This window comes from Pleurodeles waltl, chromosome 7 (genome assembly GCF_031143425.1).
Source record: "Pleurodeles waltl isolate 20211129_DDA chromosome 7, aPleWal1.hap1.20221129, whole genome shotgun sequence".
Classification (NCBI taxonomy): Eukaryota; Metazoa; Chordata; class Amphibia; order Caudata; family Salamandridae; genus Pleurodeles; species Pleurodeles waltl.
In genome coordinates, this window is record NC_090446.1 from 301,618,865 (window position 1) to 301,907,222 (window position 288,358).

The 288,358-nt window shown below is 44.9% G+C and overlaps 1 protein-coding gene across 2 annotated transcripts; it reads left to right on the forward strand.

Annotated features, from left to right (window-relative positions):
• The first annotated feature begins 12,095 nt into the window (after positions 1-12,095).
• On the forward strand, positions 12,096-226,153 carry RPN2 (ribophorin II). Of its 2 annotated transcripts, XM_069243724.1 has the most exons (18): positions 12,096-12,200; positions 26,515-26,708; positions 48,954-49,049; positions 54,481-54,656; positions 105,360-105,435; positions 109,365-109,499; positions 122,683-122,859; positions 125,104-125,222; positions 133,154-133,259; positions 159,902-159,993; positions 162,223-162,337; positions 165,113-165,307; positions 168,751-168,837; positions 179,160-179,255; positions 180,239-180,314; positions 203,957-204,086; positions 211,036-211,124; positions 225,785-226,153. In XM_069243724.1, the coding sequence occupies exons 1-17, from the start codon at positions 12,110-12,112 to the stop codon at positions 211,085-211,087; spliced, it is 2,013 nt and encodes a 670-aa protein (XP_069099825.1). In that variant the 5' UTR covers positions 12,096-12,109; the 3' UTR covers positions 211,088-211,124; positions 225,785-226,153. The 2 variants fall into 2 exon arrangements, with proteins under 2 accessions (XP_069099825.1, XP_069099826.1); XM_069243725.1 differs by lacking the exon at positions 211,036-211,124.
• Positions 226,154-288,358: the final 62,205 nt, after the last annotated feature.

The following is a 288,358-nucleotide window of genomic DNA, read 5'->3' on the forward strand; positions in this document are numbered from 1 at the left end:
TTTTGTCATTTTATTCATGGAAGCTGATGGAGCTTGCTCCACTGATGACTGAATGTGGCAGCAATCCCCTCCAGTACCTGAAACTATTTTAAATAGCGCTGAAGCTACGCTGCGATGCACGCACAAATGAACAACTCAGGATAAACTGAAGGTGTGAGCCTATAACTGTCTATAAACTCAGTTACGGTTGCGCTGAGCACGCATGAGCTGCAAAACGCGGTAAGCATTTCAAAAGTTAATAAACAAAAATGTATACATGAATCACCATACAGTATGTACAATTTAGATATACACAATAAATGGACAGTTAATATTAAGACAGTTAATGATAAGAAGTAGTAAAAAGTCATTTAATGATAAGAAAAAGTACTTATCTTGACTGCGAGCAGCAAGAAAAGAGGAGCTGTTCACAGTCAAGGGACAATATATAATGGATATTGCTATGTCACAGGTTGTCATGATGTTCTGTTTACTCCCATTGGCTGTTCGGTTTTGGCCTTCTGGGAGATGTGGTGTTTTGTTTTCTTGAATGCTACTATATTAAAATCAGCAAGATTAAAGAAACATAATTTGAGCATTTGGTTTTGCAATAAAATTCAAAGAGACCTTCTACCTTGAAGGGTTATTCTAAACTTGTGGTGACTTTTGATACGTGGTGCTCTACTCCTGACCTTTCAGCTCCATCTTGCCCAAATGTGTTCTGTTTTATAGTTCTTACTGGGTATTTTTCATTTAACCCTTTTGTCTTCTACCTCAAAGTCACAATGGTTTAATATTAAAGGGTTCAGGGACTTTTTTGGAGCCCCAGTTCAAAATTGATTCTTTAGTCTCAAGAATCTTCACAAGTTTTCTTTAATTTCTAGATCTTTGTCTAAGTCTTTCTCTCCTTTATGAGATTTTCTTTCATTTTAAATATACTTACACGAACATCATTTTGAACATTGGAAGCAGTAGATTTAAACGTCCTTTCCTACAAAGGTTAATTTTTGGTTGCTATCTATAACACCTGGTTCTAGAATTGTGAGAATTTTGCTTAGATTTGTTGTTGTCTCTTTTTGTGATGTTTTTCAGGTTGGAGTGGTTTTAAGACCTGACTAATCTTTTATTCCTAAGGTAAACTCTTTTCGTTATTTGAAACAAGTGGTAGTGCTTCCTTCTTTACATTACTGTTGCATATGTTGAATGTTAAAAGAGCACTGTTGATTTATCATGGCAAATCAAGTGAGTACAGAAAATTGGTTTGTGACCTGTGAACATGTGGGGGGATGGAAGGGAGCAGCTAGGACAACACTGAGAAGAAGGGTCAGAATGTCTCTGTTCCAGGCTTGATTCATTGGAATATATACAAGAGGAATTCCACATCACGGGCTGAATTGCAAGTGGTCTTTATTCAGGAAATGTACATAGCAACAACTTGACCTTCAAACTATACTTTCATAAAATATCACAGTTTCAACAATGTCACTGACTCAGAAGCTAATTTTGGTGTCGGGGTTCTGAAATCAGCAGTTGCTTGAATTGTTAATTTTAGATTTTCACAAACTTTATTTGCGTAGATGTATGGTCATTACTGGCATGGATTCATGATTAAATGATCGTGGGTCTGCATACTCAAGAGTCTAAGGCCCTGATTTATACTTTTTGGTGCAAAACTGCACCAAAAATTTAGCACCGGCTTGCACCATTTCTGTGCACCAGCCGGGCACCATATTTATGGAATGGTGGAAGCCGGTGCAAAGGGTAGGCTAGCGTAAAAAAATGACGTTAGTCGGTGGGGCTGGCGGTATGGAAGAAAAGGGTTTTGCACCAAAAAATGACGTTAGGTAGGTTAGAGTAAAAATAAATGACTCTAACCTGCCTAGAGTCATTTTCTGATGCAAAACCATCCATAACACATGACTCCTGTATTAGAAAAGACAGGAGTGATGCCCACCATCGCAATGGCCAGCACAAGGGACCAGGGTCCCCTGGGCATGGCCATTGCACCCAGTGCCAATCAGGGGGGCCCATTTCAGGGCCCCTAAGGCACTTAAAAAAAAAAATACTTACCTGTACTTACCTATACTTACCTAGGATGGGGTCCCCCATCCGACGCTGTCCCTCTGGTGTGGTTGTGGAGAGCACCTGTGGGCTTATTCCATGCTGCTCAACCATGGAACCAGGCCCACAGGTCCCATAACGCCTGCCCTGACCCAGGAGTTAAAAAATGGTGCAAAGCAAGTGTTGCACCCTTTTTTCTTACCCCTCCTCCCCCCGTGCGTGATTTTTGCACGGAAGGATAAATATGGTGCTAGGTCCTTAGAGTCATTTTTTGCTTGGGAACTCCTACCTTGCATCTCATTGACGCAAGGTAGTTTTCCGCATGCAAAAAATTACTTTAACTTCAATATTGTGGCGCTAGACATGTCTAGCGCCAAAATATAAATATGGAGTTAAGTTTGCGCCGGATTTGCATTAAAAAACAAATGCCGCAAATCCACGCGCAAACAGAGTATAAATTTGCCCCTACGTTTTGATTAGTCAACAGCCTTGTGTATCTCAAAAGTAATGCCTGGTAGAAGAGTGAGGTAATGCCTGAATACTTACTGGTAATGTTCATTACTTTTAGTCATACTTGTCCTTGTCACAGTAATTGCAGCCCCCGAATCAGGATTTCGATGGAGCTTGTAAATTATTGGATTCTTAAGAGTGCCCACCCCTTTATAGAACCCAGTACTGAGAGTGGGGCTTCCATTTTCAGAATGTCCTGGGATGTTCTGGTCTCGGAGGATGCCAGCTACCTCAAAAGTAATGACGGAGATGAGGATGTGTAGGACAAAGAGTAATAAAAAATACTGGGTGTAGGAAGGTGGCCTCTTTCTAGCCTTGTTACCCCCACTTTTGAAAAGAAAATGGAGTGTGATAATAGGGGACTAATGGCGCTCAGGAGACTATTTGGCCAAATATAGCATTAGGGGTTGCCAACACAAGGGAAAACACCCATCCCTTTAAGGTTCAAAAGAACCCAATAATGATTAGCACAATGTGAGGCCCCCCCTTATAACTTTTTTACTTTTCAAAGTTTCCAAATCAAAATCAAGTGAGTCAAAACTCAAGTGAGTAAAATTCAAATTAACGCAATCTTAAATATCACACCAGTCTATTATAAAGTCCAATCATATCCAGGATTTATTTGATCACATCTTCAGATTAACAGCATCCTTCATGAACAAACACTTCGAGCCAACACGTGTTTCGTCACGGGAGAGTCCTTTAGTCCCCAACGACTTCTTCAGGGCTCTACATTGTAAATAAATTATTTATATTAGAAACCAAAATGCTCAAACTACATGATACTACATGATACTAAAATATGATGAATAAGGGTACCCTTTATGAAACCCAGAGAGAGCAAGCACCCAGTGGTGTGAGAGGAGAAGTGACTAACCGAATTAAAAGATAATTTTCCATTAAAGTAATTTCAAAAGAAAAATACAACTACACTAGTAATCCATCACGTTAGCATATAGAGATGGTCAATGTGCTACCAATCACCAAATCACCTACAAAAACACAAGCGGTTTGAAACTAAAATTGTCACCGCAAACCCCTTATTAATTCACCATAAGGAAAACTCTATGCTAGTGTCTAAATTTGAAAAATTGCCTAACAACAATAGTGGACAATAGCAAACAACTGTCGTTGTGTTATATAACTAATCCTACCTCATGTACTTACAGTTTCAAATGATTATAGGTTGCTTCAAGATATAAATAATGTCCTTATTTTTACACATGTGCAGCGCACCTAAACAGCATACCTATTTAAACAAAGAAGACAACCAGGTACAACTCTATATGTATCCAGACTCCCAATTCAAAAGCACAATAAGAAGTAAAGAGTGTCAACCTTACATTATGTTCCTTGGTTCTCAATGGCTCATTGATTGATGGCCGTACAATTCAAGGCTACAGCACAAATAAAGAAATCAAGTCAGTAGTCTCCGTTAATCAGTGCCCTGAATTATCAAAGCCCTGATAGTCCCAAACAATATCCTAAAGATCCTCACCTCCTGAAATTCCAAACGATCCATATACGGCGTTTCCTTGCTTCGGAAACGATACGTTGCGAGTGCGCACCAGCGCGTCCCGCATCAATGGTGGTTTAAATGTGTTTCCGGAGCACGAAAACAAGCGCTCCTGATACGGTGCTTCCCAAATCAGGAAACACTACGTTGCGAGTACGTCACAGCGCGTCTCGCATCAACAACGATTCAAAGTATTTCCGGAGCGCGAAAACACCGCGCGTAGCCCAAACCAACAACGGACTGCAATTTAGTGCTTTTAAGGACAGGAATATGGGAATAATTTCATGCGCAAAGGACTGTAGTGAATATACAGTTCATACTGAAACCCATAGCAAACCAGAAAAGGAAAAAACGCTTATATCTGCAAACAGATGTAGTACAATCAAATAAGACAAAATATTTGGCGCTTGCCATTACCAATGACATATGTTCCCCATCTAAAAAATGGAACAATTAGCAGACCGCCAATTCTTATTAGGCACATTGACTAATCCAGGTTAATCCATCTACTACTTATAAAACTGCAATAAATGTTGACATTGGTCGTTATCTTAAACATGATCACAACATCCATCTCGAAACTAAGAGATCAAGAAGACCAATCCATGAAAGTGAAAGAAAGAATAAAAGGAGATGAGATACTAATTATTCAAGGAAAATTATGTGCTTGGGTTTACCATAAATTATCAATTAATGCAATGATAGTGTGAGAATTTTGGTTAATAATGACACAATCCGTATATATGCATTACAACATGGAACAATCCAAACATTTTCAACATGACTGGTGATTAGTACAATTGTATTATTTTGATTAATAATGACAACATCTGTGTATAAAAATTAAAGCATGGAACAATCCAAACATCTTCAACATAACTGGTGATTAACATATTTATGTTTTCAGTGGTCACCCAAAAAGAACTCCAACTCTCTATCAGAAATGAGGCCGGATTCTACAGCCTTCAACCACTTTTGGCCTGTTGTGAGTATATGTCAGGGTGTTTTTACTGTCTCACTGGGATCCTGCTAGCTAGGGCCCAGTGCTCATAGTGAAAACCCTATGTTGTCAGTGTGTTTGATATGCGTCACTGGGATCCTGCTAGCCAGGACCCCAGTGCTCATAAGTCTGTGGCCTATATGTGTTCCCTGTGTGGTGCCTAACTGTATCACTGAGGCTCTGCTAACCAGAACCTCAGTGTTTATGCTCTCTCTGCTTTCTAAAATTGTCACTGCAAGATAGTGACTAATTTTACCAATTCTCATTGGCACACTGGTATACCCATATAATTCCCTTGTATATGGTACTAAGGTACCCAGGGTATTGCGGTTCCAGGAGATCCCTATGGGCTGCAGCATTTCTTTTGCCACCCATAGGGAGCTCAGACAATTCTTACACAGGACTGCCACTGCAGCCTGAGTGTAATAACATCCACGTTATTTCACAGCCATTTTTCACTGCACATAAGTAACTTATGAGTCACCTACATGTCTAACCGTCACTTGGTGAAGGTTAGGTGCCAAGTTACATAGTGTGTGGGCACCCTGGCACTAGCCAAGGTTCCCCCACATCGTTCAGGGCAAATTCCCCGAACTTTGTGAGTGCGGGGACCCCATTACACGCGTGCACTGCACATAGTCACTACCTATGCGTAGCGTCACCATAGTAACTCCGAACATGGCCATGTAACATGTCTAAGATCATGGAATTGTCATCCTAATACTATTCTGGTATTGGGGGAACAATTCCATGATCCCCTGGTCTCTAGCACAGAACCCAGGTACTGCCAAACTGAATTTCCGGGGTTTCCACTGCAGCTGCTGCTGCTGCCAATCCCTCAGACAGGATTCTGCCCTCCTAGGGTCTGGGCAGCCCCGGTCCAAGAAGGCAGAACAAAGGTTTTCCTCTGAGAGAGGGTGTTACACACACTCCCTTTGGAAATAGGTGTGAAGGGCTGGAGGGGAGTAACCTCCCCCAGCCCCTGGAAATGCTTTGATGGGCACAGATGGTGCCCATATCCACCAGCCCTGCTCTGGCGTGAAACTGGACAAAGGAAAGGGGAGTGACCACTATCCTGACCAGTACTTCCCACGGGAGGTGCCCAGAGCTCCTCCAGTGTGTCCCAGACCTCTGCCCTCTTGGATTCAGGGGTGTTGGGGGCACACTGTACTGCTCTGAGTGGCCACTGCCAGCAGGTGACGTCAGAGACCCCTTCTGATAGGTTTGTACCTCTCTTGGTAGCCAAACCTCCTTTCTTGGTAGCCAAACCTCCTTTTCTGGCTATTTAGGGTCTCTCTTCTGGGGTATTCTTCAGATAACGAATGCAAGAGTTCACCAGAGTTCCTCTGCACTTCCCTCTTCGACATCTGCCAAGGATCGACCGCTGACTGCTCCAGGACACCTGCAAAACCGCAACAAAGTAGCAAGACGACTACCAGCAACATTGTAGCGCCTCATCCTGCCGGCTTTCTTGACTGTTTCCTGGTGGTGCATGCTCTGAGGGCTGTCTGCCTTCACCCTGCACTGGAAGCCAAGAAGAAATCTCCCGTGGGTCGGCTGAATCTTGCCCCTGCTAACGCAGGCACCAAAAGTCTGCATCACCGGTCCTTTGAGTCCCCTCTCATCCTGACGAGCGTGGTCTCTGGAACACAGGAGCTGGATCCAAGTGACCCCCACAGTCCAGTGATCCTTCAGTCCAAGTTTGGTGGAAGTAAGTCCTTGCCTCCCCACGCCAGAGAGCAAACCTGTGTACTGCGTGATTTGCAGTTGCTCCGGCTTCTGTGCACTTCTCCAAGGATTCCTTTCTGCACAGCATATCCTGGGTCCCCAGCACTCCGTCCTGCAGTGCTCAACCCTCTGAGTTGGACTCCGACGTCGTGGGACCCTCCTTTTGTGACTCTGAGTTTACAGAACTTCCAAGTGCCTGCTCCGGTACTTCTGCGGGTGCTGCCTGCTTCTGCAGGGGGCTCTCTGAGTTGCAGAGCACCCCCTCTGTCTCCTCTTCCAAGGGGCGACATCCTGGTCCTTCCTGGTCCCCAGCAGCACCCAAAAACCTCTACCGCGACCCTTGCAGCTAGCAAGGCTTGTTTGCGGTATTTCTGCGTGGAAACACTTCTGCAACACCCAGCATGCCGTATGACATCTTCCATCCAAAGGAGAAGTTCCTAGCCCTTTTTGTTGTTGCAGAATCTTCAGCTTCTTCCACCCAGAGGCATCCCTTTTGCACATTCATCCGGGGTTTCCTGGGCTCCTGCCCCCCCGGACACTATCGCAACTCTTGGACTTGGTCCCCTTGCCTTGCAGGTCCTCACGTCCAGGAATCCGTCTTCAGTGTTTTGCTGGTGCTTGTGGTTCTTGCAGAATCCCACTATCACGACTATTGTGTCTTTCTGGGGTAGTAGGGTAATTTTACTCCTACTTTTCAGGGTCTTGGGGTGGGGTATTTTAGACACCCTTACTGTTTTCTTACAGTCCCAGCAACCCTCTACAGGCTCCCATAGGTCTGGGGTCCATTCGTGATTCGCTTTCCACTTTTGGAGTATATGGCTTGTGTTGCCCCTAGACCTATGTTCACCTATTGCATACTATTGTGATTCTACATTGTTTGCACTACTTTTCTTACTGTTACTTACCTGTTTTGGGTTTGTGTACATATATATTGTGTATATTACTTGCCTGCTAATTGACGGTATTCTCTGAGATCCTTTTGGCATATTGTCATAAAAATAAAGTACCTTTATTTTTAGTAACTCTGAGTATGGTGTTTTCTTGTGATATTGTGCTATATGATATAAGTGGTATAGTAGGAGCTTTGCATGTCTCCTAGTTCAGCCTAAGCTGCTTTGCCATAGCTACCTTCTATCAGCCTAAGCTGCTAGAAACATCTCTACTCTGCTAATAAGGGATAACTGGACCTGGCACAGGATGTAAGTACCACAAGGTACCCACTATAAGCCAGGCCAGCCTCCTACACTGGGGAAATGTAATTCCTTGACTTGTATTCCACTGAACTCCCTCTATGAGCCTCAAACTTTTGGTCCTCTTTTTACCAAAAACACACACACATCCTTACAATCCACTCCACCACACATATTAACTTTTCCTGCTACCACATCTAATACAAACACTTATAACCTATGTCCTTTTCCTTTCACACCACAAAGACACTCTCCTCTAACACACACCACCACACCCTTTACCATTCAACTGCCACACACCAACAGTACTTTACATCCAAATCCTTCACAGAAATTCACTACTTCCATTTCTCATCTCACTACTCCAAAAAATCCTAAAAAGAAAACATAACACACACACACCAGCACATCAAAATCTCACACACATACAATTTCATACTACATTCCATCACAAAATGAAAACAAACACCCACTACCACCCTCAAGACTACACAAATAATACAGATCGTAAACCAACTTAAATCCTAAATGTTCTATCTTCACCAGCACCTACCACAAACACCCCAACAAAACAACACTCATTCAACCGCCTCTCGACCATAGCACAATTTAAAGTCTTAAAACATGACCACCATGCTCCACCACCAACACCCCTAACTCACATAACTTCTACCCTAAACAGAGACAAATGAAATACACAGTATAACATTCCCAACTTCACATCTCCTTGTCTATTACACAATAGGACTACTCTATAAAAACAACACAGCCCACTAACTCATCTCAACTGCTGTCTCCACCACCTACACACAAAGACACAACAAAATGCCTTCTAAACCTGTGGACGAGGATTACGATATAGGCAAACAACACTATTGCTTTCAAGATACAGCTAATACCAGCACTAATAATACACCTGCTACCAGTTAAAAGACTACTACTCACTTTTCTAAAAAAAAAAAAGCCACACCACCTCAAACACACAATCTCTAGACTGCCTACTAAAAATACTTCATCACTCTCTAAACAACAAGCACCATAACTACAACCTACTCACTGACACACAACGTGACTGAATCATGGTTGGGACATGACATGGCTCCAGTATCACATTAGGCTTTTTCTCCAGACTATCAACTTATCACACAAAATTGCATACACATAAGCGGAAGCAGCCTAGGTGTTATATTCCAAGAAACAATAAATCTCACCAAAGCTGACAATGTTTCCTTATAAGGTTGTGAGGCCCCAATCTCCAGATGCAACCCTACACCAACTTCCTCCTGAAACTTCCTCCTTCTTTACAGATAACTGCTTAACAATGCACCATTTCCAGAAACATTTCTAGACAAAGTTTCTAACTTTATGAGTACACTCCAACCTATGCTTGGTGCCTAAACATATGGTTTGACAAACCCAATACGCCCCTTTCAAGAACCATCATTATTGGCCTAGACACACGAACCTACATCAGATCATCCCCAAACGCACACACATTGCTGGACACATGCTAGATGCAATTTTTGTAAACCCAGAAATGGTTACCTTTCAAAGGATTACTCCAGCTTCATTGTCGGACCATTACCTGTTAGCTTTCCAATACAAATGTCACAAATTACCACATCTAGGGCCACCTTAGATGCAACCACATATCGACCATGGAACAAACTCAGTTTTGAACACTTAAAAGCACAACTGACATTCAACACAGATCTAGACACAATAAATTAATTTCAAAAAATCTTTCAGTGTCTCTAGGAATCTTTTGGTATCCTAATACCACTAACAACAACCAAACAGAACAAAAGAAAGCAAACACCTTAGATGAATGCAGAACTAAAAAAGATAAACCAATTAATTGCAAAGATGCCAGAAGCTTGGCTCAAAACAAGTGACAATCAAGACAAACTTCACCTACACAAATTTAACAGACTATACAAGTCAACAATAAAAAGACATGTTGGACTCCTATCTAAAACAAAGGAAACCCAGCAGCACAAACCCGTTTCCAACAATCCCCTCCAAAGATAGTCTAACCCAGCCTCTAAATTCCTTCAAACCACTACCAGAAACTGAATTTATGGATCTTGTCAAAGCAAACAGGCACGCCTGCTGCCCTTCTGACCCTTGTACACCACAAATCTTCAAGAACATTAATTTAACAACCTCTGCTGCTGCACTAGTCAGTCAACGAATCTTCTTTGGTTACAAAACAAAATTTAAAAAAACATAAATAAATTAGCTTTGTGTACAGCAACACTTGAAAGTCAGTGTTTCTGGTAACCATACATGTATATATGTGACTTTATATAATACCACTTTATATATCTTTATTAATTTCAATTTACCTTTATACCTTTCTATGTAGTTATGTATCTATATATTTAATAATTTACTCCAACTGTAGAAAAAAAAAAATATATTAAAAAACATAAACAATAAAAAAGCTTCCTCTCTCCAATTCAGTACTCTATGTCTCATCAATATCTCTTTCAATATATCCTCCACCTCCACTCTCTGTCTTTTCTCATACCTTCTTTGACTCATCCGAAACCTAATTTAGATTTCCCTATATTAATCCACCGCTAATCCACTTTAGTATCGTGCACGGCAAAGGAATGTACTTCCACGCCTTGTCAGTGGTAGTAAGCGCTGTATAAATACAATGACAGTATATATGAAGCACAGACTACACTTAGAGAATTCACTGCTTTATATAAAAGCTGGGTCCTGGTGATATGGAGTCAACTGGTAATCCCAGCTGTTCCACAGCAATGTTTGAAATATGTTGATGGGTCTACCTTATTTAAAATTTATTAGAATAATTGTGTAACAAAATGTAACTGCTCGACTTTTTAATCTAAATGTACCTAATGTTCTGGCTTTGGTAAACGTAGTTTTACTTTTTCCTAAAAGTTCAAACATGTAATAAAAAAAGTTGCAAAAAGAAGGGGGTTGCCATAACGGTAGGTGTTTTTTCAAAGCTCTCGAGTTTCCCAGTTCCATGCGTGGGTAGCACATACAATCTGGATTTTTTTGGTTGCATGTTGGGACTTGTAGTCCTATTTAAACACATTTTCAAACCGGCACTACAAATCCCAGAATTCGAAACAGTTTCTAACTTGGACACGGTGGTCCCGCTCGGAACCCGCAACCTCTGTGTTTTCTGTTACCCAGCAGTGGCTTATTACTGGTTATTTATCTGTTTAACTTTAGCCAGTGCTACAGTTGAAGGCATAGTTTCCCAAGATAGCCGAAAGCCTGTGCAGTCCCCTTTCTACACCAATTTATTACGCGCCTCGTTGACAGCCGCAAGACCGGCCCATTCCACGAGACACATAATTGAGTGAGATGTAGACCAATCAGGGATGGCCACATCTTTTCGGTGGACCGCCTCTCTGAAAACGTAGTTTTGGTACAATCGGAAATAGTTGACAGTGGACGTACGTGTCGTTGCCTCCAAATATCCGGACAGCAGTATCTTTGCATCTTGTTGCGTTATAAGAAAGGTTGGCAAGACATGCAACCCTCTCGTTGAATACTAAAAGACCAGCCATTTTTACATGGTGGTTATTTGTATTTTTTCTGGTATGTTAGGCCGGAAAATAATATAAACGTCAAACTCCTATCTTTCCCTGAATGGAGTATGATGGAATGCTTTGGGGCACGAAAGAAAGAAAATGATTACGTCAGTGAAACATAGATGTGATGCGCTTAATTTAATTGTGTACAGGAGTAATACTTTCAATTACAAACTTTTAAACTGAAGTCTGTTCTTCACTTGTCATTAAATAAGTGTTGGGAAACGACTACCGTTGCTGTCATTTTGCCCCTATTTGTCGTTTCGTGTGGAATTTGCTTTTATTGTCCTTTATCTATGTTTGTAAAAACCTGGTTCCAATTTTTTTCAGAGGGCGATACCATGTTTAGAATATTGTCTGGGTTTGCAATTCCTGCAACTCGACTGCGCGCCTTTTAAGGCGTAAATAATAGATAGGGACCGTTTTTCTTGTCAGTATCCTGTAGTGCGACAAAAGTCGCTTAGCTCGAACGAAGGATTTTCATATCTCCCCGCCCCCCCTTCCGAGTCTAATGGTAGAGTCTCCTGAAACTCCCGCCCCTGTTATGCCCCGGAAGTGTTTGGTAGTCCCTTTGATGACGCTACCAGTGTGTGTGTGTGCAAGAGGGACTGCAGGGATCATGGGGGCCAGGAAAGGTAATGGTTTATTTTGTTTTTATTTCCTTAACGTTGAGCAATAGAACTGTGGTAACACGTTAATGCAAAATATCCATTATGTTTTAAAAGTCCTCGTGAGGAAACGCTAAGGTTTAAGCGAAGGGTTAATGGTGCAAGGTCTGTATTGAATGACAAACAGTGGTCTCGTTGGAGAGCCTTGATTAGGTGAACATGGTTAGACTGGGTTATGCGGTGATCTAAAGGTTTTATAGCAAAATATACAACTCGGTTTGCTGCTAGAATATAATTTACCTTATCGACAGGGCCGTTGCAGTTAGTGGACAGCAGTATGGTGCAGGTACAGGAGCGTGGTGCAAAGTGTAGGGAGCTGAGATGAGATGACGGTGACGACTGGACTGACAAAGTTATTCTAATGCGTTGAAATGAGGGTTGTAGACTGAGTGATCAAGAGTGGCTCACTCAGACAGGATGGGGGTGCTCTTAGTGGAAACCAGGGGGTAGTGATGGGCAAAAGGATGGCGGTAGATGCACAAGCACAAACCTCGAGCACCTCTTTATTGGCTTTGATGCAGTACAAATCAGTGGGATTAATTTTGAATGAATAGATCTTATGATTGCACTAATCATGCTTTAACACCTCGCCTGTGTTATAGAGTCACAAATGGGAGATAGACTGGGTGATTAACTTTTTATAGACTACATTATACAAATTGTAACTCTGTTAACACCTTAGCTGTCATTTTCCCTATTTTTTTGTGCTCATTACCTACTTCCAGTTTGTGATGGAAACCAGTGTGAACCCCATCCAGAAAATCTGTAAATTTCTGAAAGGTAGCTACAATCCCGAATTCAGATAGAGGCCTTATGTGTTGATTCCTTAGGGTTTTCTCCAAGGCAAATAACTGTTGAAATACTGAAAATTAGTATGAAAAAATGGGTATTTGTGACAACATTTTCGCTGGTAACTTTTTGTCACAATTGCCGATTTTGCAAAAGCAATATATCATTATGTCCGATCGACCCTTCGGGTTGGGGGGATATATAGGGTTTGTAGGCTGTTCAAGAACCCAAGGTTCCCAGAGCCAACAGCTGAGCTGTACAATACAGTGGTTTTCCTGAATTCGTTTTTTCACTGAATACTGAGTATAGACCAATTCATATAGTGAGACAGGTAGAGGGAAAATAGGTATAAAGGAAACCTATGTATTTCTGAAACAAGCACAAGATACAGAGTTTGGGAGCAGTGGTTATTTGTGCATCTCTAAATTTGTGGTTACCCGAATTAGTGTATGATTTAGAGGATATTTTTCAAAAATGCTACCCTTTTTAATACACTGACTTATATTTGAAAGACACAAATGGAGAAAAATCCAATTGGTAATAATGTTGTACTATTCTATGATCCCACAAGAATTCCGATAAAAATGGTGCGTTAAATATGTGGGTAGGCTGGGCGCCTGTGGCAGGAAACAGCCCAAAACGCAACATAGAGGCATCGCATTTTCCTACCGAAAACTGATCCTTTTTTTTTTTTTTTTTTTTCTTTTCTTCAATGTGGGTAGCTCAACATTTTGGACACTAGCTTAGCTTGCACCTATGGAAACCTAGCCAATCAGTTTATTTTTTTTAAAACTAGACACCTAGGGGTATCCAGGGTAGGCTGACTTGTGTGGATCTCACCTCAGTTCTTTTACACAAAATCCCTTTAAGCGTCAAAAATTGGCAACATTTCTGTAATGGAAAGTATCTGAAATCTGCAGGGAGCCACAAACTTCCTTCCACCCGGCATTTCCTCCCCCCCCCTCCCAAATACTGGCACCTCACTTGTGTGGCTATAACTAGTGCCCTCAACAGGTAAAGGCCCAAACCGCAACATGGACGCATCACATTTTTCCATCGAAAACTGACTTTTTTCCAGTGCGGGTAGCTCTAGGTTTTGGAACCTAGATCAGCCAGCCCCCTTGAAACCTAGCCAGCCTGTACGTTTTTGAAAACTAGACACCTAGGGGTATCTGGGGTTGTCTGACTTGCGTAGTTATCACCACGTTTTTTTTTTTTACCCGGAATCTCTTGCAAACTTTGAAAAAAACCATAGTGCCATCCACCGAGAAGTTGTCTCAGCTACCGGCTAAAACCGTCCTTCTAAAACACTACCCTATGTAGACAAGATTTGTTGTTCTAAAACATTCGGTGTGTGTGTGTGCATGAGAAATGTGTGCAGTGGTACATAAAGATGAAGCCACCTCACCTTATATTCTTTCCTAAATCTAAAGGTTGTCCAAAGACACTAAAAAAGACAAAAAATGGCACAGTATTACTTCACCTTGCCTTACATCCATCATTACATCCTTTAGCACTGGTGGGCCCAATGCAACAATAATTTTTGGCCTCCTCGGATTCCCTCTTGACCACCCAGGAAAAGTGCCCCTCATCTCTATAGCCTCTCTCTTATGCACTTCTCATTTGTTTTAAGAGCTGGTAAAGGCTGGCTTTACTAATCCACTCAGCTATTCACATAAATACAGATCTTTTCTTTGCAGCAGCCATATTAACCCTCTGTGCTACTTTATGGTAAGTCCAAAACAGCCGCTAGATAAAATTCCAACTCTCTTTCTAGCAGGGTCTTAACATTTTTATTTTTGTCTGAAAGCTGGACGTACAAGGACTCTACAGCAGTTCTTTTTATGTAAGTTATTGCATCATAAGCTATTGCACTAAACACCGCACACCCCACCCTGAAGTCAGCACCCTCTTGCTCACGTCAGCGCCCAGTGTGCCGTACAAGTTGAACTGCCCTAAAGGCAGCCCTGTATGTGTGTGCATATGTATGTGCATGTATGTAAATGTGTGTGTATATATAGGTAGATATCTATGTTTCTCTCCTAATCTCTCTCTCTATACACACATCTCACAGTTTTTTAAAATATATACATTGTTTCCCGGGGGGGGGGCGATCATGGCCCCCAGGTGAACCACACCTTTATAATAAAAAATAAAAATGAAAAAAAATGGTGTCCACATGCGGCCGCCTACAATATGCAGTGCTGACCCCTTGACAATTTATACTTTTTTTCAAATTTATTTTATTTTCTCATTCCCTGGTGGCAGGCGCCCGAGGGGAAAAACTCTTATTTTTAAAAATACAAAAAATAGCATATTGCCCCCAGGGGCACCACCTCAAGGGTGGACCCCCCCCCTATAATATGGGGAAACTGTCATCAGTGCACCAATGTCACCAAAGGGTGGGAGGAGACCCAGAAGTGTTCCACATCCCTCCCACGCCCCTATCCCCCCTCCCCAAGCCACCCATATGTTTTTTATTTTTTATTTTTAAAGCAATTTTCTGGTGCTCATGCTGGAGGATTCTTTTAATCCCTCCCCGATGTTGGCCGATGGATGACAGATGCACCAAAACTGTTACTGGTGAATTTTTGGCCCTTGTATACTTGGGTTGTTGACCTGGTTGTTAAGTACTCCTCAAAATCACTGAGTCAGAGCATTTTATCCAGGCTTCACTATAACACGCGCACATACTAACGGGCAAGGAGCAAACCCAGATGGAAGGTGAACCGAATAAAAGTAACTCATGAAATGGTCCAGGCCTCATTGCCTTTCACTGTGTTAGTTTGTAGATCTTGCATGTAGGCAGCGTGCATGCGCTGTCGCTTGGTGACAATCTGTTGTATCTTTAAATAAAACTGTATTAAAAAGTGTTTTTAATCCATCCTTACTTACCGTTCTTTGGCAGCATTATCAATCCTATTTGCTGCCTTCTAATTCGGCAACGTGTGCAAGGTGTAACATTTGTGTTTGTGTGGAGTGTGAACAGGGAACAGATTGATTTTACTTTATTGTCCGTCTGCTGCTCTTGCTGTGATTGAGTTCCTTTTTAGGGTCGAGCCTGCATTGCATGCGCTCGCAGCGAGGCGCTTTAGTGTTTAGAAAAGGGCTCGGAGCCCTGTGGACGTCACGCCCATGTTTTTCATTGGTTCGTGTGCTTGCCTATTAAAATCTGCTTGCTTTCATTAGTCTAAGGCATGCATACGTCATGCCTTTTCCGGTGGCTAGCCCTCCTCAAGCACATCGACCAAGTACAGAAAACATGCAAGGCTCGCTGTTTTCTGTCCGGCTCGTGGACTACTTTTTCTCTAATTTACTAGCGCGATTTCTCTTGGCAGAAGTCGAGTGCTTTACATAGTTAATTGCACTTTTTCGGGTTACGTGCATAAATGCGCTTTTGCCGATAGGTGAAAAGTCTGGTTATGAGTTTACAACGCTATCAGCTCTAACATGAGCAAACGCGAGACCCGTTGCATTGCAAATGCTTGTTTTTGTTTGCTTTTTACTTTTTACATTTTTAAAGCTCAAACTCTACCCGACCAAAAGGTGTTGGGTGGTTTTCATGAGCACCAGTTGCTTTAAACAAGTTCATATTAATTTTTTTGGGGAAGTGGAGTTTGTGATTTGGCTTCTCCATTCCGAAGTCAGCGTCTCTGGCCATAGTGTCGGATCCATCTGTCTTTCCCCCCCACAACCTCATTCCTCCATTCAGATTGGGCATAATGTTTTACAGAGTTAATGCACATCAGTAGAGCTGCTGTACAACATGCCTGAAAGTTGATTAAAAAAAACGCTATGAAGCAGCCAACGTTGTACTCGTCATAGTCCTTTTATTATGTTTACTTTCAGCCATGTTGCACAGCAGATGCGCAACATGGGTAAAGCAGCATTGACAAAACCAGTGCTTGTTATGTTGGGGTGCTGCTGCTTGAAGTTTCAGGATCATAATTTGAAAATTAATGTAAAGCTGCTGACCTTTCACAAACATATAACTTGTCTTTGGGGGAACTCTTATCATGAATTCTGATTGTGTACTTTTCATGTCAGAGTGGTGTTAAGGCTTAGTAGTATGTCTCTGTCTCCTTTTCTTTGTCCTAGGCCTCAAGTTCAAGAAGTGGCCCTACTTCTCCGAATAGTGCATTTACTGCAACTGTAAAGTCCCTGGGTGGAAAAACATGATCTCTGTGTAGCTTTGCCCACAGGGCTGAAATAAAAAGGCCCTCACCCAGCACCCTTCAGCTTTTCCAGTCTCTCTAGAAAAGCAGACCTGCATCTAGGACACTTGCTTGGTTTGCATTTAGATCATCATAGACCTCATTCTCTTTTCCCCCAGGAGGGGGGGAGGAAGCTGAACGGCTCAGTAGACGATAGCTGTGGAACCAAACAAGCTCAATGGCTTGGAAACCTACCAAACTGTAGAAGGAGCGCAAAATGGTGCCAGGTAGGGCAATGCTTCAGGAATGAGGGTCTGAATTTCATGGGGAGGATCCTGTAGGACTGAATGGCATTGTTGGTAAATAATTTGTTAAGTTGGTATGCTGTATTATTAGGTCTGATGGCACAGCGGCTCACTGGTGTATCCTCTATGGGGATGTCACTTTGCAGAGGGCCCAGGTCAAGTTGCATGGCTTTAGAATTAGGCCCCTCCTAGCTTACGGGATCGCTGGCACAGCACAGCTTCACTCGTCTTGCATAGCACTCTGCTCACAGATGTTTTCACGTCAGCCCTTTTCCTGGCTTGCAGGGGTTGTTGACAGGAATCTTTAAACAGGCAAAAACCTGCTGTGTAGCTACAGCCCTCTTGCAGCAGGAGTCCACTCGACTGGGCTTCCAACTAGACCTTGCTCCCTCCAGCGCTCTCATCTTCCTCACAAGGCACACTGGTTTTGGCAAGCAGGTACGTGCTGGTGTTTCAGGCTCCAGAGCAGGGGGTCTTGGTTTCCTGGGTGATGAAACCCAGAAGAAAGACTAATAGGACTTGGACCCCAGTCTTGTTCAAAGGCATACGTCTTTTTCTTTTTTTTTGTCCTCGTATACGACAAGACTGCAGAAGCTACATTTGGTTAGGACCGTGCCCTCCCTGTACAGTGTCCCAGCTCTGTTACCAAGCCTCTTTCAACAGAGAGAGAGTTTTCCTAAGCTGTGCACCGTACTCCTCTCAATGTTGACTTTGCCTTTAATCCTTGGACTCCTACTGCGAAAGGTGTGCCACAAATGGTTCCCACCTCTTAATTCGTTTCTGCAACCCATTTGCACAATCCAGCCTACAAAGACACGTTGTGCTGATCTAACCCAATCTGCGCAGTTTGGTGCCTCTGAGGATAGTCATTTCATGCAGTTTCCCTTCGTGCAATTAACACAAGTATAGTTTCCCTAATAGACTACCAGGCCCTTCACCAGTTAAGGTACAGCAAAAAACCAAATATACGCTTACCTTAATCTGTCTTTTTAATGCATGTGTTAAGATCTTACATACTTCTTGCCAGAAGAGTTGGATGTTGTACAGAATAAGTGTACTTCATCGATCTCTTCAGAGACCAGTATGCTCTGTGAACTGTAATTAAGTGATTTCTCCTTAAGGGTGTGGACTTGGCCAAGATCTAAAGTGTAGTCATTGATACTTGCCACAAGCTTGTTAACTCCAGCCTCAGTCCAATCTCCACTTTTCCTCTGGCACTGTTAATGGCCCGTCCTTCCACTGCACCAACATCCAGCGCCATTTGGACACTTCTTTTTCGTGTAGAGAAGTGCTCAGCAATTTTCATTCCCATTCAGCATTTCTAACCCAAGGGTCTCTTTGCACTCCTGCTCTACTAACTAACTGATAACAATTGAACCCAGAAATCTTCATTCCCATGAGCCAGAATACTGTGTCCCAAGTTATCCCTTCTCTCAGTTGTCCCCACATTGTAATTCCAGAGTTCCCTAAAGGCCTAGCTAATACATCCTGTAACTTTCTGACGTACCTGGGAAATTCCATATCTAGGCAAAATCAATGTAGTGTGGAATTTTCAGCACTCTCCTAGCCTACATTCATGCTTTGCATGCCACCTGTGAAGTCTTTAGCCTAATCTTATTAAACAAAATGTGGATGGTCAAATTTAAACAGAAAACGTGCCCCTTCTTCCTCCAGATTTATTGTTAGTGCCCGATAGAGGGGGAGAAATCTGTGGAAAGTCACCTCCTTAATAGTAGCCTTACATTTTTCAGTTGGAAGGCCCAATGATACAGTTGGAAATCTGACAAAGCAATCCCTCCATCTTTTTTCAGGCAATCCACGTCCCCTTATAAGCCCAGATAAAGCTACTCACTTCTCCTTGGAGCTTGTTGAACCACTGTGGCTTATATTCCAATGGGATTGTGTTAAAAATGAATGTAAACTTCGATAGTATCATAATTTTAACTGTTACTACTGCCAATCAGTGAAAAGGTGGGAGAGGTCCAAGAATTTAAGTCTCCTAGTTTCTGACAAAAGCCTATTAAAGTTTACTTCAGCCATCCAACTCAAGTCATTTACCACCTGAACCCCTAAATATGTAATGTCATTTTTCTCCAGGGGCTAATTGATGTTCCAAGTCATTAGTTCTGTTTTCTTTTGGTTCAATAAATACCTCGGTACTCTCCCAAAATCTGTTAATATGTTCATTATGGAGGGAACAGAACCTATACAGGTTTGTGTTTCAATCATTAGGTCGTCCGCATATATTGCCACTGTTTTTTTTACCCACTCAATATATCTAAAACGAATAATCTTCTAGTCACCCCTCAACCTTATAGCTGGTTGAAAAGTAGTAGCGATAAGGGGAACCTCTGCTGTGTTCCTCTCTGTATTTGAATTTGATTAGTTAGGTTCCTATTAATTGATATCCTTTCTGATTGTTTCCTATAGTTAGCCTTAACTGCCTCTAGGAACCTGTCTCCCAATGCTTATTTCTTAATTACTGCATGCAGCAAAGGCCAGATTACTCTGTCAAAGGCCTTTGCAGCATTGAATGTCTTCTGAAAGAGGTATGTTTTCTTCTGTTGCTACATCCATAGCAGATACTCAGTCATGGGTTAGCTCGTGTAATTGTCTGCCTCTCTTAAAGCCCTTCTGACCTTCATGCACAAACCCTCTCATCACCTTCTCCAATCTTCTAGCTAATACTTGTGGGTAAATGTTAGTCATTATTTAGAAAAGATATAGGTCTATACGACTCACAAGCTTTGGGGTCTTTGTTTGGTTTTAGAAGTCTATTGATTACCGCTTGGCTCCATTAACCTTATTGTGCACAACTGTCTATGTATATAGCATTGAGCAGCTTAGTCAGGACTGGCGTCAGCTCATCCTTTATATCCTAAATAACTTGTTAGGTAAACAATCGTCCCCCTTTCAGCCCTATGATGACTCTACTCACTACCTCAGAGCTTATCTTTTGGTTTAAGGCCTGCTGCAAGTCTGACTGTAAGACGAGAAGTTCAGCTTCCTTAAGCCAACTGATTATTTGCTCTTCTGTGGCTGTTACATCATCTGTGTACAGAGTTTGAAAGAAACTAGCAAATGCATGTTCTATAATTCGCCCCACTGTACACCGTTTCCCGGTATACTTTATTATTTTTTCAGCAGTCAGGTTCTTCGATCTTTCTAACCTTGTCTTGTATGCCAGGAGTTTCCCACAGCTCCCCCCCCCTCCCCCCCCAAAATTCTTAGTGGGCAAGCTTGTTAACCTCCCATTGTTTCTCACGAGATCATCAAGCTATTCTGCCAGTTCCGCTCTTGCCTCTCTAAGTTTATTATTGCAGTTAGTATTCTCCCCATTGTTTTTGCCAGATTCTAGATCCCTTTGTCGGCCCTCTCTCCATTTCAAGCTCCCTCTTCCTACACTTGTAAGCCTTCCTTTTAAAGAATGCACAGATGATAATCTTCCTGAATAACATCCTTGAATACTTCCCATATTAAAATCAAGGAAGCAGAGCCTTCATTCACCTGTAAAAATCCTATTGTGTCTTTCTTAAGTTGTTTGACAACTGCATGTTTATTTAATATTGTTCTATTCACGGTCCATTCGTATTGAGATAGTCCTTCTGCCAGGAGGATCTCAAGTTTCACCAGAGTGATCGGAAATGTGTTTCAGTTATTGCGTTTTATTTTTCAGAGTCAGCCTCCCGGTTATCAGAAAAAAATAAATTGTCGAGAAGTGCAGATATTTTTTGTTGTGATACGTAAAACCCTTCTATTGGCCAGCTTTCTGCCCCCAAATTTCTCATCAAAGAGTGAACACCCTCCCTCATCTTAGGGAAGTTAATCACCAGTCTCCCTGTAGATTTATCTGGAGTGGAGTCTATTAGTACATTAAAATGCTCTCCTACCACTGAATATTGTCCCACCTCCACTAGTTGTCCATAGAGCTCCTGGAGGGGAGTTGGAACGTTGGTATTAGGACCGTAGCACCCTACAAATGTATAAAATGTGTACCCTACCCATTTAACTTGTTGTTTGCTATTAGTCATCTCCGTCCCATATCCTCAGCATAATTTTCTACCTTGGCCTGCACTGAGGTCTTCAGCAGGAAAGCTACCTCCTTTACCGTACTCCTCTGATTTGTACATGCAAATTGATTGATCCGTTTCTGCTCTTTTAGAACTTTATACCATTGTCCCTTGAGTAAATGGGTTTCCTGCAGTACTATGACTTCATAGTTTGAATGTTTTATATATTCTACGATTGTTCTCTTTTTACCATGAACTCTCAGCCTGTGTACGTTCCAGGGCAGGACCCTTAATCTTGTTGAGTTTGTCATGTGAGCTTTAGGGCCCTAGTTTTTTATATCCTTTGTCTCATATGAGGAAATCCTTTTTCTTTTTTTTTTTACCACATGCCCCTCACCTCGTAAAACACCTCTTACCCTAAACCTGCTTGCTTGTGTCCCTCCCACCGTTCCCCACCGTCCCTGGGGAACCCTCAAAACCTCCTTTTTGGGTATCTTGGGTACCCTTAGGCTCTGTTTCCCTGGAAGCTACTCAAGATTTCTGTTGATTTGAACTCTGAACCTCCATGGACTCTCTTATATTGTACATTTTGTTATTCCACAGAATCCTAAGAGTTGCAGGGAATTTCAATTGGACAGTGACACCAAGTGATCTAAGTTTATGCATATATTTCTTCAGCCCCCACTGTCTGTTTTGTGTCACCCTGGAGTTATTTGATCTAATATGTAAGGAGAACTAGACCTTCTTCAAGCTATTAGTCCTTCAGGCTTCAGAAAGGATCTGTTCCTTTATGGAATATGTCTTAATGTTGACCAATGTTTTCTTGTCTCCTTATCTGGAATTTTTAAGAAAGCATCTCAGTGAACCCTCTGTGTGTCAGCCTCCAAATCCTCCGAGACTACTGAGGGAACATACTCCATTATCAAATTTATCACAAAACCTTATAGATGTCCTCCTTCCATACCTTCTGGAATGTTTAACAGTCTAATATTATTTCTTCTGGCATTATTATCTAGGAACTCTGGCTTGTCATGTAACTCCTTCCCCAGATTTTAGCATTTGAATCTCTGGTTAGTGTCAGTCTCCTTATTCAAGGCCTCAAAAGAAGCTTCCATGTTGCACATCCTCTCCAAGAGGTCACTCATTTTAACCTCCAGACTCTCACAGACTCCCTGTTTTTTTTTTTTGCCTGGTTCTTCTCCGAAACTGCAAATTTCAGTTTTATCTTCTCTGTGCGTACTGCAACTAATGATTCTATACCAGGTGGATCTTTTGTGCCCTGCATGTAATTGCCCATAAGAGAGGGCTGCCTTTGTAGTGCCCCCTCCCCCCTCTCTGTCCTATCCTAAAGTCCTTGAGAGAAGGCTTGACACGTATTTGTGAGCACTACCCTTCCTACCCCCTAGTAAACAGTTATGCTTTGTGAATCTCCCTGAATTGAGTTATTTTGCTTCCCTTTCCCGCGTCCGGCTTGCACTTTAAAAATGGAGCACAGAGAGGGAGTAATTTTTGGTGTACCCACTGGATTTACTGGGTACCTCAGGTTTCATTACTGTTTACGCTTTTACTAGGTTGGACGAAAATCACAGAAGGATCAGCCCCACCTTATGAAACGTGAGGTAACACGGAGGGCCAAAGGTGAAACTATTGTTCTACCCAACTGTCTTAATCGCTTTTTTCCCTCCCATTTAGCAGTGAGGCAGCCCTTTCGCTCTTATTTCTTAGCGCATACCTGTTTCCCTTCTCTACACTGACTCCAGTCTTCACCCAGTCTGTATTCTCTTTCATTTCTGTGGCTAAGCATGTTGTCGTCTTTCTTTGAAATAATATTTGGTGGTTGGGAGTCTGGTAATGCAGCTGTCTCTCAGAGCCTCCTTTCACTGCCAACAACTACCCCCTTCTTTGGAGACATGGATTGCTGCTTAGAGCATTCTTGAGTGTCTGCAAAGCTTCGTTATTCTTTGTGTCGTGTGTGCAACCACCAACCTGTCCTGCCAGTGAGCCCCAAGAAGCACACTCAAGCAGCCCCACGCTGGTCTCTGCTGACTCCCTGGGCCGCACGCCTCCAGAGTTCCACTCCGCCCTGAGCTTTTCTTACATCCGCTGTCACTGCCTCCACAATTCGTGCTCAGCAGACAGAACATCCAACTCCCAATCTGTATGATTCCACAGAACAAGAGAAGATTTCTAAACACACAAGTCCGCCCAGGTATGTATCAGCATTCCATCCACTAATAAGCTGCTTTGCCCATGGCTACTGGAGGAACACAAGTCCTTGGCCAGCTCCTCAGATAGCCGCCATGTCCCCCCTCCCCCACTCTCAGGGCCATGGTACCCTCAAAGGCAGAAGTCTTGTAGAGTTTGCCCTCCTCCCAAGCCACACTGCCTGCACGGCAGATGACAAATTTTAGAGACTCGGCGTCCCCTTCTTATAGTCCATTTTCAGACCCCAAATCTGATTTAGGGTCTGGGTCTTAGATGTTTTATGTTGAGGTTCAGATTCTTTTGATGTGTACACTTTTCTCTCTTCTTCCTCTTGAAAGGCTATCTGTCCCAGCAAAAGAAACCCCAAAGCTGATAGTCCCACAGAAGAGGCCCTGAGAGTGACTTTAATTCACACCTAGATGTCCGCCGCAGTGCTATGTGCATCAAAAGGTTAATCCCAGACTCCCAGTCCTATGTTTTACTTTTTCCCTTATCAGTCACATCTCCTTCCTGAGATATGTTTAGGCTCTTTCCTTGTGATCTATCAAAGATCACACTTTGAAGTGTACAGAGGTAAGACTCTCTCCCTTCTCCAGTGTGTTTCACTCAGCATAGAGGAATGCAGCAATGCACAAATCTCTTTGGGGAATTCCTCTCCTCCTCATGTCTTCAGGCATGCCTGGGCTTTCTGAAATGGAACCCAAGCCCCTCCATGTAATGTACCATTACAGGCAAACTTGCACAATGTACACATACACTATTCAGAACTGTTACCTCAATGTATTTTCCCCACACACATATTTAGCCCGCGCATTCATCCTGTGCACACTTAGTACTGTAGCCTGTCTGTATAATGCCATGGTGTGCTACTTGCAAAGACACAGAATACACATTCCACATGCACACACTGTAAAACACTTCACCCTTCATATATTATACTTTTCACAAGCACACATACACCCAGCACATGCTTTTACTGCGCATTTACCTCACAGCACTACATCCCTTGTGCAATATATTATTTTCTGGTATACATCCACCCAGTACACACACTCACCATACATGCACAGCACAACACTGCTCTATCCCTGTGCTGTACCCTTCCCAGGTACATATACATCCTGTGCAGAGTCACCGCTCCTGCGCTGCGTAGCACTCTACATCTAACTGATAGTGGACAAAAGATGAGTTAAGCAGACAACAGCGGAACTTTACAAAGGTGAGTAAACCTGAAGGCCTCACTCCGGTGACAAAGGTTAAAAAGAACCTGGTCACTCCTAGTAATCACTAAACAGTAAGCTGCCACGACGGTGGTCTTGCTGCCTAACTTCTGGTGAAGCCAATGGCCTTCCACCACTATGAGGGTAGCATTTGTGCATCTCTCCCGGTCCAAGAAGACCATGGTCAGTGAGACCGGTCTATGACATGGCGCAGACACATGATCCGTGTTTGCCTGTGACAACAAAAATTAGCAATAGGGATCCAGACAACAGTACAGATGGGCACTCAGGGAAGGGTACACACCCATAACCATGGAGATTACTTTTCTGTCATAACAAATTGAATTAGCAAACACTTGATTGTAAAGTGCTAAACGGCTTCTAGGTAATAAGAGTGTGATGCATAAATGAAAACAAAACCAGAACGGTACAGCAAGTAAGGGAGTTATATTACGAATGGTAGGTTTGTGTGGAAGGATTGGATGTAATTTTATTTGGGATCAGGTTGACTGCTTATTTGAAGTTGTCTTGTGAATTTTGATCAGTGAGTCATTTGAGAGAGACAGGTAGGAACTCTGAAAGAGTTTGTCTTTTTGATGATTGGGGGCAGAATGAGAAATACATGGTACAGCCAGGATTGGCTGATGGAAGTATATTTATAAGACCTGTAGGATAGGCAGATGGTTTGAGTTTTAGCAGGGGTGATTTGAGGGCTAGAGTGAAAAGCTTTTAAAGAAAAGTTGTAGTAAAGTCACTGGCTGTGATGTTTGTGATGGGAAAGGGGTTTTATGGAGTAATAACCTATAAAAAGGTTTAAAAGAAGAAGAAAACAGAATAAAATATCACCAGTGACTGAGCACCACAGCGATGTACAAGATATCTAATTGAACTTTCTAAAATGTTTATTATCATAGCATATAGGTTTTTTTCTTAAATAATAATTCCATGACGGCAATGCACATTGGAACTCTCTCTGCCCTTTTATCAGTTCTTCACCTCCTTTTCGAATCTTACTGCGAACACTTTCTCTTGAGCCATTTTTAGAACCCCTTTACATTCTTTCTACTGCCTCCATATCCTTTTGATTGACTTTGGTCTTAGATCAGTTTTGCAGCTCCCTGACAGATGTGTATTATGAATACATGAATATGACTTGATTCCTGCTACAAGCATAAGTGTTTTACCCAGCATCCTAATATTAGGAGAGTGTTTTCTGTTTCACACAAATGCCTGTTGGTCTTACCAAGTTCAGATATAAAACTGTAGTGTAATGTTCTTATCTGAACTTACATCGAGTCCCCTGGTTGAAATGAAAAAAAGATGTGGTGGTTGTCATTGAGATGGAAAATAGCTTAAAACATGTTAAGCAGTAAAATATAAAAGTAGTTTTCTGTTGAACACTTTATTTGTTTGCAGTGTGTTGGCCTAGTACATTCCCTTCAAAGAAGGACACATTTGCAGCAGGCACCTTTCTCTGTTCATTTCATTTGATTACTGGGTAGTCATTATATTTGTCCAGTTGCATATGCTTTTTGATTACTATGTTTACACATTGGCTAGAGAATATATTTGCCTAATTGTATAAACTTTTATCATAGGATTACACACCACTTTCATCTTGGCAATACTGTTGGTTGCAAACATCAGAGCTCTGACCCCCAGCCACTATCTTACCAGGCCTGATGTGGACCGTTTAAAAGCAGCACTTGAACAGCCAGTCTCAGATTTGGAAACTGCTTACTACCACATTGTTGGATTCAGCCATTTAGGAGCCTCACCGTTGGATGAAAAGGTAAGAGAGCACACATTACAAGTGTTCTTTTTTTATTTTTTTGTACACTTGTTTTTTGTGTTAACAAATTCCCTGCCTTTCTGTCTCTCCTGCATGATTTGTGTCTTTATTGCTTTATGATGTTTTATTGTGCTATTCAGTGTAGCACCATCCTTGCTCTGCATTTACCAAAGCCCTTTGTTTTCATCTAGTTACGTTCCTCACTTGTTGTGATTTTGAAGACTGTTTAACCTCTTAGCTGCTGGGCCTTCAAACCACCCCCCACCCCCAGTGCTGAGCCCTTTTTTGGCTATTTGGGGTAGTTCGCGCTTAGGCCTTCATAACTTTTTGTCCACATAAGCTATCCACGCCAAATTTCCTTTTTTGCGTCCTTTTTTTCCAACATCCTAGGGATTTTAATGGTACTCAGAGTTTGTGGTTTCCCCTGGAGGAGACCAAGAAATTTGCCAAAATACAGTGAAAATTTTGTTTAAAAAAAAAAAAAAAAAAAATGGGAAAAGAGGCTGCCGAAGAAGGCTTGTGGTTTTTTTCCCTGAAAATGGCATCAACAAAGGGTTTCTGGTGCTAAAATCACCATCTTCCCACCTTTCAGGAACGGGCAGACTTGAATCAGAAAACCACATTTTTCAACACAATTTTGGCATTTTTCTGGGACATACCCCATTTTTACTATTTTTGGTGCTTTCAGCCTCCTTCCAGTTAGTGACCGGAATGGGTGTGAAACCAATGCTGGATCCCGGAAAGCTAAACATTTCTGAAAAGAAGACAAAATTCTGAATTCAGCAAGTGGTCATTTGTGTAAATCCTACAAGGTTTTCCTACAGAAAATAACAGCTGAAGTAAAAAAAATATTGAAAGTGAGCTGAAAAAAACAGCCATTTTTCTCCATGTTTTACTATGTAACTTTTTCCTGCGATGTCAGATTTTTTAAAGCAATATACCGTTACGTGTTTTGGACTCTTCCGGTGGCGAGGATATATAGGGCTTGTAGGTTCATCAAGAGCCCTAGGTACCCTACTGTTGTATGTGCAGAATGATTAATAAACAGATAAAAAAAAAAACCAAAGACCCTTAGGTACCCAGGGCCAATAAATGAGGTGCATCTTGCAATGCGTTTTCATTCTATACCGGGTATACAGCAATTCATTTGCTGAAATATAGAGAGTGAAAAATAGGTATCAAGCAAACTTTTGCATTTCCAAAATGGGCATAAGATAAGGTGTTGAGAAGCAGTGGTTATTTGCACATCTCTGAATTCCGGGGTGCCCATACTAGCATGTGAATTACAGGCCATTTCTCAAATAGACGTCTTTTTTACACACTGTCTTAAATTTGGAAGGAAAAAATGTTTTGCTATTCTGTGTTCCCCCAAGTCTCCCGATAAAAATGGTACCTCACTTGCGTGGGTAGGCCTAATGCTTGCGACAGGAAACGCAACATGGACACATCACATTTTTACATTGAAATCTGATGTGTTTTTTGCAAAGTGCCTAGCTGTAGATTTTGGCCTCTAGCTCAGCCGGCACCTAGGGAACCCTAACAAACCTTGGCATTTTTTAAAACTAGACACCTAGGGGAATCCAAGATGAGGTGACTTGTGGTGCTCTAACCAGGTTCTGTTACCCAGAATCACTTGCAAACCTCAATATTTGGCTAAAAAACACATTTTCCTCACATTTCGGTGACAGAAAGTTCTGGAATCTGAGAGGAGCCACAAATTTCCTTCCACCCAGCGTTCCCCCAAGTCTCACAATAAAAATGGTACCTCACTTGTGTGGGTAGGCCTGGTGCTCGCGACAGGAATAGATCACACAACGGTCAATGTTGGTCCTTACATGAGGCAGCTGTTGACCGTGGGGTGAGCCATTCGTGACGCAGGCACTAGGTGTAGGCACTCAAGTGGGGTAGTGTTTTTATCAGGACAGGTGAGGAATCACTGGGTGGTAGGAATTTTGTGGATCCCAGCATATTCCTGTAGTTTGTGTGACAGAAATGCAAGAAAAATAGAGTTTTTATTCAACATTTCAGCTTTGCAGGGTATTCTGGGTAAGAAAACTTTGGGGAATCCACACAAGTCACACCTCTGTGGACTCCCCCGAATGTCTAGTTTCCAGAAATGTTTGGGTTTAGTGTGTTTCACTATATGGCCGCCGAACCCAGGCCCAAAAAAACACAGGTGCCTGCCTTACAAAACCAGTTTGTTTTGCGATAGATAATTTTGATGTCTCCACAATACGATTTGGGCGGTGGAATTTGGGGCTGAACTATATTGGGGAGCAGGTGAGGAATCACTGGGTGGTAGGAATTTTGTGGATCCCAGCATCAAGATGCCATCTCTGCTATTGGCTAAACTGTTGCTCTAAAACAATAACCTACGTAGACAGTCACAAAATCGAGGGTGTGTGTGAGATACGTGCAACAGTAGAGGCCACCTTACCTGTGCTTCTTCCCTCAATCAGCACATTCTTTCAAGACACTCAAAAAAACACCTTGTCACATACCATTCGTCACAGTCTTTAGCACCTCCTACGCCCAGTCCAACAATCATTATTGGTGCTCCCACTCCCTCCTCCTCGGATTCCCTCATTACCACCCAGCAAAAGTGCCCTTCATCTCTCCATAGCCGCCCTCCACCCCGCACATACATTTCATTTGTATTATAGCGCGGGTAATGGCTAACTTTACTAATGTACTCCGCTATTTACATAAAATACAGATTTGCTCTTTGCAGTAGGCATATAAACCTTCTGCGCTTCTTTATGGCACTAAAACTGCCACTAGACAAGTCTGACCCTTTTGTAGCAGAAACATAATCACAATACTTACTTGACTTTTTTTATTGCTGCCTAAAAGCTACAGTTGAAAAGCGTCAGTTGAAGTATGTGCATTACTTTGAAGACGCAAACTTCAACTGCAAGACAACTGGTGGCAAATATATATATATATATGGGTCTGGTTTTCCTGGGGGCCGATCGCAGCCCCTCGGGAAACAACACACGTATTGACAAAAGTGATTTTTATATCTATATCTTTCCATATATGTATCTACATAGATATATATATATATATATATATATATATATATATATATATAGATCTCTCTCTCTCTCTCTCTCTATATATATATATATATATATCTCTCTCTCTCTCTCTCTATATATATATATATATATTTTTTTTGTTGTAGGGTTTCCTTGGGGGCCAAAATGGCCCCCAGGGAAACCCTACAACAACTAAAAATATTGCCCCCACAGCTTGTCGCCCTGCCCACGGGCAACCCCCTGTCCATTTTTTTTAAATTAAATTTAGCCCCTGGGGGCACCTACCTTTTTAAAAAAAAAATATGCCCGGGGGGTGGGGGGATCGACTCTTCCCCCCCCCCTCCCCCCCCCCCCCCCCCCCCCTTTCAAGTGAAATACCTGGTGTCTGGTGGTGTTTCCTGGCCCCCCATCGCAGCTGTGAGTCTCCCCTTTCTTACTAGGCCTTCCCGAACAGGGGGGGAGGCCGTTTGTGGCCGTTTTCCTCCTGCTCCGATGGGGAAATCCACAAAGTGACATCCGCGCTGACGTCACAAAGGGGTGGGTGGGGGTCGGTGGGGAGACACTGAAACGCTTCTGTGTCTCCCGGGGAATAAAAAAAAAATCCTCGGGTGCGTTTATTAACCCCCTCCCTGGTGTCGGCCACTGGTCGTGACCCGCACCAGGGAGGTAGTGCGGGCATCGGCCACTGGCCGACGCCCGCATCCAAGGGGTTAAAAAGTGTGTCTTCATGCAGTCAGTCATACACTGCAGTTAAGAAATAATTGATACTTTTTTTAAACCGATTGCTTTTGTCAGAAAAATTGTGTAATCATGACTTGAGGTACCTTGCAGGTCATGGCAACTTGCCTACATTTTATTGGTGGCTTTAAGCACAACTAGCCCCTACTTTTTAATATCTCATTGCTACCAGACAATTTGTAGATGGTTTATGTGCTTCTGGCATGTATAGAACGTTTTTTTCCCATCACAAGTACCCAAATATCTATTTTCATAAATTGTCAAAATTATTTTACATCAGTTTGACAGAAAAGTGAAGGTTTCATAATTCACAAATTTGATCTCAAAGAAACTATTTATTCACACCTGTTACACTGTGCAAAATAGTCTAAATGAATTACTGATACAATGAAGTGTTGCAATGAAACCTTAATAGGGTAGACACATAATCTTCCTATCAGCTCTAGTTAGTATGTTTCCATTTATTTTCACACAATTGCTCGGTCAAGTTAACAAGCATGTCTACACAGTATGTTTTTAAGTGACCAGTATTGCTAGTTGAGCTTGTTACTGACTAACAAAGGCAATACAGAGGGAAGACATATATGCTTTCTGTTACATATTTTGTCCAGACTGCTGTAAATTAAGCTATATCACATACAACGTAATAAAAGACCTGTATGCAGTGTAGTTGTTTGACATCATAAATAATCCCATTCCAGAGGAAGGCTTTAGATAATTTCTACTAAAGCCAAAACTTTTACTTTAAAGTCTGGATATGTTATCGTAATAATGAAGGTTAACTAATAAATAGATTTTTTTTAAATGTAAAGCAGGTTGAAATCTCTGAAAACAGGACAGTTTGCATTATATTTAGTTTGCTCCATTCAGTTTGGATTGCGACTTGACACAGTTTTGAACTGAAGCCTTCAGGCGTGGTTTTAGGGTGCATTTGTAATCTTTCTTAATTTATGAGTTTGTGTTGTTTTTAAGAACAAAAACGACTTAAATATGGATTTATATCAATGGTAGTTAAACACTATGTCTATGCACTCATTGTATTGTCCAGCAAAAAGAAAGCACTACTTAAAAAAAATAGATCATACGTCGACTGGTAGTGGGACAAACTAATCCTGTAACATTCAGTAAGTGGGCAAAATCTAGACACCAAAGTAGGAAGAATGCTTCAGACCTGTGAAGAACCGTTTTTGGACTCTTTCACATAGTCCTGTTTTGATAGCATTACTCTAATTCTTTATGTATCCCCAACAATGTGCACTTAAAGTATCTAATACTAACCAAAATAATCTGATACACCACATTCCTTAAGAAAAGACACAGGACGATGGTATTTCGTTTTACATTTCCCTGCACACCATCCAAGCCTACAGCAGTTAATTGACTTGTCACCATAACCATCTTGGGCCTACTGTACTGAGTATAAGCATTCCCACAATGCACTCATTAATCAAGCAGTAATAAAATTGCATGTGATACAATATTTCAACATTCTCTACTAACAGGGACATTCTCTACTTACAGGGTTTAACAAAGATTCTCAAGGGCAAATTCTCTATACCTATGTTTTTTAACAGCACATAACCTAACACCAAAACTCTTGTGTACTACATCAGTGGGCTTTAATTCAGAATACAAACCACCCCCTCTAAATACCTCTTGACGTTAACATATTTCCCGATCAATATTCCAGATCTACTGCATTTATCTTAATGTTTCATAACAAATCAGGCCTTTAGCCTTTATTATTGGATTGTCACCATGGTCAACTCAAGACTGCTATACTTAGCATAAGCCACAATGCAACCATCGGGCATACAAGCACGAAAGTACACATGTATGCAAAATTAAAGTTGACAAAGTGAAATACTAACAAGGACAATTGTGGTGCAGCTCTGATGCATCTCTTCTATTCCTTGGTTTGTTCCAGTGGATCACCAACTCCAAAACCCTTACCCTTATGCTTGGCCACAGTTGACCAGGACTAAAAATGTTTTACTTGATTTGAAAAGAAAACTGGTTTGAAATTGTAATACATCTTAATTCAGTCTTGACACACCAGTACCTTCAGGTGTACACAGGAAGGCTTGACTGACGAGCCTGGCCTGTAGGCAAATTCTGTGGCCAACCTTCTGCTGAAAGCTGTTGCACACAGCCTTCCACCTTTTGACGGTGGGGCTGCAAAATTCATAGCTGGGTGCCCAGAACACTGGTACATGCAAAAACCACTGCACAGTAGGTGTGTTCTTGGCCTATGCATACTCTACACCCAAACTGCTGCACGTGGGCAATTGTTTTATTTTATTTTTTGTTGTTTTTTTTTCTGTCTAAAACTTAGGGTTAATTTAACTTCCTACTCTGAACCATTTTTTGTATTTTGTTGTGAGTCTTTTCATAAAGCAAATACTTAAAAAAAATATTTTTAAACCCGAAAAGATTTTACATTACATAAATCTCTTGTGTTCTTTCCATGGGAAGGTGCCTATTTATCGAAATTGATCACTTTCATTTTATTTGCCTGAATAGAAGATTATTTTGCCTGATGTGCAGCATATTCTAAACATTTTTATGAAATGGGTCTGATTCTTCTGCATTTTGTGAAACAGTCACTGCGGCTGGTTGCAAAATGTGCAAGTTATGTTACAGGCACTTCATGTTGTAGCTCGTTAAGGATGTATTTTACAAAATTGCCATGTCAGTCACTCCCTGGTGGCTGCTCAGTTGATGTAGAAATTATAGGAACTTTCATAACAGTGGCGTCTTCCTCCTCGTGGCTCTAAGTTGTCTGGAGATTCTGTCTCTTGAGTCTGCTGCTCAGGTCCTGGGCCATTTTTGTTTGGGCTTCTTAAAAATCTGTCATCTTTTATGTCTTCTCTCTCTTCAGTGCTAGTGTTAAAATGGTGTATGCGCAAGGGTAGGGTCCTTATTTCTAAAAGATTGGAACTTGTTTTTTTTCTAAAGTCATTTCAGTGTTTAACCCTGCAGATGTCTCCTTTCATTTTGGTAGTCATGATTTTATAGAGGATTTACAGCTCGATATGAAAAGGCAGGATTTTAGCGTATCGCACTACCGGAAGTTAGAACTTCGAAACTCGTAGCTTCATTACAACTTTGTTTCATTTTTAAAAAGTCACTTCTGATGTAAGTGTGCTTATTGTATGAAGAGCAAAGAGACCTACATATGTAACTAGTTTGACGTGATGGGAATATAAAAAAAATGTGTCTCAATCCTATAATTTCATTTTAGTGGTAGTACTTTCTAAGCCCTTGAGGTTGGACCGGGTACTGATATTCCAAAGATTATACTTCTTTTTTTATTCAGTTATGTTAGATCTTGACTCCCCTTTAGTCATTTTTAATCTACTGGTGTTGTTAAATTAGCACTTTTTTACCTTATAAAGAAAGAATGAAAAAAAACTATGAAAACAAAAAAATGTTTTTTTTCAGAACTAACATTAAGAGCATAAAAAAGATAAACATATCATGTTTCTTTTGTTGGTGAGTTGAAGTGTAGATGATGTGGAGAGTGAATAAATGAAAGTGAGTTGAGACTGTGTATGTAGAAACAGTAAGTGAAGAGGGACGGATTGGGGTAATATGAAAGTAAGCCTCAGTGAGACTGACTGAAATAGTGTGAGGAGGGGTGTGGCGGGGAGAGCTTGCATGAGAGAGAGAGAGCAACTTGGAAAGTGAATTGGACTAAATGATAAATTGTGAGTTAGAAACTGTTAAAGTTGCCAGTAACTGAAAAATTGAGTGGATGTCAATAACGCAGTGAGTGAAGGAGTAAGATGAGTGTAAAAGTGAGTGACTGAAAGTGAAAGAGGATGTGAGGGGGAGAGCATGAGAGAGAGAATGCATAAGACTAGGCAAATGAGAAAATAAGTGAGAGACTGAAAACATGAGTGAGTGGGAGGCAGTGACTTTGTGGATGTGATAGAGACAGAGAACTGAGACTGTGGGAAAGAGTCTGTGATGGAGGATGTGAGGTACACAAAGTGCATGAGATAATAAGCGAATGAAAAATGAGTGAGAGTCTGAATTAGTGGGATTAACCTCCCATGCTCAACAGTGCACTTCTATAATGTTAGTCTGAAATGAAGGGCTGCTTATATAATGTTAATGAGTGTGCTGTAAAAGTTGTGCTGTTTGCATCTTTGGAAACCAGCTGCCAATATCTGTACCATGACTTACTTAAAAAAGATCTCTCTCTTGGATGTGTTAAATCTCTGGAAACGTTTCTGTACATTTTCCGTGCACTTATGGTCTCTTTCTCTCTGGGTGTTGAATTGACGCTTGTTATGGAATGTAACTGTCAAATGATTCTTCTGGGTGTCAGCGAATTGTGGCTCCTGTCAATTTTAAATTGAATATTTTGAGAAATGCGATTGGTAGGAGAAGACCCCTGATTTCTTTTTTTGGCATCTTGAAACTCATAAATAGACTCCCACAGAGGGCCTCAGGGTGCAGTAGGGAGTGAAGGGGCTCCGCAGGTGTGAAAACAGCATTTTAAAAGAAAAGATCACAGAAATATGTTTCAGACTTATGAGCTAAAAACGATATATAGATTTTGTAAGCAGCTATTTTAGGTATTAGATTCAACTGCCATTTCGTTAGAAATCTTGAGTCGTATCTGACATGGGAATTTTATAAAGTGTGGGGAGCATGTAAGGCAGAGAGATAGGGAAGTCTTCAGCAGGAAATAGCTGACCAGGCCTTGCACCCAACCCACCCTGCGTAAGGAAATTTAATTGTATCATACAAAATGAAATTCACTAGGTAAAAATGTGGTTTTAAAAAACGGTATTATAGTTCTGTCTCTTACACCTAAAACCACTTAACTTTCTTCACTTGTGGTTGGTTACCAGCGCACACAACGCATGTCAAAACTTTCCACATCCACCATGCTTAAAACACCATTTTACCAGTGACGCAGACACCAAAGAAGATCTATGGGGAAAAGGGAAAAAGTAGGTGGTGAAAAGGGGTGTAATTTCCCATTTTTACTTACTATAGGATAATTTGTTGAGAGACTGTTGAATGTATTTACACTGTACTTGGCATGAAAGTTTAACTTTTTACTCAGTATGTGTGTATATGTATATATATATATATATGTAGTTTGATGTAAAACCGCTTAGTAGTTTTGAGATAGAAGAATTTGATACATATGCCATGTGGACTCGAAGGGGTAACACTTGTACATTTTCAGTTTGAAAAGCCATTGGTTAAATTGCTTACAACGTTGGCTCCATGGGATGAATATGCCTAAAATTTTGTAGATGCTTAGTACATTCATATTTCTTTCAGTAGTTGCAAATTTGTTTGTATTTATAACTGAGAGGGGAGGGGAAGGTGTGTTAATTTGATAATAGGTTTGGAGCTGTGTGATTAAGCTGCACAAAATTTGGCAGAAGGCAGGAAGGATTTTGTTTTTTTTCATTGGTATGTAAAGTTTTTCTGAAATCATTAAATCGGGCCTACTTAATTTGTAGGTGGGGCAATAAAATTTGCTTATAACTTTTACACTATTTGAATCTTTCTTAAATCTGGCAGTTAGTTGGCAAGTAAAACCATGTGTAGGAAGTTGGCTCTGTATGTGCTATTTCAAAGTAAGGAATAGCATGCACAGAGTCCAAGGGTTCCCCTTAGAGGTAAAATAGTGGTAAAAATAGATAATACTAATGCTCTATTTTGTGGTAGTGTGGTCGAGCAGTAGGCTTATCCAAGGAGTAGTGTTAAGCATTTGTTGTACATACACATAGACAATAAATGAGGTACACACACTCAGAGACAAATCCAGCCAATAGGTTTTTATATAGAAAAATATCTTTTCTTAGTTTATTTTAAGAACCACAGGTTCAAATTCTACATGTAATAGCTCATTCGAAAGGTATTGCAGGTAAGTACTTTAGGAACTTCAAATCATCAAAATTGCATGTATACTTTTCAAGTTATTCACAAATAGCTGTTTTAAAAGTGGACACTTAGTGCAATTTTCACAGTTCCTAGGGGAGGTAAGTATTTGTTAGTTTTACCAGGTAAGTAAGACACTTACAGGGTTCAGTTCTTGGTCCAAGGTAGCCCACCGTTGGGGGTTCAGAGCAACCCCAAAGTCACCACACCAGCAGCTCAGGGCCGGTCAGGTGCAGAGTTCAAAGTGGTGCCCAAAACACATAGGCTAGAATGGAGAGAAGGGGGTGCCCCGGTTCCGGTCTGCGTGCAGGTAAGTACCCGCGTCTTCGGAGGGCAGACCAGGGGGGGTTTTGTAGGGCACCGGGGGGGACACAAGTCCACACAGAAATTTCACCCTCAGCAGCGCGGGGGCGGCCGGGTGCAGTGTAGAAACAAGCGTTGGGTTTGTAATGGAAGTCAATGGGAGATCTAGGGATCTCTTCAGCGCTGCAGGCAGGCAAGGGGGGGGTTCCTCGGGGAAACCTCCACTTGGGCAAGGGAGAGGGACTCCTGGGGGTCACTCCTCCAGTGAAAGTCCGGTCCTTCAGGTCCTGGGGGCTGCGGGTGCAGGGTCTCTCCCAGGTGTCGGGACTTTGGATTCAAAAGAGTCGCGGTCAGGGGAAGCCTCGGGATTCCCTCTGCAGGCGGCGCTGTGGGGGCTCAGGGGGGACAGGTTTTTGTACTCACAGTCTTAGAGTAGTCCTGGGGTCCCTCCTGAGGTGTTGGATCGCCACCAACCGAGTCGGGGTCGCCGGGTGCAGTGTTGCAAGTCTCACGCCTTTTGCGGGGAGCTTGCAGGGTTCTTTAAAGCTGCTGGAAACAAAGTTGCAGCTTTTCTTTGGAGCAGGTCCGCTGTCCTCGGGAGTTTCTTGTCTTTTCGAAGCAGGGGCAGTCCTCAGAGGATGTCGAGGTCGCTGGTCCCTTTGGAAGGCGTCGCTGGAGCAGGATCTTTGGAAGGCAGGAGACAGGCCGGTGAGTTTCTGGAGCCAAGGCAGTTGTCGTCTTCTGGTCTTCCTCTGCAGGGGTTTTTCAGCTAGGCAGTCCTTCTTCTTGTAGTTGCAGGAATCTAATTTTCTAGGGTTCAGGGTAGCCCTTAAATACTAAATTTAAGGGCGTGTTTAGGTCTGGGGGGTTAGTAGCCAATGGCTACTAGCCCTGAGGGTGGGTACACCCTCTTTGTGCCTCCTCCCAAGGGGAGGGGGTCACAATCCTAACCCTATTGGGGGAATCCTCCATCTGCAAGATGGAGGATTTCTAAAAGTTAGAGTCACCTCAGCTCAGGACACCTTAGGGGCTGTCCTGACTGGCCAGTGACTCCTCCTTGTTGCTTTCTTTGTTCCCTCCAGCCTTGCCGCCAAAAGTGGGGGCCGTGGCCGGAGGGGGCGGGCAACTCCACTAAGCTGGAGTGCCCTGCTGGGCTGTGACAAAGGGGTGAGCCTTTGAGGCTCACCGCCAGGTGTTACAGCTCCTGCCTGGGGGAGGTGTTAGCATCTCCACCCAGTGCAGGCTTTGTTACTGGCCTCAGAGTGACAAAGGCACTCTCCCCATGGGGCCAGCAACATGTCTCTAGTGTGGCAGGCTGCTGGAACCAGTCAGCCTACACAGATAGTCGGATAGGTTGCAGGGGGCACCTCTAAGGTGCCCTCTGGGGTGTATTTTACAATAAAATGTACACTGGCATCAGTGTGCATTTATTGTGCTGAGAAGTTTGATACCAAACTTCCCAGTTTTCAGTGTAGCCATTATGGTGCTGTGGAGTTCGTGTTTGACAGACTCCCAGACCATATACTCTTATGGCTACCCTGCACTTACAATGTCTAAGGTTTTGTTTAGACACTGTAGGGGTACCATGCTCATGCACTGGTACCCTCACCTATGGTATAGTGCACCCTGCCTTAGGGCTGTAAGGCCTGCTAGAGGGGTGTCTTACCTATACTGCATAGGCAGTGAGAGGCTGGCATGGCACCCTGAGGGGAGTGCCATGTCGACTTACTCGTTTTGTCCTCACTAGCACACACAAGCTGGCAAGCAGTGTGTCTGTGCTGAGTGAGAGGTCTCCAGGGTGGCATAAGACATGCTGCAGCCCTTAGAGACCTTCCTTGGTATCAGGGCCCTTGGTACTAGAAGTACCAGTTACAAGGGACTTATCTGGATGCCAGGGTCTGCCAATTGTGGATACAAAAGTACAGGTTAGGGAAAGAACACTGGTGCTGGGGCCTGGTTAGCAGGCCTCAGCACACTTTCAATTGTAAACATAGCATCAGCAAAGGCAAAAAGTCAGGGGGCAACCATGCCAAGGAGGCATTTCCTTACACAACCCCCCCCCAAACGAAAGAGGATGAGACTAACCTTTCCCAAGAGAGTCTTCATTTTCTAAGTGGAAGAACCTGGAAAGGCCATCTGCATTGGCATGGGCAGTCCCAGGTCTGTGTTCCACTATAAAGTCCATTCCCTGTAGGGAGATGGACCACCTCAACAGTTTAGGATTTTCACCTTTCATTTGCATCAGCCATTTGAGAGGTCTGTGGTCAGTTTGAACTAGGAAGGGAGTCCCAAAGAGGTATGGTCTCAGCTTCTTCAGGGACCAAACCACAGCAAAGGCCTCCCTCTCAATGGCACTCCAACGCTGCTCCCTGGGGAGTAACCTCCTGCTAATGAAAGCAACAGGCTGGTCAAGGCCATCATCATTTGTTTGGGACAAAACTGCCCCTATCCCATGTTCAGAGGCATCAGTCTGCACAATGAATTGCTTAGAATAATCTGGAGCTTTGAGAACTGGTGCTGAGCACATTGCTTGTTTCAGGGTGTCAAAGGCCTGTTGGCAGTCCACAGTCCAGTTCACTTTCTTGGGCATTTTCTTGGAGGTGAGCTCAGTGAGGGCTGTCACAATGGATCCATATCCCTTCACAAACCTCCTGTAGTACCCAGTCAAGCCAAGGAATGCCCTGACTTGAGTCTGGGTTTTTGGAGCTACCCAGTCCAGAATGGTCTGGATCTTGGGTTGGAGTGGCTGAACTTGGCCTCCACCTACAAGGTGGCCCAAGTAAACCACAGTTCCCTGCCCTATCTGGCATTTGGATGCCTTGATAGAGAGGCCTGCAGATTGCAGAGCCTTCAAAACCTTCTTCAGGTGGACCAGGTGATCCTGCCAGGTGGAGCTAAAGACAGCAATATCATCCAGATAAGCTGTGCTAAAGGACTCCAAGCCAGCAAGGACTTGATTCACCAACCTTTGGAAGGTAGCAGGGGCATTCTTTAAACCAAAGGGCATAACAGTAAACTGATAATGCCCATCAGGTGTGGAGAATGCTGTCTTTTCTTTTGCTCCAGGTGCCATTTTTATTTGCCAGTACCCTGCTGTCAAGTCAAAGGTACTTAGAAATTTGGCAGCACCTAACTTATCAATGAGCTCATCAGCTCTTGGAATTGGATGGGCATCTGTCTTGGTGACAGAATTGAGCCCTCTGTAGTCCACACAAAACCTCATCTCTTTCTTTCCATCTGTGGTGTGAGGTTTGGGGACTAAGACCACTGGGCTAGCCCAGGGGCTGTCAGAGCGCTCAATGACTCCCAATTCCAGCATCTTGTGGACTTCCACCTTGATGCTTGCCTTAACATGGTCAGACTGTCTAAAGATTTTGTTCTTGACAGGCATGCTGTCTCCTGTGTCCACATCATGGGTACACAGGTGTGTCTGACCAGGGGTTAAGGAGAAGAGTTCAGGAAACTGTTGTAGGACTCTCCTACAATCAGCTTGCTGTTGGCCAGAGAGGGTGTCTGAGTAGATCACTCCATCTACTGTGCCATCTCTTGGGTCTGATGACAGAAGATCAGGGAGAGGTTCACTCTCTGCCTCCTGATCCTCATCTGTTACCATCAACAGATTCACATCAGCCCTGTCATGGAAGAGCTTAAGGCGGTTCACATGGATCACCCTCTTGGGGCTCCTGCTTGTGCCCAGGTCCACCAGGTAGGTGACCTGACTCTTCCTCTCTAGTACTGGGTAAGGGCCACTCCATTTGTCCTGGAGTGCCCTGGGAGCCACAGGCTCCAGAACCCAGACTTTCTGCCCTGGTTGGAACTCAACCAGTGCAGCCTTTTGGTCATACCAAAACTTCTGGAGCTGTTGGCTGGCCTCAAGGTTTTTGGTTGCCTTTTCCATGTACTCTGCCATTCTAGAGCGAAGGCCAAGTACATAGTCCACTATGTCCTGTTTAGGCTCATGGAGAGGTCTCTCCCAGCCTTCTTTAACAAGGGCAAGTGGTCCCCTTACAGGATGACCAAACAGAAGTTCAAAGGGTGAGAACCCTACTCCCTTCTGTGGTACCTCCCTGTAAGCGAAAAGCAGACATGGCAAGAGGACATCCCATCTCCTTTTGAGTTTTTCTGGGAGCCCCATGATCATGCCCTTTAATGTCTTGTTGAATCTCTCAACTAAGCCATTAGTTTGTGGATGGTAGGGTGTAGTGAACTTATAAGTCACTCCACACTCATTCCACATGTGCTTTAGGTATGCTGACATGAAGTTGGTACCTCTGTCGGACACCACCTCCTTAGGGAAACCCACTCTGGTAAAGATACCAATGAGGGCCTTGGCTACTGCAGGGGCAGTAGTCGACCTAAGGGGAATAGCTTCAGGATACCTGGTAGCATGATCCACTACTACCAGGATATACATATTTCCTGAGGCTGTGGGAGGTTCCAGTGGACCAACTATGTCCACACCCACTCTTTCAAAGGGCACCCCCACCACTGGAAGTGGAATGAGGGGGGCCTTTGGATGCCCACCTGTCTTACCACTGGCTTGACAGGTGGGGCAGGAGAGGCAAAACTCCTTAACCATGTTGGACATATTGGGCCAGTAGAAGTGGTTGACTAACCTCTCCCACGTCTTGGTTTGTCCCAAATGTCCAGCAAGGGGAATGTCATGGGCCAATGTTAGGATGAACTCTCTGAACAGCTGAGGCACTACCACTCTCCTAGTGGCACCAGGTTTGGGGTCTCTGGCCTCAGTGTACAGGAGCCCATCTTCCCAATAGACCCTATGTGTTCCATTTTTCTTGCCTTTGGACTCTTCAGCAGCTTGCTGCCTAAGGCCTTCAAGAGAGGGACAGGTTTCTTGTCCCTTACACAGCTCTTCCCTTGAGGGTCCCCCTGGGCCCAAGAGCTCAACCTGATAAGGTTCAAGCTCCAAAGGCTCAGTTCCCTCAGAGGGCAGAACTTCTTCCTGAGAAGAGAGGTTCCCTTTCTTTTGCTGTGTTGCAGTTGGTTTCCCAACTGACTTTCCTTTTCTCTTGGTAGGCTGGGCCATTCTTCCAGACTCCAGCTCTACTTGTTCACCCTGTGCCTTGCACTGTGCTCTTGTTTTCACACACACCAGTTCAGGGATACCCAGCATTGCTGCATGGGTTTTTAGTTCTACCTCAGCCCATGCTGAGGACTCCAGGTCATTTCCAAGCAGACAGTCCACTGGGATATTTGAGGAGACCACCACCTGCTTCAGGCCATTGACCCCTCCCCATTCTAAAGTAACCATTGCCATGGGATGTACTTTTCTCTGATTGTCAGCGTTGGTGACTGTGTAAGTTTTTCCAGTCAGGTATTGGCCAGGGGAAACCAGTTTCTCTGTCACCATGGTGACACTGGCACCTGTATCCCTCAGGCCCTCTACACTTGTCCCATTAATAAAGAGCTGCTGCCTGTATTTTTGCATGTTAGGCGGCCAGGCAGCTAGTGTGGCTAAATCCACCCCACCCTCAGAGACTAGAGTAGCTTCAGTGTGGACCCTGATTTGCTCTGGGCACACTGTTGATCCCACTTGGAGACTAGCCATTCCAGTGTTACCTGGATGGGAGTTTGGAGTGGAACCTTTCTTGGGACAGGCCTTGTCTCCAGTTTGGTGTCCATGCTGTTTACAGCTATGACACCAGGCCTTTTTGGGATCAAAGTTTTTACCCTTGTACCCATTGTTTTGTGAAGAGGCTCTGGGCCCACCCTCCTGTGCAGGTTTTTGGGGGCCTGTAGAAGACTCTTTACTATTTTTAGTTTTGGTTGTCTCATCACCCTTCTGTTGGGGAGTCTTTGTGACCCCTTTCTTTTGGTCACCCCCTGTTGAAGTCTTGGACACCCTTGTCTTGACCCAATGGTCCGCCTTCTTTCCCAATTCTTGGGGAGAAATTGGTCCTAGGTCTACCAGATGCTGATGCAGTTTATCATTGAAACAATTACTTAACAGGTGTTCTTTCACAAATAAATTGTACAGCCCATCATAATTACTTACACCACTGCCTTGAATCCAACCATCTAGTGTTTTCACTGAGTAGTCAACAAAGTCAACCCAGGTCTGGCTCGAGGATTTTTGAGCCCCCCTGAACCTAATCCTGTACTCCTCAGTGGAGAATCCAAAGCCCTCAATCAGGGTACCCTTCATGAGGTCATAAGATTCTGCATCTTGTCCAGAGAGTGTGAGGAGTCTATCCCTACACTTTCCTGTGAACATTTCCCAAAGGAGAGCACCCCAGTGAGATCTGTTCACTTTTCTGGTTACACAAGCCCTCTCAAAAGCTGTGAACCATTTGGTGATGTCATCACCATCTTCATATTTAGTTACAATCCCTTTGGGGATTTTCAACATGTCAGGAGAATCTCTGACCCTATTTATGTTACTGCCACCATTGATGGGTCCTAGGCCCATCTCTTGTCTTTCCCTCTCTATGGCTAGGATCTGTCTTTCCAAAGCCAATCTTTTGGCCATCCTGGCTAACTGGATGTCCTCTTCACTGGGGTTATCCTCAGTGATTTCAGAGTTGTTGGTCCCTCCTGTGAGGGAACCAGCATCTCTGACTATTATTTGTGGAGTCAGGGCTTGAGAAGCCCTGCTCTCCCTAAGTAGGACTGGAGGGGGGGAATTTCCCTCCAAGTCACTATCTTCATCCTCTGAGTTGCCATCCTCAGAGGGGTTGGCCTTTTCAAACTCTGCCAAAAGCTCCTGGAGCTGTACTTTGGTAGGTTTGGGGCCCATTGCTATTTTCTTTAGTTTACAGAGTGACCTTAGCTCTCTCATCTGTAGATGGAGGTAAGGTGTGGTGTCGAGTTCCACCACATTCACATCTGTGCTAGACATTATGCTTCTAAAAGTTGGAATACTTTTTAAGAAACTAAAACTGGTTCTAGAATCTAATTCAAACTTTTACCAAACTTTTAAACTCTAAAAGAAATGCTAAACAGGATCTAACACAAGGCCCTAGCAGGTCTTTTAAGAATTTAGAAAACTTTTCAAATTGCAAAAATCAATTTCTAATGACAATTTTGGAATTTGTCGTGTGATCAGGTATTGGCTGAGTAGTCCAGCAAATGCAAAGTCTTGTACCCCACCGCTGATCCACCAATGTAGGAAGTTGGCTCTGTATGTGCTATTTCAAAGTAAGGAATAGCATGCACAGAGTCCAAGGGTTCCCCTTAGAGGTAAAATAGTGGTAAAAATAGATAATACTAATGCTCTATTTTGTGGTAGTGTGGTCGAGCAGTAGGCTTATCCAAGGAGTAGTGTTAAGCATTTGTTGTACATACACATAGACAATAAATGAGGTACACACACTCAGAGACAAATCCAGCCAATAGGTTTTTATATAGAAAAATATCTTTTCTTAGTTTATTTTAAGAACCACAGGTTCAAATTCTACATGTAATAGCTCATTCGAAAGGTATTGCAGGTAAGTACTTTAGGAACTTCAAATCATCAAAATTGCATGTATACTTTTCAAGTTATTCACAAATAGCTGTTTTAAAAGTGGACACTTAGTGCAATTTTCACAGTTCCTAGGGGAGGTAAGTATTTGTTAGTTTTACCAGGTAAGTAAGACACTTACAGGGTTCAGTTCTTGGTCCAAGGTAGCCCACCGTTGGGGGTTCAGAGCAACCCCAAAGTCACCACACCAGCAGCTCAGGGCCGGTCAGGTGCAGAGTTCAAAGTGGTGCCCAAAACACATAGGCTAGAATGGAGAGAAGGGGGTGCCCCGGTTCCGGTCTGCGTGCAGGTAAGTACCCGCGTCTTCGGAGGGCAGACCAGGGGGGGTTTTGTAGGGCACCGGGGGGGACACAAGTCCACACAGAAATTTCACCCTCAGCAGCGCGGGGGCGGCCGGGTGCAGTGTAGAAACAAGCGTCGGGTTTGTAATGGAAGTCAATGGGAGATCTAGGGATCTCTTCAGCGCTGCAGGCAGGCAAGGGGGGGGTTCCTCGGGGAAACCTCCACTTGGGCAAGGGAGAGGGACTCCTGGGGGTCACTCCTCCAGTGAAAGTCCGGTCCTTCAGGTCCTGGGGGCTGCGGGTGCAGGGTCTCTCCCAGGTGTCGGGACTTTGGATTCAAAAGAGTCGCGGTCAGGGGAAGCCTCGGGATTCCCTCTGCAGGCGGCGCTGTGGGGGCTCAGGGGGGACAGGTTTTTGTACTCACAGTCTTAGAGTAGTCCTGGGGTCCCTCCTGAGGTGTTGGATCGCCACCAACCGAGTCGGGGTCGCCGGGTGCAGTGTTGCAAGTCTCACGCCTTTTGCGGGGAGCTTGCAGGGTTCTTTAAAGCTGCTGGAAACAAAGTTGCAGCTTTTCTTTGGAGCAGGTCCGCTGTCCTCGGGAGTTTCTTGTCTTTTCGAAGCAGGGGCAGTCCTCAGAGGATGTCGAGGTCGCTGGTCCCTTTGGAAGGCGTCGCTGGAGCAGGATCTTTGGAAGGCAGGAGACAGGCCGGTGAGTTTCTGGAGCCAAGGCAGTTGTCGTCTTCTGGTCTTCCTCTGCAGGGGTTTTTCAGCTAGGCAGTCCTTCTTCTTGTAGTTGCAGGAATCTAATTTTCTAGGGTTCAGGGTAGCCCTTAAATACTAAATTTAAGGGCGTGTTTAGGTCTGGGGGGTTAGTAGCCAATGGCTACTAGCCCTGAGGGTGGGTACACCCTCTTTGTGCCTCCTCCCAAGGGGAGGGGGTCACAATCCTAACCCTATTGGGGGAATCCTCCATCTGCAAGATGGAGGATTTCTAAAAGTTAGAGTCACCTCAGCTCAGGACACCTTAGGGGCTGTCCTGACTGGCCAGTGACTCCTCCTTGTTGCTTTCTTTGTTCCCTCCAGCCTTGCCGCCAAAAGTGGGGGCCGTGGCCGGAGGGGGCGGGCAACTCCACTAAGCTGGAGTGCCCTGCTGGGCTGTGACAAAGGGGTGAGCCTTTGAGGCTCACCGCCAGGTGTTACAGCTCCTGCCTGGGGGAGGTGTTAGCATCTCCACCCAGTGCAGGCTTTGTTACTGGCCTCAGAGTGACAAAGGCACTCTCCCCATGGGGCCAGCAACATGTCTCTAGTGTGGCAGGCTGCTGGAACCAGTCAGCCTACACAGATAGTCGGATAGGTTGCAGGGGGCACCTCTAAGGTGCCCTCTGGGGTGTATTTTACAATAAAATGTACACTGGCATCAGTGTGCATTTATTGTGCTGAGAAGTTTGATACCAAACTTCCCAGTTTTCAGTGTAGCCATTATGGTGCTGTGGAGTTCGTGTTTGACAGACTCCCAGACCATATACTCTTATGGCTACCCTGCACTTACAATGTCTAAGGTTTTGTTTAGACACTGTAGGGGTACCATGCTCATGCACTGGTACCCTCACCTATGGTATAGTGCACCCTGCCTTAGGGCTGTAAGGCCTGCTAGAGGGGTGTCTTACCTATACTGCATAGGCAGTGAGAGGCTGGCATGGCACCCTGAGGGGAGTGCCATGTCGACTTACTCGTTTTGTCCTCACTAGCACACACAAGCTGGCAAGCAGTGTGTCTGTGCTGAGTGAGAGGTCTCCAGGGTGGCATAAGACATGCTGCAGCCCTTAGAGACCTTCCTTGGTATCAGGGCCCTTGGTACTAGAAGTACCAGTTACAAGGGACTTATCTGGATGCCAGGGTCTGCCAATTGTGGATACAAAAGTACAGGTTAGGGAAAGAACACTGGTGCTGGGGCCTGGTTAGCAGGCCTCAGCACACTTTCAATTGTAAACATAGCATCAGCAAAGGCAAAAAGTCAGGGGGCAACCATGCCAAGGAGGCATTTCCTTACACCATGTGTGAGTATATTAGTTTTGTGAAGATCTAATGAGGTGGCGAAATTAAGGGTAGTGTTCATAATATTTTTGATTTACTAATATATTTGGCATCCCGAACAAAATTTGGAAGGGATTCAACATGTTAAATTTTCTTTTAATATTGTTAAGATTGTGAAGATCCACCAAATGGGGCCGAGTGAAAAAGGGGCAAAAGTGTTCATTTGGTAATAACTTTGGAACTGTGTGTGGAATCTGCAAAAAAAACATTTGCAAAAGATTGGAAGGTTTATTTTTTAATTAATTGATATGTCAAGTATTTTGCCTTTCCATCAAATGTGAGCAAAGGCAAAGGGGAATAACACTTTCAATTGCTTGTAATTTAAGCACTGGTTGAGGAATCTGAATCACTTGCGGGAAGTGGTTAGCAAGTTACACAGAGTGTGGTTATTTTAAGGTTCATGGACCTGCAGTGGGGGAGACAAATTAGACAAGGGTCCAAAACACTTTTATTTACTAATGACTTGGGCACTGTTAGATGGCTCTGCATTAAATTTTGGCAGAGACTTAGCAGGTTTAGCATGCTCTTAGTGGTATCTGTTTCATGCAGGCCCATTACTGGGTTGTGGAATGGAAAGATTTCAAAGTTAGAGTGAATAAGGCGTTAATCTTCTAATAAATTAGCACTGTTTGACGAATCCACAAAAAACACATCGGTATTTATTGGGTTAAGTTTATCTTGGTTATATCAAGTTTTGACCAGATCCATTGAGGGAGGAAATATATAATTGGCAGGGCAATTCTAGTTTAATTCACAAATAACGTTGGCGCTGCAGTTGGCAAATTTTAGCCTGGTGCAACGTCATGCTAGCCCTACAAACCAACCCCCACTGCACACAGCCAAAAGTGGTTGGGCGCAGAGCCTGGATCAAGGTGCAGAATGGATGCATAACAAACATGTAGTGGAGATTGGGTAGCTATGGCAGGTGCCTGGCCCTGAATGCAGCTCTTGCACTGGATAGACAAAGGCCATATGCCTCGAGCGTTGGGTGCAGGGCTTGGTGCACAGCGAAGGGTAGAAAATTGGGTAAATCATTTTAAAAAAAGTGAAATTCAGAAAAAAACAGTTAATTCGGAGTTATGTTTGAGGCTCCAACTCGTAACCCAATGAAATTCACCAGTTACATTTAATAACGCACAGAAGACATAACTCTATCGGCCTATTCTCCAGTTATCTCTTTTTTCATGGCAGCTAATTGTGAGTTAGCTGTGTGTGCTCTTAAATGTAACTGACGACTTTCAGTGATTTTATGCTTTTGAGCTTTAAACAAAACTTGTTTTTTTTTTTTACTATTTCTTCAGTAAATTGCTTATTACCAAAGGTTTCAAAATACACACTTTTTCCTGTGATTTGAAGGAGGATGAACTGAATGTATGGAGACTTGCTTGAAATCCATCTTAAAATAAATGTTTAACTGATCTTATCATCAAATGCTGCCTTTAAAACATCTTTAATTCAGACACATGGAAGAGCTAGTGTGCATCTTATAGTTGTCTATCACGGGTTAACGCAGTACTCGCGCCCAATTTTGTCGATTTTGTCTACTTATATACATATTTCATTACTTCAGAGAGACCGATTCAGAATAAATTTCCGGACTGTCTTTTAAGCAAAACTAAACTAATGTCACTCATCCTCTAGAGCACGGCATGGTTATCAAATGTTTTGGTTTTAGAAATGACCTCACTTGCTTAATAGTGCGCAGAAGTTTTCCATAGTTTGTGGTACCATTAGCGATCCTCCTTCCTTGACGTATATTTGAATCACTTGACATAGTATCCAAAACCTGTATTCAGGAAAATAAGCTGGTGCTCTTCCTCAGACACCATTGATCATAGACTTTTTATTTTTTTATTTATGCCCCTTGAGTATTGGAGATCTTGTGAGTTTTAGGTCTTCAATTTAGAATGTAATAAATGCAGTACAACCAACAACTCCCTTTGCATGGCCATCTGCTCGAGTAGTGGGTTCAATCCCTTAAAGTTGTCACCACACTCTTCTGTTTCACAAATTGTAGTCACTTACAAGTTGTTTCATCCCAGAAAGCAGTGCTGCCGTTTTTTTGTGCAATAAACGTGTGTGAAGAAACGATTGTTGACCGTTTTAAAAGGGATTGCGTTATAAACGATTTGTTACAGCACTGTTCCTTATCACATCTTTGCTTTCTTTATGCATGGAAATGCTGTATTTTCAAACTGCGCTACAGTATATAATGTCCCCTTTGCTGAGCACCTATGAAATGTCTTCTGTTACCACTGGAGCGCTCCAGGGAAATCATACTTTTAACACTTTTATTGCTCTCCACCCACCTCCTTGGAAGCCCCACTTCATCGTGGTAGAAGTAGATTTTCTCACATTGTTTTGAGACTTTTTGTGTTCTCTTTCTACGCAGGCTGCCTGTGAATTTATTAAAGCAAATGTCAACCCAAACAGCGTGGACTCCCTTTTCTATGCCGCACAGTCCAGCCAGGCCCTTTCTGCATGTGAGGTGAGAATAAAGTTTGGAATTTAAATCTGTATGTATGTTACATGACCCGCCACCCGGAAGGAAGAAAGAGAGACTATTAGGAGAAATAAACATGGCTCCCTGCAGAATGTTTGATATGAACTTGTAAAATTTCAGTGAGCATTCAGTATAAATGTTTTGATTTAGCAATTACTGGGGTCTTTTGTAGGCTATCTACTATTGAATGGGGGTTGATATGGTGGCGTAGCCGGCGAGGGGGTAGGGAGTTCATGGGTCGTAGGGCAAGTAATAAAACTAGCCCCTGCTCCCCTGCCCCTCCGGCCACCGAAAATTGCCAAGACAATATCTTCGGCATAGACCTCAACAGCTTCGGTCTTACATGTTGTCCCTAATTCCATCCGACCTTTGGCACTGACCACTTTGGCACAGAACCAAACAAGATTCATCTTAGCTTCGGCTCTGACCAAAGGACACTGGCCGACATCCCGGTGTGAAAAACCATGGATTCAACGTCTTGGGACCTTCAGCCACACCACCTCCTTTCGAACCCATTTTGGAGACCATGAGCACTCGTCAGCGCCGCTTCCACATCCTGGAGGGTACAGGGCCCATTATTTCTTCCTCCTCTGTCACTTTCAAAAGGAAGCTATCCTTTTAGGATGCTCTGGATACTTCACCACTTCCAGAGAAGACCAAGGCAAGGCTACCACCACTATTCACAAGTCTTTTTTTCTTCTCCTCCTCCTCTAACATCTTCACCACCACCTCACCCCTGCTTCTCTTCCACCCTCCCCATTCACCTGCTTCTCCTGTTGCAGGAGAGCTAATATCCCAGGGTTACCCTTTATTCACAGGGGTGATTTGGTGAGACACCTGCAGGACCCAGATCCATGGGACATGTATGACACTGATCCCTTGATTTCCACGGATCCGGGTTCATACCCCGCACAGCCCTCACCACCAGAGGATGCCACATCTTACCAGCTGGTAATAGCTCAACCAGTGGCTTTCCAGAATGTTGAGCTGCACAGGGACCCCACTGAGCAAGACATTCTTTTTGATACCCTAACGTCCACACATGGGATTTCCACTTCCTCCCCATGCTTCCTGGCATGCTTTGTCATGCAGACAAAACTTTTAAGGACCCAGTCCGCTCTAGGGTTATCACCCCAAGAGTAGACAAAAAATACAAAGATGCTCCCTCTAATCCACCTTACATAAAATCACAGGTCCCGCCAGATTTAATTGTAGCCACCACTACATGAAAACGGGCCAAAGGACTCTCCTCCCCAGACAAGGAGAGCAAAAAGATTTATGTTGCAGGTAAGAGTGACTGTGCAAGCAGCCAATCATTGACGTATCACCAACTCACAGGCTTTACTAGCGAGATATGATCGGGCTCACTAGGATGAGCGGGAGGAGTTCCTCCAGCATCTCCCAGATGTACACCATGAAAGGGGACAACAGATTGTCATAGAGAGGCAGACAATCAGTAGTAATTACATCAGCTGCGTGCGGTATCAACACCACCAACCTAGTAAGAACACATGCCTGGTTTCGATGCTCAGGTTTTAAACCAGAGGTACAACAAGCGGTCCTCAATATGCCCTTCGACAAGGAGCATCTTTTTGGCCCTCTAGTGGACTCCACCCTTGCAAAGCTGAAAAAATATAGACTCCGCAAAAGCCATTTGTGCTTTGCTGTCCCCCTTCCAAAGATCTACCTTGGTTAAAAACCAGCAAGCACAGAGGCCTCCACCTCTCAGCCAGCTTTCCAGTTCATACTCACAATATTTCTACAGAGGATCCTATAGAGGTAATAACACCTGAGGTAGAGGCAAGAGCGCCACCACCCGCACCTCTACATCATCATCGTCTAAACAGTGAGTACCTACGTCTTCTCACTCCCAACTCCATACCTGTTGAGGGACAACTTCAGTCTTTCTATTCTCAATGAGTCAACATCACTTCGAACCAGTGGGTACTTTCCGTTATCCAACATGGTTACTGTCAAGAAATCATTACCAATCCTCTAAACATTCCCCTCGCTGACAAGATCGCTCAAGAACACTATTTCTTCTCAAACAAGAGGTACAATCCCTTCTTCTCAAAGGGGCACTCAAACCAGTTTCAGCTACTAGAACAAGGAACAGGAGTATACTTCATATACTTCCTCATTCCCCCCCCAAAAAAGGCTCTCTAAGGCCTATTCAGGATCTAAGACCCTTAAACCACTACATTGTATCAAAACATATTCACATGTTACTCTTCAAGACCTTATCCCCTCTTACAACAGGGCGACTTTATGATGGCCCTAGAACTAAAGTACATCTACCTTAAAATCCCTGTCCACCGTGCACACCGCAAATATCTCAGATTTGTAATTGCAGGAAAGCACTACCAATTCAAGGTTTTCCCTTTCAGAGTCACCACAGCTCCCCGGGTCTTCACAAAGTGCTTAGCAGTAGTAGCAGCACGTCTCAGAAGACAAAAGGTACACTTATTGCCCTACCTAGACAACTAGCTCATCAGAGCCAGCACGCTACCACAATGACAAGGTCACACTATGATGACCTGGACCTTCTGCACACGTTCGGTTTCACACTCTGCTTTCTCAAATCCCACCTTCAATCTCTTCTGATACAGCCTTATCTAGGAGCTATTCTCAATGCAGAATTGGGGATAGCATACCCTAATCTGGCCCGTGTGCACAACTTTTCGTCTCTCCTCCCTCAGTTTCGAGAGAAGTCGTCATACTCGGTCACGACTGTGATACACCTGTTGGGGATGATGGCCTAATGCATTGCCATCGTTCCTCTTGCCAGAGCCCACATGTATCTTCTACAGCAGTGTCTATCTCGTCAGTGAGTGGAACACCACCAAACTGTTGAAAGCCTGTGCTTCAGATTATTCTGGCAACAGATGTGTCACACATAGTCTAAAGCGCTTATCTTCTCGAGACCTGTCGGTGCAGGGCTATTGGGATCCCCATCATCAATCCCTGCATATCAACTTCTTCAAGCTTTAGGCAATATTTCTTTATCACCTCTCTTGCCTTAGTCCTCGCAGACATTACAGCAATGTAATACCTTGAGGAACCAGGGGTCACTCCAATTGTCATAACTCTCAGACAGTATGGAAATGGGTTCTCCACTATCACTTTCACCCGGTGGCAATGTATCTCCCACTGACGGACAATGACTTTGTGAACCTCCTCAGCAGGATGCAGCAGCAAGTCCAAGAATGGGAACGCCACCCTTTAGTCCTTCAAAAATACTTCCAGAAGTAGGGAACACATCAAATAGATCTTTTTGCACAGCAGAACACAGAAAATGCCAAGACGTCCCCTCCAGGTACCCACACCCTCTATCAAAGGGCAATGCTCTGGATGAACTTGTCAGGGATATTTTCCACACATTTCTGCCTCTCCTTCTCATTTCATTTCTAGTTCGACGGATCAGGCAGACGTCTCTTGATCCTTATTGCTCCCACATGGGTGTGGCAGCCCTGGTTCACCACACTACTGGACCTCTCAGTAGTCCCCCACAAGAAGCTTCCCAACCGATCGACCTTCTCACTTAAAACCAAGGTCGGGTCAGACACCCAGACCCCAACTCTCTCTTTCTTGCCATATGACTCCTGAGGTCATAGTTTTTGGTTACTTAGGGCCATATGTACGAACACATTTTCCCATTGAGACAGAATGGGAAAAACCCTGTGCTTCATCTGGCCCTTAGATTTGCTTGCAGAATGTATAGACATTCTCAGAGAAGCTCGTATAACCACTACCAGACTATGTTATGCTGCAAATTGGAAACACTTTGTTTGCTACTGTCACCCCAAACACATTAATTCCATGAAAGCATGCCTATGTTTGCTACTTGCTCCAGCTACAAAAAGCAAAATTTAGCTTACACCTCAATTCGCTTACATCTCGCAGCTATAGCTGTATATCTACAAAACAGGCAAAATACATCCTTGTCTAGAGTCCCAGTGATTAAAGTATTCATTGAAGGCCTTAAACAGGTTATTCCACCAAGAAAGCCTCCTGCACCATCATGGAACCTCAATATTATCCTTACCATGCTCATTGGACCGCCTTCTGGGCCTCTTCATTCATATCCTCTTCAGTACCTCTCATGGAAATTGGCTTTTTTAGTTGCTATCACATTGGAAGAACTATTCTTCCAAATTCATAGGGACAAAGTGGTTCTTCGTACTAATCCAAAGTTCCTCCCTAAAGTGGTCTCTCAACTCCATATTAATCAATCCATTGCTTTACCAGTGTTCTTTCCGCAGCCTGACTCACTTGCCTGAAAAGCCCTTCACACTTTAGATGTTTAACATGCATTCATGTTCTACATTTATAGAACTAAATAATTTAGAAAGACGAAACAGCTCTTTGCAGCTTTCTCGCTACCTCATAAAGGCAATTCAGAAGCAGTAATGCTAGGTGGATATTAAAATGTGGTCAGACACTCTGGCACGAATAAAATAGACTCTATGGCTTTCCTTGGGAATATACCCATAATTTACATTTGTACGGCAGCTACATGGTCTACACCACATAAATTAACAAAACACTATTGTGTAGATGTACTAGCATGCCATCGAGCCAATGTTGGCCTAGAAGTATTAAGAACCTTTTACCAGTCAACTGCAACTCTCACAGGCTGTCCACTGCATTCATGAAGGGACTGCTTTACAGTCTGTCTGCACAGAGCATGAGTATCTGCTCTCACATGCCTTTGAACTGAAAATGTTACTTACCAAGTAAGCATCTGTTCATGACATGTAGTGATGTAGATTCACATGCGTTCTTCCTCCTCCACGGGCGCCTATGGCCATCTCAGTTACTTTTTACTTGCATATAGTTCTGCGTAGATATTTACATTTGCATGGCCATCTGCTTTTCTATACCTCCTCTACGTTCCTTTTCTCACCTGCCTGCGAGAAAACAATCTAACAAAAGAGTCAATTCCCATGTGCAGTATCACCGAGAAGGAGTCCCCACTTGATCCTGTGACTCAAAAGTACTTCTTCAAACACTAACTTTCTTGAGATATTATTGTGTAATCTGACTGTAGCACACCTTTGCCAATGAGGCAGTCCTAGGCAATGGCGGTACATAAATTATATGATTGTTGCAAAATAGAAGATGCTTATGCAAAGGAATATCAAGTGCTAAGTTTATGTATTATTTCCTGGGTGTCCTTTTTGTCTAACATTGCTGTTACCATGCACTGTATATCTCTTGTAATGTTTGCTTTTAAGCTAAACATGCTGATTTTGGGTATATGTTAAATTGAAATGAGTGGCTAACTTGATGTTCTTCATAAGAAGGTACTAACTGAAGGCCCGCAAACTTTACCAAAAGATGTCATAATCTTTAGGAGCCATGTCTAGGTGATTCCATCTTTCAGGCTCTCCTCTTGTTTGTTCTTTTGCCCTAGATTGACATTTCCAATGAAACGAGGGACCTCCTGCTTGCGGCTGTTAGTGAGGACTCTTCAGTAACACAGATCTACCATGCTGTTGCAGCTCTGAGTGGCTTCAAGCTTCCACTGGCTTCTCAGGAAGTAGTCAGTGCACTTACAACTCGTCTTAGCAAAGAAGAGAATGTCTTGGCGTAAGTTTACTTAAAAAAATAATATTCATGTAGCTGCTATACTCTGTTCCCGAGTCATTTGTTTTGCTCTTTTACACTTGAACTAATAATAATTGTAAATGTGTTAAGCATACTCCAGCCCTCCAGTTTTTTTTAAGCAACTCCCATAATAATGTCTGGAATCCTGTCCTATTTATGAAAATCAGTTACACCTCTTTGTATGTCTTGAACCTGCCTTTCCGTACACCAAGTGGTACAGACCATTTCAGACTGACACCATGTATAACCACCCTAATAAACTGTAGTGCGTGATGTCCTTAGAACATACCCCTACAGGGGGACTTTCAGATTACAATACGGTAAAGTATTGAGGTGTCTTTTCAATCATGTTAATTATGATGCCAGTATATATTGAGAAATGACTGTTCTCAAGGCGTACACGAATGTCCCAACAAATCCATAATGGACAATGGAAAAAATGCTTACCTGCAAAACCGGAGCTTCACCATGGATAGGATATCTTTGTTTAATTTGCAAACAACAGTCACTCCTCCCTGATAGAACTAATGGAACGAAAGCAGAATTGTTAACTATAAGTCATACACTCTTTATGAGATTCTCAAAATAAACTGATTGACCAACTGCCATCACAGTACTGTTGGGCTTTAGAGCTCCTTGACTTCCTAAAAGCTGCAGTTAAAGCGTTGTTTCCTTCTATAGAGGCTGTGTGCTTAGGGGTATGTCATAAGAAATGTGCTTACAAACTGTGAGCTTCATTGGTGTGTCAGCTAGAGGGCATTTTAAAATAAGATGCCTGCCTCATTAGGCTTAGACGCAGATGTCCCCTGCCTACTTAATGATGAAATAAAAAAATATTGTACAAAAAGGGAAGTTGAGATCAGCTGACATCGGTTCCCTGTACTCTCCACTTTTCAACAGACTAAAAATCAGTAAATGAAAGCTTTGGAATGTAGGGGTTATCCTTCTATAATCGACTCACACTACTTTTTGGGTAGGTCCCCACAACTGTAGAGCAGGTAAGTTTAAGGAAATTAATCATTACTTAATCCTCTGTTTTGCTGTTGGATCAGGTGACATTTTTCTGTACCAATAACAGCCCTAGAGGTAGTACTTTCGTTTTGAGCACATAGAGCTAAATTCCCTGGCTATCATTACTGACTTATTAAAAAAAAAAACAATGCGTTATCAGTATTGTCCATTTTTAGGGTCGAGCCTGCGTTGCATGCGCTCGCGCATGCGTTTAGCAGGGAGACTCTTTTGTATTTAGAAAAGGGCTCGGTGCCCTGTCAACTTCACCTCAGTGTTTTTTATTGGTTCGTGGGCTTCCCTAATAAAATCTGCTTGCTTTCATTAGTCGAAGGCACGCATACGTCATGCCTTTTCCGGTGGCTAGCCCTCCTCGAGCGAAGCGACCAAGTACAGAAAACATGCGAGGCTCGCAGTTTTCCATCGGGCTCGTGGACTTTTTTTTCTCTAATTTACGAGCCCGATCTCACTTGGCAGAAGTCGAGCGCTTTTCATACTTGATTTCACTTTTTCGGGTTATGTACATAAATGCACTTTTGCCCGATAGGTGAAAAGTCAGGTTAAGAGTTTACAACGCGATCAGCTCTAACATGAGCAAACGCGAGACCCGATGCATTGTAAATGCTTGTTATTATTGTTACGATAGGTCTCCTTTTTTGAATTGCCTATCCTAACCCTCTTTTCATAGTGTATAGGTTTACTATTGACACAGGCAAATTAATTTTCCTTAGTCACTACCGCTACCTACCGGGTGTTTTGTGTGGCGTCTAACAATTATTCTATGCATAATGTGATTGTGAGACCAAATGAATTTTTTTTTGTTCCAAGGACCGGGTGCAAGTACTCGTGTGGACCTGACTTTTCCTTCAATTCCTTATTGCTGTCACATGGATCATATTTCAGTGCGAATCTTATTAAGGACCTCGGCTATCTCAGAATGTATCTTTTTATGTGTCAAATGCTTTTAGTTTCTTTTTTCCTGGTGGGGCTGTCACATTTTACCGGTTGATAAGAAATTATTTTGACATCTCTTGACCTTGTTCCAAAAATGAAACACTTTTGTTCACTCCAAAGTATTTTGTGTCAGATGTCAACCACTTCAGAATGCAACCTGCCAGTCATTAAACTTAACTTCACGCATTTCACCAGTTACTTGTTTAATCTTGGAGCAAGTTTTTGTGTACTGTATTTTATTTTAAAGCTTATGAATGTGTCTCTGTTATCTCGCTTCATGACTATCTTTATCTATATACATATATATAATAATTACCCAATGGCGGTGGCCGTTAAGATGCCCATAGTTAGGACCACTTTTCTATAGGAATTTTTTTGTTTTGTTTTCCTAATGACTTTGGCGGCGTTTGATGAATCTTCACGAAGCTTTAAAAATAAACGTTCTTACATCTCCGCACCTAAATGGAAATGTTAAGCAGGATTCGTCATGCAGGGGCCGAGAAAAAAGGGTGGGACCCAAAATGTGATTTTCCTATTAATTTTCCATAGGAACATTTGGCAGAAAGTTAGACTCGGTCCAAAAAGAGTTTTTTTGTGATTTGGCGTAATTCCTTACAGTAGTTTTTGAGCAAATAATGTTCAAAAGCTGTGTATATATCATGTCAGGGAGGATGCCTGGACGAGCCAAATCTCAAGCTAAGTTGTGGTTGTCTGCTATCACATCAACCAGGATGTGGCAGCAGCCATCGTAAGACTCCGGGACTCTGTTCAGAGTCATAACATTGAACTAAAAATATATTTTTTTTTAAAAAAGGGGGGAGGGCATGTGGGGCCGGTATTTAATTTTTGTTTTAAAGAAACCAAAACTTTAAAATTTTCTGCAAGCTCACACTACGTTAAAAAAACTTGGGTGGTCCCCAGGGCTGTGGGTTGGGGGAGGTTGGTTCAAAATCATTGTTTGGTGGAGGGGGCACGTGACTCCCATCCCTCAACCTCTGAGAGGCCCCAGGGATTCCATCTGCAGGGGCCGATGTGAAAATAAGGGTAGCACAGCTACCCTCCCCAAACCTTATTCACCCCTGGGAACCCCGTCCCCCAGGGCTAAATTGTATATTAAAAGAGGAGGGGGACCACCATCTCCTGATCCAAACTGTACTTCAAAGGGAGTGGAACCCACACGGTCACCCTCCCTGATCCTCTTATGACGACAGGGACCAAATCCTCTGGGGCTGACTTCTCAGACTGTGTCCCGGGAAGCCCACCTTGGGCTGCAGTAGTTAACCTACCTGCCTCAGTGCAGGCAGGGAAACATATATTTGCTCCCACCCAGCTGCAGCAATTTTTAATCTCCCGCCGGGCAGGAGCACATATGCCTTCCCTTCTGGCAGGGGCGCGGGCAGAAGAAACATGTCTCTTTACACTCGGCGAGAGCTTCTAAAAATGCTCCCACTAGGTGGGAGCAGAATCCTCTTTCGCTTCCCATGCTCTTCCGGACAGGGAAACACATATTGCTCCTGCCTGGTGGGAGCAAACAAAATGCCGGCTCCCTCAGCATGTCGGGAGCCAGATGGGGCAGCGGGGACCCTGGGGCTCCCCCCACAGCCTCCGTCTTGCTGTTTTGTGTGGGCACCCACTTAAAAGAAATTTCCCTCGGGGATGAGATACCCAGGACCTACTAAGGCATGGGTATCTGCCTTAGGCAGATACCATGTGGTCCCCCCCACCCTTTTTTATGGCATTTGGTCTTCCGAGATTGGGTCCCTGTGGCCAATTAAGGCTCGGTGGGGGGCGACTTTCCACCTCCTTTTATTTGCTTATTTTAATGAAATAAAAAGGCCTAGAGCCATGGGTCCCTGGGGCCCAAAGCACAACCAAACTGGGTTGGCTTTTTATGTGTAGTAACAATAGATCACTAAAATTAAAAAATAAATAAATACAACTTCACTGAAAAAGCAAAGGTTAGAGTAACGTTATAGTTAGTTCAGTAACTATATCTCTTGCCCTCGCCATGCACTGCTAATTACCCCACATATTACGTCACTCATAACATATGTTATGCCATCATTGATAATGTCACTGCAGTATTTGTAATGACATTGATGCAAAAACGTTTTATGGCACACAGTGGTCTTTGTCACTGTGTTGTTATAGTTCAGGTGCAGGATCCACTAAAAAGGCATCGTTTGATTTGTCTATAACTTTTGACGCCGAGAATAGATTTTCACAAAATTTGGCAGCTTACTCGCTTAGTCAGCAAAAGGTGAGGTGTGCCAATGTGCTTTTATTTTTTGTATCAATTTATCCAGAAGTCTTTGAGATATTAGTCTTTAATAAAGTTAGGATGCGGGCTATAAAGAATTATGTTTTGTGTATCTCTGCCATCATGACTCTTAATTCCTCTCGGCCACATTTAAAAAAATTTTTTTAGCCATGTGATTAGCTGTGTAAGAGCTCTAATATTGTTTTAGTCTGCCATGACTCGCGGATTTTCCAACAGTGGAAACACTTTTTTTTTTTTTTTTTTAAATCATGGGGTGGAGTTGACTGAGGAGCTCATTCCAGGGCAGTGCTGATGGCTAACCAGAGTCCTGGAAAACTCAAATTCCATACCAGAAGAAAATGTCAAAATCGGTGCATGATTATTGATTAACAAAAGAATTGAGTCACACGCGCAACCATTTTAGTTGCTGGAATACACAGACATTTGTTGGTTGTCTCTCAAATCATTTCAGACTCAGGAGTTCTGATTTAAAAAATAAAACAAGTGCAAAGGACAACAGTTTGACAAGTGTCTGACTGCCAGCAAAGACCAGGCTCTAAACCCCCATCCCCTCCTGTGCATCCTTAACGGTTGTGCACTGTGGGGGTAGGCTATAGGTAGGAGGGAGGGCTCTGGGACTAGCTGCAGGCCTGGTCCTACACCCAACACCTGTACTGCATGGGTAACAACTGTGTGCACCTTGTTTTAGCTGACCTCAGAGGGCTCTGTGTAGAGCCTGGCTGCGTGTCAGATCCTCACCCCAACCGCTCCTGCACTTGGCAAAAGGCCATACACTGCGGGGTGAGCTGATGGCACTGGTTAAGGTACAGGGAGTGGCTATAGTGCTGGTCTTGCACCTAAAATTTGCTCAGCACGGCCAAAGTAGTGCACTGTGACTGTTACTGATAGGCCATGTGTAGGAAGTTGGCTCTGTATGTGCTATTTCAAAGTAAGGAATAGCATGCACAGAGTCCAAGGGTTCCCCTTAGAGGTAAAATAGTGGTAAAAAGAGATAATACTAATGCTCTATTTTGTGGTAGTGTGGTCGAGCAGTAGGCTTATCCAAGGAGTAGTGTTAAGCATTTGTTGTACATACACATAGACAATAAATGAGGTACACACACTCAGAGACAAATCCAGCCAATGGGTTTTGTTATAGAAAAATATATTTTCTTAGTTTATTTTAAGAACCACAGGTTCAAATTTAACATGTAATATCTTGTTTGAAAGGTATTGCAGGTAAGTACATTAGGAACTTTGAATCATTTCAATTGCATGTATACTTTTCAAGTTATTCACAAATAGCTATTTAAAAAGTGGACACAGTGCAATTTTCACAGTTCCTGGGGGAGGTAAGTTTTTGTTAGTTTTACCAGGTAAGTAAGACACTTACAGGGTTCAGTTCTTGGTCCAAGGTAGCCCACCGTTGGGGGTTCAGAGCAACCCCAAAGTTACCACACCAGCAGCTCAGGGCCGGTCAGGTGCAGAGTTCAAAGTGGTGCCCAAAACGCATAGGCTTCAATGGAGAGAAGGGGGTGCCCCGGTTCCAGTCTGCCAGCAGGTAAGTACCCGCGTCTTCGGAGGGCAGACCAGGGGGGTTTTGTAGGGCACCGGGGGGGACACAAGCCCACACAGAAATTTCACCCTCAGCGGCGCGGGGGTGGCCGGGTGCAGTGTTAGAACAAGCGTCGGGTTCGCAATGGAAGTCAATGAGAGATCAAGGGATCTCTTCAGCGCTGCAGGCAGGCAAGGGGGGGCTTCCTCGGGGAAACCTCCACTTGGGCAAGGGAGAGGGACTCCTGGGGGTCACTTCTCCAGTGAAAGTCCGGTCCTTCAGGTCCTGGGGGCTGCGGGTGCAGGGTCTTTTCCAGGCGTCGGGACTTAGGTTTCAGAGAGTCGCGGTCAGGGGAAGCCTCGGGATTCCCTCTGCAGGCGGCGCTGTGGGGGCTCAGGGGGGACAGGTTTTGGTACTCACAGTCGTAGAGTAGTCCGGGGGTCCTCCCTGAGGTGTTGGTTCTCCACCAGCCGAGTCGGGGTCGCCGGGTGCAGTGTTGCAAGTCTCACGCTTCTTGCGGGGAGATTGCAGGGTTCTTTAAAGCTGCTCCTTTGGATAAAGTTGCAGTCTTTTTGGAGCAGGTCCGCTGTCCTCGGGAGTTTCTTGTCTTCGTCGAAGCATGGCAGTCCTCAGAGGATGCAGAGGTCGCTGGTCCCTTTTGGAAGGCGTCGCTGGAGCAGAGTTCTTTGGAAGGCAGGAGACAGGCCGGTGAGTTTCTGGAGCCAAGGCAGTTGTTGTCTTCTGGTCTTCCTCTGCAGGGGTTTTTCAGCTAGGCAGTCCTTCTTCTTGTAGTTGCAGGAATCTAATTTTCTAGGGTTCAGGGTAGCCCTTAAATACTAAATTTAAGGGCGTGTTTAGGTCTGGGGGGTTAGTAGCCAATGGCTACTAGCCCTGAGGGTGGGTACACCCTCTTTGTGCCTCCTCCCAAGGGGAGGGGGTCACAATCCTAACCCTATTGGGGGAATCCTCCATCTGCAAGATGGAGGATTTCTAAAAGTTAGTCACCTCAGCTCAGGACACCTTAGGGGCTGTCCTGACTGGCCAGTGACTCCTCCTTGTTATTCTCATTATTTTCTCCGGCCTTGCCGCCAAAAGTGGGGGCCGGAGGGGGCGGGCAACTCCACTAGCTGGAGTGTCCTGCGGTGCTGTGACAAAGGGGTGAGCCTTTGAGGCTCACCGCCAGGTGTTACAGCTCCTGCCTGGGGGAGGTGTTAGCATCTCCACCCAGTGCAGGCTTTGTTACTGGCCTCAGAGTGACAAAGGCACTCTCCCCATGGGGCCAGCAACATGTCTCTAGTGTGGCAGGCTGCTGGAACTAGTCAGCCTACACAGACAGTCGGTTAAGTTTCAGGGGGCACCTCTAAGGTGCCCTCTGGGGTGTATTTTGCAATAAAATGTACACTGGCATCAGTGTGCATTTATTGTGCTGAGAAGTTTGACACCAAATGTAGGAAGTTGGCTCTGTATGTGCTATTTCAAAGTAAGGAATAGCATGCACAGAGTCCAAGGGTTCCCCTTAGAGGTAAAATAGTGGTAAAAATAGATAATACTAATGCTCTATTTTGTGGTAGTGTGGTCGAGCAGTAGGCTTATCCAAGGAGTAGTGTTAAGCACTTGTTGTACATACACGTAGACAATAAATGAGGTACACACACTCAGAGACAAATCCAGCCAATAGGTTTTGTATAGAAAAATATCTTTTCTTAGTTTATTTTAAGAACCACAGGTTCAAACTCTACATGTAATATCTCATTTGAAAGGTATTGCAGGTAAGTACTTTAGGAACTTTAAATCATAAAAATTGCATGTATACTTTTCAAGTTATTGACAAATAGCTGTTTTAAAAGTGGACACTTAGTGCAATTTTCACAGTTCCTGGGGGAGGTAAGTTTTTGTTAGTTTTACCAGGTAAGTAAGACACTTACAGGGTTCAGTTCTTGGTCCAAGGTAGCCCACCGTTGGGGGTTCAGAGCAACCCCAAAGTCACCACACCAGCAGCTCAGGGCCGGTCAGGTGCAGAGTTCAAAGTGGTGCCCAAAACACATAGGCTAGAATGGAGAGAAGGGGGTGCCCCGGTTCCGGTCTGCTTGCAGGTAAGTACCCGCGTCTTCGGAGGGCAGACCAGGGGGGTTTTGTAGGGCACCGGGGGGGGACACAAGTCCACACAGAAATTTCACCCTCAGCAGCGCGGGGGCGGCCGGGTGCAGTGTAGAAACAGGCGTCGGGTTCGCAATGTTAGTCTATGAGAGATCTCGGGATCTCTTCAGCGCTGCAGGCAGGCAAGGGGGGGATTCCTCGGGGAAACCTCCACTTGGGCAAGGGAGAGGGACTCCTGGGGGTCACTTCTCCAGTGAAAGTCCGGTCCTTCAGGTCCTGGGGGCTGCGGGTGCAGGGTCTCTCCCAGGCGTCGGGACTTTAGGTTCAAAGAGTCGCGGTCAGGGGAAGCCTCGGGATTCCCTCTGCAGGCGGCGCTGTGGGGGCTCAGGGGGGACAGGTTTTGGTACTCACAGTCTTAGAGTAGTCCTGGGGTCCCTCCTGAGGTGTTGGATCGCCACCAGCCGAGTCGGGGTCGCCGGGTGCAGTGTTGCAAGTCTCACGCTTCTTGCGGGGAGCTTGCAGGGTTCTTTAAAGCTGCTGGAAACAAAGTTGCAGCTTTTCTTGGAGCAGGTCCGCTGTCCTCGGGAGTTTCTTGTCTTTTCGAAGCAGGGGCAGTCCTCAGAGGATGTCGAGGTCGCTGGTCCCTTTGGAAGGCGTCGCTGGAGCAGGATCTTTGGAAGGCAGGAGACAGGCCGGTGAGTTTCTGGAGCCAAGGCAGTTGTCGTCTTCTGGTCTTCCTCTGCAGGGGTTTTCAGCTAGGCAGTCCTTCTTCTTGTAGTTGCAGGAATCTAATTTTCTAGGGTTCAGGGTAGCCCTTAAATACTAAATTTAAGGGCGTGTTTAGGTCTGGGGGGTTAGTAGCCAATGGCTACTAGCCCTGAGGGTGGGTACACCCTCTTTGTGCCTCCTCCCAAGGGGAGGGGGTCACAATCCTAACCCTATTGGGGGAATCCTCCATCTGCAAGATGGAGGATTTCTAAAAGTTAGAGTCACCTCAGCTCAGGACACCTTAGGGGCTGTCCTGACTGGCCAGTGACTCCTCCTTGTTTTTCTCATTATTTTCTCCGGCCTTGCCGCCAAAAGTGGGGCCTGGCCGGAGGGGGCGGGCAACTCCACTAGCTGGAGTGTCCTGCTGGGTTGGCACAAAGGAGGTGAGCCTTTGAGGCTCACCGCCAGGTGTGACAATTCCTGCCTGGGGGAGGTGTTAGCATCTCCACCCAGTGCAGGCTTTGTTACTGGCCGCAGAGTGACAAAGGCACTCTCCCCATGGGGCCAGCAACATGTCTCGGTTTGTGGCAGGCTGCTAAAACTAGTCAGCCTACACAGATAGTCGGTTAAGTTTCAGGGGGCACCTCTAAGGTGCCCTCTGTGGTGTATTTTACAATAAAATGTACACTGGCATCAGTGTGCATTTATTGTGCTGAGAAGTTTGATACCAAACTTCCCAGTTTTCAGTGTAGCCATTATGGTGCTGTGGAGTTCGTGTTTGACAGACTCCCAGACCATATACTCTTATGGCTACCCTGCACTTACAATGTCTAAGGTTTTGTTTAGACACTGTAGGGGTACCATGCTCATGCACTGGTACCCTCACCTATGGTATAGTGCACCCTGCCTTAGGGCTGTAAGGCCTGCTAGAGGGGTGGCTTACCTATACTGCATAGGCAGTGAAAGGCTGGCATGGCACCCTGAGGGGAGTGCCATGTCGACTTACTCGTTTTGTCCTCACTAGCACACACAAGCTGGCAAGCAGTGTGTCTGTGCTGAGTGAGAGGTCTCCAGGGTGGCATAAGACATGCTGCAGCCCTTAGAGACCTTCCTTGGCATCAGGGCCCTTGGTACTAGAAGTACCAGTTACAAGGGACTTATCTGGATGCCAGGGTCTGCCAATTGTGGATACAAAAGTACAGGTTAGGGAAAGAACACTGGTGCTGGGGCCTGGTTAGCAGGCCTCAGCACACTTTCAATTGTAAACATAGCATCAGCAAAGGCAAAAAGTCAGGGGGCAACCATGCCAAGGAGGCATTTCCTTACACAACCCCCCCCCAAACGAAAGAGAATGAGACTAACCTTTCCCAAGAGAGTCTTAATTTTCTAAGTGGAAGAACCTGGAAAGGCCATCTGCATTGGCATGGGCAGTCCCAGGTCTGTGTTCCACTATAAAGTCCATTCCCTGTAGGGAGATGGACCACCTCAACAGTTTAGGATTTTCACCTTTCATTTGCATCAGCCATTTGAGAGGTCTGTGGTCAGTTTGAACTAGGAAGTGAGTCCCAAAGAGGTATGGTCTCAGCTTCTTCAGGGACCAAACCACAGCAAAGGCCTCCCTCTCAATGGCACTCCAACGCTGCTCCCTGGGGAGTAACCTCCTGCTAATGAAAGCAACAGGCTGGTCAAGGCCATCATCATTTGTTTGGGACAAAACTGCCCCTATCCCATGTTCAGAGGCATCAGTCTGCACAATGAACTGCTTAGAATAATCTGGAGCTTTTAGAACTGGTGCTGAGCACATTGCCTGTTTCAGGGTGTCAAAGGCCTGTTGGCATTCCACAGTCCAGTTCACTTTCTTGGGCATTTTCTTGGAGGTGAGTTCAGTGAGGGCTGTCACAATGGATCCATATCCCTTCACAAACCTCCTGTAATACCCAGTCAAGCCAAGGAATGCCCTGACTTGAGTCTGGGTTTTTGGAGCTACCCAGTCCAGAATAGTCTGGATCTTGGGTTGGAGTGGCTGAACTTGGCCTCCACCTACAAGGTGTCCCAAGTAAACCACAGTTCCCTGCCCTATCTGGCATTTGGATGCCTTGATAGAGAGGCCTGCAGATTGCAGAGCCTTCAAAACCTTCCTCAGGTGGACCAGGTGATCCTGCCAGGTGGAGCTAAAGACAGCAATATCATCCAGATAAGCTGTGCTAAAGGACTCCAAGCCAGCAAGGACTTGATTCACCAACCTTTGGAAGGTGGCAGGGGCATTCTTTAAACCAAAGGGCATAACAGTAAACTGATAATGCCCATCAGGTGTGGAGAATGCTGTCTTTTCTTTTGCTCCAGGTGCCATTTTTATTTGCCAGTACCCTGCTGTCAAGTCAAAGGTACTTAGAAATTTGGCAGCCCCTAATTTATCAATGAGCTCATCAGCTCTTGGAATTGGATGGGCATCTGTCTTGGTGACAGAATTGAGCCCTCTGTAGTCCACACAAAACCTCATCTCTTTCTTTCCATCTTTGGTGTGAGGTTTGGGGACTAAGACCACTGGGCTAGCCCAGGGGCTGTCAGAGCGCTCAATTACTCCCAATTCCAGCATCTTGTGGACTTCCACCTTGATGCTTTCTTTAACATGGTCAGATTGTCTAAAGATTTTGTTCTTGACAGGCATGCTGTCTCCTGTGTCCACATCATGGGTACACAGGTGTGTCTGACCAGGGGTTAAGGAGAAGAGTTCAGGAAACTGTTGTAGGACTCTCCTACAATCAGCTTGCTGTTGGCCAGAGAGGGTGTCTGAGTAGATCACTCCATCTACTGTGCCATCTTTTGGGTCTGATGACAGAAGATCAGGGAGAGGTTCACTCTCTGCCTCCTGATCCTCATCTGTTACCATCAACAGATTGACATCAGCCCTGTCGTGGAAGAGCTTAAGGCGGTTTACATGGATCACCCTCTTGGGGCTCCTGCTTGTGCCCAGGTCCACCAGGTAGGTGACGTGACTCTTCCTTTCTAGTACTGGGTAAGGGCCACTCCATTTGTCCTGGAGTGCCCTGGGAGCCACAGGCTCCAGAACCCAGACTTTCTGCCCTGGTTGGAACTCAACCAGTGCAGCCTTTTGGTCATACCAAAACTTCTGGAGCTGTTGGCTGGCCTCAAGGTTTTTGGTTGCCTTTTCCATGTACTCTGCCTTTCTAGAGCGAAGGCCAAGTACATAGTCCACTATGTCCTGTTTAGGCTCATGGAGAGGTCTCTCCCAGCCTTCTTTAACAAGGGCAAGTGGTCCCCTTACAGGATGACCAAACAGAAGTTCAAAGGGTGAGAATCCTACTCCCTTCTGTGGCACCTCTCTGTAAGCGAAAAGCAGACATGGCAAGAGGACATCCCATCTCCTTTTGAGCTTTTCTGGGAGCCCCATGATCATGCCTTTTAATGTCTTGTTGAATCTCTCAACCAAGCCATTAGTTTGTGGATGGTATGGTGTAGTGAATTTATAAGTCACTCCACACTCATTCCACATGTGCTTTAGGTATGCTGACATGAAGTTGGTACCTCTGTCAGACACCACCTCCTTAGGGAAACCCACTCTGGTAAAGATACCAATGAGGGCCTTGGCTACTGCAGGGGCAGTAGTCGACCTAAGGGGAATAGCTTCAGGATACCTGGTAGCATGATCCACTACTACCAGGATATACATATTTCCTGAGGCTGTGGGAGGTTCTAGTGGACCAACTATGTCCACACCCACTCTTTCAAAGGGAACCCCCACCACTGGAAGTGGAATGAGGGGGGCCTTTGGGTGCCCACCTGTCTTACCACTGGCTTGACAGGTGGGGCAGGAGAGGCAAAACTCCTTAACCATGTTGGACATATTGGGCCAGTAGAAGTGGTTGACTAACCTCTCCCACGTCTTGGTTTGTCCCAAATGTCCAGCAAGGGGAATGTCATGGGCCAATGTTAGGATGAACTCTCTGAACAGCTGAGGCACTACCACTCTCCTAGTGGCACCAGGTTTGGGGTCTCTGGCCTCAGTGTACAGGAGTCCATCTTCCCAATAGACCCTATGCGTTCTATTTTTCTTGCCTTTGGAGTCTTCAGCAGCTTGCTGCCTAAGGCCTTCAAGAGAGGGACAGGTTTCTTGTCCCTTACACAGCTCCTCCCTTGAGGGTCCCCCTGGGCCTAAGAGCTCAACCTGGTAAGGTTCAAGCTCCAAAGGCTCAGTCCCCTCAGAGGGCAGAACTTCTTCCTGAGAAGAGAGGTTCCCTTTCTTTTGCTGTGTTGCAGTTGGTTTCCCAACTGACTTTCCTTTCCTCTTGGTAGGCTGGGCCATTCTTCCAGACTCCAGCTCTACTTGTTCACCCTGTGCCTTGCACTGTGCTCTTGTTTTCACACACACCAGTTCAGGGATACCCAGCATTGCTGCATGGGTTTTTAGTTCTACCTCAGCCCATGCTGAGGACTCCAGGTCATTTCCAAGCAGACAGTCCACTGGGATATTTGAGGAGACCACCACCTGTTTCAGGCCATTGACCCCTCCCCATTCTAAAGTAACCATTGCCATGGGATGTACTTTTTTCTGATTGTCAGCGTTGGTGACTGTGTAAGTTTTTCCAGTCAGGTATTGGCCAGGGGAAACCAGTTTCTCTGTCACCATGGTGACACTGGCACCTGTATCCCTCAGGCCCTCTATTCTAGTCCCATTGATTAAGAGTTGCTGTCTGTATTTTTGCATGTTAGGCGGCCAGACAGCTAGTGTGGCTAAATCCACCCCACCCTCAGAAACTAGAGTAGCTTCAGTGTGGACCCTGATTTGCTCTGGGCACACTGTTGATCCCACTTGGAGACTAGCCATACCAGTGTTACCTGGATGGGAGTTTGGAGTGGAACCTTTCTTGGGACAGGCCTTGTCTCCAGTTTGGTGTCCATGCTGTTTACAGCTATGACACCAGGCCTTTTTGGGATCAAAGTTTTTACCCTTGTACCCATTGTTTTGTGAAGAGGCTCTGGGCCCACCCTCCTGTGCAGGTTTTTGGGGGCCTGTAGGAGACTCTTTACTATTTTTAGTTTTGGTTGTCTCATCACCCTTCCCCTGGGGAGTCTTTGTGACCCCTTTCTTTTGGTCACCCCCTGTTGAAGTCTTGGACACCCTTGTCTTGACCCAATGGTCCGCCTTCTTTCCCAATTCTTGGGGAGAAATTGGTCCTAGGTCTACCAGATGCTGATGCAGTTTATCATTGAAACAATTACTCAATAGGTGTTCTTTCACAAATAAATTGTACAGCCCATCATAATTACTTACACCACTGCCTTGAATCCAACCATCTAGTGTTTTCACTGAGTAGTCTACAAAGTCAACCCAGGTCTGGCTCGAGGATTTTTGAGCCCCCCTGAATCTAATCCTATACTCCTCAGTGGAGAATCCAAAGCCCTCAATCAGGGTACCCTTCATGAGGTCATAAGATTCTGCATCTTGTCCAGAGAGTGTGAGGAGTCTATCCCTACACTTTCCTGTGAACATTTCCCAAAGGAGAGCACCCCAGTGAGATCTGTTCACTTTTCTGGTTACACAAGCCCTCTCAAAAGCTGTGAACCATTTGGTGATGTCATCACCATCTTCATATTTAGTTACAATCCCTTTAGGGATTTTCAACATGTCAGGAGAATCTCTGACCCTATTTATGTTGCTGCCACCATTGATGGGTCCTAGGCCCATCTCTTGTCTTTCCCTCTCTATGGCTAGGATCTGTCTTTCCAAAGCCAATCTTTTGGCCATCCTGGCTAACTGGATGTCCTCTTCACTGGGGCTATCCTCAGTGATTTCAGAGGTGTTGGTCTCTCCTGTGAGGGAACCAGCATCTCTGACTATTATTTTAGGAGTCAGGGTTTGAGGGACCCTGTTCTCCCTAGATAGGACTGGTAGGGGGGAATTTTCCTCCAAGTCACTATCCTCTTCCTCTGAGTTGCCACCCTCAGAGGGGTTGGCCTTTTCAAACTCTGCCAAAAGCTCCTGGAGCTGTATTTTGGTAGGTTTGGGGCCCATTGTTATTTTCTTTATTTTACAGAGTGACCTTAGCTCCCTCATCTTAAGATGGAGGTAAGGTGTGGTGTCGAGTTCCACCACAGTCACATCTGTGCTAGACATTTTGCTTCTAAAAGTTGGAATACTTTTTAAGAATCTACAACTGGTTCTAGAATCTAATTCAAACTTTTACAAACTTTTAAACTCTAAAAGAAATGCTAAACAGGATCTAACACAAGGCCCTAGCAGGTCTTTTAAGAATTTAGAAAACTTTTCAAATTGCAAAAATCAATTTCTAATGACAATTTTGGAATTTGTCGTGTGATCAGGTATTGGCTGAGTAGTCCAGCAAATGCAAAGTCTTGTACCCCACCGCTGATCCACCAATGTAGGAAGTTGGCTCTGTATGTGCTATTTCAAAGTAAGGAATAGCATGCACAGAGTCCAAGGGTTTCCCTTAGAGGTAAAATAGTGGTAAAAATAGATAATACTAATGCTCTATTTTGTGGTAGTGTGGTCGAGCAGTAGGCTTATCCAAGGAGTAGTGTTAAGCACTTGTTGTACATACACATAGACAATAAATGAGGTACACACACTCAGAGACAAATCCAGCCAATAGGTTTTGTATAGAAAAATATCTTTTCTTAGTTTATTTTAAGAACCACAGGTTCAAACTCTACATGTAATATCTCATTTGAAAGGTATTGCAGGTAAGTACTTTAGGAACTTTAAATCATAAAAATTGCATGTATACTTTTCAAGTTATTGACAAATAGCTGTTTTAAAAGTGGACACAGTGCAATTTTCACAGTTCCTGGGGGAGGTAAGTTTTTGTTAGTTTTACCAGGTAAGTAAGACACTTACAGGGTTCAGTTCTTGGTCCAAGGTAGCCCACCGTTGGGGGTTCAGAGCAACCCCAAAGTCACCACACCAGCAGCTCAGGGCCGGTCAGGTGCAGAGTTCAAAGTGGTGCCCAAAACACATAGGCTAGAATGGAGAGAAGGGGGTGCCCCGGTTCCGGTCTGCTTGCAGGTAAGTACCCGCGTCTTCGGAGGGCAGACCAGGGGGGTTTTGTAGGGCACCGGGGGGGGACACAAGTCCACACAGAAATTTCACCCTCAGCAGCGCGGGGGCGGCCGGGTGCAGTGTAGAAACAGGCGTCGGGTTCGCAATGTTAGTCTATGAGAGATCTCGGGATCTCTTCAGCGCTGCAGGCAGGCAAGGGGGGGATTCCTCGGGGAAACCTCCACTTGGGCAAGGGAGAGGGACTCCTGGGGGTCACTTCTCCAGTGAAAGTCCGGTCCTTCAGGTCCTGGGGGCTGCGGGTGCAGGGTCTCTCCCAGGCGTCGGGACTTTAGGTTCAAAGAGTCGCGGTCAGGGGAAGCCTCGGGATTCCCTCTGCAGGCGGCGCTGTGGGGGCTCAGGGGGGACAGGTTTTGGTACTCACAGTCTTAGAGTAGTCCTGGGGTCCCTCCTGAGGTGTTGGATCGCCACCAGCCGAGTCGGGGTCGCCGGGTGCAGTGTTGCAAGTCTCACGCTTCTTGCGGGGAGCTTGCAGGGTTCTTTAAAGCTGCTGGAAACAAAGTTGCAGCTTTTCTTGGAGCAGGTCCGCTGTCCTCGGGAGTTTCTTGTCTTTTCGAAGCAGGGGCAGTCCTCAGAGGATGTCGAGGTCGCTGGTCCCTTTGGAAGGCGTCGCTGGAGCAGGATCTTTGGAAGGCAGGAGACAGGCCGGTGAGTTTCTGGAGCCAAGGCAGTTGTCGTCTTCTGGTCTTCCTCTGCAGGGGTTTTCAGCTAGGCAGTCCTTCTTCTTGTAGTTGCAGGAATCTAATTTTCTAGGGTTCAGGGTAGCCCTTAAATACTAAATTTAAGGGTGTGTTTAGGTCTGGGGGGTTAGTAGCCAATGGCTACTAGCCCTGAGGGTGGGTACACCCTCTTTGTGCCTCCTCCCAAGGGGAGGGGGTCACAATCCTAACCCTATTGGGGGAATCCTCCGTCTGCAAGATGGAGGATTTCTAAAAGTTAGTCACCTCAGCTCAGGACACCTTAGGGGCTGTCCTGACTGGCCAGTGACTCCTCCTTGTTTTTCTCATTATTTTCTCCGGCCTTGCCGCCAAAAGTGGGGCCTGGCCGGAGGGGGCGGGCAACTCCACTAGCTGGAGTGTCCTGCTGGGTTGGCACAAAGGAGGTGAGCCTTTGAGGCTCACCGCCAGGTGTGACAATTCCTGCCTGGGGGAGGTGTTAGCATCTCCACCCAGTGCAGGCTTTGTTACTGGCCGCAGAGTGACAAAGGCACTCTCCCCATGGGGCCAGCAACATGTCTCGGTTTGTGGCAGGCTGCTAAAACTAGTCAGCCTACACAGATAGTCGGTTAAGTTTCAGGGGGCACCTCTAAGGTGCCCTCTGTGGTGTATTTTACAATAAAATGTACACTGGCATCAGTGTGCATTTATTGTGCTGAGAAGTTTGATCCCAAACTTCCCAGTTTTCAGTGTAGCCATTATGGTGCTGTGGAGTTCGTGTTTGACAGACTCCCAGACCATATACTCTTATGGCTACCCTGCACTTACAATGTCTAAGGTTTTGTTTAGACACTGTAGGGGTACCATGCTCATGCACTGGTACCCTCACCTATGGTATAGTGCACCCTGCCTTAGGGCTGTAAGGCCTGCTAGAGGGGTGGCTTACCTATACTGCATAGGCAGTGAAAGGCTGGCATGGCACCCTGAGGGGAGTGCCATGTCGACTTACTCGTTTTGTCCTCACTAGCACACACAAGCTGGCAAGCAGTGTGTCTGTGCTGAGTGAGAGGTCTCCAGGGTGGCATAAGACATGCTGCAGCCCTTAGAGACCTTCCTTGGCATCAGGGCCCTTGGTACTAGAAGTACCAGTTACAAGGGACTTATCTGGATGCCAGGGTCTGCCAATTGTGGATACAAAAGTACAGGTTAGGGAAAGAACACTGGTGCTGGGGCCTGGTTAGCAGGCCTCAGCACACTTTCAATTGTAAACATAGCATCAGCAAAGGCAAAAAGTCAGGGGGCAACCATGCCAAGGAGGCATTTCCTTACACCAAACTTCCCAGTTTTCAGTGTAGCCATTATGGTGCTGTGCAGTTCGTGCAAAACAGACTCCCAGACCATATACTCTTATGGCTACCCTGCACTTACAATGTCTAAGGTTTTGTTTAGACACTGTATGGGTACCATGCTCATGCACTGGTACCCTCACCTATGGTATAGTGCACCCTGCCTTAGGGCTGTAAGGCCTGCTAGAGGGGTGGCTGACCTATACTTGCATAGGCAGTGAGAGGCTGGCATGGCACCCTGAGGGGAGTGCCATGTCGACTTACTCGTTTTGTTCTCACTAGCACACACAAGCTGGCAAGCAGTGTCTCTGTGCTGAGTGAGAGGTCTCCAGGGTGGCATAAGACATGCTGCAGCCCTTAGAGACCTTCCTTGGCATCAGGGCCCTTGGTACTAGAAGTACCAGTTACAAGGGACTTATCTGGATGCCAGGGTCTGCCAATTGTGGATACAAAAGTACAGGTTAGGGAAAGAACACTGGTGCTGGGGCCTGGTTAGCAGGCCTCAGCACACTTTCAATTGTAAACATAGCATCAGCAAAGGCAAAAAGTCAGGGGGCAACCATGCCAAGGAGGCATTTCCTTACACAACCCCCCCCCCCCCCCCCCAAACGAAAGAGGATGAGACTAACCTTTCCCAAGAGAGTCTTCATTTTCTAAGTGGAAGAACCTGGAAAGGCCATCTGCATTGGCATGGGCAGTCCCAGGTCTGTGTTCCACTATAAAGTCCATTCCCTGTAGGGAGATGGACCACCTCAACAGTTTTGGATTTTCACCTTTCATTTGCATCAGCCATTTGAGAGGTCTGTGGTCAGTTTGAACTAGGAAGTGAGTCCCAAAGAGGTATGGTCTCAGCTTCTTCAGGGACCAAACCACAGCAAAGGCCTCCCTCTCAATGGCACTCCAACGCTGCTCCCTGGGGAGTAACCTCCTGCTAATGAAAGCAACAGGCTGGTCAAGGCCATCATCATTTGTTTGGGACAAAACTGCCCCTATCCCATGTTCAGAGGCATCTGTCTGCACAATGAACTGCTTAGAATAATCTGGAGCTTTTAGAACTGGTGCTGAGCACATTGCTTGTTTCAGGGTTTCAAAGGCCTGTTGGCATTCTACAGTCCAGTTCACTTTCTTGGGCATTTTCTTGGAGGTGAGTTCAGGGAGGGCTGTCACAATGGATCCATATCCCTTCACAAACCTCCTGTAGTACCCAGTCAAGCCAAGGAATGCCCTGACTTGAGTCTGGGTTTTTGGAGCTACCCAGTCCAGAATAGTCTGGATCTTGGGTTGGAGTGGCTGAACTTGGCCTCCACCTACAAGGTGGCCCAAGTAAACCACAGTTCCCTGCCCTATCTGGCATTTGGATGCCTTGATAGAGAGGCCTGCAGATTGCAGAGCCTTCAAAACCTTCTTCAGGTGGACCAGGTGATCCTGCCAGGTGGAGCTAAAGACAGCAATATCATCAAGATAAGCTGTGCTAAAGGACTCCAAACCAGCAAGGACTTGATTCACCAACCTTTGGAAGGTGGCAGGGGCATTCTTTAAACCAAAGGGCATAACAGTAAACTGATAATGCCCATCAGGTGTGGAGAATGCTGTTTTCTCTTTTGCTCCAGGTGCCATTTTTATTTGCCAGTACCCTGCTGTCAAGTCAAAGGTACTTAAGAATTTGGCAGCACCTAATTTGTCTATGAGCTCATCAGCTCTGGGAATTGGATGGGCGTCTGTCTTGGTGACAGAGTTGAGCCCTCTGTAGTCCACACAAAACCTCATCTCTTTCTTTCCATCTTTGGTGTGAGGTTTGGGGACTAAGACCACTGGGCTAGCCCAGGGGCTGTCAAAGCGCTCAATCACTCCCAATTCCAGCATCTTGTGGACTTCCACCTTGATGCTTTCCTTAACATGGTCAGACTGTCTAAAAATTTTGTTTTTGACAGGCATGCTGTCTCCTGTGTCCACATCATGGGTACACAGGTGTGTCTGACCAGGGGTTAGGGAGAAGAATTCAGGAAACTGTTGTAGGACTCTCCTACAATCAGCTTGCTGTTGGCCAGAGAGGGTGTCTGAGTAGATCACTCCATCTACTGAGCCATCTTTTGGGTCTGATGACAGAAGATCAGGGAGAGGTTCACTCTCTGCCTCCTGATCCTCATCTGTTACCATCAACAGATTCACATCAGCCCTGTCATGGAAGAGCTTAAGGCGGTTCACATGGATCACCCTCTTGGGGCTCCTGCTTGTGCCCAGGTCCACCAGGTAGGTGACCTGACTCTTCCTTTCTAGCACTGGGTAAGGGCCACTCCATTTGTCCTGAAGTGCCCTGGGAGCCACAGGCTCCAGAACCCAGACTTTCTGCCCTGGTTGGAACTCAACCATTGCAGTCTTTTGGTCATACCAAAACTTCTGGAGCTGTTGGCTGGCCTCAAGGTTTTTGCTTGCCTTTTCCATGTACTCTGCCATTCTAGAGCGAAGGCCAAGTACATAGTCCACTATGTCTTGTTTAGGCTCATGAAGAGGTCTCTCCCAGCCTTCTTTAACAAGAGCAAGTGGTCCCCTTACAGGGTGACCAAACAGAAGTTCAAAGGGTGAGAATCCTACTCCCTTCTGTGGCACCTCTCTGTAAGCGAAAAGCAGACATGGCAAGAGGACATCCCATCTCCTTTTGAGCTTTTCTGGGAGCCCCATGATCATGCCTCTTAATGTCTTGTTGAATCTCTCAACTAAGCCATTAGTTTGTGGATGGTATGGTGTAGTGAATTTGTAAGTCACCCCACACTCATTCCACATGTGTTTTAGGTATGCTGACATGAAGTTGGTACCTCTGTCAGACACCACCTCCTTAGGGAAACCCACTCTGGTAAAGATACCAATGAGGGCCTTGGCTACTGCAGGGGCAGTAGTTGACCTAAGGGGAATAGCTTCAGGATACCTAGTAGCATGATCCACTACTACTAGGATATACATATTTCCTGAGGCTGTGGCAGGTTCTAGTGGACCAACTATGTCCACACCCACTCTTTCAAAGGGGACCCCCACCACTGGAAGTGGAATGAGGGGGGCCTTTGGATGCCCACCTGTCTTACCACTGGCTTGACAGGTGGGGCAGGAGAGGCAAAACTCCTTAACCTTGTGGGACATATTGGGCCAGTAGAAGTGGTTGACTAACCTCTCCCACGTCTTGGTTTGTCCCAAATGCCCAGCAAGGGGAATATCATGGGCTAAGGTCAGAATAAACTCTCTGAACGACTGAGGCACTACCACTCTCCTAGTGGCACCAGGTTTGGGGTCTCTGGCCTCAGTGTACAGGAGTCCATCTTCCCAATAGACCCTATGTGTTCCATTTTTCTTGCCCTTGGACTCTTCAGCAGCTTGCTGCCTAAGGCCTTCAAGAGAGGGACAGGTTTCATGTCCCTTACACAGCTCCTCCCTTGAGGGTCCCCCTGGGCCTAAGAGCTCAACCTGATAAGGTTCAAGCTCCAAAGGCTCAGTTCCCTCAGAGGGCAGAACTTCTTCCTGAGAAGAGAGGTTCTCTTTTTCTGACTGTGTTGCAGTTGGTTTCCCAACTGACTTTCCTTTTCTCTTGGTAGGCTGGGCCATTTTTCCAGACTCCAGCTCTACTTTTTCACCCTGTGCCTTGCATTGTGCTCTTGTTTTTACACACACCAGTTCAGGGATACCCAGCATGGCTGCATGGGTTTTTAGTTCTACCTCAGCCCATGCTGAGGACTCCAGGTCATTTCCAAGCAGACAGTCTACTGGGATGTTTGAGGAGACCACCACCTGTTTCAGGCCATTGACCCCTCCCCATTCTAAAGTTACCATTGCCATGGGATGTGCTTTAGTCTGATTGTCAGCGTTGGTGACTGTATAGGTTTTTCCAGTCAGGTATTGGCCAGGGGAAACCAGTTTCTCTGTCACCATGGTGACACTGGCACCTGTATCCCTCAGGCCCTCTACACTTGTCCCATTAATAAAGAGCTGCTGCCTGTATTTTTGCATGTTAGGCGGCCAGGCAGCTAGTGTGGCTAAATCCACCCCACCCTCAGAGACTAGAGTAGCTTCAGTGTGGACCCTGATTTGCTCTGGGCACACTGTTGATCCCACTTGGAGACTAGCCATTCCAGTGTTACCTGGATTGGAGTTTGGAGTGGAACCTTTCTTGGGACAGGCCTTGTCTCCAGTTTGGTGTCCAGACTGACTACAGTTTCGACACCAGGCCTTTTTGGGATCAAAGTTGTAGGAAGTTGGCTCTGTATGTGCTATTTCAAAGTAAGGAATAGCATGCACAGAGTCCAAGGGTTCCCCTTAGAGGTAAAATAGTGGTAAAAATAGATAATACTAATGCTCTATTTTGTGGTAGTGTGGTCGAGCAGTAGGCTTATCCAAGGAGTAGTGTTAAGCATTTGTTGTACATACACATAGACAATAAATGAGGTACACACACTCAGAGACAAATCCAGCCAATGGGTTTTGTTATAGAAAAATATATTTTCTTAGTTTATTTTAAGAACCACAGGTTCAAATTTAACATGTAATATCTTGTTTGAAAGGTATTGCAGGTAAGTACATTAGGAACTTTGAATCATTTCAATTGCATGTATACTTTTCAAGTTATTCACAAATAGCTATTTAAAAAGTGGACACAGTGCAATTTTCACAGTTCCTGGGGGAGGTAAGTTTTTGTTAGTTTTACCAGGTAAGTAAGACACTTACAGGGTTCAGTTCTTGGTCCAAGGTAGCCCACCGTTGGGGGTTCAGAGCAACCCCAAAGTTACCACACCAGCAGCTCAGGGCCGGTCAGGTGCAGAGTTCAAAGTGGTGCCCAAAACGCATAGGCTTCAATGGAGAGAAGGGGGTGCCCCGGTTCCAGTCTGCCAGCAGGTAAGTACCCGCGTCTTCGGAGGGCAGACCAGGGGGGTTTTGTAGGGCACCGGGGGGGACACAAGCCCACACAGAAATTTCACCCTCAGCGGCGCGGGGGCGGCCGGGTGCAGTGTTAGAACAAGCGTCGGGTTCGCAATGGAAGTCAATGAGAGATCAAGGGATCTCTTCAGCGCTGCAGGCAGGCAAGGGGGGGCTTCCTCGGGGAAACCTCCACTTGGGCAAGGGAGAGGGACTCCTGGGGGTCACTTCTGCAGTGAAAGTCCGGTCCTTCAGGTCCTGGGGGCTGCGGGTGCAGGGTCTTTTCCAGGCGTCGGTGTAAAGAAATGGCTCCCTGTTGCAGTTACCCCCCACTTTTTGCCTGATACTGATGCTGACTTGACTGAGAAGTGTGCTGGGACCCTGCTAACCAGGCCCCAGCACCAGTGTTCCTTCACCTAAAATGTACCATTGTATCCACAATTGGCAGACCCTGGCATCCAGATAAGTCCCTTGTAACTGGTACTTCTAGTACCAAGGGCCCTGATGCCAAGGAAGGTCTCTAAGGGCTGCAGCATGTCTTATGCCACCCTGGAGACCTCTCACTCAGCACAGACACACTGCTTGCCAGCTTGTGTGTGCTAGTGAGGACAAAACGAGTAAGTCGACATGGCACTCCCCTCAGGGTGCCATGCCAGCCTCTCACTGCCTATGCAGTATAGGTAAGCCACCCCTCTAGCAGGCCTTACAGCCCTAAGGCAGGGTGCACTATACCATAGGTGAGGGTACCAGTGCATGAGCATGGTACCCCTACAGTGTCTAAACAAAACCTTAGACATTGTAAGTGCAGGGTAGCCATAAGAGTATATGGTCTGGGAGTCTGTCAAACACGAACTCCACAGCACCATAATGGCTACACTGAAAACTGGGAAGTTTGGTATCAAACTTCTCAGCACAATAAATGCACACTGATGCCAGTGTACATTTTATTGTAAAATACACCACAGAGGGCACCTTAGAGGTGCCCCCTGAAACTTAACCGACTATCTGTGTAGGCTGACTAGTTTTAGCAGCCTGCCACAAACCGAGACATGTTGCTGGCCCCATGGGGAGAGTGCCTTTGTCACTCTGAGGCCAGTAACAAAGCCTGCACTGGGTGGAGATGCTAACACCTCCCCCAGGCAGGAATTGTCACACCTGGCGGTGAGCCTCAAAGGCTCACCTCCTTTGTGCCAACCCAGCAGGACACTCCAGCTAGTGGAGTTGCCCGCCCCCTCCGGCCAGGCCCCACTTTTGGCGGCAAGGCCGGAGAAAATAATGAGAAAAACAAGGAGGAGTCACTGGCCAGTCAGGACAGCCCCTAAGGTGTCCTGAGCTGAGGTGACTCTAACTTTTAGAAATCCTCCATCTTGCAGATGGAGGATTCCCCCAATAGGGTTAGGATTGTGTCCCCCTCCCCTTGGGAGGAGGCACAAAGAGGGTGTACCCACCCTCAGGGCTAGTAGCCATTGGCTACTAACCCCCCAGACCTAAACACGCCCTTAAATTTAGTATTTAAGAGCTACCCTGAACCCTAGAAAATTAGATTCCTGCAACTACAAGAAGAAGGACTGCCCAGCTGAAAACCCCTGCAGCGGAAGACCAGAAGACGACAACTGCCTTGGCTCCAGAAACTCACCGGCCTGTCTCCTGCCTTCCAAAGATCCTGCTCCAGCGACGCCTTCCAAAGGGACCAGCGACCTCGACATCCTCTGAGGACTGCCCCTGCTTCGAAAAGACAAGAAACTCCCGAGGACAGCGGACCTGCTCCAAGAAAAGCTGCAACTTTGTTTCCAGCAGCGTTAAAGAACCCTGCAAGTTCCCCGCAAGAAGCGTGAGACTTGCAACACTGCACCCGGCGACCCCGACTCGGCTGGTGGCGATCCAACACCTCAGGAGGGACCCCAGGACTACTCTGATACTGTGAGTACCAAAACCTGTCCCCCCTGAGCCCCCACAGCGCCGCCTGCAGAGGGAATCCCGAGGCTTCCCCTGACCGCGACTCTTTGAACCTAAAGTCCCGACGCCTGGGAGAGACCCTGCACCCGCAGCCCCCAGGACCTGAAGGACCGGACTTTCACTGGAGGAGTGACCCCCAGGAGTCCCTCTCCCTCGCCCAAGTGGAGGTTTCCCCGAGGAATCCCCCCCTTGCCTGCCTGCAGCGCTGAAGAGATCCCGAGATCTCTCATAGACTAACATTGCAAACCCGACGCCTGTTTCTACACTGCACCCGGCCGCCCCCGCGCTGCTGAGGGTGAAATTTCTGTGTGGACTTGTGTCCCCCCCGGTGCCCTACAAAACCCCCCTGGTCTGCCCTCCGAAGACGCGGGTACTTACCTGCAAGCAGACCGGAACCGGGGCACCCCCTTCTCTCCATTCTAGCCTATGTGTTCTGGGCACCACTTTGAACTCTGCACCTGACCGGCCCTGAGCTGCTGGTGTGGTGACTTTGGGGTTGCTCTGAACCCCCAACGGTGGGCTACCTTGGACCAAGAACTAAGCCCTGTAAGTGTCTTACTTACCTGGTTAACCTAACAAAAACTTACCTCCCCTAGGAACTGTGAAAATTGCACTAAGTGTCCACTTTTAAAACAGCTATTTGTGAATAACTTGAAAAGTATACATGCAATTTTGATGATTTGAAGTTCCTAAAGTACTTACCTGCAATACCTTTCGAATGAGATATTACATGTAGAATTTGAACCTGTGGTTCTTAAAATAAACTAAGAAAATATATTTTTCTATATAAAAACCTATTGGCTGGATTTGTCTCTGAGTGTGTGTACCTCATTTATTGTCTATGTGTATGTACAACAAATGCTTAACACTACTCCTTGGATAAGCCTACTGCTCGACCACACTACCACAAAATAGAGCATTAGTATTATCTCTTTTTGCCACTATCTTACCTCTAAGGGGAACCCTTGGACTCTGTGCATGCTATTCCTTACTTTGAAATAGCACATACAGAGCCAACTTCCTACAGTCGGGACTTAGGTTTCAGAGAGTCGCGGTCAGGGGAAGCCTCGGGATTCCCTCTGCAGGCGGCGCTGTGGTGGCTCAGGGGGGACAGGTTTTGGTACTCACAGTCGTAGAGTAGTCCGGGGGTCCTCCCTGAGGTGTTGGTTCTCCACCAGCCGAGTCGGGGTCGCCGGGTGCAGTGTTGCAAGTCTCACGCTTCTTGCGGGGAGATTGCAGGGTTCTTTAAAGCTGCTCCTTTGGATAAAGTTGCAGTCTTTTTGGAGCAGGTCCGCTGTCCTCTGGAGTTTCTTGTCTTCGTCGAAGCAGGGCAGTCCTCAGAGGATGCAGAGGTCGCTGGTCCCTTTTGGAAGGCGTCGCTGGAGCAGAGTTCTTTGGAAGGCAGGAGACAGGCCGGTGAGTTTCTGGAGCCAAGGCAGTTGTTGTCTTCTGGTCTTCCTCTGCAGGGGTTTTTCAGCTAGGCAGTCCTTCTTCTTGTAGTTGCAGGAATCTAATTTTCTAGGGTTCAGGGTAGCCCTTAAATACTAAATTTAAGGGCGTGTTTAGGTCTGGGGGGTTAGTAGCCAATGGCTACTAGCCCCGAGGGTGGGTACACCCTCTTTGTGCCTCCTCCCAAGGGGAGGGGGTCACAATCCTAACCCTATTGGGGAATCCTCCATCTGCAAGATGGAGGATTTCTAAAAGTTAGTCACCTCAGCTCAGGACACCTTAGGGGCTGTCCTGACTGGCCAGTGACTCCTCCTTGTTATTCTCATTATTTTCTCCGGCCTTGCCGCCAAAAGTGGGGGCCGGAGGGCAACTCCACTAGCTGGAGTGTCCTGCGGTGCTGTGACAAAGGGGTGAGCCTTTGAGGCTCACCGCCAGGTGTTACAGCTCCTGCCTGGGGGAGGTGTTAGCATCTCCACCCAGTGCAGGCTTTGTTACTGGCCTCAGAGTGACAAAGGCACTCTCCCCATGGGGCCAGCAACATGTCTCTAGTGTGGCAGGCTGCTGGAACTAGTCAGCCTACACAGACAGTCGGTTAAGTTTCAGGGGGCACCTCTAAGGTGCCCTCTGGGGTGTATTTTGCAATAAAATGTACACTGGCATCAGTGTGCATTTATTGTGCTGAGAAGTTTGATACCAAACTTCCCAGTTTTCAGTGTAGCCATTATGGTGCTGTGGAGTTCGTGCAAAACAGACTCCCAGACCATATACTCTTATGGCTACCCTGCACTTACAATGTCTAAGGTTTTGTTTAGACACTGTAGGGGTACCATGCTCATGCACTGGTACCCTCACCTATGGTATAGTGCACCCTGCCTTAGGGCTGTAAGGCCTGCTAGAGGGGTGGCTGACCTATACTTGCATAGGCAGTGAGAGGCTGGCATGGCACCCTGAGGGGAGTGCCATGTCGACTTACTCGTTTTGTTCTCACTAGCACACACAAGCTGGCAAGCAGTGTCTCTGTGCTGAGTGAGAGGTCTCCAGGGTGGCATAAGACATGCTGCAGCCCTTAGAGACCTTCCTTGGCATCAGGGCCCTTGGTACTAGAAGTACCAGTTACAAGGGACTTATCTGGATGCCAGGGTCTGCCAATTGTGGATACAAAAGTACAGGTTAGGGAAAGAACACTGGTGCTGGGGCCTGGTTAGCAGGCCTCAGCACACTTTCAATTGTAAACATAGCATCAGCAAAGGCAAAAAGTCAGGGGGCAACCATGCCAAGGAGGCATTTCCTTACACAACCCCCCCCCCCCCCCCAAACGAAAGAGGATGAGACTAACCTTTCCCAAGAGAGTCTTCATTTTCTAAGTGGAAGAACCTGGAAAGGCCATCTGCATTGGCATGGGCAGTCCCAGGTCTGTGTTCCACTATAAAGTCCATTCCCTGTAGGGAGATGGACCACCTCAACAGTTTTGGATTTTCACCTTTCATTTGCATCAGCCATTTGAGAGGTCTGTGGTCAGTTTGAACTAGGAAGTGAGTCCCAAAGAGGTATGGTCTCAGCTTCTTCAGGGACCAAACCACAGCAAAGGCCTCCCTCTCAATGGCACTCCAACGCTGCTCCCTGGGGAGTAACCTCCTGCTAATGAAAGCAACAGGCTGGTCAAGGCCATCATCATTTGTTTGGGACAAAACTGCCCCTATCCCATGTTCAGAGGCATCTGTCTGCACAATGAACTGCTTAGAATAATCTGGAGCTTTTAGAACTGGTGCTGAGCACATTGCTTGTTTCAGGGTTTCAAAGGCCTGTTGGCATTCTACAGTCCAGTTCACTTTCTTGGGCATTTTCTTGGAGGTGAGTTCAGGGAGGGCTGTCACAATGGATCCATATCCCTTCACAAACCTCCTGTAGTACCCAGTCAAGCCAAGGAATGCCCTGACTTGAGTCTGGGTTTTTGGAGCTACCCAGTCCAGAATAGTCTGGATCTTGGGTTGGAGTGGCTGAACTTGGCCTCCACCTACAAGGTGGCCCAAGTAAACCACAGTTCCCTGCCCTATCTGGCATTTGGATGCCTTGATAGAGAGGCCTGCAGATTGCAGAGCCTTCAAAACCTTCTTCAGGTGGACCAGGTGATCCTGCCAGGTGGAGCTAAAGACAGCAATATCATCAAGATAAGCTGTGCTAAAGGACTCCAAACCAGCAAGGACTTGATTCACCAACCTTTGGAAGGTGGCAGGGGCATTCTTTAAACCAAAGGGCATAACAGTAAACTGATAATGCCCATCAGGTGTGGAGAATGCTGTTTTCTCTTTTGCTCCAGGTGCCATTTTTATTTGCCAGTACCCTGCTGTCAAGTCAAAGGTACTTAAGAATTTGGCAGCACCTAATTTGTCTATGAGCTCATCAGCTCTGGGAATTGGATGGGCGTCTGTCTTGGTGACAGAGTTGAGCCCTCTGTAGTCCACACAAAACCTCATCTCTTTCTTTCCATCTTTGGTGTGAGGTTTGGGGACTAAGACCACTGGGCTAGCCCAGGGGCTGTCAAAGCGCTCAATCACTCCCAATTCCAGCATCTTGTGGACTTCCACCTTGATGCTTTCCTTAACATGGTCAGACTGTCTAAAAATTTTGTTTTTGACAGGCATGCTGTCTCCTGTGTCCACATCATGGGTACACAGGTGTGTCTGACCAGGGGTTAGGGAGAAGAATTCAGGAAACTGTTGTAGGACTCTCCTACAATCAGCTTGCTGTTGGCCAGAGAGGGTGTCTGAGTAGATCACTCCATCTACTGAGCCATCTTTTGGGTCTGATGACAGAAGATCAGGGAGAGGTTCACTCTCTGCCTCCTGATCCTCATCTGTTACCATCAACAGATTCACATCAGCCCTGTCATGGAAGAGCTTAAGGCGGTTCACATGGATCACCCTCTTGGGGCTCCTGCTTGTGCCCAGGTCCACCAGGTAGGTGACCTGACTCTTCCTTTCTAGCACTGGGTAAGGGCCACTCCATTTGTCCTGAAGTGCCCTGGGAGCCACAGGCTCCAGAACCCAGACTTTCTGCCCTGGTTGGAACTCAACCATTGCAGTCTTTTGGTCATACCAAAACTTCTGGAGCTGTTGGCTGGCCTCAAGGTTTTTGCTTGCCTTTTCCATGTACTCTGCCATTCTAGAGCGAAGGCCAAGTACATAGTCCACTATGTCTTGTTTAGGCTCATGAAGAGGTCTCTCCCAGCCTTCTTTAACAAGAGCAAGTGGTCCCCTTACAGGGTGACCAAACAGAAGTTCAAAGGGTGAGAATCCTACTCCCTTCTGTGGCACCTCTCTGTAAGCGAAAAGCAGACATGGCAAGAGGACATCCCATCTCCTTTTGAGCTTTTCTGGGAGCCCCATGATCATGCCTCTTAATGTCTTGTTGAATCTCTCAACTAAGCCATTAGTTTGTGGATGGTATGGTGTAGTGAATTTGTAAGTCACCCCACACTCATTCCACATGTGTTTTAGGTATGCTGACATGAAGTTGGTACCTCTGTCAGACACCACCTCCTTAGGGAAACCCACTCTGGTAAAGATACCAATGAGGGCCTTGGCTACTGCAGGGGCAGTAGTTGACCTAAGGGGAATAGCTTCAGGATACCTAGTAGCATGATCCACTACTACTAGGATATACATATTTCCTGAGGCTGTGGCAGGTTCTAGTGGACCAACTATGTCCACACCCACTCTTTCAAAGGGGACCCCCACCACTGGAAGTGGAATGAGGGGGGCCTTTGGATGCCCACCTGTCTTACCACTGGCTTGACAGGTGGGGCAGGAGAGGCAAAACTCCTTAACCTTGTGGGACATATTGGGCCAGTAGAAGTGGTTGACTAACCTCTCCCACGTCTTGGTTTGTCCCAAATGCCCAGCAAGGGGAATATCATGGGCTAAGGTCAGAATAAACTCTCTGAACGACTGAGGCACTACCACTCTCCTAGTGGCACCAGGTTTGGGGTCTCTGGCCTCAGTGTACAGGAGTCCATCTTCCCAATAGACCCTATGTGTTCCATTTTTCTTGCCCTTGGACTCTTCAGCAGCTTGCTGCCTAAGGCCTTCAAGAGAGGGACAGGTTTCATGTCCCTTACACAGCTCCTCCCTTGAGGGTCCCCCTGGGCCTAAGAGCTCAACCTGATAAGGTTCAAGCTCCAAAGGCTCAGTTCCCTCAGAGGGCAGAACTTCTTCCTGAGAAGAGAGGTTCTCTTTTTCTGACTGTGTTGCAGTTGGTTTCCCAACTGACTTTCCTTTTCTCTTGGTAGGCTGGGCCATTTTTCCAGACTCCAGCTCTACTTTTTCACCCTGTGCCTTGCATTGTGCTCTTGTTTTTACACACACCAGTTCAGGGATACCCAGCATGGCTGCATGGGTTTTTAGTTCTACCTCAGCCCATGCTGAGGACTCCAGGTCATTTCCAAGCAGACAGTCTACTGGGATGTTTGAGGAGACCACCACCTGTTTCAGGCCATTGACCCCTCCCCATTCTAAAGTTACCATTGCCATGGGATGTGCTTTAGTCTGATTGTCAGCGTTGGTGACTGTATAGGTTTTTCCAGTCAGGTATTGGCCAGGGGAAACCAGTTTCTCTGTCACCATGGTGACACTGGCACCTGTATCCCTCAGGCCCTCTACACTTGTCCCATTAATAAAGAGCTGCTGCCTGTATTTTTGCATGTTAGGCGGCCAGGCAGCTAGTGTGGCTAAATCCACCCCACCCTCAGAGACTAGAGTAGCTTCAGTGTGGACCCTGATTTGCTCTGGGCACACTGTTGATCCCACTTGGAGACTAGCCATTCCAGTGTTACCTGGATTGGAGTTTGGAGTGGAACCTTTCTTGGGACAGGCCTTGTCTCCAGGTTGGTGTCCAGGCTGATTACAGCTACGACACCAGGCCTTTTTGGGATCAAAGTTTTTACCCTTGTACCCAGGATTGTTTTGTGAAGAGGATCTGGGCCCACCCTCCTGTGCAGGTTTTTGGGGGCCTGTAGAAGACTCTTTACTATTTTTATTTTTGGCTGTCTCACCACCTTTCCCCGGGGGAGGTTTTGTGACCCCTTTCTTTTGGTCACCCCCTGTGGAAGTTTTGGACACCCTTGTCTTGACCCAATGGTCCGCCTTCTTTCCCAATTCTTGGGGAGAAATTGGTCCTAGGTCTACCAGATGCTGATGCAGTTTATCATTGAAACAATTACTTAACAGGTGTTCTTTCACAAATAAATTGTACAGCCCATCATAATTACTTACACCACTGCCTTGAATCCAACCATCTAGTGTTTTTACTGAGTAGTCTACAAAGTCAACCCAGGTCTGGCTCGAGGATTTTTGAGCCCCCCTGAATCTAATCCTATACTCCTCAGTGGAGAATCCAAAGCCCTCAATCAGGGTACCCTTCATGAGGTCATAAGATTCTGCATCTTTTCCAGAGAGTGTGAGGAGTCTATCCCTACACTTTCCTGTGAACATTTCCCAAAGGAGAGCACCCCAGTGAGATCTGTTCACTTTTCTGGTTACACAAGCCCTCTCAAAAGCTGTGAACCATTTGGTTATGTCATCACCCTCTTCATATTTAGTTACAATCCCTTTAGGGATTTTCAACATGTCAGGAGAATCTCTGACCCTATTTATGTTGCTGCCACCATTGATGGGTCCTAGGCCCATCTCTTGTCTTTCCCTTTCTATGGCTAGGATCTGTCTTTCCAAAGCCAATCTTTTGGCCATCCTGGCTAACTGGATGTCCTCTTCACTGGAGTTATCCTCAGTGATTTCAGAGTTGTTGGTCCCTCCTGTGAGGGAACCTGCATCTCTGACTATTATTTGTGGAGTCAGGGCTTGAGAAGCCCTGTTCTCCCTAAGTAGGACTGGAGGGGGGGGAATTTCCCTCCAAGTCACTATCTTCATCCTCTGTGTTGCCATCCTCAGAGGGGTTGGCTTTTTCAAACTCTGCCAAAAGCTCCTGGAGCTGTACTTTGGTAGGTTTGGAGCCCATTGTTATTTTCTTTAGTTTACAGAGTGACCTTAGCTCTCTCATCTGTAGATGGAGGTAAGGTGTGGTGTTGAGTTCCACCACATTCACATCTGTGCTAGACATTATGCTTCTAAAAGTTGGAATACTTTTTAAGAAACTAAACTGGTTCTAGAATCTAATTCAAACTTTTAACACATTTTTAAACTCTAAAAGAAATGCTAACAGGGACTAACACAAGGCCCTAGCAGGACTTTTAAGAATTTAGAAAACTTTTCAAATTGCAAAAATCAATTTCTAATGACAATTTTGGAATTTGTCGTGTGATCAGGTATTGGCTGAGTAGTCCAGCAAATGCAAAGTCTTGTACCCCACCGCTGATCCACCAATGTAGGAAGTTGGCTCTGTATGTGCTATTTCAAAGTAAGGAATAGCATGCACAGAGTCCAAGGGTTCCCCTTAGAGGTAAAATAGTGGTAAAAAGAGATAATACTAATGCTCTATTTTGTGGTAGTGTGGTCGAGCAGTAGGCTTATCCAAGGAGTAGTGTTAAGCATTTGTTGTACATACACATAGACAATAAATGAGGTACACACACTCAGAGACAAATCCAGCCAATAGGTTTTGTTATAGAAAAATATCTTTTCTTAGTTTATTTTAAGAACCACAGGTTCAAATTTAACATGTAATATCTTGTTTGAAAGGTATTGCAGGTAAGTACATTAGGAACTTTGAATCATTTCAATTGTATGTATACTTTTCAAGTTATTCACAAATAGCTATTTCAAAAGTGGACACTTAGTGCAATTTTCACAGTTCCTGGGGGAGGTAAGTTTTTGTTAGTTTTACCAGGTAAGTAAGACACTTACAGGGTTCAGTTCTTGGTCCAAGGTAGCCCACCGTTGGGGGTTCAGAGCAACCCCAAAGTCACCACACCAGCAGCTCAGGGCCGGTCAGGTGCAGAGTTCAAAGTGGTGCCCAAAACGCATAGGCTTCAATGGAGAGAAGGGGGTGCCCCGGTTCCGGTCTGCTTGCAGGTAAGTACCCGCGTCTTCGGAGGGCAGACCAGGGGGGTTTAGTAGGGCACCGGGGGGGACACGAGTCCACACAGAAATTTCACCCTCAGCGGCGCGGGGGCGGCCGGGTGCAGTGTTAGAACAAGCGTCGGGTTCGCAATGTAAGTCAATGAGAGATCAAGGGATCTCTTCAGCGCTGCAGGCAGGCAAGGGGGGGCTTCCTCTGGGAAACCTCCACTTGGGCAAGGGAGAGGGACTCCTGGGGGTCACTTCTGCAGTGAAAGTCCGGTCCTTCAGGTCCTGGGGGCTGCGGGTGCAGGGTCTCTTCCAGGCGTCGGGACTTAGGTTTCAGAGAGTCGCGGTCAGGGGAAGCCTCGGGATTCCCTCTGCAGGCGGCGCTGTAGGGGCTCAGGGGGGACAGGTTTTGGTACTCAGTCGTAGAGTAGTCCGGGGGTCCTCCCTGAGGTGTTGGTTCTCCACCAGCCGAGTCGGGGTCGCCGGGTGCAGTGTTGCAAGTCTCACGCTTCTTGCGGGGAGTTGCAGGGTTCTTTAAAGCTGCTTCTTGAAACAAAGTTGCAGTCTTTTTGGAGCAGGTCCGCTGTCCTCGGGAGTTTCTTGTCGTCGTCGAAGCAGGGCAGTCCTCAGAGGATTCAGAGGTCGCTGGTCCCTTTGGAAGGCGTCGCTGGAGCAGAGTTCTTTGGAAGGCAGGAGACAGGCCGGTGAGTTTCTGGAGCCAAGGCAGTTGTTGTCTTCTGGTCTTCCTCTGCAGGGGTTTTCAGCTAGGCAGTCCTTCTTCTTGTTGTTGCAGGAATCTAATTTTCTAGGGTTCAGGGTAGCCCTTAAATACTAAATTTAAGGGCGTGTTTAGGTCTGGGGGGTTAGTAGCCAATGGCTACTAGCCCTGAGGGTGGGTACACCCTCTTTGTGCCTCCTCCCAAGGGGAGGGGATCACAATCTTAACCCTATTGGGGGAATCCTCCATCTGCAAGATGGAGGATTTCTAAAAGTTAGAGTCACCTCAGCTCAGGACACCTTAGGGGCTGTCCTGACTGGTCAGTGACTCCTCCTTGTTATTCTCATTATTTTCTCCGGCCTTGCCGCCAAAAGTGGGGGCCGGAGGGGGCGGGCAACTCCACTAGCTGGAGTGTCCTGCGGTGCTGTGACAAAGGGGTGAGCCTTTGAGGCTCACCGCCAGGTGTTACAGCTCCTGCCTGGGGGAGGTGTTAGCATCTCCACCCAGTGCAGGCTTTGTTACTGGCCTCAGAGTGACAAAGGCACTCTCCCCATGGGGCCAGCAACATGTCTCTAGTGTGGCAGGCTGCTGGAACTAGTCAGCCTACACAGATAGTCGGTTAAGTTTCAGGGGGCACCTCTAAGGTGCCCTCTGGGGTGTATTTTGCAATAAAATGTACACTGGCATCAGTGTGCATTTATTGTGCTGAGAAGTTTGATACCAAACTTCCCAGTTTTCAGTGTAGCCATTATGGTGCTGTGGAGTTCGTGTTTGACAGACTCCCAGACCATATACTCTTATGGCTACCCTGCACTTACAATGTCTAAGGTTTTGTTTAGACACTGTAGGGGTACCATGCTCATGCACTGGTACCCTCACCTATGTTATAGTGCACCCTGCCTTAGGGCTGTAAGGCCTGCTAGAGGGGTGTCTTACCTATACTGCATAGGCAGTGAGAGGCTGGCATGGCACCCTGAGGGGAGTGCCATGTCGACTTACTCGTTTTGTCCTCACTAGCACACACAAGCTGGCAAGCAGTGTGTCTGTGCTGAGTGAGTGGTCTCCAGGGTGGCATAAGACATGCTGCAGCCCTTAGAGACCTTCCTTGGCATCAGGGCCCTTGGTACTAGAAGTACCAGTTACAAGGGACTTATCTGGATGCCAGGGTCTGTCAATTGTGGATACAAAAGTACAGGTTAGGGAAAGAACACTGGTGCTGGGGCCTGGTTAGCAGGTCTCAGCACACTTTCAATTGTAAACATAGCATCAGCAAAGGCAAAAAGTCAGGGGGCAACCATGCCAAGGAGGCATTTCCTTACACAACCCCCCCCCCCAAACGAAAGAGGATGAGACTAACCTTTCCCAAGAGAGTCTTCATTTTCTAAGTGGAAGAACCTGGAAAGGCCATCTGCATTGGCATGGGCAGTCCCAGGTCTGTGTTCCACTATAAAGTCCATTCCCTGTAGGGAGATGGACCACCTCAACAGTTTAGGATTTTCACCTTTCATTAGCATTAGCCATTTGAGAGGTCTGTGGTCAGTTTGAACTAGGAAGTGAGTCCCAAAGAGGTATGGTCTCAGCTTCTTCAGGGACCAAACCACAGCAAAGGCCTCCCTCTCAATGGCACTCCAACGCTGCTCCCTGGGGAGTAACCTCCTGCTAATGAAAGCAACAGGCTGGTCAAGGCCATCATCATTTGTTTGGGACAAAACTGCCCCTATCCCATGTTCAGAGGCATCTGTCTGCACAATGAACTGCTTAGAATAATCTGGAGCTTTTAGAACTGGTGCTGAGCACATTGCCTGTTTCAGGGTGTCAAAGGCCTGTTGGCATTCCACAGTCCAGTTCACTTTCTTGGGCATTTTCTTGGAGGTGAGTTCAGTGAGGGCTGTCACAATGGATCCATATCCCTTCACAAACCTCCTGTAATACCCAGTCAAGCCAAGGAATGCCCTGACTTGAGTCTGGGTTTTTGGAGCTACCCAGTCCAGAATAGTCTGGATCTTGGGTTGGAGTGGCTGAACTTGGCCTCCACCTACAAGGTGGCCCAAGTAAACCACAGTTCCCTGCCCTATCTGGCATTTGGATGCCTTGATAGAGAGGCCTGCAGACTGCAGAGCCTTCAAAACCTTCTTCAGGTGGACCAGGTGATCCTGCCAGGTGGAGCTAAAGACAGCAATATCATCAAGATAAGCTGTGCTAAAGGACTCCAAGCCAGCAAGGACTTGATTCACCAACCTTTGGAAGGTGGCAGGGGCATTCTTTAAACCAAAGGGCATAACAGTAAACTGATAATGCCCATCAGGTGTGGAGAATGCCGTTTTCTCTTTTGCTCCAGGTGCCATTTTTATTTGCCAGTACCCTGCTGTCAAGTCAAAGGTACTTAAGAATTTGGCAGCACCTAATTTATCTATGAGCTCATCAGCTCTGGGAATTGGATGAGCATCTGTCTTGGTGACAGAATTGAGCCCTCTGTAGTCCACACAAAACCTCATCTCTTTCTTTCCATCTTTGGTGTGAGGTTTGGGGACTAAGACCACTGGGCTAGCCCAGGGGCTGTCAGAGCGCTCAATTACTCCCAATTCTAGCATCTTGTGGACTTCCACCTTAATGCTTTCCTTAACATGGTCAGATTGTCTGAAGATTTTGTTCTTGACAGGCATGCTGTCTCCTGTGTCCACATCACGGGTACACAGGTGTGTCTGACCAGGGGTTAAGGAGAAGAGTTCAGTAAACTGTTGTAGGACTCTCCTACAATCAGCTTGCTGTTGGCTAGAGAGGGTGTCTGAGTAGATCACTCCATCTACTGAGCCATCTTTTGGGTCTGATGACAGAAGATCAGGGAGAGGTTCACTCTCTGCCTCCTGATCCTCATCTGTTACCATCAACAGATTCACATCAGCCCTGTCATGGAAGAGCTTAAGGCGGTTCACATGGATCACCCTCTTGGGGCTCCTGCTTGTGCCCAGGTCCACCAGGTAGGTGACCGGACTCTTCCTTTCTAGTACTGGGTAAGGGCCACTCCATTTGTCCTGGAGTGCCCTGGGAGCCACAGGCTCCAGAACCCAGACTTTCTGCCCTGGTTGGAACTCAACCAGTGCAGCCTTTTGGTCATACCAAAACTTCTGGAGCTGTTGGCTGGCCTCAAGGTTTTTGGTTGCCTTTTCCATGTACTCTGCCATTCTAGAGCGAAGGCCAAGTACATAGTCCACTATGTCTTGTTTAGGCTCATGAAGAGGTCTCTCCCAGCCTTCTTTAACAAGAGCAAGTGGTCCCCTTACAGGGTGGCCAAACAGAAGTTCAAAGGGTGAGAATCCTACTCCCTTCTGTGGCACCTCTCTGTAAGCAAAAAGCAGACATGGCAAGAGGACATCCCATCTCCTTTTGAGTTTTTCTGGGAGCCCCATGATCATGCCTTTTAATGTCTTGTTGAATCTCTCAACTAAGCCATTAGTTTGTGGATGGTATGGTGTAGTGAATTTGTAAGTCACTCCACACTCATTCCACATGTGTTTTAGGTATGCTGACATGAAGTTGGTACCTCTGTCAGACACCACCTCCTTAGGGAAACCCACTCTGGTAAAGATACCAATGAGGGCCTTGGCTACTGCAGGGGCAGTAGTCGACCTAAGGGGAATAGCTTCAGGATACCTTGTAGCATGATCCACTACTACTAGGATGTACATATTTCCTGAGGCTGTGGGAGGTTCCAGTGGACCAACTATGTCCACACCCACTCTTTCAAAGGGGACCCCCACCACTGGAAGTGGAATGAGGGGGGCCTTTGGGTGCCCACCTGTCTTACCACTGGATTGACAGGTGGGGCAGGAGAGGCAAAACTCCTTAACCTTCTGGGACATATTGGGCCAGTAGAAGTGGTTGACTAACCTCTCCCACGTCTTGGTTTGTCCCAAATGCCCAGCAAGGGGAATATCATGGGCTAAGGTCAGAATAAACTCTCTGAACGACTGAGGCACTACCACTCTCCTAGTGGCACCAGGTTTGGGGTCTCTGGCCTCAGTGTACAGGAGTCCATCTTCCCAATAGACCCTATGTGTTCCATTTTTCTTGCCCTTGGACTCTTCAGCAGCTTGCTGCCTAAGGCCTTCAAGAGAGGGACAGGTTTCTTGTCCCTTACACAGCTCCTCCCTTGAGGGTCCCCCTGGGCCTAAGAGCTCAACCTGATAAGGTTCAAGCTCCAAAGGCTCAGTTCCCTCAGAGGGCAGAACTTCTTCCTGAGAAGAGAGGTTCTCTTTTTCTGACTGTGTTGCAGTTGGTTTCCCAACTGACTTTCCTTTTCTCTTGGTAGGCTGGGCCATTTTTCCAGACTCCAGCTCTACTTTTTCACCCTGTGCCTTGCATTGTGCTCTCGTTTTTACACACACCAGTTCAGGGATACCCAGCATGGCTGCATGGGTTTTTAGTTCTACCTCAGCCCATGCTGAGGACTCCAGGTCATTTCCAAGCAGACAGTCTACTGGGATGTTTGAGGAGACCACCACCTGTTTCAGGCCATTGACCCCTCCCCATTCTAAAGTTACCATTGCCATGGGATGTGCTTTAGTTTGATTGTCAGCATTGGTGACTGTATAAGTTTTTCCAGTCAGGTATTGGCCAGGGGAAACCAGTTTCTCTGTCACCATGGTGACACTGGCACCTGTATCCCTCAGGCCCTCTACACTTGTCCCATTAATAAAGAGCTGCTGCCTGTATTTTTGCATGTTAGGAGGCCAGGCAGCTAGTGTGGCTAAATCCACCCCACCCTCAGAGACTAGAGTAGCTTCAGTGTGGACCCTGATTTGCTCTGGGCACACTGTTGATCCCACTTGGAGACTAGCCATTCCAGTGTTACCTGGATTGGAGTTGGAAGTGGAACTTTTCTTGGGACAGGCCTTGTCTCCAGTTTGGTGTCCAGACTGACTACAGTTTCGACACCAGGCCTTTTTGGGATCAAAGTTGTAGGAAGTTGGCTCTGTATGTGCTATTTCAAAGTAAGGAATAGCATGCACAGAGTCCAAGGGTTCCCCTTAGAGGTAAAATAGTGGTAAAAATAGATAATACTAATGCTCTATTTTGTGGTAGTGTGGTCGAGCAGTAGGCTTATCCAAGGAGTAGTGTTAAGCATTTGTTGTACATACACATAGACAATAAATGAGGTACACACACTCAGAGACAAATCCAGCCAATAGGTTTTGTTATAGAAAAATATCTTTTCTTAGTTTATTTTAAGAACCACAGGTTCAAATTTAACATGTAATATCTTGTTTGAAAGGTATTGCAGGTAAGTACATTAGGAACTTTGAATCATTTCAATTGCATGTATACTTTTCAAGTTATTGACAAATAGCTACTTTAAAAGTGGACACTTAGTGCAATTTTCACAGTTCCTGGGGGAGGTAAGTTTTTGTTAGTTTTGCCAGGTAAATAAGACACTTACAGGGTTCAGTTCTTGGTCCAAGGTAGCCCACCGTTGGGGGTTCAGAGCAACCCCAAAGTCACCACACCAGCAGCTCAGGGCCGGTCAGGTGCAGAGTTCAAAGTGGTGCCCAAAACGCATAGGCTAGAATGGAGAGAAGGGGGTGCCCCGGTTCCGGTCTGCTTGCAGGTAAGTACCCGCGTCTTCGGAGGGCAGACCAGGGGGGTTTTGTAGGGCACCGGGGGGGACACAAGCCCACACAGAAATTTCACCCTCAGCAGCGCGGGGGCGGCCGGGTGCAGTGTAGAAACAAGCGTCGGGTTCGCAATGTTAGTCTATGAGAGATCTCGGGATCTCTTCAGCGCTGCAGACAGGCAAGGGGGGGGTTCCTCGGGGAAACCTCCACTTGGGCAAGGGAGAGGGACTCCTGGGGGTCACTTCTCCAGTGAAAGTTCGGTCCTTCAGGTCCTGGGGGCTGCGGGTGCAGGGTCTCTCCCAGGCGTCGGGACTTAGGATTCAAAGAGTCGCGGTCAGGGGAAGCCTCGGGATTCCCTCTGCAGGCGGCGCTGTGGGGGCTCAGGGGGGACAGGTTTTGGTACTCACAGTATCAGAATAGTCCTGGGGTCCCTCCTGAGGTGTTGGATCTCCACCAGCCGAGTCGGGGTCGCCGGGTGCAGTGTTGCAAGTCTCACGCTTCTTGCGGGGAGCTTGCAGGGTTCTTTCAAAGCTGCTGGAAACAAAGTTGCAGCCTTTCTTGGAGCAGGTCCGCTGTCCTCTGGAGTTTCTTGTCTTTTCGAAGCAGGGGCAGTCCTCAGAGGATGTCGAGGTCGCTGGTCCCTTTGGAAGGCGTCGCTGGAGCAGGATCTTTGGAAGGCAGGAGACAGGCCGGTGAGTTTCTGGAGCCAAGGCAGTTGTCGTCTTCTGGTCTTCCTCTGCAGGGGTTTTCAGCTAGGCAGTCCTTCTTCTTGTAGTTGCAGGAATCTAATTTTCTAGGGTTCATGGTAGCCCTTAAATACTAAATTTAAGGGCGTGTTTAGGTCTGGGGGGTTAGTAGCCAATGGCTACTAGCCCTGAGGGTGGGTACACCCTCTTTGTGCCTCCTCCCAAGGGGAGGGGGTCACAAGCCTAACCCTATTGGGGGAATCCTCCATCTGCAAGATGGAGGATTTCTAAAAGTTAGAGTCACTTCAGCTCAGGACACCTTAGGGGCTGTCCTGACTGGCCAGTGACTCCTCCTTGTTGCTTTCTTTGTTCCCTCCAGCCTTGCCGCCAAAAGTGGGGGCCGTGGCCGGAGGGGGCGGGCAACTCCACTAAGCTGGAGTGCCCTGCTGGGCTGTGACAAAGGGGTGAGCCTTTGAGGCTCACCACCAGGTGTCACAGCTCCTGCCTGGGGGAGGTGTTAGCATCTCCACCCAGTGCAGGCTTTGTTACTGGCCTCAGAGTGACAAAGGCACTCTCCCCATGGGGCCAGCAACATGTCTCTAGTGTGGCAGGCTGCTGGAACTAGTCAGCCTACACAGACAGTCGGTTAAGTTTCAGGGGGCACCTCTAAGGTGCCCTCTGGGGTGTATTTTGTAATAAAATGTACACTGGCATCAGTGTGCATTTATTGTGCTGAGAAGTTTGATACCAAACTTCCCAGTTTTCAGTGTAGCCATTATGGTGCTGTGGAGTTCGTGTTTGACAAACTCCCAGACCATATACTCTTATGGCTACCCTGCACTTACAATGTCTAAGGTTTTGTTTAGACACTGTAGGGGTACCATGCTCATGCACTGGTACCCTCACCTATGGTATAGTGCACCCTGCCTTAGGGCTGTAAGGCCTGCTAGAGGGGTGTCTTACCCATACTGCATAGGCAGTGAGAGGCTGGCATGGCACCCTGAGGGGAGTGCCATGTCTACTTACTCGTTTTGTCCTCACTAGCACACACAAGCTGGCAAGCAGTGTGTCTGTGCTGAGTGAGAGGTCTCCAGGGTGGCATAAGACATGCTGCAGCCCTTAGAGACCTTCCTTGGCATCAGGGCCCTTGGTACTAGAAGTACCAGTTACAAGGGACTTATCTGGATGCCAGGGTCTGCCAATTGTGGATACAAAAGTACAGGTTAGGGAAAGAACACTGGTGCTGGGGCCTGGTTAGCAGGCCTCAGCACACTTTCAATTGTAAACATAGCATCAGCAAAGGCAAAAAGTCAGGGGGCAACCATGCCAAGGAGGCATTTCCTTACAAAAGTTTTTACCCTTGTACCCAGGATTGTTTTGTGAAGAGGCTCTGGGCCCACCCTCCTGTGCAGGTTTTTGGGGGCCTGTAGAAGACTCTTGACTATTTTTATTTTTGGCTGTCTCACCACCTTTCCCCTGGTGAGGTTTTGTGACCCCTTCTTTTGGTCACCCCCTGTGGAAGTTTTGGACACCCTAGTCTTGACCCAATGGTCCGCCTTCTTTCCCAATTCTTGGGGAGAAATTGGTCCTAGGTCTACCAGATGCTGATGCAGTTTATCATTGAAACAATTACTTAACAGGTGTTCCTTCACAAATAAATTGTACAGCCCATCATAATTACCTACACCACTGCCTTGAATCCAACCATCTAGTGTTTTCACTGAGTAGTCTACAAAGTCAACCCAGGTCTGGCTCGAGGATTTTTGAGCCCCCCTGAATCTAATCCTATACTCCTCAGTGGAGAATCCAAAGCCCTCAATCAGGGTACCCTTCATGAGGTCATAAGATTCTGCATCTTTTCCAGAGAGTGTGAGGAGTCTATCCCTACACTTTCCTGTGAACATTTCCCAAAGGAGAGCACCCCAGTGAGATTTGTTCACTTTTCTGGTTACACAAGCCCTCTCAAAAGCTGTGAACCATTTGGTGATGTCATCACCATCTTCATATTTAGTTACAATCCCTTTGGGGATTTTTAGGATGTCAGGAGAATCTCTGACCCTATTTAAGTTGCTGCCACCATCGATGGGACCTAGGCCCATCTCTTTTCTTTCCCTCTCTATGGCTAGGAACTGTCTTTCCAAAGCCAATCTTTTGGCCATCCTGGCTAACTGGATGTCCTCTTCACTGGAGTTATCCTCAGTGATTTCAGAGGTGCTGGTCCCTCCTGTGAGGGAGCCAGCATCTCTGACTAGTATTTTTGGAGTCAGGGCTTGAGAGGCCCTGTCCTCCCTAGATAGGACTGGTAGGGGGGAATCTTCCTCCAATTCACTATGCTCTTCCTCAGAGTTGCCACCCTCAGAGGGGTTGGCCTTTTCAAACTCTGCCAAAAGCTCCTGGAGCTGTATTTTGGTAGGTTTGGGGCCTATGGTTATTTTCTTTAGTTTACAGAGTGACCTTAGCTCTCTCATCTGTAGATGGAGGTAAGGTGTGGTGTCGAGTTCCACCACAGTCACATCTGTGCTAGACATTTTGCTTCTAAAAGTTGGAATACTTTTTAAGAATCTACAACTAGTTCTAGGTTCTAATTCAAACTTTTACAAACTTTTAAACTCTAAAAGAAATGCTAAACAGGATCTAACACAAGGCCCTAGCAGGTCTTTTAAGAATTTAGAAAACTTTTCAAATTGCAAAAATCAATTTCTAATGACAATTTTGGAATTTGTCGTGTGATCAGGTATTGGCTGAGTAGTCCAGCAAATGCAAAGTCTTGTACCCCACCGCTGATCCACCAATGTAGGAAGTTGGCTCTGTATGTGCTATTTCAAAGTAAGGAATAGCATGCACAGAGTCCAAGGGTTCCCCTTAGAGGTAAAATGAGATAATACTAATGCTCTATTTTGTGGTAGTGTGGTCGAGCAGTAGGCTTATCCAAGGAGTAGTGTTAAGCATTTGTTGTACATACACATAGACAATAAATGAGGTACACACACTCAGAGACAAATCCAGCCAATAGGTTTTGTTATAGAAAAATATCTTTTCTTAGTTTATTTTAAGAACCACAGGTTCAAATTTAACATGTAATATCTTGTTTGAAAGTTATTGCAGGTAAGTACATTAGGAACTTTGAATCATTTCAATTGCATGTATACTTTTCAAGTTATTGACAAATAGCTACTTTAAAAGTGGACACAGTGCAATTTTCACAGTTCCTGGGGGAGGTAAGTTTTTGTTAGTTTTACCAGGTAAGTAAGACACTTACAGGGTTCAGTTCTTGGTCCAAGGTAGCCCACCGTTGGGGGTTCAGAGCAACCCCAAAGTCACCACACCAGCAGCTCAGGGCCGGTCAGGTGCAGAGTTCAAAGTGGTGCCCAAAACGCATAGGCTAGAATGGAGAGAAGGGGGTGCCCCGGTTCCGGTCTGCTTGCAGGTAAGTACCCGCGTCTTCGGAGGACAGACCAGGGGGGTTTTGTAGGGCACCGGGGGGGACACAAGCCCACACAGAAATTTCACCCTCAGCGGCGCGGGGGCGGCCGGGTGCAGTGTTAGAACAAGCGTCGGGTTCGCAATGTTAGTCTATGAGAGATCAACGGATCTCTTCAGCGCTGCAGGCAGGCAAGGGGGGGCTTCCTCGGGGAAACCTCCACTTGGGCAAGGGAGAGGGACCCCTGGGGGTCACTTCTCCAGTGAAAGTCCGGTCCTTCAGGTCCTGGGGGCTGCGGGTGCAGGGTCTTTTCCAGGCGTCGGGACTTAGGTTTCAGAGAGTCGCGGTCAGGGGAAGCCTCGGGATTCCCTCTGCAGGCGGCGCTGTGGGGGCTCAGGGGGGACAGGTTTTGGTACTCAGTCGGAGAGTAGTCCGGGGGTCCTCCCTGAGGTGTTGGTTCTCCACCAGCCGAGTCGGGGTCGCCGGGTGCAGTGTTGCAAGTCTCACGCTTCTTGCGGGGAGTTGCAGGGGTCTTTAAAGCTGCTCCTTGAAACAAAGTTGCAGTCTTTTTGGAGCAGGTCCGCTGTCCTCTGGAGTTTCTGGTCGTCGTCGAAGCAGGGCAGTCCTCAGAGGATTCAGAGGTCGCTGGTCCCTTTGGAAGGCGTCGCTGGAGCAGAGTTCTTTGGAAGGCAGGAGACAGGCCGGTGAGTTTCTGGAGCCAAGGCAGTTGTTGTCTTCTGGTCTTCCTCTGCAGGGGTTTTCAGCTGGGCAGTCCTTCTTGTTGTCGCAGGAATCTAATTTTCTAGGGTTCAGGGTAGCCCTTAAATACTAAATTTAAGGGCGTGTTTAGGTCTGGGGGGTTAGTAGCCAATGGCTACTAGCCCTGAGGGTGGGTACACCCTCTTTGTGCCTCCTCCCAAGGGGAGGGGGTCACAATCCTAACCCTATTGGGGGAATCCTCCATCTGCAAGATGGAGGATTTCTAAAAGTTAGAGTCACCTCAGCTCAGGACACCTTAGGGGCTGTCCTGACTGGTCAGTGACTCCTCCTTGTTATTCTCATTATTTTCTCCGGCCTTGCCGCCAAAAGTGGGGGCCGGGGCCAGAGGGGGCGGGCAACTCCACTAGCTGGAGTGTCCTGCGGTGCTGTGACAAAGGGGTGAGCCTTTGAGGCTCACCGCCAGGTGTTACAGCTCCTGCCTGGGGGAGGTGTTAGCATCTCCACCCAGTGCAGGCTTTGTTACTGGCCTCAGAGTGACAAAGGCACTCTCCCCATGGGGCCAGCAACATGTCTCTAGTGTGGCAGGCTGCTGGAACTAGTCAGCCTACACAGATAGTCGGTTAAGTTTCAGGGGGCACCTCTAAGGTGCCCTCTGGGGTGTATTTTGCAATAAAATGTACACTGGCATCAGTGTGCATTTATTGTGCTGAGAAGTTTGATACCAAACTTCCCAGTTTTCAGTGTAGCCATTATGGTGCTGTGGAGTTCGTGTTTGACAGACTCCCAGACCATATACTCTTATGGCTACCCTGTACTTACAATGTCTAAGGTTTTGTTTAGACACTGTAGGGGTACCATGCTCATGCACTGGTACCCTCACCTATGTTATAGTGCACCCTGCCTTAGGGCTGTAAGGCCTGCTAGAGGGGTGTCTTACCTATACTGCATAGGCAGTGAGAGGCTGGCATGGCACCCTGAGGGGAGTGCCATGTCGACTTACTCGTTTTGTCCTCACTAGCACACACAAGCTGGCAAGCAGTGTGTCTGTGCTGAGTGAGAGGTCTCCAGGGTGGCATAAGACATGCTGCAGCCCTTAGAGACCTTCCTTGGCATCAGGGCCCTTGGTACTAGAAGTACCAGTTACAAGGGACTTATCTGGATGCCAGGGTCTGCCAATTGTGGATACAAAAGTACAGGTTAGGGAAAGAACACTGGTGCTGGGGCCTGGTTAGCAGGTCTCAGCACACTTTCAATTGTAAACATAGCATCAGCAAAGGCAAAAAGTCAGGGGGCAACCATGCCAAGGAGGCATTTCCTTACAGTGGCAGGCTGCTGGAACTAGTCAGCCTACACAGACAGTCGGTTAAGTTTCAGGGGGCACCTCTAAGGTGCCCTCTGGGGTGTATTTTGCAATAAAATGTACACTGGCATCAGTGTGCATTTATTGTGCTGAGAAGTTTGATACCAAACTTCCCAGTTTTCAGTGTAGCCATTATGGTGCTGTGGAGTTCGTGCAAAACAGACTCCCAGACCATATACTCTTATGGCTACCCTGCACTTACAATGTCTAAGGTTTTGTTTAGACACTGTAGGGGTACCATGCTCATGCACTGGTACCCTCACCTATGGTATAGTGCACCCTGCCTTAGGGCTGTAAGGCCTGCTAGAGGGGTGTCTTACCTATACTGCATAGGCAGTGAGAGGCTGGCATGGCACCCTGAGGGGAGTGCCATGTCGACTTACTCGTTTTGTCCTCACTAGCACACACAAGCTGGCAAGCAGTGTGTCTGTGCTGAGTGAGAGGTCTCCAGGGTGGCATAAGACATGCTGCAGCCCTTAGAGACCTTCCTTGGCATCAGGGCCCTTGGTACTAGAAGTACCAGTTACAAGGGACTTATCTGGATGCCAGGGTCTGCCAATTGTGGATACAAAAGTACAGGTTTAGGGAAAGAACACTGGTGCTGGGGCCTGGTTAGCAGGCCTCAGCACACTTTCAATTGTAAACATAGCATCAGCAAAGGCAAAAAGTCAGGGGGCAACCATGCCAAGGAGGCATTTCCTTACACCATGTGTCCAGGCTGTGCGCAGAAGGGGTTAGCTGAGGGCAGAGGAATGGGAAGACTGGCTGCCTGAGGCCCTATGCCCAACCCTCAGTGCACAAGGCTGAAGCCCAGTGGTGGTTAGATGATGTCAGAGGGCATGGAAAAGGCCCTGGCTGCAAGACAGGCCTTGTAACAAGCCCCTATTGGGCATACCCAAAGGCTGTGCTCAGCACGTGTGTGTTGATGGCAGAGAGTTGGGTGATGCGCCTATCTAGAGTCCAAGCACTCCCCAATGCACGCGGCCAAAGGCAATGCTCCATGAAGATTCAATTACAAAAGTGGTTTGCGAGGAAGTCCTGCACACAGCCGAATGCAGTGAGCTGTGTGGATTGGTTGTTAACAGCAAGTTGGATGCAGAGCATAGTGACAGGCCAAGACTTTACAGCAAACCCCTCTGGACATTAATTAGAATTTACCAATTCATAAATGAAAACAGTGAAATTCACTGGGAAAAAAGTTCAAATCAGAGTTGTACTTCTGTCTCAGACACTGCAATTTATTGCAATTCTCCAGTTGTAGATGCCACTGCTCCCAACACACACTGTAACTTATGCTGACTTCAGTGCTCAACACAAATTTGCAAACAGTCCTGAAACAAATGGAGTAGAAAAAAAAGCATACAACACGGTGGGTTGCACAAGTTATGGCATGTATTGTGTGGTTAGGTAGCCATAACTTATGAATTTCAGTAGTTTTGTTGTGTATTTATGTATGTATAGATATTAGAGTGGCAGTAGCCACTCTAGTTATAGTTAGGTTTCCAAGAGATAGGAATTCCTAAAAAATTTGTGTGATAATAACGTTATCACCATTTGAATCTCAACAGAACTTTGCAGGCCTGTTCTGTTTTTTAGGGGCCTGCCTGTAAGAGTATCTCTAGTGCATCGGTCTCTCTTGCGAGACTCTGTGGTTAACTAAAAAGGGCTTGGAGTCTGCTCGCTGTTTACTACTTGTTGGCTTGCCTGGCACTCTTCTCTAAAACATGGCAGTTTGTCACTGCAGGCTAAATGTCATTTCCATTCCTCTAAATGGAGCAAGAGCCAAGCACTGATTCATTCAACTTAATCAGTGCCCCTCCGCTGCTCCCGATGTGATTGAGGTACTTCTTTTTAACTTTGAGGTCCCTGCAAGTAGAAGGCGTGTGACTGGCAAAAATGTGCCCAGCAGGACAAACAAATTTGCAAAGTTATATTTTCTATAGTTAACTCTTCTTTTTATTTAGCCAAAGCTTGTTTTCTCACTTTGCACTCATGTTTTATTATGTTTTTGCTTGTGGGTGCTGTTCTCAAAAGATGACGATTATCTTGTTCTAAATATTGCAAAGCAACTTTCTTTCTTATGATAATTTTCAAAATTCTGCTTTAAGACATAATCGTGCATTACACCCCAATCAATCCTAACTGCCCCACGCCAATCATCCCCACTCAATCCAGTCCACATCACTCAATCCAATCCACCCCTCTCCAAACCAAACCACTCATTCCAAACCACCCCACTCCAATTCTCCCAACTCACCCCAGTCCAATCCAGAACAAACTTCCCCGCTACAATCCAAAACATCCTGCCCCACACTAATCCAAAATATCTTCCCCATACTCCGCTGTGCACCACGTTACGCCACTGCACTCTGTGCCACTGTACTCTACTCTGGCCCACTCTACTCCACTGCATTCCACAGCAGTCTACGGTACTGCACTATATGGCACAGCGCTCTAGGCCACTGCACTATGCACCACTGTGTGCCATTGCACATTGTCACTCTGCTGTATCACTGTTCTCTGCGCCACAGTACTCTACGTCACTCTAATCTACTCTGCCCCACTCTACACCGTGCCACAACACTGTGCCACTACACTCTACTCCATGACACTCCATGCCACTGTACTATATGCCATGCTTCTCCACTCCACAATGTCACTCTATGCCAATCTTCCCACCTCTTCACAGTGCCACAGTACTCCACGTCACTCTACCCCATGTCACTGTACCCTACTCTACACCTCTGCAGTCCACAGCACTCTGCTCCCCTCTGTGCCACTGCACTCTATCCCACTGCACTCTATCCCACTGCACTCTATCCCACTGCACTCTATCCCACTGCACTCAACGCCAGTCCAATCTAATCTATGCCACTCCAGTCTAACACCCCACCACAACACTCTATGCACTCTATTCTATGCCACATCACTCAGTGCCACTCTACGCCACATTGTCCCACTCCACACATTGCCACTGTACTCCTCCCCACTCTACTCTGCTCTATTCAGCACCACTGCACTCTACACCACTCTACTTTGCACTACTGCACTCTGCACCACTCTTCACCACTGCACTCAACTATTTGCCACTTTCTCTATGCTACTGCACCACTTTATGCCACTGTACTCTGTCAACGAACTCAGCTGTGCACCACTGTTCTCTATGCCACTCATCTGTTCTGCACCATTCTACTCTTCACCACTGCACTTTATGCCATGCTGCTTCATGCCAGTCCACTCTATTCTACACCGCTCTGCTGTAGACCACTCCACACTATGCCACTCTATTCTTTGCCATGCCACACTCTGCCTGTTTCACTCCACACAGTGTCACTCTGCTCTGCACCACTGCACTCTATGCTACTCCAATCTACTCTACACCAAATAATTATACGCCAATGAACTCTACTCTGCACCACTCTACGCCACTATACTCACCTGTGCACCACTCTTCTTTGCGCCACTGGACTTCACATCAGCACTCCATACCACTGCACTGTACACCACTCTACTCACTGCACACTATGCCATTCTACTGTGTACCACTCTTCTCTATGCCACTGCACTCTGTTACTCTAATCTACTCTGCCCCCACTCTATTCTGCCCCACTGCACTCTATGCCACTGAACTCTGCTCTGTACCACTCTGGTCTACTAGGCACCACTCTACGCCACTGCATTCCTCTTTGCACTTTACACCACTGTACTCTACTGCACTCTGCGCCACTGCACGCTACACCACTGCCCTATAGACCACTCTATTCTATGCCACTGTACTCTACACCACTCAGCTGCCCACTCTACTACACTCTGTTCCAGTGCACTGTATTCCACTCTACTCTGCACCACTCTATGCCACTGTCCGTATGCCAGTGCACTCTACTGTGCCACTGCACTTTATGCCACTGCACTCTGCCAGTCCACTCTACTCTGACACACTATGCTACTACACTGTATGCTACGCCTTTTCATACAGTGCCACTCTATCCCAATCCTCACGATGCCACCATACTGTATGCCACTCTACTCCACGCCACTGTACACCACCCTACTCTCCACCATATCAATCTATGCCACTCTACACTGCACTCTTAAGATCTTAAGTGTTTATAGCATTGCAAGAATCCTGCATATACATCCACCTTCATTTGTTAGGTGGCTAATGATCTTCAGAGCCACGTGGGAGTTCTTCTTATTAACTGCATAGTATAATTGTGACAGCTTTATTTTTCTACTCTTGTTGCATTATATTCAAGTAGTGAATTTGCCCCCTCGGTCACTCCAGATGAGTGAGCCTTTCATTGCTTCCTATCATACACTTTGTGATGGTTGCCTGCTGTTATTTGCACTGCTTCCTTATATCTAAATGTGAAATATTTTTCTGTATAGCTGGTGTCTTGGTCCCCATAACGTAACAGATAATGGTGGAGTTGTTTGCCTGGTATTGGCAGATAGAACATGAAGCTTATGAGCATAATGGCTCAAGAGTGCATCTGTGTCTGTAGGCGGGTTTATTTCTCTAAAGAGGGGGTTTCTTTATTATTGAAGGGAGGTAGAGAACATCATTGATGTTGCTGACAATAGACCAGTAACACTATTTAATATCTTCCTTCCACAACTGAGTGCTCCCTGACACTGTTGGGCTCTTAACTTTTGTTCCACAATAGCAGTTTAATCCCAGGTCTTCCCGTCTCCTTGTCCGCCCTTTTTCCTCCCATCCCTGGTGGACAGGAGCCACCACAACCTTAGAACAGTAGCAGCCCTCATTACTCACTGGTCTTTTTCTGTGCCCTTCATATTGTATTTTCCTTCTGCCTGTTGCATCAGACAGCATGGTGCAGTGGATCAGCCTACTTCAGTCATTGGCTGACTTTACTGTAATTGACAGCTTTCTGTCCTCTCATATCCACACAAAAAGTAGGTACATTAAGTTCCAGGGACTGCTATGGCAAAGTTTGGTTTTCAAGTCCAAAAATATGTTTACTGTTAACCAATGCATTTTTTTGTTTAGATTGATTGAGGGCTTGGAAGCTTCCTCAACTGTTGACTAAGTATTGCCCAAGACTGGTGGCTAACGCAGGACCTATTGGCTTTGCCACTGCTTATGTTTTTTTCTGCGTCCCAAATAGCTCTGTACATTTATTTTAAAAAGTGTCCTTCTCATTTAGAACCATCCAGGCTTTGATGACGGCATCGTTCTTATCTCAGCAGGCAGACCTGAGCGGCATTGTGGAAGAGATTGAGGTAGGAAGGTTTTCTTAAGTCAATTTGTCTTCCTAGCTGTAGAAAACATTGCAGAGCAAGAGACTGTTTAAGAACGAACTAAGACTACTTCAGTTGAGGGGTGATGTGGAAAGGATTTTACCAGCTACGCATTGTATCTGATGACTAGATGATCAGTGCTGCCACAAGTATACTGATTTTTCTTCTCAGAATGAGACTCCATTTTATACTTTGTTTATGATGTGGGAAGGTTGATAGATTTTTTTAATGGTTTTATTCAGACCTGCCCTTTGCGGGTATCAATTACAAAATTGATGTATTTAAATGTAAACTGACATGAATGTTTTTTTTAAATAAATAGAAAGGTAACAACTATGTTCGAGTAGAACACATTTCCGCTCTTGATCTCATCTGTGAGGATTTAAATTTCCCGGTCCATACATCGAACTACATTTTTATAAATGAGAATTTTGCCAAGGATAGCACTTTTCTAGAGCAGTGGATGTCCATTAAATAATAAGGAGAAGAAAGGTGCAAAGTTTCAACTCGTAGAGATTAACATGGGTCAGATTTGATGAGCCTTTTCTTGTAATGTAGTTCTCCTGAAGGGTAACGTTAGTATTCTCCCTTCAAAGTTGAACATTGTTTGCTTGTCTTCTGTATTAGATATGAAGCAATGATTTTTGAAAATGCCCGTTTTAGTTTTGTGCAAAATTATTTGTAGGAAGTTGGCTCTGTATGCACTACTTCAAAGTAAGGTTCCCCTTAGAGGTAAGATAGTGGCAAAAAGAGATAATTCTAATGCTCTATTTTGTGGTAGTGTGGTCGAGCAGTAGGCTTATCATAGGAGTAGTGTTAAGCATTTGTTGTACATACACAAGCAATAAATGAGGAACACACACTCAAAGACAATTCCAGGCCAATAGGTTTTTGTATAGAAAAATATATTTTCTTAGTTTATTTTAAGAACCACGGGTTCAAGATTTACATGTAATACTTCAAATGAAAGGTATTGCAGGTAGGTACTTTAGGAACTTTGAATTAGCAAAATAGCATATACAGTTTTCACATAAATCACATATAGCTATTTTATAACTAGACATAGTGCAATTTTCAACAGTTCCTAGGGGAGTAAGAGTTTGTTAGTTTTTGCAGGTAAGTAAACCACCTACGGGGTTCAAGTTTGGGTCCAGGGTAGCCCACCGTTGGGGGTTCAGAGCAACCCCAAAGTTACCACACCAGCAGCTCAGGGCCGGTCAGGTGCAGAGGTCAAAGTGGTGCCCAAAACGCATAGGCTTCAGTGGAGAAGGGGGTGCCCCGGTTCCAGTCTGCCAGCAGGTAAGTACCCGCGTCTTTGGAGGGCAGACCAGGGCGGTTTTGTAGGGCACCGGGGGTGACACAAGTCAGCACAGAAAGTACACCCTCCGCAGCACGGGGGCAGCCGGGTGCAGTGTGCAAACACGCATCGGGTTTTCAATAGGTTTCAATGGGAGACCAAGGGGTCTCTTCAGCGATGCAGGCAAGTGGGGGGCTCCTCGGGGTAGCCACTACCTGGGCAAGGGAGAGGGCCTCCTGGGGGTCACTCCTGCACTGGAGTTCGGATCCTTCAGGTCCTGGGGGCTGCAGGTGCAGAGTCTTTACCAGGCGTCGGGATCTGAGGAACAGGCAGTCGCGGTCAGGGGGAGCCTCGGGATTCCCTCTGCAGGCGTCGCTGTGGGGGCTCAGGGGGGCAACTCTGGCTACTCACGGTCTCGCAGTCGCCGGGGAGTCCTCCCTGAAGTGTTGTTTCTCCACAAGTTGAGCCGGGGGCGTCGGATGCAGAGTAGCAAGTCTTGCGCTTCCGGCGGGAAACGCAAGTTGTTTTAAAGTTGCTCCTTTGAAACAAAGGTGCAGTCTTGGGTGAACAGAGCCGCTGTCCTCGGGAGTTCTTGGTCCTTCTAGAGCAGGGCAGTCCTCTGAGGATTCAGAGGTCTCTGGTCCCTGGGGGAAGCGTCGCTGGAGCAGTGTCTTTAGAAGTGGGGAGACAGGCCGGAAGGGCTGGGGCCAAAGCTGTTGGTGTCTCCGTCTTCTCTGCAGGGTTTTTCAGCTTAGCAGTCCTCTTCTTCTTAGGTTGCTTGAATCTAGTTTCCTAGGTTCTGGGGAGCCCCTAAATACTGAATTTAGGGGTGTGTTTAGGTCTGGGAGGGCAGTAGCCAATGGCTACAAGCCCTGAGGGTGGCTACACCCTCTTTGTGCCTCCTCCCAAGGGGAGGGGGGCACATCCCTATTCCTATTGGGGGAATCCTCCAAAATCAAGATGGAGGATTTCTAAAGGCAGGGGTCACCCCCGCTCAGGACACCTTAGGGGCTGTCCTGACTGGCCAGTGACTTCTCCTTGTTTTTCTCATTATCTCTCCTGGACTTGCCACCAAAAGTGGGGGCTGTGTCCAGGGGGCGGGCATCTCCACTAGCTGGAGTGCCCTGGGGCATTGTAACACGGAGCCTGAGCCTTTGAGGCTCACTGCTAGGTGTTACAGTTCATGCAGGGGGAAGTGTGAAGCACCTCCACCCAGAGCAGGCTTTGTTTCTGTCCTCCGAGAGCACAAAGGCTCTCACCACATGGGGTCAGAAACTCGTCTCTCAGCAGCAGGCTGGCACAGACCAGTCAGTCCTGCACTGAACAATTGGGTGAAATACAGGGGGTATCTCTAAGATGCCCTCTGTGTGCATTTTTTTAATAAATCCAACACTGTCATCAGTGTGGGTTTATTATTCTGAGAAGTTTGATACCAAACTTCCCAGTATTCAGTGTAGCCATTATGGAGCTGTGGAGTTCGTTTTTGACAGACCCCCAGACCATATACTCTTATGGCTACCCTGCACTTACAATGTCTAAGGTTTTGCTTAGACACTGTAGGGGCATAGTCCTCCTGCCTTAGGGCTGTAAGGCCTGCTAGAGGGGTGACTTACCTATGCCATAGGCAGTGTGAGGTTGGCATGGCACCCTGAGGGGAGTGCCATGTCGACTTAGTCATTTTCTTCCCACCAGCACACACAAGCTGGCAAGAAGTGTCTGTGCTGAGTGAGGGGTCCCTAGGGTGGCATAAGACATGCTGCAGCCCTTCGAGACCTTCCCTGGCATCAGGGCCCTTGGTACTAGGGGTACCAGTTACAAGGGACTTACCTGGGTGCCAGGGTTGTGCCAATTGTGGAGACAATGGTACATTTTAGGTGAAAGAACACTGGTGCTGGGGCCTGGTTAGCAGGGTCCCAGCACACTTCTCAGTCGAGTCAGCATCAGTATCAGGCAAAAAGTCGGGGGGAACTGCAACCGGGAGCCATTTCTTTACATTATTGCATTTGTTTTACATTCTTGATAGTGTGCTTTGATATTTCTGTTGAACTGAGTGGCAGGACTTCGAACAACCCAAGCAGCAAAGGATCACTTTGCAGAAAGGTTTTCTTAGTTGCAGCCACTATCCAATAAAAGCACAAATTATTGCTCTGTAATGTGCAAAGTGGTCCAATGATGACTCAATTACACGTCCTTTCTGTTATGTTTTGACTAGAGAGATCAAATTATAAGGAAATATTTTAATACCTTCTTTTCACGTAATTTTGCAGGTAGAGCTACAGTTTTGTCTTGTGATTTACAGCAAGACTATACTAACCGTTACCGTTTTGTTGAAAAAAATCTTCTAGAACTCACACAAAATTAACACCCTACAGATAGTGATTCAGAAAGAATGTATGGGTGGCAGCGGTTTTTCTGTGCCTAGATATATCTGAGGACTTTCAGCACTGTAGTCCAGAGTCTTCCTTGCACATGCGTGCACTACTCTTCTGTGTTCGTAAGATAGGCTTTTAAGTCTGTTGTGATCGCTGATATTCGTTCTGCTGCCAAACATGTTAAATGCATGTTCCTCTTTGGATATATTCCTGAAGTATTATTTTCTTTCTGTTCTATTTAGGACCTGGTGGCACGCCTGGATGACCTCGGGGGAGTTTATCTACAGTTTGAAGAAGGACTGGAAGCCACGGCACTGTTTGTGGCTGCAACCTACACACTATCTGACCATGTGGGAATGGAACCACCATTAAAGGAGGTAAGAGTTTAATTAACTTGTGAGGTTGTCTTTTATATACATTCAAAACTGTCATCCTGTGCACCCTTATAGTAGGTGTTACTGTTGCATGGTTTGATAGTGATATGTTTCTGCAGGTTCCCAAGCAAATATGGCTGCTTCCATTAAGATACCCAGAACCCTCTGGCAAGCACAGACTCAGTCTGATTAAGTCAGACAGACTGAAACCTACGTACCCTCTTGACCTACTTAGTAATGGTGCATCTAGGCATCCGATCAGCCCTGCTAGGCTGTAGGAGTATTTATTAGTTATCTGGGTGTTCCAGAGCTACTTTTCCTCATCGGTGAAAAAACAGCAGAAATTCATGACAAATACATTTAGAAGGCTTTAATAACGATTAATACCCTCATCTCGTGCAAAATGATATGACTATATGTTAAATAGAAAATTAAAACTATAGATTAAAAAGAATGACAACGTATCAGATGGTGTTTAGATAGTGTTAGTTAATCAAAGCAATGAGTGAATAAGCCAGCCTATTGTAAAAAAAAAAAAAAAAAAAAAAAAAAAACTCCTCTTCTATCATGTAGCTAAATCTTTCTAAGCACCAAAGTGACCTTATGGGATTCTCAGTCAGCCTCCGACACGCTCACCATTGGTGCATATTAAATTTGTTTTTGATATGCTACATGGGTTTGAGAAAGTAATCGCCTGGCTCTGTTTAAAGTGCTCTGAGCTGTGAAGAGCACACTTAGAAAAGGCTTCGACAGACTGTACCAAGCATCTTGCTTAAGGCTCCCAAGAAAATATGGAGATTTCTCTCCATTGAGATGCCTTTGCATCCGATTTAACTACTCTGCTCTAATCGTTATGAGAAGCTTGTGACTAGTAATGTAAAACGCAAGAATTTGCACACAAATTCAGTTGCACGTTTATTCACACCTCCTTAAATAACATATAGACAATTAGTGCACTATCAAACAATATTCAAGAAAAATAGTATGTAATTAACATATGAAAGTAACATTGAATAAAACACATTAATGAATCAAAAGTGTACATACAAATGCACAAGTACATGAAATGCAACAAGGGGCACATAACCAGGCTGCAACAGCACTCTTGTTTCATTGGCAGATTATTGGTAAATTTAATTTGTAAAAGTATGGTAAATTGAAGACTGGTCCCCCATCACGGAAAACTCACTGATATTCTGAAACTCTAATTTATATGAATATTAAATATCTACCCTTGTGCTTAGTATCTTGGTCCACCCTCTTCATTAGAAATAACTTTTTTTTGTTAACATGTCCAGTTGAAGGTGGTTTTTTTTTTTTTTTTAAGATGGACAATTAAGAGTATTTGAGTTAATTCTTTTAACCATTTTTTACAACATGGCAGAAGTTAGAATCTGTGGAGATTTTCTATCAAAACTGAACATAGTGATCCATATACCGCACATTTTGACCTAGTTACGTTTTTTGTAAGTAGACTTTGTGTTTCCAGCAATTTCTTGTCACATAATCATCATGTCTTCACTGTTAATAAAGTGTCCTTTGTGTAGAAGCAATATATTAAACAGTGCTTCCATTGCCTTCTACATTCTCTTTTCCTGGCTATCGCACTTTTAGGAAATGATAGGGAATAACAGTTTTTTTTTTTTTTTTTTTAAAGAATATGGCATGGTGAGATTTTCTACACCGTTTTAATAGAGTGTGTTCAGAGTTAAATTAAAATGCTTTTTTTTTTTTTTTTTTTTTTATTTCTGAAAACATAAAACAAGTTATTTCTGCCATAACATAGCCAGTCTGCATTGGTTTCAGTCAACATCAATAGGTGCATACTCCCGCCCAAAAGTAGCCCAACCGGTCCCATCACGTTGCTCTGCCGCCCCTTGTTAATCTGTGGGAAGGTTCCGACCTCACAGTTGCATCCTTTCACAGATTCTGTGATACCCCTGAGTTGGGATCTCCTGTCCCCTGACGTTCGAAGCTCAATCCTTAGTGCTTCCTCCACCTCCCCCAAATTCTCTCAAACAACCTCAGACATGGCCAGTTGGTGCTCACCACTCTTTCTGCATCCATGCTCGAGGTACACTGCTTTTTAGTTCGATTCTATGGCGATACCCACATCTTGGCTATGTCCCGTTTTGCAGAAATTAAGCTGAGACTGCAGAACAGGTGGCTCTAAATAAGTCCACTTCACAGGTGATTCCCACTAGGATGTACTGTGGTGTTATTTGGGATAGTAGTTCTTACAACTGTTTCTAGCTCTTTCACATTTATGGTCCAGTACTTAGCAAAGAGGGGAGCCTCCCAGCGAGTGAGTGCAGAAAAGTGCCTTCAGATACCTTGCTTTTAAGACGTATGAGGCTTTGGGCCTGACCCATTTGAAATAGCAGACTTTTATTGTAGTGTATTCTGTGGAGGATCTTAAGTTGTACTAGCCTCAGCCTGGGTTTAATGGCCACTTCTATAGGCTTCGTTAATGTGACCTCACAATCACTATCTTCCATTGAGCCTACATCCTTTTCCCATGTTGCCCAGAGTTTCTGGTGTCTGTCTAGCTTATTGTTAAGTGTGCGTTATATTGGTGAGACTACCTTGGTTTGAAGCTCAGTTTAGATGGAAAGCTTTCTCGGTAATGGTATTCCATGAAATACATTTTTTATGAAATCACATACAACCATCCCAAATATTGTTCAAAGGCCCAGATAATGGACATGGCTGAAGTAATGAACATCTCCAGATTCATGAGGTATAGCAAAATATTGTCTGCATACAGTAAGATTTTATCTGTTGCCCCTAACCTCGTGGAAGCCTGTCACGTTGGTCTCATTGGACATAATGCGTAAAGCAGATTATTAGTTTTGTCTCCTCATACTAAATGGTCTACTGAGGAAAGATCGGGAGCCTTGAAAGAACTAAATGTAATTTAAAACTTGAAATTAAGCCTGCCCTAAAGATGTTCAGAATGAAGGTTTATATTTTTTTCTTTAGGATTTACATTGTGGAGCACGCTGCCACATTATCTCATGATAAAATACTTGACCTAAAAGAAATATGTTGCTAAATCAGATGACAAATAATTAAAGATGCTGATAAATACAGTAATAAAGTTCACAGAGCAGCTGAGGTTTTGGAGTGATGATAGCTGTATCGTCGAAAATCCCCCAAAGTGTATGGACTTAAAGTTCCATGTGTGGTTTAGTGTATGTAAGCATCGATTACATTGGTGAATTTCTGTGTGGACCTTTCATATACTGTACCCTGTATTGCACAACAAATAAAGGACCGAACATCTGTGCAAGCAGCAAAGAAGCATTTGTATGTTGTGCAATTGAGGTAATAGGCAGATAAATTACCTTTTTGTTGGTTCAGGGACTGCATTGAATGTGTATCTTGTCTTCCCTTAGCTGAAAAACAAAAGGAAGACTTAGATGTGTTATGGGTGTGTGTAGGGACCTTTATTTATAGCTGATATTGTTGTTAGCACAGAGACGGAGTAGGAGGCCCTGTGGATGAGAGACGCCATGGTGGAGGGAGAGCCATAAGGAAAGCAAAGCCCTGAGCTGTTACTAAGAGAAAGTGAAAGGAAAAAAGGACTTCTTTTCCATTAGGCCAATACTGAGGGTCAAGATCGTAGTGGACCGCAATCGAAAGATGCCGCGGTTAACTAGTTTACACCTTCTCCAAGCCTCAATTGAATTTTAGAAAACAATCTTTCAATCTTTGCCATTGACCGTTTTCCCTGACTGAATACCTAATCAATCTCATTAAATCAGCTTTCAAGATTAAAAAAAATTACACTGCAATAGTACACTAATTTGGGAACTGACTTATTCTTTGCAGAACCCAGAACACAATATGTACTGGATTGTGACCTTGCAGAATCTATAAGCCTTAAAAAAAAAAGGCCTATGCCCCGATAGGGAACGCTTCTATTCAGATGACTTGAAGCATTACAAAGATTATGCAAATGTTTGATGTGTGAGCAAAAAGAAGACTGAATGAGTGTTAGGACTGTAAAACTAGAAGAGCGTGGCACAGGCGGATAGCAAAGAAATATGAACAAACCTGAAGCACAGCGGGCAAAACAAGGAGTGAAGAAATGGCCAGAGCAGCCTGAGACAGTAAATGACCGGTTCAACATGCTCTGTAGAGAAGGAAATTGAGCTGATAAGGGCAGTATATGTCCGTATACTGGTGCACTCTGAAGCAGATGAAAGGTAACCCCTGCCTGACTACATTAGAGCCATGGTCACTGAAGAGCTGATACTTGCTCACAGAGGTCAACAAAAAAGAGGGTTGTCAGGCATCGCGGGTTAAAGGTCCATATATTCTAGCCAGACTAAACTGCTCCTCAGACTGCTGTTTAAATAGAGAGGAAGTGTTGTGACTAGATTGGAACAAATGTTTATTGGAGAATCACTAAGTAATTCATAAGGAAGGTGTTTGCTGAAGTTGAGAAACAATGTCTGATTAAGTTACAGACACTTGAAATTTAATACGAAAATAAGTATATTTGTGGAACTTTCCATGCTGTAATTTTTACCGAGTTTTAAAATACACAGACAAGCCTGTAAACTGGCGTATATGTTAAGTGTGGTGTGAGTTGGTCGTCAAATTAGGGTTCTGACTACAATTGTGATGTTTGATTTTAAAGTGTGTAATGTACATATTCCAACAATAAATTACATAGAAGAAAGCTATGTAATAAGTAAATCAAAAGGAACATCATATTTAGTGGTGTCTTTTGATTTGGTATTGTGATAGAGAGAAAATATTAGAACTGTTAGACATCACTAAAGTGAAAGAGCAAATGTGATATCAAATGACTCATTAAAGCTAATGCATTCTAAACTGGAACTTTTGTAATTTGAATACATACATGTATGTTGAGTTAAATGTAAGATCATGATTTATGTTTGATAATGTTTGAAGGCTTGCTGAAGCAGGATAAATCTGAATCACTTGTTGGTTGTATAATGGAAAAGAAACGATGATGATACCTTGCACGTGATATTATGAATTTGGGTCCCATTTAAAAAGTATTTTGTGATATTAAGATAATAGAGAAATGATAGAGAAGAGACTGGAATTGCTCGATTTGTTCCATAATTGAAATATTTCCCACTGAATATGTATATATGAATGTACTATTAGACTTATTGGGTTACTCCAGTAGTTGACTAATAAAACAGCAAAGTAGATCGGATTCTTAGCTTCATGTTAATGCTGCCTGGGGCTGTGACTGATCCGTCCTCATTTGCAAGATTAGACAAAATGAAAACATAGACTGTTCAAAACACTTCATATCCCCCTGTACTTTAATTCCACAATTTCCTAACCTCTAAGCATTGTTGAACATAGGTCAACAGTAACGTTACCCCTTCCCCGTACTCACCCATTCTGGAAATACACATGAAACAAAAAAGGAAACCTTGTAAAGAAGAAAGATGATCAAGTCACCACACCTACTCGGGTCGTCACGTTTGGATGATAAAAATGAATGCTGATGTTTATTACTGTTCCTTAAATGTCTGTGTTGCAGCATTCTCTCCAGGCGTTTAACTTACTTGTTCTTGCCCTGGATAAAGTAATCTGAATTGTGAATTTGTGGATTTGAAGTGAGATGGGTGGAATCGAGGGGCAGCTCCCACATTATGCATTACAAGCCGACAAGGCGTATTTGCAGTGTCTCTTTTGTTGCTGAAAATTGAGTCACCTGGAGAGCAATTTTAATGAGGCAGTTGTGTTTTTTTTTCAGCGCAGCGCGGGCTAACGTAATTCTGCGCATGTTTAACATGTCAAAAATCAAGTGGCATTAGTCTAAATTGGTATAATTAGAGAAGATTGCCTTGCATTTACAGAATCGTGGTGTCAAGAATAATGAAGTGCCTATTGTCAGGTTTTGATGTTTTTGTTGTGCAGAACGGAATGCATTGCTTTTAGTTAAGCTCTGAATTAGAATGGAGTTTTAAGTATGTGTTTCGTTTATTTCTCTGGGGATTTTCTATGCCTGATACTTTCAGGAAGTAAAACAAAAGAGAAGCTTCTACATTCTAGACGATACCTGCATTGCATAGTGCAATACTGTACCCCCAGTTTGGCTCCAAGAGAAGCATGTGTTTGTTTTATTGCCTATTGATTATAGAGATATTGACGAGCATTTTGAACAGTTTTGTGTGAATTCAGAAGTTTTTATTAAATGTCTGCTTCCTCTTCTCCAGTACTTCCTATTAGCTATTCTCAGTTCTTGTCTCGGGTAAAAACCGCATGATTGCACTTCCTCCATTCTTCCCCAAGTTTTGTGGGCATTTTTACCTTTACTAAATGATTCCACTTCTGACATTAGAATAGCAAATACCTTTCCTGTATTGTTTTAGAAAAAAGTGCTCTTCCCTCGATGTTGTTTGATTTTTTTTAAAGTGTAGTTCGAATAGTGCCTTAAGGACGGGATTCGGAGGCAGCTTGCTGCGTGTAAGTGGTAAAATGAAATGCAGATTCTTTTGGTCCTGTTTTCCCGACGCAGGCACAAGAAAGTTTTTCTTTTTCTTTTAATGGGCTTGCTGCACCCCTTCCACTCGGGGTGATGTGCAACTCAAATGTTGCCTACCCAGTCGCAATTTGCTTACCTTTTTAGTCAGCCACCAGAGTTATAATAATTGCTTGCAAGGAATAATGATGACCTTTAAAGGTCCCACCCAGAAAGACCATTTCTATATGATGGAACTGTCCAAGTCAGGCAATGACAAACTCGAGGAGTGAAGTACTCTGAAATCAGTTGAAAAATATACAAACCGGCGCCTTTTAAATAGAAAAAACACACAAGGGAAACCCTCAACTGGTCTCTCCCCTGCACAGTGGGAAATCCGATGCTAGAATATTCACTGCACTCGGGGGAACTCGCCCAAAATGTGTTTCCGGGCATTCCTTTCACAACACATTTTTGCCCATAACTCAGCCTGTGGTGGTCCGAGGAAAACGGGTCCATCAAAATGTTCAGCACGACGTGCTCTTTCTGTTCAGCTTCTCTTCTGGGTCCCCACGCTAGTTTGGTGGGAGAACCCCAAAATCATAACCTCTCCCACCATTCAATGTATTTTGAAGTTCTCTCATGGCTGGAGCTTCTGCTTTACAGCTGGGAGTAGTTTGTATTCTAAGGGCCTTGTTTTTAATATTCTAGCAGGCTTGCTAGTCCTGAAAATGTGTAATGCACTCAGCCCTCTAGGGGCTGAATGTATGGTTACACTGCAATGCTCTCTGCCCTTCTCTTTTCGTGTGGTTATGCCTCAAGGGTCTAACTTTTTGGTTACATGACCAAGTTTCTTCCAAATGCTATTTTTATTGTGGTGCCCCCAGGGGAGGTCCTGACCATTACAGTCTAATGTCAGGTGCATAAAGGAATGCACAAACACAGTTTATTTCTGATAAAGGTTTAATATGCTGCATGGCTAAATACTACTAAGATCCCAAAGGCGAGACCTATTGGCTATGCCTATGTTTGTTGAGCCTTGTACATGAGATGGAATAAACTCTAAGGGTTCAGTTGATGCCAGATTGAGCACGCACTGACTTTAATCCAAAGATGTTCAGAGCAAAGCACAAGCAGTCTCTGGCATCTCTAAACCTGACTCCTGCCTAAGAATTTTGGATTTTTTTTTTATCACCAGCATTCTCTCAACCATTTATTTGTTTTGATTTTCAGATATTCGGTGAGCCTTCTAAGACAGCGGTTCTTAACTTTTAGACTTATGTGGACCCCCCAGCGAATCACTATTTGAAGCAGTTTCTATGATTTGAACTACAAAAACGAGTATAGATAGAGCAAATACACATATTATTAAATATTATATTTAATTTAATAACAGCAATATATAACATTTTAATAGAAAGGTTGGAGTTTTTCAGAATGAGACAATAAGTTATTGAATCCCTTTTATGCTATGAGGCATATAGTGTGGCAGAATGTGCATCATATAAATAGAACATGGCATGGTGCCTTCTCGGCCCTTAAATCCATGTTCACAAACTGGAAAACCCACTTTTAAGCTGTGCCTTTCACCATTTGAGCCGATTTATCCTACTTACAGAGGTTAATGCTCCTTTGTTTAGACTAGAGTACTAAAGTTATAGACGCATACATGCGCGCGCACACACACACATTCATATTTATACATATAGAAATTCACTGAAAAAAAACAAAGGTTACAGGGACATTATAGTTATGTTCATGTCTTAACCACACAAAACCATGGACATTGAGCAGTTATAGTTATACTTATACATTTGTTAAGAAACAAGAACTTGTGGCCTAAAGTTACTTAACAGCACAAGTTATCGTTTCTTCAGATAAGTATAACATGAACCTAACTAACATTCTTGTAACCTTTGTTTTTTTCACTTGAATTTCGATTTTTTTTTAATGTAAAGTAATATATGAATATTGTATGTCCATACAACCACTGCCTTGTATGGTCTTAGGCCGTGCGCAGCAGTGGTTGGCTGCAGGGCCTGACCTGCGGCCAATATTCTCCTACTCTTTGGCCGTGCGCAGTGGATTATGGTGTGTGAGTGGGCGAGGTTTTTTTCCCATAGGGCTTTGGATTCACTGGTTCCTGCAGATCCCCCACAAGTACCCGCGTCCCTAGATATCTATATTTTTCTCTTTAATAACTTCAAAACTACTGAATGGATTTTTACCAAATCACAAAAAGCAGGCTTTCAGGACCAAGATCTAGCTTTTTGCCAAATTTGGTAGTCATGTGTAATCTCATTATGTAAGACCTCTGAAAATAGTCTCTCTTAGTATGGCAGTGCTACTACTATAGTAGGGCTTGAATACTTGCCATTTCAATCCTTACCATAGCGATTTCCTTATTTTGCCACCTTTCCGAAGATCTACATAGTGGGGCTGTAGGAAGAAGTAAGCAATAGTTTCAGGGCTGGAACGCCTTTGAGTCTGCAAACCTACTAACTTTCATTTTTTTATGGTTTTCACCAGCTTTTCTCTAATATTTTTCCATAATTAGAAAGGTTGGAAGTTTTCTCCTGACAATGGCAGAAGTAGAAGTTCTTCCACGTTTGGGGAAAAAATGGTTTGCTGTAAGTTCTTTTGAATTCATGAAAGCCACTAATTCAAAGACATATACCAGAGGTGCACTTTTGTGACTTTCTTTAAGAATTGGGTTCCTAATTAGGCCTGGCGTTAACAAAGACTTCTTGCTTTTATTAAACTGATATTTCTCTCTCCATCGGCTGGCTTTATTTTGAGTGATCGCATTCTGCTCTTTCACAAGTAGCATATTGGCACACAAAGTAGTTTTGTTCAGTACCAGGAACTACTGGGCAATCAGCGGCATAACAAAACTACCCCCCCCCTGCAAAGAACATGGAGGGCCTCCCCCCACCAACACTCCAGACTCCCTCAGGGCAGGTGCTGTGCTATGGGGTCCCCCTGGAGGGGGGCTGCTGGGCCTTTATTTTGTCACTGGTGGCAACGTGTGCTTTTTGAGACAAAAAAGTATTATTTTCTTCTTGCCAGTATTTGTTACAATGGTGAGGGCCTGATAGCTCCCACAACTATAAAGTTTTACAAAAAGCCATGTCAAAACAAGACATGCATTGACAAACCAAAAGATTTGCAACAAATGTCGGATCGGTTGGCTTTGCTAGTGCTTGTTTATTTTCATGCTTCCCATAATCCTGTTGAAAATGGTTACACTGATTTTCCATTAGGAATATTGTTTTGGAAAAACTAGCATGCATCAACACATTTTACAATATGACGCTTCAAAGAAATAGCACCTGAAAGTTCATAATAGCAAAACTTTTTTTCCTACTTGCATTTTTTTCAGAACATTTTCTTTTGAAAGCAAAAAATCGTCACTGTTGCTTAGAAGCCTCTGCAAACATTTGCATCTAATCAGAGAGCATTCTGGGAGCATTATATTTAGCCTCATATTGTTAAACTTTTCAAGGTTCATAAAGGAAGTAATCATCCAGATGTGTGGCTCCAATGGGATCCTTTATTCTCTTCAATATAACAGACAACCGCCAACATGTTTCGTTCACCACCTGTGAACTTCCTCAGGGCATCACTATTTTTGTTTGTGCAGAAGGTTGGAGTTTCGCATTACACTGCCTGCAAGTTCTTAACTGCATATATTCCCTCAGTCAAAGTATATTAATTCCAGTTCAAATCAGATAACAGCCATAAGCCACTCTGCAGCACTGCTTCCTTTCCAAACTTTTAGACAAATGCCATGATGAGTAAATAATTCACTGGAAAAAAAAACCAAAGGTTAGAATAACGCTATAATTAAGTGAATATGTCATTGACAACATCAAAGTTTTGAGGTTAAAAAAAAAAAACACAGAAATTCACCAGTTCTAATTAGCAGAGGTAACTATATCTTGTGCTCCCGCCATGTACTGCTTATGACCTCACATATTACATCACTCATGACATGTTCAATTACATAATTTATTACATCCCTAATGACATCATCCAAGCTTATGTCGTACACATTGCTCCATAACTGGGTATAGTATTAAAGCTAAGAAAGTAAATGCAAAATAGCTCAGAATAGTATATGACATCATTGCTGCAATCATAACTACAACCCTCATAGATGAAGCAAGCTTATGTTAGGTGCAACATTGACCCTATACTAAGTACATGTTGACTGTGAACTAGAGATAAAAGGGTAACCTATCCTGAACACAGTGTTCACCCTGTATACAACTGTTCAGTGAAAACTAAGTTCTACCAGAGACTCAAGCCCTGTTAAATAACTAATGACCTACTAGGAACAGGCTTTACCTTTATCAAACCCCTGACAGTCACTGAACCTACATTGATAAGTGGATATGAGTAGAAAAGTGGGTACCGTTAACAGTGTTTATTCTATGGAGGGATTCCACTGTATACCACACTGTTTGCAGACAGTGAAACTTTTATGAGAAATACACCAAAAAGTATTTAAAAAGTATCTTTTAAGAACAGTTTACACTCAATGCAAATCTTGTCCAAAGAGCGACTATTTACTTAAAATAACCAAGGTGCTAAGATCATACTACCTGCAGCCTTCATACTATGTTAAAAACTTTAGATAACCCATCTTCTGAAGCAAAACAAGCACATGTACATTGGTTAGTACCAGGTGCACACAGGCTTGTAGAAATTGTCATGCCGACATGATTCTGTCCAATAACTGAAAGCTGCTTGCAATACTTAATGTTTTACGCCCAATCTTTCCCATGTTGGATACTTTCTCTGCAGAGCCAAATAACTTGGGTGGAACATGTGAATTAGTCATCAACTGTCACCTACAGACAGTCTTCAGTACAAAGATTTAGAACATGTTCAGTACCTCTACACGCTGAAGATGCATTAGTGGCACATGCTTTTTCTTAAGGGGTACACAGATTAGCTGGACACAGGCTGTACAAAATTAGGTAGAAAAGTAGTATGGAAGTTATCAGTCATTATGTAAACTATTTAAAAAAAAAAAAAAAAAAAAAAAAAAAGCCAGCATACTTGTTGGGTGATGTCATCAGTGGTGTCATAAATGATGTCATAGAGCATGTCATGAGTGACTTAATATGTGTAGTCATAAGCACTGCGTGGCAGAGGCATACATTATAGAGGCAGAGCTAACTATAACTGGTGAATGTATTTTTTATTTTTTATTTTTTTTTGTTCAAAACGTTAATGTTGCCACTGACGTATTCACCTACATATGACATTTCTTTAACCTTTTTTTTTTTTTGTTTAAATATATATATTTATATTTTACCTTGTGGCGGTTGGAACTAAGTAGTTCTAATTAGGATCTAATTTCTGTATAAAAAGGTTTTTTTCACTTGCCTATATCTTTGGCTCCTCTTGACGAATCTTCACAAAACATTCCAAAAACAATTGCCAGTCCCATCAGCTGCTGCCTGGAAAGTTTCAGGGTGATTTGTCCGGTGGGAGCTGAGAAAAAAGGAGGGCCCCAAAACACATTTTTCCCATTCATTTTCATATTGGGGATTTTGAACAGAGAAAACACAAAAACTACTGGACAGAATTACACCAATTTTGGCAGTAAGGTAGGTCCTTGTTCAGAAAGAGTGCTTTTTTGTTTTGGCGTAATTCAGTTCAGTTGTTTTTGAGAAATTAAGGGGAAAACAAAAAATTATATCTAGGGACGCAAAGGATTTGCAACCCTTCCCGATCTTGTGCAGAGATCTGATTGGCTGGTAGCACTTCAATAGCAGAAGTCGTTAAAGTGTTGTCAAGCTGAGTTCCCCCAAAGAAAAGTTACAAACAAAAGGGGCCAGGGTACGAACACCTTGACCCCTTAGCTCTGGTGGTGGCGTCCCAAACAGAACTCCCAGGGCTAAAAAAACATTTTTTATTTTACGAGTAAAAATGCGGTGGATCCGTGACTCCGCTAGTCAAATAAATTGAAAAACGAAGCACGGTCTCCCGCGCTTAGTCTAATGCCCCAAAGTGGGCCAAGTCACAGGGCTTTTTACAGGAAAAAAAAAACGGGAGGGGTCTTCTGGCCCCCTCTGGATGCTCCGGGGACTGCCACCTCCCCTTGGCTTATGTTTTTTGTATGCAGGGACCTGTGGCCCCTTGCTGCCCTGGGGGATCGCCACCTCCCTAACGTTTTCATGTAATATGAGGGGGGCTGCCTGGCCACTGTCCCACTGCCAATTACCCCACAGATTACGGCAATCATGCTATCTTTCATAACATCATTGATAATAATATCCATGTGATATTTGCAGTAACAATTTCTGTTGAAAAAACTGTGCATGGCGAGGACGCGAGTTATAGTAACTTTAGGCCACAAGTTATAGTTACTTGAGGTAACTTTAACTGGTAGATTTCTATTGTTTTATACGTTTAAAATCGGAGCCTGACCATAATGTCCCTGTAACCTTTGATTTTTATATATATATATATATATATATATATATATATATATATATATATATATATATATTTATTATGCAAGTTTAGAACAAGAAAAGCAGGTTAGTTATCTTAATAAGCTTTGTTTTCATTTAAATGCTTCAGACATCCTTTGTAGGTTGCTGCTGAGAATCCTATAGAAGGCCTTCATTAAATCAATGTACCTATTATTTTGTCTATTCACTTCTAGCCTTCCTTTTAATTGTTTATCACACTTATGACTCCTTTTAGGATCAGATTGTCCAGCTTGTGAACGCAGTTTTCAGCAAGAAGAACTTTGAGAGTCTGTCTGAGGCATTTGGTGTTGCATGTGCTGCAGCGGCTCTCTCTCAAAACAACTATCACCTTCCTCTCATCGTGGTCTCTGATGGGCCTGCAGCAGTATCTCATAAGCATCCCATCCTCCGGGTAAGTTTTGGACTCTATTGATGTTGCCTAATTAATGTTACATTCACTAGAAGTGATAAAAACAGGCACAGAGTGACTGCTCATCATAGTTCTATTTATCAGTGTTGCTTTAAACCATTTAAATTCGATTAGGTTTTTTTCATCTGCATTTGGTATTACAATGCATTTGAAGTCGATCATAATTTTTAAGAAAGATTTGTTTGTGCTAAAATAAAGCACACAAATATTTTCTAGGACTACGGTTTTCTGGTCTACTTCTGTAAATTCTTGTGAATTCATGAAATACTAAAATCTGCTCTAATGGAAAAACATATACCAAGTTTGCACTTTTGTGATATTCTTTAGGAATTGGAGCCATAATTAGGTCTCGTGTTAACCAAGACCTTTTTGTTTTATTAAAACTATATGTCCATCTATCAGCTGGCTTAATTGTGACTCCTGCTTGCAGAACTCTCTCTTACCCAGCGCCTTGATACACTCACACTTGACAAGTTTCATGGTCTCAAAGTTAATTTTACATTACATTGCATTTATCGAAATCTGCTCTTTAACACGGAGCATACTGGCAAGCAAAGTAGTTTTGTTCAATGCCAGTAACTACTGTGGCAATGTTCGCTTATTGGGACCCAAAAATATTTTTGCGTTTTGCTAATGTTTGGCACAGTTGTGAGGGCCCAGCAGCTTCTGCAGCAATAAAGTTTTAGAAAAGCCATTTCAAAACAGACATGCATTGACATCACCAAAAGACTGACCACAAATGTTGGACCTAGTGGCTTTGCTAGTGCTTGTTTATATTCATGCTTCCCATAATCCTGCCAGAAATAGTTACACTGAATTGCCATTATAAATATTTTTTGCATGCATAAACACATTTTACTAAATGATGCTTCAATGAAATGGTACCTAAGTTTCACAGTAGTTTAACAAAACGTTTTTTACCTAGTTGCATTTTTGTGTACGTTATATTTTGAATGCAAGAAATCATCAACCTTGCATTCAAGCTTCTGCAAAAATTTCCATTTTAATCGGAGAGCTTTCTGAGAGCATTATGCGTAGCCTCATATTTCAAACTTTGCAAACTTGTTCACATGCTGTTTTACATGAATTACTGTCCGTAGTGCAGTCTGAGCTTGCAACATTTATTTAGAACTCTCTCCCTAATAATAAAGGCTTTGCATTAAGCAACCCTAAATGCTATTTTGAACACCATTTACATATGGACACGTTATCTCAACCTCAGACAATTCCTTTCCCTACTCTTTAATGTGGTATGGTAAATTGGCAGCCAAAGGGTTTGTGCTGCAGGGAGTTGGGCCTTCTTGTCCCAAGGACGAAGTAAACTTGAAAACTTGTTGTCCTTGATCGCAAACAATATGTCCTGGGCATCTGGCTATAGGAATTCCACACCACTGATTTAATTTACCTGTGTAAGTGGACTTCCGATGTGATTTTCTTTGTAGGATCCTTTCACCTTTCCCCTCTGATTAGGGAAGAAATGTTTTCCTCATCTAATTTCCAAAAGCAAGGGAGTATGTTTTCTCTTGGCTGAACTTTTATTGACTTGGTGGAGCTTGATATCTGCTGACAGCATTCAATAATTAGATTACAGAATCATTCATAGTGATCTTTTCACACATTTCATATTACACTGTTGAAGAACTATTCTTATTACTAAGTTGTCCTTTGGCGTCATCGCCAGTGAACATAGAATCCTAATCTGCTGAAAACTTAAATTGAATGAAAATGTAATTGCAACTTGGGGGTCTAGAGCATCCACAACAAAAGTGGGATTATTATTGTAAACCAAATATATTTGAACTAATATTAAAGAACAAATATTAGAAAATACAGCACAGGTCTCATGGTTTTGTTAGTGTTATGCAGTGGTTCCCACCTTTTGGCTTTTGTGGACTCCCACTCTATCAGTGCTGGAACCCAGGGACCCCCACTCAATCATTACTAGAATCCGGGGACCTTCCACTGAGTCATTACTGAAAGCTGGGGACCTAATCTGATAATATCATATTTTCTAAGCAGTCACGGGCCCCCTAAAGTGGTTTCGTGGACCTCCAGGCGTCCCCGTATCAAAGGTTGGGAACCACTGTTCTAATGCATCACTTTTTTCCCTTCATCATAGTAGAAAGAAGCAGTAGGTAGCTATGTTTTTGCTTAAAATTTGTAACATATGTTTTACATTGCTTCTGTGTTATTTAGTAACTGTTTGTGGCACCTACCTTTTTCCAGCTGCGGGTTACCGATGTTCTGTCCCAGCCGCTGACCCAAGCACAAGTTAAATTGCAGCATGCAAAGTCTGCAGCCACCAAAGCCACAATCCTTCAACAGACCACATTCTCCCCATCAGGGTACGGTAACTTTTTTGCCTGAGTTAAGAGTATTTATTATATGCCATACCAAGCAGTGATACTTTATTTTGATAAGATTTAGCATTACTTCTTTGACACAAATATTTACAGTTGAGCCGCTGCCTCAGTTTGTGCTGTGTTCCAATTGGGATGTAGGTGAGCAATCAGATAAGCATAGTATGTGGTAGCTTATTGCTCTAGCGAAGATACTTGTTTATTGGGCATTTTAGTGTGTGTTTTTTATTATTTTATTTTTGCAATAAAGATCGCTCCAGAGCTCTTGGGTAAATGTATTAATTGCTCCAGGGCTCAAACTAGAGGTGTTATTCGAGGCACGTGAAGTCAGGAAAAGCTCTCAACTTATCCACAGCTATTTTCCTTTGTGAACAATCTGAGACTCCGAAAGAGCACTGCTTCTTTTGCATGGCAGTACTAATCCTGGCAGGATTTCTCAAAGACCACTGTGGGCATGCTGATCTTATCTGTGCAGAGTTGTGCTTAGTAAACAGCTTGTGCAATAGTGAGGCTCAAAAGGCTATTATACTTAAGAAATAGTGGTAATGGTGGTTGCTGTTTGGAAATTGGACTGGAGTACCTCTCCTTTAATTGAGCAGTAGAGGTTAATAGTGAGCCTATGGTGTATAAGGGAGAACATCACTCTACAGTTGATCTATATTAAGGCATCTGTGGAATGCTTATTCTGCTTATCAGCAGATTTGCTGGTGCTGTCTTTTATGCTTTGGTAAATGATTTCTGTGCATCTCTTAACTCCCAATATTATGGCATTAGAATGCGTTGGGCTAGTTTGACGGACTATTACCATTTTACTCTGGGTTTTGAATAGTCCAGGAGCGTGATACGGTTTTCTCTACTATTCCTGAGTTTTGCTGTTGTATTTCAGAGTAGCGATGCTCATTGCCATCCCCTTGCGTATGACTTTACTGTTATTTTGACAATGTGCAATTTCTACATTATGAAATGACACACTTCATCTGTGTGGGCTTCAGAACTGAGGTGCTTGCCTGGATATATGCTGTAGATGGGGAAAGTGCAAAATTAGCAGACGGTTTGTATTGTGTAGATTGTAAAAGCAGTTTCCATTGTTGGGTCTCATTTGGAAGTTGAGAAAATTGTTGTAAGGTTGCTATTGGTGTAGGGAATATTCTGTGCTTACATATCTTCTAGCTGAATGGCTTATTTCAGGGACAGAAGGCTCAGAAGAGGTAGGCTGCAACCTCACTGAATGTCAGTGTGACTCCAGAGTAAATCATAATATGTAAATATGTAAAGTAAAATGTCAGTTTCCAGTGATAATCATTTGTCACTGTTAACATCTTACCTCATTGAAAGTGAATACTGAGCATCACATTCTGTCCATTAATGTCCTGCGCTTGCCACCTTTACCCCGTGATGGCAGGAGTGGCAAATGACGTTACTACTTTCAATGAGGTATTACATAACTTTTGAGGTTTTGCGTTAAAGGTATTATTCACCTTCCATCAGTGTTCGTGGTGGTTCTTAAATCATTCTTATTGCATCAGTAGAGTTCAATGTGCCCACTAGCAAAGACCTTTTATAGCCCCAGGCAGGAATGTCAGCTAACATTGAGTATCTGTGACATCTAGTGAGCCTTGATGCCCTAAAACTGTAATGAGCAACCACTCCCTCATACAGTAACAAGACTCACTGGCAGCATCACAAAGCACTTTCTGCTCACAATCTCACAACGAGGCTGATTTTGTCTCTTGTGATCTCAATAGCATAATTCATCCTCCTACTCCTGAATGCTAGGTTGCACATTAGCCTCACCAACAGTGTTTATAGGATCTATTGCCATGGCAGAAAACACAAAGTGGCAAGACTACACCTATAGATACCCAGGGCTGCGCACTGTAGGCAATGTTTTTTTACTATGAAAAGCTTTCTGTTATGGTTTCCCCAGATTCCACTAAAGACCTCAGTAATTCTCACACTCGGGCAATCACACACCAGGAAGCCCCCTTTTGCCCTGGTTTCCAAAAGTTGATGATGGAAAAGTTACATGAGGCTCCTTGAAATCTGGATCTCCTGACCAAATTCCAGGGACACATGTTCTGTCTTAGTCTAATATCCTTTAATTTGGCTGCATGGCTTGTTAATTGATCCAATCAAAGCATTTTAAATCTTCAGAAGAACTCCATCGACATTCTAAAAGTATCTAAAAGGACTAATAATAAGACATTCTATGCCTTTTGGTAGAAAATATTATTTTATGATGTAATCAGAAAAAAAGACCCTGCATGCTGACAAGAAGCGATGATTCTGCCATGCTTTGAGTATCTAGCTAATTAAGTCCTGCAACGTTCATCAGTTACAGCAGTGGTTCTTAATATGTGGTCAAGGGACCCTTGGGGTCCCAAAGACGACTCAAGGGTGTCCTCAACTGATTAGAAAATTGTGTTTTTTTTTTTTTTTTTTGTTCCCGTAATCCCTTTTCACTGTTTCCGTAGACAGTTGTTTTTTCTTCCTATCGGAAACCCGTCTTCCAGGCTCCCCCATTTGAGCCCATTCGCAAAGTCTTTTTGCAGCATCTTTAATGGAAACCTGCTTTTCTAATTAATGTCAGCTCTGTATTGTTCGCAAAATCCAAGTGCTATCAATTCAACTGTACAGTTCTCTGCTCTTCTAGACTGGTTTTAAAGTCTAATACATCTTTTCTTCCGAAAGTGGTTTTGGATGTTCACTTAAATCAATCTGACACATTACCAGTTTTTCAAAATTCTTGGTACTCGACTGAGGAGCTCTTAATGTTATTTGATATCTGTGGAGAAAACAAAAATGTTATAAATATTTTCTCAACTCTTTTCCTATTTAGGTCCATTATGTACTGAGTATCCCACCTCTGAACAATCTGTATCGAGGTTGATGATTTATTGCCTCTGTCATATTAGCAGCAGCTCAACTGACCCTAGCTTTATAAAACTAAAGCCATTCAGTGAGAGGAAAAGCAGCAACTCCATGTTTTTTTTTCATAGATTTGTAAAACTGCTACTTGGAAGTCTGTTCCAAAGTTTAAGAAGCTAGCTTTGATATAGGTGCTACAGCAGATGCATGGAGGCAGGATGCGGGTCAGGCTATCATTTAAAAAAAGAAAAAGGAAAAAAAAAAAAACAATTGCTTAACTTTTGTTTAGCAATTGGTTTAGATTTATTTCTATCTGACACATTTAATCAAAACCCTTGGATGAGGGGTAAGCTTGTAGCTCTGTTCAATGAAGATCCTTCAATACAGAATGCCATGCTTCTTTCTTGCAATCATAGTTCTTCATTGTAGGCGCCTTTGTGGAAGTTGTAAACAACTCTCCCTCATCCCCGTTTTGAATACTTGGGACTGTCAACCTTTTTTTGTTGTTGGAGGTCCGAATTGCCGTAAAACAAAATATTGGTCTACAGCAACTGCCAGTGCAAGGCGTGATAAGAGAGAGAAGATTGCTAGATTTATAATGGAAATGTTTCCTCATCTCTTACATATACAGATCTAGTGCCTATGTGATTAGAGTCTGGGTTACTCATCAAAATTGACAAATATTCAGCTGCCAGTGTTTTCAACTTCTGTTTTATCGTTTTATGCATGCAACCAAATTCCTAGTGTTTATCATGGCCACTGCCGAAGACGTTACACTGTAAGAACAGCATAAACAAATTCTTGCCCTGAAGTTAACGTTTAAAAAAAATGCAATCCTCCTCCACCCCCTGCTAACTTCAGACTGCCTGTACAGTGTCTCTTATATACTGCCTTCGCTAAAGTAAGCTGTTATTTCATTTGTTCAATTTTAATTGGGTGCTTTGGATGGTGCTCAGGTCTCCTTTCGTGAAGTAAGCCTATTTGATCACACAGTACCTCAGTACATCCTCTTTTGGATACCAGTGTCAGTCAAAACCTGTTCAAATTGGATTAAATCTCCCACAGATTCCTCTGCTACCAGAAAAACCCTCGCCTTTTGGAATCAATCACTTAGATTCCTTAAGGACCTGAAAACTTTTTGATAAAAAGAAAATCTTAATTCTGCTGAAATCCACCACAGACTAGCTGACAGAAGACTTCTTCAGAACAGCACTTAGAGATGATGCTTCCACAAATAGCAGACTTGCTTTGTTTTTGGAATCTTGTCTAAGCTGTATTCTTTGAAGTGTTTGTTTTCTTTGATCTCCACCCACCAAAAGTCACTTGCAACAGTGGAACTCAGGCTGATTTTGACCTTAAACCTGCTGTAAGAGTGATCATAGATATTGTGGCTGATTTCCGTTGTAGCAGAAAATTCATATAGACAATTGCATGTTGAATAGATTTGAAGAAAATACTTATTACTTTTTAAAAAAGTGGCTTTAAACCTTTCTTAAGCTTTTATTTAATATTCTCATGTGCTTGAAGGCACAAGGCCAATTGTTTGCCTTTCAAACAAGATACTTCTGTCTATCCTTTCTCTACAGCATGTTTAGAGTCCGGCAATACCGTTGTGACTTGATAACCTGAGTTTTTGGGTTGAGTTTAAGCGTTCGACCTCTTGTGTACTTATACAGTGGGTTCAGAGCAATTTCATTTGTTCGATAGATTGACTTTTAAAAATCCTTGCTTGCTAGTGGTCAGTTCTTTCCTCTTTGTCCTTCTTTTTTCGCTTTGGGAGCAGGGACCCATTACTGTATAAGTATGCTCTGTCCTGTTTGTCTTCTGGGACTTTTTTTTTTTTTTTTTTTTTTTTTAGTTTTTACCTGTCCATCTTACACTATGGGCGTGTGTTCCAGAGCAGCCACGCTACCTCGGACAAGTCCCTCCCCACCAGCTCCCTCTCAAACATAAAACCAACAGCAGAGGAGGGCTTATCCAGGGCCATCTCAACCTCCTTTGTCTTAGCTCTCAAGCTTGGCGTGGAATGAGAGCTTTAATTTCCTTGTTGTCTCTGCCATAGCCAGAAGAGACCAGTGCTGTGCTCTAGAGATGCTTCAAAGAGAGTGCTCTGCTGATTAGTGACTGCAGGCGTGATGTTTTTTAATTACAGCGACAATGCATCGTACAGTTTATTTAGATAAACTAAATGCCCTGCAAAACGAGAAGCAGGCACAAAAAGTACACAAATCATTGCGAGGGCAGCTCTGGGCCCCACAAGGCTATAAGTGGCATTGCCTCTTTAAGGGGTCCCTTGAAACCACCCTCGCTCTCTTCGTGTTGCCACTCGCTCTACTGAACAGTCTTCAGTCCAATTTGGTTTCAGGTATGTGGGCTCTAGTTAGATGGCTAACTTACCCCACACTCTCAACCAAGATGACATTGCTAAGTGGACATAAAATCTAATAGTTTGTAATAGTAGATGTGCATCATTGTTCATTTGTGACATTGACACCTGAATTGCGTGGAAGAATAATGTATATAAAATATTTAAATGTCCTGTTTATTTTTACAAGTTGGAATGCTGCCGGAGTTCTTTCTGCACGCAGCCTATTCGTAGTCTGACAAAAACATTTCCAGTGGCTCTGCCACCAGTGATAATAAGAGCACTCATGTTGCGATGAACACACTTCCAGAAAAGGAAAAAGGTCAGCTTTACACAAAATCATGCGTTCACTCATTCTATCTATTACACAGCGCATCATCCGGTACCACAACGGAGAGAGGCTGGTGTATTGGGATGTCTGCACAGTTAATACTGTCGATCTTTTTTGGCAACTCTTAAATTCTACCTTATGTGTGTCTCCTTTTCTTAGATCTAGCAAACCTATATGTCCTACGTTTATGCTACACCGGTATGGCTTGCTTGACGTTCATCCCATGGGAGTCTTTTAGTTTTAATGCATTTTATTTTGAAACTATACTTTTATTCTTTCCTTGCTTATTTGGTATGAATATTGGTGTTTCTACCATAATTTTTGGATGGAAGTACTTGGGCACCCTCGGGGCAGGTTTCAGACATTTCTTTTAAATAAATATATACAGACATAATTGATTTTCTACCGTTGTCTCTCAAATATGGAATTAATGACAAGAACCGAGGTCTCCTGTGTACTTTAATTTTCCTCTTCAGCCATAGTGTCACTTCAATTTAACAACAACGTTAACATAATACAATACATAAACTATTACCTAATTATTTATCTTTGAGTACAGAGTGCATAAGCCCAGCCTCCAGACTAATTAATACGTACTGAACCTTTAAAAATACGCAAACGTGCTTTCATCATAAACACACAATCTATACACAGAAATCACACTTTTTTGCACAAATAAGTAATTAAGTTTTCATTTAAACATTTCCTTAATAGCTAGAAGACATTTAGGCGAAAGCAAAATTATGCAACACATATACTTGCACTGATACATTCTTGTTCAGATGTAAATACATAGTGATTGTTATTTTTTTTTTTTTAAAGTTAGATCACATTAAAAATTGATTTATTTTTAATAGTTAAGAGCTGCTCCCGTTGCCCACCTCGCTTAACTGTAAAACAAACTACCACTTTATGCAGATACATTTACAATGACTATCTTAAAAATACATTTGTACTTTTTCATACCTGAAGCATCACTGTCTTTAATATGGTTACTACGAGGCTCTAGGATCCTACATTATGCGCCATCTTTCTAAAACTATTAAACACTTTTATATCATATGAAAGGTCTAGACACAGAAAATTGCTGTTGGTGCTACATCTAAACGTAATTAATCAAATATTTGTGAATTCATTTTGGTGATTGGAAATGAACGTGCTGCTGTAAGTAAAATTCTGTAGCGACTCTCTTCTTTATAATTCACCTTTATTTGTTCTTCCTTCTCTGAATTAAAATACTCTGCTATCCTGCTGCATACAATTTGGGACATCCGGTTGAACACATGATGTGCACAGGGTCTCAGAGGGAAGAGTCAGTCCTATATGGGGGTGCACAGCTCTGCTTTTGTCCCTGCCCTACTGGCCTGTCTACATACTTGGCTAGAGGGAATACTCCCGAATGATGCAGAGGCTCCTCCTCCTTAATTAATATGAGATACTTTACCAGCACTTTTATTCTCTTGCAATGTGTGTCAAATTAATATGAGATACTTTACCAGCACTTTTATTCTCTTGCAATGTGTGTCACTCAAAGTAAAAGAACAACAGATAAGTGTGTAAAGAATAGTCTTTATATTAAAAGTAAGACTACATTTGGCTCAAACGCTTATTTAAAAGAGCAGTAGAACTGAAGTCTTAGAAGAACAGCCCACATATGTGCACTGTGTTATTCCACTGTCTAAAATAAGGGCACATTTTCCCCAGTTACATCCAAAACTTGGAGAAGCCAACTGTGAACGGGCCCAGTACATGAGGGGACGTGATTGATTTCAGGCAGCTACAGAGGCCAGCTCGTGATTTCACACGCCCATCACTTTCACTTGTTAGTGGGCTTGCCTTTAAAAAATCCTTTATCATTGGTAAATGCTTTACATTTGTCCCTCCTTGGGGCGGTTTTGTTCCCACCTTGCAGACTGCCCCTGTTACATGGATAATTGCATGATTGCCGATACATTCGACTGCAAGCAAACTTCTTTTTCCTTTTGTGTCTGCTTCGCGCTCATGTTTATGGCAGCCGGGGCATTTTGAACCTGCTCCCTTGTGTCATCTGTTTTACTTTTTTCATTTTCAGTTTATGTGGCAAGAAAAGTCCAGTTAGGAATTTAAAATGCTAATAGCTCTAACTCAAGCAAATGCAAGACCCATTGTATTGCAAATGCTTGTTATTTTTTCCTTCTACGTGTGTCTGTTATTATAGTGCGCATCATATGCTGTTTGATGCTCTTTAATTTCTTTACAAATGCAAAATATTGAGCACTTTGAAGAATTTGTGTGATAAATATAATCATTTACACGTCTTGTGTCTGTACACCGTTCTCATTCTCAGTCTTACATAACTTTTCATTCTCCAAGGGATGTCTTTGAACTCAACTTCATGGATGCCAAGCCAACCAGTGGATATTATGACTTTTCACTGAGCATAGAGGGTGACAACAGATACATTGCCAGCCAAGTGGAGGTACGTCAGATTGTCGGAGTATTTCTAATTGAGAAAGTGTTTCCAGGTATAAAATTTAACTGCTCATACAGATCTAGACGTTTGATGTCATTCTAGGAGACACTCTTATCTAGTGGGGACAGTTTCTATTTGCTACTAACAACCCTTTAACTCCGGCACATACATATTTTGTTCTATTGTGCAGTGCTCCATGCTATTGCCTAGTAAATATATCAAGATTATGTGCTCTGTCAATTGTCAAATAGCATGCCTCCTGGCTGAAGGATTCCTATCAGTAAGAGATACATGTCAGCGCCTTTAAAGCATGTTATAATCCTTAAAATCGTAAATGTGTACATTAAAGAGCAATTGGAAATAACATTTGTGGGGGTCTGTAACCTGCTTACACTGCTATCCAGACGGGTTCCGGTCCTAATACTACAGTCTGCTAACAGTGTCATCTTCTGTATGTGCCTGCCTTTCAGAGAGAAATGTATCTTTTCAATTAGATAACGTACATGTTAGGGTTTTTTATGGGCTATTCGTTTTATAAGCATTGAATATTTCAACCTAAGCACACAACATGAACAAATCTTGAAAAAGGGCTAAATGTGCCATTGTCTTTTTTATTATATTTGAATAATAAACAGGCATAAATACTTGCCAAGTAGTGCATCATAAAATTCAAAATAGTTTTAAGGCACACATAGCAGAAATGTCGACATTTTCATTTTCCCCATTGGAAAAAGGAATACACAAAAGAGATCTGTTTCCCTGGGCACACAGCAACACATTTTGGGAAAATCTCTGCTGCCCTATTTAGGCACCAAACTAGCTCCACAGCACGAGCATGAAACTCTGGAAGTTTTTCTCACAGTGGTAGTTTTATCGCAAATTACAGAGAGAAGAGGGAAGTTTGTTAATTAATTTAGTGAAAATACCAGTCTTGCAAGAACAAGTAAATAATTGTGTAACTTCCTAGATACAAATGATCAATCACAATTCTATCTGATCTCTTTCGGCTTAATTCACAGCACTAGTAACATCAGCCCTTCTCCTTCAAAAGGGCTACGAGACTGGTTCATGTTAGTTATCTGCGAGAGTTTGAATCAATTAGAAAGAAAACTTCCTTAATTTTGTAATATTCTTTCTGCTCCTGCAGATTCCTTACTGTCAAAAATAAATTGGACGTCATCAACAATGGGAGCAATCTCCCATTGTTGATGACGTCCAATTTATTTTTCTTTATTATTTGACTATGGCCTTTGAATCTTTAGCCTCTGTGTTGCAGAAAACCGATTAAACAGACACTAAGCCCTCTGCTGTAAGCTTTCCTTGCCTAGTCTCATAATGTCTAAGATCGTTGACTGTCCCGGATTCCTGACACGGCTCCGTGTTACAGCCCTTTTTAGAAAAAGGCTTTACCTTGAATGCAAGCAGCTTTAGGTTGGCAGCGTGGCTGGATATGATTTCACTAACTTGTTAATGAATGATTTTGATGCTTGTGCCCGGAAGTTTAATTATATACCAAACAGGCCTTCAAGCCACGGCAAGTACCACTGATAACTTGGTGTCTCTTTCCATGCTGATTGAGAAGTCTATAAACAAGAAAGCTGTATTGCATTCTTGCTTTGTCGATTTTAGCATGGCTTTAGAGCATTCCAACAAAAAACATCATTGGGAAAAAAACTGACCAGCTGGCATATTGACTCCATACAGCTTCTTAACTCCGGTATCAGAGTTAAGGTTAAGCTGGGCACAAATCAGTCTAATTTCCCTAAGATCTGCAGACATAGATGACTGAAACAAGGATGCGTACTTCCACAGCTTTTAATCTATATATCGCAGACCTGAGTTCACAACTTGATGCCGCAGAATTTCATCCACACATAGATGGCTCAGGGCACATCGCTTCACTCCAGTATGCCAGTGATGTAGTGCTACAAAGCTATACTGGTGTGGGTCTTCCCTTTAACTGGTCTCATATCTTGACTCATTGCTTTTCCGTTACTTCCTGTTTGGAAGGTGGATATCGATACATGGTGACTAGATTTATAAAATTAATGAACCATGCTAAATCACTCTTAGTAAGGTTAAGTGAGCAGTAGATTCGTTCTTGTTAGAAGTATTGACCTCAAAATGCAGCACTAGTGTGTTTTTATCAATATTTTTTTTGTTTTTGCACAAAGCAACCATTGACTTTATTGATTCAAAATTGATATCAGTTATATTTTAAGACTTTGAGACCTCTCTACAACTCCTGGAACTGTGGCTCTTGCCATTCAAATGCCTAACCCTCTTAGAAAGTTAACACATTATGAGCTTTAAAATTGACCTGAACAATTGCTTGCAAGTGCCAACATGGCCTCAGTTGGCTTAAAGCACTTTCTAAACTTTCTCTTGCTCTATAGGACTTTGTCCCTATATATGCCCAATCCGTCTGAAATGCCTTCTGGCCATGACATCCGAGTGCTCAAACACTAGCAGCACTATAACGTTTGACTAATGATTTATTCCCTGCCTATCAAGTATAAATTATGCAGTGTTTTAAATTTGGCTTGTTTTAAAATTATTTTATAATGTTTTGTTATTTTAATGTTGTGCATGGGTCCAGCCTTATATTTCTTTTGATATTTTATTTTTAAGGTGACATGTATAGGGTAACCATCTATTATACTGCGAGGTAAATCTGAACCTTTTGACTCAGATAGGAGTGCGATAACATCCTCTCAATCAACATTTACAATATCAAATCAATAGAGATCAATTTCAATTTTCAAGGCAGTAATTTATACGCACCATGACCTATGTGGTAATGAATCACCACACCAGGTTAATAAAGTTCACACATTTGTTGCCCTTTATATTAACAATGCTACGATCACATAAATCAAACGCAAAACCAAATGTTAGAAGTACAAGAACAATACAGGCTGACCAAATTTTTGGAAAAATTTCAGTCTGGACAAAATATTTATCATTAATCATTCAAGAACCACCATGCAGAATAACAACAATAACCGATGAATGATGGAAACAGAATACATTTAGTTATTGCAGATGAATTGTTCACAGTCAAATTACATAAACAGTTGAATTTAAATGTTGGCATCCCTGACTATTATTTTGATAGCATGTTTGGGCTTCATGCAAAAAGGAAAAAAGACAACAATTAATTTGAAAAGCATCTGACTGTGGTGCTAAGCAAAAATAGCAGCTGAATTTTCTAAAGAGAGAAAACATAAAAATCTGCAAGAAGAACAAATGTGCATTTAGTTATATCTCTCTTAAATGGATCAGCAAGCAGCAATGTCTTCATCAGTTGAGCATCTGGTCTTCATTGTACAACATCAGTGTTATTTATGAATGGGTTAACAGTTCAGTAAAGTTTGGGCTTAATGTATCTGAACTGACAGAATCATAGACAAAGAGCTAAGATGACCGAAACACATCTGTCTAGCATAGAAAAAAAAAGAATCTGAGCTTACCTCATCTAATCTTTGCTATATTAAAATCCTAGAAAGCAACAAGCTACGTTTCTATTGGTCAGACTGTGGGGTGCTTTAGTGTTCGACCACTAACCTCTGATCCATGTTTCAGAAGTATCTCTTCACTTTCTGCACCCATGGTTGACTCTTTCTCTTGTTCCTGGTCACCAGTTTCCTCTCACAAATTACATTTAAGCACTGTAGAAAAACATTGCATGAGCTTCCTGCCAAGAAACACAAACTCGAACAAGTACAAATATTGTAACATGAAACACAACAGTGAGCACTTAAGTCTTTTGTTTAGTGTATACGTTATTATCTCATCTCAGGAAACAAATGCTAAAAGCACGGAACATAACTTATCCACAGTGTGCAAGTCACACAAGATGCTTAAAGAAACATCATTTTGCAGAGTTAACACCCATTAGTATCATGTCTTTGGAAACTTGCTAAGACATGAGGCCTTTTAAAACCAATGCTAAGCATGAAGAATAAAACATTCCATAATATGTAAACTATTAATCCTTTTAGTACCTATTAATATTCAATTTTCAGTACATTTAATTATTAAGCCAACTACATTTTCATTGTTATTTCATATTAATATACGTTTTTTATGGTGTCCACCATATCAGCTACACTTTTTTATTTATATATACACCGTTTCAGTTAAGCCTTTTAATACATGTTATTTCACATTATATTTTAATGACATTGTTTATTAACAATGTTTGCATTCTAACAGCGTCTAGAGGCTGTTCATACCTTCATAACTTCAAGTATAGGTTATATTTGTCCTATTGCGCTTTACATAATGGTTTTAATTAACTGTAAATAAATTTGACGTGAGGTGGAAGTGATGTGCAACTGAGCACTTTTGTTTAAAAACCTACTCCAGCACCTCCATTTAATTCAGACGTTTAACTCTTTCTTAGCTCTTTCTGTTGGTACAAAACCCCCATACACAATTCTGCTGAATATATCTTACTGTTGACTGACTGACAACATTTATAAAGTAAACCCAACCTCATGGGGGTCACGTGGTGCTGCTGATGTTAACCTCTTGCTAGTACTGGTCTGTAAGGAAATGCCTCCTTGGCATGGTTGCCCCCTGACTTTTTGCCTTTGCTGATGCTATGTTTACAATTGAAAGTGTGCTGAGGCCTGCTAACCAGGCCCCAGCACCAGTGTTCTTTCCCTAACCTGTACTTTTGTATCCACAATTGGCAGACCCTGGCATCCAGATAAGTCCCTTGTAACTGGTACTTTTAGTACCAAGGGCCCTGATGCCAAGGAAGGTCTCTAAGGGCTGCAGCATGTCTTATGCCACCCTGGAGACCTCTCACTCAGCACAGACACACTGCTTGCCAGCTTGTGTGTGCTAGTGAGGACAAAACGAGTAAGTCGACATGGCACTCCCCTCAGGGTGCCATGCCAGCCTCTCACTGCCTATGCAGTATAGGTAAGACACCCCTCTAGCAGGCCTTACAGCCCTAAGGCAGGGTGCACTATACCATAGGTGAGGGTACCAGTGCATGAGCATGGTACCCCTACAGTGTCTAAACAAAACCTTAGACATTGTAAGTGCAGGGTAGCCATAAGAGTATATGGTCTGGGAGTCTGTCAAACACGAACTCCACAGCACCATAATGGCTACACTGAAAACTGGGAAGTTTGGTATCAAACTTCTCAGCACAATAAATGCACACTGATGCCAGTGTACCTTTTATTGCAAAATACACCCCAGAGGGCACCTTAGAGGTGCCCCCTGAAACTTAACCGACTGTCTGTGTAGGCTGACTAGTTCCAGCAGCCTGCCACACCAGAGACATGTTGCTGGCCCCATGGGGAGAGTGCCTTTGTCACTCTGAGGCCAGTAACAAAGCCTGCACTGGGTGGAGATGCTAACACCTCCCCCAGGCAGGAGCTGTGACACCTGGCGGTGAGCCTCAAAGGCTCACCCCTTTGTCACAGCCCAGCAGGGCACTCCAGCTTAGTGGAGTTGCCCGCCCCCTCCGGCCACGGCCCCCACTTTTGGCGGCAAGGCTGGAGGGAACAAAGAAAGCAACAAGGAGGAGTCACTGGCCAGTCAGGACAGCCCCTAAGGTGTCCTGAGCTGAGGTGACTCTGACTTTTAGAAATCCTCCATCTTGCAGATGGAGGATTCCCCCAATAGGGTTAGGATTGTGACCCCCTCCCCTTGGGAGGAGGCACAAAGAGGGTGTACCCACCCTCAGGGCTAGTAGCCATTGGCTACTAACCCCCCAGACCTAAACACGCCCTTAAATTTAGTATTTAAGGGCTACCCTGAACCCTAGAAAATTAGATTCCTGCAACTACAAGAAGAAGGACTGCCTAGCTGAAAACCCCTGCAGAGGAAGACCAGAAGACGACAACTGCCTTGGCTCCAGAAACTCACCGGCCTGTCTCCTGCCTTCCAAAGGTCCTGCTCCAGCGACGCCTTCCAAAGGGACCAGCGACCTCGACATCCTCTGAGGACTGCCCCTGCTTCGAAAAGACAAGAAACTCCCGAGGACAGCGGACCTGCTCCAAGAAAGGCTGCAACTTTGTTTCCAGCAGCTTTGAAAGAACCCTGCAAGCTCCCCGCAAGAAGCCTGAGACTTGCAACACTGCACCCGGCGACCCCGACTCGGCTGGTGGAGATCCAACACCTCAGGAGGGACCCCAGGACTACTCTGATACTGTGAGTACCAAAACCTGTCCCCCCTGAGCCCCCACAGCGCCGCCTGCAGAGGGAATCCCGAGGCTTCCCCTGACCGCGACTCTTTGAATCCAAAGTCCCGACGCCTGGGAGAGACCCTGCACCCGCAGCCCCCAGGACCTGAAGGACCGGACTTTCACTGGAGAAGTGACCCCCAGGAGTCCCTCTCCCTTACCCAAGTGGAGGTTTCCCCGAGGAATCCCCCCCCTTGCCTGCCTGCAGCGCTGAAGAGATCCCGAGATCTCTCATAGACTAACATTGCGAACCCGACGCCTGTTCCTACACTGCACCCGGCCGCCCCCGCGCTGCTGAGGGTGAAATTTCTGTGTGGGCTTGTGTCCCCCCCGGTGCCCTACAAAACCCCCCTGGTCTGCCCTCCGAAGACGCGGGTACTTACCTGCAAGCAGACCGGAACCGGGGCACCCCCTTCTCTCCATTCTAGCCTATGTGTTTTTGGGCACCACTTTGAACTCTGCACCTGACCGGCCCTGAGCTGCTGGTGTGGTGACTTTGGGGTTGCTCTGAACCCCCAACGGTGGGCTACCTTGGACCAAGTGTCTTACTTACCTGGTAAAACTAACAAAAACTTACCTCCCCCAGGAACTGTGAAAATTGCACTAAGTGTCCACTTTTAAAGTAGCTATTTGTCAATAACTTGAAAAGTATACATGCAATTGAAATGATTCAAAGTTCCTAATGTACTTACCTGCAATACCTTTCAAACAAGATATTACATGTTAAATTTGAACCTGTGGTTCTTAAAATAAACTAAGAAAAGATATTTTTCTATAACAAAACCTATTGGCTGGATTTGTCTCTGAGTGTGTGTACCTCATTTATTGTCTATGTGTATGTACAACAAATGCTTAACACTACTCCTTGGATAAGCCTACTGCTCGACCACACTACCACAAAATAGAGCATTAGTATTATCTATTTTTACCACTATTTTACCTCTAAGGGGAACCCTTGGATTCTGTGCATGCTATTCCTTACTTTGAAATAGCACATACAGAGCCAACTTCCTACATTGGTGGATCAGCGGTGGGGTACAAGACTTTGCATTTGCTGGACTACTCAGCCAATACCTGATCACACGACAAATTCCAAAATTGTCATTAGAAATTGATTTTTGCAATTTGAAAAGTTTTCTAAATTCTTAAAAGACCTGCTAGGGCCTTGTGTTAGATCCTGTTTAGCATTTCTTTTAGAGTTTAAAAGTTTGTAAAAGTTTGAATTAGATTCTAGAACCAGTTGTAGATTCTTAAAAAGTATTCCAACTTTTAGAAGCAAAATGTCTAGCACAGATGTGACTGTGGTGGAACTCGACACCACACCTTACCTCCATCTTAAGATGAGGGAGCTAAGGTCACTCTGTAAAATAAAGAAAATAACAATGGGCCCCAAACCTACCAAAATACAGCTCCAGGAGCTTTTGGCAGAGTTTGAAAAGGCCAACCCTTCTGAGGGTGGCAACTCAGAGGAAGAGGATAGTGACCAGGAGGAAAATTCCCCCCTACCAGTCCTATCTAGGGAGAACAGGGTCCCTCAAACCCTGACTCCAAAAATAATAGTCAGAGATGCTGGTTCCCTCACAGGAGAGACCAACACCTCTGAAATCACTGAGGATAACCCCAGTGAAGAGGACATCCAGTTAGCCAGGATGGCCAAAAGATTGGCTTTGGAAAGACAGATCCTAGCCATAGAGAGGGAAAGACAAGAGATGGGCCTAGGACCCATCAATGGTGGCAGCAACATAAATAGGGTCAGAGATTCTCCTGACATGTTGAAAATCCCTAAAGGGATTGTAACTAAATATGAAGATGGTGATGACATCACCAAATGGTTCACAGCTTTTGAGAGGGCTTGTGTAACCAGAAAAGTGAACAGATCTCACTGGGGTGCTCTCCTTTGGGAAATGTTCACAGGAAAGTGTAGGGATAGACTCCTCACACTCTCTGGACAAGATGCAGAATCTTATGACCTCATGAAGGGTACCCTGATTGAGGGCTTTGGATTCTCCACTGAGGAGTATAGGATTAGATTCAGGGGGGCTCAAAAATCCTCGAGCCAGACCTGGGTTGACTTTGTAGACTACTCAGTGAAAACACTAGATGGTTGGATTCAAGGCAGTGGTGTAAGTAATTATGATGGGCTGTACAATTTATTTGTGAAAGAACACCTATTGAGTAATTGTTTCAATGATAAACTGCATCAGCATCTGGTAGACCTAGGACCAATTTCTCCCCAAGAATTGGGAAAGAAGGCGGACCATTGGGTCAAGACAAGGGTGTCCAAGACTTCAACAGGGGGTGACCAAAAGAAAGGGGTCACAAAGACTCCCCAGGGGAAGAGTGATGAGACAACCAAAACTAAAAATAGTAAAGAGTCTTCTACAGGCCCCCAAAAACCTGCACAGGAGGGTGGGCCCAGAGCCTCTTCACAAAACAATGGGTACAAGGGTAAAAACTTTGATCCCAAAAAGGCCTGGTGTCATAGCTGTAAACAGCATGGACACCAAACTGGAGACAAGGCCTGTCCCAAGAAAGGTTCCACTCCAAACTCCCATCCAGGTAACACTGGTATGGCTAGTCTCCAAGTGGGATCAACAGTGTGCCCAGAGCAAATCAGGGTCCACACTGAAGCTACTCTAGTTTCTGAGGGTGGGGTGGATTTAGCCACACTAGCTGTCTGGCCGCCTAACATGCAAAAATACAGACAGCAACTCTTAATTAATGGGACTAGAATAGAGGGCCTGAGGGATACAGGTGCCAGTGTCACCATGGTGACAGAGAAACTGGTTTCCCCTGGCCAATACCTGACTGGAAAAACTTACACAGTCACCAACGCTGACAATCAGAGAAAAGTACATCCCATGGCAATGGTTACTTTAGAATGGGGAGGGGTCAATGGCCTGAAACAGGTGGTGGTCTCCTCAAATATCCCAGTGGACTGTCTGCTTGGAAATGACCTGGAGTCCTCAGCATGGGCTGAGGTAGAACTAAAAACCCATGCAGCAATGCTGGGTATCCCTGAACTGGTGTGTGTGAAAACAAGAGCACAATGCAAGGCACAGGGTGAACAAGTAGAGCTGGAGTCTGGAAGAATGGCCCAGCCTACCAAGAGGAAAGGAAAGTCAGTTGGGAAACCAACTGCAACACAGCCAAAGAAAGGGAACCTCTCTTCTCAGGAAGAAGTTCTGCCCTCTGAGGGAACTGAGCCTTTGGAGCTTGAACCTTATCAGGTTGAGCTCTTAGGCCCAGGGGGACCCTCAAGGGAGGAGCTGTGTAAGGGACAAGAAACCTGTCCCTCTCTTGAAGGCCTTAGGCAGCAAGCTGCTGAAGAGTCCAAGGGCAAGAAAAATGGAACACATAGGGTCTATTGGGAAGATGGACTCCTGTACACTGAGGCCAGAGACCCCAAACCTGGTGCCACTAGGAGAGTGGTAGTGCCTCAGCTGTTCAGAGAGTTCATCCTAACATTGGCCCATGACATTCCCCTTGCTGGACACTTGGGACAAACCAAGACGTGGGAGAGGCTAGTCAACCACTTCTACTGGCCCAATATGTCCAACATGGTTAAGGAGTTTTGCCTCTCCTGCCCCACCATGTCCAACATGGTTAAGGAGTTTTGCCTCTCCTGCCCCACCTGTCAAGCCAGTGGTAAGACAGGTGGGCATCCAAAGGCCCCCCTCATTCCACTTCCAGTGGTGGGGGTTCCCTTTGAAAGAGTGGGTGTGGACATAGTTGGTCCACTAGAACCTCCCACAGCCTCAGGAAATATGTATATCCTGGTAGTAGTGGATCATGCTACCAGGTATCCTGAAGCTATTCCCCTTAGGTCGACTACTGCCCCTGCAGTAGCCAAGGCCCTCATTGGTATCTTTACCAGAGTGGGTTTTCCTAAGGAGGTGGTGTCTGACAGAGGTACCAACTTCATGTCAGCATACCTGAAACATATGTGGAATGAGTGTGGAGTGACTTATAAATTCACTACACCTTACCATCCACAAACCAATGGCTTAGTTGAGAGATTCAACAAGACATTAAAGGGCATGATCATGGGGCTCCCAGAAAAACTCAAAAGGAGATGGGATGTCCTCCTGCCATGTCTGCTTTTCGCTTACAGGGAGGTACCACAGAAGGGAGTAGGGTTCTCACCCTTTGAACTTCTGTTTGGTCATCCTGTAAGGGGACCACTTGCCCTTGTTAAAGAAGGCTGGGAGACACCTCTCCATGAGCCTAAACAGGACATAGTGGACTATGTACTTGGCCTTCGCTCTAGAATGGCAGAGTACATGGAAAAGGCAACCAAAAACCTTGAGGCCAGCCAACAGCTCCAGAAGTTTTGGTATGACCAAAAGGCTGCACTGGTTGAGTTCCAACCAGGGCAGAAAGTCTGGGTTCTGGAGCCTGTGGCTCCCAGGGCACTCCAGGACAAATGGAGTGGCCCTTACCCAGTGCTAGAAAGGAAGAGTCAGGTCACCTACCTGGTGGACCTGGGCACAAGCAGGAGCCCCAAGAGGGTGATCCATGTGAACCGCCTTAAGCTCTTCCATGACAGGGCTGATGTGAATCTGTTGATGGTAACAGATGAGGATCAGGAGGCAGAGAGTGAACCTCTCCCTGATCTTCTGTCATCAGACCCAAAAGATGGCACAGTAGATGGAGTGATCTACCCAGACACCCTCTCTGGCCAACAGCAAGCTGATTGTAGGAGAGTCCTACAACAGTTTCCTGAACTCTTCTCCTTAACCCCTGGTCAGACACACCTGTGTACCCATGATGTGGACACAGGAGACAGCATGCCTGTCAAAAACAAAATCTTTAGACAGTCTGACCATGTTAAGGAAAGCATCAAGGTGGAAGTCCACAAGATGCTGGAATTGGGAGTAATTGAGCGCTCTGACAGCCCCTGGGCTAGCCCAGTGGTCTTAGTCCCCAAACCTCACACAAAAGATGGAAAGAAAGAGATGAGGTTTTGTGTGGACTACAGAGGGCTCAATTCTGTCACCAAGACAGATGCTCATCCAATTCCTAGAGCTGATGAGCTCATAGATAAATTAGGTGCTGCCCAATTCTTAAGTACCTTTGACTTGACAGCAGGGTACTGGCAAATAAAAATGGCACCTGGAGCAAAAGAGAAAACAGCATTCTCCACACCTGATGGGCATTATCAGTTTACTGTTATGCCCTTTGGTTTAAAGAATGCCCCTGCCACCTTCCAAAGGTTGGTGAATCAAGTCCTTGCTGGCTTGGAGTCCTTTAGCACAGCTTATCTTGATGATATTGCTGTCTTTAGCTCCACCTGGCAGGATCACCTGGTCCACCTGAAGAAGGTTTTGAAGGCTCTGCAATCTGCAGGCCTCTCTATCAAGGCATCCAAATGCCAGATAGGGCAGGGAACTGTGGTTTACTTGGGACACCTTGTAGGTGGAGGCCAAGTTCAGCCACTCCAACCCAAGATCCAGACTATTCTGGACTGGGTAGCTCCAAAAACCCAGACTCAAGTCAGGGCATTCCTTGGCTTGACTGGGTATTACAGGAGGTTTGTGAAGGGATATGGATCCATTGTGACAGCCCTCACTGAACTCACCTCCAAGAAAATGCCCAAGAAAGTGAACTGGACTGTGGAATGCCAACAGGCCTTTGACACCCTGAAACAAGCAATGTGCTCAGCACCAGTTCTAAAAGCTCCAGATTATTCTAAGCAGTTCATTGTGCAGACTGATGCCTCTGAACATGGGATAGGGGCAGTTTTGTCCCAAACAAATGATGATGGCCTTGACCAGCCTGTTGCTTTCATTAGCAGGAGGTTACTCCCCAGGGAGCAGCGTTGGAGTGCCATTGAGAGGGAGGCCTTTGCTGTGGTTTGGTCCCTGAAGAAGCTGAGACCATACCTCTTTGGGACTCACTTCCCAGTCAAACTGACCACAGACCTCTCAAATGGCTGATGCAAATGAAAGGTGAAAATCCTAAACTGTTGAGGTGGTCCTTCTCCCTACAGGGAATGGACTTTATAGTGGAACACAGACCTGGGACTGCCCATGCCAATGCAGATGGCCTTTCCAGGTTCTTCCACTTAGAAAATGAAGACTCTCTTGGGAAAGGTTAGTCTCATCCTCTTTCGTTTGGGGGGGGGGGGGTTGTGTAAGGAAATGCCTCCTTGGCATGGTTGCCCCCTGACTTTTTGCCTTTGCTGATGCTATGTTTACAATTGAAAGTGTGCTGAGGCCTGCTAACCAGGCCCCAGCACCAGTGTTCTTTCCCTAACCTGTACTTTTGTATCCACAATTGGCAGACCCTGGCATCCAGATAAGTCCCTTGTAACTGGTACTTCTAGTACCAAGGGCCCTGATGCCAAGGAAGGTCTCTAAGGGCTGCAGCATGTCTTATGCCACCCTGGAGACCTCTCACTCAGCACAGACACACTGCTTGCCAGCTTGTGTGTGCTAGTGAGGACAAAACGAGTAAGTCGACATGGCACTCCCCTCAGGGTGCCATGCCAGCCTCTCACTGCCTATGCAGTATAGGTAAGACACCCCTCTAGCAGGCCTTACAGCCCTAAGGCAGGGTGCACTATACCATAGTTGAGGGTACCAGTGCATGAGCATGGTACCCCTACAGTGTCTAAACAAAACCTTAGACATTGTAAGTGCAGGGTAGCCATAAGAGTATATGGTCTGGGAGTCTGTCAAACACGAACTCCACAGCACCATAATGGCTACACTGAAAACTGGGAAGTTTGGTATCAAACTTCTCAGCACAATAAATGCACACTGATGCCAGTGTACATTTTATTGTAAACTACACCCCAGAGGGCACCTTAGAGGTGCCCCCTGAAACCTTAACCGACTATCTGTGTAGGCTGACTGGTTCCAGCAGCCTGCCACAACCGAGACATGTTGCTGGCCCCATGGGGAGAGTGCCTTTGTCACTCTGAGGCCAGTAACAAAGCCTGCACTGGGTGGAGATGCTAACACCTCCCCCAGGCAGGAGCTGTCACACCTGGCGGTGAGCCTCAAAGGCTCACCCCTTTGTGCCAGCACAGCAGGACACTCCAGCTAGTGGAGTTGCCCGCCCCCTCCGGCCACGGCCCCCACTTTTGGCGGCAAGGCCGGAGAAAATAATGAGAATAACAAGGAGGAGTCACTGACCAGTCAGGACAGCCCCTAAGGTGTCCTGAGCTGAAGTGACTCTAACTTTTAGAAATCCTCCATCTTGCAGATGGAGGATTTCCCAATAGGATTAGGGATGTGAACCCCTCCCCTTGGGAGGAGGCACAAAGAGGGTGTACCCACCCTCCGGGCTAGTAGCCATTGGCTACTAACCCCCCAGACCTAAACACGCCCTTAAAGTTAGTATTTAAGGGCTTCCCTGAACCTAAGAATTTAGATTCCTGCAACTAACAAGAAGAGGACTGCTGAGCTGAAAAACCCCTGCAGAGGAAGAACAGAAGACACCAACTGCTTTGGCCCCAGACTTACCGGCAGGAGCTGTGACACCTGGCGGTGAGCCTCAAAGGTTCACCCCTTTGTCACAGCCCAGCAGGGCACTCCAGCTTAGTGGAGTTGCCCGCCCCCTCCGGCCACGGCCCCCACTTTTGGCGGCAAGGCTGGAGGGAACAAAGAAAGCAACAAGGAGGAGTCACTGGCCAGTCAGGACAGCCCCTAAGGTGTCCTGAGCTGAGGTGAGACTGACTTTTAGAAATCCTCCATCTTGCAGATGGAGGATTCCCCCAATAGGGTTAGGATTGTGACCCCCTCCCCTTGGGAGGAGGCACAAAGAGGGTGTACCCACCCTCAGGGCTAGTAGCCATTGGCTACTAACCCCCCAGACCTAAACACGCCCTTAAATTTAGTATTTAAGGGCTACCCTGAACCCTAGAAAATTAGATTCCTGCAACTACAAGAAGGACTGCCTAGCTGAAAACCCCTGCAGAGGAAGACCAGAAGACGACAACTGCCTTGGCTCCAGAAACTCACCGGCCTGTCTCCTGCCTTCCAAAGGTCCTGCTCCAGCGACGCCTTCCAAAGGGACCAGCGACCTCGACATCCTCTGAGGACTGCCCCTGCTTCGAAAAGACAAGAAACTCCCGAGGACAGCGGACCTGCTCCAAGAAAGGCTGCAACTTTGTTTCCAGCAGCTTTGAAAGAACCCTGCAAGCTCCCCGCAAGAAGCCTGAGACTTGCAACACTGCACCCGGCGACCCCGACTCGGCTGGTGGAGATCCAACACCTCAGGAGGGACCCCAGGACTACTCTGATACTGTGAGTACCAAAACCTGTCCCCCCTGAGCCCCCACAGCGCCGCCTGCAGAGGGAATCCCGAGGCTTCCCCTAACCGCGACTCTTTGAATCCAAAGTCCCGACGCCTGGGAGAGACCCTGCACCCGCAGCCCCCAGGAGTCCCTCTCCCTTACCCAAGTGGAGGTTTCCCCGAGGAATCCCCCCCTTGCCTGCCTGCAGCGCTGAAGAGATCCCGAGATCTCTCATAGACTAACATTGCGAACCCGACGCCTGTTCCTACACTGCACCCGGCCGCCCCCGCGCTGCTGAGGGTGAAATTTCTGTGTGGGCTTGTGTCCCCCCCGGTGCCCTACAAAAACCCCCTGGTCTGCCCTCCGAAGGCGCGGGTACTTACCTGCAAGCAGACCGGAACCGGGGCACCCCCTTCTCTCCATTCTAGCCTATGCGTTTTGGGCACCACTTTGAACTCTGCACCTGACCGGCCCTGAGCTGCTGGTGTGGTGACTTTGGGGTTGCTCTGAACCCCCAACGGTGGGCTACCTTGGACCAAGAACTGAACCCTGTAAGTGTCTTACTTACCTGGTAAAACTAACAAAAACTTACCTCCCCCAGGAACTGTGAAAATTGCACTAAGTGTCCACTTTTAAAGTAGCTGTTTGTCAATAACTTGAAAAGTATACATGCAATTGAAATGATTCAAGGTTCCTAATGTACTTACCTGCAATACCTTTCAAACAAGATATTACATGTTAAATTTGAACCTGTGGTTCTTAAAATAAACTAAGAAAAGATATTTTTCTATAACAAAACCTATTGGCTGGATTTGTCTCTGAGTGTGTGTACCTCATTTATTGTCTATGTGTATGTACAACAAATGCTTAACACTACTCCTTGGATAAGCCTACTGCTCGACCACACTACCACAAAATAGAGCATTAGTATTATCTATTTTTACCACTATTTTACCTCTAAGGGGAACCCTTGGATTCTGTGCATGCTATTCCTTACTTTGAAATAGCACATACAGAGCCAACTTCCTACATGGTCCATATGCCACAAATATATGCTGTTCCTGTGCTCGCTGCAATAAGTGACAATACAAACTTCTCATCTGACAAGGTGGTAGCACACAACTTTTCCATGGTGTCTTTAACCAGCAGTACCTCATCGTACCAGATTCGAGTTAGTTCTGTTCACCAGCTTTACCCTGGTAGGCCTTCAATTTCTGGCAATTTTACTCCTACATCAGGACACATTTTATATCAAAGCATACAAGTCTTCACCTGTTAAGTAATTCAGTACAATGCCTGTGAAGATAGTTGAGACTAATCTCTTCTGCAGGGCCTTTTAAACTCCAGTACTAGATTTCCATGAATCTCTCTCATAGTGCAAGCTTGTTCTGACATTGTTACAGACCAAACCAGCATTTCAGTTCTTCATTAGCATAAGTTTCCCAGTGATCTTGACTACTGTCCTGCAAGAGCCTATAGGACTACCAGAAATGGTGGTGCCACCCAGTGGTGGCACCCGCAAATCTCAAGGGAAGAGGGGCGGGCGGAGGAAGGGATGGGGGTAACAAAATAATTAAAAAAAAATAAAACTACCTCTTCCTGTCACCGTCTCCTGCCGCCTCGCTCGTCGCTCCTCTTCTTCTGGTGTCGCAGCATTCACTGGGACACCAGCACAGGATCCCTAGCAATCCTGATGCTGCTTTCAGGCTAAACCTAGCATGAAAGCACCGTCTGGATTGGTCTGAGCGGCTTGAACTGCTGCTCAGACACTGCTCTGGGGTCTGCACAGTTTTTCTAGCCTGGCTGTTCAACACAGCTTGGCTGGAGAATTCTAAGTGCGCTTGTGTGTTTGGCTGGCCTGAGACGGCCAGCCAAATACACATGCGCACTCATGTGCAAACTCTCCTCCTCCTACCCCTCCACTTTTCCCTCCCCCCGTGGCACAGCGCACCCCCTGTGAACATGCTGAAAGATAAAATGATAATTAAATATTGTTTCATTTTATCTTTCAACCCCAGGCTTGGCTAATGAGCCACCCCCTTAAGCCAACACCATCAAGTCTGCACTGTCTTTAATGCCCACAAAAAAGGATTGTGAACAATAGGCTTTGATGGCAGGTGTGGCTGTTGATGCACATGCTCTGCATACTTCCGCCATCTAGTGTTGGGTCCTGAGGGTTGCACTTTTTTTTTTTTTATAAAGTCTTTCGAGACATGAGGTATTATGACTCCTCCTCCTCTTGTAGGTAATGAGCATGGGCATCAACTCCATCTTCAGATTGTGTTCTTCTGCCGTCGGTTCAGATTGTGTCTTCAGTATACTCCAGTTTGGCGCTGAATGAGGCCTTTTTTCTGTTTGGGGAAACCTCCAATCTGTTGGTATTGTTATCGAACGCTGTACTTCTTTTCCCTCGTGTTTCAGGACCGAAGAAAATTCTATCCCTATTGTCGCGTCTCAACCATGGCCCTCAGGGCTGTTCTCTTTGGGCCACAATTTTCTCCTTTTCATATTTCAGAGAATGAAATCCTGGTGGAATGGACGCCCTTCTGTTTCTGTCTGAAGTGTCACTCACAAATTTCTGAGAACCGATCTCCATGAGTTTTTCAACTTTTGTCTATCACATGAGCATTGAGAAGAGGACTGTGACACTTGCGGGTCTTTCCAGTCAAAAAAGAATCTCTGCAATCGGACAGCTCGTCGTTGAGAGATGCAGGGGGAAAGTTTAGAAGAGACCTGACATCTTTTGTATTCAGGCACCATGTCAGACACAGAGTAGCAGCAAGAACGACAGGAGGCTTCAGCTGCAAAGGAGGAAGCTTTCTCCTTTTAAGACTGAGTCACATGCCAACATCACACTTGAGATGCAGGAAATTCTTGCGAGTGAACCAACAGTGAGTAAGCCTCCCACTGCTCCCACCAGAAAACACAAAAATATAGAAGTCAAGGCTATCGAGCTGCCACTGCTGTCGGGCCATGGTAGGCATTGAAAAACTCCATTGGATGCCCCGCTTTCAGGCTCGGCACTGAAGCCAAGACATAAGTCTCCCACCTCTTTACCGAACTCATCACCACCAGCCTCGACACCAAAACCTTCCACGTCACACTCCGCACCAACTGTTTCAGCACCGAAAAGACTTTATGCCGAGGCACCAACCACTTTGGCACCGAAAGTAAACTATGCTTTCTAGCCGAAGAAACTCTTCATGCAGCCCTCGGAGCCGATAATCTCCCCTGTGTCCATTCTTCACAAAATAAAGCAACAGCGTCATGCCAAGCACTCACAGCTGCATATACAACCTCACATAGGGAGAGTGATGGTTAAAGTGGTGGTTACTACTCCATCTAAGAGGCAGCTTTCCTTCGAAGAGGCTATTAATCCACCGACTTCGCCAGTCAAACAAAACAGAATGGAAAAGGACTTGGAAGACATCCACCCACTTTTAACTACACCTCCACCACCAATTACTTCACCACTACAAACAACTCCCTCTTCTTTACGGCCTCAGGGTGACTCTCTTGACATCTCTTCACAGGGCTCACCACAATCTTTTCAGTGCACACAATACACAGGCAACAACAGTCTCCCCTTATAGCCAAACACAGACCCATGGTCTCAATATGATGTGGACACTTAAATATATACTGACAGACGTATACCAGTTAGACCTTCGCCACCGAATGATACCACTTTGTTTCAAGAACTCATTGGGAGGGCAGCTACGTACTATCAGGTGTTCCTTCATAAAGAACCCATTGAGGATGATTTCCTTTTTGAGACACACGCCATCTCACATAAATCCACACCATACCTACCCTTGTTAAAAGGTATGTTGAGGCATGTGGATGATATTTTCCAAGACCCCACTAGAGCATGCATTAGGGGTCAAATTCCTGCTGACTCCATGATCGTATCCATTGACGGTAAAAGAGTGAACTCACAAGCAGCTCAGAATTCTTTACCTCCTGATAAGGAAAATAAGCTTATAGATGTTTCTGTGTCATAACCCCCGCCCCACCCCTACCATTGAGATTCGCAGCAGCTGCAGCCACTGTTCAGCTGACAGGTTGATCAGGCACTAGAGAAATTGAAGGACAATGAGGTGGCGAAGTCCATGGCGGCGCTACTATCCCCTGTCTCTTGTGGTACGTTTCGTAGGACTCAGTTCAAACCAGCCTCTAAGCATTCTACATCTGAAGCCTTGCACTCATATTCCAAGTGTAAGGAAATGCCTCCTTGGCATGGTTACCCCCTGACTTTTTGCCTTTGCTGATGCTATGTTTTGAATTGAAAGTCTGCTGAGGCCTGCTAACCAGGCCCCAGCACCAGTGTTCTTTCCCTAACCGGTACTTTTGTATCCACAATTGGCACACCCTGGCATCCAGGTAAGTCCCTTGTAACTGGTACCCCTGGTACCAAGGGCCCTGATGCCAAGGAAGGTCTCTAAGGGCTGCAGCATGTCTTATGCCACCCTGGAGACCCCTCACTCAGCACAGACACACTGCTTGCCAGCTTGTGTGTGCTGGTGAGAACAAAAACGAGTAAGTCGACATGGCACTCCCCTCAGGGTGCCATGCCAGCCTCTCACTGCCTATGCAGGTATAGATAAGTCACCCCTCTAGTAGGCCTTACAGCCCTAAGGCAGGGTGCACTATACCATAGGTGAGGGCACCAGTGCATGAGCACTGTGCCCCTACAGTGTCTAAGAAATACCTTAGACATTGTAAGTGCAGGGTAGCCATAAGAGTATATGGTCTGGGAGTCTGTTTTACACGAACTCCACAGCACCATAATGGCTACACTTAAAACTGGGAAGTTTGGTATCAAACTTCTCAGCACAATAAATGCACACTGATGCCAGTGTACATTTTATTGTAAACTACACCCCAGAGGGCACCTTAGAGGTGCCCCCTGAAACCTTAACCGACTATCTGTGTAGGCTGACTGGTTCCAGCAGCCTGCCACAACCGAGACATGTTGCTGGCCCCATGGGGAGAGTGCCTTTGTCACTCTGAGGCCAGTAACAAAGCCTGCACTGGGTGGAGATGCTAACACCTCCCCCAGGCAGGAGCTGTCACACCTGGCGGTGAGCCTCAAAGGCTCACCCCTTTGTGCCAGCACAGCAGGACACTCCAGCTAGTGGAGTTGCCCGCCCCCTCCGGCCACGGCCCCCACTTTTGGCGGCAAGGCCGGAGAAAATAATGAGAATAACAAGGAGGAGTCACTGACCAGTCAGGACAGCCCCTAAGGTGTCCTGAGCTGAAGTGACTCTAACTTTTAGAAATCCTCCATCTTGCAGATGGAGGATTTCCCAATAGGATTAGGGATGTGAACCCCTCCCCTTGGGAGGAGGCACAAAGAGGGTGTACCCACCCTCCGGGCTAGTAGCCATTGGCTACTAACCCCCCAGACCTAAACACGCCCTTAAAGTTAGTATTTAAGGGCTTCCCTGAACCTAAGAATTTAGATTCCTGCAACTAACAAGAAGAGGACTGCTGAGCTGAAAAACCCCTGCAGAGGAAGAACAGAAGACACCAACTGCTTTGGCCCCAGACTTACCGGCCTGTCTCCTGCCTTCCAAAGAAACCTGCTCCAGCGACGCTTTCCAAGGGACCCGCGACCTCTGAATCCTCTGAGGACTGCCCTGCTTCAAGAAAGACAAAAAACTCCCGAGGACAGCGGCACTGCTCCACAAGAACTGCAACTTTGTTTCAAGGAGCAGATTTAAAGACCCCTGCAACTCCCCGCAAGAAGCATGAGACTTGCAACACTGCACCCGGCGACCCCGACTCGACTGGTGGAGAACCAACACCTCAGGGAGGACCCTCCGGCTACTCCAAGACTGTGAGTAACCAAAGTTGTCCCCCCTGAACCCCCACAGCGACGCCTGCAGAGGGAATCCCGAGGCTCCCCCTGACCGCGACTGCCTGAACTCCATTTCCAGACGGCTGGAAAAGACCCTGCAACCGCAGCCCCCAGCACCTAAAGGAACGGAACTCCTGTGCAGGAGTGACCCCCAGGAGGCCCTCTCCCTTGCCCAGGTGGTGGCTACCCCGAGGAGCCCCCCCTTGCCTGCCTGCAACGCTGAAGAGATCCCTTGATCTCTCATAAGAAACCATTGAAAACCTGCCGCTTGTTTGCACACTGCACCCGGCCGCCCCCGCACTGCTGAGGGTGTACTTTTTGTGCTGACCTGTGTCCCCCCCGGTGCCCTACAAAACCCCCCTGGTCTGCCCTCCGAAGACACGGGTACTTACCTGCTGGCAGACTGGAACCCGGGCACCCCCTTCTCTCCATTGAAGCCTATGTGTTTTGGGCACCTCTTTGACCTCTGCACCTGCCCGGCCCTGAGCTGCTGGTGTGGTGATTTTGGGGTTGCTCTGAACCCCCAACGGTGGGCTACCTTGGACCAAGAACTGAAACCTGTAAGTGACTTACTTACCTGTGAAACCTAACAATACTTTACCTCCCCCAGGAACTGTGAAAATTGCAGTGTCCACTTTTAAAACAGCTTATTGTGTTTTATGTAAAAAGTATACATGCTAATGTAATGATTCAAAGTTCCTAAAGTACTTACCTGCAATACCTTTCAAATGAGATATTACATGTAGAATTTGAACCTTTGGTTCTTAAAATAAACTAAGAAAATATATTTTTCTATAACAACACCTATTGGCTGGATTTGTCTCTGAGTGTGTGTTCCTCATTTATTGCCTGTGTGTATGTACAACAAATGCTTAACACTACTCCTTGGATAAGCCTACTGCTCGACCACACTACCACAAAATAGAGCATTAGTATTATCTCTTTTTGCCACTATCTTACCTCAAAGGGGAACCCTTGGACTCTGTGCATGCTATTCCTTACTTTGAAATAGCACATACAGAGCCAACTTCCTACAATAAGGATATGGTGGTTCTACGTACTAACCCAAAATTTCTACCAAAAGTAGTATCTCATTTTCATATTAATCAAACAATTGAATTGCCAGTCTTCTTTTCCCACCCAGACTTGGTTGCTGAAAGAGCTCTACACACATTATATGTTAAAAGAGCACTAATGTTCTATATTGATAGGACCAAAACCTTTAGCAAGTTAAATAACTTTTTGTTGCTTTTTTCCCACCACATAAAGTCAACCCTGTTACTAAATCTACTAGAGCAACATGGATCATCAAATGCTATGCAAAAGCTAAAAGACCATTACCTATTACACCCAGAGCACACTCAACTCGTAAAAAAGGTGCATCTATGTCTTTTTTAGGTAACATTCCCATAGTTAATTTATGCAAAGCAGCAACATGGGCTCCACCACACACTATCGCTAAACAATACTGTGGAGATGTATTTTCACGACAACAATCTAATGTAGGCCAGGCAGTGATATATACTGTCCTTCAAAATACTACAAGACCCACAGGTAAGCCGCCACTTTTAGAGAGGTACTGCTTTACAATCTATGCTGACCATGTGTATCTACAGCCACACGTCATCAAATGGAAAGTGTTATCCAGTGAGCGTCTGTTTATGGCATGTACTGCTGTAGATGCACATGTGGAAGTATGCAGAGCATGTCATTCTACAGCACTACATGCCACAAACAGATGCTCACTGGGTAAGTAACATTTTCCTTTATGGTTATCCTGAACATTTGTCGTATTTTGGTCTCTCTTAGGGATAGATTGGACAACCCTGATTTAGCATTAGCATATATTAGGTCAAGCTTTCTGCCACATTGGGGTGAAGTAATCCTGTGCAGGGAGTTTAATCATTGGTTCCAGAAGTAGTAGGAGTGCAGTGTTGAGGCTTCTCTATATGAAACAAATAAGCAAAAGCCAGACAAATTTAAAAATAATTTTATTACAATGAAACCTTAATAACCATTTAAACCATATGGGATACTTGACAGATTGCATAGTGCAAGCTGATTCTTTAATTACTGGAACAATCAGTTTTAAGAATGCTAAAAAATGCTTAGGATTTCTCTTCAAAACCAGAAGTTATTGTAGTAGTTGGTGATGAAGAACTGGAAGTTTCTTGAGTCAGCTCTTCAGATGAACCAAACTATTCAAAAGTAACGGCATAGCTAAGTGGTCCCTTTCCACAATGATCTGAACAAAATTGCTTTGAATATGGCTAGGTAAGTTACACTTAAATATTGCTGAATTAACAGCCTGTATGCCGTCAGGGGATGTTTACTCCAGTGACCCCTTAACCGAGGTCTACTCAGAGGACCTGTTTCAGGTCTGCTTTCCTTCCCTCCAAGTCGATGTATGTCGAAGTGATAGTCGTGGACCAAATCCTTTTTTTTTTTTTTTTTTTTTTTTTGAGTAGAGGGCTTTTAAATCTGTGTTAATATTGGGATAGGTTTATTGGTGTACACCATTTCCCCCCTAAAACTCTTTTAATCTAGGTTTATTTTCCCTCAGACTGCGCCCCTCAACTGGGCGAAGATCTTCAAGTTTGCATTGCAGTATAAATTGATGCATGATTTGCATGCTTTTCCAGTGCACTGACCTAAACACTGACATTGAGGACCACAATACAACCATGAAAATTTTGAGACCTATTCTACATCTACCAGAATCGAACCACAATGTCACATTTCTTGATATTCTTCGATAGTAGAGTAGTGATTATCTGTGTTTTAAATGAAGTTTTAAAAAAACAAACTTCTATTTAATTCTACACTCCATTGCAGTGTGGTTTATTTCATGCTTGTACGGCATTGAACGTGTTTGTTTTTATTTAATGGAGATCAGAAATATGAATTTTGTTTTTGATTACCAAAACTACTTAGAAGAGTCTGTATGTGGTTCATAAATATTGAAATCTCAGTATGGACAAGGCACTATCTCACCTGTGTGCGACAGTGGCTTGGTTCGTAGGGGTTAACTATATTTTAGTTGATGCAGACTTTCTGGCTGACCCCACCAGTGATGCCGATTGTGAAATTTGTGAGTGAATTGTGGTAATTAGTTGGTCAGTTGACCTTTTGCCTAGTGCTTCAAATTCAGCAGTGTAATTGCTACAGTATTCTCACTTATCACATCACACACAGCGTGAAGGGACAGTGGTCGTCTTCAAAAACGTCAGCTGCTGTCGGGAACCCGTTAGCACTAGTGGGGCTGCAATACTGGTTCTTCTGGGGTGTGAGGAAGGGGAATACTGTCAAGGGAGCTGTGATTTTGAAACAGTCATTTGCATTAATTTGCCTTAATGCACTAAAGTACTTGACAGTAATGAGTCTTACTTGAGCTGGATTGCTCATAGCTGCTAAAGGCTTTATTCAACGGCAGTCAGATCCTTGTGGCGCTGTGCTAAAAAGTCTCCTATATTTAGCATGTGCTTGCTTAGGTATTATTTTTCTCAGGCAGTGCATGTTATGTTCAGTAATAAGGTTGTAATCCACCTTTAAAGAATTTGGAGCAGAACTGATTGGGGTTTTGGATATTCCGGTGGAGTATTCTTGTAGATCTCAAAGTGTGACCTGAATGAGAAATGCTTCTGAGAACGTATGTTGTTGGTTTGGTTATCTATTCATGTTAAGCTGCTCAAGCACGTGATAAGACATTTCAGACACCGTGCTCATTAATTAAAAATAAGGCATGAAATGTTGATAGAAATTTTGAATGGAAGCACACACAATTCAAGAAGCACCTTGCCTCCTTCTAGGAGGGAGCCCTTAGAGGCAGTTGTGAATGGATGATGTGCTAATTTATAATTTTTTGTTCTTGTGCATCTACTCATTTATAAAACTACCCAGTCCTTCAAAACCACATTTTAGGAGATTAGCAAAAAATATTGGTATGGAACCTTTCTATGGAGATGGTCATCAATTAACATCCAATTCTGGGCAAAAAGTGTCTTTGACAACCACCAGTGTTCTAGGCTTGCACAGCTGTGTTGCAGACATTTTCCTGCTTTGTGGGCATGTATAAAAGACCGTTTAGGGTTTAAAAAAACGAAAGATGTTCTTGAGTTTCTTTGTCCGATAAGCAGGCTAAAATTTGGTAGATCTGGTGAAGTTGATGTAAACACTTACTGATCCCGCACTTTTTGTGGTAGGGGTGTGGCTGTTAGAGTGTGACCAAAAATGAGACTGCTCTAGGATAGTCTTTAAGCTTGTTTTTGAAAGAGTGAGTAAACGGTTTGATTTTGTCATTTGTGGAAAATAGTCATTTTAGAGGGCTTCCAAAATCTGTAGTTTCCTTTATCATAATTACGCAAAATGCATCTCCGTGTAAGTTTTGGACATGAGAAAGTGTTTCATGCAAAAAAAAAAAAAGAGGGAGGGAAAACCACAAGTGATGCACATGTTCTATTTGTTCACAATGTTCCCGTGTTCCTAGTGCTAGCAGTTTTGTTTGAACTGACTTGAAATTGGACAACATGGTATAATGGTGTAATTTTTGGGACTTTTGTGTAATGCGAAATGTCAGGGATTATTCCAGGGTAACCCAAATGTTGTATTGCCCACCTCCCATGACCTAACCTCTTTTCAGGTCTCTTCATGCTTCAGGTGTCTAAGTCATTATCCTTATTGCCATCCACTCCTTTGAAACCGATTTTTGCAGGTTGGCCTCCAAGTACATTCCAGCCGTGGGCATTCAAAACACTCAAACTCTCTGACCGAAGCCAGTTTACTAACACGAGCCAGGAAGGGCAGACAATTGGTAGCCCACATATATTCCACAATTTACTGGGGGGGGCGGGGGGGGGTGGAGTGCCACTCGGATTACTCTGTGAAGGTACAGGATTATTTTATTAGTGAGCTCCAGAGACCTTTTCTTCCTGGTTGAACAAACTAAAGATACTCTCACTTTATTAATAATTAATCGAGAACAGATTACATGAATCAATATAACTGTAATTTAGCAAGCGATTAAACAGTATTTTAAAAGGTATTGCAAGATATTAAATGGAGTTCATTTAGTATTTATTACTTTAAAAAATTGAATGACGAAAACAGCCGTGGCTTTAAAAAAAACCTTTCTAACCTCTAGCTAAACATGTCTTAGCACCAAAGCACCCATATGGGTTTCACAGATGCCTCCAATATACATACCTTTCCTGGATACTAAAGTTGTTTTCCATGATCCTACTGTGCTTTGAGAAGGTAGTAGTCTGTCTCTGTCATGACGATGGGATCTGCAAAAATCACTGATAAGGCCGTCTGCTCTTCTAAGGTATCTGTAGAACACAGCCTTACTTGACACACCCAAAGAAAGATGAAAATACCTTTCCCAAGAGATGCATTTGCATCAGACGCAGATAATCTTTTCTGATTATGAAAAGTCCAGACCTTGTGATCCATGGTGTAAAATGTGAGAAAAAGCATACGAATTCCTTTGCAAATGTACTAAAATCTAATAAATATAATTCAAATAAATGTAACTCACACTGATAGATAATTTCCGCGTTATCAACCTGTAAAAAAAGGACAGATAAACATATGTAAATTTATATTAAATGAAACTCTTTATAATTGAGAGCTGTGCTTACATGAATAAATGAAATGTAGTGGGAGCAGAAAAGCTGAAAACATAAAGCATGAATCACTTTCGCCTTTAGCAGCCCTAACATAGACTTTGCAGAAAAAAAGACTCTGCAGTATCCCGAGTATATTTGTTCTGGTGGAGCAAGAAAATGCTAGGTGGGAAGAATACTTTTGCAGACATCAGATCAAACTACCCATAGGCATACAATTTTTTTTTAGCAACATTTTATCATGTTTATGTTTGACTTGCCATTAAAGAAACACGATTTGTGATTTTTCCTATGCTGTAATTTTCCATTGAACATTAGTATTTGTTTCTTTCACACTATATAGTGTTAGCTTTTATTTTTTTCGATTTGAAATGGCATTGGAATTAAAAGGTTTGCCTTTATTCTGCTACATTCCCCTTATACTTGAATGGAAAATACTTCATCTTGGGTGGCGTATCAGTGTCAAGAGCTGAAGTTTTAGTCTGTTCCTCTCCAGACAAATTAAATTATTATTATTTCCCAGTAAACACCCACACCTCCCCATTTAGGTGTATGGAATTTGCATTGGTAAGAACAGTGCTCTTGTATCAAACTGCCTTCAAAGGGTGATTTATAATGAGTTTGGATGGGTCTCTCAAATGCTTCTCACTGAGAGAACCATGAATGTTCTTCTTCATTAAACTTCTCTCTTCTTTTTCGACCTGCAGATGAAAGTTAAGGTCTCAACTGAAGTTGCCATCAGTAATGTGGAGCTCTCTATTGTGGACAAGGATCAGAGCATTGCACCAAAGATGGCCAAGTACATTACTTTTCTTTCTTACTCTTATTGCCAGTCTGTCTCTTGCTTGTTTTTCTAGAGAGAGTTGTTTATTACAAGAAAATTCGTCACTCGGTCGGTAATGAACTATTGAATATGCATGATGCAATAGTCTCTGAAAGGTGGTGGTTGGAATCCAGAGAAAAATGTAAAAAAAAAAAATTAAAAAAAAGAGGGGACAAATCAAATGTTTTCACTTTGAATGCTTAGCATGTTAACAGATAAAAGAATACGAGAGAGAGAGAGAGACACTCTCACCCAATATTAAAGTGCAGGTACATTTGGCATGGTTATAACATCTCAACATACTTTTAAAAACTTTAGAAATTCTTAAAAAAATAAAAAATAATAATAATAAGTAAAGTGCAGTTTTGTTTTGAATTAAGACCGAAAACAACATAGAAATCCATACATTATGGTTGGAACTTGCATCCATTTCTTGTACAACAGTCACAAAACCCTATTTTCACGCCATATCCAATGTTAATGTTGCCCCCCTTAATTAAACAGATAACAGTGACACATATTTAATTGATTTTATTGAGGAGAATACCTAAACAGCAGACTATATGGATCGTTGTTGGGGTCCACTTTCATTGTCAGCAGACTCAGTACAAGGGTGACAAACTATAGGCTGCAGTTATAGGCCGTCTATGGTGGGAGGGGCGAAGGGGAGGTATGTGGTCTGGTGTACAATGGCCTATATACATTTGCCTGGCACCACATGCAACTTCACGAGGTGTCACTCTTACAGAAGTCCGTGTTTGGGGCGTCTGATCCTCGCCCTCTAACACAATACTGTGTACCCAGTGCATACACCTAGCAACAAAGATTGGACTTCATACATAGTCAGCTAACTAGATTATAATTAATGGGCCTTAACTATCAGCTTAGGTATCCTTGCAACACATGAAAAACATGCCTTCTCCATGGAACAGGAGGCACATGTCCCATTATGTGAGGAGCAGGAGTCAGTTCAGGTGCTGCTGCAACTCATATCTTAATTTGATTTCACTCTGGCACAGTATGGTGAGGGAGAACTTCCAGGACCATCACCTGCTTCTGCACAGGAGGAAAAGCAGAATGTGTGCTGTCTTGGAGAGAGTGGGGGCACATGAAAAGCAAATTGACATGAGGGAGGTTTGCACTCAACTGGCCAAGGAAAATAAAATAAATGCACACCCAGCCTACGTTCCTGCTCCAGCGTCAGAGTTCCCTCACGGCTAATTAGCTGCACCATGCTAACTGACATGACAAGATCAGCTAAAGGACAAGGGACCTCTATGCCTTCAGGACTTCAAGCTTGCAGCAGCGTTCAAGTCAAAGTATTCAAGGTGCCAGAAGCAGGGAGCGTGTGTTGAGACACAGGAGGACAGAACATTAACAAGTGTTTCTGTTGAGGTGCTGGAGAAGGAGAACAAGGAGGCACGTTTATACTTGAATGTCTTTATGCTCTAATATATGGATTGTAAGGTGTTCGTATAAAGTAAATAGAAGAAAAGTCCAAGTTCCACCAGTAAAGCAAAAAAAAAGTTTAAACAGTGGCTGTTTGCCACAGCAGTTGTTGAAGTAATGTTAGAACAAAAAGCCATAAAAATGAGAGCTACTAAAAAAAAAAAAGTCAAACCAAGAGCTTGTCTCTGTTAACCGTAAAGTATTTCATGGCTACCCGTGCCACGTTGGCTGTAGGGTCTGCCTGAAGTCAGGTCATCGGATAAACTCCTTTGCAGTGTAGGTGCAGTGGCAGGCCAAAGGCCCTGCACCCAGCTCTCAGCATTTAGCTATCCACCACTGCGCACGACTTACGGTGGTGCACAACGTAAGTTGGATGCGGGCCCTGTGTCCGACTCCCACAACAAATGCCAAATTCAGGGAGGGGGAGTGGTGGGGGGTAGAGTATTGGAGAGGTGGCCTCCCCATTCACGTTGGGCCAGGACGTGGTTATGACTTTAATTTTTTTAGATTATAAAATAAAAAATAAAAATCACTGGGAAACATAAAGGTTGAAGTGAAAGTATGTCCAGAACCCAGAAATGGCTGTAAGTTTGTGGAATGTGTGGTTGCATATACACACACACTGCATACTCCTGTCGTTGAGTGATTGGGCCTGGATGGTTGAAATGTGATTTTGTGAAGACTGTCAAAACTTGCTAATCAGTATGTGCGTGGATATGGTATTAGATTTGAATCTTGTAACTTCTTGCTTTTTAGGGTAACTTATCCCTCCAAAGCCAAAGGAGCACTCACGACTGACAGTCACCAGAACCTTGCCTTGTCTTTCCAGTTGACAGATGTGAACACTGGAGCTGATGTCTCTCCACATCAGGTAAGGCACAGGCACTGCTCATTTTTCTTGAGAAGCAGGTAATTAGAGAGAAAAACACCTTCGGTGTTTTCTCATTGTTAAATACAATTATATTTTATTTATCATGCTGTCACTCAGTAGAATACATCAATCCTTATTATGTACTGAAGAACTTTGCCTCATTGGTTTCCAGAGTAGAATTTTCTAATGCAGCATCGTCTCTAAAAGTGCAATAAGCAAAGAGCTGTCACTAAAGAGTTCTGCTCGTTTTTTGTTTTTTTTTATACCTGCTCCATGCCCAAACCATAAGGAAATCTGCATTTCTTCAACTGTGCCAGAAACTATTGCAGTACATTATACCTTTTAGGTGGTGTTCAGTTGACTTCAGATACTACCCTGTTACTCTGATTAAAGTAGTCTTCCAAGGTTTAGGATTTAAACTTAAAAAGTTAGGCCTTCTGAAATGAATCTGCTTAAGGGACACTTCTGGACCTGCACGTACTACTTTTAGTTTGAATTTGTCTAAAAAAATGTTTTTTTTATTGGTTTCGTTAAACCATGCATTAGAAAGGCTATCCTAGCACAGTTGGTAGTAGTTACAATATTGTGCCATCCAATATGTCGCATTAACCTTTTCGCTGCTGGAATGTTTGGAGGATATCAGTGGCAGGAGCTCTTTCTCAAAACTTCAGCATAACGTTATTCAAGCTCATGTACCTCTTTGGTCGTTCTGTGCTCCCATAGAAACTGTTTTATTTGCACATTCAGGGCTTTTTATTGTTGTAAACCCTGCATCAGTATCTCATTTCAGCCTGAAGGTACAATGAGAAAAATGCAGATTTTGAATTTTTGAACAGATTTTAATAAAGGAAATTTTGTCCTGAATGTCTGTAGTCCAGCAGTACCAAGTTTTTATTAGTTTTCCTAGGGGATATAATCTACATAACAATTGTGAAATATGAGGCACAAACTTAAATTATGGCAGAGACAGTGTTTATGGTGCGCTGTTTATTTGATGACATACTGAAGACTAAAAGGAAAGTATCAAATCATTAGATTTACAAATTTTGTATTATCTAAGGAATCTGTGCAAGCCAGACGTCCCTTGACCTGACTGGAAGGCCATTAGAACACTCTGAACATGTTTGTCAGATTTCTAGAACATGTTTTTCAAAACATGGTAATTCCCTCCAGCCTCCTTCCTGAAGGACAGTATTTCAGATATTTCATTGGAGACTTAAACCCTACCTCTGTTACTCTGGGTCTCTTCGCTATGGAGATACCAGATATAAATAGGCTTTCTGTATGGTTCGGTTGCCCAAGGGCAACAAACTGGGTGCAGAGTATTTGGAAAATTTTGAAAGCAAAATTAATGTCTTTTCAGCATAGGTATCACTACTGGACTTAACAGAACATACCACAAACATATATTTTCAACATCTGCACTTCATAAGCTTTCTATCATCTGCCGTCAAACAACCTCACCTTGATTGGCTGGCCAGGCCAGTGCTCTGAACAAGACATTTATCAGATTTTCAACTTTCCCCCCCAAAAACATGGATGTTGCCTTTAGGCTGCTTCATTCATACCCCCCTCCACCCCCCCCCAAGGCTTGTCCCTAATCTGCATTTTAGGAGGTCTGGTAGTCTTCGTGGAGATGTCTGCAGTATTTAGGCCCATGCCAGCTGGCTCCCAGGGAAATATACCAACTTTAGACAGGTCTGAAAGCAACTGAGACAGGAAAATCCAGCCAGATGTGGCTTGTATGGATCCCAACTTGTTTTATTACTGAGAATCTCCTGCAGATGTCACAATATGGGTAAAAGAAAATCCATTGCTCTGACTGCAAACTCCGGGCAAATGGCAAAAGTCCTACCATCCTTTGTTCCATCTCCCCCCACCCCCCCCCCCCCCCCCCTCACACACACAAAAATGGAACCCTACGTGTGTGGGAACCTGTTAAACAGGACACAATTTGACCAAATTTGTGACTATGAAAAGGCCACATTTACAGTATACTGACTTCACACAGCCATTTATTTGGCCAATCCCTATTAGTTACCATCGGCCTACGTGCACATGGGATGTGCTGCTTTTATTTGTAGAAGTGTGGAAACCCTGGATGTGATAGTCTTTCTGTTTTATTGCCAATACATTTTGGAACTTTCTGTTGCCGAAATTTGTGGAAATAATTCTTTAACCAATATTAGACTTCTACAATGATTTCTGAAGTAAGAAAAAGTTGTGGTCTTGCCACCCTGCCCAGGACTCCTCCAGATGTCTATAGTTTGTAATTGTTGGTAGGTTTCCCTAGATGCCAGATTACCCTCAGGTCCCCAAGTATATTAGTACACCTTAACAGGGAGCTGAACGCTATTTCAATTTTTTTCTTGGGATAAGAAAAAAATCCAAATAGCAGCTGCCCTTACTACACCTGTAGTCACGCCCACCAGTTTGATCTTGGGCTCCATATGAGATGAATTAGGGCATCCCTCTGCAACCTGTCGGAGGGGATGGGGATTTGGGGCGGGGGGACGTGTGTGTGTGTCATCACTAATGACCCCACATGCTTGTTAAATCTGTGCTTCATTCAGGTTAGGTATCTTAAGGGTTGAGCTGTGGAGTGATCCGTTTGACTGAGTCTACATGTGTAACCTCACTACCCTTAGCAAGTAAATTTGGTGTTAATCATCTTTCACAAAAATAATCTGATATCTTATGTAATTGACACTCTTAAAGTCTTGTGTATGGTTCTTTTTTCCTACCCTGTGTTTTTTCATCACATTATCGCCTCAGACTTTTGTCCGCCTACACAACCACAAGACTGGACAAGAGGTTGTATTTGTCGCTGAGCCAGACAACAAGAACGTGTATAAGTTTGAGTTGGATCCCACGGAAAGGAAGACCGAGTTTGATTCGGCCTCTGGCACATACACACTTTATTTGATTATTGGAGACCCTACTTTAGAAAATCCCATCCTTTGGAACATGGTAAGTCACTCAGACACCATTTGTGTGCCTTCTGTTAAAGAAATCTGCATTGCCATTTGTCAAGCATTAGCTTTTTTCAACAGCAGCAAACTTTAACCTAAACATCCACAAAATGCATGATAATGCCAGTAAAGGGAATCCTTGAGTTAAACTAATATTTTGCAAATAAAGGAATCACTTGGACAGCTGGTGTTTGCCTTTCCGGTTTAATGTGTCTCTTAATAGTTGATTTATGCCCAGTTTGTCTGGACTTTAAGAGATGTTTCCAAATTAGAGAACTGTTCTATATATCTGGAATAGCCTTCGTGATTAAATTGCACACATTCAACAGTTAACAATTTTTACTTCCTAATCTCTGTGGTTTTTGACCTGCTAGAAAACCGCAAAGTGGTTAGACTTTGAGCTCTGTTTTCCATAGAGTTCACAATAGCATAAGCCAGAAGAAAACCAGCACTAGGTCTATGTGACGGGATGAGAACATCTCATTGAATGGAGGTAACTGATGAGCTAACTGGATGCCACAATGTAGCTTTAAAATAAAAAAATAAAAATGGAAATGCTCAATCACCTACTGACGTTCAATGGGGTCAGCCTTCCCTGTCCCATCTCCTTACAGATCTTACCGTAGTGCCAGTGTCCACCGCCTTCTACCATAGAAGGCCCAGCCATCCTTGGAATTATATTTCTAGCCTTCATAGTTCCCCCAAAAGAACAGGAACCTGTTGTTCCCTACGACAGAAATTAATGCCCTAGACATATTGATTCCAAGATATAGGGCTCTAAAGAAAAGGCACCCTGGGTCCATCCTGATGAGTAAATGGTTGCCTCAGTTTTTAAAACCATTGACTTTGCTGGGTGGATAAATAGTTGTTGATATGGATGATTTCTGGATCACTGATTTAACAGAGATCCCTTTTATTTTGTCCTTTTTGCTTGTGTAGTTTCTAAAGCTGAGCCAGGCACACCCAAACTAAGCCGCTTAGGAATAATTTCCTGTGTATCCACTAGTTTTTTGCCATTTTTTTCAGCCTCAGGATGTGCTAGCACATATTGGTTTGATTTTTCTTTTCCAAAGGTGAACCACTGAATTGACATTATGTTGTACTGTATTTGAGTTTCTGAATCCGTGTACGTTCAGAAGAAAGCTTTGATACTCAAGCATCCAAAAACAGCAACATTGTTATCCAGACTGGCTCAGTAGCCTAACTCTGGGGCACTAGTGGTAACCAAACGGAATACTGACCAGTAGCCAGTGTTTGCTCGAAGACCCTAAGAAAATGCCAATGAGTGATGCTCCTAAAATGTGCTCAGTTCCAATCACAGTGAACCCAAGTCTTTCAGGAGAGTGGCATTACTCACTCTGCCCACCAGTCTTCATCATCAAATGTTTTTAGGAAAATCATAGTTTAAACTCTGCACCATTTTTTGCACTTCTTTTAAAAGAACCAACTAGTGTGTCATATGTTTAGGGGCTGTTGTGAAGCAGACAGATCCAATGGGAACTGGACTGCGATACCAAAACCAAGCACCCCAGGTGCTAACAGGCTTTGATAACTACCCTTTGGGTAGTGTCGGGTACACGTGATGAGTAAGAGCCAGACAAAGTAAATTGCCATAGCTGTAGTTAATGGGTCGATATTTCACACAAATTCCCTTTCGATACCTATTGATTGTAGACTGTGAAGGACTTTGCATACCTAGTGACCATGGCCTGTTTGCTTATTCCAATTGAATACGGTGCCCACATATATTGGGTCTAGTCAAGTGAGTAGCTTCAGGCAGATGCTCTACTTTACATGTATTGATTTCAGACTGTAAGTTGTCACCTCGCGGGAGCACCCTATAGTGCCCTGAGGCACAATGTTTTGGCCCCAAAAAGTGCTAGAAAGATGGGGCCACCACCACCAGAAAGCAAATGAAAAGGGGGAGCTTCAGGGGCAGAGCAGCCTCCCACCAACAGAAAGTTTTCTGTCCCCAACCTAGGTTGGGTGGGGCATGACAGTGATGACTCCCACCCCGCACCCAAGGGTTCCAGCATGTTTTTAATCATGTCCCACCTGGAACTTTTGTTTCAGACTGGTGGGGCTGCCCCCTCAAGGGGCGAAGATCATGGCTTCAGTCCCTGTGGCCTGAACTGTGATAACAGGATTGTTATAATAGTGAAAACCCCCTAGGGACATAGCTAAAATGGTAGCATGTTATGCTAAATGTGTTTTAAAATGTAAAGACACCCTATAGGGGTGAAAGATCTGTTTTACATCAGGATTAACAGCCAAGTGATGTCCTTTAGGGAGTGTGTCAACTGTGCATCATTTTTATGTTGACTAATTCAATATGGATTATGATGATTCTTTGACCACACCCTTTAGGGGGTGGGTAGACTGTGTGGATCATTCTGAGAGTAATTCTATAAACACCAACCACTCCAGCCTGCTTAGACATGTTCCTTGTTGATGCTTATTTGTGTAATGAGTCTGACAGCCACCATTGATCAAAGTAGATGTACTTTATTGCCAGTATCAGGTGCTCTCACACCCAAGTTACAGTCAGATATTGTATTAGGCTACAAGTGAATACTCTGCCATGTAGGTTGTTTGTTGATATCTGCCCTTGGGAGAAACAAGAATGACTACGCAATGTTATCCAAAAGTAATTCCATCAACATGTATACATTTATAAATTGTTGCATAGTATTCAGTAGTGTGTGTGTGTGTATGTTTGTGGGTGTGTAATAAATGTACTTTTACTTTATCAAAAGAAAAAGCACAGACTGGACAATCATTGATTGAGTGTTATTCATGTGTGCTCGTAAATGGTGTTTACTAGGCCACACCACCTCCTTTTAGTAAGCTTTGTACTGCTCTGCAACGCTACCCTATGAGAGTCATGCGCTGTAATGCGGTGTTTGATTCTCAGTAGTGGTTGAGTGTGGATCCATTACTTGTGCAGGGCACACAACTAAGGACCCACTCTCCAACATGTGCCCACACCTGTGAACTGTGGTAGTAACTGAAATCATTTTCCGGACCTAATGTCTACACCTAGTCAACTCAAACAGGTGAACACACTGCCCACAACCTGGCCTTTTAGACAGAATTTAATCCTAGGTGGTCCTGAAGCTTGCATCTTGTCATTTAGTAAATGGTGCACAACAATTGAGTCTAGGGCAAGTTGCTGGCACATGTTTTACAGATGCAAGTTACATTGCCCACATTGGTACACATACACATGTTCAAACAAAACCAGAGCAACTTAGTGTTTTTTAGACACATAACCATTGTAATTCAAACATATGTAGGCGAACTTGGACAGATATATATTTCTGCTTTTTAGTACTAGAGCCATCGTTTTTGGTGCTGGCTTAGTTGTTTTTCCTTGAGCGGTCACCTTCTGGTCACTATTTTTGTAACTTCTAAAACCATATTTCTAAATTTTTTTTACAGGCTGATGTTGTAATCAAATTCCCAGAGGAAGATGCGCCAGCAACTGTGCAATCTAAAACCCTTTTTGCTCCCAAACCGGACATCCAGGTAATTCTAATTAGTGTCTCAGCCCCCATTTTCCAAGCTTGTATCGCACTAATTGGTAGTAATGGTACGAAGGAATGTTATTTGTTTAAGCTGCATGTGTGGGGGGCAAGAAACATTCTATTTTGATTATAAGCCTTTCTCATTTCAGAGCTGAAACATCCATAATTTTCTAGCAGCCCTAAATCTCTTGTCAAACAGTCGACACACTACTCCTACTTGCTGGAGAAGGACTGCTTGATTGTGAGATAGTGTTACTGCCTATCCTTTTCTGTTGTGCTAATTGGGTCATTGTCTAAGTAAATTACACCTTTTATATGCTTATGAATGCCACAGTTGGCACGCAATAAAAAAAAAAAGTAAGGTAAACATTTCTGCCTTTGTGACCTGCAGGAAAGTGGCTAATTCTGGCCCTTGTTTGAGCATTTGAGGTTCTTGAAATTTACTCAGTGTGAGCTGACATATATATTTTTTTTTTTCAAGAGGAATGCATCTGTGGTTCTTAGCTCAGCATTTCCATATTGAAGCATGTTTCTTGGAGTAGGAGTTAAAGACCTACCTTGCTTAGAACGAGTCTGAGTGCTCCTGGTTGGCATGCCGTTCATTAGGAAGGCAATTACTCTCAGCCATGTTTTGTTTCTGGCTTCATTCTGAATGTTTACAAACTCAAATCTGACTTCTTCCAGGGCGTCCTGTCATTTTCCTTCCAATGACCTCTTGCTCAGAATTTAAGTTAATTCTTGTTGACTCATTTATTCTCCATCATCTACTCTTCCATGAGCAGGAAGGCTTTGTGATATATTACAATAATTATTTAAACCAACTGTTTTGCATTCTGGATCTGTTTATTTACAAATTGTATTTTAAATTGTATCCATAAGATTGGATTTGAATTGTGATGCAATTTATAACTTTGTATAGAGTTTGAGAAACATCTCCTGAGACCCTCCGGTGACATCTACTAGAAATACTCAGTGCCACACGCCTTCTTCTGATTACTTTGGTTCTCTCTAGTTTAGGCCTTCACTCACCTTATTTCAAGGATTTTGGAATCTTTTGGTAAAAAACAACAGACAGCAGGAGTGAAATGATTGTTGAAAAACTAGCTTTTAGGAGGAAATAATAAAACCTATTGAGTGAGAAATTATAACACTTTTGTAAATGTTAGGGTTTTTAGCATATGCAAAAGATGTAAGGAGCACATAAAGTACTCCTTTCGTTTCTGATTGTTGTGTTAAAAATAATTTCACATGATTTGAAACTTTTCTGATGGGCTACATGGTGACTCGTGTGGAATGTGCAGGAGAGTATTGAGAAGGAAGGCTTCTTCAGAGTTGTATCTTCTGTAGATTCACAGGCTTCAGTTCTCCTTTGTCAGGCTAAGATCCTTTAGTAGGATTATTAAAACAATGATGAACTCAACACATTTAACATTCTAGTGCTGATTAATAGTTCTCAGTGTTCCACACTACTATTGGTCAATGCAAATTCAGGATCTTTTGTGGGTCCATGAGGAAAGGTATTTTTTGTGGTAGGTTGATAGTTAGACAGGACTATTGGGGTCATAATATGGTTTTTGTGGGAAAGCCAGAAACTCGCATGTTTAATGTGTTGTGGGTTTCGAAGATTTTGGAGTAGATCTGTCCCCAGAGGTGGAGAGATTGGGGTTTGACAGAATATCCAGTGCTGCCATTTTTTAATTGAAGAAACGCATGTCATTGCAGTGCTACTGGTTATATGAGTCAACAGTATTGTTAAGTCAGTCATGCTTGCTTATTTCGGTTTTGGAGATCTCCATTGATTGTTGGGTGCCTTGTTGATGCTTTTTGTGAAATAGTACCCTTTTGGCTGTCATGACAGCTGTGTGATAGTTTTCTCATGTAATCCCTATATTGTTACCTGTTAAGTATTGATTTAAGCAGTTTGCTATAAAGGGATATGTGGGGATTATATCAGATGCACTTATTGATTCACTTGCTTGAGGTTCTGATGAGTTTTGGAACTTCTGAAAGCCATTCTATCTACTTTGGTGTAGTAACAGTGCTACTGTATTGCACTGACAGTCACAATTTTATAGCTATGAGTCAGGAAAGATTTTCATTGGACAGGCATTTTTTTTACTTGTGTAAACCTTTTGACCGAATGGACAGATCTGCTCCATATTTGGTTGTTGCTTGGCATAGACATTTAAGCTCTGGTGTGCCAGTTTTTATGGAGATTCATGCAGATAAAAGTAGGAGACAGGGGATTAAAAACAAAGTGTTTCCCATTTTAGCTGCATAAGAGACTTTGCTTGTGCTTACAGTCAAACAGCTGAACTTGTTTTGCACAGGGTGAGCCTGAAAGTGTTAACAATTTTATATGTCACTGCTTTTTAAAATCACAAGTCCTATCATTCATGTTTGAAATTGTTCTATGTGATTGCCTGATTAAGTGCATTTATATTTTCCTGCTATCTTGAAAACAATTTTTGCAAAAATCAAGTATTGGATCTTTCATAAATTCACATGCTTAAATCATTCCCTGTCTTGAGATAGAAGACCCATGGTACTTTTTAAAGCCGTAGAAACAGTACACACAGCTTATAATGGTTACAAGACATAACTATGTTTAGCTTATCCGCATTATTTCGAAAGAAACAAAGTCCAGTCAGTCAGGCGACACTTCCCTCTAGAACACTCCCTACAGAGACAGCAACCCTCAGATTTTCTACCACAGGCTGTGTGAAGGGAGTCTCCAATAGCTCTGCTTAGTTCTTTAGCATTTAACCAAGTTTTGGTAATCCAAAAACAACTTTAATTGTCCACTTACCTGAGACTGACAGTAAAATGTAAGAACCATCTAGGAAAAAAAAAATCAGACCCTGTGGAAAGAGGCTACACTCTAAGGAATCCTCACAATGTGTGTATCTTCTGCCTTCGTTCTGCCTACAAGGTAAGAGACTGTAAGATCTGTTGCACCTTTTTTTCCAAAACTCTTATATAGAGTGAAGGCTTTTACGAAGGCTGCAGCCTGTTTTTCTGAGTAGGACGATAAAGAGGATTCCACTTTCTCAAAAGAAAGGTCAAGGAAAAGGGAGTTGTCACGCCAGGGGTTACCAGAGGCACCTATAAAAGCCTTAAGGACTCTCCTGGAGTCTTCAGAGGTGCGTCCCACAGCAAGAGGAGGGGAAAAAAAAAATCTCAGAAACAACAAGGTGTCGGACCGTACCACTCTTTTGAACCTGGCTTTCCGTGCTGAAAAATCCACCTCAGAGCCATTAACAGTAAATTCCTGGCTGGCTGCAAAGATATTGTCGACGTTAACATTTCTGTAAAAAAATGCCAGCGACCACGACTGTGTGACGTCCATGTTGCGGCAAGCCCAACAACGCCATCAGCGGTTATCGTGGCAACAAAGACTTGGTCAACAACACAAACTTTGGCAAAGACACCCCTCGCCGACGGTAAGACCACAGACCAGGAACCTGATAGAATTGCAGTTAACTCAACTGGCGCAGACATCGACAACAGATAAACCAAATTGAAAAAAATTAGGCCCAGAGCACACTTCCCCTAGCAAGGAATCTCAATTAGGCCCAGAGCACACTTCCCCTAGCAAGGAATCTCATATGCAGCCAAACCATGTACTGGATGCAGAGGATACAGATGATGATAGTCCAACTGGAGTGGCCCACAGTCCCTCTGAACTAAATGTTAAATACCATAAGGAGGATGAGGTGAACTACTATGAACATTTGTATGAACCCAGTCAACAGTACATAGAAAAACCTAAGCAGTATGTGGAGCACTTTCAGCATTTCACTCAACCTCCACCTCAAGAGGGTATGGTTCAGGCCAATAGCCCTAGTTTAACACCTTCAGGGCACGTTACAGGAATATTATAAACTATTCCCAGAACCCGCAAACTCAACAACTCTGATACATCCACTTGAACCTCCAACCCTGAGAACTCCTTGCCTTATGCCATCACCTGCAGCTCTTAGAATTAATTTGGTGTCTGACATTGCCTCTTGTGGTTGATCCATCTTGCTCAAATGAGGACAGAAAGGAAGGGAAAAATCCCTGATAATCAGTCTATTCCCAACAAGTAAGATGATTATCTCATTCCAACACTTCACCTGCTCTGCAACCGGTGAACTCTCCACCATATGATATCAGAGGTTTCCATAGTCTCAAGGAGAGATACGAGAAACAATTTCAGTTGCCTCTAACAATTAAGCAATCAGATTGCTTCTTGTATGATTTCAAGGAACTCACAAAAAATCTGTTAGAGCAATCCCAGTAGTGATTTACGTTTGGGAGGAAGGCATAAATATTGAGAAATCTTACCACCATATCAGCCGTCCTGCCAATGATTGATAAACAGTGCAAGGAACCTGAGGATTTGCCTCTATGTTTGGTTGGACATTCAAAGTCTGATGCTGTGGTAACACAGGGGGGGGCCAGTGCCGGTCCTAAAATCCTTCAACACCAATATTAACCCCGCCTGCCAGAGAAGGCAGATGCTTTGATAATAAGACAAAAGGTTCTTGACAGTCTTAGCGACGTCGGTTCGCGCAGCAATTCGCTAGCAATATTAGACTGATACGACAGACAAATGTGGTCAGACATCGCCATAAATATAGATCTTCTTTCTGGAGATGAAAAAGGGGAGGCAAAGAAAATCTTGCAGGAAGGAGAGAGAACCTCATTAGAGATTAGAGATGTACGATGGATATAGCCTCAACTGGATCCAGGGTCTGTAGTTCTTAGGCGTCAAGGATGTTTGAAGGCCTCATCATTCAGGCCTGAAGGCCAGAGCAAAAATTTGAAATATGCAATCCAGTGAAGAGGCTCTGTTTACAAGCACGTTGACCAAGCCATGCAAGCAAGAAAGACGGACAAAGACGCTGCAAGATCCTTAATCAGCTTACAAATTAGAAAGGTGCCTTTTCGAGGGGCACGTGGAAGAGGCTTGTTTTCATACACACAAGTATCAGCATTGTCATCCCTTTCAGCAGCAATATAGACCTCCCTTCCAACAGCAGACTTCTAGATTGCTGCCAGCAGCAGCTTACACCATACAACCACCAAGGAGAAAGCAAGCATCTCAAAAAAAGAGACATTGCCAGAGAACAGTGTCATCTCGAAAGTCCTGAACAAACTCTCTGCAGATCACCAGCCTGTGGCAGCTAAAATTTCCAACATTTCCCATCAATGGCAGAAAATAACTTCAGACAGATGGGGTAATTGGATCTCTTCACATACAGACATACTTAAGAATTCATACAGATGCCTCTGAACACTCCACCAAAAGAATCGCTCTCACCTCATCTACTTCAGAAAGAGATGTTAACCATGCTACACAAGGGAGCAATTGAGAAAGTCACACACTTTCAGAAAGGAATGGGTTTCTACTCCCATTTTTCCTGAAAAATGAAATAATCAGGGGAATGGTGATGCATTTTAGATCTCCAAAGGTTGAACAAATACCTTAAAACAGTCCTTTCGTATGATAACCCTTCAAGACATCCTGCATCTCCTCAATCACTGAGATTACATGGCAACCTTAGATCTATAGGATACTTATTTTCATATCCCTATTCCTCAGGCAACAGTGGCCTGTCTGCAGATGTTCCAAAGCTTGGGTTCAACTGTCAACTATGAGATATCACTCCTCCATATATCAAAAAGGATATTGTTCCTGGGGTTAGTTTTGGATACATTCCAAAACAAGGCATTCTTATCAAACGAAAGAGAGAAGATTCACAATATTAGCACACCGACTATTGAAAAGAAAGTCTGTTTCAGTTTGCCTTTAAAAATCGCTTCTAGGGATGATGTCCTCCACCATGCACTGGTGCCCTTTATCCAACTGAGAATGAGGCCTCTACAGAAAGAATTGGAGAAACAATGGTTTTAAATAGAAGACTCTTCCGACAATCTCTTAAAATCCCACCATCCATAACGAAGGCTGTACCGTAGTGGACAGAGGTCAACAATCTGTCATTGGGGCTAACATATTTATACCAAATACTCGCCAGTCTGCACAGAAGCAACATGGGCATCACCTCACACATTCACAAAACATTATTGTGTAGATATCTAGATGAACAAAGAGGCACAGGTGGGACAAAGAGTACTACAACCTGTTTGTTGACACCTTCTTCTAGGAAAGTACCCTCTTTTTTGGCATGTTACCCCCAATTTCTGACTGATCTCAGTGTGGTTTTGACTGTGTCACTTGGATACTGCTAGTCAGGACCACAATGCTTATGGTTTATGGCCTGCTTGTCAGTGTGTTTCACGGTTTTCCAAATTGTCACTGGAGTCCTGCTATCCAGTGATCCAGAACTCCAGTGCTCAGGCTCTCCCTGTTTTTAAATTTGTCACTACAGTTTGGTGACTCCATATTTCACTCCAAATTGGCACACTGGTCCCCACTTATAAGTCCCTAGTATATTGTACATGGGTACCCAGGGCTTTGGGGTTTCAGGGGAGCCTTATGGGCTGCAGCATTCCTTTTGCAACCCATAAGGAGTCCATACAAAGGCTTCCTCAGGACTGCCATTGCAGCCTGTGTGAAACTGCACATGCACTATTTCACAGCCATAGACACCGCCCCAGTTCACTTATAAGTCACCTATACATCAGGTCTTCCAACCCTGAAGGCTGGGTGCTAAGTACCTGTGTGTGAGGGCACCCCTACACTAGCAGAGGTGTCCCCACATTGTCCAGGCCTATTATCCCCGACTTTGTGAGTGACGGGACACCATTAAACACATGCGCTACATATAGATCAATACCTACATGTAGCTTCACAATGGTAACTCTGAATATGGCCTTGTAAGGTGTCTAACAACTGGGAATTGTACCCCAGTGCTGATTCCAGTATTGGTTTTACAATCCCATGCACTCTGGGGGCTCCACCATGGACCTCCAGTACTTCCAAACCACCTGTCTGAGTTTCTCACTGCAGCCCCATTTGCTGCCACCTCACAGACAGGCTTCTGCCCGCCTAGGGCTTGATCAGCTCAATTCCAGGAGGGCAGCACAATGCATTTCCTTTAGGAGAGGGGTGTTACACCCTCTCCCTTTGGAGATAAGTGTTACAGGCATGGGGGAGGGGTACCCTCCCAGAGACCCTGGAAATGCTCTGAAGGGGACAGATGGTGCACTCCTTGGATAATCCAGTCGACACCGGTTCCGAGACCCCCAGTCCCTGCTCTGGTGCGAAACTGGACAAAGGAATGGGGAGTGACCACTCCCCTGTCTATCACCACCCCAGGGGTGGTGCCCAGAGCTCATCCAGAGTGTCCCTGGGTTTTGCCATCTTGGATTCCAAGGTGGTGGGGCACTCTGGGAGCATCTTAATGGCAAGTGCCAGAAGGTGACGTCCGAGACCCCTCCTGATCGGCGCCTACCTGGTAAGGTGGCCTATCCCCTCCAAAGGCTATTTAGGGTCTCTCCCCTGGGTGTTTCTTCAGATTTGGATAGCAAGACGCCATCAGGTCTCCTCTGCATCCTTTGCTTCACCTTCTACAGTCAGATCAACCGCAGAACTGCTACAGGAACTCTACGACTTGCAACAAAGTAGCCATGGCGACTACTGCAACTCTGTAACTCCAGCTCCTGCCAGCAACTGCAACCGTTTCCAGGTCGTGCATCCTCAAACGACTGCCTGTCTTCAGCCTGCACCAGAAGAATTGAAGGAATCTCCCGAGTGACTGAGTCATTTCCCTGCCTCAGCAGGCACCTCCCTGCAGCGACGAGCGTTTTTCTGGCTCCCCTCTCCTGACGAGCGTGGATCCTGGAACACAGGTGGTGACTAAAGTGACCCTGACTGTCCAAATGTCCAGCTGTCCAAATTTGGTGCCAGACAGTACCCCTGTGCACCGCGTGTTTTGCAGCTTCTAGGACTTCTGTGTGCTTTTCCATGAATTCCTTTGTGCACAGTCTAGCCAAGGTCCCCAACACCCTATCCTGCCACGATCAGCTCCCTGAGTTATTCTCCGGCGGCGTGGGATCCCTTTGTGTAGTGCTACAATGTACGCCTTTTGGAACTCCTTCATCCCTGTGTTTTGGGACTCCTGTGGGTGCTGCCTGGTCTTCCGAGGGCTCTCTGAAGTGCTGAGAGCCCCCTCTGTCTCCTCATACTGAGTTGAGACCTCCCGGTCCCTCCCGTGCCCTGGCAGCGCCTTTTCCCTCCAAACCCATTTTTTGTGTGAGCCAAGGCTTGGTGGCAGAATTCAGCGACAAATACCGGCCTGCATTCATCTAGTCAACGTCGGACATCTCCTGCATCAAGCAGGACCACGCAGCTGTTTTTTTTTGGTGCATTCTGACTTTTTCTTCCAAACCGAGGTTTCCCTTTTGCACCTTCATCCGGTTTAGCAGGGGCTCCTGTTCTCCCTGGACTCTTTATCGGTTCTTGGACTTGGTCTCCTGTCTACACGGGTACACGTCTTCAGGTCCAGGAATCCATTGTTGGTGTCTTGCAGTCTTGCTTGGTTTTTGCATTATTCTTTATCCCGAATTCTAGTGTGTTTTTAGGAAACTTGCTGTACTTTACTCATACTTTCCTGGGCTCTGGGATGGGGTATTTTACTTACCTTTGGTGTTTTATTGCACTCCCAGTGCCCCTCTACACACTACACTTGCCTAGGTGGGAAACTGACATTCGCCTTCCACTATTTTAGTATATGGTTTGTGTTCCCCCTAGGCCCATTGCAACCTATTGTAATTTTCACGGTTTGCACCATTTTATGACTTTACTTACCTGATTTTGGTTACTGGTGTATATTTTGTGTATAATACTTACCTCCTAAGGAAGTCTAGCCTCTAGATATATTTAGCATGGTCTCTAAAATAAAGTACCTTTATGTTTTGTAACACTGAGTATTGTCTTTCATGTGTGTGAGTACGGTGTGACTACAGTGGTATTGCAAAAGCTTTGCATGCCTCCTATTTTAACCTTGGCTGCTCTGACTACAGCTACCTCTAGACAGCTTGGCTTCTAGACACTGACTACATGTCACTAATAAGGGATAACTGGACCTGGTATAAGGTGCAAGTACCTTTGGTACCCACTACAAACCCTGCCAGCCTCCTAAACTTCTCATTTCATTCCAACCAACCCCTGGGAGGGGATACAGCTATATATCTAATGCATACATACATGTGAATCCAGAAAAGGATTAATGCTGCAAAATGAAAAGGTTACTAACCAGCAGGAGTAGTTTCGCAGTTTGAAATTTTCTAGATTCACATGCAACCTCTCCACCTCACTGGAAATGGGAGAGGACGCAACCAGGTGGGAAAGAAAAGAACAAGAGGGAAGTGAACCAGGAAAGTAAGAAAAAAACAAATCTGAAGATAGCAGCTACACACAGGAACATCCAGAGCACCGCCTGACTTCATACAAGGGCATGGACATACCACCAAATGGTGGTCGATGACGCCCATACGAAAAAAAGAAAAGATAATTCTGGACCCAACCAGTAGATGGCGGAATAATGCACAGCATGTGAATCTAGAAAACTCCTAAAGCTGCAAAACTACTCGGACTGGTAAGTAACCCTTTCGTTTTGTGCCAGTGTCATTATCTCGGGTTTGTAACTGTTTCTTTTAAGTGAATGTTAACTATGCTTGTCTAGTCCGTAGTCAAATAATGTTGTATCTTTAGTGTTGACTAGCCCAGTCCCTCACAAGTACGGCAGCTATTGCTACTTTCACATAAAATATTTTGGTCAATTGTATTTGCAAGATCTCATACCAAGGAACGTTTCACTCCTATACCAGGCACTAATCTTGGTTTCTGGCCCCAGAACAGAGATTGATGTCTTAGTTCACTGAAAAATCAATTTAATTAAAGATTTGCATCTCCTCCTCAGTTTCTGGTTTGTCTTTTTTGTCATGTTTCTTCCTTCTTCTTTATCACAATGGTTTGCACCACAATCTGAGAATTCATGACAGATTGATTGATAGACATATTTAAAGTTCTGCCACAAAAACTGTCAATGTGTTTTTTACCTATGACTTGTGAGAGTGTTCACGGTAAAAGAATAAACTAAACATAGATTTGCTTTTTAACTTGATTATTGATATTTTTGTAAGTTGTAGGATCAAAAGGTTACTGGTGTAGATCTGCTAAAAATCTCCATTGGCACAGAACTAACAGTTACCTGAGAATTACAGATAGTTTGCAACGTTTTTTTTTTAAGAGAATGTAAAGATATCAACTTATTCGATTGGCCCCTCAGTAACTCATCTTTATTCGACTTGAATCATTTAACATAGGGGTTGTGGACCAGAATAACTTCTGTATGTTTTGTCAATCTTCAGCACCTGTTCCGAGAGCCCGAGAAGAGACCTCCTACTGTGGTGTCCAACACTTTCACTGCCCTAGTGCTGTCGCCTTTGCTGCTGCTCTTCATCCTGGTGAGTACTTATTCAGAAATGTTTATTTCAAGTGGTCCCTGGTCTTATGCTGTTTCACACCAGTAGTGTAGCCCTTGCTGCCCCTGCCACCCCCACATGGACTGGTAGTGGGTTATTAAAGGTACTTGTCCTATTTAATGTGATGCTTCACTAACTGCCAGTGACATTTTGGATGTCTCTAATGCACACTGATTCTGTATTTCATTGGTACAGTGTGACAGTCAATGTAATTTTGTCTATTACTGCTTTGTGAGAGAACATTTAATGCTTTGGCTCACACAGTATATGAATATGCTTGCTGGCAAACAATAAAACTGAACAATGGCACTGTATTATGGCCATCACATAGTATTTATATAATAAAGAAAAGTTTGTCACTGGACCACTGATATATTTTTTTTAAATGTGTAGTCAGTGACTGCAAGGAGATCCCCCTTTTTAAATTTTTGTTTGCGGTCAGTTTGATCCTGTGCACTGGTCTCCTGCAACTTTCTCTCCTTCCAATCAAAATAAGATGACTGCTTAGAAATACATTTTGTTTATTCTAAGGTTGTTAGTCTCTTAGAAGATCTCCCTCTCATAAAGAATATAGTACAGTGAGAAATGTGTGTTATTTGTATTTGTTGTAAATTATATTAAATCCTACGCTTAATATTGTTTAATGTATATTTAAATAAATTAATTCACTGCTCCCAAAATAATCCAGGAATTAATGTGGCAGGGAAACTCTCCCACGCACCTTTGAGTCATACTAGAATCTTTAGTTATTGGTGTATCTCTGTATCCTCCACTTGTCTTGTTAAGATTTTTACATTGTCATGGAAGGACTGTATGATTAAGTCATTTGTTATTTAGACCAGAGGCAAGCAGTGGTTTAAAGTTATTACAGAGTGGAAATGTTCAAAGCACTATTCACTAATGTCAGTAACAGAATGGTCTGTGAGCCTTTTGTTTTATCTTATTTTTTTCTTCTTTTTCCCCAGTGGATCAAGATCGGTGCCAACATTTCAAATTTCAGCTTTGCTCCGAGCACCATACTTTTTCATCTAGGTCATGCTGGTAGGTGATATGAGATGCTGCTTCACCCCTCTTTTCAGGGCAGATGCCATTTTGGGCTTCTTGAGGTAAATAATGGTTTCCCCCATCGAGACCGCAAACCCTGACACTGAGCAATACAAGTGTCATCTCATCTCAGGATCTTGTGGCACCATGTAATAAGGAGCTCCTTTCATGTCCTGAGTTAGAGGAAGACACTGACCCAAACCCACCACCAGTGATGAAACCATCTCAGTCTGGTCCTGAGCTTCCATTCACTGTTTCAAGATCACCAGTACGGATACCAGTTCAAAAGGATAACAACTCACGTCACAGGCAAGAGAGGTCAAGAGGTAGACTTTCCAAATAGCTGCAAGGGAAAAAGGCTAGAGAAGGAGCACCATTGAGAAAGACAGGCTTGGAATTCTGCTTTCCAAAGATACTACAGTAGAATATCTGCCAGATTTGATCTTTCTAGGAATCAAGAGGAATTTCCTTGATGTGATATTACATTCATGATATAACACCCCTACGAACAGAGGCCAAAGCTGAGCCTTTTGGCTAGCCCCTACTTGGGAAACTTCTTTGAATTTCAAGATTATCAGACTTCTTATTAGTTCCCTTTTCATTAAAACCGATGGAAGGAAAATGGAGAAGTATTAAGCTCTGCATTCACCATCTTTGTTAGTTTACATTCCACTACTAGATTCTTGGGTGGAGTGTCTCAGCCGCTAAGAGGGAATAAAATGTGTTAGTCTCAACTTCTACTGCCAATTTAAAAGGACAGCAGGCAGATAGTCTGTTTGAACCGGAAAATATGCCATATGTTGGTGACTGCTATGACAACAGCTAGATATTCATATTTTTAGATGGTCAGAATAGCAGCTTCTGGTAGTCAGTGTAACAATTTGTGAACCTGCTCACAGAGGAAGTAATTCTTAACAATGGTATGATCACTTAATATAGAATCATTAGTTCAGTATTATGTTTCATGCATTTTTCTATTTCATTTAAAGCCTTCTCCCCCTAGTACTAATGAGATCTAAAGAACAAAGATGGTCATTAAGACTTATTTATACGGGTGTATGTGAAACAAAGTAGTTCCAGAAAAATCTATAACACTAGTTACAGACTTTGCCAACAATGTATTCATACCTAGCATAGGTAAAGCCAAATATCTGTTGCAGGTTTCTGATACAGTTGCAAGTGTTTTGTTTTCAGTGCCAGTGATGCCCCAGAGGACCAAGAACTTTCTGTAGGCAGAGGAAAGATGCCGTCCCCAAAACAAGAGCCTTCTTGTTGCATCCGTTCCCAAAACCACAATGGCAGGAAGTATTTTCAGTCTTACCTCAGCATAGCAAAGGATACCAAGACAGAAGAGCGCACTCTGTTGTGCAAAATAGATACAAAATGAAATGCCTCCACCCTGCACCCTACATAAATAGCAGTAGGCCATCAGGCCATTTTTCTGCTGCCCCTGGAGTAGAATGTACAGTCACTCCTAACAGACAAAACAATGCGGTTGAAAAATTTCCAGTACATCAAAAGCATTTAATGCTGCTCCTTCTTAGCCCAAAACAAATTCCACAAGTTGGAGATTCCAATCAATCATTGATCATAGAAAGCTAACAAATGACTCGAGGAGAAATTCAGGATGTTTAGCGGGCTTAGACAGAATTATAAATTCTGCTGGCGGAATCAGAGGAATTTTATAATTTTGCATTTCTCTTGTATCACATAATTACTTATAAATTCCCCCACTCCTCCTGCGGAATTAATCTGCAATAAATTCATGTTTCTAAAGAGGGCTGGAAGAAGGAGCTGCCTCTCTGTTGAGAAACCACAGCAGATAACACTTTAATCTACAGTGATATTTAACCCTAGAGGGGACTGTACCCTCTTCTGATCCTGTTTAAAAAATCACTGCACAGCAGTGCATACCCCTTGGTGCCTTTACAAACTCTGCAGTAAATACTGCAGAGTATGTAAGGGCATCAAGGGGTATTCACTGCAGAGTGATATGCAGTGGTTTCTAATGTTTAGGAACCACTGCATACGACTCAGCAGTGGCTCCCTTACATACTGTGCAGTAATCACTTCAGAGTATGTAAGGGCGTCGCGTGGTGTTTGGCATTGCTGTCTTCTTACCGCAAAATGCATTCTTGCATTCATTGTTGGACGTGAGGGTGCATTTTGTGCTAAGTAAATAGTGCCAAATGCACACTTTGTTGCAGAATCTCATGGAATCTTGTGGAATTGTACTGGAATTCCGCAGAATCAAAATCTGCCAATTCCACCCACCCCTACTCCACTGTATATCAGATCTGCCATCAATGCAAAGGCAGCACATGTGCCATTAACATGCCTCATTTTCACATGTAATGAGAGCTTCTAAGATTACTGATCCAAAACATTGAATAATAAAGAGCTCTCTTTTGGCGTGAATCTGCTTCTGACCCTCCTCTAATGGCTTAGCAATGTGAACAGTCTTTCTCCACCGCTGTGGCATATTCATCCACCTCTACCCTGTCGATTGATTTCTCTAGGTGATTTATAAACTGAAATTACTGACCTTACCATAAAATGACTTGCACAGCTTCAAGGTCTGGGTCTACAAATCAAGGGTGAATAGTGAACTCTGATAACAAATCCAAGTAATCCAATATTTACTAGCAGTCCTAAGACACATAGGTTGCCTAGTGTGAAGGATTGTCTTACTTGTATCAATTTCAGCATGTAAACTGAAATCTTTATCCGGTGGTCATCTGGTATCCATGGCCACTTAGATATTCATAGTCCTTAATGCCAGACTACACATGCAACCATTACAAGAATTCCTGGAGGGCAAATCATTTAAAGCATGCAGACTTCAGAGTAAGCATTTGAGTCCCAGAGTCATCTCTGTCTCTACAGTAAAAACGTAGATCCAAAATGGGGGCAACTAGGATGTTGCAGTTACACATTTATAATGTCCAATCCCAGAATTTTTCTTACACATAAAAGTTGTCAGTGCTTCAAAGGGTAGGAGTGGCAACCAGACACCCCTCAGATACAGGAATCCTCCTGAATAATGAATCCAGAGTCCTCAAGCACTCCCTGTTACAGTAGTTACTAATCACAAACCAGTGGTTATAGGTGTCCCAGTTTTTCTTAGTCGACTAGCATAGGATCTTCTTTAGTCAACATAGGTTCCGTCAATTATGACTTCATCACGGCTAGAAACCATACAAAGAAACATGCTTTGGGACATCTTATTCCAAAAATCTCTCTAGAGAAGACAGATATGATGCAGTCTGGACGTCGGAGTGTTACAAGTTGTTTTTCTTCGAAAAAAATCCCCCCGCCCCCTGAGTCATGGGATTGAGTGGCTCCTCCTCTTGGTGATACTGCGCCTGCGCATCGAGTCCTTTGTTAGATTGTTTTCTTTCCTCTGTCGGGTTTGGATGTGTTACCTCTTGCTCTGGGATATCTGTTCGGTATTTTCTGAACGTTTTTCTTACTTTCTATAAATGTCGGTATAGATTTGATCACGTTTTCCACTCTTATAGTTGATCCGATTGTAGTCGTCTGGGTTGATTACATACCCTTATGGGCAACCTCGCCCTTTTGGGCCTACTTCGACATGCAGTAGTTGAACATTGTTAGGCTGATGGAACAGACTCTGTTTCGGTTTTGCCCTCTGTGTCACCCCAAATTCCATACACCAATCGACATTTGGTGTGCAATCTCTGCCTGTCTCCGGATCACAGAGGAGAAAACTGTGATGCTTGCTGATCGTTTTGATCCAAAAAGACTCTTAGGGATCAAAGAGCACGTCAAATGGATATGGTGTCCAAGTCCTCATAGCACAAACCCGACATTTTCGGGGACGAACACGTGCACGTGCAAGAAGTAGTAGCACAGAGTGCAACTGTTTCCATTGCAGACTCCGATTCAGATCAAGAGTCCGATGTCGACATTCGATCCACACACCGGCACAGTACATGAGTACACCAGCCCAGTCACACCACCCAAAGACAATTAAAAAGGCTTCTGCATGGGTCTTCGGTCCTCCTGCCTTCGAGCCGTGGTCAGACCCGAAAAATACATTCGGAAGACGAATCCTTGGGTTCTGCACCGGAAAAAAAAGTGCATTCGGCATCCAGCAAAACAGTATGCCGCATCTGTTTTGGTACCGAGCCGAAAATCTGACTCTTCCACCTCCGAGCCGAAAAAAGTGATAGCTCTTTCGGAGCAGACATTTTCGGCTCGCCTCAAGCATTCGGTATCCAAGCTTTCGGAGCTGAAACCTGTCGCTGGTAGATATGCTCCAGCTACTGAGGAGTCATCAGAGATACAGCCCATATTGGAGGTTATGGACGCTAAGCAGTGAAAGATCCATATACAAAAGGTCACAGGAAGGATCGTAGCCTCTCCTCCAACAATCAAAAGAAAATTATCTTTGCAAGAAACTTTAGACGCTGGGTCTCCACCTACTAAAATCTTTAAACAAAAGTGTTGGGCTCGGAGTGTTACAAGTTGTTTTTCTTCAAAGAAGTCTTTTCGAGTCACAAGACCGAGGGACTCCTCCCTTTCGGCTCCATTGCGCATGGGTGTCGACCCCATCTTAGATTGATTTCTTTCCGCCATCGGGTTCGGACGTGTTCCTCTTCGCTCCGTATTTCGGTTCGGAAAAGATAGTTATCCATCGGAAAGTTTGACGGTATTGTTTGCGCTCAGTACCGGGTTAGTGCTAGCACATCGACACCGAAGAAAGAAGAGCTCTGGTGGCCCTTTGGGGCTTCCACTCCTCGGCGGGGCCTGGTCGGCCCGACCGTGTCCATCTTCAAACCTCATGGACCGGACCCCCTTCCGCTTCTGCCTCAACTGGCACGCAAAGTATCCTTATACAGACCAACATTTGGTCTGTAATCTGTTTTTGTCCCCCGAACATAAAGAGGATACTTGCGAGGCCTGTCGGGCATTTCGATCCAAAGAAAACACTGCGAGATCGAAGAGCTCAAACTCCAGATGACGTCAACACCGGCCGGGCACATCGACGTCGCAGAAGAGGAGATATTCTCCATTTGGACTCGGACGAGTCCGAGAGTGAGCAGCGGAAAACGCAGCAAACTGTGAGTAAACCTGCCCTGGCCAAAACTCACTCCAAAATAATGAAGGCCAAGGGGACGCCACTGCTAACAGGCCATGGCTTAACCCGGAAACACAGTGACCAAACATCGGCACCAAAAAAGGCCTCCCAGCAGCCGAGAGCCGAAACCAGGCTACTATACAGAAGAACAAGGCCTTTCAACTCAATTACAAGGTCACAGATTCGAACAAGAACTGGGCATGGGAGAGCCAGACCATACCCAAAGGAGGTTGCATATACAAAAGGGCACGGGGAAAATAAGAACTCTTCCTCTAATAAAGATGAAACGCAAGCTCTCATTCCAAAAAACGGAAATGCAGCCAAAAGCTTAAGTGGCTAAAGAAAAGACACCACCACAGTTCTCGCCACAGCAATCGCCAGCACACTTGCCACATCTGTCCCCGGTAGCAACATCCCCAAAGAGGCAGTCACCGACACACACGGGGATGTCCCAAGATAACCTGGATGCATAGGATTTGTATAATGCACCGGTCTCAGACAATAGTCCTGATTGCTTCCCGGCAAGGCCGTCACCACCTGAGGACAGCACTGCATACATGCAGGTGGTTGCAAGGGCAGCTACATTCCATAATGTAGCATTGCATGCAGAGCCCAGAGAGGACGACTTTTTGTTCAACACCCTGTCATCTACACACAGCCAATACCAAAGCTTTCCAATGCTGCCAGGCATGTTAAAACACGCCAAACAAGTGTTTCAGGACCCAGTAAAAGGCAGAGCCATCACGCCTAGGGTGGAGAAGAAATATAAACCTCCCCCTACTGACCCTGTTTATATCACACAACAATTAACTCCTGATTCGGTGGTAGTAGGAGCAGCACGGAAAAGGGCAAATTCGCAAACCTCAGGTGACGCACCACTGCCCGAGAAGGAAAGTCAGAAATTCGATGCAGCAGGCAAGAGGGTGGCAGCACAGGCAGCCAATCAATGGCGGATTGCCAATTCCCAAGCTCCACTGGCTCGATACGACAGGGCACATTGGGATGAAATGCAACATCTCATTCAACACCTTCCCAAAGAATTCCCCAAACGTGCCCAATAGGTTGTTGAGGAGGGCCAAGCTATCTCGAACAACCAAATAAGGTCGGCTATGGACTCAGCAGACACGGCGGCAAGGACAGTGAACACGGCAGTAACCATTCATAGACACGCGTGGTTACGAATCTCCGGATTTAAACCAGAAATCCAACAGGCTGTGCTGAATATGCCTTTCAACGAACAACAATTGTTTGGGCCGGAGGTGGATACGGTGATAGAAAAACTGAAAAAAGACACGGACACGGCCAAAGCCATGGGCGCACTTTACTCCCCACAGAGCAGAGGCACTTTTAGGAAGCCGCACTTTAGAGGGGGGGTTTCGGGCCCAAACCACAGAGCCTTCCACCTCACAAGTCAGACCTGCATATCAGGGCCAGTATCAGAGAGGAGGTTTTCGAGGACAATATAGGGGTGGACAGTTCCCTAAAACAAGAGGGAAATTCCAGAGCCCAAAAACCCCACAAACCAAACAGTGACTTCAATGTCACAAACCCCCACCACACAACACCATTGGGGGGGAGACTTACAGATTATTACCACAATTGGGAACACATAACTACGGACGCGTGGGTCCTAGCCATTATCCAACATGGTTAATGCATAGAATTCCTACATTTGCCACCAGATGTGCCTCCAAGAACACACAATATGTCCAAACAACACTTAGACCTGTTACAACTAGAAGTCCAAGCATTGTTACAAAAAGAAGCAATAGAACTAGTACCCAACCATCAAAAAGGAACAGGTGTTTACTCCCTGTATTTCCTAATTCTAAAAAAGGACAAAACACTGAGACCCATATTAGACCTCCGAACACTGAATCTTTACATCAAATCAGATCACTTTCACATGGTGACACTTCAAGACGTGATTCCCTTGCTCAAACAACAGGACTACATGTCAACATTAGATCTCAAGGATGCTTATTTCCACACACCCATACATCCTTCCCACAAGAAATACTTGAGGTTTGTAATCCAAGGCGTGCATTACCAATTCAAAGTGTTACCATTCGGCATACCCACAGCCCCAAGGGTATTCACAAAATGCCTTGCAGTAGTAGCTGCTCACATCAGGAGACAGCACATGCACGTATTCCCTTACTTAGACGATTGGTTAATAAAGACCAGCACTCAGCAATAGTGTCTTCTACACACAAAATACGTCATAGAAACCCTTCACAAACTAGGGTTCTCTATAAACTACCAAAAATCACATCTACAACCGTGTCAAATACAACAATACTTAGGAGCAACAATCAACACACAAAAGGGGATTGCCACTCCAAGTCCACAAAAAGTACATGCCTTCCAAAAATTTAATACTTAACATGTACCCAAACCAACACTATCAAGTGAGGTTTGTAATGAAACTCCTAGGCATGATGTCTTCATGCATAGCCATTATCCCAAACGCAAGACTACACATGCGGCCCTTACAACAGTGCCTAGCAACACAATGGACACAAGCACAGGGTCAACTTCAAGATCTAGTGTTGATAGACCGCCAAACACACTTCTCGCTTCAATGTTGGAATCCTATAAATTTAAACCAAGGGCGGCCATTCCAAGACCCAGTGCCTCAATACGTGATCACAACAGATGCTTCCATGATGGGGTGGGGAGCACACCTCAACCAGCACAGTATACAGGGACAATGGGACGTTCAACAAAGGCAACTGCATATAAATCATTTAGAGCTGTTAGCAGTGTTTCTAGCATTGTAAGCATTTCAACCGCTAATAGTCCACAAACACATTCTTGTCAAAACAGTCAACATGACAACAATGTATTACTTAAACAAGGAGGGACACACTCATCACAACTGTGTCTCTTAGCACAAAAGATTTGGCATTGGGCGATTCACAATCACATTCGCCTAATAGCACAGTACATCCCACGGATTCAAAACCAGTTGGCCGACAATCTGTCGAGATCACCAACAGAGACACGAATGGGAAATTCATCCCCAGATACTACAAACTTACTTTCTACGCTGGGGAACACCAGAAATAGACCTATTCGCAACAAAAGAAAACGCAAAATGCCAAAACTTCGCGTCCAGGTATCCACACCCTCAGTCCAAAGGCAATGCGTTATGGATGAGTTGGTCAGGGATATTTGCCTACGCTTTTCCCCTCTCCCACTCCTTTCTTATCTGGTAAACAAATTGAGTCAAAACAATCTAAAAATAATACTAATAGCACCAACCTGGGTTTGCCAACCATGGTATACAACACTACTGGACCTGTCGGTAGTACCTCATATCAAACTACCAAACACACCAGATCTGTTAACTCAACACACAGCGCATCAGACACCCGAATCCAGCATCGCTCAATCTAGCAATCTGGCTCCTGAAGTCTTAGAATTTGGACATTTAGACCTTACACAAGAATGTATAGAGGTCATTAAGCAAGCTAGGAAACCTACTACAAGACATTGTTACGCAAACAAATGGAAAAGATTTGTTTATTACTGCCATAATAATCAAATTCAACCACTACATGCTTCTGCAAAAAACATTGTAAGCTATTTATTACACTTAGAAAAATCAAAACTAGCATTTTCTTCTATCAGAATACATCTCACAGCAATATCTGCCTATCTGCAGATTACACATTCAACATCACTCTTTAGAATCCCAGTCATCAAAGCATTTATGGAGGGTTTAAAAAGAATCATACCCCCGAGAACACCACCAGTTCCCTTGTGGAACCTCAATATTGTATTAACACGACTCATGGGTCCACCATTTGAACCCATGCACTCTTGTGAAATGCAATACTCAACCTGGAAAGTAGCCTTCCTAATAGCTATCACATCTCTTAGAAGAGTAAGTGAAATACAAGCATTTTCTATACAAGAACCCTTTATACAAATACATAAACGTAAAGTGGTTCTCCGTACAAATCCAAAATTCTTACCAAAAGTTATATCACCGTTCCACCTAAACCAAACAGTGGAACTCCCAGTCTTTTTTCCACAACCAGACTCAGTAGCTGAAAGAGCCTTACATACGTTAGACATTAAAAGAGCACTAATGTATTATATTGATAGAACAAAACAGTTTCTCAAAACAATTGTTTGTAGCCTTCCAAAAACCTCATGCAGGAAATCCAATATCCAAACAAGGCACTGCCAGATGGATAGTGAAATGTATTCAGACCTGCTATATTAAAGCAAAAAGAGATCTACCTGTTCCACTAGGAAGAAAGGCGCCACAATGGCTTTTCTAGGAAATATACCTATGACAGAAATCTGTAAGGCAGCCACATGGTCTACGCCTCATACATTCACAAAACATTACTGTGTAGATGTGTTAACAACACAACAAGCCACAGTAGGACAGGCTGTATTACGACCATTATTTCAGACCACTTCAACTCCTACAGGCTAAGCCACCGCTTTTGGGGAGATAACTGCTTACTAGTTTATGCACAGCATGTGTATCTGCAGCTACACATGCCATTGAACAGAAAATGTCACTTACCCAGTGTACATCTGTTCGTGGCATGAGATGCTGCAGATTCACATGCGGCCTCCCAGGGAGCCTGTAGCCGTTATAAGTTGATGAAACTTGCAAATTTGTAAATATATACTATTTTTATACACATTATGTGCATACATACTCACTCCATTGCATGGGCACTTTTACTATATACACAACTCCTACCTCACCCTCTGCGGGGAAAACAATCTAAGATGGAGTCGACGCCCATGCGCAATGAAGCCGAAAGGGAGGAGTCCCTCGGTCTCGTGACTCGAAAAGACTTCTCCGAAGAAAAACAACTTGTAACACTCCGAGCCCAACACTAGATGGCAGGATAATGCACAGCATTAGATTGTTTTCTTTCCGCCATCGGGTTCGGCCGTGTTCCTCTTTGCTCCGTGTTTCGGTTTGGAGAGTTAGTTAAATCTCGGAAAATTCGACGGTATTGTTGACGTTCGGTATCGGGTTAGTTAACGCAGATCGACACCGAATCAAGAAGAGCTCCGGTAGCCCTTCGGGGCTTCGATTCCCCGGCGGGGCCTGGTCGGCCCGACCGCGTGCGTCTTCAAGGCTAATGGAACGGACCCCATTCTGCTTCTGCCCCGAATGCCACAACAAGTATCCTTACACAGATCAACATCTGGTCTGTAATTTGTGTTTGTCCCCCGAACACAAAGAGGATACGGCGAGGCCTGTCGGGCGTTTCGGTCGAAGAAAACGCTACGGGACCGGAGAGCACGAAGGCTTCAAATGGCATTGGCGCCGTCAGGACACTGCGACGTCGAGGAAGAGGAGACTTTCTCCATCGCTGACTCTGACTCAGACGAGCCCGAAACAGAGCAGGCGCCGAAAACTGTGAGTAAACCAGCCCCGACCAAAACTCACGCAAAAAATCATGAAGGCCCAGGGGACGCCACCGCCGGCAGGCTATGGCTTAACCCGTACAATTGGTGACCAACCATCGGCACCGAAAAAGGGCACGCACGTGTCGAAGTCTTCCGACTCCAGTCGAGATCGCTACACGCAGCATACTAGACACCGAGAACCTGGCTCAGACCAGACTCGACATTGGGAGACCGGCTCCGAGATAAGTCGGCACCGAGATATCGGCACACCGAAACCTAAAAAAAGTGGCTTCGGAGCCGAAAAAAGACTGTAGAAAAAGTTTCGGTACCGAAACACCCAGTTTCGGAGCCGGAAACAAGCTCCTACTCCGAAGAACATACTCCGAAGAACATGGCCTTTCAGAACAACTACAAGGCCATAGATTTGGACAAGAGCTAGAAGCAGGGGAGCCAGATTATACGCAAAGAAAACTCCATATTCAAAAGGAAACAGGGAAAATAAGAACTCTCCCTCCTATAAGGATGAAAAGAAAACTTGCTTTCAAAGACACAGAGAAACAACCGAAAGCAAAGGTGGCAAAAGAAGTAACTCCACCACGGTTTTCGCCACAACCATCACCACACCACTCACCGCAACCATCACCAATTGCGACCCCACCTATGATTCAATCGCCAACGCACACAGGGATGAGCTAGGATGACCCAGATGCATGGGATCTATATGATGCACCAGTATCTGACAATAGTCCAGACTGCTACCCAGCGAGGCCATCACCACCTGAGGACAGTACTGCCTACACGCAAGTTGTGTCCAGAGCAGCGGCTTTTCACAATGTGGCACTTCACACTGAACCCATTGAGGATGACTTTTTATTTAATACTTTGTCGTCGACACACAGTCAGTACCAAAGTCTCCCTATGTTACCCGGGATGTTGAAACACGCGAAACAAGTATTTCAAGAACCCGTCAAAGGCAGAGCCATCACACCTAGAGTGGAGAAAAAGTACAAGCCTCCCCCTACAGACCCTGTATACATCACACAACAACTGACACCTGACTCAGTAGTAGTAGGCGCAGCACGTAAAAGGGCTAATTCACACACCTCTGGAGATGCACCACCACCCGACAAAGAGTCGAAAGTTTGATGCAGCGGGGAAAAGAGTTGCAGCACAAGCGGCCAATCAATGGCGCATTGCCAAATCCCAGGCTTTATTGTCAAGATAAGACAGGGCTCATTGGGATGAAATGCAGCACTTTATAGAACATCTGCCCAAAGAGTTCCAAAAGCGTGCACAACAAGTGGTGGAAGAGGGCCAAAGTATCTCGAACAACCAGATACGATCGTCAATGGATGCAGCGGACACAGCCGCAAGTACTGTGAATACAGCGGTCACTATTAGGAGACACGCATGGCTACGCACCTCCAGATTTAAGCCCGAAATCCAACAGGCTGTGCCTAATATGCCTTTTAATGGACAGCAGTTGTTTGGGCTGGAGGTGGACACAGCTATAGAGAAGCTAAAGAAGGACACGGATACGGCCAAGGCCATGGGCGTGCTCTACTCCCCACAGAGCAGAGGCACATTTAGGAAGACACAATTTAGAGGGGGGTTTCGGGCCCAAAGCACAGAACCCTCAACCTCACAAACCAGACCCACATACCAGGGCCAGTATCAAAGAGGAGGCTTTCGGGGACAATACAGAGATGGACAGTTCCCTAAAACTAGAGGAAAGTTCCAAAGACCCCTCAAAATAAACAGTGACTTCAGTGTCACAAATCCCCAACACAACACCAGTGGGGGGGAGACTCGCAGATTTTTACCAAAACTGGGAAGAAATAACAGACTCGTGGGTCCTAGCCATTATCCAACATGGTTATTGCATAGAATTCCTACAATTACCACCAAATGTGCCTCCAAGAACACACAACATGTCCAAACAACACTTGGATCTATTACACCTAGAAGTCCAAGCGTTGTTGCAAAAGGATGCAATAGAACTGGTACCCAACCATCAGAAAGGAACAGGTGTTTATTCCCTGTATTTTCTTATACCCCAAAAGGACAAGACTCTGAGACCCATCTTAGATCTCAGAACACTAAATCTTTACATCAAATCAGATCACTTTCACATGGTGACACTTCAAGACGTAATCCCATTGCTCAAACAACAAGACTACATGACGACATTAGATCTCAAGGATGCGTACTTCCATATACCCATACATTCTTCACACAGGAAATACTTACGGTTTGTAATCCAAGGAGTACATTACCAATTCAAAGTGTTACCATTCGGGATAACAACAGCACCAAGGGTATTTACAAAATGCCTTGCAGTATTAGCAGCCCATATCGGAAGACAGCACATACACTGTAAGGAAATGCCTCCTTGGCATGGTTACCCCCTAACGTTTTGCCTTTGCTGAAGCTATGTTTTGATTTGAAAGTGTGCTGAGGCCTGCTAACCAGGCCCCAGCACCAGTGTTCTTTCCCTAACCTGTACTTTTGTTTCCACAATTGGCACACCCTGGCATCCAGGTAAGTCCCTTGTAACTGGTACCCCTGGTACCAAGGGCCCTGATGCCAGGGAAGGTCTCTAAGGGCTGCAGCATGTCTTATGCCACCCTGGGGACCCCTCACTCAGCACAGACACACTGCTTGCCAGCTTGTGTGTGCTAGTGAGGACAAAACGAGTAAGTCGACATTGCACTCCCTTCAGGGTGCCATGCCAACCTCACAGAAAATTGCACTGTGTCCACTTTTAAAACAGCTTATTGTGTTTTATGTAAAAAGTATATATGCTACTGTGATTATTCAAAGTTCCTAAAGTACTTACCTGCAATACCTTTCAAATGAGATATTACATGTAGAATTTGAACCTGTGGTTCTTAAAATAAACTAAGAAAAGATATTTTTCGAGTGTGTGTTCCTCATTTATTGCCTGTGTGTATGTACAACAAATGCTTAACACTACTCCTTTGATAAGCCTACTGCTCGACCACACTACCACAAAATAGAGCATTAGTATTATCTCTTTTTGCCACTATCTTACCTCTAAGGGGAACCCTTGGACTCTGTGCATGCTATTCCTTACTTTGAAATAGCACATACAGAGCCAACTTCCTACACCTGTCGAGCGTTTCGGTCGAGGAAGACGCTGAGAGACCGAAGAGCCAGGAGATTACAAATGGCATCCAAGCCGACGGGTCAACAACGGTTCGAGGAGGAAGAAAAAACTTTCTCCATCCACGAGTCAGATTCGGAAGAACTCGACGCCGAAGAAACAACAACCGTGAGTAAGACGTCGAAAATAAGGACTCACTAAAAGTCCACAAAAGCCCAGGGGACGCCACCGCCAACAGGCCATGGCTCAACCCAAAGACTAGGTGACCGACCCAAGGCACCAAAAAAGGGCATGCTGGTGTCGAAGTCATCCGACTCCGGTCGTGATACCGCCACTCAGCAACCTCGGAGCCGAGAGAGCGGCTCCGAGAAAATTCGGCACAAAGACAGCGGCACCGAAGAGATTCGGCACCGAGACACCGCGCCGAAACCTAAGAAAATTTCTTCGGAGCCCAAAAGACTTCCGAAAAGATTTCGGTGGCGAAACATCCAGCCTCGGAGCCGAAAACCAGTTCCTATACAGAGGAACAAGGGTTAACCACCCAATTACACAGATTTGGAGAAGAGCTCCAAGCTGGAGAGCCTGACTACACGCAGAGAAGGCTTCATATTCATGAGGATACAGGGAAGATAACCACTCTTCCCCCAATCAAGATTAAAAGGAAGCTTGCTTTTCAACAAGGGGACAAGCAACCACAGGCAAAGGTGGCAAAGAAAACAACCCCACCACCTTCTCCACCACCATCAACACATGCATCACCAGAGGCAACTCCACCACTAATGCACTCACCAGCTCATACCACAATGAGTCAGGATGATCCCGATGCATGGGACCTCTACGATGCTCCAGTGTCTGACAATAGCCCAGACTCTTATCCTACAAAACCGTCACCACCTGAGGACAGTACATCCTATACACAGGTGGTCGCAAGGGCAGCCGAGTTTCACAATGTCTCCTTACATTCGGAACCAATTGAGGATGACTTTCTCTTTAACACCCTATCCTCCACCCATAGCCAGTATCAAAGCCTTCCTATGCTCCCAGGAATGCTAAGACATTCAAAGCCAATATTTCAGGATCCAGTTAAAGGCAGAGCCATAACTCCAAGGGTGGAGAAAAAATATAAGCCACCGCCCACGGATCCAATATATATTACAACACAACTAACACCAGACTCAGTAGTTGTGGGGGCAGCCCGTGAGAGAGCCAACTCTCATACCTCAGGCGACGCACCACCTCCAGACAAGGAGAGCTGCAAATTTGATGCTGCGGGAAAAAGGGTTGCAGCACAAGCAGCAAATCAGTGGCGTATTGCCAATTCACAAGCACTTTTGGCAAGATACGACAGTGCTCATTGGGATGAAATGCAACATTTCATCGAACACTTACCCAAGGAGTTCCAAAAAAGAGCGCAACAGGTTGTGGAAGAGGGACAAAGTATCTCAAATAATCAGATACGGTCTTCCATGGATGCAGCAGATACAGCTGCAAGGACAATAAACACTGCAGTCACAATACGAAGACACGCATGGCTGCGCACTTCGGGGTTAAAACCGGAAATCCAGCAGGCTGTGCTCAATATGCCGTTTAATGAACAGCAATTGTTTGGGCCGGAGGTAGACACTTCCATCGAAAAACTCAAGAAGGACACCGATACAGCCAAAGCCATGGGCGCACTCTACTCCCCGCAGAGCAGAGGCACATTTCGGAAAATACCTTTTATGGGAGGGTTTCGAGGTCAACCCACAGAAACCACAACCTCACAAACAAGGCCTACCTACCAGGGTCAATATCAGAGGGGAGGTTTTCGGGGGCAATTTAAAGGGGGCCAATTCCCAAAAAATCGAGGGAAATTCCAAGGCCCCAAAACCCCTCAAAATAAGCAGTGACTCAAAAGTCACACACCCCCTTCACATAACACCTGTGGGGGGAAGACTAAGCCAATTTTACAAACTTTGGGAGGAAATAACAACAGACACTTGGGTCTTAGCAATTATCCAGCATGGTTATTGCATAGAATTTCGCCAATTCCCTCCAAACATCCCACCGAAAACACACAATATGTCAAAACAACATATAGATCTTCTAGGACTAGAAGTTCAAGCATTGTTACAAAAGGACGCAATAGAATTAGTACCAATTCAACAAAAAAACACAGGAGTTTACTCACTGTACTTTCTAATACCCAAAAAGGACAAAACTCTGAGACCAATACTGGATCTCAGAACACCAAATACCTACATAAAATCAGACCACTTTCACATGGTCGCGTTACAAGACGTAATCCCACTGCTCAAACAGCAAAACTACATGACAACATTAGATCTAAAAGATGCGTACTTCCATATACCAATACATCCTTCACACAGGAAATACCTAAGGTTCGTATTCCAAGGAATACATTACCAATTCAAAGTGTTGCCATTCGGAATAACAACTGCGCCAAGAGTTTTTACAAAATGCCTGGCAGTAGTAGCTGCACATATCAGAAGGCAGCAAATACATGTGTTCCCGTACTTAGACGACTGGTTAATCAAAACCAACACGCTAAAACAGTGCTCACAGCACACAAAATATGTCATACAAACCCTTCACAGGCTAGGTTTCTCCATCAACTACGCAAAGTCACACCTTTTGCCGTGTCAAACGCAGCAATACTTAGGAGCGACAATCAACACAGAAAAAGGGATTGCCACTCCAAGTCCACAACGAGTTCAAACATTTCACAAAGTAATACAGGCCATGTATCCAACACAAAAGATACAAGTCAGAATAGTAATGAAACTACTAGGCATGATGTCTTCATGCATAGCCATTGTCCCAAACGCAAGATTGCACATGCGGCCCTTACAACAGTGCCTAGCATCACAATGGTCACAAGCACAGGGTCAACTTCTAGATCTGGTGTTGATAGACCGCCAAACATACATCTCGCTTCTATGGTGGAACAGTACAAACTTAAACCGAGGGCGGCCTTTCCAAGACCCAGTGCCACAATACGTCATAACAACAGATGCTTTCATGACAGGGTGGGGAGCACACCTCAATCAACACAGCATCCAAGGACAATGGGACATACATCAGAGACCGTTTCACATAAAGCACTTGGAAATGTTAGCAGTATTTCTAGCGCTAAAAGCATTTCAACCCATAATAACCAAAAAATACATTCTTGTCAAAACAGACAACATGACAACAATGTATTATCTAAACAAACAAGGAGGGACACACTTGACACAGTTGTGCCTCCTCACACAACAAATATGGCATTGGGCGATTCACAACCACATTCGCCTAATAGCACAATTTATTCCAGGGATTCAGAACCAGTTGGCAGACAATCTCTCTCGAGGTCACCAACAAACCCACGAATGGGAAATTCACCCCCAAATACTAAACAATTACTTTCAAATTTGGGGGACACCTCAAATAGATCTATTTGCAACAAAGGAAAACTCAAAATGCCAAAACTTCGCATCCAGGTACCCACAAGATCAATCCCAAGGCAATGCTCCATGGATGAACTGGTCAGGGATCTTTGCATACGCTTTTCCCCCTCTCCCTCTCCTTCCATATGTAGTAAACAGGTTGAGTCAAAACAAACTCAAACTCATACTAATAGCACCAACATGGGCAAGGCAACCTTGGTACACGACACTACTAGACCTGTCAGTAGTACCTCATGTCAAACTACCCAACAAACCAAATCTGTTAACACAACACAAACAACAGATCAGACATCCAAATCCAGCATCTTTGAATATAGCAATTTGGCTCCTGAAATCCTAGAATTCGGACACTTGCACCTCACACAAGAATGTATGGAGGTCATAAAACAAGCTAGGAAACCTACCACTAGACACTGCTACGCAAACAAATGGAAAAGATTTGTGTATTACTGCCAGAATAATCAAATTCAGCCGTTACATGCATCTCCGAAGGATATAGTAGGATATTTACTACATTTGCAAAAATCAAATCTAGCTTTCTCTTCCATAAAGATACATCTCACCGCAATATCAGCTTACCTACAAATTACTCATTCAACTTCACTATTTAGAATACCAGTCATTAAAGCTTTTATGGAAGGCTTAAAGAGAATCATACCACCAAGAACACCACCTGTTCCTTCATGGAACCTCAACATTGTCTTAACAAGACTCATGGGTCCACCTTTCGAGCCCATGCAATCTTGTGAAATGCAATACTTAACATGGAAAGTTGCATTTTTGATTGCCATCACATCTCTAAGAAGAGTGAGCGAGATTCAAGCATTTACCATACAAGAACCATTTATTCAAATACATAAAAATAAAGTAGTTCTAAGAACAAATCCCAAATTTTTACCAAAAGTTATCTCACCGTTCCACTTAAATCAAACGGTAGAATTACCAGTGTTCTTCCCACAACCAAACTCTGTAGCTGAAAGAGCACTACATACATTAGACATCAAAAGAGCACTAATGTACTACATTGACAGAACAAAACTAATTAGAAAAACAAAACAACTATTTATTGCCTTTCAAAAACCTCATACAGGAAATCCAATTTCAAAACAAGGCATTGCTAGGTGGATAGTTAAGTGTATTCAAACCTGCTATCTTAAAGCAAAGAGAGAGCTGCCTATTACTCCAAAGGCACACTCAACAAGAAAGAAAGGGGCTACCATGGCTTTTCTAGGAAATATTCCAATGAACGAAATATGTAAGGCAGCAACATGGTCTACGCCTCATACATTTACCAAGCACTACTGTGTAGATGTGTTAACTGCACAACAAGCCACAGTAGGTCAAGCTGTACTAAGAACATTATTTCAAACTACTTCAACTCCTACAGGCTGAACCACCGCTTTTGGGGAGATAACTGCTTACTAGTCTCTGCACAGCATGTGTATCTGCAGCTACACATGCCATCGAACGGAAAATGTCACTTACCCAGTGTACATCTGTTCGTGGCATGAGTCGCTGCAGATTCACATGCGCCCACCCGCCTCCCCGGGAGCCTGTAGCCGTTTAGAAGTAGATCCTGAACATTTGTACATTTGTAAATATATTACTTTAACCTTTATTATGTACATACGTATTCATTCCATTGCATGGGCACTATTACTAACATACACAACTCCTACCTCACCCTCTGCGGGGAAAACAATCTAAGATTGAGTCGACGCCCATGCGCAATGGAATCGAAAGGGGAGGAGTCCCTCGGTCTCGTGACTCGAAAATACTTTTTCGAAGAAAAACAACTTGTAACACTCCGAGCCCAACACCAGACGGCGGACTGTGCACAGCATGTGAATCTGCAGCGACTCATGCCACGAACAGATGTACACTGGGTAAGTGACATTTTCCATATATATATATATATATATATATATATATATATATATATATTTTCGCCAAAAATAAAGTAAAACAAAAATAGCACGCTCAGGATTCAGGAAAGGTGAAAGCCATATTTAATCAAAACACAACGCGTTTCGGCTGACACTGCAGCCTTGGTCACGTGATATATATATATCCACACACATGACTTTACAGTGGTCAGTGCAGCAAGAAAGAGCAATAGCCAGTCTACAGGGCATGCTCCTCCTCCAGACAAAGACTGTCACAAATTTAATGTAGCAGGTAAGAGTGGCAACTCAAGCTGCTAACCATTGGAGGGTTGCGAACTCTCAAGCACTCCTAGAAAGGTACGACAGAGCTCTTTTGGGATCAGGTGGAAGACTTGTTTCAATATCTTCCACCAGAGCATCAAAAAAGGGCACGACAAATAGTAGCTGAAGGATAGGCTAATTCGAATAACCAAATCCAATCTGCAATAGATGCAGCTGATACAGCAGCAAAGGGAGTCAACACCAGCATCATCATCATTAGGCGGCATGCATGGCTAAGGGCTTCAGGTTTTAAATATGCCCTTTTCATAAACAAAATTTATTTGGGCCAGAAGTTGAAACTACAGTAGACCAGCTCAAAAAGGACTCTTATAGCTATGTGTGTTTATATACTACACCCACTCGGGAACTTTTCATAGACCACAGTTTAGGGGTGGTTTCAAATCATCAACTAAAACAAGGGCCACACTTCTACAACAAAGGTTCATTTAGAGGCTCTTACAGAGTAACAAATTATAGTGGAAGAAGTGAATCAGCAGCTCCACGAGGTTCCTCCACCTCAACAAAATAGTGACTTTTTATACATCCCCACAGAGCATACATCTCGAGTGGGAGGGAAAGTGGTAATTTTTTACCCACAATAACACATTACTACAGTTCAATGGGTTCTATCAATTAACGTGACTATTGTCTAGAACTGATCTCTACTCACCAAACATTTTCCCCAAAATTATTAAAACAGGCGGTAAAACTGTTATTATTCAAAGGTGCCATAGAGATGATGCCTATATCCCAACAAGGATCCGGAGTATCTTCACTATACTTCCTTCTACCAAAGAAAGATGGTACTCTCAGACCGATCTTAGATCTCAGACCCCTCAATCAATACATCCTTTCAGAACACTTTCATACGGTCACTCTACATCATTCTCCTCCTACAAAAACAGGATCACATGACCGCATTAGACATCAAGGACTCCTATTTCCACATCCCCATACATCCAGCACATTGAAAGTGTCTAAGATTCGTTGTAGCAGGAAAGCACTACCAGTTCAAAGTGCTACCATTTGGGGTGTCAACAGCACCAAGGGTGTTCACCAAATGTTTAGCAGTAGCAGCAGCGTTCCTCTGGAGACAACACATACTTGTCTTCCCTTATCTCGTCGACTGGCTTATAAAAGCCAGCACCCTTCAAATTTGTCAACAACATACTCAATATAGCATAACCATCCTACACGATCTAGGATTCACAATCTGTTACCAAAAATCTCACCTGCAACCATCACAGATACAATGTATTTAGGGGCAATTCTAAACACTCAATCAGTATTGGTGTACCCAAACCCAGTCAGGATTCAGGCGTTTCACACACTCATATCACAACTACAATACAACCAAACTTTTATACAGTGATGTTGGGGATGAAACTATTAGTTATGATGGCTTTATGCAGAGCAATAGTACACAATGCCAGGCTCCACGTGACCACTACAACAATGGTCTCAGGCACACGGTCAGATTCAGGATCTAGTGTTGTTGGACCTCCAAAAGCAGGACTTAACAACAAATACAAGAATGGGAGATTCACCTACAGGTGATTCAACAATACTTCCAAATTTGGGGAACACCAGAAATAGACCTTTTCACTACAAAAGAAAACGCAAAATGCCAAAGCTTTGCATCTAGGTACCCACGCCCTCAATCCAAGAGCTATCCTCTATGGATGAATTGGTCAGAGATATTTGCTTATGCTTTTCCACCTCTCCCACTAATTCCATTTCTGATCAAAAATATTGAACACACCTCACTCACCATGATACTCTTAGCTCCCACATGGGCATGTCAACATTGGTACACAACACCATTAGACCGGTCTGTAGTACCACGTCAAAAACAACCAAACCTGGCGCTTTGGCTCCTGAGGTAATAGATTTTGGCTACTTACAACTTCCATCAGAATATATGGATATTATAAAAGAAGCATGCAAACCCACAACTAAACAGTTATGCAACAAAATGGAAACGTTTTGTCTACTATTGTCAACCTAGAAATATTGACCCACTTCAATCATCAGTACAAGACATTGTTTGTTCTTTGTTACATTCACAAAAAGCAAATCTTACATATTCCTCTATTAGAATCCATTTAACAGCAACAGCTGTATACAAACTTGCTATCTTAAAGCTAAAAGACCGTTACTAGTAACTCCACTAGGAAGAAGGGGGCTTAAATGTCATTTTTAGGAAATATACCAATGGTAGACATATGTAAAGCAGCCATATGGTCTACACCACACACATTTACTAAACATTACTATGTGGATGTATTATCTCGACAACAAGCAAATGTCGGACAGGCACTGCTTAGAACACTTTCATACTACTACAACTCCTACAGACTAACCACCGCTTCCTTTTAGGAGGTGACTGCTTTTCAGTCTGTTCAAAGCATGTGTATCTACAGCTACGCATGCCATTGAACGGAAAATGTTACTTACCCAGTAGACATCTGTTCATGGCATGTAGTGCTGTAGATTCACAAGTTTTGATCGAATAAAGATTGGTTGGATAGTGGATTTAGGTACAGTGTGCGTGCTAGCAAAATACTGGACATAGGCATTTCTATACTGTTTCCATCCAGTTTCCTTAATTCTGAAAGTGATTTCCAAAATTAAACAGTGAACTTCAAAAATGACTACTTTGGCTCTGGACTAGTGTCATTACTGGTGCTTTGCAGATATTCTTCACAGCCAACATCACTGGAGTCCTCTATGCAGGCTAAATCTTACAAATATCTGCCAAGCTCCATCATCCTGATTTTCCAACTTTGTTCTTGACTGCTTGGCTCTTAATTATTTGTAGTATGGCACCCTGAATTTGCCAGTAAATAGACCGAAGTTTCAAACATGTAAACTGCCCATCCATTGGATTTTCTTTTACTCTCCAGTGGAAGATATTTTGCATCTCGTGTTTGGAGGAGCAGGTGAATTTGTCGACTTCTCATGAAGCATTGGTTCTAAATTATTTATTTGGGAAATTGGGTCATTCGCTTTCTATTAAAGTATTCTTGGCTGTCATCATGACCTATCAAAAATGTCCTCTCTAAACATCTGTTTTCATGATTCTCCTGTTGAGAGTTCTGAAAGGTTGTAACTCCATGGGAGGTCCTGGAGGGCTGAATCTCTCCCAGAGTTTACTGATGTACAACCACGAAGAAGTTTACATTCCATTAAACGTATGTAATCGTTTCATGATTATAGCCCTCTTGGACCAATGTTGACTTTTTTTTTATTAAATGGTCCAAGAAAAATTGTTTCCCCAGTAAAGCCTCCATGTCTTGGCAGTTAAATAATCTGTAGCCTCAACTAATGAGGGCCTACCTTAGGCCCGTGCACAGATCACACCTTCAGCATTTGTGATAGTAGCTGATGTTAATGCAGCAAGGAGGTTGAGCAAAAATGAAGCTGTTTTGTACCTATTATTCTCGTAGCGGTTGCCGTAGAACTAGTGTCTCTTTCTGCCTTTAACACTTTCATATCCAAAATAGTGTTTTGTCAACTACTTTCTCCCCAAGTCCATCAGGCACCTTTTTTTTTTTTTTTTTTTTTTTTTTTTTTTCTTTTAAACAAGCAAGCGAAATAATTTGAATTTTCTTTGTCAACCAAGAGGCAATCTACACCGAGCTGCTTTCGAAACATACTACTGCTGGGTGGGCAGTTAACACGTATCTGAACTTGTTACAATAAAAGTTAATTGACCTTCACCAGGGATATTCTACTCAGGGAAATGCAGCCACTGCTGCCCTTAAAAGGAACTTATAATCAAACATTTTACAGACTATTGCCTGGGGATCATTTCACACATTTGTGCATCATTACTTTTTTGTATTGTGGTTCCAGTACAGATACCATAATTGGTCAGAATTCCTTAAGTTATATATGTGCGTAGGCTTCAGTCTTGACTCACTAGGTCTCTGGTTTATGTCCTCCGAGGCTGTTTTTTCCCTACTCTGTTGTACTTTCCTTCTGAAAGAAATTCCTTTGTTTCTCTGCCATGCAATTTTTAGTACCTCTGAATTTTTATTGTTCTTATCAGACGGAAGAATAGTGAATAATTTTTAAACAGAGCAAAATATGTTTGAGTATTACTTCAAATGCATGCAAATGATAGATTCACAAGTAAGCCAGTCCTCAGGTTCATTAGACACTGTTCTACTCTCATTAAACTATTGCTAAAATGTGGGACATGAACTGTGCCCTGACTATGCTGCTCTTGAGGGTATCAGTAAATATACAGATCTCCATGGGGTTGCATGCATGTTTCGGCCCAAGAGAACGTATAGAAATAGTGTACATCCTCAGGATCTATTAACATCCATTTACTTTGTCTATTTTTGCAGCGATGTTGGGACTTATGTACGTCTACTGGACACAATTAGACATGTTTCAGACACTGAAGTACCTCGCCATCCTAGGCACAATCACATTCCTAGCAGGCAATCGGATGCTAGCTCAGAAGGCAGTCAAGAGGTAAGAAGAATGTTCTCAACTTTTCTTTCTGCTTGAAAATATGCCATGGCTCACGTAGTTTTGGTTGAACGCACAGCACCATTCTGGCAGAATGTGTCAGTGAATGGAAATAAATTAATTAGATGCATGCAGGTGAATGAATATTGCAATGTTCAGTATCGGAGTCAAGTGATTCTGTTGCATGTACATCGCTGTCTCCTGTATCCAGTTGTGTGGTCAGTCGAGAGCATGAAGCATGTCCTCTGATAGAATTACACACAAGAATAGCAATATGCCTGATGGGGATAGTTATGGAGGCATTTTAAATATCCACGTCTCAGTCCTGCGATGCAAGAGCACCTCTGCCTCTCCTCCTGTGAGTGTGTAGCCAGAGGAGTTACAATTGTTAACTACTTTCTAGAGGAGATGGATTCATTTTGCCATTCAAGGAAGAAGGTTCGGTAGAACGATCACTGCAACATGGAAGTGAAAATAATGTACAGTATAGAGCTGTAAACTTGGACTTTATTTTCTATCATAACTGCATTAGATTTCCTGGGACCAGAATTCCCAGTTTAGATGTCTAGAATAAGCACTGACCTTTGAATGTTGATTTGGCCTTAGGAACTGAGCGACCAGTACTTCAAAAGTAGTTGTAGTGAGAGAGATGTATATGAATATCGAAAAAAGAAGCTTAGCACATTAGGCTTACGGCATATCGCATATGAACTTTATTTAGTATATTCTGATTTTGTGCCTGACTCTTCTCTCCCCCCCCCCCCTTCCAGAAAAATGTCGGCAGACTTGCTCAATGAGCAAGGCTTCTAGCTGTAAGGTGGGCATTACAAATCTCTTAGTTTGTTTGAGGAAGATTTTTGTACACTGTATTGGTGAAAGTAGAGAAAGTGGGTGATCGTGTCACTATATTTCAAGCCTTATCTCAGTCTTGTACCAAGAACGTAAACGTTGTTGGTGGGGAACGGGGTGGGCCCAGATGATGGTTGCTGAGATACGATTCAAATTGCAGGTCTAAAAAAGCAGGAAGACTAAAGTATCTGGAATTTGTGTGCATTTTTTCATATTGTACTTGTTTTGGTGAACATTAGCAAACAATTTGAATACCAAGGGTCAACTTCTGTACTGTTGCACACTTTGTGACATTTGAGTGTTTATTCTCTAAAGCGAATGTGAATCAGCAGCCTGTCTCTCTATTATGTCATTTTTTTTTTTATCTTTAGGAGTAGAGTATGGGTATTAATTAGAAGCAAAATGAAAAACTACGAAAAACATTAATAAGCAAAAGAGATGGTCTTCCCACCCACTGGCCATAGAAACAACAACAAAAGTATTTCTAATTCATAAGTTGTAAGACGCTAAAATGCAGTTAACAGGTTGGTCCGTGAGCAGTCGATCTGTCAGCAGTATCTGAAAATCTCAGACGTTTAAACTAAGCAATATTTTTAGTGATAGGTTTTCAATGTCTAAAGGTGCCAGGCAGGTAAGTTTATTTTTTTAATTTTTTTTTTTTTTAATTTTTTTTTTATCTATATATATCAACTGGACATTTATTTATTTAATGATAATCATGCCAACAGAAATGCAAAGTGTAGCTTGGAGATAATGATTCCACATTGTCCAGGTGACAGATTGTTAGAACCTAAAAGAAATTTGACAGGGAGATGCAGATGATATATTCAGTAAAGCAAACAAGGGTGAACTCAAGTGAATTTATCAATTCGTATGATGGTAACTATATTTAATTGCAGCTGTCTTGTGAAGGAAATGTGATTGTAATAATTAGACAGAGGTATGGGCCTATTTTTGAGAGACATTGTCTCAATATAGCATTAGCAGAAGGAAACTTGTATTCATCTGGGGGTAATCAGCAGGAACTCTCTTCTCATTCATTAGAGCAAAGCTTAGGATGTGCTCAGTAATATTTGATTTGAGCTTTTTCTTACAACCTTTATAGTCTGAGGATATATGCATAGAAAGTGGAGGCGTTAGTGTTTCAAGAAAAATGTTATATCATATCCAAGATTTTGGTCCTGTTAAATCAAGGACAAAATGAGATTCAGTGGATAAAAAACATTTAAAGGTAAACATAGAAAATACTGAGGAGATTTCGAACTGATTAATTTATAATCGGTCTCTTCTTATACTTTACTGTATAAAACTAATAAAGTTGAAAATATCACACTTGTTCGCTTGATAGTCATGTTACTAGATTTGTTTAGTGTACTTGTGTCACTCCGAGTTTCTCCAGCATTGGGTCTTTTACAGGTTCACATACTTGTATCCTTCAATGGTGTCAGGCTGGGAATCTCTGGTTACTTTAAATAGCTGCAAATAGTGTTGAAATTATCATATGCCTAACAGCAATGTTTGTTTAGTAGCAGATCCATCTCATTTGAAACAACCCAAACTTCAGTACATGAGGTGGAAGTGCTGTGTTTACCACCTTAGGTCAGATTTCACCACAAATCAGGAAGTCCCAGTGGAGACCTCTGTTTTATTTACATCATAACTGCGCCTTCATCTTTCCTGAACTGCATCCAGCCCTAACATCAACTTTCACAAACATGCTTGTTTTCATGGGTTTGTGGATTTTTTTTCCACTCTGGCCCCGGGTTACATTGTCTATTACAACTGCCATTATGACAGAAAAGTAAAAAGATCTTTCCAATTCCTGAGCTGGTTGTGTACAAAATATTTATACGGATAACCTGCACAATCAGAGCATTTCTCACCTTTATCCATGACATAAAGCGTTGCGTTGTGACATCTGTAAAAACGTCAAGGTTAGCTCTATCTTCTGGAGAAAGAGTTTCCCCCTTCCGAAGGACATACTCCCTCTGTGAAAGATTCCTGAAAAGTGCTTCTTTAAACACGACCGTGAAGAAAGAATGCAAAGCTTCTTCAGCTGGAGTTTACCTCCGAAGTGCTTGCAGCCACTTCTTTCAAGGAAAAGATCAGTTCCTCCTCTGAGATATCTTTATAAAAAGGGCGAGAAATAGCCTGCACAGAAATTGGTGTGAAAATACAGCTGTTCTTATGTCCTGCCTAAATCATCGTTGATAAAGATATTAACATTGATCACCACTTCAAAAGCTAAGCATTGTTAAAGCATCCAATTGTCAACATTGAAGAAGATCAATTGATGGTAAGAACCTCCTTGACAAAACGACATACCATTGATGACCGTACCCTCATCCGCAGTGCCAACCAAATTACCATCTACAATGTCTCCATTGTCATAAATGCTATGTTGACAACCTCAACACCTGTTCCAGCACTACCCTTTTCTCATTTGCCCCTCAAGGTTGTATCTTGTACTCTAAGCTGGAAGCTGAAGGCTGCAAACTAGAGTAGGTCTCAGAAATTGCGTAGGGTCCTTGCCAGCTAGATGTGCGCTTTATTCCTTAATATAAAGAAAAGATTGATGAAGAAGGGGAATTTCAGGAAAGAATATGTTGCTTAACAGCCCAGATATTCGGACCTTGTGTTCGCTCAAGAAACTGTGACCAATGTGTCACTATAACGAGCGCCCAATAGTGCAGGTATTAGTTGCCATCAACTCCACCACCATGTCCTCCTCACCTACAGCCACAACTGCAGCAGCTTATGCCACCACCAATGCCATGCCCCCACAACTCTCACCGGACAGCAAACCGAGCCCCACACTGCACTGCCTCCTTCGACTTGAAGCAATAAGATTATTTGGATTCTGTTCATGAATTGCACTTGGGCAAGGAGCACACTTCCTATCTCTTCCCTCCAACCTCATCACACCTGTTGGATTAAGACTAAGGCACTTCCTAGTTCAGTTGGAGAACCTCAGATCAATGGGTCCTCTCCTTTGTGTGGGAAGGGTACTGCATCACATTGCACACAACTCCTCCTAACTTCCCACTCCGTGGTTGCATGCTGTGTTCAAGCACCTCTTCCTTTTGGAGGGGGAGGTCAAGTGCTCTCAGAAAAGGGCACAATTAAACTAATCCTACATAGTGCAGGGGAATTACTCCCTCTGTAGTTTTTGCCCCAAAAAAGAAAGCTTGCTCATGCTGATCCTCAACCTCCAGTGGGGGGCTGGCCACAGCCCTGATTGGTCGTGCCCATGCCATGCATTGGTTGTACCAGTACTGGTACATTACATCAGTCATGGTATGTTCAATGACTGCATTGATAACATCTGAAATTATATCACTGATAACACTGTGTATGTCGCTGGCATTAGTTATAGTTATTTGAGATAACTATAACTGGTGAAATTCAGCGGTTTTGTTAGTTGTTTTCACCTAAATCTAACTTCTCTTTAACCTTAGTTTTTTCAGTGAATTTGTAAGGTTTTTTTTTTGTTTTTGTTTTTTAAAAACGACACTAGATGGATGGATAGATAGATAGATAGATAGATAGATAGATAGATTGATTTTTGGTCAGCCCTCTTCTGCCATTGGTCTGTATACGTCATTTACATTCTACGTCCATCCGCGGCAGCATGGTACACTTTGTTAGCCTACTTTAGCCACCGGTTCTTGTCACGGTTTCGGGCGGGTCTGGTTAGGACTCTGGTTGGGACACCTCTTGAGGTCACGGAATTTCCCAAAGAGGTAGTGTACTGGGGCAGAAGAGCAGCTAAAGGCATACACTGGAAAGGACAACTATGGACAGGAACAGGAAAGTAAAAGGAGAGCAACCCTTGTGTGAACAAACAGGAAATGGATTACTAATGGACAAACACACTGGGGTTACCACTAAGGTTGTACACAGAGTAGGGCTCAGAACCTCCTACAGCAACATGGAATGTCAATACCTCTGTGCAGTTTGTTCTTACAGATAGTCATCCCGGAAGCCCCATAGAAAGGAGACAGCAGAAGTGATTCTGTCTCTGAACCCTTAGAGCACAAACAAGGATAGTACTTTAATACACAAGACAAGCCCTTGTGGGTCGTGCTGGAAACAGTGGCAATTACTGGAGAAACAGCAATAGCACACTGTCACTGTTGGGCACTAAAGACAACGTATAACGCTAGACAAAGGATGGGGGCTGAAGTTGCCTCCTGGAACCCAGGAGCCAACCCCAGAACAAAGGAAAACACTTATGCACTGGTGAAGACTGATAGAACACTTACCAGACGCAAATACCCAAGAGGAAACTGAAACCGAAGGAACAAACTAGGAGGCAGGGGCAGGAACTGAGAACAGTCTCAGGCTGAAGCAAAGGCAGGAATAGGACTGGAAAACAGAGCACAAGCTTCTGGCTGGAACAAACAAACAGGAATGGGAAACCGGGAGCTGGAACAAGCAAGGACAGGGCTGGACTACAGGGAGAAGGAATAAGAAGTTAACAGGACTGGAAAACAGAGAGCAGGGTCAGGCTGAAACAAGGCAGAAACAAGGAGAAGGTTCTGGAAGAAACAAACAGATACAAGGCTAAGAGATAGGGAGCAGACCCTGGCTGGACCAATCCGGAACAGGGCAGAGAAACAGGTAACCGGTTCAAGCTGAAACTGAACAGAAACAAGACTGGAACACCATCTGATAAGGGGTCTGTAACACAAAGTGAACAAACTCCAATGCACAACAAGGATCTTGAGGAAATGGCTGCTTATAAGCAGTTCCAAGCTGTAGAAAACCCCAGGTGGAATCACACGACTAGGCTGCACAGGAGAGGTCTCAGGTGTGTCTAGTTTCAGACACTCACAAGTCCTGGGGGAGAGGATCCGGTGAAAAGGAGCAACTGGACTTGTCCCATAAAAAACAATGTATAACAGAACTCAGGCTTTCCTGACTACCAGGCTGTGCATTATGGGATTTGCAGTCCCAGGAAGCAAATGTAATTCTACAAAAGAATACCATAGCGAAAAGAGAAACAAACTGGAGTCAGCAAGGGACTCTAGATAAGTGTTCAAGGTGATTCCCAGGCTACCGACAGTTCCTTTACAGCGCTTCTTAGAGATGGGATGACAGTCGTAACAGTTCTATCGTTATGTGAGTGATGGCATTTTTCTGCTCATATGTGGTCATTCACCTGAAAATGATGTGGTTCGTTGTCGGTTGGTGGGCCAGTCCTTTAATTTTCCATTTTCCATTTGACTTTGCACATGTCCTCTTTCATTTCTTTCCAGCTTATATTTTTATTTTTTAGAACATACTGCAGCTAACCAGTCCTACAGGCCTTTGGCTCATCATTCCTGTTATCTACAGTCCGCGGGATACCGTGCAACCACTGCTTCTTAACCAGGCAGCCATCATGGAATTCGTACTGTCCACAGTGTATCAACTTTTTTACCAAGCCATCACTTTAGTGGCAATGCTGGAAAGTTAAAACAGTGATACGTTATGTGCAGTAACGTTGCAAGAAGCTGCCCGCTGCTAGGTTTAATTTGATTAGTTACTGCAAGGCACAGGCCCCTATGTTTAGGCAGCAGCGTGTTTTCTTTTCTCTATTTATTAATTTCATATATCTTGTATATGTTAATTAATTTGGTGTGTTTTATTGTCTTGTTCTTGTGTAAGTTACCGAATGCAGGAAATGTCAGTAGGTGGATGAATAGATGTACTAATGCAAGGATGAGTGACAGAGCTATTGTGTATTGACATATTCTGAGACTAAGCCCATCAGACATTTTTATTTATAAACCAGTCGTATTGGCATTTCCAATACTTATTACCATTACTTTAGACATGAGATCTTCTAACCTCTTATAGCAGACCACATAACCAAAGAAACAACCAGAAGCAGTAAGGCTTTTAGACCACTTTCTCTCACGATCACCCAATTTACATGCTAACCTTGTCCCTTCTTTTTTCTCGTGCATGAACAGTGTGTTGTTTAAAAGCATGGATCAAAAACTCTGTCCTCTACTCAAATGTTCTGGTGAGACTTTCCTGTTTCGTTTTCTGAACTTGCACCGTTGTGCTTCTCACTGTCTTGTGGTGATTTCTCTCGTCCTTTCCTTTTTGGCAGGATCGCAGCTGAACAGAGCAGTAGGTTGGCAAAGTATAGAACACTCCGGTAAACAGGGTTTGCTATAGAGTGAGAAGCTCTAAAGTAAAGTAAGAGCATGTTTCACAACTTTGTGTCACCACTCACCGCCTTGAACCTCCATTATACCCTCCTCACCCCCTTCATGTGCTTTTCCACCATCATTGTGTTTCCTTCCATTTCCAGTCACCCAGTCTACTCAGCCATACTGAGATTAACTATGTATTGACCCTTAGTGCAAAGTCACCCAGTCCCTTCAGCCATTGTGAGATTAACTATGTATTGACCGTTAGTGCAAAGGAATAGTTCGTTTTCAACAGTTGAGTGACTGTATGTTATTCACAGCCTCATCCGTTCTAGCCCGCCCCCCAAAAGTGTGCTGACAACTGAAAGCTTTTTGATTGCAGTAGATCATACACCATGCCCATAAACCCTTGTGGTGTTCTAACAGCAATATACATGAATGTGCAGATCGTGTTTTGTTTTATATGCCTATTTTTCCGTAGTCCTCTTTGCTTAGTTATTCTATAATGATCGAAAGAATCCTGAAATGCTCATGTTTTACGACTTTAAAACAATAGCACATTTCCCTTTTTTCCTAAGACGACCTTACCTCCTATAAAGATTTCTTAGGAAAAAGCTAATTAAAAGTCTCACTAAATTTATTTCCCCAGCAGATGAGGAGGCTTGCTCATCTTTTACCATGAAACGTGTCTTGCACACTAGTGGAATTAGTCTTAATTCTCACTGATGGAGAAAAAAACGTGCCTGAGACACGATCAAGAACAGTTCCATGTTGGGAATAGCATCAATCCCATTTACATTTATCCAGGTATTCTGAAGATGTTGTTTATTTTCAAAATAATGGATAAGCCCTATCTGAGAGGATTTAGTGACTGAAATCCATTTCACTGCATCATGGTTCACTCTTAATATAGAGTGTGTTTGGGCACGTTTCTAGACTCAAGTGGAACGGGTCACATCCTAACATACTGTTAAAATGTTGAAGCTGATTGGTGGGACAGATGCAAAATAGAATGCTCACATTTCCGTGGTTAAACTAATTCAGGAGAACTTGACATTTGGATGCCTCTTCCACTCCCCTTTGAAAGTACAAGGGATTTAATTTCTGACTTGAAAGAAATGTGTTGCCTTTCTCACAAATTACTTATTACTTGCTTTCTCTTGACCCTTGGTACAATCGCCTTTGCATTTTTTTTAATTCTATTTGTTTGCTTTCTGTACCTATTGACATGATGTTGGTCCCTGCCCTAAACCATATCATTAACACCCTTTAGTTGATCTCTTTGGAGAGAGATCCCATTCAATATTAACCTAGCACAAGCCACGTGCACTGGTTCACCATTGAATCATTGTCTCATCCTCATGCTATACCTCTGTTTCTTATTGTTTGGCTGGGAAACATTAATATTGCGAGGCAGAATATATCTGCAAACCAGTCAGTAATTCTAGAGTGATATTGGGGAGAAATAATAGACCTGTGACAAAATTTTGACCATGTAGTGGTGTATCCATTGTAGCGTTGCTATCAAACACTAAGTTATAGGAAACATGACAAATTTATTGGGTGAGCTCCCTGGTTAAGTAAAGCCGTTCAGACATAGAATTAAAATGTGGTGGCTTGTTATGACCCAGTTATCAATGCTCTGTCAACCTTTTCCTGATGCTACAACATTAAGGAAATGGAGAAAGCACATCTGATTTTGTAGGCAAACTATATAACCGGCAGATATCTTCAATATTGGACCATTGTAAAACTCTGCATACTCTTATACTATTATAGTACAATCACTTTGTGTGTACTACCCCACTTATATTGTCTTATTCTCTTACACATGGGAGATCAGACTGGCTTAAAGACATCCCAGAATAGCTGGGTATATTGAGTTAAGCACTCTTACTTGACTGTTGGTAGGGACGATGGTAAGGCTGTACAGCAACTTGGTCCATTGCTACTCTGTACTAGTCAGTATTTATTTGCCTGTCTTTGCAGCTTAAAATCTAATAGTGTTTTAGTGTTTTATTATAGAACCACTTAAATGCATTTTTGATTTTCAGGAAAATATGTGTTCGATGGCATCTGTAGCTGTAGATACGCATGTTTTGCAATAGCTCGCCATCTGGTGTTGGGCCGAGTGTTACAAGTTGTTTTTCTTCGAAGAAGTCTTTCGAGTCACGGGACCGAGTGACTCCTCCTTTTGTCTCCATTGCGCATGGGCGTTGACTCCATCTTCGATTGTTTTTTTTCCGCCATCGGGTTCGGACTTGTTCCTGTCGCTCCGAGTTTCGGAACGGAAAGATAGCTAATTTCGGAAGATTTTCGTCGGTATTGTTGCGTTCGGGATCGGCGTAGTTAGATTCAACACCGCATCGAAGAGCTCCGGTGCCCTTCGGGGTAGTTTTTCGATCCCCCGTCGGGGCCTGGTCGGCCCGACCGCGTGCTGAAGAACGCCGATGGAACGGACCCCGTTCCGTTTCTGCCCCAAATGCCACAATAAATACCCCTATACAGACCAACACTTGGTCTGTAACCTGTGCCTGTCACCTGAGCACAGTGAAGACACCTGCGAGGCCTGTCGTACGTTCCGGTCCCGAAAAACACTCCGAGACCGTCGAGCCAGAAGACTTCAGATGGCGTCCGCGCCGACAGCCCACAGAGAGTTCGAGGAACAAGAAGAGGAAGGTACCTTCTCGATCCAAGACTCAGACTCCGAAGGATTCGACGATACACAAACCGTGAGTAAGACGTCGAAAACCACTCAGAGGAAGATTTACAAGGCCCAGGGGACGCCACTGCCACCAGGCCATGGCTCCACCCATAAATTCGGTGACCGACCGTCGGCACCGTAAAAAGGCCCAAACAGTGCTGAGATCGTCCGACTCCGGTCGAGACACCGGCACGCAGCCTTCTCGGGACCGAGAAAGTGCTGGAGACAAGCATCGACACCGAGATGCCGGTGTAGACACGGCTCGGCGCCGAGACAGCGGCCCCGAAGAAGATCGGCGCCGACAGGTTTCGGCTCCGAAAATGAAAAAAGTCACCTCGGAGCCGAAAAAGGACGCAGACAGGGTTTCGGTCCCGAAACAAACTGCAGCCGACCCAGCTTCAGGCTCTTATACAGAAGAGCACTCGCTAACCTCCCAAATGCAAAAGCATAGGTTTGAGGAAGAGCTACAATCAACTGATGTGGACCATACGCAAAAGCGTATTTTCATACAGCAGGGGACAGGAAAAATAAGCACCCTTCCCCCTATTAGAAGAAAGAGAAGGTTGGAGTTCCAAACTGAACAGACACCACAACCAAAAGTGGTGAAAAGAGTTACCCCACCACCCTCTCCTCCGCCCGTGATTAACGTCTCACCAGCACAAACTCCATCACACTCCCCAGCTCACACCACCATGAGCCAGGGTGACCAAGATCAAGACGCATGGGACCTATACGACGCCCCAGTGTCAGATAACAGTCCGGAGGCATACCCTACGAAGCCATCTCCACCAGAGGACAGCACCGCGTATTCTCAAGTGGTGGCTAGAGCAGCACAATTTCACAACGTAAGCCTCCACTCAGAACAGGTCGAGGATGATTTTTTATTCAACACACTCTCCTCCACCCACAGCTCATACCAAAGCCTGCCTATGCTCCCTGGTATGCTTCGGCACGCAAAAGAAATCTTTAAGGAGCCGGTCAAAAGTAGGGCAATCACACCAAGGGTGGAAAAAAAGTATAAGGCGCCTCCTACAGACCCGGTTTTCATCACTACACAGCTGCCACCAGACTCTGTCGTTGTAGGAGCAGCTAGGAAAAGGGCCAACTCCCACACATCTGGAGATGCACCACCCCCAGATAAAGAAAGCCGCAAGTTGGATGCAGCTGGTAAGAGAGTCTCAGCACAAGCTGCAAACCAGTGGCGCATTGCGAACTCCCAGGCACTACTTGCGCGCTATGACAGAGCCCATTGGGATGAGATGCAACATCTCATTGAACATCTGCCCAAGGACTTACAAAATAGGGCAAAACAAGTGGTTGAGGAGGGACAGACCATTTCCAACAACCAGATCCGCTCCTCCATGGACGCTGCAGATACAGCTGCACGGACAATTAATACATCTGTAACTATCAGAAGGCATGCATGGCTCCGAACGTCTGGATTTAAACCAGAGATTCAACAAGCAGTTCTCAATATGCCTTTTAACGAAAAAGAACTGTTCGGTCCAGAAGTGGACACAGCGATTGAGAAACTCAAAAAAGACACGGACACTGCCAAAGCCATGGGCGCACTCTACTCCCCGCAGAGCAGAGGGAATTACAGCACATTCCGTAAAACACCCTTTAGAGGGGGGTTTCGGGGTCAGAGCACACAAGCCAGCACCTCACAAGCAACACCGTCCAGTTACCAGGGACAGTATAGAGGAGGTTTTCGGGGACAATATAGAGGAGGGCAATTCCCTAGGAATAGAGGAAGATTTCAGAGCCCCAAAACCCCTACTACTAAACAGTGACTCACATGTCACTCACCCCCTCCACACAACACCAGTGGGGGGGAGAATAAGTCATTATTACAAAGCATGGGAGGAAATCACTACAGACACTTGGGTTCTAGCAATTATCCAACATGGTTATTGCATAGAATTTCTACAATTCCCTCCAAACATACCACCAAAAGCACAAAATTTGACAAAACATCATTCCAATCTCCTGGAGATAGAAGTGCAGGCACTATTGCAAAAGAATGCAATCGAATTAGTGCCAAACACACAAATAAACACAGGAGTTTACTCACTGTACTTTCTGATACCAAAGAAGGACAAAACGCTGAGACCAATCCTAGACCTCAGAGTAGTGAACACTTTCATCAAATCAGACCACTTTCACATGGTCACACTACAAGAAGTATTACCATTGCTAAAACTACACGACTACATGGCAACTTTAGACCTCAAGGATGCTTATTTCCATATACCAATACACCCATCGCACAGGAAATACCTAAGGTTTGTATTCAAAGGAATACATTACCAATTCAAGGTACTGCCTTTCGGATTAACAACCGCACCAAGAGTCTTTACCAAATGTCTAGCGGTAGTCGCTGCACACATAAGAAGGCAGCAAATACATGTGTTCCCATATCTAGACGACTGGCTAATCAAGGCCCATTCGTTAATAGAGTGCTCAAATCACACAAATCATATCATACAAACCCTCTTCAAACTAGGGTTCACCGTCAACTTCACAAAATCCAACATTCTGCCGCACAAGGTACAACAATACCTAGGAGCCATAATAGACACATCAAAAGGAGTAGCCACTCCAAGTCCACAAAGAATTCAAAATTTCAACACCATCATACAACGCATGTATCCAACACAAAGGATACAAGCAAAGATGGTATTACAACTCCTAGGCATGATGTCTTCATGCATAGCCATTGTCCCAAACGCAAGACTGCACATGAGGCCCTTACAACAGTGCCTAGCATCACAGTGGTCTCAAGCACAGGGTCATCTTCTAGATCTGGTGTTAATAGACCGCCAAACTTACCTCTCGCTTCTGTGGTGGAACAACATAAATTTAAACAAAGGGCGGCCTTTCCAAGACCCAGTGCCACAATACGTAATAACAACAGATGCTTCCATGACAGGGTGGGGAGCACACCTCGATCAACACAGCATACAAGGACAATGGAACGTACATCAAACAAAACTGCATATAAATCACCTAGAACTTCTAGCAGTTTTTCAAGCACTAAAAGCTTTCCAACCAATAATAGTTCACAAATACATTCTCGTCAAAACAGACAACATGACAACAATGTATTATCTAAACAAGCAAGGGGGGACGCACTCCACGCAGTTAAGCCTGCTAGCACAAAAGATTTGGCGTTGGGCAATTCACAACCAAATTCGCCTAATAGCACAATTTATACCAGGGATCCAAAATCAACTCGCAGACAATCTCTCTCGAGATCACCAACAGGTCCACGAATGGGAAATTCATCCCCAAATTCTGAACACTTATTTCAAACTCTGGGGAACACCTCAGATAGACTTGTTTGCGACAAAGGAGAACGCAAAATGCCAAAACTTCGCATCCAGATACCCACACAAACAGTCCCAAGGCAATGCCCTATGGATGAACTGGTCAGGGATATTTGCTTACGCTTTTCCTCCTCTCCCTCTCCTTCCTTACCTGGTAAACAAACTCAGTCAAAACAAACTCAAACTCATATTAATAGCACCAACTTGGGCAAGGCAACCCTGGTACACAACGCTGCTAGACCTATCAGTAGTACCCTGCATCAAATTGCCCAACAGGCCAGATCTGTTGACACAACACAACCAAAAGATCAGACACCCAGATCCAGCATCGCTGAATCTAGCAATCTGGCTCCTGAAATCCTAGAATTCGGGCACTTACAACTTACCCAAGAATGTATGGAAGTCATAAAGCAAGCCAGAAGGCCATCCACCAGGCACTGCTATGCAAGTAAATGGAAGAGGTTTGTTTGCTACTGCCATATTAATCAAATACAACCATTACACACAACTCCAGAACATGGGTCCATTACTTGCTTCACTTACAAAAATCTAACCTGGCTTTCTCTTCCATTAAAATACACCTTGCAGCAATATCTGCATACCTGCAGACTACCTATTCAACTTCCCTATATAAGATACCAGTCATTAAAGCATTCATGGAGGGCCTTAGGAGAATTATACCACCAAGAACACCACCTGTTCCTTCATGGAACCTAAATGTTGTCCTAACTAGACTTATGGGTCCACCTTTTGAACCCATGCACTCCTGCGAAATACAGTTCCTAACCTGGAAGGTGGCATTTCTCATCGCCATTACTTCCCTAAGAAGAGTAAGCGAGATTCAGGCGTTTACAATACAGGAACCTTTTATACAACTACACAAGAATAAGGTCGTCCTAAGGACCAATCCTAAATTTTTGCCAAAGGTTATTTCCCCGTTCCATCTAAATCAAACAGTGGAACTTCCAGTGTTCTTTCCACAGCCAGATACCGTAGCTGAAAGGGCACTACATACATTAGATGTCAAAAGAGCATTGATGTATTACATTGACAGAACAAAGAACATCAGGAAGACTAAACAACTATTTATTGCATTTCAAAAACCTCATGCAGGAAACCCAATATCAAAACAAGGTATAGCCAGATGGATAGTTAAATGCATCCAAATCTGCTACCTTAAAGCTAAACGACAACTGCCCATTACACCAAGGGCACACTCAACCAGAAAGAAAGGTGCTACCATGGCCTTTCTAGGAAACATCCCAATGCAAGAAATATGTAAGGCAGCCACATGGTCTACGCCTCACACATTCACCAAGCACTACTGTGTAGACGTGTTATCCGCACAACAAGCCACAGTAGGTCAAGCCGTATTAAGAACATTATTTCAGACTACTTCCACTCCTACAGGCTGATCCACCGCTTTTGGGGAGATAACTGCTTACTAGTCTATGCAAAACATGCGTATCTACAGCGACAGATGCCATCGAACTGAAAATGTCACTTACCCAGTGTACATCTGTTCGTGGCATCAGTGGCAGTAGATTCGCATGTGCCCACCCGCCTCCCCGGGAGCCTGTAGCAGTTTGGAAGTTACCTTCAACTATTTGTATATGTATCATCTCAACCTTAAATAGGTGCATACTTAGTCACTCCATTGCCTGGGCACTATTACTACAATTCAACTCCTTCCTCACCCTCTGCGGGGAAAAACAATCGAAGATGGAGTCGACGCCCATGCGCAATGGAGACAAAAGGAGGAGTCACTCGGTCCCGTGACTCGAAAGACTTCTTCGAAGAAAAACAACTTGTAACACTCCGGCCCAACACCAGATGGCGAGCTATTGCAAAACATGCAAATCTACTGCGACTGATGCCACGAACAGATGTACACTGGGTAAGTGACATTTTCAATCTGCTTTATACTGTTAGTGGGAACTCTAATATTTCCGAGCTGTTGTAGACCTTTTGAAAGCCTCTAGTTACAACTTGAGTTTTTAGTTTCATGAACTTAGATTTTTTCAGGAAAGATCAATAGGCAAGCAGGCTTTTTTGGGGAGTTTTGTTTGCTTTTTCATGAAGATAACTTTTCCTACAAGCGGCGTCCTGTTTTTGTGTCCAGTGTCTGAGCAATCACCGTTCCCTCCTCAGCTTTCAAGCCCACGATACAATAAGGACCGCGTCCTCGGTTGCTACATTTTTTAAAATGTTGATCTATTTGGTTTAAGGAAACTGTTGAGAAAGTCATAAATATAGAAAAAAACACCATCCCTCTCATTAGACATTAAGACCACATTAAAGCTGTCAAGAATTATTATCAACAGAAAATTACATACGAAATATACAAAATATATAAAAACACCAATGGCACTTTATAAAAGTCCAGATGTGAGCAAATACAGCAGAATATGTCTGGCAGATCGTAGCCTGAATTGTAAAATCTACATTGGTGATCCCCTTAAGATTGCCTTGCCAGGCACTCTAAATAGACTAAACTAATAGCTGGCCACAGAAGAACAATTTGGTTCCACCTTCTGTTGATATCGGTACTCCAAGATACCAGACTCTGAAGTTTGTATGGTAAAGAAGTAATGGCTATTACATGAAACGTTACCCACACACCCTTAACGTTTGAATGGCTGCACTCACTCCAGCACTGACTTGCTGAAGAGCAAACAATACTCATTACTTAGCTGTTCCCCAGCTCAGTATCGCTGCCCATCTACTCAGTTGTTTTGTAGCATTCACATTCTATTGTTATTAATCAGTTATTCAAAAAAAAAATTCTTCATAAAAGTAACAAACAGTGCGTATTCAGCAAATAATAAACAATAAACAGATCAAAAAAAGGCAAAAGATATGAAACATCACCAGAGGCCACAATATCGTGAAAGTTAATCAAGGTGAAACGGCACATGAAGCAAGTTAGTAGGCAGACTCTTAATTATCTTGTAATATCTGATAGAGACTTCTAGTTGCAGATTTCTTACCTTTGAATTGCCCCAGGCGCCAGACTGAATCGGGAGATTTTTTTCTTCAAGCAGTACCATTGCGCGCTGTCAGGTGGTGTCTGTCGACTTCACTGGCGTTGTGGTGGCCATGATGTCGCGTCGTACATAGGCGGCACACCAGTGCACTGATGTCTGTTCTTTTCTTCCACGTCAGCATATGCGCTGATCCGGAGAAGAGCTACTCCAGTAATTTTTTTACTAACTGCGACATTTTGTCGAATTCGTTTTTGAGTTTTGATGCGTCGAGGGATGTCCCATAAGCCCAGATTCAAGTCCTGCGACTCCTGTCACCGCCTGATGTCGGTGACAGATCTGCACCTCGTGTGCCTCTGGTGTTTGGAGTGCAACCATGACCCAAAGTCGTGCTCTGAATGTCGGGCCATGAACAGTCCCTGAAACTGTTGACAGCCCGACACTCAACTCTGCATCATTCCCAGACCCGTTCAAGAGGAAGATCAGGAGACCGGTCACAGAGTCACTACCATTCTTCTTCGTCCAAGTCATTTGGACACTCGGGTAAGAAGTAGAATGCGGAACGTTTTTCGACTTCGCCCCGTCGCTTGCATGACGGGACGCACTAGGCCTCTGTCTTCAGAGCATCACGCCTCCTCGAATTTCCAGGAGCCGGGGCTACCCATGCCCAACTAAAGGAGTTCTGTGAGGCCATGCGCCCCATATTTGGGCAGCTCGACCCATCCTCTGCACCTTCGGGCCCAGGGGAGTCGATGAGGGCCCCATTGAGTTCAAGGTCAGAAACATCGGTCCCGACTACGAGGGCACCTCAGGGTCCGCTTCCGGATCTGTCGCAACGCCACCTTCCGTGGCGTCGGTCAGACGTCGACGCTTCCTGCGCCGATTGGTCCTACAGTCATTCCTGAGGAGCCGGAATGATGTCGCTCAACGCCGATACCGTTTTCCATGGGCTCTGCTGTGCCCAGAGTTGATCCTGAACACTATTACTATGGGGATAGTGTAGAGGGGTCGCTGGACCCTTTAGAAGACCAGCTTGAAACTGAACTGGACGGGGTGCAAGATTTGGGTGATGCCACTGGGTTGGACACCTCCCCTGACACTGGCAGGTTCTTTCCCGGTAGAATGGCTATTGAGGAGAAAGTGCCTTATTCTATGGTGGTGAGAAGGGCGTCTGAGGTTGGTGAAACACGAGCTTCCTTTTGTGGAGTTCAGGCCTGACCTCCTGACCAAAGTGCTGCAGCCTGGGGCCTCTAATTCTGAACCCCTTCTTCCCTTCAATAAAGCACTTACAGACATCCTACCGAGGATTCCTGGGCTACGGCTCAGTCCCTTGGCCTCACAGCCGCACCTTGCCTCCCTCTCCCCCCCTCAGTTTGCTTCTCGCTCATTTCGTGGCTACAGAGGGGCACCTAACCGCGTCCATTTCCACTGAGTCACCAAACCGCGCATGCTGCACAGCCCCTGCGTGGACGCGGAAGCCACCGACATTGTGGATCAGGGAGTAAGCAGTCCACCCCTGCCCACTCCCCTGCCTCAAAACCTTCCTAGTCCATTGGGACATCCAGGACCAGTTGGCGGCAGAATTTGCCTTCATCTGCCCCACTGGGAATCCATCACCACGGACAGGTGGGTTCTACAGATCGTCCGAAGGGGCTAATCCCTCCCCTTCTCCTCCAGCCATGCTACCATCATTTGATCACCTGTTGGAGGATCATTTGGCACTTCTCTGTGAGGAAGTAAAGGCTCCCCTGGCCAAGGGAGCAATAGAGAGGGTCCCTGCACCAGAAGTAGGTCGTGGTTGCTATTCCGGCTACGTTCTGGTGCCCAAAAAGCACAAGGGTCTTCGCCCTATCCTAGACCTCCGGTCCCTCAATCTCTTCCTCAAAAAGGAGAAGTTCATGATGTTAACCCTGGCTCAGGTCCTGTCTGCCCTGGAGATTGGATAGTTGCGTTGGACTTACAGGACACCTATTTCCCTATTCCCGTTCTGCCGGCCCACAGACGTTACCTACAACTCGTGGTTAGTCATGAGCACTTTCAGTTCACCGTGCTCCCGTTTGGCCTTCCGAGTGCCCCTCGGTGTTCACAAAAGTGACGGTAGTGGTCGCAGCTCATCTGCGCCGGTTAGGGGTCCCAGTCCTCCCCTACCTTGATGACTAGCTGTTGAAGGCAGCACGCCCCAGAAAGTCGTCTCCCACCTCCAGACTACGGCAAACCTCCTGCATTCCCTGGGGTTCACTATCAACGTGCTGAAGTCACACCTGACTCCCTCTCAGACGCTCCCTTTCATCAGAGCTGTTCTGGACACAGTGCAGTTTCAGGCTTATCCTCCCTAAAAGCGAGTCCAGGATACTATGGCTATGATACAGATGATTCAACCTCTATCCTGGATTTCACTTAGAATGATTCGAAGGCTGCTTGGCTTCATGTCCTCCTGCATCCTGCTGGTGACACATGCCAGATAGCATATGCGGGCTCTACAGTGGGTCCTGAACTTCCAGTGAGCTCAGCATCGGGGGAATCTCCCTGACATGGTCCAGATCGCAGAGAGAACTGCACAAGATCTGCTGTTGTGGCTAATGACCCACAATTGGGTCAGAATCAGATCACTCTACCTTCCCCAACCAGATCCGATAGTAGTGACAGATGCGTCACGCCAGGGATGGTGTGGTCACCTGGGAAGGGATAGATCAGAGGTGTCTGGTCTCAAGCAGAGTCCGGATTCTCCATCCACCCGTGCACTGGCTGATCAGACTATAGCATTGAAAGTACCCCTTCCCTCGCTCAAAGGGAAGGTAGTGCAGGTGTTCATGGACAACACCACCACCATGTGATACTGCAACAAGCAGGGCGGTCCGGGGTCGTTGACCCATTGTAAAGAGGCTCTGCTCCTCTCAGTGTGGCTGGAACAGCAGGGCATATCCCTGGTGGTTCAGCATCTGGCAGGTTCTCTGAAAGTCAGAGTGGACAAACTCAGCCAGCACTGCTTAGTCAATCGTGATTGGCGTCTCCATCCAGGGATGGAACAGGAACTCTTTCAGCAGTGGGGAGAGCCTTGTCTGTTTCCCTCCGCAGAGAGCACCCAATGTCAGCAGTATTGTGTGTTGGAGTTTCCAAGGCAGCACCTGCTCTGCGATGCTTTTCGTCTTGAGTGGAACTCCAGCCTCCTGTATGCTTTTCTGCCCATACCACTTCCGCCCAGAGTTCTCAAGTAGATCAAGAACAACTGGGCCCAAGTAATCCTCCGCAATGGGCACAAAGATTCTGCCATCCTGAGCTATTGAGCTTGGCCATTTAACCTTTGATCAGACTGTCCCCTCGGGAGAATCTTCTGTCACAGCAGCAGAGGAGGGTTCTCCATCTGAACCTGTCCAGTCACCGCCTTCTTGCACTGAGATTGAGCAGTGGCAATTGACAGCTTTTGACCTTCTGCCCAAAGTCTGTAACACTGTCTTGGCAGCCAAACGTCCCTCTGACAAAATGGTATACGCTTGCTGTTGGAAGAAATTTGGGGCATGGTGCATAGGAAAATATGTTGAACCCCTCTCTGCCCTCCCTGACTTTCTAATGTTTATACTTTAGTTGGCCCAATAGGGCTCTGCTTTGGGGGATCTCAAAGATTATTTGCATGCAATCTCTGCTTTCTTAGGGCTGCGTGATCAGCCGTCTCTGTTTAAATCTCCTATTGTACATAGATTTCTTAAAGGCCTTAATGATAGTTTCTCCGTCCCCATTCATTGTGCCCCAATGGGACTTAAATTTGATTCTAACATTTCTGATGTGCTGTCTTTTTGAGCCTCTCCACAATTGTCCTCTAATGCTTTCATTTTGAAAACAGCCTTCTTCGTGGCCATTACATCTGCCTGCAGGTTGAGGGAGCTGCAGGCATTGTTATCTAAGCCACCTTACAGTTCCACCTATCCTGACAAGGGGGTGCTTTGGACTGGGGCCTCCTTTCTCACAAAGGTGGTTACACCCTTCCATGGAGGCCAATCCGTCACCTGGCTACCTTTTACGCACCCCTAAATCTTTCTAAGGAAGAGGAGAGACTTCACCGCCTTGACCCAAAAAGAGCATTGACATTCTACCTTGATCGTACCAAAGAGTTCCGGGTGGATGACCAACTCTGTTTTGGCTATGTGGGTGCAAAGAAAGGTTTGGGCGGTGTAGAAGAGAGCCATCTCCAGATATGTCGTGCTCTGCATTAAAATGTGCTGCACATTAGCTAAGAAGCATCTCCCTGATGGCTTGTGTGCTCACTCCACCAGAACTAAAGCTGAAACCACTGCGTCAGCACACGGAGTTTAAGACCTGGACAGCTGTAAGGTGACTATGTGAGCATCTCTACACATGTTTACCAAACACTACTGCCTGGACAGTCGGGCCAATAGGGATGGACACTTTGCTAGTTTGGGTCTGCAGTACTTTTTGGTGTGATCATGGTTCACAGACCCACCTCTGGGGATGGTGTCCACAGAGGTGGGTCTATTCTAAGGTAAGAAATATGCAACTAGATGTTTCTATCAAATGGAAAAGTTACTTATGTTTGGTAACAACTTATCTGGTAGAGAAAATATCTAGTTGCAGATTCCTGATTGACCCACCCATCCTCCCCACTCTTTGAACTGATTTCTAGGGACAGATACTTCACTTTTCAGGGCCCTGGTTTTGTTGTACCAGTGGTCAGTGTTCTTCATGGCTCTGCGCTTCTGGCTTGGAAAGTCGTGAAAAGAAACTGCTGTCAGCGTGCCACAGAGGCACGTATATACGACGCTCAACGTCATATCCAGTACACATAACACCGACATGGAGCCAACCAAACCAACCTAACAGCACACAGCGGTATTGCTCAAGAAAAATCTCTGGATCGGGACTGACGCCTGGGGTAAATTTAAAAGGTAAGGAATTTTCAACTAGATATTGTCTCTTCTAGATTAGGTGTTACCGAAGGTAAGTTGTCCATCATTTCCACCTTGGCCTTTCTGAAACATAATCCAGTTTTGGCATGGGAAGTTACAATCAGTTTCATCACGGGGACTACAATACCCCATTTCCCCCAAAATGTTAATCAACACACTACAGATTAATGCAATGGTATGTTTTTTTCCTTAGAAAAGCGCCTTAATCTCCTGTGTTTTAGAGAGTTTTAAGCATTCTTATGGAATCCAGTTTGGAATTTTAGGACGATAATTTGCTCTTTTTAACATTGGACTGATATGTTGAGGATAAATATAGAAGTATTGTCCTTTCCCTGATAGTGCTGAAAAGGGTATTTTCTGGCTTCTAATGCTCCATCCACTCACTACACTACATTTACCTACCCCGATAGATTGACATACATGCTTTGGGTATCTTATATTGAAAATCAATAAAACTATTGCTTTCTGAAATATATTGGTTAACAATGGTGTAAATTACCACTTAATCAGCTGTAAAAGTCACCTTGATCTGCCAGTCAAAAGAGTGAACACTTATTCAAATTCATTTTCATGTATGTTTTTGGACACAAAATTTCGAAAAACCAAGTTTAAAATCCTGTGCATCCTCATGATGGAATGCAATCAATGAAATCAGTTTAGTAAAATATTTTGGGAGAGCGACCGCTTCCTTTCTGTAGACATGGGGCATTTCATCTGACACTGTGAAATTAAAAAGAAGTGTAACTGGTTTGCTTATTCTTTTATTTCAGATCTGGAAAATGAAGCTAGAGGAAAGAACTTTCAAATGGCAAACGCGTTCAATTTGAATTTCCAAGAAGAGGTGCCAGAAGACATGTTCGAGACCCAAAGAAAGTCTGTTTTTAAGTGGCTTTTTACGTGGCATTTTTTTTTTTACCTCTATCTGCACTGATGCTTAGCCCAGCAGCTGGCCATGATTCAGCCACGTGAAATTATTTTTGAATTTTGTTTCCTCTACCCAGGATGGTTGTGTGATTAAGTGAATTTTTGTAATAATATGATCTAAGGGATAAGGAACAGAGTGGTGGACAGTCTTGTCAGTTTACAGTGTGTTATACTGACAGTTGTTTTTTTGGAAATAAAGTGAAAGGTGAGATGGAGCTGTTGTCCTTGCAGTTTTTTGTTTTCACCTGGGCTGTTTGCCTTTTGTGCTTTCTTGGCAATAACAGTTAGTCAAGATTTGAAAGTTGACGAATGTGAATGAGAGCAAACCCGAAGAAATCACTAGTATTACTGGAATAATGCACAGTTTTCTATCAAATAAAGGAGAGTATTCTATGTGATGTTACATAGTTTTTTCTGTTTGATTCCTGTTTCAGCCTTTTGTAAAGAAAAGTGTCAGAGCTGGTGCCCATAGTTTTCACAATTATGGACTCTCTGCTCGAGGCCTTGTATAGTAAGTTATTCTGCACCTACTAACATATGATATCCCAAAGTTAGTTTCTTCTAGTTAGTTATTTTCTCTTTCTAAACTGTCCTGACATTATTCCCTGAGGTGGAACATGTAGTAAATGAAACCTCCAGGTAAACGGGTATTCATTGACCATCATGGAAGTTTTAGGTAGTCCTTAATCCCACAGTAGTTACAACATATATTCTTCATGTTTTTAAAGATGCATTCTAACTAAAAAAATACACTATGAACTAGCCGAAGGCCATATTTTAGAAATGTAATTTGCCTTTCTCTTTAAAAATAGGAAATGTATATTCAATATTGCAATAATGAAAAAATGTGTTGTTTGACAATAGCATTTATTGAAGGAAAAGAAATGCCGGAGGACACATCTTGCTACAGAAAAGTGACTCTAGTTGGTCATGGCCATCACTATTGATTTGGGAAAGGACTGCTCCTATCCCATGTTCAGAGGCATCTGTCTGCACAATGAACTGCTTAGAGAAGTCTGGAGCTTTGAGAACTAGTGTTTATCACTTTGCTTCTTTCAGATTGTCAAAGGCCTTTTGACAACAGTCCAGTTTACTTTCTTGGCATCTTCTTAGAGGTCAGTTCTGTGAGGGGGTCATAAAGGAACTACACCCCTTTCACAAACCTCCTGTAATAACCAGTCAAGCCAAGGTATTCCTTGACATTGAGACTGGGTTTTAGGAGCTTCCCAGTCCAGAATTGTCTGGATCTTGTGCTGTAAGGGTTGCACTTGGCCTCCACCTACAATGTAACCCAAGTTTACAACAGTGCCCTGCCCTAGCTGGCGTTTTGGTGCCTGGATATTGAGGCCTGCAGATTGCAGAGCCTACAAAACCTTCCCCAGGTGGACCAGGTGATTCTGCCTGAAGGAGCCAAAGATAGCAAGATCATCAAGATATGCTGCACTGAAGGACTTCGAGCCAGCCAAGACTTGGGGCCTTATTATGAAGATGTCGGTTGAGACCACCATGCTGGCGGCGGCAGAAATTACTGCCACCGGCATGGTGGTCTCAACCACCACATAATGTACACAGGGGGTTACCACCACAGGCAGCCCTCCACCACCACGAGGCTACCACCAGGCAGCCTGACGATGGTGGAATCCTTTATCTGACAGGGCAGTGCTGCCCTCCTGATAAAGAACCCGTTTCCGCCAGTCATTACCTGGCGGTTTCACCCACCAGGAAAAGGCTGGCGGAAGAGGTGCTCCGGGGTCCCCGTGCACGGCCCGGCGCGCAGGATTTGCACGACGGGTGCTGCTGCACCCGCTGCACTGCGGCATTGACGACGCCTCCATGTGGAGCTGTCGGCAATGTCAAGGCCCAGCATTCTGCTGGGCCGGCTGGCGGAAAAACTGTTTCCGCCCACCGACCCCGTGAAATGTTGATTATTCAGCCGGCAGGGTCTTAAGGGGCCTGGCGGTCTGTGTCCAGACCGCCAGCATGAACATGGCCGGGATTCCCTCCATGTTCACAATGACCCCCCTTGATTCACTAACTTTTGGAAGGTGGCAGGGGCATTCTTAAAAACAATGGTAATAACAGTGAACTGATAATGACCATCAGGTGTAGAGAATGCAGTTTTTTCTTTTACTTCTTGTGCCATGCAAATTTGCCAGTACACTGCAGTCAAGTCAAAGGTACTGACCAACTTTGCTGCACCTAATTGGACTATCAGCTCATAGGCCCTTGGAATAGGATGAGCATCTATCTTGGTGACCGAGTTGAGACCTTGGTTGTCCACACAGAAACTCATGTTTGATGGCATGTATGGCTGTAGATTCACATGCTTTGCAAAAGTCTGCCATCTAGTGTTGGGCTCGAAGTGTTACTAGTTGTTTTTGTTCGAAGAATCTTTTTGAGTCACGAGATCGAGTGACTCCTCCTCTCGGTGATAATGTGAATGGGCATTGAGTTCTTTGCTAGGTTGCTTTCTCTCCGCCATCGGGTTTGGATGTGTTCCCTCTCGCTCCAGTGAATCTTGGTTCGGTATCTTTCGAACTATAAATTCCATCTTTCTATCAACATCGGTATACTGTTCGATTGCATTTTCCATACTTTTAGTAGTCGATCCAATTTTTTATCGTCTGGGTCGATTTAACACCATCAAGGGTGTCCATGCCTTTCTTGGGCCTACTTCCACAACTGTAGTCTGGGAATGATAGGCTAATTTAACATACTCTTTCGCTTCTGCCCTTTGTGTCACTCCAAGTTTCCGTACACGGATCAACACTTGGTGTTTAATTTGTGCCTGCCCGCAGAACACAGAGGAGAGCTGCGGCGCCAATAGGTCTTTTTGATCCAAAAAGACCCTCCGGGACAGAAGAGCACACTGCTTAGAAATGATGTTGAGAACAATGGATGACACACCTGATAACTGCGGAGACAAGGACGCGCAGGAAGAAGTTGGACACCAAGCAGCTCTTACGATTCAAGACTCTGAGTCGGACCAAGATTCAGACACTGATAGTCAATTCATCCCAGCGGCACAGTACTTGAGTATACCAGCAATATCGCAACAAATAAAGACTTTTAAAAATGCTTTTAAATTGGTCGCCGGTCCTCCACTGCCCTCGGGCCATGGTAGGATTCGAAAAATATATTTGAATACCCCACCCTCTGGTTTGGCACCTAAATTATCATAGACCTAAATGCCTTTGGCACCGACCAAACAGACATCTGCATCCCAAGCTGCTTCGAAATAGAGTTGAAAAATGGAAAGCACCATTAAGGAGCTGAAAAAAAGATTGCCATCTACGTTGGAGTCGACATTTTCGGCTCAGAAAAAAGCATTGAGTCGCAAAGAGTTCTGAGCCAAACACTATAGTGGGCAAAAAGTCTACAGTTTCCTCTGAAGAGACATCTGCTATAGAGCCTATCCTCAAAGTTATGGATGCTAGATAGCGTAAAATACACATACAAAAGGAACAGGAAGAATCATGGTTTCTCTTCATATTCCCATCAAAAGGAGACATGCATTCTAAGAAACATCGAACACTGCCTCCCCCTAAAAAAGTTTCTAAAGAAAAAGACAATGCTCCAGAACAACCTCCGCCATCATTGCTCCATTCTCCTGTACTTCCTTCTACTCCACCACCACAATCACTTACATCCTTTATTCACCAACAGTTTTGTTTCACAAGCATTATCCTCATCGCCTCATAGAGATGATCTAAGTGATGTTCCACCTCATAGAGATGATCTAAGTAATGATCCATGGGAACTATGTGATCCAAATCCCAGTCTCCCTAATGACCCGGACCTTTATCCAGCAAGGCCTTCTCCTCCTGAGGATACCACTGCATACAACCAATTTATTGCAAGAGCAGCAGCGTATCATAATATGCAGATGCATACAGATCCAATCGAAGAGGATGTTCTCTTCGAAACACTAAGCAACATACACCAAGAGTCTCACTTTCCACCCATACAACCAGGCATGCTCAGACATGCTAATGAAATATTTAAAGAACCTGTTAGAGCAAGAATAATCACACCAAGGGTAGACAAGAAATATAAAGTTGCACCTTCAGATCCAGCTTTCATTAAAGCGCAAATACCACCAGCTCTATAGTGGTAAGTGCAGTATGAAAAAGGGCTAACAGTCAGTCCACAGTGGATACTCCTCCTCCAGATAAGGAGAGCAAAAAACTGGATGCAGCGGGCAAAAGAGTAGCTGCTCAAACTGCAACTCATTGGAGAATTGTAAATTCTTGAGCACTAATGGCGAGGTATGCCAGGGCCCACTGGAATGAGATGGAGGAGTTATTGCAACATCTTCCTCTGGAGTATCAAAAAAGGGGGCAGGAAATAGTTGCAGGAGGACAAGCCATCTCCAATAATTCCATCAGATGTGCCTTTGATGCTGCAGATACAGCAGCACATCATGTCAACACTAGCATTCTTATAAGAAGGCATGCATGGTTTGGGTGCTCAGCATTTAAACCAGAGATTCAACAAGCAGTCTTGAACATGTCTTTTTACAAAGAGCATTTATTTGGCCCAGAGGTAGATACCACTATAGAAAACTAAAAAAGGACTCTGACACAGCTAAAGCTGTGGGTGCTTTATTAACTACACCCAGAAGGGATAATTTTCATAGGCCACGATTTAGAGGTGGTTTAAAAACATCAACCACCGAACCATCTACCTCACAATAAAAGCAAGGAAAACATTTCTATAGCAGAGGTTCCTTCAGAGGAGCTTATAGTGGCATAAATAATAATGGGAGAGGCAAACCATCCACCTCTAGAGGATCTCCCTGTAAAAAAAAAAAAAAAAACTGACTTTTTGCATGTCCCCACAGCACATGCATCTCCTGTAGGAGAAAGACAGGCAAACTTTTATCCACAATGGTACAATATCAGCACAGACCAGTGCGTTTTATCAACTATCCAACATGGTTATTGTCTAGAACTCATCTTGTTCTCTTAAAAGAAGATACATTCCCTTCTTCTCAACAGAGCTAAAGAACCCGGTCCCCTTTCACAACAAGGAGTAGGAGTGTATTCAGTATATTTCCTCATGCCAAAGAAAGACTCAATCTTAGGCCTCTCAACCTATACATAATTTCAGAGCATTGCCATATGGCCACTCTGCAAGATGTTATTTCTGTATTACAACAAGGAGATTACATGACAACATTAGTTCTCAAAGATGCTTATTTTCACATTCCCATATATCCGGCACATTGCAAATACCAAAGATTTGTCATTTCAGGAAAACATTATCAATTCAAAGTACTACCATTTGGGATAACAGCCCCAAGGGTATTCACAAAATGCTTGGCTGTAGTAACTGCATTTCTCAGAAGACCGCACATTCACATCTTCCCATACTTGGACTATTGACTTACAAAAGAAAATACCATCCAAACATGCCAGCAGCATACTCGAGACACAGTAAATCTTTCTCAAAAATTGGGATTTATAATAAACTATCTCAAATCCCATCTCTAACCTTCACAAATACAGCGGTATCTGGGAGCAATTCTCAATACTCATTCAGCATAGGCATTTCAAAATCTCCTGCTTCAATTACAGGAGAATCACACTTACACAGCGAACCTAGTGATGGAATTATTGGAGATGATGGCCTAATGCATTTCCATCGTTCCCCATGCAGGACTTCACATACGTTGACTACAGCAGTGCCTATATAGACAGTGGTCTCAGTCACAGGGTCATCTTTAGCCTTTAGTGTTGTTGGACCGCCAAACTCACTCTCTGCAGTGGTGGAATCCCACCAACCTCTCAAAAGGGCTTGCTTTTCAGGACCCTGTGCCTCAGATCACTCTCACAACAGATGCATCACAAATCGATTAGGTAGCCCACCTCAACAATCTTTCCATACAATGGAAATGGGATACTATTCAACAGACTTATCACATCAACTATTTGGAGTGGCTAGCAGTCTTCCTAGCACTCAAAGCATTCCTAACACAAATCTCTCAGAAAGTTGTATTAGTTTGTACACACAATTTGACAACAATTTATTATCTACAGAAATGAGCAGGACACACTCATCTTAATTGTTTCTTCTAGCTCAGACTACTTGGAAGTGGGTGATTCACAATCACATTCAATTACTGGCAGAACATCTCCCAGCAACAGCCAGTCAGGTAGCGGACCTGTTAAGCAGGACACAGCAACAAGTTCACGAATAGGAAATTAACCCACAAGTACTTCATCAATACTTTCGCATCTGGGGAACACCAGAAATAGATCTCTTTGCCAATGCAGAAAACTCAAAATGCCAAAGTTTCACATCCAGATACTAACACCCTCAGTCCAAGGACAATGCTCTATGGGTGAATTGGTCAGAAATATTTGCTTACGCTGTTCTGCCTCTCCCACTCATTCCATTGCTGGTACGTAAACTATAACGAACATCACTCACCATGATCCTTGTGGCTCCCACATGGCATGTCAACCTTGGTACACAGCACTATTGGACCTGTCTGTGGTTCCCCATCACAAACTTCCCAACAGACCAGCCCTTCTGACTCAATAGAAACATCCAGGCCACCAAAACACTGAGTCTTGTAATATGGCTCCTGAAATCATGGGATTTGGGTATTTACAGCTTCCATCTGAATGTATGGGCATTCTTAAAGAAGCACGCAGACTTACAACCTGTGCTATGCTGCTAAATGAAAACGTTTTCTACATTATTGTCAACCTAAAAACACTGATCCACTCAAACCATCAGTACAAGACATTGTTTGTTACTTGCTACATTTACAAGAGGCAAAGTTAGCATATTCTTCTATTAGGCTTCACATAGCAGCTATAGCCGCTTATCTCCAAAACAAACAACATATTTCTTTCTTTAGAATCCCTGTTATTAAGGCATTTATGGAAAAATTAAAATAATTATTCCACTTAGGGTTCCTCCAGCCCCACTTATGGGTCCTTCATTTGAACTCATGCATCCCTGCTATTTACAATTTCTTTCGTGGAAAGCTACCTTTTTGGTATCCATCACTCCACTATAAAAGAGTAAGTGAAATATAAGCATTCACTTTAGGGGAACCATTTTTCCATTGGAGGCCACGTTAATTTTGTCCACACTTTGACCTCCGCACCCGGCCTGCCCAGTGTTGCTGGTGGTGGGTGTTTGGGGTTAACTTGAACCCAGACCTATGGACTTCCTAACATCCAGATACTGCAACTGTAAGTGTTGTAACCTACCTGTAAAACGATCCAAATGTTCTTCCCCCAGGAACTGTTTCTGAAAATTGCACTATCAAGTTATAAAACAGATTATTGCCAATTTATCAAAAACTGTATACCTTATCGATTTCAAGCAAAGTACTATTGATACATGTGTAAAATACAAATATAGTGAAGTACTTACCTGCAACTTAAATCTTGTGGTTCTAAAAATAAATTAAGAAAATATATTTTTCCTATATAAAACCATTGGTCTAGAGTTATTTCATTGAGTGTGTGCTTCTTCTATTGTCTGTGTGTGTACAACAAATGCTTTGCACTACCCTCTGATAAGCCTAATTGTTCACCCACAGTACCACAAAACAGAGCATTAGTATTATCTACTTTAACCTCTGTTAAGCCTCTGGAGCACCCCTATCTCATTTTAATATAGTGTATACAGAGCCGGCTTCCTACTTTGGTGGTACAGCGGTGGGGTCTACAACTTTGCATTTGCTGGACTACTCAGCCAATACCTGATCACACGGCTGAATTGCAAAATTAACTTTAGAAAACTGATTTTAGAATTTCACATATTTTTCTAAATTTTTAAAGTCTGACTAGGGCCTTAGTTAAGCCCCTTGGCACCTCTTTTTAGATTCAAAAGTTATGATTTAGTAACTAGAAGTAGTTTTTAGTTTCTAAAAAGTAATCCCAACTTTTAGTACCATAACGAGCAGTTCAAAGGAAATTGTTGTGGAACTCAACCTAACCCCTTACCCCCATCTAGGGATGGCAGAGTTAAAGTACCTCTGTAAGCTGAAAAAGATTAGAACAGGTTCCAACCCTACGAAGGCCAAACTCCAGGAGCTCTTCAAAGACTATACAAGGGAGCACCCTGCTTAGGAGGAAGAATTCCACTCAGACAGGGAAGATGTTAGATGAGGAGGTTGACCTCCCCCCCCCCCCCCCCCTCCATTCCTTACCTAACTAGGAAGAGCAGGGCCCTAAGGCCCTTATCTCCAAGGATAATACTCACAGGATCTGGATCTTCCATGGGGATTCCAACACCTCTGGGAACATTGAGGGCACCCTCAAAGAAGAGGACATCCTTTTAGCAAGGATAGCCAAAAGATTAGCTTTGGACAGTAACTCCTAGCTATAGAAAGGGAGAGAGCATAAATGGACTTAGCACCCATTAATAGTGGCAGCAATATAAATAGGGTCAGATAAAATACTGATATCCTCAAAATCCCAAAATGGATTGTCTTAACATTTGAGGAGAATGATGATATCACCAAGTGGTTCATAGCCTTTGAGAGGGTCTGTGTAACCAGAACGTCACTGGGGAGCTCTCCTTTGGAAACTGTTCACTGGTAAGTGTAGGGATAGATTCCTCAAACTCACTGGTAAAGATGCTGAATCCTATGACCACATGAAGGCTACCATGATTAAGGGCTTTGGATTCACCACTAAAGAGTATAGAATTAGGTTCAGGGGGCTCACACAACCTTGAGCCAGTCCTGGGTTAATTTTGTATACTACCCAGTGAAAACACTAGATGGTTGGATAACTGGCAGTGGGCATGAATATGATGGGCTTTATAATTTGTTTATGAAGGAACACCTGTTAAGTAACTGCTTCAATGACAAGTTGCATCAATATCTGGTAGACCTAGGTCCATTTTCTCCTCAAGAAATGGGAAAGAAGGCAGACTATTAGGTCAAGACTAGGGTGACCAAGACTTCACAGGTGGTGACCATAAGAAAGGAGTCACAAAGCTCCCCAGGGGGAAGGGTGGTGAGACACCTAAGGACAAAAACAGAGTCTTCACAAGGGCCCCAAAAACCTGCTCAGGAGGGAAGGCCCGAACCTATTCACATTCCACAAATGGGTATAAGGATTAAAACTTTGATCTTAGGAAGGCCTGGTGTCACACCTGTTAACAGCATGGACACCAATCTGGAGACATGGCCTGTCCCAAGAAAATCCCACTAGCACCTCTCCAGTTAGTACTGAAATAGCCAGTCTCAAGGTGGGATCAACGGTGTGCCCAGAGCAAATCAGGGTTCACAGTGAAGCTACTCTAGTCTCTGAGGGTGGGGTGGATATTGCCACACTAGCTGCCGGGCTGCCTAACATGCAAAAATACAGGCAGCAGCTCTTAATCAATGGGACAAAAGTAGAAGCCCTGAGGGATACCGGTGCCAGTGTCACCATGGTGACAGGAAAACTGGTTTCCTAAGGACAGTATTTGGCTGGACCAACATCCAGTTACCAATGCTGACAATGTGACTAAAGTACTTTCCATGGCTATGGTGACTTTAGAATTGGGAGGGGTAACTGGCCTGAAACGTGTAGTGGTCTCTTCTGCAATCCCAGTGAAATGCTTGCTAGGGAATGATCTGGAGTCTGAGGTAGAGCTCAAAACCCATGCAGCCATGCTGGTAATCCCTGAACTGATATGTGGGACAAATAGAGCACAAAGCAGAGCACAGGGTGAAAAAGAAGTGTGGGAGCCTAGAATAATGGACAACCATTCCAAGAGAAAAGGTAAGAGGACTGGGGGACCAACCTCTGAACAGCACAAAAAAAACAAGACCTCGTTTCTCAGGAAGATGTCTTATCCCCTGAGGTGATTGAGTCCATGGAGCTGTGGAACCTTATCAGGTAGAGCTATTCGGTCCAGGGGCACCCTCAAAGGAATAGCTGTGCCAGGTACAACAAGCTTGTCCCACTCTTGAAGGCTTGAGGCAGCAAGCTGCTGCACAGGAGAAGGGATATTTCAGTGGCTCCCACAGGGTCTATTGGGAAGATGGACTATTTTACACTGAGGCCAGATACCCCAAACCTGGTGCCACTAGGAGAGTGGTAGTGCCTCAGGAGTTTAGAGAGTTTGTCTTAACTTTGGCCCATTACATCCCCTTGGCTGGGCATTTGAGACAGACCAAAACGTGGAGCATACTTGTGAACCACTTTTATTTGGCCCATCATGTCCCACAAAAAAGTAAAGGCGTCTTGCAGCTCCTGTGTCACCTGTCAAGCCAGTAGCAAAACAGGTGGCCACCCAAATGCCCCCTCATTCCATTTCCTGTGGTCGGGGTTCCCTTTGAAAGGGTTGGTGTGGATATTGTGGGGTCCACTTGAACCACCCACAGCCTTAGGGAATCAGTACATACTGGTCGTAGTGGATCATGCTACCAGATACCCTGAAGCAATTCCGCTTAGGTCTACTATAGCTCCTGTAGTAGCCAACCAGGCCCCATCACCAGTGTTCTTTCCCTAACCTGTACTTTTGTTTCCACAATTGGCACACCCTGGCAACCAGATAAGTCCCTTGTAACTGGTACCCCTGGTACCAAGGGCCCTGATGCCAGGGAAGGTCTCTAAGGGCTGCAGCATATCTTATGCCACCCTGGGGACCCCTCACTCAGCACAGACACACTACTTGCCAGCTTGTGTGTGCTGGTGAGGACAAAACGAGTAAGTCGACATGGCACTCCCCTCAGGGTGCCATGCCAACCTCACACTGCCTATACAGTATAGATAAGTCACCCCTCTAGCAGGCCTTACAGCCCTAAGGCAGGGCGCACTATACCATAGGTGAGGGCACCAGTGCACGAGCACTGTGCCCCTACAGTGTCTAAGCAAAACCTTAGACATTGTAAACCATAAGAGTATATGGTCTGGGAGTCTGTCAAACACGAACTCCACAGCACCATAATAGCTACACTGAAAACTGGGAAGTTTAGTATCAAACTTCTCAGCACAATAAATGCACACTGATGCCAGTGTACATTTTATTGTAAAATACACCCCAGAGGGCACCTTAGAGGTGCCCCCTGAAACCTTAACCAACTACCCGTGTAGGCTGACTGGTTTTAGCAGACTGCCACACTCGAGACATGTTGCTGGCCACATGGGGAGAGTGCCTTTGTCACTCTGTGGCTAGTAACAAAGCCTGCACTGGGTGGAGATGCTATCACCTCCCACAGGCAGGAGCTGTAACACCTGGCGGTGAGCCTCAAAGGCTCACCCCCTTTGTTCCAGCACCACAGGGCACTCCAGCTAGTGGAGTTGCCCGCCCCCTCCGGCCACGGCCGCACTTTTGGCGGCAAGGCCGGAGGAAATAATGAGAATAACAAGGAGGAGTCACTGGCCAGTCAGGACAGCCCCTAAGGTGTCCTGAGCTGAAGTGACTCTAACTTTTAGAAATTCTCCATCTTGCAGATGGAGGATTCCCCCAATAGGGATAGGAATGTGGCCCCCTCCCCTTGGGAGGAGGCACAAAGAGGGTGTACCCATCCTCAGGGCTAGTAGCCATTGGCTACTAACCCCCCAGACCTAAACACACCTTTAAATTTAGTATTTAAGGGCTCCCCTGAACCTAGGAACTCATATTCCTGCAACCTAAGAAGAAGAGGACTGCTGAGCTGAAAAACCCTGCAGAGAAGACGGAGACACCAACTGCCTTGGCCCCAGCTCTACCGGCCTGTCTCCCCCCTTCGGAAGAAAACTGCTCCAGCGATGCTTTCCCCAGGACCAGCGACCTCTGAATCCTCAGAGGACTGCCCTGCTCTAAAAGGACCAAGAAACTCCCGAGAACAGCGGCCCTGTTCAACAAAGACTGCAACTTTGTTTCCAGAGGAGCAACTTTAAAGACCCCTGCAATTCCCGCCAGAAGCGTGAGACTTGCAACACTGCACCCGGCGACCCCGACTCGACTGGTGAAGAAACAACGCTACAGGGAGGACCCCCAGGCGACTCCAAGACTGTGAGTAACCAAAGTTGTCCCCCCTGAGCCCCCACAGCGACGCCTGCAGAGGGAATCCCAAGGCTCCCCCTGACCGCGACTGCCTGTCTCCCAGATCCCGACGCCTGGAAGAGACCCTGCACCCGCAGCCCCCAGGACCTGAAGGATCGGAACTCCAGTGCAGGAGTGACCCCCAGGAGGCCCTCTCCCTTGCCCAGGTGGTGGCTACCCCGAGGAGCCCCCCCCCTTGCCTGCCTGCACCGCTGAAGAGACCCCTTGGTCTCCAATTGATTCATATTACAAACCCGACGCTTGTTTGCACACTGCACCCGGCCGACCCCGCGCTGCTGAGGGTGTACTTTCTGTGTGGAGTTGTGTCCCCCCGGTGCCCTACAAAACCCCCCTGGTCTGCCGAAGACGCGGGTACTTACCTGCTGGCAGACTGGAACCGGGGCACCCCCTTCTCCATTGAAGCCTATGTGTTTTGGGCACCACTTTGAACTCTGCACCTGACCGGCCCTGAGCTGCTGGTGTGGTGACTTTGGGTTTCTCTGAACCCCCAACGGTGGGCTACCTTGGACCCCAATGTGAACCCCGTAGGTGGTTTACTTACCTGCAAGAACTAACAATAACTTACCTCCCCTAGGAACTGTGAAAATTGCAGTGTCCACTTTTAAAATAGCTATATGTGTTTTATGTAAAAAGTATATATGCTATTGTGATTACTCAGAGTTCCTAAAGTACTTAACTGCAATACCTTTCAAATGAGATATTACATGTAGAATTTGAACCTGTGGTTCTTAAAATAAACTAAGAAAATATATTTTTCTATACAAAAACCTATTGGCCTGGAATTGTCTCTGAGTGTGTGTTCCTCATTTATTGCCTGTGTGTATGTACAACAAATGCTTAACACTACTCCTTTGATAAGCCTACTGCTCGACCACACTACCACAAAATAGAGCATTAGTATTATCTCTTTTTGCCACTATCATACCTCTAAGGGGAACCCTTGGACTCTGTGCATACTATTCCTTACTTTGAAATAGTGCATACAGAGCCAACTTCCTACATTGGTGGATCAGCGGTGGGGTACAAGACTTTGCATTTGCTGGACTACTCAGCCAATACCTGATCACACGACAAATTCCAAAAATTGTCATTAGAAATTGATTTTTGCAATTTGAGCTATTTTTCTAAATTCTTAAAAGTCCTGCTAGGGCCTTGTGTTAGTCCCTGTTTAGCATTTCTTTTAGAGTTAAAAGTTTTGTGAAAGTTTGAATTAGAACCTAGAACTAGTTTTAGATTCTTAAAAAGTATTCCAACTTTTAGAAGCATAATGTCAAGTGCAGAGATGAATGTGGAGGAACTCGACCTCACACCTTACCTCCATCTTAAGATGAGGGAGCCAAGGTCACTCTGCAAAATAAAGAAAATCACAATGGGCTCCAGACATTCCAAACTACAGCTCCAGGAGCTTTTGGCAGAGTTTGAAAAAGCCAACCCCTCTGAGGATGGCAACACAGAGGATGAAGATAGTGACTTGGAGGGGAATTCCCCCCCCCCCCCATCCAGTCCTACTTAGGGAGAACAGGGCCACTCAAGCCCTGTCTCCAAATATACTAGTCAGAGATGCTGTTTCCCTCACAGGAGGGACCAGCACCTCTTAAATCACTGAGGATAACTCCAGTGAAGAGGACATCCAGTTAGCCAGGATGGCCAAAAGATTGGCTTTGGAAAGACAGATCCTAGCCATAGAAAGGGAAAGACAAGAGATGGGCCTAGGTCCCATCAATGGTGGCAGCAACATAAATAGGGTCAGAGATTCTCCTGACATGTTGAAAATCCCTAAAGGGATTGTAACTAAATATGAAGATGGTGATGACATCACCAAATGGTTCACAGCTTTTGAGAGGGCTTGTGTAACCAGAAAAGTTAACAGATCTCACTGGGGTGCTCTCCTTTGGGAAATGTTCACTGGAAAGTGTAGGGATAGACTCCTCACACTCTCTGGAAAAGATGCAGAATCTTATGACCTCATGTAGGGAACCCTGATTGAAGGCTTTGGATTCTCCACTGAGGAGTATAGGATTAGATTCAGGTGGGCTAAAAATACCTTGAGCCAGACGTGGGTTGATTTTGTGGACTACTCAGTGAAAACACTGGATGGTTGGATTCAAGGCAGTGGTGTTAATAATTATGATGGGCTGTACAATTTATTTGTGAAAGAACACCTGTTAAGTAATTGTTCAAATGATAAACTGCATCAGCATCTGGTAGACCTAGGACCAATTTCTCCCCAAGAATTGGGAAAGAAGGCGGACCATTGGGTCAAGCCTAGGGTGACCAAGACTTCCACAGGGGCTGACCAAAAGAAAGGGGTCACAAAGCCTCCCCAGGGGAAAGGTGTTGAGACATCCAAAAACAAAAATAGTAAAGAGTCTTCTTCAGGCCCCCAAAAACCTGCACAGGAGGGTGGGCCCAGAGCCTCTTCACAAAACAATTTTGGGTACAAGGGTAAAAACTTTGATCCCAAAAAGGCCTGGTGTCGTAGCTGTAATCAGCCTGGACACCAAACTGGAGACAAGGCCTGTCCCAAGAAAAGTACCACTTCTAACTCCACTCCAGCTAACACTGGAATGGCTAGTCTCCAAGTGGGATCAACAGTGTGCCCAGAGCAAATCAGGTGTCACACTGAAGCTACATTAGTCTCTGAGGGTGGGGTGGATTTAGCCACACTGGCTGCCTGGCCTCCTAATATGCAAAAATACAGGCTGCAGCTCTTAATTAATGGGACAAGTGTAGAAGGCCTGAGGGATACAGGTGCCAGTGTCACCATGGTGACAGAGAAACTGGTTTCCCCTGGTCAATACCTGGCTGGACAAACTTATCCAGTCACCAAGGCTGACAATCAAACTAAAGTACATCCCATGGCTATGGTAACTTTAGAGTGGGGAGGGGTCAATGGCCTGAAACAGGCGGTGGTCTCCTCAAATATCCCAGTAGACTTTGCTTGGAAATGACCTGGAGTCCTCAGCATGGGCTGAGGTAGAACTGAAAACCCATGCAGCCATGCTGGGTATCCCTGAACTGGTGTGTGTCAAGACAAGGGCACAGAGCAAGGCTCAGGGTGAAAAAGTATAGCTGGAGTCTGGAAAAAGGACCCAGCCTACCAAGAGGAAAGGAAAGACAACAGGGAAACCAGCTGCAACACAACAACAAAAAGAGAACCTCTCTTCTCAGGAAGAAGTTCTGCCGTCTGAGGGAACTGAGCCTATGGAGTTAGAACCTTATCAGGTTGAGCTCTTAGGCCCAGGGGGACCCTCAAGGGAGCAGTTGTGTAAGGGGCAAGAAACCTGTCCCTCTCTTGAAGGCCTTCGGCAGCAAGCTGCTGAAGAGTCCAATGGCAAGAAAACTGGAACTCATAGGGTCTATTGGGAAGATGGGCTCCTGTACACCGAGGCAAGAGATCCCAAACCTGGTGCCACTAGGAGAGTGGTAGTGCCTCAGGAGTTCAGAGAGTTCATACTGACCTTGGCCCATGATATTCCCCTTGCTGGGCATTTGGGACAAACCAAGACGTGGGAGAGACTAGTCAACCACTTCTATTGGCCCAACATGTCCCAGAAAGTTAAGGAGTTTTGTGTCTCCTGTACCACCTGTCAAGCCAGTGGTAAGACAGGTGGACATCCAAAGGCCCCCCTCATTCCACTTCCAGTGGTGGGGGTCCCCTTTGAAAGAGTGGGTGTGGACATAGTGGGTCCACTTGAACCTCCCACAGCCTCAGGAAATATGTACATACTAGTAGTAGTGGATCATGCTACTAGGTATCCTGAAGCTATTCCCCTTAGGTCGACTACTGCCCCTGCAGTAGCCAAGGATCTCATTGGTATCTTTACCAGAGTGGGCTTCCCTAAGGAGGTGGTGTCTGACAGAGGTACCAACTTCATGTCGGCATACCTGAAACACATGTGGAATGAGTGTGGAGTGACTTATAAATTAACTACACCCTATCATCCACAAACTAATGGCCTTGTTGAGAGATTCAACAAGACATTAAAAGGCATGATCATGGGCCTCCCAGAAAAACTAAAAAGGAGATGGGATGTCCTCTTGCCATGTCTGCTTTTCGCTTACAGAGAGGTGCCTCAGAAGGGAGTAGGGTTCTCACCCTCTGAACTTCTGTTTGGCCAACCTGTAAGGGGACCACTAGCTCTTTTGGAAGAAGGCTGGGAGAGACCTCTTCATGAGCCTAAACAAGACATAGTGGACTATGTACTTGGCCTTCGTTCAAGGATGGCAGAGTACATGGAAAAGGCAAGTAAAAACCTTGAGGCCAGCCAACAGCTCCAGAAGTTTTGGTATGACCAAAAGGCTGCACTGGTTGAATTTCAACCAGGGCAGAAAGTCTGGGTTCTGGAGCCTGTGGCTCCCAGGGCACTCCAGGACAGATGGAGTGGCCCTTACCCAGTGCTGGGGAAGAAGAGTCAGGTCACCTACCTGGTGGACCTGGGCACTAGCAGGAGCCCCAAGAGGGTGATCCATGTGAACCCCCTTAAGCTCTTCCATGACAGGGCTGATGTGAATCTGTTGATGGTAACAGATGAGGATCAGGAAGCTGAGAGTGAACCTCTCCCTGATCTCCTCTCATCAAACCCTAAAGATGGTTCAATAGATGGAGTGATCTATTCAGACACCCTCTCTGACCAACAGCAAGCTGACTGCAGGAAGGTCCTGCAACAGTTTGCTGAGCTCTTTTCCCTAACCCCTGGTCAGACACACCTGTGTACCCATGATGTGGACACAGGAGACAGCATGCCTGTCAAAAACAAAATTTTCAGACGGTCTGACCAAGTTAAGGAAAGCATCAAGGTGGAAGTCCACAAGATGCTGGAATTGGGAGTAATTGAGCACTCTCACAGCCCCTGGGCTAGCCCAGTGGTCTTAGTCCCCAAACCTCACACCAAAGATGGAAAGAGAGAGATGAGGTTTTGTGTGGACTACAGAGGACTTACTTCTGTCACCAAGACAGATGCCCATCCCATTCCAAGGGCTGATGAACTAATTGATAAATTAGGTGCTGCCAAATTCTTAAGTACCTTTGACTTAACAGCAGGGTACTGGCAAATCAAAATGGCACCTGGAGCAAAAGAAAAGACAGCATTCTCCACACCTGATGGGCATTATCAGTTTACTGTTATGCCCTTTGGTTTAAAGAATGCCCCTGCCACCTTCCAAAGGTCGGTGAATCAAGTCCTTGCTGGTTTGGAGTCCTTTAGTGCAGCTTAACTTGATGATATTGCTGTCTTTAGCTCCAGCTGGCAGGATCACCTGGTCCACCTGAAGAAGGTTTTGAGGGCTCTGCAGTCAACAGGCCTCTCTATCAAGGCATCTAAATGCCAGATAGGGCAGGGAACTGTGGTTTACTTGGGACACCTTGTAGGTGGAGGACAAGTTCAGCCACTCCAGCCTAAGATCCAGACTATTCTGGACTGGGCAGCTCCAAAAACCCAGACTCAAGTCAGGGCATTCCTTGCCTTGACTGGGTATTACAGGAGGTTTGTGAAGGGATATGGAACCATAGTGACAGCCCTCACAGAACTCACCTCCAAGAAAATGCCCAAGAAGGTAAACTGGACTGTAGAATGCCAACAGGCCTTTGACACCCTGAAACAAGCAATGTGCACAGCACCAGTTCTAAAAGCTCCAGATTACTCCAAGCAGTTCATTGTGCAGACAGATGCCTCTGAACATGGGATAGTGGCAGTTTTGTCCCAAACAAATGAAGATGGCCTTGACCAGCCTGTTGCTTTCATTAGCAGGAGGTTACTCCCCAGGGAGCAGCGTTGGAGTGCCATTGAGAGGGAGGCCTTTGCTGTGGTTTGGTCCCTGAAGAAGCTGAGACCATAACTCTTTGGTACTCACTTTGTAGTTCAAACTGACCACAGACCTCTCAGATGGCTGATGCAAATGAAAGGTGAAAATCCAAAACTGTTGAGGTGGTCCATCTCCCTACAGGGAATGGACTTTATAGTGGAACACAGACCCGGGACTGCCCAAGCCAATGCAGATGGCCTTTCCAGGTTCTTCCACTTAGAAAATGAAGACTCTCTTGGGAAAGGTTAGTCTCATCCTCTTTCGTTTGGGGGGGAATGGGGAAGGGGTTGTGTAAGGAAATGCCTCCTTGGCATGGTTACCCCCTGACTTTTTACCTTTGCTGATGCTATGTTTTGAATTGAAAGTGTGCTGAGGCCTGCTAACCAGGCCCCATCACCAGTGTTCTTTCCCTAACCTGTACTTTTGTTTTCACAATTGGCACACCCTGGCATCCAGGTAAGTCCCTTGTAACTGGTACCCCTGGTACCAAGGGCCCTGATGCCAGGGAAGGTCTCTAAGGGCTGCAGCATATCTTATGCCACCCTGGGGACCCCTCACTCAGCACAGACACACTGCTTGCCCACTTGTGTGTGCTGGTGAGGACAAAACGAGTAAGTCGACATGGCACTCCCCTCAGGGTGCCATGCCAACCTCACACTGCCTATGCAGTATAGATAAGTCACCCCTCTAGCAGGCCTTACAGCCCTAAGGCAGGGTGCACTATACCACAGGTGAGGGCACCAGTGCATGAGCACTGTGCCCCTACATTGTCTAAACAAAACCTTAGACATTGTAAGTGCAGGGTAGCCATAAGAGTATATGGTCTGGTAGTCTGTCAAACACGAACTTCACAGCACCATAATAGCTACACTGAAAACTGGGAAGTTTGGTATCAAACTTCTCAGCATAATAAATGCACACTGATGCCAGTGTACATTTTATTGAAAAATACATCCCAGAGGGCACCTTAGAGGTGCCCCCTGAAACCTTAACCAACTATCCGTGTAGGCTGACTGGTTTTAGCAGCCTGCCACACTCGAGACATGTTGCTGGCCACATGGGGAGAGTGCCTTTGTCACTCTGTGGCTAGTAACAAAGCCTGCACTGGGTGGAGATGCTATCACCTCCCCCAGGCAGGAGCTGTAACACCTGGTGGTGAGCCTCAAAGGCTCTCACCCCCTTTGTTCCAGCACCACAAGGCACTCCAGCTAGTGGAGTTGCCCGCCCCCTCCGGCCACGGCCCCACTTTTGGCGGCAAGGCCGGAGGAAATAATGAGAATAACAAGGAGGAGTCACTGGCCAGTCAGGACAGCCCCTAAGGTGTCCTCAGCTGAAGTGACTCTAACTTTTAGAAATCCTCCATCTTGCAGATGGAGGATTCCCCCAATAGGGATAGGAATGTGGCCCCCTCCCCTTGGGAGGAGGCACAAAGAGGGTGTACCCACCCTCAGGGCTAGTAGCCATTGGCTACTAACCCCCCCAGACCTAAACACGCCCTTAAATTTAGTATTTAAGGGCTCCCCTGAACCTAGGAACTCGTATTCCTGCAACCTAAGAAGAAGAGGACTGCTGAGCTGAAAAACCCTGCAGAGAAGACGGAGACACCAACTGCCTTGGCCCCAGCTCTACCGGCCTTTCTCCCCCCTTCGGAAGAAAACCGCTCCAGCGACGCTTTCCCCGGGACCAGCGACCTCTGAATCCTCAGAGGACTGCCCTGCTCTAAAAGGACCAAGAAACTCCCGAGAACAGCGGCCCTGTTCAACAAAGACTGCAACTTTGTTTCCAGAGGAGCAACTTTAAAGACCCCTGCAATTCCCGCCAGAAGCGTGAGACTTGCAACTCTGCACCCGGCGACCCCGACTCGACTGGTGAAGAAACAACGCTACAGGGAGGACCCCCAGGCGACTCCAAGACTGTGAGTAACCAAAGTTGTCCCCCCTGAGCCCCCACAGCGATGCCTGCAGAGGGAATCCCGAGGCTCCCCCTGACCGCGACTGCCTGACTCCCAGATCCCGACGCCTGGAAGAGAACCTGCACCCGCAGCCCCCAGGACCTGAAGGATCGGAACTCCAGTGCAGGAGTGACCCCCAGGAGGCCCTCTCCCTTGCCCAGGTGGTGGCTACCCCGAGGAGCCCTCCCCTTGCCTGCCTGCACCCCTGAAGAGACCCCTTGGTCTCCCATTGATTCCTATTACAAACCCGACGCTTGTTTGCACACTGCAAACGGCCGCCCCCGCGCTGCTGAGGGTGTACTTTCTGTGTGGACTTGTGTCCCCCCCCGGTGCCCTACAAAACCCCCCCTGGTCTGCCCTCCGAAGACGCGGATACTTACCTGCTGGCAGACTGGAACCCGGGGCACCCCCTTCTCCATTGAAGCCTATGTGTTTTGGGCACCACTTTGAACTCTGCACCTGACCGGCCCTGAGCTGCTGGTGTGGTGACTTTCGGGTTGCTCTGAACCCCCAACGGTGGGCTACCTTGGACCCCAATTTGAACCCCGTAGGTGGTTTACTTACCTGCAAGAACTAACAATAACTTACCTCCCCTAGGAACTGTGAAAATTGCACTGTGTCCACTTTTAAAATAGCTATATGTGTTTTATGTAAAAAGTATATATGCTATTGTGATTATTCAGAGTTCCTAAAGTACTTACCTGCAATACCTATCAAATGAGATATTACATGTAGAATTTGAACCTGTGGTTCTTAAAATAAACTAAGAAAATATATTTTTCTATACAAAAACCTATTGGCCTGGAATTGTCTCTGAGTGTGTGTTCCTCATTTATTGCCTGTGTGTATGTACAACAAATACTTAACACTACTCCTTTGATAAGCCTACTGCTCGACCACACTACCACAAAATAGAGCATTAGTATTATCTCTTTTTGCCACTATCATACCTCTAAGGGGAACCCTTGGACTCTGTGCATACTATTCCTTACTTTGAAATAGTACATACAGAGCCAACTTCCTACAAACTTTTATAGGACTCCCTCAAAAACTCAAAAGGAGATGGAATGTTCCCCTACCATGCTTGCTTTTCGCCTATGGAGAGGTGTCACAGAAGGGAGTAGGGTTTTCCCCCTTTGAGCTTCTGTTTGGCCATCCTGTAAGGGGACCATTGGCACTTGCTAGAGAAGGCTGGAAGAGACCTTTCCATGAGTCTAAACAAGATGTGGTGGTCTATGTGCTTGGCCTTGGCTCTATGATGGGTTGAGTAACTTGAAAAGATATCCAAAAACCTTGAGGCCAGCCAACAACTCCAGAAGTTGTGGTATGACCAAAAGGATGCACTGGTGGAATTCTAGATAGGGCAGAAAGTTTGGGTTCTGGAGCCTGTGGCTTCCAGGGTACTTCAGGACAGATGGAGTGGCCATCACCCAATCCTAGAAAAGAAGAATTAGGTCACCTACTTGGTGGACCTGGGCACTGGCAGTATACCAAAGAGAGTGATCCATGTTAACTGCCTGAAACTCTACAATGAAAGGACAGACATAACCATGCTGATGGTTACTGATGAGGATCAGGAAGCAGAGAGTGGACCTCTCCCTGAGTTCCTCTCAGCTGACCCTAAGGATGGGTCAATAGATGGAGTTGTCTATTCAGACACCCTCTCTGTCCAACAGCAAGTTGACTGCAAGCAAGTCGTACAGCAGTATGTTGAGCTCTTCTTTTTGACCCCTGGTGAGACACACCTGTGTAACCATGATGTGGACCACAGGAGACAGTTTACCTGTCAAAAACAACATTTATAGACAGCCTGACCAAGTCAAAGAGAGCATCAAAGTGGAAGTCCACACGATGCTGGGGTTGGGGGTAATAGAGCACTCTGAACATTCTTGGGCTAGCCCAGTGGTCTTAGTTGCCAACCCTCATACTAAAGATTGCAAGGGAGAAATTAGGTTCTGTGTGGACTATAGAGGGCTCAACTATGTCACCAAGACAGATGCACACCCTATACCCAGAGCAGATGAATTAATTGACAAACTAGGTGCAGCCAGAATTCTAAGTACCTTTGACCTAACTGCAGGTTACTGGCAAATTAGGATGGCTCCTGGAGCAAAAGAAAAAAACAGCATTCTGTACACCTGATGGGCATTATAAATTTACTGTTATGCCCTTTGGCTTAAAGAATGCCCATGCCACCTTCCAAAGGTTGGTGAATCAAGTCCTTGCTGGCTTGGAGTCCTTTTGTGCAGCATATCCAGATGATATTGATGTCTTTAGCTCCAGCTGGCAGGATCACCTGATCCACCTGGGGAAGGTTATGTAGGACTTTCAAACAGCAGGCCTCTCTCTCCATCTCCATCTCCATCTCCATCTCCATCTCCATCTCCATCTCCATCTCCATCCATGTGCCTAATAGGAAGGAGCACATTTGTATACTTGGGCCACCTTGTAGGTGGATGCCAAGTACAACGTTTACAGCCCAAGATCCAGACCATTCTGGACTGGTATGCTGCAAAAACCCAGACTCAAGTCAGGGTATTCCTTGGCTTGACTTGTTACTATAGGAGGTTTGTGAAGGGGTATGGATCCATTGTGACTCTCCTCGCAGAACTGACCCCAATGAAAATGCCAAAGAAGGTAAACTGGAGCCTTGACTGTCAGAAGGCCTTTGATACCCTGAAAGAATCAATGTGCTCAGCACAAGTTCTTAAAAGTCCAGATTATTCTTGGCAGTTTATTGTGCAGGCAGATGCCTCTGAACATGGGATAGAGCAGTCCTATCCCAAACCAATGATGACCAGCCTGTTGCTTTATTAGCAGGAGGTTACTCCCCAGGGAGCAATGTTGGAGTGCCATTGAGAGGGAGGCCTTTGCTATGGTTTGGTCCCTGAACTAGTTGAGTCCATACTTGTTGGGTGCTCACTTTATTGTTCAAACTGACTACAAACCTCTCAGATGGCGAATGCAAAAGAAAGGTGTGAACCCTAAACTTTTGAGGTGGTCCATATCCATACAGGGAATTTACTTTTTAGTGGAACACAGACTTGGGGCTGTCCGTGCAAATGCAGATGGCCTTTCCAGGTTCTTCCACTTAGATAATGAAGACTCTTTAAGGAAAGGTTAATCTCATCCTCTTTTGTTGGGCGGAGGGGGGTGGGTTGTGTAGGAAAGTGCCTGTGGCATAGGTAAGACACCCCACTAGAAGGCCTTTCAGCCGTAAGGCGGGGTGCCCTATACCACAGGTGAGGGCATAGCTGCATGAGCAATATGCTCCTACAGTGTCTAAATCTATTCTTAGACATTGTAAGTGCAGTGTAGCCATAATGAGTATATGGTATGGGAGTTTGTCAGTACGAACTCCACAGCTCCATAATGGCTTCACTGAATACTGGGAAGTTTTATATCAAACCTTTCAGCACAATAAACCCCCACTGGTGCCATTGTGCGATTTATTGAAAAATGCACAAAGAGGGTATCTTAGAGATGCCCACTGTATGTTAGCCAAATTGCTGGTGCAGGACTGACGGGTTTGTGCCAGACTGCCACTTTCAGAGAAGTTTCTGGCCCCATGGGGTGAGATCCTTTTTGCTCTCGGTAGTCCGAAACAAAGCCTGTCCTGGGTGGAGGTGCTTCACACCTCCCCCCTGCAGGAACTGTAACACCTGGTGGTGAGCCTCAAAGGCTCAAGCCTCAGATTGCAGTGTCCCAGGGCACTCCAGCTAGAGGAGTTGCCACCTCCTCTGGACAAAGCCCCACTTTTGACTACAAGTCCATCTGGGCAATTAGGGAAAACAGGGAGGAGTGACCACCCCAGCCAGGACCACCTCAGCCAGGACAACCTCAGCCAGGACCACCCCTAAAGTCCAGAGCTGAGGTGACCCCCTCCCTGCAGAATCCTCCATCTTGGTTTGGAGGATAGGGACCAAAATGATTAGGGTTGTGCCTCCCCTCTCCCGAGGGAGTGGGGACAAGGAGGGTGTAGCAACCCTCAGGGACAGTAGCCATTGGCTACTGCCCTCTGACACCTAAAATGCCTCTAAATCTAGGATTTAAGGACATCCCTGAACCCAGCTCACCAGATTCCTGGAAACCTGACAAGAAGAAGAAGAAGAAGAAGAAGAAGAAGAAGAAGGAGGAGGACTGTATAGCTGAAACCCCCAGTAGAGAAGAAGGAAGACAACTGATTTGGCCCCAGCCCTACTGGCCTGTCTCCTGCTTCAAAGAGCCTGCAAAAGAATAGCAACGCATCCAGCCGGACTAGTGACCTCTGCCAAGCGCCAGGGGACTGCCCTGTACTGGAAAGGACCAAGAACTCCTGTGGACAGCGGCCCTGTCCAAGAAGAAACAACAACTAAGGACTCCAATGTCACTCCAAATGTGTGAGTCCAAACCACTCTGCACCTGACGTCCACGGCCCATGTCCAGGTGGCCCAACCAGCTAAAGTGGATCTTCAGGCGGTTCCGAGCAAGAGCCCACCCTGGGCTGTCCTTTCCACCCCTCCACTACAACGCCTGCAGAGGGAATCCTGAGGACCCCCCTCCGCCCCGAATGCGAAGCTCCAGACAGAGATATTCGATGCCTAAAGACACACTGCACCCGCAGCCCCCAGGCCTTGGAGGACCCGACCTCCAGTGCAGCAACGTTCAGGAGGTGGCCCTCCTTCCTTTCCAGCCTGTGGTATGCCCGAGAAAACCCCCTGCACCGTGCACCTGGTCGCCCCAGTGCCACTGAGGGTGTATGTTTGGTGCCTGCTTGTGGTCCCCCCCCAATGCGCCTCTAAACCCCCTTTCCCCCCCCAGGTCTTCCCACCAAAGTCGTGGGTACTTACCAGCCTGCATATCTGAAACCGAATACCCCCAGTCTCCACAGGAGCCCACGTTAATTTTGTCTACATTTTGATCTCTGAACCCGGCCGGCCCTCTGTTGCTGGTGGTAGGTGTTTGGGGTTAACTTGAACCGAACCTGTGAACTTCCTAAGCCCTGGAGACTGGAACTGTAAGTGTTGTACTTACCTGTAAAACTATCTAACTTTTCTTCCCCCCAGGAACTGTTTCTGAAAATTGCACTGTCAACTTTTAAAACAGATTATTGCCAATTTTTTTTAACTGTTTAACATCGATTTAAAACAAAGTACTATTGATACATATGTGAAATATGAATCTATTGAAGTGCTTACCTGCAACTTGAGTCTTGCGGTTCTAAAAATAAATTAAGAAAATATATTTTTGCTATATAAAAACCATTGGTCTGGAGTTAAGTCATTGAGTGTGTGCTTCTTCTATTGTCTGTGTGTGTACAACAAATGCTTTGCACTACCCTCTGATAAGCCTAATTGCTCAACCACACTACCACAAAAGAGAGCATTAGTATTATTTACTTTAGCCTCTGGGGAATCCCTGGAATCCATGCACACTATTTCTCATTTTGATATAGTATATACAGGGCTAGCTTCCTACAATGTGTATCTACAGCCACACATGCCATTGAATTAAAAATTTTACTTACCCAGTATACATCTGTTCCTGGCATGTAGTGCTGTAGATTCACATGCGCCCTCCCCAGAAGCCTGTAGTAATATACGTACTCAAATATTGTACATATGTATATACAATGCATGGACATCTTTTTATTGTATTGTATTGTAATCGTATTTATATAGCGCTTACTACCCCTGACGAGGCGTCGAAGCGCTTTTCGATGAGTAGCACGCTACTCCGGTACCCAACAAGAATTAGTGATGGATTAGTATAATTTAATAAGGAGTACAGTTTTAGTATTATTATGAGTTAATTTGAGTTGCGGATATGAGAGTTTGTTAGTTAGATTGACTGGAGTAATGGAGGGGTGGAGGAGGAAAGAAATCCAGAAGAGTTAATTGGGAGTTTATCCTTCATTTACTCAATCCAAAGGCTTGAGATGAATAAAAGGGGGGCGGAGGGGAAAGAGGATGTGGAAGGGTTAGGGAGAGCATAGTAGCAGGGTGAGATGAATGCAGGAGAATTTAGTAGGGTTGTGTGGGAGGTCACAGAGGTAGAGTGAGGTTTGGTGAGTTAGATGTGGAGGTGGAGGGAAGAGCTTAGGCAGAGATATTTAGGAGATGAAAGTGGTCGAAGGGATTTGGGATGAGTCCGAGTGAGAATGGAGGATAGTTTGATAGAGACATGACAGAAGAGTGATGAGTAGATAAGTGTGATAAAAAGAGAGCAGAAATTCATAGATATCTAGTATAACAACCCATGCAATGATCCACAAACATGCCAGGCACAGAAACAACATATACACATACATACACATATATATATATATATTTATACACACACACACATGACTACACACACATATGCACATACAATACATAATTAGAATCATGGGTAAAAAATACTTAGTCATCCATCCATCATCCTGGTAAAAGGCGGGAATTCCTTTACCTACTTCGAGGGTGGACGGGGTGTGGCTCAGCGGGCGGAGCTTACAGGTGCTTTATAAAGGGAGAACCTTCTACTCTGTGTCTCCAGCAGAGGAAGATAGAACCTGCGCGTCTCAGTCAGATACAGATTATGCTCCAGTACATCATCAGTTCACCTCCAGGAAGGATTCTAGATCTTTTCTGCTATCGGATCTCTGAGCGCACAGCCTTGCTTTATCTTTGCCAAGCCCAAGAGTTAGGGTGGCTTGTTCTTTCCAGAAGGTGAGCTTCAACTGCGGTATCTGCTGCGTTTATATTGTATACTAGGGGTACGTGATGGGCCATGGGGTAAACGTCTCCAGCAACCTTGTGTGCCTTTGGCAATGTTATTGTTACTAGTGAGTCTTTGTGGAGATGTCCTCGTGCTTCTGCGCATCAACAACGCACCACGTGAATCGGCGGTAAACGCAGTGGGGTCGTTTTGGAAAGCTGTCCATCATCCTGGTAAGAGGCAGGAATTCCTTTACCTACTTCGAGGGTGGACGGGGCGTGGCTCAGCGGGCGGAGCTTACAGGTGCTTTATGAAGGGAGAACCTTCTACTCTGTGTCTCCCGGAGAGGAAGATAGAACCCGCGCGTCACAGTCAGATACAGATTACGCTCCAGTACATCATCAGTTCACCTCCAGAAGCGGAGCTTCAACTGCGGCACCTGCTACGATTATAATTGTAAGTGCTTCCTTTGAGGTTTAGTTTCTGTAAAATGAGCATCGTGGCCTACCCAACCGGAGTATTTTCTACGAGTATGTCAGTAAGCGTTACCTAGCATGTTTTATACGCCCCGTTTATATTGTACACTAAGGGTACGTGATGGGCCACGGGGTAAACATCTCCAGAAACCTTGTTTTCCTTTGGCAATGCGATTGTTACTAGTGCGTCTTTGTGGAGATGTCCTCATGCTTCTGAGCATCAACAACGCACCACCGGAATCGGCGGTAAACGCATTGGGGTCGTTTTGGAAAGCTGTCCATCATCCTGGTAAAAGACGGGAATTCCTTTACCTACTTCGAGGGTGGACGGGGTGTGGCTCAGCGGGCGGAGCTTACAGGTGCTTTATAAAGGGAGAACCTTCTACTCTGTGTCTCCAGGAGAGGAAGATAGAACCTGCGCGTCACAGTCAGATACAGATTACGCTCCAGTACATCATCAGTTCACCTCCAGGAAGGATTCTAGATCTTTCTGCTATGGGATCTCTGAGCGCACAGCCGTGCTTTATCTTTGCCAAGCCCAAGAGTTAGGGTGGCTTGTCCTTTCCAGAAGCTGAGCTTCAACTGCGGCATCTGCTACGTTTATATTGTACACTAGGGGTACGTGATGGGCCATGGGGTAAACGTCTCCAGCAACCTTGTGTGCCTTTGGCAATGTTATTGTTACTAGTGCGTCTTTGTGGAGATGTCCTCGTGCTTCTGAGCATCAACAACGCACCACGTGAATCGGCGGTAAACGCAGTGGGGTCGTTTTGGAAAGCTGTCCATCATCCTGGTAAGAGGCGGGAATTCCTTTACCTACTTCGAGGGTGGACGGGGCGTGGCTCAGCGGGCGGAGCTTACAGGTGCTTTATAAAGGGAGAACCTTCTACTCTGTGTCTCCCGGAGAGGAAGATAGAACCCGCGCGTCACAGTCAGATACAGATTACGCTCCAGTACATCATCAGTTCACCTCCAGGAAGGATTCTAGATCATTTCTGCTATGGGATCTCTGAGCGCACAGCCGTGCTTTATCTTTGCCAAGCCCAAGAGTTAGGGTGGCTTGTCCTTTCCAGAAGCTGAGCTTCAACTGCAGCACCTGCTACGATTATAATTGCAAGTGCTTCCTTTGAGGTTTAGTTTCTGTAAAATGAGCATCGTGGCCTACCCAACCAGAGTATTTTCTACGAGTATGTTAGTAAGCGTAACCTAGCATGTTTTATACGCCCCGTTTATATTGTACACTAAGGGTACGTGATGGGCCACGGGGAAAACGTCTCCAGCAACCTTGTGTTCCTTTGGCAATGTGATTGTTACTAGTGCGTCTTTGTGGAGATGTCCTCGTGCTTCTGAGCATTAACAACGCACCACCGGAATCGGCGGTAAACGCATTGGGGTCGTTTTGGAAAGCTGTCCATCATCCTGGTAAAAGGCGGGAATTCCTTTACCTACTTCGAGGGTGGACGGGCGTGGCTCAGCGGGCGGAGCTTACAGGTGCTTTATAAAGGGAGAACCTTCTACTCTGTGTCTCCAGGAGAGGGAGATAGAACCCGCGCGTCACAGTCAGATACAGATTACGCTCCAGTACATCATCAGTTCACCTCCAGGAAGGATTCTAGATCTTTTTCTGCTATGGGATCTCTGAGCGCACAGCCTTGCTTTAGTTTCCAAAGAAACTATAAATAAATAGAAATATACATATAATCTGAAAAAAATAATTATCCACATAGGCATATGCAGTTCATAGTTGTTTGAAAAAGGTGGTTATGAAGGAAAGAGCCAACTCTTGAGTAGTTTCCTGAAAACAAGAAAGTTATCTGTGGCTCTTATAGTTGGGGGTAATGAATTCCATAGTTTGGCTGCTTGGACGGAGAAGGATGTACCACCTACAGTCTTTTCCTTGTATGGTGGTGTTCTAAGGCGGGGTGCCAGTCTTGAGCGGAGGGTTCTTTGTTGGATGTATTTGGTAATTTTCTTTCTGATGAAAAGCGGTCCTGTTCCATGTATAGCTTTGTGGGTGATACAAAGCAGCTTGAAAGTGCATCTTCTGGCAACGGGTAGCCAGTGTAGTGCTCTCAAGGCAGGGGAGATGTGGGCTTGCGGCTTTATATGTAGTAGTAGCCTGGCTGCGGAATTCTGGATACGTTGTAGTTTTTTCATAACAGATAGAGAAGATCCATGGTAGAGGCTATTGGCATAATCCAGTTTGGATAATACAAGTGAGATAGTAGCTTGCACCTTGTGTGGAAATCCGAGGTGAGGGAAAATGCGTCGTAAAGTCTTTAAGGTGATGAAGCTTGTGCGTGCTAATTTGTCTACTTGGGCATTCATAGTTAGTTTGGAATCCATGGTGATTCCTAGGTTTTTCACTTCCTTGGATAATTGAGGAGGTGGTCCGAGATCGTCAGGCCAGACGCACAGAGGGTCATAATGTTTCCAGTCGCCACATGTGAGTATTTCAGTTTTGGAGGTATTTAGTTTGAGATGGCTCCAGGTCATCCACTGATCAACGGCTCTGAGGCAACTGAAGATTTGAGAGTTTTCAATGTTTTTGGGGTCTTCTAATTGAAGTAGTATTTTTGTGTCATCTGCATAGTTGTAGCATGTGAGATGGAAATCATTGATCAGTTCTGGTAAAGATATCATGTAGATGTTAAAAAGCAAAGGTGAGATGATTGACCCTTGGGGGACCCCTGTTTTTGTGAGGTAGGGTTCGGATGAGAAGAGGGGTGAGTGGATGATATTTTCTCTTTTTTGGAGATAGGAAGTAATCCAGTCGAGCGCAATCCCTTGTATGCCGGCTTCGTGGAGTCTTTGAGTTAGGGTGTCATGGTCAACCGTATCAAAGGCAGCTGAGAGGTCCAAGAGAAGTAGTGCAGCAACTCCATTTCGGTCAACTGTGTTTTTAAGATCGTCCCAGATTGCCATGAGTGCCGATTCAGTGCTTCTTCCTGGGCGGAATCCAGTTTGGAAGTCTGAAAGTATAGAATTGTCTTCAATGAATTGTGACATCTGGGCGAATGCTGCTCTTTCTATCAATTTGCCCAGGAAAGGTCCATTTGTGATAGGTCTGTAGTTGTTGGGGTCTTGCGGGTCTAGATTTGTTTTCTTTAATAATGGTCGTATGTATGCCTTTTTCAGGTCTGTAGGAAAAGTTCCTGAAGTTAAAGAGTTGTTGATGATTCTTCTTACAGGTGTGGCAGTGGAAGTAGATAGCAGGATGTTCTTGAAGATCTGTGGTGGGCAAGGGTCAGAAGGGCAACCAGAAGGTCTGCTTGCTTTGACCAAATCCATAAATTCATCCTGGGATATTTGTTTGAAGGACTGTAGAGGTTGGGATGGTTTATTCTTAAAGGGTATTTTAGTAAAGGGGTTGGTGCTGATGGTTTTCTTCTGTTTTAAATAGGAGTCCAATGTGTCTGCCTTGGTTGTGTAGTGAGTTGCCAATTTGTTTGTGAAATCTTGAGTGGTGGGATGACTTCCTTCCATGCATGTGGGTTTTCGAAATTCATTGAGAATTTTGTAAAATTCCTTGGTTGTAGATTGAGCATTTAGAATTCTGTCTGAGTAGTATCTTTTTTTAGCTTTTTTGATTGATGATTTGTATATCCTGTTAAGTTTGTGTAGCTGCAGTTTGTCTTGACTGTTGTTTGTTTTGAGCCAGGTCCGCTGCAACTTTCTGATTTGTTTTTTAATCTTTTTAAGTTCTGTGTTTCTCCAAGGTGTTGGTTTTCTTTTGTCACGTTTAGTTTTTCTGAGTGGTATTAGGACATCAAAAGCTTCCTGTAGCCACTCATAAAGTTTAGGTACAGAACTGATTGTATCTAGATCTGTGTTTGCTGTTAGTTGTGTTTCTAAGTGATCCAAATTGAGTTTTCTCCATGGTCGATAGGTGTATGTATGTAAGTGGTTGTGGGGTGTGTTGATTTGTGGAGTTGTCTGTCGGAAAGTTATCAGATGGTGGTCTGACCAGGTGGTTAGTGTGATGCTATGAATAGTAACAAGTTCAGGCTTAGCAAAAATTATATCTAGGATGTGACCAGCGATGTGTGTGGGATTGTGTACAATCTGATGTAGATTCAATGCGAGTAGGCCAGTGGTGATAGCTTTTGGATGGGGCATATTGGGTTTGTCAAACCAAATGTTTAGATCCCCAAGAATGCATGGATTGGAGTATAGTGTAATAAGGTTTGAGACTATGTCAAGAAAGGCATCTGGGAAAGTGGAGTTGTTAGGTGGAGGTCTGTAAAGGAGGAGAAAGTTACAGGTGGAAGTTGGAGTAGGGTGGCATCTGGTAAGGAGGGCTTCACAACCTTGTATGGAGATGTTGTCTGTTTTACTGAGGTTTATTGCCTGTTTGAATATAATAGCTAGTCCACCTCCTCTCTTGCCTATACGGTTTTGTGTGATGGTTTGATAGCCTGGAGGAAGGGCTTCGTGCAATACTGGTGCCATGTCATCTCCCAACCAGGTTTCCGTAATGAATAGTAAGTCAGGTTGTGTGTCTGTGAGAAGGTCGTAGATGTGGTGCTTGTTTTTTGAGAGTGATCGAGCATTTATGAGCTGGCAGTTTAGATAGGGTGTGTTAGTGGTAGTGTTGTTTTGTTTAGTAGAAGGGTAAGTAGTATAATGTGAGCTTGAAGCAGGAGTGTTGCTAGTTGTGTTAACTGTTTGAGGCTCACAATAGTCTTTCTTTTCAACATAGTGTTCCTCTTCCAGCAGGTTAAGGAGGCATTTTGTTGGGTCTGTGTGTGTGGGTGGTGAACTTGGTGGCTGAGAGAGCCATGAGGAGTGTAGTGTTTTTTGTAGGGTAGTTTTATTATGAAACAAACAAGGGGATGCGAGGTTGCTATGAGTGGCATGTTTATTTTGTTTGCGTTTGTTTAGTGTGGATGGAGTATGGGTTAGGGGTGGTGGAGGAGCATGTGGATCATGATGTAAGGCTCTAAATTGTGCAATGGAGGAGAGGCGACTGAATGAAGGTTGCTGGGATGGGGTGCTTGTGGTAGGTGTTTGTGAAGGTTGGGGGGGGTAGGGGTGGAGATAGGGTGGAATTTGTATCCTTTGTGTAGTCTTGGGGGTGAGAGTGGGTATGATGATGAGTCTAATGTAAGTTTGTGTTGCTTTGATGTGCTGATGTTTGTGGTTGGTATTGTTTTTGTGGAATAATGAGAGGGGCTATTGGTGTAGTTGTTTTTGGTGAGGGACTTGTATGTGAGTTAGTGCTGTTAAGTGGAATTTGAGTGTTAGATGGGGTGTTGATGTGTTTTGGAGATGAATGTATGAGGTGATGGATGTGTGTCAGGGAGATAAGTATTAGTTGAGATGACTGGAAGAGGTAATATGTGTGGTGGAGTGAAATGTGGGGATTGTATGGTTGTGTGTAATTGGTGAGCAGAGGGGAAGAGTGTGTGTAGATGATGTGTTTGAAGGCAGGGTTTTGGCATTGTTATGAGTTCAGGCGGTCTGTGTGAAGCGAACAGCGGATAGTGTTTTTGGTTAGTATGTGTAGAGAGTGTGTATCTGGGAGACTGAAACTGAGAGAGCTGTATGTTGTAGTTTTGTATTGTGTGGGCGGTGGCAGGTAGTGTTAGTGGGAGGGGATAGAGTAGTGTTTGCTGTGAGTACGAAGGTGTTTGACTGTAGTAGTTATGGGGTGTATGTGTATATGTGTTGTATGTAGGGTATTGTGTTGGGTGGTGGGGCAATGCAATATGTCTGTGGTCAGTTTGTGGTGCATGAGTTGGATATCTTTGCAGATAATGTGTTTGCATGTTGAGGGATGTGTTGGGGCAGAAACCATTTCTGGTGGAATGAGAATTGGGCAGCATTTCTGGCCCTAGTCCCTAGTCCCTACCTGTCCCGAACAGGCCCAAACAGACAGCTGCCCTTGTCCTCTCCGCCCTTTGCCTCGACGCCCTGAATCCTAGCCTTTTATAGCCCTACTGGCCAATAAGAAGCTGGTCCTAACCCTAGCCAATCCGATTTTAAACCCTGATTTAGCCAATTAATGGGAGACCCAGCCCTAATCACCAGTCACAGCCCTATTTCCTGACCCCCAATCACAGCCCCAGCCCTAAAACCAACAGCCAATCAGAATCCCAGCCCTATCCACCAATCATAGCCCTAGAACCAACAGCCAACCAGAATCCTAGCCCTATCCACCAATCACAGCCCTAGAAACCAACAGCCAATCAGAATCCCAGCCCTATCCACCAATTACAGCCCTAGAACCAACAGCCAATCAGAATCCTAGCCCTATCCACCAATCACAGCCCTAGAAACCAACAGCCAATCAGAATCCCAGCCCTATCCACCAAATACAGCCCTAGAAACCAACAGCCAATCAGAATCCCAGCCCTATCCACCAATCACAGCCCTAGAAACCAACAGCCAATCAGAATCCCAGCCCTATCCACCAATCACAGCCCTAGAAACCAACAGCCAATCAGAATCCCAGCCCTATCCACCAATTACAGCCCTAGAAACCAACAGCCAATCAGAATCCTAGCCCTATCCACCAATCACAGCCCTAGAAACCAACAGCCAATCAGGATCCCGGCCCTATCCACCAATCACAGCCCTAGAACCAACAGCCAATCAGAATCCTAGCCCTATCCACCAATCACAGCCCTAGAACCAACAGCCAATCAGAATCCTGGCCCTATCCACCAATCACAGCCCTAGAACCAACAGCCAATCAGAATCCCAGCCCTATCCACCAATCATAAATGCATCCCTGGAGCTAGCAACCAATGAAACACCATCTCCCAAAAAAAAACTATCATAACAGCATATGCAACAACCAAGAGGAACCTATATAAGGAGCAAGTTAACTAAAGTCCAGTCCCTGGGGCCTACTCTATTCAGTATCTCCTTGGATACAGACAGGCTGAATCCACACTTTCAAGCTAGCAGAGTCTACTTTTCAGGTAAGGGGGAGATTGTTTAAGAGACAAACACTGCAATAGTTCTGGGCGCACACTCTAAAAATCTGGCTTTTTAAGGCAAAAAATACAGGGGGGCAGACAGCTTTTAAGCACAATTTAAATCACACAAACAGATTAAAAAACAGTCCCCTAAAACCACACTCTGAAAGATCTATGTAGTCTTTTTACTAAGAATAGGGGTGAAAAAAAGGGGCGGCAGAGGGGGGGGAAAAGGGGGGGGGGGGGAGCCACAAAACTAGCAAGGGAATTCACACAGTCACAGCAAAAACGATTTTGAAACAAACACCACTTTAAAGGAGGCCAGGCTGCCTGAAAACACAGAGAGTCCACAGTAAAACAAACACTTTTTGAACAATTAATACTATTTGACTAGAAAATATCTTTGGGCTCCTTACCTAGGTCTCTTTGCAATCCTTGAACACTGGGCTGTATCAGGACACAGGAGAGAATGCACAGAGGAACACAAAATGGAGGTGCCTGTCTTTGGCCTTCCCTCCACAAACTTAAGGAGCCAGAGCAGGTGGGGGGGGGGCGGGTCTCAGGTGCAGCAGAGACTCAGGGAGCCAATCAGCTAAGTCCAGTCCCTGGGGCCTGGGGGGAGGCTACTGGTGCTCTATTCAGTATCTCCTTGGATACAGACAGTCTGAATCCACACTTTCAAGCTAGCAGAGTCTACTTTTCAGGTAAGGGGGAGATTGTTTAAGAGACAAACACTGCAATAGTTCTGGGCGCACACTCTAAAAATCGGGCTTTTTAAGGCAAAAAATACAGGGGGGCAGACAGCTTTTAAGCACAATTTAAATCACACAAACAGATCAGTCAAAGAACTTTATTTCGGCAACAAAAGCACAGCAATAATAAATATTCATTTCATTCATAACTTTATTCAGTACAAAAAGACCATAAAAGACATCAAATAAATAGAACATACAAATTTCTCAATCATAAAATTACTAAAAAACATTATTAGTACATTTTCCGAATACCATGAGCAGCATATATAAAATTTAACACAGCCTGAATTATGTCCATGTTTCCCAAATTATGTAAGTGAGAATAAGCAAGCTGGCTAGTCCTAATACTTTTAGACAAAAATAACGGACGTAAAAACCTTTTTCTCGGAACAGCATATAAAGTGCAAAAGAGCATAAAGTGCAATGTACTCTGAGATGTCTTTCCATCACAGCGACAAGGAGGAAGGTTCTTGAACCAGGTTCCACATACTGGAAATGCTACCAGGTAGTGTAAGGTATTTAAACGTAGTCTCGTAAGTAAAAACCTTTGTCGCTCGTGATTGATAATAGTCGAATATAGCTGTGGTTGAAGTTGTTGTGTCTCTTGCCTCGTCCATGATCTAATTACACCCGAGGCTGGCTCCATGGCCTGGTTTTTCTGCCAGAATATGTCTTTAACCTTCTTAATGTCCTGTCTTGTTAAAGTATCCGGTTTAAGGAAAAATTCTCCTAATCCTAATGATAGGAGGGAGAGATAGACATATCTAAGCCAGGGTATATGCAAAAATCGTGATAAGAGGAGACAATCCTGTATCACCTTTCTACATAAAAACACTTCTGGCTTAGTCCAGATTTTTAACCACAATAATACAGGTTGAAGCTTTATATAGCTAGATATGTATCTCAAGCCTACTTCTTTATGACAAAACATTACTGGTGTAGATTGGGGGACTGCTAATAACCTTCTTAAAAATTTATTTTCTACAGTCTGGAGTCCTGTACATTCTGCATGCCCCCAGACCCCGGCTCCAAATGTCGCAATAGAAAGACACTTATAGGAGAAAACAGTCATCATTTCTTTAACAGGTTTATGTCGTAGTCTTTTCGCACACCTAAAAACTGCTTCTATGGCTTTTTGGAATTGTATTGAACGTATATTAACTAAAAATTTCCAATTAAAATCTACATCAATGGGGACCCCCAAATACGTAAAATGTGGGACCTTGAGTATCTCATGCCCATCTAGAACATTTTTTTTCGTTTTTGCTAATTTGGGTCCGGTCTTAATCACAAATCACTTAGTTCTGTTAATTTTAAGACCGAGGTTCCCCAAAAAAGTATTAAAAGCATTTAATAAAGTCTGGAGGCCATTTGCTGTCCTTGAGATGAGTACAGCATCGTCCGCATACAAGAGTACAGGGATTGGGGAATTATTGATGGCTGGGTAATCCTTCCCTGATTCACAAAGATATTTCTCTAACCCATTTATATACAAAAGCAAAAGATAAACGGGGCAAGGACACAACCCTGTCTATAACCCCCTTTAGTGAGGGAATTTTCTCTGTCAAACCTCCCTCCCGGGAATAGCAAACCTGAGCCTCTGTACAGGTGTGAAGTTTATTAAGTAAGATGACTATATCTTTATCCACGCCCATATCCAGCATTACCATCCACAGTTTCTCCCTGTTAACTGTATCAAAGGCACAGGACCGATCCATAAATGCTAGATGTATACACCCCTTTTGACTTTGGTATATTTCTGGACTATGAGGGTCAAGTTAAGAGTTTGTTCTACTGTGCCCACACCTGGCCGAAAGCCAAATTGTATTTCTGAAAGGGAGTGAGATTCAGTCGCCCATTTTTCTAGCTTATTTAGGATCACTCGACCTAGAATTTTGACTGAGCTATCCAATAAAGAGATTGGGCGATAGCACAAATGATCTGCCCTGTCTCCCTTCTTGAAAATCGGGACGATGATCGCCTCTTTCCAAGAATCTACGAAAGGGCCTGCCACAGCCGATCTCAAGACATTGGTAAGCAGTGGTCCCCAGAAATCTGGAAGCGCTTTATATAAATCGGCATGAATTCTGTCTGGGCCAGGGGCTTTCTCAGGGGGGCAGTCTTGAATGGCTTGTTTGACATTGTCCACGCTTATAATATTGCTAAAGGCCAGACTTAACTGATCATTTCCTATAAGCTTCAAACAGTTTGACATTTCTAATTGAACATTTGTCTCTGTAGCAAAAGTTTTTTTGAAATAATCCACCCAAGTTAATATATAATTACACAGAATTAAATAAAATATGTTTATAAAATATGTACAGTACATGTATACAAATAAAATGCTAAAATTAAATAGGAATAAGAATTTAAATAAAAGTAAAGATTGAATGCACTCCCGGGGTAAGTCAAACATTCTTGCTAACACCATTAAATTGGTAAAATCTTCCTCTGACAATCCAGCTTGCCCCAAGGAATTTGGCAACAGCAATCAATAACATAGATCACGTCTCTGATCTAAGAATTTGAAGAGCTAAGTCAGACCTGCGCACTCCCAGCTGTCTTCGAGCCAGGGTCATCCAGTTCCTGCGTGGAGCAGTGTATGCAGGGCAGAGAAATAGTACGTGGGGGAGGTTTTCAATGGGGGCTTTACAAGCTGGGTAGATTTTTGTTTCGTCATGTGACCAGCGACTAGTGAATAGTCTTAATGGCAGGGTGCCAATAGGAAACTGGAAGTACAACTTCCCCTCTCTTGGCACCGTGATCATGTCCCAGAAAGCCAGAGAAACATGGTTAACCTATCCACTCTTTCGAACTGGCTACTCCATCTTTTATATTCCTGCTGTGGCCAGCACCAGGGAGAGGCCCTCTGGGGGTACAGCCATCTGGACCAGAACGTCACTAAATTGCCGCATAGTACAGCTGCCTATTGACTCCCCCAATATGCTAGGTCTTCGACTATCATTCGGGGCTGATGCAGTTGTGATTTTATTTAACTTCTATGCCAGAGGGGTTGGAAGGGGGTGACGGGTTTCCAAAACCCTGTCCACCCTGGAGACATTTCCCCGACAATACAAAATCATTCTGGCAGGTGACTTTAATGTCACATTTGAACCTCTCGACTGGGATGATCTTGAGTCCACTCACGAGGAGGACCAGGCATGGGCTATCCCTGCCCTGGATATCCCGCCCATCAAAAGGTAGTCCCAAGTTGCTGTTCAAGTAAAATCACTGACCATGGAATTTGGACTTCGGGCACTAAATGGTAGGACCAAGTCAGATGTAAAGGGCTGTCACACGTACAACAAATGTAACCACACCAGTAGAATCTACTATTGTCTAGTCGACGTAAGATTATGGCCTTTGGTGATTGACATGATGGTTGTCGAGAGATCAGAAAGTGGCCATGATCCTCTTTCAGCCCACTTCTTAGCTTTGAGCAGCCAACTGCCCATAATTAACAACTCAGCTAAAGCACCAAAGGGGATTAGTTTGGTCAATAACAAACGCCACCTAAAGTGGAACCAGGTTCTGACTCGACCAACACTCATTTACATTGCCAATGACACCTTAAGGACTGCATTGACGTCCCTAGAGGGGGGGTTCTATATACACCAATGAGGAAGTAAACATAACTCCTATTACATGTTTCAAGGGTATCGTGGCCCTCTTCTCGGCTGATGCAGCCCCTGATAGTAAGAGGCCTAAGGGTAGGCATCTCTGGTTTAATAAAGAGTGTCGCCTCTCAAGCAAGCACTTAATCCAAGCCATTAAATCCAAGGATGTAAAAGCAATTAGCCTAGCCAGAAAATCTTACAAAATCTGTCATTAACAAAACTAAACGTGAACAGGACGAGAAATGGTGGGTTGCACTTAGTGACGCTGCACAAGAGAGGGATTGCAGCACATTTTGGTCCCTGGCAGCGCGCGGCCCTGCAAATAGCGGTCTGCACATTACAACTAATATCGTACCAAAGGACTGGGTAGATCACTTCAGTGGGTTATTTTCTTACAACCATGATAGTTCTTCCGCTCGACAGAAGGACACTTGCTCATCTGTCACTCTCACACCTACCCCTCCAGTGTTACAACTATTTTCCCAAGCGGACATAGCATACTCTTTAGGCTCCCTAAAGCGCAGCAGGGCACCTGGTGCGGATGGTGTCCCAGCAGATCTATTCTTAACCAATATAGCTATCTGGTCAAGATTTATTACCATCATAGCGAATGCAATAGCATCTGGGGCACCAATCCCTGAGTCTTGTAAGGGGGCCATCATCATCATCCCCGTTTTTTAAAAAGGGCGACAGAAGCCTCCCCAGCAATTATAGGCCTATTAGCCTAATAGACTGTGTACAGAAAGAGTTTTGCATTTGCCTTCTGGGTAAAATTCAAGACTGGATGGAAGAACGCGATATTCTTAGTCTCCTCCAGGCAGGTTTTCGCAAAAAAAATATATATCATTGAGTAAGCCCTTAGGTTTCTGCTCTTATACTGGAAATCCGTTTTTATTGGCAAAGGGAAGTTGTACGTTGCTTTTGTGGACTTGAAATCCGCATTCGATTTAGTACCCTGTAACAAGCTGTGGGAAGTTCTTTCCCTAATGGGAATCCCTGTGCACATTCTTGTTTTACTCCACGAGGGAAACTATGCACGTGTCAGGTGGGACGATAGGGGGCAGTTAACTGACAAAATTCAGGTGTCAAGGGGTGTGTGGCAAGGGTGTGTCCTTGCCCCCACCCTGTTCTCCCTGTACATAAATTATATTGTCCCCTCTTTACTTAAATTGGAGGCTGATGCACCATCACTAGGCATACAGAAAATTTGGGTTCTGCTCCTCGCAGACAACAAATTGCTGATATCCAAGATCCCAAGTGGATTACTACTCGCGTGTTTTGAGGAATTTTGCTCCACAAGGGGACTTGAAATCCATCCCTCTAAAACTAAACTGGTGACACTCAATCCACACAGATCATTTAGAGGAAAGTTCACTCTTGAGGGAACTCCACTTGAAAAGGTTGACACTTTTAGCTACCTGGGCATAATGCTAACAGAAAAAATGCTTTGGAATTCCCATATTGCCAAGCAAGCACTCAAGCTAAAGCAAATAACGGGGGTCTTAATAAAGGACTTTAACCTTTCATATACCAAACCAATACGCCCCGCAATCCGGATATATGAAACCAAGGCAGTAAGCTCAGCCCTTTGTGGGGCTGAACTCTGGGGCTATGCCAAAGCCCAAGAAATAAAGGTGTCTGAAAATAACTTCTTACGGAATCTAGTGTCCATCCCGACGAGTAGACTTCACCAACCTAAAAGAGACATATGTCATGCTCGTCAATAAGGGAAGTGAAGGACTGGAGTTGAAGGGTAGATCTCAGGCCTGCCACATTCCACGAGACAATTCGTACCCCAGTGGTTGAATGGACAACTCTGTCTACTGATGTATTTGAGGATTTGGTTGCAAAAGGTGGGTTTAGCAAGTGAGGTCGCTTAGAATGAGAGGGATCATCCTCACTGTTGTCCAGTTGATGCAGATTTGAGTTATTGCAAGCATCTACGGGACCTGACCTGGTCCTAGGTGCGATATTCCCGTACTTTGCTGTCTGTAATGAGTGTGAGTCACAGGGGAAATAATTTGCAATGTTGTCATGGCCGTGCAATAGATCAGAGATGGACTGGTGGGGCCTATACAGAGGAAGATCGTGGGTGCTTGCAGGGGCAGTGCTGGGGGCTACAGCCAGACCTGGGACAATTGTTTCATGTGAGTCAGGGGGAGGCTTAACGTGTATTCAAGTGATACTCTAAGTCAATCATTCTCGCTAAGAGCAGATGGTTTGCCTGATGGGCCGTGGATAGGGCGGGCCATACAATGTGCTGGTGAGCTAGGATATTTAAACTGGATACGGGATTGCTCTGGAGCACTTGTCCTTGCATCTAGGGCCACCAGGTTGTCCACCATACTCCTATCCCTGAATGTCAACTGTAAAATGTCAGTGTATGCCAGGGTCGGTCCTACTTACTGCATCAATTATGTCCCTGCGGATTACAGAGAAACAGCCTCTTACATGGTGAATCCAATGAATTGCCTTGTTTCTGTTAGGAACTCCCCCTTCTCTGGGTGCCAATCGGTGTAGTTTAGGAACATTTACCATTAGAACAGTCCTTGTGGATTGGTCAATGATGGGTTTAGCTGTGTATTTAGGGACAATATTGCTTGTAGGTTTTGTAATTGGATAGCATCTTTTTATATACTATATGTGTTATAAATGGGGTCTCTAGTTAGCAGAGGTATTCACCTTTGTCCAAATAGGGACCACAATCCTAGTCAGGGTAAGTCACACACAATCCAAATTATCCAGTGCCCACCCTCTGGTAGCGTGGTACTGAGCAGTCAGACTTAACTTAGAAAGTATTTCTTTCCATGCTGCAAGGGGCTTTGCGTTGATTTCTGGCGTGGTCTTGGTTCTTCACTGCGATGCGGGTATCTTTTTGATGCACAGGGGCGATGGGTGGAAATCCTGGGCGTGCGGGATGAAGCCACAGGCGTTGCCTCGATCCAGTGTGGCGATGCGCCGAATTTTCTGTCTCACAGCAGGTGCTGCATTGATTCTTCACTCAGGAATTCCGGCTGGTCATTCCAGTTTGGCTATGTATCAAGCCAGGTAGGGCTGTGCTTCGAAGTTCTGGTCGCAAGGTAGGCACTGCGTAGAATCTTCACTCGGGAAGTCGGGTTGCGTTGTTCCGGTTCGGCTGTGCAGCGATTTTCTCATCACAAGGAAGGCTGTGCGTCGATTTTCGGCACACAAGGCATTTCTTGAAGAGATGAAGTATTTTTGGCCCTAACACTTCAGAAAACAGGAGGAAAGCTCAATCCAAGCCGTTGGATAGCACTTCTCAGCAAAGTCAGAGGTCAGCAGGGCAGCAGTCCTTCTCAGGGCAGCAGTCCAGATGATTCCTTTGGGCAGCCAGGCAGTTCCTCTTGACAGGATGCAGGTTCAATCCCAGAAGTGTCTGATTTGGTGGGGTCAGGGACCCAGTTTATATACCCAAAAATGCCTTTTAAATGGGGAGACTTCAAAGAGTGGTTTTGAAGTACACAAATTCCCCTTTCAGTACAGGTCTGTCTGCCAGGGACCCAGTAGGGGGTTCGGCAGTCCATTGTTTGAGGGCAGGCTACTAGCCTTTGAAATTTAAGTGTCAGGACAGCCACCCTTCCAGCTCAGGAAGACCCATTCAGTATGCAGATCAGAGCAGGTGTGACTGAGTATCCTGTGTTTGTGGTTGTCTGGGTGAAATGCGCTAGGGAGCTGTCAACCAGCCCAGCACAGACGTGGATTGGAGACAGGCTGTAAGGAACAGATGGATTTTAAGTGCAGAGATATGCTCACATTTTGAAAGTGGCATTTCTAAAATAGTAATTTAAAATCCAACCTCACCATTAAGCAGGATTATCTATTACCATTCTAGACATCCCAAATATGATCTGGTTACCCCTTTCTGATCAGAATCTACCACTCAAACAGTATATGAGGGAAGCCCTAATGTTATCTTCTGAAAGGAACAGGCCTCACAGTAGTATGGGTTTTCCACTACCAGAACATATAAAACACATCTGTACATGTCCTGCCTTTTACCTACATAGCATCCTGCCTTATGGGTTACCTAGGGCCTACCTTAGGGGTGACTTATATGTAGAAAAAGGGGGGTTTAAGGCTTGACAAGTACTTTTAAATGCCAAGTTGAAGTGGCAGTGAAACTACACAAACCGGCCTTGGAATGGTAGGCCCGGGACATGGTTAAGGGGCTACTTATGTGGGGGGCAGAACCAGTGCTGCAGGCCCACTAGCAGCATTCAATTTGACAGGCCCTGGGCACATGTAATGCAATTTACTAGGGACTTACAAGTAAATCAAATATGCCAATTGGGAATGAACCAATGTTACAAAGGGAAAGATCATATGCACTTTAGCACTGGTTAGCAGTGGTAAAGTGTGCAGAGTCCTAAAACCAGCAAAAACAGTGTCAGAAAAGTAGAGGGCGGCAGGCAAATATTTGGGGGATGACCACCCTAAGGCTGTCTGGTCTAACAATATATATAACATATATATGTATATGAGCAATGTAGTCCTGGAGCCAAAGAAGAGTTCCTGGAGGATGCAGTCGATGTCCCACACCGGATGGATGATTGCAGTTGGTCAGTGGCGTGGAAAAGCCACCAACAAGCCTTGGAAAGGCAGAAGTCTTGGTGAGACAAAAGTGGACTGCCGGGGACCAGCAAGGTCCAGGAGGATTCAACCCAAGGTGGAGTCCTTGGGGTCCTTCAGCAAGGCAGAGAGTCCACACAAGAAAAGGCAGCCACCACATGAGACCTACTGGAAGAGGAGCCCACGCAGCACAACTGGAGAAGGGTCTCACGCCGCAGGAGAAGTATGCAGGGGGCTGTGCGTTGCAGGAAGGAGTGCTGGGGCTACATAGAGTCTGAAGATCCTTTGGAGGAGATTCCAACAAGCCTTGGTAGCTGCAGGAGACACAGTGCATGGGGGTAGTGTCCTGCGAGGGAAGGCAAGGGCTTACCTCCACCAAGTTAGACAGCTGGTAGAGATGACCAATATTACTACTCCAGACTACAACCCGTGACACAGGATCCACGCAGCTCAGGGTGAGAGGAGGTCACGCAGCTGGTTGTCGTTGCAGTTGGTGCCGGCGGATGCAGGTGAGTTAATCCTTCACTGCAAGGAAGATTCCTACTTCCTTCTTGTGCTAACTGAAGACTTGCAGCCCTCAGAGGATGCACATCTGGGGAAATATTGCAGAAGCTGGAAGGAGCCGTGGAAACAAATGTTGCAAGCAGAGTCTTTGTCGTGGATGCAGATTGTTGGATCCTGGAGGGTCCAGTTGTTGTTCCAGTGGCTAGAAGTCAAAGCAGAGGTTGCAGAGGAGCCCATCTGGAATCTTGCAAGCTGAATCTGTGAACCCACCCCAGAGGAAGACTAAATAGCCTTGAAAGGGGGGTTGGTCACCTTGCCAGGTGATCACCTATCAGGAGGGGACTCTGATGTCACCTGCCTGACCTGGCCACTTAGATGCTCCCAGAGGCCTCTGCCCACCTTGGATTCAAGATGGCAGAATCCAGGGACCCTCTGGCGGAGCTCTGGGCACCACCTCTGAGGAGATGATGGACGGCGGAGTAGTAACTCCCCTTTCAACTGTCCAGTTTTGCGCCAGAGAGCGACTGGGGCCCCTGAACCGGTGTAGACTGTTTTAAGCACGGAGGGCACAACATTTGCCCTTCAAAGAATACCAGTGGCTTGGGGAGGCTACCCCTCCCAAACCATCTAACACCTATTTCAAAAGGGAGAGGGTGTTACCCCCCCCCTCCCAAAGGGAATGCTTTATTCTGCCTTCCTGGCATGGGGGCACCAGTATGCCAAATGTGGGGTGTATTTGGTTCAAGTAACCAAGTTTAAAGGGAGAGAGCATAATCACTGAGGTCCGGGTTAGCAGGATCCCAGTAAACACAGTGACAACAGGCAGAAAATGGGGATAACCATGCCAAGAAAGAGACTACTGTCCTACAGTCCACCTGGGCCCGAGAGCTCTAACTGGTAAGGATCATGTTCCATGGGCTCAGTTCCCTCAGAGGATGTTAAGGATTCTTCCTGAGAAGAAGATTATTGTGCTTTTTGCTTTACAGAAGCTGGTCACTTGGTCTTCCTGCCTTTTCTCTTGAAAGGTTGGACCATTATTCCAGACTCCAACACTTTTTTTTCACTCTTTGCTCGGCTTTGTGCTCTAGTTTTCACACACACCACCTAAGAGATTCCCAGCATGGCTGCATGGGTTTTGAGTTCTACCTCAGCCCAAGCTGAGGACTCCAGCAGACATTCAATTAGGATTGCAGAAGAGACCTGTTTCTGGCCAGTAACCCTCCCCATTCTAAGTTCACCATAGCATGCACCTTAGATACATTGTCAGCATTGGTGACTGGGTATGTTTGTCTAGCCAGATACAGTCCTGGTAAAAAAAAAAGTTTTTTGTCACCATGATGACACTGGCATCTATGTCCCTCAGAGCTTCTACCTTACACTCATTAATCAAGGGATGCTCCCTGTATTTGTTCATATTAGGGGGCCAGACAGCAAGAGTGGCAACATCTACCCCACCCTCAGAAACTAAAGTAGTTTCAGTGTGAAACCTGATTTGCTCTGGACACACTGATGAGCCCATCTGAAGACTGGCTATACTAGTGCTAGCTGATGCAGTACTAGAGGGATTCTTTTTGGGACAGACCAAGTCTCCAGTTTGGGGTCCGTTCTGTCTACAGTTGAAACACCAGGAATTTTTGGGATCAAAGTACTTACATTTGTACCCATGAGAAGTCTGTGAAGAGGCTTGGGCCCACCCTCCAGCTCAGGTTTTGGGGGCCTTTAGAAGACTCTTCACTTTTATTCTTAGGTGTTGTAGGAAGCTGGCCTGGTGTATGGTGAGTACCTATGGTGTTATCACCTTTTACCAGGTCCAGGTATCCCCTATTAGTGAGGTGTTGTCAGTGTTTAGGAAGCCAGGGCTCTCTAGAGGTAGCTGTGGATGATCAGCCAAGACTTATCTAGGAGTCATTCAAACCATATACAATATCACTGTAGTCACACAGCACTTACAAGAATGCACCACACAGTGGTACAAAAATAAAGGTACTTTATTATGGTAACACAAATACTAAAATACTCCACTAGCAGGTGAGTAAGCACACTATTATATACACATTAGAAGTCACGAATTAGCATAAAAGGCAATAGAATACAGTAAAAGCAATAGTAAGTACTGAAGGCGCTAGAGGGGGACCAAACCATATACTAAGAAAGTGGAATGCGAAAGTCAGACCCCCACCAAGGAAGTGGAATCGGTAGAGGGAAGCTGGAGGAACTAGGAACCCCAAAAGGTAAGTACTAGAGTGCCCCCCTGGCAACCAGGACAAAAGAGGTAAGTACCTGGTTCCCCCCCAAACCCTCAAAAAGGACTTCATAAGAGGATATTGGAAGACCCGGACAAGACTGCTAGAAATCAAAGGTGGATCCTGGTGGAGAAAGATCTGTAAAGAAAGGGGACCAAGTCCAGTTTATGTTTGAGTGTCCGGTCGTTACTGGAGCCACTACCCATTCTTCTGTGGATGCAGCACCAGGTCAACGGTGAACGGAGACTGTCAGCAGTGCAGCACTGGAGCAGCTGAAGTGTTTGTCAAGTGATGCAGTAGATGTCCCATGCCAGAAGAAGGATTGAAGTTGGTCAGTGGTGTGGAAAAAACACCAACAAACCTTGGCAGAGGCAAATGCTGTTGGAGAAGAAATGCAGGGTCCAGGAGGATTCAACACACAGAGGGGAGTCCCAGGTGACCCTCAGCAGTGAGGAAAGTCATAGGAGGAGGAAGCAGCCCCCAGAGGTGTCCCACAGACAGCAAGCACAGGAGACGCAGTGAGGCTCATGCAGCACACCTAGAAAGGAGTCCCACATCGCTGGAGAAGCACACAGAGGGTTGTGCATCACAGGGAAGAGTGCTGAACGCTGGTGCTACCTGGAGTCTGAAGATCCCTAGAAGGAGAAGCCAACAAGCCTTGGTAGCTGTAAGAGATGCAGTGCACAGGGGTACAGTCCTGCGTGGAGAGGTAAGGGCTTACTGTCTCCCAAGTTGGACAGCTGGTAGAGAGGACCAAGGGGACGATGGATTAATCCCATATCTGTGACTGGGGGTGAGTGTTTGCATTGCTCAGCACCCCGTCCATCATCTTTTTGTTTGCCAAAGTTGCCCAAAGTGGGAAGGGTATGCCCAGACGTGGGTCCCTTGCTCACTGTGCCACTGGATTTAAGCTAGCCTGGCTGATGAAGGGTGAAACCCTGAAACCGGTCCCAGGATGCTTGTTTCCGGTCCAGGGAGGACCTGGCTTGGAAGTTCGGGCTGGACTGTTCCCATGTGGAACAGGGTCAAGACTGATTTGCGTATGGCTGGGTCCAAACTGGGGTGGCATGGTGAGCAAAAGAACGATGGATTAAACCCAGATCTGTGACTGGGGGTGAGTGTTTGCATTGCTCAGCACTCCGTCCATCATCTTTTTGTTTGCTAAAGTTGACCACACCAGACTACCACCATGATGCAGGATCCACACACATCTCTGGAGCAGAGGAGATCCATGCAGCTGGTCGTTGTTGCAGTTGGTGCCTGCGGATGCAGAGGAGTGACTCCTGCACTCCAGGGAGATTCCTTCTTCCTTCTTGTGCAGATTGAAGACTCATCACCCTCGGAGGATGCTGAGCCGGGGAAATGTTGCAGTTGCTGGAAGGAGCCAGAGAAACAATGTTGCAGAGCAGAGTCATTGCTGTATATGCAGATTGTCGGTTCCTGGAGGGTCTGGTTGCAATTCCAGTAGCTAGAAGCAGAGGTTGCAGAGGAGTCCTGCTGGAATCATCCAAGCCGAATCTGAGGACCCACCCCAGAGGAAGACCCTAAATAGCCCTGGAATGGGAGTTGGTCACCTAACCAGGTGACCTTCTGTCAGGAAGGGGCTGTGATGTCACCTGCCTGCACTGGCCACTCAGATGCTCCCAGAGGCCTCTGCCCATCTTATATTCAAGATGACAGAATCAAGTGGCCACCTAGATGAGCTCTGGGCACCACCTCTGGGGTGGTCATGGACAGGTGAGTGTTTACTCCCCTTTCCATTTCCCAGTTTTCATGCCAGAGCAGGGACCGGGGGTCCTTGGACTGGTGCAAACTGGTTTATGCAAGGAGGGCACCAAATGTGCCCTTCCAAGCATACCTGTGGCTTCGGGAGGCTATGCCTCCCAAGCCATGTAAGACCTATTTCCAAAGGGAGATGGTGTTGCTCTGCCTTCCTGGGCTTGAGCTGGTCAAGCAGCAGGAGTGTAGACACCTGTCTGCAGGATGGCAGCAGTGTGGGCTACCCGGGTAAACCATGCAAACTGGTAGGAGCAAAACTGGGGGTCCTTTGGGGAGGGCCCAGAGTGCATAGAACATACAACTAATACTGGCAACAGTATTGGGGTATGATTCTGACATGCTTGATACCAATCATGCCCAGATTCAGAGTTACCATTATGTAGCTGGAAACCTGTGACCATTACATGGGTAAAATGGCTTGCCTGCACTTACAAAGTCCAGGAAAATGGAGCTGGAATTTATAGGGGCACCTCTTCTCATGCAGGGGTGCATTCACACAGGTGTTTACACCCTGTTTTCTGGGCTAGGAGGGTCTGCCATAGGGGTGACTTACAGTGGCCTGTTGCAGGGACCCGTAGTGAAAGGGTTCATGCACCTTTTCACAGAGGCTGCAATGGCAAGCCTGCAGACACATTTTGTATGGGATCCCATGGGTGGCATAATACATGCTGCAGCTCATGGGGAACCCCTGGTGTCCCAATGCCCTGGGTACCTAGGTACCATACACTAGGGACTTAAATGGGGGCACCATTGTACCAAATGTGGGGTGTACAAAGTCAGGAACAACCAAATTTAGGGGGAGAGCACAGTCACTGGGGTCCTGGTAATCAGGATCCCAGTGAACATAGTCAACACACACTGACAGTAAGCAAAAAGTGGGGGTAACCATGCCAAAAAGAGGGTACTTTCCCACAGGTGTCTCACCACCCTTCCCCTGGGAGGCTCTGTAACCCCTTTCTTTTGGTCACCCGCAGTGGAAGTCTTGGTCACCCTAGTGTTGAACGAATGGTCTGCCTTCTTTCCCAATTCTTGGGGAGAAATTGGACCTAGGTATATCAGATATTGATGCAAGTTGTCATTGGAGCAGTTAGTTAAAAGATGTTCTTTTGTAAAGCCCATCATAGTCATGCACTACATTTCCAGTTACACAACCATCTAGGGCTTTCACTGAGTAGCATACAAAATCAACCCAGGACTGGCTTGAGGTTTTGTGGTGAGCCCCCCTGAACCTAATTCTATACTCCTCAGTGGTGAACCCAAAGCCCTCGATCAGGGTAGTCTTCACGTGGGCACTAGATTCAGCATCTGCACCAGTGAGTGTGATAAGCCTATCCCTACACTTGCAAAGGAACAGTTCCCAAAGGAGAGCTCCCCTGTGAGACCTTTTCAATCTTCTGATTCTACAAGCCCTCTCAAAGGCAGTGACCCACTTGGTGATGTCAACACCTTCCTCATACTTGGGGGCAATCACTTTGGGAATTTTAGGGGTGTCAGAATACTCTCTGTACCTAGGTACTAAGTTGCTGCCTCTATTAATGGCTGCTAGGCCTGTTTCTGATCTCTCCCTTTCTGTAGCCATGTGCTGTCTCTCCAAAGCAAATCTTTTAGCCGTCCTTGCTAAAAAGAGAACCTCTTCACTGAGGCTGCCCTCAGTGTTACCAGAGGAACTGGACTCCTCTCTAGGAGATCCAGATCCTGTGAGTACTATCCTTGGAGTCAGGGGCATAGTGGCCATGTCCTCCCTAGTTTGGTTAGGAGGGGGGATCTCAACCTCCTGATCCCTAAATTCTTCCCCATCTGAGGGGAGGTCTTGTTCCTCAGTAGGGTGTTCCTTTGCATACTCTGCCAAGAGCTCCTGGAGCTTAATCTTGGTAGGGTCAGAACCAGTCTTTATCTGTTTAAGTCTGAAGAGGTACCTTAGCTCTCTCATCCCAACATGGAGGTAATGGGTGAGGTTGAGTTCATCAACCATGTCCTCTGAGCTGCTTAGTTTGTTACTAAGGTTGGGGATTTCTTTTAGGAACTAAAACTACTCTAGTTTCTTAGCCCTAACTAGGATAACTTTTACATTTTAAAAAGAAATGCTAAAGGGGACTTAACCAAGGCCATAGCAGGACTTATTAAACATTTAGAAAAATTGTCAATACAAAAATCAATTGAATCTAAAGGCAATTTTGGAACTGCCACCGACCACGGGAGCACCGCCAACAGGCGGTGCTCCCACGAGCATTCTGACCGCGGCGGTTCAGCCGCAGTCAGAAGCGGAAAGTCGGCGGTCTCCCGCCGACTTCCCGCTGCTCGGGGGAATCCTCCATGGCGGCGGAGCGCGCTCCGCCGCCATGGGGATTCTGACACCCCCTACCGCCATCCTGTTCCTGGCGGGTCTCCCGCCAGGAACAGGATGGCGGTAGGGGGTGCCGTGGGGCCCCTGGGGGCCCCTGCAGTGCCCATGCCCATGGCATGGGCACTGCAGGGGCCCCCGTAAGAGGGCCCCACTGTGTATTTCAGTGTCTGCAATGCAGACACTGAAATACGCGACGGGTGCAAACTGCACCCGTCGCACCCCTGCAACTACGCCGGCTCAATTCTGAGCCGGAGTCCTCGTTGCAGGGGCATTTCCTCTGGGCCGGCGGGCGCTCTTTTGGAGAGCGCCCGCCGGCCCAGAGGAAATGTCTGAATGGCCGCCGCGGTCTTTTGACCGCGGTGCGGTCATTTGGCGGCGGTACCTTGGCGGACGGCCTCCGCCGTCCGCCAAGGTCATAATCACCCCCTTAATCTTGTGACCAAATATTGGCTGAGTAGTCCAGCAAATGCAAAGTCGTAGATCCCACCGCTGATCCTCCAATGTAGGAAGCTGACTCTGTATATTCTATAGCAAAGTAAGGTGTAATGTGCACAGTGTCCAGGGGTTCCCAGAGGCTAAAGTAGATAATATGAATGCTCTCTTTGGTGGTAGTGTGATCAAGCAGTAAGGTTTATCAGAAGGAAGTGCAAAGCATTTCTTGTGCACACACAGTCAAGAAATGAGGCACACACTCAATTACTAACTCCAAGCTGATGTTTTTATATAGCAAAAATATATTTTGTTAATTTTTTACTAGAACCAAAAGATGATCCTAGTCTTTGGGGTCTAGGATGTCCACAGGTCCATGTTCAGGTTGACCCCAAAAGTGCACCACCAGCAACACAGAGGTCAAAGTTGGAGTCAGGTTTTTAATGTGATTCTATGAGGACTGGGGGGTGGCCAGTAGAAAACAGATTGCAGGTCTGTAACTGTTGTTTCAGGACACAGGCCTGGGGGAGTTTAGGTCTAAACCAGTGGGGGCCATAGGTCAGCACCAAACACACACCCTGAGCGGCTCAGGGGTGGTCGAGTGCAGCGTGTAAACACAGTGCTGGGTGACCAACTCTTTTCAATACAGGGACCCTGGGGGTCACAAAAAATGCTACAAGCTGGGTCCAGGTGGTTGGTTCCAAAAAACCAAAGGCTGGACAAGTAGAAGAGGTGTCCGCTGGACGTTGCTGGACTGTCGGACAGATTCCCCAAGGTCAGGGGACTGCAGGTGCAGGGGTACCTTTGGGCATCAGGAATCTTCGTCGGATCTATTCGCAATCAAGTGGCTCCTCTGGATTTGTGCTGCAGGCATTGTTGTGCGTGCCAGGATGGGTCAACCCAGGGTGGACTCGAGGTTGGAATTGCCTGGGGAACTTCTCTGGACTGGTGGGCCACCAGGACTCCAGCCGTGGGTGTTGGGTGCAGAGTGGGCAGGGCTTGCAGATCCGGTGCAGTTCTGGAGTCATTATGGAGTGTTTCTTCTGACATGGCCGCTGTCCTCTGGAGCTCTTGGTCCTCTACTGGGCAGGCAGTCTTCTGGGGGTTTGTAGAGGTCACTGGTCCTGCAGGATGTGTCACCTTTTTGTAGCAGTTGTCTTAAAGCTGCAGACAGGCTGGTAGGACTGGGGTCAAGTCAGTTGTCGTCTGGAGTCTTCACTGCACAGGTTGGCTTTGCAGTCTTTCTTCTTTCTTGAGGTCGCCGGAAATGTGGTGAGTAAGGTTCAGGGGAGCCCCTAAATACCAGATTTAGGGGGGGGTCAGAGGGCGGTAGCCAATGGCTACTGTGTCTGAGAGTGGCTACACCCTTTCTGTGCACACTTCCTTTGGGGAGGGGGTGAATTCCTATCCCTATTTGTCCCTCTCCTACAAACCAAGATAGAGGGTTTGGCAAGGAGGGTGATTACTTCATCTCTGGACACCTTCGGAGTCGTCCTAGCTGCAGTGGTCACTCATCCATGTTTTACCTAATATTCCCGCCAGACCTGCTGCCAAAAGTGGGGCTTGGTCCAGAGGGCGGGCATCTCCACTACCTGTGGCACTGTAACAGGAGGACTGAGCCTTTGAGGCTCACCGCCAAGTGTTGCAGATCCTGCAGGGGAAAGGTGTGAAGCACTTCACCCTTAGAGCAGGCTTTCTTAGTGACCCCCAGACAGCACAAATCACAAAGGACCCCATGGGGTCAGAAACTTGTCTGTTAGTGTCAGGCTGGTACAGATGGTCAGCCTTACACTTGAGGGTTGAGTAAAATACAAGGGGCATCTCTAAGATGCCCTCTGTATGTCTTTTACTATAAATCCAACACTGGCATCAGTGTGTGTTTATTGTACTGAGTAGTTTGATACCAAACTTCCCAGTCTTTAGTGAAGCCATAATGGAGCTGTGGAGTTCATAATGACAAACCCCCAGCCCTTGCACTCAGTATGGCCACGCTGCACTTAAAATGTCTAAGAATGGACTGAGACACTGTAGGGACATCTGATAGAGACTTATAGTTCATTCATTCATCAGCTTTATTTCGGTAAAAGTAAATACCATAAAAGCACATCATCACAATTAACAGTTTCGTAGTTTTGCAAAACAACAAGCTACATAAAAAAAAATTTCGATCATAAAAGATTAAAAAGAGGTGTTAGACATAAGCATTTTCCTACTTGAAATTCATACCTTATTATAAAATTGTATAAAAATACATAATAGGTATTAAGAATCAAATACAGACCTAACCAAACATTTCAGATAAAATAAGACATTTCCATTTAAAAATATAAAAGTATCTAAGCATAAAAATGAAAAGGATACATCCGAGCAATGTAAAATGATAAATACATACAAAAATAGGTTCATCAATGACTATTCCCCACATCCATTGTTAGCTTTCCCTCTATTTTTTTGAGCATATTCAGTTTATTGTGCCAGATTGAATCTAGATATTTTGCCAGGCAGCAAGCCACTAAAACTGATGGGTCAGATTTAAAAATTCTTAAAGCCAATAAACAGTTTTTAAAACCCATTTTCCTGCATAAAGGAATAATCCAACGGACTCTTTGTTTGTGGTATGCGGGGCATTGAAAGAGGATGTGGGTTATAGATTCTTCTCTGACACAGCCCATCGGACACATCTTAGAAGTGCAATTAGCGTTAGACCATTTGTATGTAAGGGTACGCAGCGGAAGAGACTTATAGTTGCAGATTCCTTTCCTTAGAATTTACCCCAGGCAACAGAGTGGATCTGGAGATTTTTCTTCATACAGTACCCTTGCACGTCGTTAGATGGCATTGGTGTGATGATGTTGTGGCTAAACACAAGTGCCACCCAGACGTGCTGACGTCAGTTCTTTTCTTTCCGCGCCACACGCAGATCCGGAGACCGATACCCTGGTAATTTTTTGACCAAATTCAACCTCTTTGTTGTCTATTTGACCTCTTTGGTTCATCAAGGGATGTCTCAAAGACCGGCTTCAAACCTTGCAACGTCTGTCACCACATGATGTCAGTGACGGACCAGCACCTGGTGTGTTTGTGCTGTCTGGAGCACGTCCACGACCCGAAGTCGTGCTCTGAGTACCAGGCGATGAACCCAAAGACTTTGGGGGAGCAGCCACCAAAGCTCATGCCAGCCCGGCGCTCGAACCGCGTTGCTTCCGGTTTCACTTGAGAGGAAGTTCTCGAGACCGCTCGCAGAGTCATCACCATTCCTCATTCCAAGTTTTTGAGATATTCGTGTCACAAGAAAAAGAAGTTGAAGAAAGCTAAACGTTCTTGGACTTCACCCCATCGTTCAGCCGATGCGATGCAGGGATAGTGTTGATGCTCAAGGCTTCCATCTGCAGACCCTATTTCTGTGTCTGGTCCGCCTTCCAGAGTTTCCAGGAGCCAGAGCCACCCCTGCCCACCTCAAGGAAATTTATGGGGCCATGCGCCTCAACTTTGGGCAGACCGGAACCCTCTATGGTGCTTTTGGGGCCTGGGGGTTCGGATGAGGGCCCTTCGGGTTCCGCGCTGGCGGCTCTGGGCCAGCCTCCGAGGGCCCCTCCTGATTTGTTCTTGGACTCGTACCGATGCTTGTCATACCAACATGACCTGCACGGGCTAAGACGTCGACCCTCCCGACATCAGTTGAGTCCTCAATCGGCATCGACCCAATCCTCATCCCTGATGAGCTGGAACATTGTAGATCGACGTCACTCCCATTTCGATGTGGCCTATTCACCCCGGTTGGATTCTGACCTCTTTCATTATGGGTACGAATATGAGAAAGGATTGGAGGGGATGCTGGAACTTTTAGTAGACCAGTTAGACAACCCTGACTTGGAATGGGCACAGGAATTGGGTGAGTCTAGTGGTCTGGACACTTCTCCAGATGCTGGCATGCTTTCTCCTCCCACCGTGGCTACGGCGGAGGAAGCGTCTGACTCCATGGTGGTCAGTAGAACAGCTGAGGTCCTTGGCCTTGAGCTTCCCTCTGTGGCAGTCAATACTAACCTCTTGACAGAGGTGCTTCTGCCAGGGGCTTCCACTTTGAGAGCTTCTTTAAATGGAAGGAGATGCTCCAAACATGTCCTTCTGAGTACTTGCTCCAGACCCAGCACTGGGGCTCCTGTGAATAGGACAATCACCCACAGCCATCGGCCCACCCTGAACGACCCTAAATTTCTGTCCCAACACCCCACTCCTGAGAGCCTTGTCATCCAGGATTCTTCCTCTGGTGCATTCCCATCTGTTCCCCCAGATAGGGAATCAAAAAGACTGGATCAACTAGGGAAGAAAATGTTTACTTCCTCCAGCCTGGCATTGCGGTCGGTGAAACTGCATGCGTTTTGTGACACTACACCCATTCATTGTGGGATATGGTCATGCAGGTATTGACGCAGGTCCTGCAGGAGGACCGGGCCATCATCTCCCAAGCCGTTGATGATTAGAGGGTTGCGGCTAAGTTCACCATTTGTTGTGGCTGAATACGACCGCCTCACTGGGCAGATTGGTTGTGTCGTCGGTGGCCGTAAGGCACCATGGCTGGTTGAGGACTTCTTTTTTTGAGGGATGCTGTTATTCACGCTACTTTCTGGTGCCCAAAAATGACAATAGCCTACATCCTATCCTAGACCTTCGGGCCCTCAGTCTCTTCCTCAAGAAGGAGAAGATCAAAATGCTCACTCTGGCTCAGGTCCATTCTGCCTTTGACCCAGGAGACTGGATGGTAGAGTTGGCCTTGCAGGATGCTTAGTTCCATATACCTGTCTTGCCTGCCCACAGGGGAGCTTGCGATTTGTGGTAGGTCACGAGCACTTTCAATTTACCGTGATTCTCTTTGATGTTACCAGCGCCCATCGGGTGTTCAAGAAATTGATGGCGGTGGTTGCAGCTCATCTGCGCAGGTAAGGGGTTTCTTTCTTCCCCTACCTCAACAACTGGGTGTTGAAGGCGAACACACCCCAGAAAGTCATCACCCACCTTCAGACTACAGAGAAACGTCTGCACTAGCTGGGGTTCACTATAAACATGCTGAAGTCATACCTGACTCCTTCTCAGGTGCTCCCTTTTATCAGAGCTGTTCTGAACACTTTTCGGCCCATCCTCCCAAAAAGCGAGTCCAGGATATTCACGCTATGATTCCAATGTTTCAGCCTCTATCCTAGATTTCGGTGAGAGACTCAGGCTGCTGGGCCTCATGGCCTCCTGCATTCTGCTGGTGACACATGCAAAATGGCATATGCGGACTTTGCAGTGGGACCTGAATTTTCAGTAGGCGCAGCATCAGGGGAATCTCTCCGACATGGTTCAGATCTTGGTGGGAACTGCCTGCAGTGGTGGCTTTCAAATCGCAATTGGGTCAATAGCAGAGCTCTCACCCTTCCCCAACCAGATCCTACGGTAGTGATAGATGCAGCACTCCTCAGATGGGGTGGCCACATGGGAGAGGTGGAGATCAGAGGTCTCTGGTCTCTGGCGGAGTCCGGCCTCCACATCAATCCTTTGGAGCTCCGGGTGTTCAGGCTTGCATTGAAAGCATTGGTTCCCTCATCAAAAGGGAAAGTGGTGCAAGTGTTGCTGTAGAACACTACCTCCATGTGGTACTGCAACAAGCAACCCTGATTGAGGTTGTGGACTCTTTATCAAGAGGCTCAACGCCTCTGGAGACGGCTGGAACATCAGGGCATGATCCTGGTGATTCATCATCTGGCTGGCTCTCTGAACACCAGAGCAGACGAACTTAGCCGTCAATGCATAGTCGATCATGAATGGCATCTCCATCCAGAGGTGCCGTAAGGCCTCTTTCAGCAGTTGGGAGAGCCTTGGTTAGATCTGTTGGGATGATGTACCAACACGTCTGTTGATGTCCCCTTTCTCCACCTCTCTCTCTGAGGTTCTCTGATTCTTCCTTTCTTTGGCCCAGCCGTGCTCTGCTATGGGCACCCTTAAGGGCTACCTAGCAGCAATTTCAGTCTTTCTTCGATTGCCAGACCAACCTTCCTTATTCAAGTCTACCGTTGTTGGAAGGTTCCTTAAGGGACTCACCCATTTATTTTCTCTGTCCCCGCTCGTTATACCCCAGTGGGACTTGAATATGGGCCTAACTTACCTTATGTGAGCCCCTTTTGAGCCACTGCACAGTTGTCCCCTGCGGCTCCTAACACTCAAGATTGCTTTTCTTATTGATGTCACCTCTGCTCAGAGTGAGTGTGCTTCAAGCTCTTTCTTCCAAGCCACCATTTTTGTCTGTCCACCCTGACAAAGTGGTGCTCCGAGCAAGTGCCTCCTTCCTTCCTAAGGTTGTTACATCTTTTCACTCAGGCCAATCCATCACTTTGCCTGTTTTTTACGCACCCCCACATCCCTCTCATGAAGAGGAGAGACTCCACCGTCTGGGTGCAAATAGAGTGTTGTGTTCTACCTCAATCCCACTAAAGATTTCCAGGTGGGCAATCAACTCTTTGTTGGATATGTGGGTGCGAAGAAATGGAAGGTGGTGCAGATGCATACCATCTTGCGAAGGGTACTGATCTGCATCAAAATGTGCTACGCCTTGGCAAAGAAGAATCCCACTGAGAGCTTGCATGCATACTCCACCAGAGCAACTGCTGCTACCACTGCATTAGAACGTGGAGTTCATGTCCTGGACATCTGTCAGGCAGCAGCGTGGGCATCCTGCACACATTCACAAGACATTACTGCCTGGAAAGGCAGGTCCGCAGAGACTGCTGCTTTAGTCGTTCAGTCCTGCAGGATTTTTTAGTATATTTTTGGTTCGCAGCCCACCACCGAGGATGCTAGTCCCTGGGTATCTTTTACTACTACAGGGTTGGTACAAAAGGTCTCCAGGAGGCGGGTTAGGCCCTCCTCATCTGTCAACACCCATGTCTAATCAGCATCTGATGGAAAACACCACTCTAATTCAGGGGTAAATTCCAGGATGGGGAATTCCACATATCAAAATTAGACCAGGCCAAACTGAGACTGCAACAGCAGCAGTTAGCGCTAGAAAGGGATGCTCTGGCAGTGCAGTAGAGCAGGAGAGAGATTTTGGGGTTAGCTCCCCATGGTTGCAGCAATAATAACTTTAGGGACATCAGGGTCAATGAGGACACCTATGACTCTAGGACCCTGAGTAAGAATGATTCTGGTAAGAATCAGGACAAAGATGGGGATAAACTTAAAGAAAACAAGTCCTCATCAGGCCCACAAAACTCTTCTGGGGTGAGTGTAAGTCCTCTTCCTCATATCCCAAGAAATCTTGGTGTACATCTGTGAAAACGAGGCCATAGGGCAGGTGACGGCACTTGTCCTAAGAATAGCACCAAGCCTGTTTCCACTACTACCACTAGTGCCCCTAGTACTCCTAGCAGTAGCAGCAATGGTGGCAGTAGTAGTTAGCTCTAGAGTGTAGTTGGGTTCACGTTGGGACTGTAGTGGGCCCTGGGTTAGCTATAGAAGCCCTGAGACATCGTTTGTCTCTAAGGGTGGCTGAGACCTTGTCACCCTGCTGCCTGCCCCATTAATATTATTAAGGATAAGTACGAGCAACATCCCTTAATAAATGGTGTTAAGTCTGAAGCATACAGGGACACAGATGCCACTGTCACAATAATGACTGAAAAACTGGTGTCACCTGAACAACACTTGCTTGGCCACAAGTACCAAAGCACTGATGTGCATAACACCACTCAGTCCCACCCCGTAGCTATGGTAGACTTTAACAGGGGGGGTGGGGGGTCACTGGCCCAAAGAAAGTTGTAGTCTCCACTGATTTACCTATAGCATGCATCTTGGTAATGATTAGGAGACCTCAGTTTGGGCTAAAGTGGAGTTGATGGCCCACACACCCATGCTGGCATCCCTGGGCACACCCTTGCTTTCCCCTCAGCACAGCCTGATAAGCAGCGGTAACTAGAAACACCGGCGCCTGAAATAATGGCCCAGTAAACTCCTAAAAACAGTGACAGACAGCATATAGAATTGCCTCCTGTCCCACTTCCCATCAAGGATCTCACCCCTGAGGGGGTAGAACCTACTCCCTGGGTAAAACCTACATCAGAGGAGCTTAAAGCTGACTCAGCTGAGCTCTTACGTGCAGGTGAATCCACCTGGGAGGAGCCTAGTTTAGAGCAGAAACCCTGCACTACTCGAGGGATCTTGAGGCAGCAATCCTGTCTTACTCTAGAAAACTTAAGACAGCAATCTGGTCCTACTCTAAGTGTGGGGAAGCCATTTTGCCTGTGTACTGTACACAGGTCACTAGCTGTGTCCAGCTACATAATGGTAGCTCCGAACCTGGGCATTTTGGTATTGAACATGTTGGAATCATCTGCCAATACTGTTGCCAGTTTTTGCTGCATGATTCTACTTATTCTGGGTGATCCTTGGAGGACACCCGAGTATTACTCCTGCCAGTCTTTGATGGTTTTCCAGGCAGCCCATGCTCCTGCCACCCCTCAGACAGGTTTCGCCCTCCTGCTGCTTGACAAGCTTAGGCATGGGAAGACAGAACAAAGGATTTCCTGTGGGAGAGGGAGGCAACACCCTCTCCCTTGGAAATAGGTGTTACAAGGCTTGGGAGGGGTAGTCTCTCCCAGTCACTGGTTTGCTTTGAAGGGCACATTTGGTGTCCTCCTTGCATAAACCGGTTTGCACTGGTCCAGAGACCCCCGGTCCTTCCTCTGGCGCAAAACTGGACAAAGGAAAGGGGTATGACCACTCCCCTGTCCTTCACCACCCCAGCGGGGGTGCCCAGAGCTCCTCTAGGTGGCCACTGGATTCTGCAATCTTGAAACCAAGATGGTCAGAGGCCCCTGGGAGCCTCTGAGTGGCCAGGTCAGGTAGGTGACATCAGAGTTCTTCCTGATTGGTGGTCATTTTGCAAAGTGACCAAACACCCTTTTAGGGCTATTTAGGGACTCCCTCGAGGGTGGGTCCCCAGAATTGATCTGCAACATTGTTTCTCCGGCTCCTTCCAGCAACTGTAACATTTACATGGCTGTGCATCCTCTGAGGTTGGCAAGACTTCAGCCTGCTTAGAGTAGCCCCGGCCCCCAGCACTTCATCCTTCCAAGCACAATCTGTCCTCTGTTGCAGCAGCAACGTGTGACTTCTCTCCATGTGTGCTGTTTGGGCCTTACTGCGACTTACTGTGTCTGCTGCCAGTGGGGTTGCCTGTGAGGACTGCAACTGCCTCTGTTGGTTCTCCTGACTGCTGAGGGTCAGGCCAAATTCCCCTCCAAAGGACGAGTCCCCTGGACCATGCTGGTCCTCTTCAGCCTTGTAACTCTTCTTTTGCTTCTCTTGCATTTGCTAAAGCTTGTTGGTGGTTCTCCTACACAACTGACCATCTGTGACCTGATGACCGACGTGGGACAACATCTGTACTGCTCCAAGGACTTCTCTGCAGCTCCTGGGCTCCACAGCTGGTCTTCTTACCCTGTCGACCCGGAAGGGTGAGTAGTGGCTCCTGCCCCAACCAGACACTCCATCATGGACTGGACTCTGTCCCCTTCTTTTCCAGGTTCTCTTCTGTCAGAATCCACCTTTGGTTTCTTTTAGACATGTCCTTTTCTTGCACCATCCAATTTCTAAGTCCTCTGGTTAGTCCTTGAGAAGACCCGGTACTTAACTCTGCTCTCTTGGTCATTGAAGGTCACTTGAGTGCTCACCACTTGGCTCCCTAGTTCTTCCAGCTCCCATCTAATGACTCAATATCCTTGGGTGGGGGACTTCACTTTGCATTCCAATTTCTTAGTATATGGTTTGGACCTCCCCTAGGGCCCTAACTATTTTCTACAGTTTTGCCAATGCTTGTTGGCTTCTATGCTAATCTCTGATTGCTATTCTGTGTATATATATATATATATATATATTTCCATCAGTAAGGGGGGCTGCCTATAAGTAATCTGGTGTTGTTACTATAATAATGCACCTTTATTTTTGTAACACTGTGTGGTTCTTTCATGTGCGATACGTTTCTTTGTGACTATTGTGGTATTGCCTAAGCTTTGCATGTCTCTTAGATAAGTCTTGGCTGCTCATCCACAGCTACCTCTAGAGAGCCCTAGTTTCCTAGACACTGCCTACATTTACTAATAAGGGTTGCCTGGACCTGGTATAAGGTGCCAACACCATAGGTGTCTACCACACATCAGGCCAGCTTCCTACATCCCAATACATGCTCTCCTCTCCTGCCCCTGCAAATCCTTTTTATGCTTGCGTTTTTATTCATTCTTTCTAAGGTGGAATACACATTTGCATTAAAGTACTTTTGCGCTGCTTCATTTTTTTTTCAGATCCATCTCGGATCAGTAAATTAAAAAAAGTTGCTGATTTATTTTGTTGAGCTTGCATGAGCTGGTAGTCAATCTCATGCCGGCTGGACCTCCTAGTATCGCTGCCAAGCTGTACTTTTTCTATATTTATCAAGTTACTTCTAGCTACGGCTGTCTGTGCTACACATAGCATCAGCGCACACCATGAGTGATTTCCGAATCCCGCCTCTGCCTACCTAAATCCAGTGTTAGCTTATTCTTTCCTTTTTAGGTCAAGTTTTGAAGACATGGGGCCTCCTTACGATCCTGGCGGCTGGCGGTACACTGGCAGTAACAGCGCCAACAGGCTGGCGGTGTACTGCCAGTGTATTATGACCATGGCGCATTAGCCACGGCCATACCGCCGGCCCCTCCACTTGACTGCCAGGCTTCCGCCAGGCAGTCATAATTCCCCAGAGCAGCGCTGCAAGCAGCGCTACCCTGTGTATTATGAGTCCCCAACCACCGGCCTGTCCATGGTGGGAAACACCGCCATGGAGAGGCTGGCGGTAAGGTGGACTCTGTGTGCCCCTGGGGGCCCCTGCACTGCCCATGTACTTGGCATGGGCAGTGCAGGGGCCCCCATGCACAGCCCCATTGTGCAAATTCGGGCAGTGAAATCAGCGATGGGTGCTGCTGCACCCGCTGCACCTGCTGCAATGTTGATATGACTTGTCCGGTGGCCCAGCGGAAATGTCAAAATAGGGAGCCACAAATATAGTGGCTCCCGCGGCTTTGGCGGTCTTTTTGTAAGACAGCTGAAGTCGTAATGAGGGCCATGCTGTATATACTTCGATATATACTTCTTTGTGGGTTTAAAAACCACCCACTGCTTTCAATTTTTGTTTCAATGTCCTTTAAAAATCCTTGCTTCCTAGTGGTCAATGCTTTCTCTTTGTCCCTCCTTTTTGACTTTTGCTTTTTCTCCTACGTGTCAGGGACCAAGTACTCTATCTTTACGCTTTGGTTCTTTATATGTTCATTTGGGGGACTTTTTTATTATTTTTTTTCCTGCTGGTGTGACACGGAGGGTGTGTGTTCAGCGTCAGGCCCCTAGCTGTTTGCAGCTGTCCTTAAAAAATGGACATCTTTGTTGCCTTGGGAGACCGGACCAGATTTAACCCTTAAGCAGAGGAAGAGAGCCTTGCCTAAGCTAACTTATCTCATGTAGCGTTCACATATAACACCAGCCAAACATGCGTAGTTACAAACTCTACTCTGCTGCAATGTTTTGATGTGCTGCCTCACTGATTGTCGTTGCAATTTAATTTATAATTGGGTGCGTGTTTTCACATATTCAGGCTGCCTCTGACTTTCCTGGATCCCTATCATTGGTGGCCTTTGATTCCTTTTGTGATTATAACCATTATGTTGCACCTACCTCGGCCTACGTCTGTCTGCATAATATCCCAACACAGTCGCTGTCGATAATATATTGGTCTGTTTCTTTGGCTATTTCAGCTGATTAACCAAAGTTTTTAGAAACTTCACATGGAACGGATATGACTAAAGGTGATTCCAGTTCTGCCAGTTATAGCTTCTTTAACTAGTAAAATATGTTTGATGTATGAAATGTGCACACAACTTTACTAATGCTTCATGCTTTCAGAGCTGAAGTTGATACATTTTCAAAAACAAGTGAAAACACAAATTGGATTCTCTCATAGAGCATCTCCACTGAAGTCATCAGCACTGAATATTCCCACCCACTACATTTTCCATTGTATATTTCTTCCAAGAACAGATGTTCGCCTTTCTTCGGGAAGGCCTACGGAGTCACTAAAGAGATCAAAATAGTGTGAGGTCTAATGGAGGAGGCTACAATGGCCCAGTTCTTCATCCTGTACTTAAAAAAGGGGCCAGGAGAATCATATATCTATATAATTTGATGATGTGTTGATAAAGTAGCAGAAATGTCTTTCACAAACATTTTATAATACAGTATAGAGATGAGGT

What these genes read in the sequence shown, in the direction of transcription:
- RPN2 (XM_069243724.1), top strand. Translation starts at nt 12,110, where the DNA reads ATGCCCCGGAAGTGTTTGGTAGTCCCTTTGATGACGCTACCAGTGTGT. An exon ending in GATCATGGGGGCCAGGAAAG is followed by an intron (nt 12,201 to 26,514) that starts GTAATGGTTTAT and finishes CTTTTATCATAG; the next exon opens with GATTACACACCACTTTCATC. An exon ending in CTCCCAAACCGGACATCCAG is followed by an intron (nt 168,838 to 179,159) that starts GTAATTCTAATT and finishes GTCAATCTTCAG; the next exon opens with CACCTGTTCCGAGAGCCCGA.